Source organism: Neodiprion lecontei, chromosome 2 (assembly GCF_021901455.1).
Source record: "Neodiprion lecontei isolate iyNeoLeco1 chromosome 2, iyNeoLeco1.1, whole genome shotgun sequence".
In the NCBI taxonomy this organism is placed as follows: Eukaryota; Metazoa; Arthropoda; class Insecta; order Hymenoptera; family Diprionidae; genus Neodiprion; species Neodiprion lecontei.
The window spans coordinates 29,953,022-30,214,795 of record NC_060261.1 but is presented as its reverse complement, the minus strand read 5'-3'; the positions used below and the strand labels follow the sequence as shown (position 1 = coordinate 30,214,795).

The window sequence follows — 261,774 nt, the reverse complement described above, 5'->3', positions numbered from 1 at the left end:
TTAAGCGCCTAGCCGGCTATGTTCGAATAAACGATTTCGGGAAGTTTTCAACCGCCGACAGGTGCTTCACTCGCACGGAGGAACTCAACTGAAATCGTACTTAAACCCGAATATCCTACCATTGAATTCTATGCCAATCAATGAATCACTGGACCATGAGTCGCGACGAGGAGAGTAAATCATTCATCGCGCCTTGTTATCGTGTTATTGTTAAAATGATGATTGCGCAACTGTGATGTCGGATCTCCGTTAAATACTGTTAATCGTATTTTACAATTCTTACATATTCCAAATAATGAAATCTCTTTCAACTTCAGGACATGATAGCAACCACAAGCACAATCTTAAACCCTATCGCATCCCAAGTTCCGAAGAAACTTCATTACTTGATAAAAGAATGAAAAACTGCCGTGTCTGACGGCTGTCCGACATCCCATCAAGTCGATGCTTTGTGTTACCCTGAAATCCCTTCGGCCTGCTGTCGGTGAGATCTGAGCTGTGAAGAGCGATCGATTACGCGACAGGTCAATATCGAGTCGAAAGTTGGTGCAGGTTGAATGCAGGCAAAACCGACCCCCGGTGACTCGAACACTCTATGCCAACTGGGCACAGCGGGTATCTCTTCGGTACCAGTTGAAAGAGAGTGAGAGATAGAGAGATAGAGGGGAAATGGTGCCGATCGCTGCACTTCCCCGTTAGTTTTCTATTGTGTGCGTAAACTCGTCTATGTGGACGCGTATACCCAAACCGCGGATCGGGACAGCCGAGATCGTCGGGAAACAAAGCGATTTATTTGCCAATTAGACAATTGGCGCTACGCGGTCCCTCGGAAAGGGCATCGAACAGCGAAGGGTTGCCTAAAGTGCGGCAGCTCCTACTGCCACACGTTCGTTGCAGGCCGATGTTCGCAAGAACGCGAATTACACGATTCGCCGACGAATATTTGCCGAGTTACCGAGTAGTAGGTACGTACCACGTACCTACAACCCACCGACCCGGTGTTGACCTTTTGGTCCACGGGAGGCAGGCCGCGTGCAAATTAACGATGTTTACGCTCAACCCTTGCCCCCCCATCTCGCCCTTTTCGCCGTAACCCTTTTTACCCTCTTTCTACATCGCGGAGTATGAATATGTGCGTAAATGTACTATGTACGCGTTACGCATACACAGGCGTATCGTCGCATCAAGAGACTCTCGGTAGTCTCTCGTACGTATCAAGTAGTCGCAGTAAAATTATGTATACGGTACGTGAAACGCCGCGCGCTCACGCGCCTCTCGCATTTTAAAATATAAAATAAAGCGAGGGGAGAAATATGGATGGATGGACGGCAGAGAAAAAGGCGCCGATGAAAGTATAATATACATGCGAGTGTGCGTATGTATTATGTGTGTGTGTGTATATATATATATATATATATATATATATATATATATATATCTCTCATACTGCCGCGGTCCGATCTTATTTCGCCTGTACTAAGTAAAATTTTTGCATCTCTCATATATCGTCGTTCGCAGCGATATTATTTCATATACGGTATAGGTATATTAGACTGGTCGTTCATGAAAATGTTTAGGCTCCAAGTTGAAAAAGCTTAACTGTTAACATTGAAAAAAGAAGATCCTCAAAGTTACAATGTTGTTTTCTCACAATTAAGGGGTGCCGATAATTTATTTTGAATTTTTTATTTTTTTTCTTATAAGCTTTTATTTGTTTTCAGAGCTTCATCTTTTTGAATTTTGTAACGATCCAAAAAAAAAAAAAAATCAAACTTTAAGACAGATAAATCTGGGATTGAAAATACTTTTTTACTCACATATTTTCAATTTTTCATGATGGAATATTCAACATGGCGTTAAAAAAAATATACCCTATAAATAAGTCTATGAGAAAAAAAAAAAAAATTATAGGCGCCTCTCAATAGTGGGAAAAGAGCATCGAAACTTTGAGGATCTTTTTCTTTTTTCAAGCTTAACTCGATTTTTAACAAGATTTTTCAACTCGGAGAATAAACATTTTTTTCAACCGCCTGTCCAAGATATGTATACAAGATATGTGTAATGTGTGAATATTCTTAACGCGAGTCGTTGGACGAGGTTTCATCGATGCAAGGATCGGAAATATTGTTACAACTGCTAGGCGGAGAAATCGTAGGATGAGAATCGCGTAAATATTGACTAACCGCGTGTGTATATACTTATTAATGAGGTACCGAACGCGCAACAATTAGGGAGCAAGTACATGTATACCTACAATCATAACAGTGTATATTTTGATCGTCGAAGAGAGCATCGGCTCGGGGGGTGGATGACGAGGTGGGAAAAGGTTAGCGGGTCCGACGTGTCTGATAACCTCATCTCGCGGCGAACGCGCGATTCGATATATTTTAATCTTTATCTTACTCGTACGTCCGTGCACTTGTTACAAAGTGCAACATTGTCGCGCAAGGGTCGCGACCACCGATGATCGTAAATCAGATCTAGTCGCATATGTTGTATCCATGTTAATTGAACGCGACAACAGCGTCCAAACTCCAAACACCATATTATATACGTACACAATTTTTAACTCATTCGGTCAAATACGATAAGCAAAATTCTTTACAATATTTCGATACGTATGTTCGCATAGCAACTATGTATTGTAATATTCAGGTTGAATTATATCCATAAATAAACCGTTTTTGTTCGACCCCGTTTGAAGAAACGCATTTTTGCGCATGTGAAGCGGGCCCGAAATTGTTGCTAAATTCGCATGAAAACAGAAATTTCTTGCATCAGCTTCATACTTGCGAAAGATGAAAAAAAATCGTACGGACGACGGGCGTATAATATTATATTCGGCTTCGTATCACCCTTGATACACGTTGTACTATTTTCAATATTTTACCGCACTCCCTGCCATGCATAATGCACGAAAACAGAATCATCACGTCTATTGATACACGAGGAAAATCTTGGGAAATTAACCTGCGGTAAAAGTCATGCTGAGAATAAAGATAGCCCCGCTTTATACCTCACGATTTCAATAATATTACAATCTTTGTTTGCAGCACCGATTATACACAAGTTGACGCAGGTTTGCGGCATAATTGTGTTACGTAAATTTCCGCATCGGACGTTGATTAAAAATTAATACCGGTCAGTCTAGGGAGGCGGAGAAGGAAGGGTGGAGGACGGGACGTCGGCGTCGACCGTGACTTTTCACATGATTTTCATTATAACGTTAATATACTTGATATGTAACTGCGAAGCGTGTATGCGACGCTCGACGCTCGACACCTCGGCGCAGTTTTTGCTAACGCGGCATTTCTCGGCCGGATGTGACGTCAGTGGTTGCAACGTGCCCGTGCAAATGGCAGATGGCTGGAGATGCGACCCGACACCGACTGCCCCCGTCGTCCCTCTCCACTTATCCTCGTCTTCGTCGCTGCCCAACTTATTATATACACGTAGGCAGTTCATGTGTACCGTGATGCGTGTCGTATATGTTAATCCTACTGCGGCTATACGATATTACGTATGTATGTACGATACTTTTATACCTTGTATCCCTAGAGTCGCGAAGTGCAGCAAGCTTCAAAAGGAGAGTCCAACCGCCGAGACGAGGAATCACGTTCAGACTCTACGCACGGTTTCAAAAAGGCCAGAGGGCATCCGCAGGCCCGATAGAGACAGTAAAATGCGGTTAACGTCTTATCGGCAATTATTTACGCGATCGCAGCTGCAGTATTAACGAGTTCGAGGGTAGGTGCGTATTGCACATATGTTAGTCGTACTTGATTGCGCACCGCGAAATTCGTCCAAGTATAGTAATTGAGAAGAAATTTTCAGTAAGTTACCGAAGTAGGTGTTTCTCTTCATTGTCAACGTGGAACTAAAACACTTTGCATTAGGTATTACGATCGAAATTATTATTTACATTTTACGATTCCAAATACATCCTAGGTCAATTGATACACTCACAATCAGCTGCGAGCAGCTAAACGCGATAAAAGGATTCAGTTTTCGTTACCGGGTCACGTACCTGTCGTTACTTTTATCCTTTTATATTGCTCGTGAATTTCAAATATTCTAATACCATTAAAAACGCGGGATAGCTGTTATCGCGACCGCAGACTGAACATCCGGCTAATTGGCCGCTTCCGGAGCTGATGCGAATTTTTGCAAGATCGTATGTTTCCGACTATTAGTTTAATTTGAAAGCAAATATTTGCGAAGGGTACACAAAACCCTCCGGATTACCACTTTTTAATAAATGAAAGAGAAACTTCAATTTTTTATTCTCAGCAGAATTCTTACCAGTACACGGCTCGTGTATGTGAACATAATCCATCTTACAAAGTAATACGCAAACGGTAAAGCGTGAAAAAAACATTCCGCAATCATTTTTCTACATCGCATTAAACATAGCACGTATTATGGTGGATTTCATGGAAATCCTGTTTGAAACTTGGTTTTCTACTTGTATTCGATATCGTGTCTTCCGGTCGTCAGAAACAATGGATCCAGATATACGGCCGCTGATAAAGTACACGAGTGACAAATATGGCGGGACTTCCGTCATTGGCCGGAAACCGCAATATACCCGATATCCGGAAGAGTCCTGCAGGACTCCTCCTTTTCGGCGGCCCTTCCATTTATATATCATTTCTTCCCTTCACTTTCCGCGATATTTCAAAGCTAGAGATGATTGCGTCCTGCGTTTCGCTCGCCCCTCGCTGCGGTCACTCGACACAGATTTTTATCTGCAATAATTCTAAGCCAGAATTGTACGAAAGCTATGTAAACTCGTCTAGGACCTCATGCCGTGCAAACGCTATTTGCATAATATATCGTGCAAATTATCGTACGTCTGCATATTGTTTGTTGTGCCACGTTTCATTCGGTACACGTATGGGTAGAATTTCATAATTTTTCACCGAAGTACTCCGTTGCAGTCAGGTACTATTTTACGAACGAATCAGATCGGATCAGAAGTCAGTGTTGACGGATGGCTGGGCGCACAAATGTCCCAGGGTAAATTTGACATCCTCCTAGATTCTCGTAATCCATAAAGAAAATCCTCATAAATTTCGTCCTAAAATTTTTAACTGACAAAACGATCTTGAATCAAGTTTGTACGACATTACGTATATAATTGACATGTAAAAATACAAGTCCACCTTTTAGAGTAAGCTGTCTCTATATTTGAAATGATCTATATTCCACCAGCAATTCAGGAACCTGGTTTACCGATAGAATCTCGAGCGAAGCGTAAATCATTGACAACTCCTGAAACTTCTCCTCAAAAAACTTGTGCATATTTTTTCTCCAGAAGCTTCAATTTCTTACTAAATTTATGAGGAACTCTCTTGATCCGGCAACACGGAGTATCAGAACACAGTTGCGTAACGTATAGAAATGTGTCGAAATCTTGAGGTAAACGTATACAACTGCACACAGCGATCGAATGACATCGCAGCCATATATCCAGTGGGTATATGTATACGTATAACGAACGAGAGAGAATGAGTCCGATTTAATTGTCATTTCTGGGAAATTAATTCGCAAGTCAAATGCACGAGTTATGAAATGTCCATTGTACACAGCACGTACACACGTAAAGAGGGACGTATTCCTATAGAGTCGATCAGCGACGACGATTGTTTCAATCCCTGCGACCGCGGTGATACAGAGATCATCCGAAGCCAATATTATACCGCATATCCGCGAATCCCCTCGAGGGTGAACCGAGGGTGAAACAGCAAACAGATCAGTCTCCGTGCGCCCGTTGTCATCCGTCGTTGCCCGAGTACCCGGACTACAATCGTGAACAATTGGACGTCTGAGCAGCTGACAAATAATTCGCGGCTCATCCGCGCCCCTCTTCGCTGATTGATATATGCGACGATTTCGCGGTCTTTTTACTATACCGATGGATTCTGCAGTTTCATGCGAAGTAGGTATACTTACGTGCAGAGGAAATCGATGTGTTATATTGTATGTAATAATATTTTCTGTTTGTACGAAACAGAATAGATTTTTCTGTGGTTATTAATGGGAATCGAAAGGTCGCGCGAGAAGTTGAAAGTCGTTTGTCAATGTTTCAACTTGCGAAATCGACAACAAGGGAAAGGAATTATCGAACCAACGAACTAGATTTTGTTGGGAGTCAATTCACTTGAATCTGGTATCCGTTGTTTGTTGCAAATACGATGACTGCGATTCAACGATTTCTGTTTAGTTAGTTTGTCAAGATGATTTAGCCAAGCGAATTCCTTGATTCTACTGCAAAAGCTTCTCTTGTCGCGATCGAGCAAAGCCTTTCACGTATTTCCAAAATTTAGTCGACTAAATATCATTTTATTTGAAGTTTATGGATCGTACCTCCGAGTCCTATGTTCATTGACGGAAACGATTAGTTGCTATACAAATGTCCAAATTTCGCGTAGGTATATTAATAATACTATCAAAGTCCCTAAAATTAAGTTTCAATCGATATTATAAGTGCACCTTAATGTACGAACATGATTATTTTCATTATCGTTATTATTAATATTAATTGTCGTTATCCGAAAGACTTTGTAATTCATTCAAGAATCGTGCGGCGATGTATTAGATGTATTCGAGCGTGAAACAGGAGTCATCGAGTCATGTGACAGTCCGTTACAGGTCCACGTGTCACACACGTACGCACATCGCATCCACAGGTCCTACACAACGGCAGCTCGGCTTTATCCTGAATCTTGGATAGAATTAGGCTGGCTGGCGGCTGGCTGGTTGGTATCGATGCGGCTGGCACACGGCTCCTGGTTGCTGGCTCAGCGTTCTCGTAGTTTCCTCCGTCCTCTTTACTTCCCCAGCTCGCCCTGCGAGCCTAAAGCTGTCTGCATCGTCCACGAGGCCCGGGGAGAATTCGTCGGTACAAGTATCTACCTGGACCCCCTCATCTTACGGAGGAGAATGTGTGGGATCCTTTGTAATCGTCGACCTTGACCTACGCGGAAGTCGTTTGTAACCATAATGCAAATTGCCGTTATATCACTGAGAAAAATTTCATTTGTTTACAGTGATCAGAAAAATTCAGTAAAACAGGTATCGGTAAAGAAACTGTTTGAATATTGTTGGAATTACGAAAAACGAGGTACGCCTAACCATTTTGCGTTATCGTCGATCAAGCATTAAATTTTCGCAACAGTTACAAGAAAATATAGCAACAGTGATCGTAATGAGAAAGAATAGTAACGGACGCTAGAAAACTAATTTTCATTTTATACCTAGAACAATATTTTTCGATTGTGGTAACAAATAAAAATAGTCAAGGACCGAGCGGTAACCGAAACAAAAAATTTCTCTCAGTGTACCGCGGAATTTTCAAGTTGTGTACCCAATTCCTACAGAGAGCAGAAAATTTACTTCCCATTTGTCCGTTAATTGCGACTGACTGTTAATAAGGAATGAAATTGGGGGAGGGGGGATTGCGCGTAATTCAATAATAATAAATAATTATACGTTTCGTTCGCTTGGAATTAATATGTCGGCCGATGGGTATTGAAACAAGTATAACAACGGACGACGGGTGCACGTGGACGTGTGTAGGTGTAGTTCGTCGCGGATCGAGCAGCGTCTGCAAATTCCTTATACCTCGCCCCCCGCGCACCTTCCCCGGGCCTTTCCGAATCTACGAGACTCTCGACCTCGAGACGCGACCGACGTTGAGTCGTATCCACGTCCGGGCGGATAGACCTTAAAGCGCCCTGACATACCTTTCACGCGACTTCGTATTCAACAATTCACCGGAAGCTTGGTTAAATAAATATGGATTCGTTTGCGTAAAGGGCGCAGGTGAGATACCGCCTTCGGAATTTCAGGCGAGAACAACCGGGTATAAGGAATGTATATATTTCTGAAGGGTAGCTTGGGGGGTGTATTTCAACCCCGTACGATTTTCAAATTCTTCGTAGAGTTTCTTAGTCGTGGAAACGGGCCTCGTGACCCCATTCTTGATATGCGAAACAGAGACCAGAGTTTTTTTCAACATTTTTGGCATTTTCTTCAACTTTGCTGCCGGTGTTTTACAAATACTTGAAACAATCAATTTTGGTTACGAAAACTGGGAGAGATTTTTATGCGAACCTTAAATAATACCTGGATATTTTTATTTTTATTCTAGATTTTTAGTACTCATTTTTTTAAACTAAATATCACGTTTCGGGTGAATTTCACCACGCGTGACCGTTTCGCGATTCTACTAAGATGTGACCAATGCTAAGGTTAATTGTTATTTTCCATATATCGCGTAAAACTGCGTTTTCAATTCCTGAAATTTTATCATATTCATTCCTGTCAGATTTATAGAGTGAAATGTAATAGTTTACTCGGTACATGGGTAAAACATTGATATAAACGCAAATTTGAAAATCGGTACAAACTGTAAACCGAATTTAATTTTACATCAATTTTTATTTAAACGGAGAACTTTTTTACTTTCCCCTGAGCTGCACCGAATTAAACACATATAAAATAAAGATTGATGCCGTGTGCAGTTGTTATACCGTACGTATATATACCCGCGGCAATTTACGCGGGGTGAAAAAAAAACGTGGAATTCCGGGAAATATACTATTTAGGTATATCTATAACGTACACGTATATGTAACACACCTACGCATACGTATACGCCAAATATGTATAAGCGAGTCGCGGGACAACTTTTCATATCTAGAATTGAGATCTACACATGGTCTATATATAGTAACACCCTGGATTTATATCTTTATTTTCTCGTCGAGCCTGCTGGCGCGCGATTTCACGCGACGAACAAATTTTAAATTACCTATTCCCTCTTTCGGGGACGAAATTCACGATTTTTTACGACCCCCTCCCCGCCCTCCGTACGATCCCGTTTTCCCATGGTACCGAATTTCGCTTCATATATTCCCCGCTTCTTCGTATTGTATCCTCCATATCATGCACTGATAACGTTCAGACTTTCTTCCCGAATACGAAAGTTTCCGTCTACCTCGATTATACCCTCGTATCTTGCACCGCGTTGCTTGAGTTTAACTCCTTCGAAAGCCGTGCAGCCTTGCTGCTCAATAGAGGTCGATGACACGACGCGGCGATGGTATAATGTAAAAAGAAAATTTCCGCACAGTCGAAATTGGAGGAGAGACCTACCTTATCGTTTTCGCAGGTGCGGGTGAACCGTGTCTTAATATGTAGAGGTATATATTATGTGTACCGTAATAAGGATACGAACGTACGTCGGTTTGCACAGCTGCTTGTGCATATTTCAACAAATGATCCCGAGGCGTCGCGGGGATCAATTATTCATTACTTATAAATTATCCAAGTTTAATTTTTTCACCGATTGGTATTGCGGATAATTATCGCGCGGTGTGGCAGCCGAGTTATGAGAATTTTCGCGCCCGCTGAGCGTACAAGAATAGCGGTCTATATTCCTGTCCCCCTGTAAATTGAAATCCGTGCAGAAGAGAGCGAAGAGTAAAAAGAATAGGAAAGACAAAAGAAAAAAACAAGGAAGAGAGAGTGAGAAAAAAAAAAAAAAATAATAATAATAAAAATGCGAATCCAGGGAACGATGAGGGGGTTGGCACGGGTGAGGGGAAGGTTGAAGGGCGCGACGGGGTGAAAAATTATAATAACGACTTTAAATATTAATGCGTTTTTCACTCGCGGTCTGCACGGGCTCTCTCGAACCAATGGCGGACCAGTCGACTCTCCGCCAATCCTCGAACTCCCCGACGAAGGATTGGCCCGGGACGGCGACGCCCCCGCGCTACGTCACCGACGTCGTCGTCGTCCCTGCGCACCCCCGGATTCGGCGAGCGTCGCGGCGCCGTTCCCGCTCCCGCACACCCGCAACTGCGGCCCGTCGTACGTCCTCAGTCGGCGATAATACCGCGGGTCGCCCTGAGCTCGTGGCCGAGAAGTTCGCAGCGCCGTTCTTACCCCAGATAAGAGAACGAAGCGAGCGTCGACGATATTAAGCAGAACGCACCGACGTACGTAGTACATCGGAATTGCTAATCTGCATTCGAAGCGATTACACCGCGAAACGCGAGGCGCGAATTAAGTATATAACTATCATTATTGCGGACGATCTGCAACGCGGTGGGCTTCGGATGCTGGAGTAGCGCGAGAGCTGTATAATATTTAATAATTGAGTGTGCGGAACATCGCGCTCGGTGATTTATTGCAAATCCTCGATACGGTCGAGGCGAGGTTTTCTTTAGTGTGCCGCAGTGCTGTTGTGGATCGTATATGGGATCGTTGTGCGGGGTGCGGTGGCGTTTTTGGTTTTTTTTAAATACGGTATATGCAGAGTATATGTATACTTGTCGTTAAACCGTGTGATAAACACTGCAGTGGGAAATAATATTTTTATCGCACGTACATGTGGACACCCTTTGCACCGCTGCCGGAAGGAGTTGATCCCATTTCCTGGCCTTTCGCTAGGGCGGAATTATATCGTCGTCGCAACCCCCGCCGTCGGGGGAAAAACGGCCCCTTACACGCCGAAATACGCGACTCCTGAGGTCGCTCTTGAACAAGAACCGCGGCCTTCCGCATGCGGTCGAATCGCCAATAGCACCGCGGCGGTAACAGCGGCCGCTAATCCTGCACTGAGGTGGAGAGCCAGAGCAGGTACCTCGTTCCCAAGCCAAGGTGGAGTCCGAGGCCGACGGTGTCAAGATGGAAGCGGAGGACCACCTCGCCAGGGAATATGTCCAGGAGTTTGTTCTCGACCACTTGGACCCCGCCGACGTCAAGCGCGAGGTGAGACGCACTACGATTTTTCGCGACGATGATAAGCTACGCGTTCGCCGATTCGTGAATCCGATACGTCTGCAACCGGATTGATTTTTTTTTTAGATACACTAACATTCCTAGGGAAAATCTACGCACGAACGAAAGTTCGATCTTTTTGTATAATATCGTGGTGAAAAATAGCTAAGGGTGGAATTCTGGTTTACGAACGTGTCATTTTTTGCATAAATTTTTACCAAAAATTTTCCATCTACTTCCGATTTGTCCATGTGCACGTAAAAGAACGATTTCTCATCTGCGAGAAGAGAGGTGGTGATAAATAAATATATAGATTAATTACGTGTGAAAAAATTTCTAGTATGATTCAATTGAATGTATTTCACTCTCGATTTTATACCTTGTACCTATATTGCCAATTACAAGATTACTTGGACTATTGCACTGGAAACGTTTGAATGATCGAAAGATCGCTGCAGGAAAAATCGGAGAAATCGACAATCCTGATCCTGGCTAAATACGATTTCAGTAGAGTTTTCAAAACGATTCTTAACGTCCAAAACGAGCAGTTCAGTCGTCTTTAGTAGATTATCCGTAACCTATACTTTAATAGTTGTCCTCGACGTTATTTCCCGACTTTCATAACTAATCTAGCTGTAAAAGTCTTGCTAAAGCTGAAATTCAGTTGCGTCTTGCATCGCGATATTCTTCACGTGTTATCGTTATTCACCGCTGATTATTACAGCTGTAATAAGAAAGAATTAAAAGCCGAAAGAACGAGTGAAATTTATTCCAGATTAAATACATAATCTTCTTCTCACGCGAATACGAGCTGCAATATCGCTAACTTTATTCATAATGCCAACGCAGGCAGTGTCGTTATAACCTAAAAAAAAATTCTTCAAAAATCTCTTCAGCCTTGATCGATATTGAAGTAAACGAAACTGTGCACGTATGCAAACATCACGAATCATCGGTGTCTGATTATTACTCGTCAAAGATTCATTCGGAGGTTCTATAGTCCGGTGGCCGCCTTCTATAACTTGCGAAACGCGAATCGCGCGGATGTTGCAGGTGCGTTTGGGTTCGCCGACGGTGACGGTGAGCGGGAGCGTTCTCCAGCTCCAGGGTCAAGTGGGTCAGGGTATCGCGTTGGCCCCGCTCACCCCGCCGGCCCACGAACTAGAACAGCCCCATCCGCTCTACGGGCAGCCCCACATCCAGGTGCAGCACGGAGTCCTGGTCAAGGCGCCGCCGGGCGTCGCGCCCCAGCTGACGACGCTTTCGCACCCTGGAACGCCGCCGGACACGCCGCCGGTTTCGGCGTCGCCACCGCCGATTCACCTCCACCGCGTCGGCGATCGGGACCTCCGGGACCCGAGGGATACGCGGGACCGTTCGACCCTCGGGATCGGCCTTGGACTTCACCTCCCACAGGGTCCTGGGGGACCGCTGGGCCAGGAGGATATGCAGGTCGTAGGCGGGGGTGGAATGGGATGGCCCCCGCACTCGCTGAGACAGGAGCCCCTGGATCTGAGGCCCCACTGTCCCCAGGATCAGACCCCGGAACCTCCGCCCGAATCTTGGCCGTCGCATCACCACTTTCAGGAGCTTCAGCATATCCCGCGTCACGCAAGACATCCCGGTGAGTTTTACGAATATTGTTATAATTACCACGAGGAACTCGTTTTTGATTTTACAATAGTCGTTTCAGTATTTGTTGTTGTTTTTGTTGTTGTTGTATTGATTCTTGGCGCTATTTATACATCGTATGTTATTATTACAATATACACCGTCTTGCTGATCAAGGTGACGACGTGCTGAATTCCATCCGGATAATATTTTTGTGTATAGAATTGGCTTACGTATTTCTCGTATGTTAATGTAGTTTTCATGTTGTAAGTGTTGATTTCCTCTCTGTGTTTGCTATTTTCAGCTTGGAACATACTGGTGTTTTAGTTAACGAATCTTTGCTGTTCGTTCTATTTTTTTTTTACACCTGCATAACGCAGTCCAGTTTGTATTTTTATTTACCTGCTGCAACTGTGCATCTTTTGTACTTGGACATGATATTTCTGATAATTCTCTAGATATCAGATATTTTCATACTATTATACATACGTAACGAATATTATAAACTCTATAAACTACGATATTTTAAGAATAAAACATTTTGTGTATGAAATATTAAATATTCAATATTTTATAACCAAAGTGGAGAGCGGATTTTTCCTCTTTATTTTCCAATTGATCTTTTCATGAGTATCTTTTGATGTATGAATAGTACTATTGTACGTACAAAATCAACGTATAGACCGGTTATTTTGAATATGTACGTTAAAGTAACAACATTAGTGGTCGAAAATGTTTCAATATTTCTTATGTGACTTTGTACCTATAACGTAAGGCTTTACGAATTTTACGTAAACTTAGACTGCTTGAAAAATGCTACTTTTGTATAATTTATATGAATTCTACACTGAGAAATGACAGCTTTATCATGCTATAGAAGATTACGTTGGTTGGAAATTCTTAAATTTTCGAAAGTATAAATCACACCTTGCAAGCTACTTTACCTTAATTGAATGTCTTTATAATTGTCAATATAATATTTATCGTGCAGGAAATACAAGTTCAAATACTTTGGTAAAAGAGTACACGCACCATTCTAGAAACAGAGCAAAGCAATAACTTGTATTAAAATTGGATTAACATTCACTCGAAAGCTTACCTAGGTCGAATAATTTTTCGTCAAATAGTTGAACTATTGGTATTCCGTACGATCAACCATTGTCACCCATTGTCTAGTAATCGGTTCAAGCTGATTCATTTCGTTAAAACCTATATTATCGCCACTGTCGTTTTCTACTAATTTTCGGCAATTGCAACAAATTGCAACGTTTCTTGACGAATCGTGCACGACGTACGAAGCATAGGACAATATCAAGGACACATACGAGAGCTGTTTATAAAACGCATTATTTCACATCATCGTTGCGTGTGACGGCTGCAAGTTCTGATAATTAAGCCGCACTGTTCCGAGGCTTGCGCATACACGTATGAACCAAGAAGGCTTATTTTTTTACAGACGACGAGGAGTGTGCAGGTGGTTGTCTGGTTGCAGGCGGCTACATCACGGTCTCCGGTCACATCGAGTACTACGGTGGTGTCGGAGGCGGTGGAGGCGGTGGTCCAGGAATGGGACTCGGCGGAGGTGGCGGCGTTATGCAGGGTATGGACGACAGCATGCAGGGGATGCCGATGCAGCCCGGTCGGCCGATGAGCGTCTGCTCCGTAAGTTCCTGCGGAGGGCCGAGTCCTCACCGAGGTCCCGGAGGACTTTATTCGAACTGCGGAAGCGGGACGGCCGACGAGCTGATGAACGACGAACTTCTGATGTCCCTCTCCGTCCGGGAATTGAACAAGCGCCTCCACGGCTGCCCCAGGGAGGAGGTGAGTCAGGTCTCTTCTTGCTACACGTATTGGTGAGGCGCGGGAGCGCGCCCGAGGCGACCATCTCCCGAAAAGATCATCAACGGGATGCGAGAACGGCCATTTCTCGATACGTTCGGACCTGGTGTACACGGCGAGCGATTTTCGACAGTGTTGGTAAAAATTTAGAATTTTCGAATCCTTCGGGCTTACCGTTACGGAGAATGACACTAGGTCGAATGGTCCAATTCCCCTGTACGGTAAGTAATTTCGAAGCGTTAAAGAAGTGAGGAAGATCCGAATTATAGGCATTTCATCGCAACTTGAAACGGGCGAGTAGTCGAAGTACGTTATTTCCAGTTGCTCAAAACCCCGAATGCCGGTTGGTACAGCTAACATCTCCCAACAACGGATTCCTCTTTACAACGGACAGTCTAAACATCTCTAATATTGTTCTGAATAGCGGAGACTCCTCAATAACGGACAATATTTTTAGTCCCGAAGATGTCCGCCATTGGGAAGTTTCACCGTATCGTTCGGAATTCTGAACTCTCGGAGATTCGTCGATTCGAAATAACGTATTTCGAATACTCGTACCAACTGCGCTGCAATGCCTCCTATGTTCGGATCTATTTCGAACACTCCCGAATTCAACATCTCGGAACCGCCTGCTTACCGTTCGAGAATTCGACCATTCGAACAGACGACATTCGACTTAACGGTCAGTCCGAACTTTGAGAATTGGGAATTTCAATCCACACCCATCGAGTGACCAGGCGCGTCGTTTTGCGGTTTGATTTTTGATTACACGAGGTGCGTCGCCTCGGGCGCGCGCTTTGCTCGCCCCCAGCTCTGCAGGTCGCGAGTCGGACGATTGACTTACGTAAGGCTCCCCGGGGTTCTTGTGTCTGTGCGAAGGTGGTGCGGCTCAAGCAGAAGCGTCGGACCCTGAAGAATCGCGGTTACGCGCAGAACTGCAGGAGTAAACGACTCCAGCAGCGACACGATCTCGAGACTACCAACAGAAATCTACAGAACGAAATGCAGCGGCTTAAAATCGAATTGTCGCGCGTTCAGCAGGAACGCGACGTGTACAAACAACGGTGCGAGATACTCAGGGCCAGGCAGCACCATCATCACCATCACCACCATCAACAGCAACAGCAACAGCAGCAACAGCAACAGCAACAGCAACAGCAGCAGCAGCAGCAACCTCAACCCCCCTCACAGTCTCAACAGCAGCCACCCCCTCAGCAACCCCCCCAATCCCAACCTCAACCCCCTCCTCCTAATCAACCGACTCCAGGAGCGAGTCCCGAGGTATACCTGTGACATCGACAACGTCGCGGCGGAACCTGCTGGACTTAGAAGTCCGTACTGTCGGGGATCAAGACGCAGGTCCGTTCCGCCCTGAGACACGGTTTTTTTTTCGGTTCGATAATTAAACTTGTTACATTAGCGATCGCTTTGAATTGAAGAATGGTGTATAATGGTTCTGCGAGGCGGAGAGAGTTCCACATTCCTATATACGTATGGGATGTAGGTGATCGAGACGAGGTCGATATATACCTGCATACATGTTTGTATTATATCTATATATACACGGGCGAAGTGCAAGTGGGTGGGCGAGTGAGTGGCGGCCATTTTGCGTCACCTGCTCGTTCGCCGCCATCGCGGAAAACACCCACGCAGGTAGACGTGCATTGTAACTATTATACTGCATAGGAGAAGCGAGACGTCTGTGGAACCCTGATTTTTTCATTTCAGCATCCATCGCGGTCGGCGATTTCGAGTTCACTTTTTGTTTTCTCGATTAGTTTGGTGCAAGCCCCGTTTTGAAAGGCAATCGTCCCTGGATTTCGATGATACGAAGTTTAAGCAACCTTTTATAAGGCACATCTTGATTTCACATGAAATATCTGGTGACACGAAAACTAATGAATGATTGCAATCAACAATAATTTCATAGTTGGACCCTGCTATTTTACATATTCAGAGTCGTGCAGATGTTGTTTGAATTTCAATGCTAATTATATAAATTCGAACCAAGCATTTTGACGTCGCGTTGTGCTGAAACAACCCATGAACTTTACATGACTTCATTGTGGATATTTGTTTCAATTTAGTTTTGTACAACTGTTTCAAGATTGTTATTTTGCTTTGCAGAATATTGCCTACACTTTAAAACATAGAAGGATTTTTGACTATCCGACTGCAGATTTTTGTCGCAATTTCACTTTGATCGGTTCCATATTTGTCTCGTTTGGTGTATCATGTATATACGACGGATGCCCGTAGGTAATTGGAAATGGATGGATGGAATGTTTTAGAGGGTAGATACGGAATTTTCATCAAAATCTTTATTCTTCCTTCTAATTCAGGTTTTGAGGTATAACAGAATTGAGTTAACTATAGAAAGCTTAAGAATTTGAATGTTGGAAGTGAGAAAAATAAAAATTGAACTCAATAATGTTATACGAGTGAATGCAAAGAGTATACATGAATAAATGTTCCATCATATCTGCGTCACTTTGTGTATGGTATAACTTGTAGGTAGGTACATACATACATACGTAAGGGAGGGGTCTTCAAGAATTTTCCTTTCGAACTGTACAAATATTAAAAATTTTATTCATTATTATCATGATACATATACATGGTATATACCTATATATATATATATATGTATAATATATATATATATATATCCAAACTTATATAGGTATATCGTTACGTGTACAAAAGTTGGTCGTCCTCCAATTTCTTTTATGTATAAAAGTTTTTTCTATACGCGTATATATAAACATAATAATATACTTGGTTTGTTAGGTATAGTTTGTTAGTGAATTAGCCTGTTGGTTTTTTTAGTTTATTATATAAGTTGGTTGGTTGGTTGGTTGGTTGGTTAGTTGAATTAATTCGTTATCAATACCATGAGTTTATACCTATATAACGTATCTACGTATAGGTATATACCCGTAAGTGTTATAATATATACGTTAAAATAAAGTAAGGGTGCGACGCGTGATAGGCTGTGCGTTATTCAGAATAATCTGAATCAGATCATCTTTATAATTCCGCGATATTTCGTCGAATCAGGCTTTGACATCACGTGCTATAAAACGATGAATTTTCATCACTGATATTCGCGATAAATTCACTATGGCTTGACGAAAAGAAACATTAAACATGCAGATATACGTTGCTAGTTAATTAATTATTCGCAGGAAAATTTGCTAAAAATAACTGAAAAAAATGACACAGATATAATTAGGGCTCAAGGTTCATTGGCTGAAAAATAAGATGATCGAAAAGTGTGAATTAAATAATATTTCAATTATAATTGGTGCAAATTTTCATATTATACATACCTAATAAATTTACGAAAAATTATTATGATTGCTGCTGCAGATTGATATTGTAATAATGTATAATTCATTATTTATAGAATTTGACTCGCACAATATAGATCCGCCGAACGTGGTCTAATTTGCGTTCATTTTGCGAATTGTAATTCATATGTGTATAGGTATACACCACACGGGTAAAAGTGCAGGTCGGGTATAAATTTCCTCGTGTCTGGTTGCCTCGATTCGCTTTGAGCCGCGGACTCTGAGGTCGTATTGAATTTTCTCTAAGGTATCACTAGATTAAGGGAGGGTAGGTTAAGGGTAGGTGCGTACGAGTGATTAGGCAGCGCTGCAGGTGAGAGGGACGCGGTAGATCGAACGAGATTTGAATACCACGTTGTAGGAAACAAAATTGAAATGTCGTATAGCACAAATTTTAACTATACATAATACATATGTATAGAGGTATATATGTATATATATGTGCGCGCGCGTGTGTGTATAAGTATAAAATATTAATTGCACACACTAGAGATCAGTGGCAAGAAATCATCCACGATATATAACAGGTTGATGTAAATGATCGAGGTTATTTCTTATAATACATGTATATATGTATTTATATATACCTATACGTATATCGAATTCTCTCGTCTGTTATTTAATTTTAGATCAGAGGCTTTAATTAAATTCATATTATACCATACGATATATTTTTCATGTATATATATATATATATATATCTGCATACACATCGTACCTATACATAGGTAATAATATACATATGCATAGATCATCGATATTATGTGTTTATAATATTATAGGTATATATATATATTTTTGTTCCGATCAATCTCTGTACCTATACTATATACATATACACCTATTATATGTATACGGTTGCGACGATTATAGATATATAAAAATATATCTTTCCATGGATGTCATCTTACAGCGCACGGTTTCGTACGGTTTCCCACGGTTTTTTTTATACCTGCACACCCGACGCACATCGTCGACGTATGTAATGTCTCTCCGGTGTCGCGCACACAGACGCATAATACCACTCCACGGTTTCCTATACGGTTTCCCTCACACCGTATGTGTATGTATGCATGTACACACGTACATACCGTACACGTGAATACCAATAATATACCTATATCTCCGTTAGAGGTCCTTCTTTTCTAGTAAACTGGGTTTGATTTGTGGTTTTTCATAATTGTCCACTTCAATGTCAACATTGAAAAAACGTGCAGACTTGTATCTACGTAATGCACCTTATTACCCTAGATCTAACTAGCACGCATGAACCCTCGTACCTTGCAGGGAATGAAAAATTGTTATGCGCGTGACGCAATTATATGTATCAGTTTTTTTTTTTTCCCTCTTTTTTGTTTAATTTTTTCATCATACACATTGAAATTATCCGATGGATGAGAATGACTACTACTACTACTATTATTATTATTATTATTGTTATTATTATTATTATAACGCCGGCAGTGCAACGTGTACATAAAAATTATTATATAACTGATACACATACCTATAAAATAAACGTCGCTTGCAGCGACACTTTCGCATAATATCATAGCCTCTTTCTACATTTATTATTCGATTATAATTTCACAATTTATTATACCTATTCTACGTTTATATTATTATAGGATTTGGCATCCTATTTGTACAGTCTTCTCGTACGTGGAAAATCGGTCAACACCGTTCGCTTGCACGTTGACAACCTGGGCAGTGAACAGCTAATTTCTGACCTGACGTATAACGACAGGTATGTAAATCGACTTTTAATGAAATTTTTCGGAATAAAAGAAAATTGCCGACGATCTCAACCCACGCGCTTGTTAAGATTTGTAAAAACGATCATATATGGTGTTTTAAACGTCATGAATTCAGCTAGTACGTTATACACATAATATAAACGAGATTTACTCAATTAACACTTCCCGGGTGAGGCTGGGCGTCGAGAGGTGTCGAGATAGTGAGACGTCGACGGGACATCGCGATCCTAATGAGAGTTTAACTGACTCGTTCTCCAGGGGTGGTTCTGACGCCGACGGAGGGTTCCTCCGGCACAGCTCGTCGACGCCAGCTTGCGACAGTTTGACTGATCGCCCCCGACCTTTCGCTGCCAGTACTCGTTGCGGAGGGATGTTAGGGGAGAATTTTGGCGGGACGATCATATATCCAACAGGTATACCGGGTTGTTTACGAGGTGAGCCTCGTAGGCACCCCTAATTATAGGCAAATCAGGGTACGAGTCGATTCCGAGCGGTTACGATACTCATTTGTTCAGCACGAGGCTGAAACTCTGAGCTGCTCAGAGTCGACTTGTACCCCGATTTGCCTGTAATCAGGAGTACCCACGAGGGTGAATCGCGGAAATAACTCGGTATAATCGTCGCGCACTCGCATCCGCGGTCGTTAATTACCTTCATTATCGTCATTTTCTATTTTTATAATAATTATTTTTTCTTCTTTCTTTATAATCAACTTTTCTATGGATTTCCTCCGCTATATCGATTCGCCGCCGGCGTATAAAAGTCGGTGGGGCCGAGAGGCGAACTTGAGGACGATCGGGGCCCCGGCCCCGCTCTCTGGGTCTAGTTTCGAGGCGTGGTGAGCCGTATTGTCGAGTCACGGTGCAGCCGTGTACTATCTCTTCTCATCACCCTCGTCGAGGCCTCGAGAATCGAGCACCGTTCACCCAGTCCACTTTACGCCTACGCGCGCCACCCCATCCGGCACGAAATTGTTACCCGTTCCTTTACCGCCCCCCTGCAGTTAGGTTCGTCAGATTCGAGGATTAGACGTCATCGATGTGATTTTAATTTTATTATAGGTGTATTCGATTCAACCTTACAATCATGCGGGTTTCGTAATACACGCTCGTGATGTTGCCTTTGTGGACTATTGTAACGGATATGTTATTGTACCAACGTGAATGTAATAGTGGATTTTTAACGTCAATATTCCCGTTCACCGTGGCGGTGCCGATCCGAATATTATAATAAAACTAACAACAAGAATAATAAAAATTGAACTGGCCTTCCTGCCTGCATGACGTCATGATCGTTCTTTAATACAGTAGAATTCAAATTGTTTTTATCGCGTCACCCGACTCCTGTATTATATGATATTATAACCAGTGCAACCGCTTGATTGTAAACGAGTAGCCACATCACATACAAAATATTATACAGTCTAATTGTATACAATGTGCGTATATAATATCAGTTACCGACTACTTACACGGTATTCGTACACCTTATGTGTACAACGAACCTCCTCGCAGCAGTTCCTAACTCTGTTCACAACGCATACGGCGTATTTACAGGGCTTGCCCTATCCGTCAATGCTTTTGTTGAATTTTACAACTGTATAAATTATTCTTTCTTCGCCGATACATAGACCCAAGTTGTGCGATATTTCGCCAGTGATCTTTGAAAGGGCCGACGCGACGGTCGCCTGTCGTCAACACTTGCGCTCTGCATCCAGCCGGCTCTATCTTTACCTGTACATCTAAATCCAGGCGTAGCCGACTCGGTCGTCGGGTCGTCCGTCCGAAGGATCGATGCTCCCTAATCAGATCAGCGGTTGTTATACCCGGAACCCCGACGCGTCCTTATCAGGGTGCAGTTTCGTCGCTTCGTGGCGTAACGCACGCTCGAACTGTCACCGATCGAACACTCGTCCCTGAGCATTCGGTTTCAAGGTCATTCCGATACTGCATTCCCGTAGGTGCAATGAAGCGTAAACATTATATTTGTGTACGTACAATAACGTAATTGTATGGACCGCGCACGAGGAAACATTGATTGCACTAACTGACCGTAAAGTACATTATGTACCACACGCTTAATTATCGCGTTAAACTTAAACGGTTACGTTCGTTTATTTGTTGCCACGGAATGCGATATTGACCGCGGAACAATAATAGGATTGTATCGGCGACCGATAGTGTAACGTGCACGTGTGGTTCTTGATGTGGATGTTTAATAATCACAATTTATGATAAGGTCATGCATGTCATGCATAGATTTTCGTAACGTTAATTACAATGCATATATCATTTCTGGTGTATAATCGAAACTGCTGCAATGTAACTGTGCGGTTTTAATTATACATACAAATCATTAATATCACCTTGTTATGTACGACAATGAATAGCGAGTAGAGAAAAAAAAATCAGTTGTTATTTCACTTGAAATTTTCGGGTGTAAAGTGGAACCGTATTTTAGTTTCATCCAAAAACCGGAAGTTTCAGGTATAAACAATGTTCGAGAGTGGAAATTCCCGAATTATACGTTACGCACAGCCGTCTGTAAACAGTACATGCACGTATGTATGTATGAAATAACTTTGAAGTCACGCGATCTGCAATTGATAAACAGGCAGTCATGCAATCGCGATCTTGCCTAACGTTGACGGCGCGTAACGAACCCAGCTGACTCGGGTTTTTCATTCATTGGCATATCTCCCGAAGTTGCATTGAAGAAGTTGAGTCATTAAGACCTTGGTGTATATAATATAAAACTCTGAATAAATAAGAGGAAGCTCATCAATATTAAGTGCGGTGACCTCGAAGCATTGCATCTCTGGATGTTGAAACGAATCTTTGTTGATAATGATAAGATTCGTGATTTTGTTGCAATTGCGCGCCATGTCGGTAATAATTGTGACACGTGCAGCGACGTTCAAGTCAGGCGTAACGAAAAGATCTTTCCAGGATTCACTTCCACGACACCAATTTTTCTTCGAATATTTCGTCGAAGCTATTGGAGAATCGAATTATCGAAAAGCGAAGAGAGGGGTGAAGTTACGGGTTGACTTGACCGAGCAATCGGAGAAATGTCATTTGGTACGCAAGACGTAATGCGGCCTATGGATGAACCTGAAGCCATGGGGGGGAGGGGGGTCGGAACGAGACGAGGGGATCGAATCGATTTTCGAAAATCAGCTGATGCGGTTCTCGACTGTATACAAGTTGTCCAGTCTCTGGAGTTTTTAACCACGTTTACGTGTGTTTCACAATGCCGATCGATGCGACGTTTGGTCCATTGTTATAATTATGGATTATGCGTAACTGGCGGACGAAAATTTAACGGTGATACGTATAACGCGGCCTCTGCGTAAAATTTATAACGGATACACACATGGCTACAAATACCCCGTAAAAATTTCGTTTTTCAGACGTTTTTACGGTACGGTTATCACCAGCCAATCACTTAACTCACCGCTAGTCCTGGGTATTGTTTTACCTATACATCAACTATCCGTAAATCTGTGTAGGTTTATATATAGATAGGTATACCTATAATGTAGAGGCAGGGATATCGGCCCGTGTTCTCCTGAGACCACAACTCACATCGATCGAATATATTTGGTCGCTGACACGTACAATATAATTCTCTCGTTTAATAGCGGATCCAGTCTCGTGTAATTAAGATCTTGATTTATTAATGAAATCGAGATAATGTCTATCGAATAAATATTATTGATCCTAAGGTGAATTTTTTATTGCAAGGCTCAAAGACCGGAAACAATTATTCATATACTTGTTCATAATTTTTCGACAAAAATGACATTATATTGATGAATTTTTAATTCAGAGCTCCGACTCGTCCGACAGCAGTCTCCTTTTTTTGTCTTCCGCTTTTCCAATGTCATTTTACAGTAGAATAGAAGCAGTGAGATATCGTTGCACTGCAGGCAGTTTGAATCGAGTCAGAGTGCTTCGTACGTATAGGTGGAGTTTCAAGGGTTATATGGTTCACAGTACTGGTGCAGGTCATATAATAGAAACAGGATATCCTCCGATTCCGCGGCGTAACCTCGGCGGGGAAGAGGGTACCTTGCGGCAGAAAGGCGGAGGGGAGTTTAACGTTTTTATTTCGCCGAGTTGAGAATTCGAGGGACTCGTCAACCGCGTAATTCAATCCCTTACAGCTCCTGGATAAAGGACTCGCTCGCATACCTCCTTCTTTCGCCTCTCTATGATACCTTCGCATATACGATAACGTACGTATGATGTCGCGTCATAACGTATATCCGTAAAAAAACATATATATATTATATATATATATATATATATATATATATATACATATACATATATATATATATATATATATATATATATATATATATATATATACTATATATATATATACATGCCAAGTAATTATACCGATTGGTCCATCTCTTATGGTATACTCGGACACCGCATTCGTTCATCCCTGTCCGTTACGTGTAAGTGGTATTATACTGTAACTCTCGGCGGAATTACGCAATGAAATGTGGGTTCTTGAGCTTATGAAGCAAGTATAAGTGGCGAAAATTAATATGCTGATAAAACAATGTTTTATTGCAAAATGTGGTGTTGTTCGTTTAAAGTCTGAAACAGGACTGTTTTTACGCAGCAACCTTGTTCATTTTTAAGACAGAAGAACTCTCAAGTTTCTCTTATCTATGTCGGCAACTAGATCTTTAGAAAAATGGGGTAGAACGGGTGATTTGACTCTTTGTAACAATATGTATCCGGCCATCCGGAGCCTCCTGTTCTTCCGTACAGACTTTTATAGCGTTTCTCGACTTTATAAAGGGATAATTTTTATCCGTTTTAAGGCTCGGCGGTAGATTCGCGTCCCCCCTCTTCTCCGCCCCATCGCCGCGCCGGTCGGCAGCCACCATGCGCCCATCCTCGTCGTAAAATTAAGTCAAACAGTTCCCGAGCGTCGCGGTACTCACTCGCCTCTGCAGCATCCCGCGCGTTCACCCGGCTCGAGAACGAGATCTGGTTGAGGGTAGGGGGTGAACCATTTTATATATATCTGTATATATATATATATACACGGGACGAGATTGAGAGGGGTTGAAACTGCAGGGTGACGTTGACGACGCCTCACACTCCTCGCAGCGTTCTTGGTCACGGAAGCTGCAAGGTGGAGCCGGTACACAGATTATACCTTATACCTACGCGTCGCGCAACGCGGCGAGGATCAAGAGGCTTCGGTACGGGGGATAAATTAATTCACTTTTCTCGTCCCGCATATATACCGGAGCAGCTAAAGAGAGGGGGGTGATCGTTGGTGTAAAGCTGTACGCGCGCGAGGCATTGAACCATCGAAAATCGGTTGATCGCGAAAGACTCTCAACTGCATCGCAGCCGCAACACACACACATATATATATATAACTGACGGAGACAAATCTACTCCGAAAGAAGGGGCAACGATCCGACGATAACTGACTTTGTTAGGACCCCCGCGGAGCAGCGACGATGATCTAGTTACCCACAGACCGGGGACCGACGACGGACCCACCCGCCCCTGTGGATGACGGGACCCGATGGACGGATCAATACTCCGCGACGACGACGACGACGACAGGATTCGAGGAGGCAGACAGCGCACTGAGGTACGTATCCAGCACCTTCAATCACTCTGTGCAGTGATCCTCGTTCTTTCTCTCTTTCCCTCTCTCTCTCTCTCTGTCTCTCGAGTGATCGGAAGTAGCGGGTATATTTGCACCTCGGAGAAGCGGTCGTCGAGTCTCCTTCGGTACCCGGAATCATCCCTCGACGGGCATATTGACGAGGATGGGGTTGCGTTCCTCCGCGTCAGGGGTGAGGAGCTACCGCTGCGGCGGCGGAGAGAGGACGAGAGAATGAGGGATGAGCCGAGGTGGATGTGGATGTGGATGAGGATGAGGAGGAGGGCCGTCTCGACGCCTCGCGCGCCGCGCCGTCGCGGTCCTCTCGAAAGTCGTCCTATAACGGAGAACCCGCTAGGCGCCGCCTACCGCGATACAATACCCCGCCAGTGGACGAACGTTATTAACCCTGTATCGCGGCCCTCGATTCGCCGCGTTATGTGCCTACCTGCCGCGCGTCGTCTACCCGTCTTTAGACCCCCAACGCGCATCCGTGATCCCTCGAAAATTCTCTCTGGCTGATACAAGCGGTGATCAAGTACCCACACGCATGATATACGCGTGGCCCGCACGTTTAATCGCTAAGTCTGTACCGCACGTGTGATATTATGCGAAGGGAATTATTCTCCAGCTATTCAAAGCTCGCGCCGATTAATTGGCTCAATTTGTTGAACATCGAGGATTATTATACCGGCGTTCGACGATGTACGCTTGGACTCACAACTTTGCTTCAAAGCTCGTGTGTCTGTTCCTGGTAGCCGCGTATACTCGTTTTCGTTGATAGCAGATTCCGTGTAGTTCTGCTTCGAGACGGGCGCTATGGTAGCGCGGTTTAATGTATCGGCAATGATTTACGCCGCTACCAAGATACGATCGGTTCGACTGGACACCGGCAGGTTCACTGTACTGATCCATCGAATGTTATACCGACTATGGGTTTGTCCTGGTCATTGCATGGTCACTGCGCCGTTATTCATGCTTTCTACCCCCGATTGTACAGCCCATGCAGTCAATCCGCATACCACAATACACTTTCAGACATTATACCTGAATGGTGGGTTATGGTAATGATGAAATATAAATAATGATTGACCTCGCCGACTTTTGTTTGCTGGAATAGTAGCTGCAACGGTTTTCCGGTGTCGGTTCTGAGTTTCCTCAATGTCTTAGACTTCGGTACTGTATGATACGGCATCGTGTGTCATTATACACTCTACGAAAAAGAAGATTTTCAAACAGAGCGCATGTGTACTGAAATGCATCTCGTTACACATAGTATGTGAAAAAGTTCAACGCACGCGGAATTGTAAGTTGACCTTCTGAAAAGTTTCAATATAAATTTCGCATAGCACTGGAGATTATGTGGAAACGAAACAGCTATCCGCCTCTGCCAAATGAAGGCAACCCAAGTGATAGCTCGTACAAGGGTCCCGAAAGATGCATTGCGTGGTATGGCTATGCGAGTACGAAGAAATATATGCATCGGTGCGCATGTAGTGATAGCGGGTATCAATAATATGCGGGTCCTGGGGCGGTCATCCCCGGTCGTAATCGTCCGATCCGGACGTAGGGCGCCCCCTCGAGTGGGGGCCCTCGGCACGTTATAACCTCCGCACGTACCCACACAACGCCGTTTCCGCACATGTGTTCACCACATATACAAATATAGCGCGGTCCAGTGAAGCCTGGCACAATACGGTCCACCGTCCAGCTTCTTAGCATTTTTATGCTCGCTGCCGCTGACAGTTTATTTTATTAGGTACGGGAGTCGACGCGCGGCTATTTCCCGTACTGAACACGCGGTCATCGCGTACCGATTCCCTCCGATTCACGAATTTCGCGCTAAATTCCGGAAGACCGGCGCCTGCAGGACGGCAACGTTTCGCCTTGGATACGGTGATTAACGCCTGCAGACAGGCAACAAAATATCACAGGTCAATCGCCCCATCATTAGGGTGATTAACGCCTCCGGGCAGGCGACAAAACGGCACGAGAACGCATCTTCGCGGGTCACTCGAGGAGGGGGACGTCCACGTTCCTCCCTGCGAATCGGTCAGGTTGTCGGCTCGATTAGCATGACAACGCGGGTGGCGCAGGGCTCTGCAAACGGGCTGAAGGGCGAACGGATGGACTACGGCCCTCGGAGACGGCAGTATTTTTTATCTAGTCACGGTCAACTGGCTTACGAGCCTCCCTCCCTGCCGTCCGTTATTAGCGCAGGCCGGTATAGTCACGGCCGTGATCGGGTATCGGGAAACTGACTGCGGCGTCGCGTGTATGCGGCCACATAGACACACGCGTGCAGGCGTGTCAGCCTCGCCAGAGGAAGCGGCGACGGTGCTGCAGGGGGAGTTGACTCGATCGGGTGGTTTTATCTTTTTAGTATTATTGCGTGCTGCTGGACGCTGCGGGCTGTAGCTCGACTGCCCTGCCCCAAAGGATTTCTTCGATACTACCCCCGATTCAACCCCCTAAGCCAAAAGACTCCACGGCTCGGGTTCGGCAGGGTGGAGATCTTGGCTTCGATCGCGGTACACACGTTCGCGTGTGTGTGTACATCGGGACTTTGTTATACATGCCTCGAAAATCGGGGAAATTGGGAACAGTTTGAGAACTTGTGAGCCATCCAACTCCGGTGCAAAGGCAAAGGCAGGCATTCTTATTGAGATTAATCTGGTGTTCAGGATTTTTTAGGTATGGCATGCTATGAATGATTAAAGTCCGAATTTACGTTTCGGGTCTTCTGTTTATGATTTTCGTACAGTTGGATTTATAAGTTGAATGATGAAGCGGAGGATTGAAAAAATTGATTTATGTGTGTACCTGCATATCGGACCGTACGTAAACGTCACGCTGTGTCTACTATGCAGTCGAACTCACAGATAGTCGTCGTATGTGACGAATTTCCATGTCTCCAACAAATACAAATGCATTGATATGTACGTGTATGTATGTGATTTGAGCAGCGCACGTAGCACTTTTCCGGTTTCGACGTGGCTTCGGGACCGAGTAACCTACCTATACCGTTACCTACCTTCCTATCTATCATTTCCGGCTCACACTCATGCAGATTCGCCAAAATATTTACTTCTGGAGAATGCACACGAATACCAAATACCCACAATATACCTGCCAGTTAACTTTACTTTGCGAAAACCTCTTTCATCAGATTTTCTTAACAATGATTCAAATTCCACAAACATGTACTTAGAATCGTTCGAAATATGGAATATTGAACAAATCCGTTACGCATACTCAAGAGATGATGTATTCCACGGGTATCAATATAGGCTTCGATAATATATCGGAATGATCTGATATACCTACTCTAAGCATATATATGATACTGAAAGGGGTGCGCGTTTGTGATTTCACATCGTATAGGTACATCTATGGACTATGCGTCTTACGTATGTATATGTCGATCGCGTTCATGGCTCCTCCATAAAGATAACACGAAGCCATCAGATAAGTCTCATACGGAGAGACTAGAGGGAGTCAAAGACAAAGAGATAGAAAGAAAGAAAGCGATATACAAGATTGAATGTATAGGCATATACGAGTACATACAACCATGTATCTTCGTGTATAAGGACATTGCAGAAATAATCGATGCTCCAGTTTTGCTTTTCTTTTCTACTTTTCCAATTTTCGTTCAAATTTCGCGTTTTGACACAAAGTCCGAAAATCTCGACATTGATCTTTAATCTACGTTCCACGTGCGTGTGAAACATCTCAAGTAGACGAGACTGACTCGATGAAAAAAAAAATTAGTGACTTGGTTGAATTTTTTTTCATGTGCATGTAACGTTCGATTGAACTTGATGCTTTCATTCAACGGGATGGATTTCAGCAATTCATTATCAATGCTATGATGCAACTATCGCAAGTTATAAGTGGACTGATTGAAAGTCGGCAAAGAGAGAGTTCGTTCCCTCATCACCTACAAGTGTGTTGCAAAATATTTAAAAAATGTTTATTCGCAATAAAAGCTGGTAGTAATGTGTTAAAAGCAAAATCACGGCTCAGAGTCTTTCTCACACTCTTGAGTTACTTGAAAATATAGCCGTTCTGTGACTTATCAGTCGATACTTGCTAATAGTGTGTATACACGCAGAAGCACAAGCAAATTCCCGAAGGCAGCGCATTGCCGATGGTCTCCTGGGTTTGCCCTTAGGTTTAGACACCAAGCTGCATAGAATCTTGAAGTCGTCAACAAAACTAGCCGGGCATCACGCGAGGGTAGTTTTAAGTCAGCACCATAAGGAGGATGTCTCAACTATTTTCTGCCAATCACAGACAGTTGTGTCATACCTTTCCTGAATCTCTGCCAATGGCAGTAGTTTCATTTTTATCAACCAATAAAAAGTAATCAGTAGAGAAATGATCGTCAAGACATTTAAGAAATTCAAGAAATTTAATACAAGTTCGTCACGGCGGCAATACGTTTACAACTGCAAATCGTCAAGACGATTTATACGTAAAATATAAAAAGCTGAAAGGAACAAATTACCTCGACCAAATGTTACATACTGCGCGAGACGGCGCGTGCCACACTTACTAATTGGCGTATGAATGACCGTCGCCGGATCCACATGGACAATTTATATAATAATGCGGAGGGGTCTGTGTATTATGGTGTATATACGAAGTTGAGCGTTTACGCGATTCATAAAATAAAGTCACCCATGCAGCTTGGGCGGCCGCGTCGGAGGACCTTGTTCCGGGCAAGAAAGATGGTCCGGAGTTTTTATGGGTGTCGATGATGTTACAGATTCGGGCCGTAAAAGAAAATTTACTGTGACCCATCCTGGCTGCGTGGTGTCGCCCCCATCCTCCAAACCCTAACGCCCCTTCTCCACCCAGTCATCCACCCATCCATCCATCCATCCATCCATCCGCTTCCCTTGATCGCGCATTGCGAGGCAGCTATAAGCCACGCCAGTGTCGAGGTCTGATATCGGCGACCCTGCGTGCAGGATCGTTTCTCGGACGAATTCTGTACGAACAACGTATGATATGTGATGATACATGTATATCTAGACTTTGGAATATGTAAAACGAATGTGGAACTAAATTTTACTCTTTTATACCTACGTACGTCGAATACTCTTTTATTGGCTTAAAGCAGAGTTCAAGACTGTGCCTACACAGTGACGTTCATTGATGATTATAAGCGTTATCCTTTTCTGTTTATTTGCAGGTTTTATTTTTATTTACAATAAGCTTAGATTTTTAATTTTTTCAATTGCGCCCAAATACCGAAATCAAATTTCATCCAGTATACATTTTTTATTGCAACTTATTTAACATTTGGCTGTGTTATTGCTGGCCTCGAAATTACAGTTACAGCGTTAGAATTCCTTTTCATTTTGTGTGATATATTGTATACCTCTTGCCAATATTTTCCAGTAAGCTTAAACCTCGCGATCTGCATATTTGTGCCAGTACAAGGGAAGTGTGAAAAGCAATTACGGGGATTCAGTTGTTGAACGAGGTCAACTAGCTGCATGCAAATACACGGACGTATGTATCGCCAACCGGAGTCCAGCCGAGCTTTATTTTCCATGTAACTACGCATAGTTTACGTGTAAAGCTCGCCGGAGATCAACCGTGTCTGTCCGTTTTGCCTCCTCGTTTTTCTTTTCTAATTCTTCTCGCTTCCTCTCGGTGTCTTAGTCCCTCGGGCAAACAAGTACAGAGATGAAGCCCCACGCGCGTGAGCCTCGCGACTCCCAGAAGCCCCGGTGATGTGGTATTAGATCGCACCGATAGACATGTATATATAACCATACGTACAGACCTGACATACACAGCCTTGCGAACCGGACTGCACCGACCGTACGAGTATCGGTATTCATGTGCAAAAGTGACTGAGTAACACCTCGAAGAGTTTAGGAAAATCTCAGCAAAAAGTGTAATTTTCCATACACTATTACACATATATTATGAGCTGGTATAAGGGAAATGTATGGGAAGAGATGGTATAAAGTTTCATTATAAATGTATGAGAAAAAGGTGGAGCAAAATAAGTTGCTAAATCTGCAAGATAGAACTGCTTGACGGTAAGAAGCTAAAAAATGCGAAAGTTGTGAGAAGATTGGATTCTTCGTTTAAAATCGTGAAAACAGAGTGGAGGTCACGCTTTTCAAAAATTTAGTCGACACACCGGAGTTCGTGTCACTGTGTCGAGTACAGGGCTCGTGTCACGGAGTTGTAGAACCGGCGACGTTTAATTGGATCATACTTGACTCGAGTCTCGACAATAAGCTCTCCTCGCGCCTGCCTCCTCGATCGGGACACGCGCGAGGAGTTAGCAATCCCTGCAGCAGCTCCTGCGCCCTGGAGTGTGCGTGAAACTGCACGGCAAAGGACGGAGCGTTATGGATGGATACGGCGCGAGCGAGGGTCACGGGTCAGAAGCTCCGTCGCCTCAATAAATCGTCCCGTGCCTTATCACGAGAAAGAGAGAGAGAGAGAGAGGGAGAGGGTGAGAGGGAAAGGGGCGCGCTCGACGGAGGGTGGCTTAAAAATTGTTTAAAATAGGCAGTAAAGGGCATTTAAACGGTCCCAGGACGGCGAACGCCGAGGGGCACGTATAGAGATCTGGGCATCGGCGTCGGCGACGGGCGTACAAAGTGAATCGAATTCTCGGCGTGTGTACGGGGTAACAAGAGGTCGGGGGTGAACCCGGCGTCCCGGTAACGACGCTAATCCGGTCGTCACCCGTCAACATCGGCCGCCCGTTAGCGCGAGAATCGGTCCAGCTCAACTGTTGAATGTCACGCCACCCGCGACCCGCCGTGTTACCAGAGAGCGACACCCCCTTATTTCCACCCCCGACACCCTCCCTCCCTCCCTCCCTCCCTCAGAGAGGTGTAACCCGCGGAGTGTGCTGGTTGTAGAAACGCGATACATTCAGAGTCTGTAAGCGTCTGTACGAAGCCTGTTACGCGATCCGCAAATCCAGCTGCTGCGGGAACAAGGCTCGTTAGAACGGCACAATCGGACTGCTGTAGCTCCTTTGAATTAAAATTTAATACAATATATATATATATATATATATATATTGTATTAAATTTTAATTATATATATATGTATGTATGTATGTATGCGGTGTACCTACCTACGAGTTTGTTCCGAGGCCGGTTATCATCCGCGTGTGAGGGAGAGACTTGCAGTGTGATCTGTGAGGTTGATTTTTTATTTTACGGCGTGTGATAAGACCACACAATGCCAGCGCACCCGGGTGCAGGTTCAATAACAAGATTGGCCGCATGCAGATATATAACGGGGGGAATATCCACGCCTGCAATATCCACAAGGCATAAATGTTTTACATGCAATAAGGCGATCGGCCACCGGTGGACAGAACTGCCCGCAGGCCAGTTTTATTGCCCCACATTTATGCCGTCGGGGTGCAAGCGAGACGCCGCACGTCGTCGTCGAAATCTTTCTTCCCGATCAAAGAAAACCACCCTAAGGGGAGTGAAAAAAAAAAAAAAAAAAAAACGATCATATTAATTCCTCCACGTTCGAGCTGCACCTAATATATTAGTCTAGTATACCGATAGTAAAAATACAAGAATGATATTTCAATTTTCGCGACAATTTTATTCACTCTTATTTTCTGAGCTTTTTGCCGATTTTGTTCAACGTAAATTTCTTCAACTATTCGATCCTTTTCCCTTGCGATATAATCTATACTCTTCAAAACTATTCGTTAATCATCTACAGGTGTGTTCAGAATATAATTTTGAAGAGATAGTATCAAATAATATAACATAAAACTTCACGTATTTCCAAAGTTTAAAATCCAATAAAAAAAAAAAAAAATGAATAAATAAATAAATGAAATTGCTAACCCTGCAGTAAATACATTCTTACAGTGTTTCTGTATACGTACAATCCCCATGCCTATATTATGTACGTTATTCCTCCTACACATAGTATTTCGGACATCGGAGACGTTCGCAGGATTTATGGCGGTCAATTTATTGAATTCGGGTATATATGTATATAGCCGATGCGGAGTTGCTCCCGTAGGATTCGTGGGACGAGGCCTGTTGTCTCCTGCTAAATCTTTGACATTCTATATATTTAATATGTGTCTGCTGTCCGGAGGGGGGGTCGAGGGCCCCCCTCGTATCCTCGCGACGCGCCGCGACGCGGTCCGGCGCCTCTCGGTGTAAATCAAACCAGAGATATTAGCCGTTTTTGTTGAGCGGGCAGCCACGCCGCGGGGACCGTAATTGTTTTTACGGATTATAAATTTCAATTTTGGAACACGCCCGCGTTTCTTGCCGGATATAAACTTTTTTCCTACTTTCACCATCCCCGTCTACCCGCGAACCGTGCAGTTCGATCTTATTCTCTCTCTCTCTCTCTCTCTCTCTCTTCGGCTCCTCGGATCCGAAAAATTTATTGTACATTAATACCGCGAGAACTGATTTAGATTAGTTGATGCGAGCGATGTTATTCACGTGCGGCGTGTATCAACGCGTAACTCTGTTACATTGTACACCGGCGGATGTATCGCGTGGGCGTATAGATAACGAGCTGGGTACGAGTGTACGGTTGAGCAGAATCAGAAGCAGCCGGCTAGAGGGGGGGGGGGGGGGAACTTAAGCAGCGTGGCAACCACTTATCTCAGTTTGGCAACAAGGATGCAAGTCACCGCGTTACGGCCCTCACTACGCGATAGGAAGACGTTGACGTGAATTAATGGCAGCTTAAAGTCCTGGGTCGCCTTAAATATTAATTAAGTCGACCCCAAAATATCTTCTTAACCCGCCCTCGATTCACCCTCCCGCGAACTTCCCCGCCTTTCGACTTCCCTCCTTATATTCGATATTTCTCCCCCCACCGCAGCATCATTGCGATCCTCCGTCGAGCAATTATACAATATACTCCGATATTCGCGCCCCATCCTGCCTGGCAGTCGTATCTGTGTGCCGGTGTATTAACACTACCGCAATCTCACCCCTCGTTCTTTATCGTATCTAATTCTCAAGGTATAGCAATCGTGTGCAATTACAGCTATGCGTCTGTGCGTCTGCGCGAATGTATATTGTACGTATAGGGATTGCAGATTTTCATGTCAATTTAATCACGCGTTCCATGTTCCACGTACAATCTGTCGCAGGTTACCGTCAGCTCACAGCGTAGCTCTAATTAACAGATCAGTTTTTTTACTCCATTCATTGTAATATTGCTATGGTCATTCGACACGTGGTTGACTTGCGAGGAAAGATATGCTGGAGTATAATTGTTTTTGAGTTCTATACGGATATTTTTACCGCAAACTATATTTTATCCCTTTATAAGTATCGAAACTTTTCATTGAAAAAGATCGATTTTTCTCGTAGTTCCGACGTTTTCAAATTATATGAGATCTTTCTTTTTCTGTAGTTTCTAAATTTGTACTAAAAAATTAGGGTGTCATTATGCGCTGGCGTTTAAAATTGATGCCAGTATAAAACACTTATCAAGTCATTTTCTATACCCCAGTCATAGAGAAATTTTGATTACAGTGTGGTTTGAAAGGTTATTTTCAATTCAGTAATTAGTTGATAAAATATGAAAAATGCAATAAATATTTGTCGATGAATTCAGTCAGAGAAAAAGACCAAGTTTTTTTCTTTCTAATCTGTTTATTTATAAGAACGAATCGTTAGTCTACAAATGAATAAAAATTCGTGCGAAAAATGATGATAACAATAATAATAACAATTATCTCGCAATACTTAGTATTAATTTCATGTCTTTGTTTCTCCGAGTACCTATATATAATGTCCAGCCATGCCGCGGTACCTCCGTGTAGAACGTACATTATAATACGCGTCGTACACTACGTGTAACGTGCAAGAACCGAGATATCAAGAGTATGGAGTTACAGACGGATTCTGATGAACCGTCTGCATATTATTACACTGTTGTATAAAGTATAAGGTGCACAAGTGTAACGTATACATATACCTATAAGTATACAACACATCGGGAAGACCGGTACCCGGTAGCCGGAGGATTATCGGGTGAGGGTCGGTCTACGGTGCAGGGCAAACAGTGATCGTGGCACAGCAACGCGGCTGTGCGAATCAAGTTGCGGTCTGGGTCCCGTGTCGCGTCCCCGGGGATCGTTTCTCGAGGTTAAAAATACAGCGCGATAATGTCCGGTCGTCGAGGGCATCGGATTCCGATTCATCGCGTCTCTCCCGCGGGCTGCGGAGCGAGGGCGATGCGGGGGCTCCAGGCTGAATTGGGGATGAGGCGACCAGGGCGGGTCCGTCCGCGCCGAACGCACCGACCGACGGCATCCCCGAGGAGTAACTAACCGAATGAGAGTCGGGACGGCCGGACCGCGTTAAGGTAATGTCCCATTAGTATGTGGCCTTCGTCGCCACCCTGGACAACCCCCGTTCGCGCACCCTGCCGACGACCTGTCAATAGACGGCTTGTTACCGCGACAATGATCGGATGGATACCCCGCCAACCCTCCAGGTACACGCTCTCGCCTATCTCCAGATATACTTGTGTAGGTGTTTTTGTCCGTCGTGTGAGGTATGTATGAACCTCTCTTGCAGGACGAGGCGGGGATGAAGTATGAAACACGTTTCCAACGTCGCATGGTTGTAGGCTTGGTTTTTAGTGAAAGAAGGGTTATTATAGAAATGGATTGCGCGAGATTGTTGTTGGAAATTTACAGTTCGATATGATAACCAGTTATAGGCAATAACAATGCATGTGCGGTATAACATTTATTTCGACGAGTATTTCATTCGTTCCCTTTTCTGTACACTTTAGTGTCTGCGGGTCATTTCTTACGATTAGGATATGTCCAGCTTTGCGAGTTCATTACTGACAATGAACTCGGGTTCAAACCGATGAGTCACGAGTATCTGGGTACTCGTAAGCTGCTACTTTTTATTCAATGCAATTGAAGTTGAAGTCTAGTTCTAAACTTTAGAATTTCAAAGATTGGAATCTATAAAAATGGTCTAATGAACTGTATTTAGTTCCATAGTCTGTAGTATAAAGTAATTCGCAACGATTGCACTACTGTCACGTGATCTTGTCGTAACTGGAACATCGAACTTAAATCCTCTTCGCACGAAGTTGATACTTGCCGCAGTCAGAAGCTGTAGTCAGTTCATCACAGTTTCATCTATACTTGACCTCATGTCTCGGGAAATTCAGACTGTCACCAAGTACGCCAGCTCTAAGTGAACTCCATCGGTGAACAGAGAAAAAAAAAATCAGGAATGAATAAAGAGTTTAGTCACGCTGCAGAAAATTATCATACGATATAGAATAGAACGGGAAAAGATACGGATATTCAGTTTTCAATCCACCCTCGACATTCTACGTTTCTGTCGGGTTATATCGACTTTTCACAAACTGTTCCATATTTATACTGTACTGCGCGGTTGTACCTGCATTTGACCAAATAATAATGTATTTTCTTGTACACTTATAGATGTGGATACAAGTTTACACGTTGGTGTTTAGCGACGGGTGGAATAGCCGCGGGGCGATCGCCGAGCATCTGAGTCTTATCGTACTCGCGGGGCTATCCAGAGATCTTCAAGTGTCGGCCGGATCGTGATCAAGTGGGCCGTCATGGCGACGACAATAAAGCCGAGCCTGACGAGCGACAATACATCGAACCCAAGTGAAGTAAGTAGCGCTGCGCTTTTGTCCGAGAACGCGCTCTGAGCCACCGACACCAGTGCACGTTCGTCCGGAGAATCGTGCTCGAGGTTTAGGTACGCTGTAATACACGTATTCCTGGTTCGAGGACGATGAGGACCTGCAGGAGTGCGCACAGCTATCCATTGGCATCGAACCAGCGGGTGAAACCCTCCGAATGCAGGTTTAATCCGTTTTCATTCGTTCCGGCTGAACAATCCAGGGTCAAAATTATGAAGACGTACCGGGCTATTTCCCTGATTATAGGCAAATCGGGGTACAAATCCACTCTGAGCAACTCCGAGTTTTAGCCGCGTGCTAACAAAAGAAGAGCGGAGTTGCTCAGAGTGGACTTGTACCGTGATTTGCCTATAATTAGGGGTCCCTACGGAGCGCATCGAAGTTCATGTTCGCTGACTTCGATTACCTTGAAGATGCAACCTGTGTATAACGCTTATTATTATAAAAAAATTTCCTTTCCAGGACGAACCGTACTATGATATACATCGGTCCCCTTGTAGGTAATATACCTATAATAAGACTGAGCGACACTCTCGGCTCCTTTGCCTCTATAGTTTCCTCGACGTAAAGTAGTCCTCGTAGTCGTCCATCTCACGTACATATAGCCCCTGCAATTGGGGGAGACGGAGGTAGAGTGGTTATGAGTTAGTGGCGGATCGGTGCGGATTGACTCCCGCCGTATTAAACCCGTCCGAAACTATATAATACTACGATCCGTAAGTTTATACGGCGAAGTCTATCGCGCGTGTACGATATAACATGGTATACAGTTATACGGGCACGCGTGCAGCGAGCGAGAGTATATATAAAGTCCCCAAGCCGATCCCCGTGATCTCGATCCAGCGATTCCGCGCGGGGATTTACCACCCTCGACCTGCCTATCTCATATATTTCATAAACTGATAGATTGTTTCCGCGTTCCTCGCGTGGGCGACACTACCGCGGCACCCCGAACCGTTCGCTCACCGATATTCGATCCATTCTCAGCGTCTTCTATACCGGAGGCGCTGATCGTTAGCGGGACAATTAGGTGATGCACCTCTGGGATCCTGGGCCCCCAAAAAAATCGTGTTCCCTGAGACAAATGGCGCCAGGGATTCTGGAACCAATAACGCTTAACACGGGACGCGAGATGCCCAACGCCTGGGTTCATCGTTTGTTGATGGCCGAAGAAAAGTGCTGCAGGAACCGAGGTAGATGATGTGAACGCCGAGGAAGCGACCCGTTGCTGATTAATAACCCGAGCCTGAAAAATCACGAGGAGAATTCGGCGAGCGAGAAAATGGTGTCGGACCGAGATCTCGCCGAGATTGAATATCCCTAGAAATCAGTGGGCGATTGTCCGGGGCTACTAATCAGCCGGGCTCGTCCGCCCCCCGGTCCTCATCCTAGTCCTCGTCTTCGAGGCGGGGGCGGACAGACCGGCCGTTAGCTCGGAAGCGGCGCTAACTTGACTTCACTAACTGGCAATCAGATCGCCTCTGTTGGGACAACAAACCCCCCCCCCCCCCGCGTTTCCACCTCGTCTTCCCGACCCGCAGTGAGCTCTTTATTTATCGAAGAACTTTCTCGGGGTTAAACAGCACTAAATCCTCCCGCCCCTTTGCTACGGCGACGCTTCTCGGGAGAGGAAAAAACAGAAGCTTAATTGCCTGAAGTTTGCTCGCTCGTGCCCTATTGATTGGATAACGATGTCGTATAAATTATATCGCGCACACGATTTCAGTCCGTGTTTTACACTGCGTGTTACTTCATGGGTATAATCGGTATATGGACGGGAAATTAAATTGGAGCTATTGTACAAGTGATACTAGAAAATGATGAAACTATCTTTTGAGCCTGTTTGCCGAAATGATTTCTTGATTCCAAACGTCTGGCTTGAAATAGTTATTAATTCTGCATTCTCAAGCTTTGCTAATACACAGTAACACAAGCTTGTGAAGTATTCGCAGAACTCAGAGTTCAAAGTCATGCACAGAATCGACATAGCCGTCATTGACACGCTTCAGATTGTATTTTGGGTAAAATATCGTATTGAGCATTAGTCAGCTATCAAGCGTGATTTCACGCCCAAGAAATTACAGCCAAGAATAGTTCAGCCATGATTTTATCCTCAACAAATAACCAAGCACTGAAAATTTATCGTGTAAAATAAATTACCAAAAAAATGTAGCCACAGTCGCCTATACGCATCGGCGTATTTGAGTAATCGAGATTTCGGTCAAATCTAATCTTAGTTCAAGAAATCTTATATGAATCCGTACCACCGGTCCCGGGCAGAGTATGTTCGTTGATTCCCAGGGAAAAATTAGAGAAACTCGACACCGGGCGGGGTGATATTACTATTCCAGAAACGTTCTAGGAAGGCGCGGCGGGGGGGAAATAAGGAAAGAAGGAAAGAACGGACGGTGTATCTGTCCATCTGATCGGAAGGCGAGGGTATCGAAGATGCGAATCGTACCGAATCGTCGTCGATGTATGCCTGTGTACGTCCGTAGCGTTTTCAGTAGTAAACAGAACGGCTGGGCCGCCACTCGCCTGTTCTCCGTCTTATGTCGTCCCATTTACACCGGGCGGTCGTTTCGTCACGGACTGTTCCGTATAGCGTAACCTAAGGGTAGATGCCTGTGTGGCGGGCGGCCAGCATGCCGGACAAAGAAAGCTCGGCCCTCCTTGTCCCCAGCAGTCCGGGGGAACCCCAGGGATGAGAATGGGATTCGGAATGGGAATCGGAACGCGGGGAACGGGGACGATTCTTTACGCGTCTAATTGACCGCGGAGATAACGGGCTCCCCGCGCTCTGCAGGTATAATAATACTTCTTTCGCCTTCCGCCGCTAATGACCCCACTAATCGCCGATCGCTGCTGGTATTTCTATGTCATAGGTACGTACGTACATACATGTAGGTATGTAGAGATGAACGAATAGCTTAAATTATACTTTTCATTACCGGAATCGGTTTTTTTAGTTTCACCCATGGATTTTTAAGTAACGGATCGACACATCGCATGTACGGTGTCATTCGATAGCATAAAAATAATATATATTTTTTTCTTCGTGTGGATAAAATCGGTAAATCAGAAGTTATCGAATCAATGATAAACGGCAACCATAGATTTATTTATAGATATCCTGTAGAATATCGCATGCAGGGTCGTTACTGGATGATGAAAAAGGTTTGCGGTAGTTTGTTTCAGGGTGCAGAGACAATGGCCCTTCAGCGACTGAAGTGTGGCAGATGCGAGGATTGTGTTCCATACCGCCTGATGCATCAGAGACACACCAAAAAAGGAATATAAACGTAGGAAAAAAACGTGGACACAAAAAATAAGAGCATAACCACCCGCAGCGCGAGACCTAATCTAAACTGTCCCATAAAGTATCACCACTACAGCTTACGGGTGAGGGATATAACTGCAGCGAATCCTTACTGAATTGGAAAACTTTATAGCAGTTAGTCCAACCGGTCAATTCGAAGCGGGTAATCGGTCGAGGTTGCATCCGTCAATTACGATCGACTCCCACTTCTAGCAGGTGTATACGGTACACCTGCTTTATTATTACACGTACACACAAAACCTGGCGATGATGTCGCTGCTGTGTGATGCGGGAAGAGAGTTTCGGGAATCGGGGGGTAGCTGGGTGAAGAGTCCGATCGACGGTATACGAGTATAAGTATTCCCGAAGGCAAGGGGCAATTTGTCCCGGTCATTTGGCGAGTCCGCGGGGACTGCCCGACTGTAATCCAATCACTAGCCACACTATCCCTCCTTCTCTCTCTCTCTCTCTCGCCATCCTCTCCGCCGCTTCTTGCCCGGCGGGACGAGAGAACCAACGCGACCCTTCGTCAGTCGTCCTTGTCCTCGTCTTCGTCTTCGGACGCAACGTTCTTCAGGAGTCGGACTTCTCGCACTCAACGACCAATGCGAACCCCAATCAAGAAATCGTTCAAAGAATCTCTAGTAGATGTAGAAATTGCATAACCATGCGCAGACCACACTCACGTTTCTATTGGGTAGTTAGATAAGTAGCTAAATAGATAGATCGATCGACCAACCGATTGGGATTTTACTGACCATGAGCGAAAATTTGTTTCCAGTAAAGAATATTTTATTGGAATCCTCGTACTGTCCTGAGGTCCACACTTGCGGGGCTGTATTTTCATCAATTTTCTTTATACCCATAGGCGCCAGAAATCTGTACATGAAAAGATCATCAATTCATCAGAGACGGTCTCACGGTCAATGGACACTTTTACGGAAAAAGAATCGACTTGAATAACCATTGGTTTGGCTTACTTCATCCTCGAGGGAAGATACCGGTAACCAGAAATACATGAAGAGATCGAGTGAAGAGCGAATTTCGGAAAAAATTCTCAACCTCCTGCATCTGTTACGAAAGAAATTTGTTTCTTCGCTAACGGGTTTTAGCCACAAAATCGAAGCTATCGGTGGATAATTGAAAAACAGATATTCAAGAAATTTCTTTACTCGTCCGAATGCGGTATAATGTGATTTTGGCAGTGCTGACTTTGTAAAAGTATTCATGTTACAGGTATAGGTACGTACGTGTGTTTCTCTCGTCCGGATATATTTAAAAATTTTCCGATGGTGAAAATTGTGCCCCCAGGCAAAACGGCATACGTGATCTTTGAGCGCGTTGAGAGGGTCCATATTGGCCTAGTTGCAGTTCTCACCCTTGCTTCGTTCGCCTCGCTCCTTAAGCCTGCAGTGGCCTGGTTCCATCGTCGTTGCAGCATCCCGGAACCCAGGAATCCAGAGATCACGATCCGTCGATCGGAAAACGGTGAGTACGCTGCTGTTAATAATTACCGAGCGTAGAAATGATCGCAGTTATATCGGTTCTCGGGCGATTGTTTCGGTACGCGAGAACCGCGACACCCTACCGCGATCCATTATACACGTAACGCTGGTCTCGGGGCAATTACAAGCCTATGATTTAGGGCGCAACGCGACACGGTGCGCAGCACTGACTATATGTACGTGATATACGTATATAAGTTATACATGGGTGCAGGGGAGTTCTAGTCGTACGTATAACACTGCGTGAAGGTGGACAAGTCATGGTGCAAACCTCTTGATTTATTGCTCTGGCTACAAATTAATACAAAACCCTTATATGTAATTGTACGCGTTCTACACGATATTCCCGCGCTGTTGTTCATGGTGCACCGTGTTATTATACGCGTTTATTAAATCGGTCACGGGGATCTACTCGAATAATCGCCACCCCTGCGATGATCCATCCTTAACAAAGTCTCGAGAGCTCTCCCTTCGATTTCTATTGTTGTCGGCAATTAAGCGGCAGACTACGTGTGACAAATACAGAGCGCAGTCTTACCGTTTCTTTCCAGAGTCAAATGTTTCTTATTATGCGGTGCGGAAAGAAAAAACTCCGTTCACCCGAATAAAAATGAAACTTTAAAATCAGCGGAAAAGTTTCGGGATTCTCAATTCAGTCTCATTTCACGGTCATTCTGAAAATGTTACAAAGTGATCGAAGCTTGAAAAACAAACTTACTTATGATGTATAGGAATTATGTTTGAAGCTGAAAATCTGACGAAGATCCGTTTCCTCTAAATGTACAATACACGGTTTTGCGGGTGACTAAATAGGACGTCATGCGAGGTGCGTTCGTCTGATCCCTCGCCACCTTTACCCGGGTACAATATAGAGCGTGAACAAATACTTACTAGAGTATAATTAAAAACTGCGGGTTGCTCCTGTATCGATCGGCCCCGTCGGTGTTTGTACTTATCGGGGTTGCCCGCCACGCGAGGGCGCAAGCCGGGTTGCCTACCGATTGGCGCCTTTCAAAAAATACGCAGCTCACGGTTCGGTCCGGAGTCCGAGCGGTCAATAACTGACGACGAGGGACACCTGAAATCCTCGAATTTGTTTATGTGGATTGTGGATAGACGGAATACGTCAAGTTTCCATCTGCGGGATTATAATTCTCTATAGAGGGTGAGCGAGACGGGGGTTGGCGATCATCAAACACGGAAAACATTTGAGATATCTCTGTACAGCGGGATAGAAATTAATTTCAATTTCAAACGTTTCGGGTATAAGACGTACGTCACATGCTTCGACGATTTTGAATAGCGGCGAAGATTGACTCGAAGACGGGATACCCTCGTCCTTCTCAGCGCAACTCCGGTTCAGTTTTAACTCGGTATATTGGACAAGAAGTTGGAGGACTATACATCTATACACCCTCCAGAGCGGTGGGCCACCCCCACACATCCGAAGAATTATTCTCGAGTGTTATGCGGTATTCTTAATTGACCGAGCGTTAGCTCCGGGATTATTTTAAAACCTTTATTGTTACGTTTATGTACCTCTTAAGTTGAGCCCGAGTTAAGACCGCCGTGCCTATAAAGACCCCGCGAGCAGGGAGGGGGACGAACCGTCTCGCTATATTTACGTCTTTATCTTACATCGCCAGCGAGTTACCTGCCACCCGACGTTATAACTACATTGCAGCGTTTCGGGGAATTTTATATTATCTTCTTTGAGCCACGCCTCATCGTCATTCTCTCACTCCCTCCGACGTGCTTTACTGTACAGTGCGTATAGCTCTCCCTCTATTATACCTACCATTCGCGCAAAAGATGTTACGATCCGCGATTCTTTTACCCTCCGGGTGCTTTACGAAGCCGTTGCTTTTTACCTCGAATTCTGAAGTCATATTTTGAACTGACCTCCTCGGATGACCTTTACTATACTTACTACTTACATAACGGTTAATGCGATTGTTTTTATTAAGTCAACTGTCTATCGTTGTGTTTACAATTTGATATATTGTAACTAAACGCCTTGTGGAATTCAACTTTCATCCGAAAACCTATCCTGTCTTAGATTATTACGGGTCGGGTAGAAAAATGTGCAAAGTTTGGCTGGGAGAATGGGCTTGCGAAAGTTTTACACTTTCTTATGTACGAACTTTTTCACGCCAAGTTTTTAAAAAGACTTTTTGAATACGCTAACCGTGCGTTTTTGCTGCAATGGTATGACGGGTTTTAAAAATAAGTGAAACAATTGAAAATCGTACGACTGGTACCGGTTTTCACATAAAGAAACTGAATTCCATTGTTAAGAAAGTCTTCACGCTCAGATCGCGAGCTAATTCCGTTAATCGTGTTTCTCTCGCCCGCAGAGTTTTCTTAGCCAGCGACGGTCAAGTGATTTATCCACAGGGGTTCTCCTCCCTTCGGCAGATAGACCAGGGGAAAATCGCTAATGAATTTTTACCCGCGAGGCGACTAACTAAGACCGATATCGCGGTCGGCGGAGGGTGGGAAGAATGTAAAAGCCGTAGATGGAAAAAGTGAGAGGAGGAAAGCTCTCGATCAGCGTGCACGGAGAGCAGCTCACGTGTGCGATGGGGCTTGACTGCGTGCAGATGCGTGGAATATATGTATTCCCCGTTGAATTCAGGTGAAATTATGCGTGAAATACACCGCGAAAAATCGTTCGAATCTCCCCCTTATTTCGAAATTCGAACGAACACCTGATTTCGTATGCGCCAACCGTACCATGCCGCATCACGATATCTCCTCGTAAATTTCAACGCGCAGGGATGGGTATTCAGATAGACACTTGGCCAGCCCCGACGCCGCGTTTGATCGCCTTCGCATATAGCCTCCGATACCAGCCACGCTAACTGCCACTGACCGCTCAACGTTCGTCCAGGACGAAGAGCCACTTTACCCGTCAATCTCAATAAAACCTAGAACCGTGCCAGAAGAGTGAACCATAGACGATGCATGCAACGCTGTACACACGTACGAATTCCGCCAACTGAATTCTCAGTTCTCCTTGCAGGATTTCGACAAAGGTGAAATCATACGTTAAAACTATTATTGCCGTCATATTATTCGACGTGAAATATCACTGAGTAACTCGATATCGTCGTACAGCTGAAATGAACTTCGAAGCGTAATACTCGATTCAGTGTCCATTTTGATTTTGTGCTAGATTCGCTGATAAATATGACATAGTGCTTGAAACTTAGAAAAAAAAAAAAACAATGCGAAACTGTTCTATCGATTAGTATGCCATTATGTGAAACACGTAACAACAAAAATCAGTCAATACAAGCACGATGACCTAGCTGAGTCAACGATATGAGCTAAAAACTGCTCTTCGTAATCTTCTTCATCCCGGGCTCATAGTACCTTATACTTGTCGAATGTGTCGAAAAGGCCTCCCACGCTTATAGGGACAGGTACATGCAGTTATACGATATCTTATGTGGAAGGGTGTGTACGTGGGCGGTATTGCTACGATACCCAATCTGTGTTCCCACTGCACGTGTGTATGGGTGTCCGTTCAGCAGCGTTCCGCAGCTATCGCATTATTATAATTCGCGGTCTCGAGCGACGTGCTGTATCTGCGGTTCGGATGGCCGAGCGGCTCTCGCGGGGTCGAGATTACAAGCCCGCGAAGGTAAAGCGGGAGTAGAAAGCGCCGTTAGGTGCTTGACCAGTGTTATAGATATCATAAACAAGGACCCTCTGAGGTGACCAGGGTGCAGTCCCGCTCTCACGCCCCATGGCATCCGCTATCTGGAATCCGCACAAGTGACAACAACCCTATCCTGCCACCGAGTACCCGAGGTATATTTGCTGTTAATGAATATTCATACGGTGCTCGGCCCTCGACCGTAGCCACCGTAGAAAAGTCGACCGCTTAAAACGAGACCGACAACCGCGAACGTGCCTCCAATGTTAGCTCTTTCAACAAGACGGGGGAACGTGTCGCGGTGATCTACATTTTTTATCCAAAAATCAATCCCGTCAAATTTCGAGAAAAGTGAGTGAAATCGTGTGAAATTTACCGCCCAACACCTGCGGATGGACAACCGAAACTACACTTGAAATACGTAGCAATAAAAAGCGAAGTTGATAAAAAAAAGAGCTGACGTTGATCGGTAAGTTTCACAGAAAAACAACGCAAGTTTTACGAGCATGATTGTCGATTAACGAGTTATTCCTACTTTTCAGTGCCGTCAGAGGTCAGATAAATTTGACTTTGTATTCTATTACAATACAGCGCTACCGTGCGTTCCGAATTCGAAGTAGCGATTGTCCAAAGCTACGCTTTTTAGACCCAGTTTTGAAACGAAGTTCGGTCGTCGTTTCCTTCACGGTTTCCCAACACACACGTAGGCATGTATACCGTATTGGGCACATATACGCGGCAACGAATCGCGGATCTTGGAATCGGGGAATCGCGCGGTTCGGAGTCCGTAAATCTTACGGGGCGAGTACGTTTTCCGGGGAATACAGACGCGGGGCGAAGCGGCTCGCAGCTCCCTCCCGGCGAGTATCCGCAGCCGGAGTCCGATGTTTTGATTCTGGTTGTTATAGGGAACGCATAGATCACTTCCCCCCGAAGCTATAGACGGCAGCAGTTAGGGCGACGGCGACGGCGACGGCGACGGAGGCACCGAGGGTGACCCGGTGGACACAGACGATTTATTGGACGGTCAGATATATATGATTATTTAAATCTTCCGGCGAGGTTAGCGCCTCATCGTTCGCCGTTCGATTGCTTATACACGTAATACCATGCGGTTTTATAAGGGCTAGTCCCGGGACTCCTGAATACCGAGACTGAAATTCCGTCATTCCCTATTTCGCGAAGGAGTCGCACGATCGTAATTCGTGCCGCTGGGGCAGGGCAGGCTTTCTAGGTATGTAAATACCGAGCAGTAAGACTTAGGACTCGTAGGAATCGACTTATATAGGGACGAGTCCGAGCCGCGACACGTCCTGGGCGGGGGCTGGTTTCATCTTATACGCGATCCTTGCGCGAATCGTAACTTTGCGGGCTCTTCCTCAGGGCCGCCAGTCGGTCCCAAGCCCATCTCGTATCTGTATCGTCGGAAGGATTTGCTTCACCCTGCACCGTGAAACGAGTTCGCGAGATCAAACTGCGCCGTCTCTACGCAAGCTCATTTATTCCTTTTTACCTTCAATTTTCGAGGAAAATCACCGCCTCGTTATCACACTTGAAATTTCCATTACCTATGACCCAGGTATAATTTGACAACCCACATGCACCTCGTACGCTCAGCTGCACGGAGAGTGGAAATCCGATAGACTCGATAAGGTATTGCGCTTTACGTGCATGTGCAATAATATGGGAATGTGTCGGTGCAATGTGGGGATGTAGAATGCCCGTGAGTTCTGAGACGCGGCTAACAACTATGAAGGGAATCTTGGTTCCTCCCTTCCCGGAGCGATTCAACCTCGTCGATAAAACTCCTTTGCGTGGATTAGTTCGCTCAATCAGGAAATATACTCGGGGCCCCCATAAAATCTCTTCCGTCTCTTCTTCATCTCCTCCCGTAGTCTTTTTCTTCTTCTTCTCCTTCTTCTTCTTCTTCTTCTTCTTCTTCTACTTCGCGTTCTGCCCTGCGATCGGAGCCCCTATCCCTCTGCAAGAGTATATCTGTGCATCAGCCAGCTCGCGTACTTCCCCCATTCCCAAACCGAGGCCGGAACATGTCTCACGTCCCACTACCCTCAAACCCTCGTCTCTATCAGGGAATATCCTGCACGCGTAACTCGCTTCGTAGGTATATATGAACGTAGACGCGCTTACGGCTTATACGCGATACTATTATATAATGCGGGAGAAACGGGGAACTTTTTTTTTTCAGCAAAATTGGATGTGGGTAGCACGTATTTAGAGGGTATTAATGCATAATATACCGCGCGTCGCAAGATTTATCTTGACCCTGGAGATAACAGAAAATTATGATATATATCTATTTATGTTTGTAGAATTCGAAAGCAATTGCGATGAGAATTTCCTTGAACTTGAACTTTTCGACTACTCAATTTATGCGGTTCATGGCTCTTCCGCAGTTCTCAATCATCCGATCGGAACTCGATGTGTCAAGCTTGAAATCTGCCTATAATTATTCGCACTTCACCTGAACGGTCATACTTGTATTGTATGAAATAAGTACTTTCTTTAAAACCAACGTCAACAGTTTTGCCAGAGATTTAGATTAAGCGAAAGACGCCTCCGTCACGCAATGAACACACCGATAAAGAATAATTCCTCTCGCTACGAGGGACGCTTCTCGACACGTACAAAGAGGAGGAAATTCTCAAATAGGTTCACAGAGAGGAGTAAGAGTAGGTATATGTATCAACGCGTATAAAGAGACGCACGTGAGTCGTAGTCAATTCTCCGGCAGTTAACAAATTGTTGCAGCAGGCTGCGGGGGTTGACGGGTACCTACGGGGGTGCTTGCGGTTGGCAGGATAATACGTCGTTACCCCACCCACGCTCCGTTTGCCCCGAATCCGGCGTGCCGCACGCGTCGGGGTGGCCGACCGAGTCGTTCCGTAATTAAAATCGTCCCATCATTACAATGCCCTGTGCGGTACGGGACTCGATCGTATAAACCGGGGTTGTTCTGCACCCGGGACGAATTCACTCGAAATTTCGCGTCTCGCCTGGACGCGGAAGTGACCCTTCCCTTCCGGTCGTCGGTCATTCCGTATATGTCAACATCCTGCACAGGTGGAAAAGATAAATAATTGTGTTTTTTATTTATATATTTGAATTGTTTCTCTATCAAGTGTGTAGAAATATTGCTACGAGTTTCATCAGTTTTGTTTTAAAACACTTTGCAGTTAATAGATATTAGAATACTTGTATTCATATTAGAGAGGTTGGTGAGAATCAATACCTTTTCACTTATTTTATTTATATGAGATAGACGAAAATTAAGTATTCATCAAAATCGTCATCAATATTTGTGAACTCCGAATATTTTCCAAAAAAATACAAGAAACAGCAACAATTTATACATTCTAAACCGTATGCATAGAGCCCAAATATCGAATTTTCGGTTCAAATCACATTAAAATTGTAAAGATTATAATATAATCGTGAAGATTTCATTCCGTGATGGAACGTTTCGTCGAGAAGGTAATGATTCTATGTAATCCTACTACTACGCTTTTTCTTTCGTCACATTGTTATCGGCAAATATTAAACTTATCAAAACAGCACTGATATTGGATTTTGATAAAAACATAGTGGTATTAAATTTACCCACCTATGTAAAATTGTATATAGCGTACTAAATAACAGTCTTCGTGAAAGAATGTAAAATGATTGTGGAGTGAGATCGAAGATTTAAAAAAATCGTAGCAATCCCACGCATGAATTTGACAAAATATGACCAAGAATCAATTATGAACACATTAATTATTCCCAGTCGCGTAGCGTCGCACGTGTTTATTCGCCTGCGTGACATAGGTGGGTATATATATTACCGTACTTATAGGTGCGAAGTTTTTCTCACGGCGCGGCGTTTCGCCCGACGCCGGTCGTCGGGGTGGGTAGAGGGCGAGCCGTTGGAACCCCACAGTCGTGATTTCACGCCGTTTAAAGTACAAAGCTGAACCTTGTCCGTACGCGGGGCGCTGCGCCATATATTCCCTCTTTAACCCCGGCGCGATCCTTCACCTCTAGCCCTCGCCCTCGGCCTGCCACCCCCGGGGGTTTGAGGACCGGATCGCGAAGGTCGCCGGACGTCGAGAGGCCGACGGCTTCTGTCTAATGACGTGTGCCGGAGGACGCCGCGGCACTTTGCTGGCCTATCTTACATGCCCTCGTGGTACTCGGGCGTTATTAATGACAAACGCCTGCTGAGTCAGTGAAGAGAGCGCCTCCGCGGCATCTTGAAACTTTAATATCGCGCGAGACCCAATAACGCGAGGCACGAGGATCCCGGACGAAAACCACCAGCTTGTACGTCTGCAAAGATAGTGCGTTGTGAACCCCCAACACTGTCTGGTGGATGAGCCTCTTCTCCTCGATACGAACCTCTTTTCACGCCCGTCAATTTAATGGAAATTCTATTCGTCGTGCACGATTTGCCGGATTTTGGTAGTATGCAAAGAAACTCGCAGGCATCTATGTTTACAGGTTTTTAAACCTAACTTAAATTCAATTTCGGTGCAATCTTGGGAAAATTTATAGAATTTGCGGTGAGATTTATCGAGCGGCGGTTTTCGAGAGTTTTGGAATGAGAAAATAATTTCGGTACTACTGAAATTGTTGAAGATGTATTTATGGAGTTGTATTATTAACTTTTTTTGCAATTTAAAGTCTGTCACATTTTCTCTTAAATCGAAACTGTTGGAGCTCTCGAATTTATGCAAACTTTCCCGATAGTTCTGCATGCTGGGTAAAACTATATTCAATAGTGTAAGTTTCGAATTTTTATGATAATAATGCTCCAATATCGTCGATATAATTACGACCAGAATTGTACTAAACACGCACACAGCAGACTTGATTTTGTTTGCACGTGTGTTATTTTGATAACATTTTGAAGAAGAAGAAAACTTTTTTAAATATATCGCAGTCCCTGATAATAATTTGTCGACTGATCGAAGGCTACAATTTAACGAATGATGAAAAACGGCCGGTCGATGGAAAAATACCCCCTGTTGACAAAGTATATAGCTGTATTTAAGCTTTGCAGGAATCGTTAATCGCCGGCGAGTCAAGCGCACGCGGCGTGATTATAATCAGTGCGCGACGCAAACCGGAAGGCCGAGTGAATATTTAATAACGTGCGACACGGGGGATGGAGGCGTTGGGTGGTGCTGGTATCGCCTCAAAGGTTTACCGTGCACAGTTACCAGATCGCCGGACATTGCGATGGTCGAATTACAACGCGAGAAAACCCCGGCTCGAAGAAGCTCCGCGTGGCGACGCGTTCTCACGAAACAAGCACGGGAATTTTGTCTCTCAACCGGACTCCACGGCTACAAGTACATCGCTCAGAGTCAACGCTCCGTTTACGAGAGGTAAGGTGGGATGCGATTGGATGGCAGTACCAGCTGCTCAAGTTCTCCCTCGTCAAGTGCGCTTTTCTCCATCTCTCCGGTCCACACTGAGGGAAATTTTTAGTTCCGGTTACCGCTCAGTCCTTAACTATTTTCATTTTTCACCACAATCGAAAGATATAGTTACAGGTAGAAAATGAAAATTAGTTTTCTAGCTGTTACCGGAAAGTCTAGTATCCGTTACTATATTTTCTTGCAACTGTTACGAAAATTTAATGCTTCTGCAACAATAAATTGACGTTAAAGCTTTATTTAACTAAAAAAGTATAGTAAACCGAACAAACTGATTTTGCGTTGCAATTACCAAAAAATGATCGACGATAGTGCAAAATGGTTAGGCGTACCTCGTTTTTCGTGATTTCAACAATATCCAAACAGTTTTTTTTAACGATACCCGTTTTACTCAATTTTTCTAGTTACTATAACAAATGAAATTTTTACAGAAATTGCAAAATTTCGTATTGTTTCGTACTAAATTGTAAATGCGCATTGTTTTTTCACAAAGAATTGTTAATTTTCTTAAAAAATTGTAGCGTTTTGTAGATTTTTTACAGAAAAAATACAAAGTTTCACCCGAAATGTACAAGTTTTTTTACGAAAACGATTTGTCGTAAAAGATTGTACGAAATATCCCGATACGTAGAAAATCGTATAGAAATCATTTTTTTCGCCAGGGCTTCTAATATGGTAATTATATGTGTAATCTTGCACAGGGGGATTTGGGCCGTAGGCGTTGTCGTTTCTCTCTGCTGTGCCATTGCTCTGATGCAAATTGCATGGGAGTACAACGCGGCGCATCCAACTCTCACTGTGATCGAGTCCACTCATCACGGTATTTGGAACTACAGATTTCCCGCCGTCACCATCTGCGATCTCAACCGTGTATCGCTCCGCCGGGCTCAGGACTTGGTTAATTCTCTGCAGTAGGTTGCGTTGCGATGTATATCTCAATCGAGCGAACGATAAACTATATGTACTTATAAATACACTTTTACTTTTTATTACGGGCATTACTTCGGTATGCATAGACATAAATCAAACACCCATTAAAATGCAGTCACATTGAACTGTTGCGAGGTAAAATACTAAATAATAGAGTTGAGGGTGAAGTAAGTCGAATTAGATGCGAAACGCTTCTATTATTGATCCTTTTTAATTAAAAATGCACATTGAGCGTACGCTCACATTGTACGTTGTATAACTGATTCTTACCGTACTTTACGAGTCGTCTGAGAACTGATTTATAATTGCAATATTTTTAATTACATACTTTTATATTTGATTTATTAAATCGCAGTGGACCACGGTTGGCGAATGAATCTGAAACGGTTCTGTTAGCCGAGATGCGACTCCTGAACAAGCTTCTTGACCCAGATATTTCTAGCCAAAAAGTTTACACCAACCTGACCCGGCTACAGGAGATATTCGACGATAACGACTTGACGATTCCTGACGTCATGAAATTGGTATACAACGTTCACGTATCATATGAACAATACTTGCCGAAGGGACTCGCGATACTTTCTTGTTACTCAATGTGGTAAAAATAAAGTATGTCGACCATGCAGGTAACGAGAAACTGCTCCGAGATAACAGTGAGATGCAAATGGAAGGGAAACATCATCTCCTGTGACTCGATATTTGAGTCATCCCTGAGCCGTGATGGTATCTGCTGCAGTTTCAACTATATCGGAGTCCCAGATCGTGAAAAATCCCGGTAAGCATAATAAGATCAAAGTTAAGTACGCCCGAGGGTGATGTATACCTACCGAAAATACCCTGAGAATTATTGATATCATCGCAAAATTATCACGACCTCTTGCGCCCAGAAGCAATCAGTATTTTCAGCTTTGAATGAGAACCAAGGGTCCAACTGTGTTAGTACTAATACAGGTATAATAATATTTCCAACGAGAAACTAGTCACTAGTATTTTTGATCTAGTATATCCAACGATTCATTCTTTGGTGATTTATTGTGTGATTTCTTACATATTTTACCAAATTTACAAAATAAATCACTTGACTTGTGATTGAAACCTGAAAAAAAATTGTTAAAACTATTCGATACCGCAGGCGCATATCTAAGAGGGTGACTGCTTGTGGCTATCAGACCGGATTGACGGTGCTGTTAAACATGGCACCCTTAGATTATCACGCGGCACTTCTCGGAGGTTACGGTCTTAAGGTAAATTTACCTCCGCGTCTGTGAATATCGTGCATTCGGCTTTGTGCAACGGTGTGTAACTTACATTATATGATTGTTATTATACGCAGGTGATTCTTCACGATCCTTACGACTACCCGGACCGTAACGCTAAAAACAAACTGATCCGCATGGACAAAGAAGTGTTCCTCAGCGTTACGCCGGAAGTTACATACTCAACGGATGATGTGCGCAGTCTTCCCGTGTCGAAACGAAGTTGCATATTCTCGGACGAGGGGCAAGACCTGACAGCATTGATGGGAAATTACTCCTACAACAATTGCCTTGCCGTATGCCGTATGCAAACGATATTTGAGAAATGCGGATGCATTCCCTATTATCAGGAATACCTACGTTTTGCCTCTGTTGACCTTTCAGAAAACGGTATATGTATACGATGTTTGCATTTTTCTTACAATCATTCGTCAAGCGAATATGATTGCAATTTCTTCTCCCTATGCTTCCAAGATCCAGACACAAACACCAGCGTAAGAATCTGTAACCTTACCGACGTGAAGTGTGTCTACGATTTCCAGGGTTCGTAATCAGGATTTTTCATATCTTAAATAAAGTAACAATAAGATACGCGTGCTTTCGAGAATACTCACCGTAGGACAGTTAACACAGGACCGTATAAGCAAATACGTCGAGACAAAAGTAGAACGATAAAAAATAGACCAAATTGACTACCTACTCGCAAACATGCTTATACATTCAAATTGGTATATTCATGTTTTAACAAGGAAAAAAGAACCGGTCGGATATCAATTATTTTTATTATTCAATTACCGTACAATATTTGCCGAGTGCATTAGTCAAGAAAACAATAAATGCATCAGGGAGAAACTTGACTGACAATGAGATGTTTAAATTCACGCTGATTCTCGAGTCACTCCTGTTAATATAATCGAAGGCAATTAGGGGATTTCCTAATATCAACGTTAAAATTATCTGCATAGATTGGTACGAAACTTCATGGCCGGGGACTAAGGTAACGAACAGACACCTGCCGTCGATAGAGGTGTTGGATTACGAAAGCGGACCGTGTAAATGCATTCCCGATTGCAGCCTCTTTCGCTACCCCCTTCAAAGCTCCGCTGGAATATTGGATCGCAGCAATGCCTATCACGATCTTGAATTCTAGCGAGTATCAATTGCTATACGTTATTTTGCCATCGTTTCTTTTTTTTTTTTTTATCAAGACTCCTGACTCTACCGCTGTCTATCCACCTCGTCTAATTACTCTCTTTATCTTCGCAGTAAGGGTGTTGACGTCAAGAATCATAGCCTTTTACACGTATTCTTCAGTGACCTGGTGTCAACTCAATACCGTCGCGATGTTTATTACAACTGGCACAACCTGTTCGGTAAAAATTTTTCCTCTACCTCGAAATGATCAAGAATATCGAATCTGACGGCTTAACAAAAATTGTTTCAGCCTCGTTCGGTGGACTGCTCGGGCTCTTCGCAGGATTCAGTCTGATGTCTGCGTTTGAACTGATATATTTCTTCTCCATTCGATTGATAGCGGACTTGTGGACTGGTAACAAAAAAGGGCGGATATGATCGAAGCACGAGTCATTTATTAATCGATCTTGTTAACATTGTCATGCTTGAAATTTTTAATTGCGGGCGTTTTGTTTCTTATCGCGACTTACACTACTATTTTACGTACATTATTAATTTGAAACACATACCTGTTTCTGGTAATCGTTACTGATCGAAGTCCTCCCTGTTTCAATATTGCTTGTCTACTTGTTCTTATCATACACACGTTCCGCCGAACAAATATTAGTATTTTTCACGGTACATTCCATCACTGAGAAAACCAGTTCAATTATTGGAAGTACCTTCAGGTGTGATGAAAATCTTTTGTCGCTAATACTCTTTTTTCTCATAAAATGATCTCTCTTTCGTGAAATTGTTTACTATTACGCCGAAGAATAAACAAGACGTAGCAATTTTCCAAAACCATCATGATCTGCATGTAGGGTCGTGCAAAATTCAGATTTTTTCATCAAGTTGTTTCCGAGGTCATCACAGGAAGTTTGTAAAAAAATTGACTTATCAATTCTTTCCAATAGAAGCACATGTTAGAAAAAAATGGGACACGGCAATTTTTCGTACCCATCGTTTGGATGTGATGTCCTGTAAATTTCAGATTTTTTTCATCAAGCCGTTTATGAGATCATCATGGGAATTTGTCGAGACAGGTGAACGACCGGCAGACCAACAAATCGAGAGATCTGTTTTTCGGATACTAGAGGTCCAAAAATGTGAAGATTCATTTAAATTAGAAAAATTCATTTTTGACCGAAATCAATACTTTTCCTGTATCAATATAGTGATGTAACGTAATAAAAGTAGATCAAAATCGAATAGGGAACGTGACAAAAATATCTCGCGTGTTGAGTTTTACCATGCGGATTTATTGTTTAAAAACAGACGTTAACGATTCGTAAACATGCAAATAAATACTTAGTACGAAAACAAATGAAAACTTAATCGAATATATAAAATAACTTGAAATTCTTATTTGATCATGTCATCGTGTATAAGTATGATACACACGTTATCGCTATATCTAATTACGGACAGTTTAATTTCATCAATGCTTGAAAACGCTTGTCCTGTTTTTCAATTGCTGGGAGCTGTTGGATTATACGGGAGAATCAATTTTTTGCTGAGCGTCTGGCACATTATATTCGGTACCTGCCTGTACAAATTTTTATTAATAATACCCTCTTTTTCATCAAATCGTCTCTGCACTTCTATAGGGATTTCGCCTCCGATACATTTACCCCGCATATTTTCCAGTACGTCGCAGAGAACTTGAATGTACCAAGTGCCTACGTAAAGATACATTATGATCATTTTTGTGGAAAAAACCAGCTGTTTGAAGTATTCAGCCAGACTCACCGTCACGTGGGTGCCTGGCTGATGGTTGACCCGATATCGTTGAACATAATAGAATGAAGTCGCGATTGTTGTCAACCTCGTTTCGTGAATATGTTGGGCCATCGAGCTTGATATCTGTAAAAAGTAAAGTGTCATGCATTTATAAATTGGGGTTCAAAGAAGATCTACAAGTACTCAAAAAGTAAAATAAAGTTGTCACCTTCGATTGTTTGGCATGCCTGGATAACTAGAATTTTTGGTTTAGTTTGTAAAGCATCGATGCAAATGTGTTTTTTAATTTTTTCTATGGTACAGCTCTTACCATCAGATGCGATTATGTGTCCTGCAACAAGTGAATAATCGTAAATAAATTACCGGAGTACCCAAATATTTTTGATTTCATTTTTTAATTGCACTTTATCGGATAATCACAGAGACTTCATAAAACAAAGCTTACCAGATGTGCCATGAGACAAAATAAAGACTGCAACACAGTCATATTTTTCTTTGGCGTCACACAATTTCTCATCCAGGGTTTGGTAAATTTCGTCTCTGGACAAGTCAAGGTACACGTGTGTGTCAAATCCAAATGTATTTTTGAACACTTCTTCTATTCTGTCACAGTCCACCTGTGAGCCTTCTCTATACTCATACTTTAGAATAACGCATTCATAATTAAAATTATTTTTATCAAATTAGAAAATATATTATTAAATTCCTGGAGATAATTACTTCTATAGGACCAGTGAACTGCATTTGGTTGAAAATTATGGCCAGGCCTTTATTTATTACATATGAATTCGTCTTTAGATTTGATGAACCACGATTGATATCTAATTGATCGTGAACACATAGGTTTTTTTTCCTTTCTCCTTCATACATTTGTAATGCTAGGTAGGCACTACTACTCGACATATTCAGCAGTTTTAAGATTTCTAATATCCGTAACAATTCCCAATTATCTGTGAAAATGATAGATCAATAAATTTATCACGAAATCAATAATCTGATTGATATTCTGGTTAAATTGAAAATTTCCGGATGCACCATTCTAGTAAGTTTTTGGCCTCAAGATTTTGTGTCTAGAACGATGCTAATTCAATTTGTAATTGTTCTGATTATTGACAGCTATGGTTTATTTGCACATTGTTCTAAGAAGTCACAGCTTGTTTTCTGTACTTCAATATCAAAAATAAGCCACTAGGTACCTCCTGAAATGGTGATTAACCCCTTTTTAATCCACCATAGCAAGTGTATTTCTAGAAAATTTTCATCCATCCAAGCACTGCACCTGGGTGGATCTATTTGTTGATATATGCGCTGCTGGAGTTTGACAGCATCGTCTTTTGAAAGATTTTCAAACAAGTTATAAAAAGTTTTAGCATACTTATTAATTTTACAAGACATTCTTGTTATGTTTGCATGAAAAAAAGTTTGCGCGTCGTCAGGATTCACGCCTAACTTTAAAAGAACTTCGTTATTCTGTAGAAGGCATAACGCTTCCATGACCTTGTCGGGCCAATCCGTCACGTTGTTTTCGACCACAAACCGTGATATGCTAGGAATTCTTTCATCCACAGCATCGAGAAGGGTTTGGTAACCCGTCTGGTAGTGTTCAATCATCAAAAACACACAATGGACTTTCTCGTAAATGTCTAAATCATTATCAATCCTCTTCAACACTTGTATATTAAGCAAGTTTTTTGTTATTATTGGCAGCCTATCTTTCCGTGCAGCATCAAGCGTTGTCATCTTGAACAGGGTAGGATTCCAGAAAACTCTGATCCTTGATTAAAGTCGCAATAATTTTAGAACGGAGTTGCGATCTTAAAAAAGAAGAGAATAGAGGTAAGAAAGTCGGGCTCAAAAATTCCTATGTGCATACCTTAGACGTTTTAGATCTCATTGTCAATAGCGACTTGACATACCATGACATTCAACTGACACGGAATTCCAGGAAATTTTATCTGAAATGACTCATGTTATGTACGCTGTGGTTTATGTTTAATATGTTACGTATCCTGCCGATGACGCCTTTTTCGAATAAGAACACAATACATCCATGGAGAACCGCTGCATATGTTGGAACAGAAGAGCAGAAATCTGCTATAAATGTTGGGCAACCCTTTATTGTTATCACTTTGTCATGAATGGATTTTCGGAATCAAAACAGTAGTTAGTACTCACCGGTAGATCGTACATTATACCATCGACATATAGTATGTCGATAACATATACCACGTACGCGTTGCTAATTGACCGCCAATTGTAGCAGATCAGAAAGTATATTGTACTAATAGACATAGTTTCGCATGCACAAAAAGTGTAGTAGAGGAATGAGAGAGAGAGAGAGGTATATGTCCGTCGTAAGACGTCTCTCTTGCTCTACACCTGATTGGCCGATATGTTTCCTCTCAGCCAATCAAATGCAGAATAAGAGAAACTGAGTATCCCGGGTATATATTTCGCTCCTCATCACTTCGGCTGCAGTTTCGCGAGGGACACGGTACGGGTAGCTACTTCCAGTATTATACGCATGGAGTCTATATAAGAAGACTGAACTCTTGTGGTGAAATTTTAGTAAGCAGATTCTGTCAATTCACCTGTCTCCCTAGAATTACTCTCCACTAGTATATGATCCAAGGAGATCATTGATTGGAGACCGTTAAAGAGCAGGGTTGCCAGATAGATGGTACCGCAAGTCGTCAAAAGAGGGCGTACAAGTAGCTAAATGTAGCTAGCCTTTTACAATTTTACTATTTTATTTACGGTTTTATTGGCGAAAGATAAATTTTATTCGAGATTTACTCGGGTTGTAAATATATTGTACAGAACAAAGATCAGAACGTCTTCGTGTAATTTTGAGGGAATGTCGGTAATAACTTAAGTACATTTAATTGGCATTCGTTATCAATGCTTTGTCAACGTCTTACTTCATGGCTAATGGATTTTGGCGGGATTCGTGCCTTCTACAGTGGGATTCGGCTACAAACAACTGACGATCGGTAGCATATTTTTCTTCTTGCCTCCAATTGAACGGATGGATCTTGGCGTGTCGGTATCGTATGGTTTTTATTTCTCGTTATTGCAGTGAAAAAAATGTGAAAAGTAGCCGCGAATATTCTGTTTTACATGTGCAATTTGTCGTGGATAGGAATGCAGGCCGCAGAGGTATGAATATAGCAGTCAAGTGACACCACAAAGTTGTTTAGGCTATGAAAAATTCATCGAGTCAATTTTTATTCGTTGCGAGCTAAAGTCAGGTAACATTCGAAATTATTCACACAAGTCCCAATCCTCTCTCTGTACTCAATTTTCTAATTAAAATGTAGTCACCTTGAATCTTAGCAAGTGCAGTGCGTATTTAAGAGAAGGAGTTTTCTATATTTCCGAGGTGAAAAATTATGATGGGTTCTCCATCGGTGTTATTCTTTGCCGTGACAAGCAGTGATCATCTTTTCAGTGAACAAGTGCGGTTAAGGATCAAGCAATTTTGGTTCTACGATAGTCATCAATACTGATCATGTTGCGGATCGTTTAGTGCTAAATTTGTTCAGTGATAATTCCGAACGGAATATAAAATTTGTTGAGTGTTCTTCACAGGTATTTAAAATTTATTCATTGTTCTCCAGAGGCATATAAAATTTATTCAGTGTTCTCCAGAGGAATATAAAATTTATTCAGTGTTCTCAAGAGGAATATAAAATTTATTCAGTGTTCTCCATAGGAATATTTAATTCACGACAGAAAGGATTCACTTTACATGGTGAGGCTGGATTGATTGTCAAGATGCAGCATGAGTAAGTCACATGAATTTAAAATCAGTGATTATTTCTGACTGTCCACTATTTGAAAATGTCCAGTTATACCATGATAAAAGTATTCAAAACTTATACTTGGAATTTAGTTACTAATGGTCAAATAACTCGATCTCATTGGTCGGTGAAATCTTCCCACAGTGATATTTTTGTTTGCGATGCTGGGGGCCAATGGACACAAAATGTGTACGTTTGAATTTTCAAAGAGCACAAGCATTAAAATCCGACCGTTCTTTGAAGAATCAACTTTCCGACCCAATAACAAATGCTTTCGAAACCTTTCCGAGTCACTGTCTCGATTATATGAAGAGTCTAACCTCGAAAATTCGTATCAACTACATCGCCGCCAGAAACAGTGACAGCTGAAAACTCGGGATGGTCAGCCTGCGCGAATAGCCGCTAAAACTCGCGCGTGCGCAGTTAATTTTCAAGTTTCAAGAGATCGTCCCGGCATAGGTAACAGCAAAATGTATTTGACGAATGAAATTTTTCTATTTTCTTACAAAACCAACAAAACCCTGTTTCTATAAAAACATTTACGTGCTGTAGTTCTGTCACTGCCACGTGACCCGTTAGTTCCATTTAAGCTATTGGGGCGCTAGTGTCGATTTCGTCTGCTTCTAATCGACTCGCCGAGGATGCTAGTCAGCCATCTAGTTTAGTCTATGACCGCCCGGCTAGCGAACTTGACGGTTGACATATCGCTCTGGCTTGAACCACGTGACACTTATGCCAGCCAATCCTGGGACAAGTTTACGGTTTAAACGACGGTTTTCTAGACTTATGGTCTAATTGTAAGTCGAATTTGCTGTAATTGTTGAGCTGAAATGGGGGCACAATGATTGAAATTCACACAATCAGTGGCGCGAAGCGATATGCTAGTGTCGAATGAAGTAGAAGGAATTCATATTATTACTGATTGAAAAATAATTCACGCCTCGTCACGTGGTTTATTTGTTCATTATTATTTACAACTGCACATTTATATGTATAACTATAGGTATAATATATGTATGAATGTATATTCCTCATTATATTTACATCGTCATTTAAAGGTCATTATTATATGATTATAGATAGAAATTTTATTACCAATTACGATTATGGCGCGTTTATGAATGGTTTTAACAATAAAAGCTCGACCTATGTAAACTACCATTGATTATCACTCACTGGCACGTATAAAATATATAACTGTATATTATACGTAATCGCGATGCTTACAATGTAGTATGATATATTACCTGAAAATCTACTACGACGTATAACATTCTTTCGATAAAAAACGATCCAGTTAATAAAATTATCGAATTAACATGCGCGTGATTTATGCCCGATATTCCCGATTAATTAGTGACTTCAGTCTTGGACTATAATTCTATAAATGATTACACAGTATAACGTATTAGGGTCTTTTCAAGTAAAAATCGGAAATACTAATTTTTCCTTTTGACACGAGTACGAATAAAATTTCAAGCAAGTTATGTATTGTTAAGTCAAATCTACACTGGCTTGAAATACAATATTTTCATTCATTGCTTTCCTATTTTAATTTTCAATTAATTCCAACCGGAAGTCGATGTTTCAGATGACATACTTCTAATAATCTCGGCTTAAGCCCATGTTACGCATTAAAAGCATAATATCAGACTAAAAGGAAGAGATTTGGTGGATCACATGACGAAAAACTGATACCGATTTTTTTCATTAAAATACCCTAATTATATATATATATATATACCCTCCTATACTTATATATTACGTATAATATGGCAAAATGTAATATGTATAAATATTCTCATCGCGTGTATAGCAAGTTTGGAAGGTATATCGATAAACTCAACTATAGGTATAAAAACAGAAATTCTCTCAATCAATTCCTAAATTTGAACAAAGTTACATCTATTACATTAAAATTGTATATTTATGTACCTACGCGAACGAATGGTGTAGTATTCTGCGAAATCCGCCTATTGGCAACTTCAAATATATATATATACGATGATATCCCTGGCTGCTTTTATGGCAATTTGAGGAAAACACGTCGATAAATTACAAGTCAAAAAAAAAAAAAAAAGAAAAATTGCCAACGTACGCGTCAATATTTAGCTTCTTAATTGCATGAATATAAATGAGAGGAGACGACAAAAAAAACAAAGTCTGTAAAAGAAGACACTATCAAAAGTATGTTTTTTATAATTTGATCGTGCGATTTGACGGGGTATAATGTGAAAGTTAGTGGCAACCGCAGCTTTTAACGACCATATTTTTATACTTCTTTAGGATGACGTTGTTGTCATCCAAAAAGTAGAGTACCGATATCGCCGAAAGTTTTGTCGGCGCGCAACACGGCTTTGGAACTTTTCCCGGGGTTACCAGATGCACCAGGGTCTGCACTATTGCATGGTTGGTTGCATTCATGTGGGCGTTTAAAGGAAAGTTACATTCACCGCTGCAGTAGTAGGCATCGTAGCCATCCGGCGCAATGATCCAATCCTAGAAGAAAAGGAAAAATAGAAAATAAATAAAATATCCCACCTCCGAACGCGATTAACTATCTTATCGTCACGCAGAATAACCACTTGCTTGAGGCTGATTTCTGATTAATTACATGTTGTTTACCTGCCACTTCAGATCTCTGAAGTTCACGTAAAGCGTCTGTATCTTGCACGTTCTCGCGTTCGATTGAATCGAAGGATCTGAAATCAACAAGCACAAAATGAGAGGCGTGTTTTTTCACAAATTTCCACTTTGGATTCATTGCTTCTTTTTGATTTACCTCAAACCTTTCATACATGAAATGTAGCAGTAGAGGGTGAGCAGACTGTTTTACAATTTTCGTTGTTCGTATGGAAATTGATATTGGATAGAAATTATTTAAAACATGGTTGGTAGGTCATGATGAATCTTTAGTACCAGTGTAAGGGTTACTTCTGTAGTCAACACTCGATGTGTCGCTCTTCTTTCGCCGTCGAGCATCTCGTTTCCGTCTTACTCTCGCCTCGCGGATGCCCGAGCTTTTGAAAAACGCAACCATGAAGGGCTGCTTGTCAACATCACCCCTCGAGCCAACGATCCCAACATCCTCAGGTCTCATTTCGTGCACTAAATGAAACGGTAACAATAAGTAAATTAATTATTGCGGTGTAATCGTGCAAAGTTCAGCATTGTTTTTCCCCTTCCTGATCCGAACATTTATCCTGTTCTTCCAGGTGTAATAGAGGATTCAAAATAATGACGCACCGCGGTTGCTCGCAGCTGCGGCTAGTGTGTTTATTGGAATGGCTTAGGCGAACTACTTGTCGTGGCAGAATTTATTAATAGCCCAACCTTCATGAATATTTACTATTTATGAATCTGTACGATCAGCGCAAGCTTATCGCATGTATCTATCATGCCATTCACTTCGGAGTTATAGACAGACAGCCTGGCCACAATTTTTCAAATAACTATAATTATCACGATGTCGTACACGAACAACAAGCTAATCGGACTTCGCGCTGTACGAGTAACAATTTAGTTTCGTGCAGATTCTTGCACCCTTTGAGAATCGAGCCTTTCCATCTACGTGAAGAAATTGAATCACTACTTTGTTCAACGAATAAAATAATTCTGACCACTTTTTTTCAACCATCAATCCGAATCCCTTGAGAAAAGGTGAGAAAACAAACGTACCTACTCATGCGCAATTAGGCTGGTGATCGGCGATCGGCAAACCTGTAAGATTGATCTGAATCTTTACACGCGAGGGGAACCAGTTGTCGCAATTTGAGAAAGCTGGTAAATTGAGCAGAGAGGAATGCACGTTAGCGGTTTAACGATCGTGTGCAATGTATTAAAACGACACCTGCGACAACGATCGGTATTCCCGCAATTTAAACGAATTCCAAGCCAAAGCCATGCAAACGATGTTTCACACGTTCTCGTCGGTTTTGTTATGAAATCGCAGAACGTGGCGATTAATGTTTTTCCGCTGTCTTTTCTCCGCACGAGTATGGTCGCGGATTTAATCTAGATGTGCAGCGATGCTGCAGGATCCAGTGGTCGTTAAACGTGTGCGTGAATACAAGAGCGCATACAAGCAACAAGTTTGTCTTTGCGCCGCGCCTAGATCCAGGAGTTCGTCTCTCCGGCTCTTCGGCTCGTTCGTCCTCTCCTCTCCTCGCCGCTATCGCACAACCGGTTTACAACTTTGATCATTCAATATAAAACACAGGATCTCAGCTTTCCGCATCATGGCTATACACAGTATTATACCTACACCTTTATTAATGCACGCTTGCAGCAACAGCTACGACGGTGCAGGATGTCGCTTATGCTTGAACATTAACACTATTCGCGTCAAGATGCGCATGATTCCATTCGTCTCTATCTATGTTTCAAACCACGCGGCTTTAACTATTCGCAATGAAGTAAAAACCGAATCGTAGACCGATCATTACTCATTGGATGGAAATTGTTCTCTTTTTTAAAACTTCTTAATCGAATATTACGTACAATTTTTACCATCAAATTCTTGACAACTGGACTATGCACTGGATCATATCGATTTGTAAAGGCAAAAAAACGTATCCAAAAACGATGCAAATATTGTGGGATTTTTTATTTTTGACCATTGTCTCCACGTAATTTCGTATGCATAAAAGCTACGCTGAAAAAACAAATTGAAAGACAAAACTGCGTTACGCGCAGAAGCTTTCGAGAGAATTTCGAGGTGGGTGCGAAGTGCAGTCGTTGTAAACTTATATTTGCCCGGCAGCTGGGAGGTGTGATCGGTTTTATATTTAGACATATCGATAGCAAGAATTTAAAGCCAATCGCCGTTGGCCATAATAATTCGACCGGCGTTACGTATACGTTAATATATCCAATGGGCTTATTACATGCCTCTGCATAATGATATACGACGCTCACGAATGGCGGTAAAAGACCGGGCCGGACTTCCATTGATCTCTTATTTAATACACGTATTTTTACTCACCGGATCGATCGGCTGGATGTACAGACAGGTACAGCCCTCGATTCGCCTCAGGATCGTTAACCCAGTGCTGGAGAGGCTCGCTAACGTTTAGAGTCAACCAGCCTTCACGACCGGTTGATGTATTCATCGCATCTACGTACTGCAATTCCCGTTCCCTGCAGCGTGCAAACCATCGATACGTGAAAAAAAGATGCGGTAAACACGCTTATGATAAACGTTTACTTTTCAAGAACAGTTTTTGGATTTTGTAACAAGAAAAAAACATGTCGGTCTCTTCTCGTTTTACCCTTGAATTAATCCGAACAAATAAAAGGTAGAAGGAAAAAAAGGTGGAATCAGGAAACCCGTAGTAAATTAGGAGAGAGTCAGAACTTTGTAATATCTGAAAATTAGAGATATTTTTTCAATACTTTGAAATTTTGTGAAATTTTATTTGTCCCAGATCGTCAGCAAGAAAATAAATAAATTTTTACCCGCCGAAAATATCGTAGCTGCCGTAGTTTTTGAAAATTAACTTGTTTTTACGTGTCAAGTGTTTGGATATTGAAACCGAGGATACGTAGGCTGCACGTTTCAATTGAGCCCTAGCGTCTCTAAAATACAGAGTGGCTGGTTCATCTCCTCGCGAGTAATTTGCCTCAATTACGGAATAGCGTTTCCTGTGTCTACCCGTAACTTACTGACCACCGTAGCTTTTCACCGAACACGATACAAGTGATAATACAAAGTAGACAACAAGAGACGGTCATCCGCTCGAAAAGTCGTGTTGAATCGTCCAGCTGTTTAAGTGAATAATTTCGTTATACTGGAATTAGCAAATGAATCGTGAAATATTGGAACCATCCAGACAAATTGCAGTGATTTCGAAACGACAATGAAATCCTGCAGGTAGACGAAGGCTCAAGGTATACCGAAGCGACTGTTGATGCCCGGTGTTTTCGGGCCCAAAAATCTTCTGTTTTAAACCTCGGGTCCCCCTAATTAGGGTCAGAATGACGTGGCTTGGAGAAACGGTACGAATTCCACATTGCAAGGCCACACAGGTATAGGATAACAATGCGCGGGATCGGGAATACTTATCGTTAGCGCACAAATTACACTGGTACAATGTATGTCTAATGATAAAAATTTCTGCACTTTACCCGTCTTCGGTGCGCAGCACTCTGTACGCCGTCACAACGTAGGAACCTTGTTTTTTTTTATTTTTCAAATCCGGACTCTGGTAGAGCCTCAATTCAGCGCCTATTATGGATTCTCCCGGCGGTACTTCCGACACGTCGAACCACAGCCTCTTTCCACGCTCGTGACGAACCCCGGCCACGTGGTGATCTGCAAAATCGTTATTTATACAGGCGGTGTCGGATAATTGACGAGAAATTTTTACCTTTCAACGAACAAAACGCAGCTCGTCGTTCATCGGTTGCTTAATTTTCTCTTCATTTGCTCAAGCGGCACTGGGTATAATAAGTCAAAATACACTGATCGGTTCTCTTTGTGAAAAGAGCATAACTGCCACAAAATGTGCGAGATTGAAGTTAGTAATGTTGATAAAATCATCCATTATTACGAAAAATTTTGGGATTATCTGAAATTTAGTAAACCGCGTACTTCGTAAAGCAAAATGCGCTTAAATTTCGAAAGCTCGGTTACTCTAAAATGATTCCTTAGCTGCATAGTGGTAATTTTTTTTTTTTTTTTAATCAATTTTTTGTTACGTTAATGTTACCAACTTCAATCTCGTGACAAATCACCGTTTTACAATTTCATGAGATTTCGAGTTTGTAAAATATGAGTACGTTTCACTTTATCGCGATTCACTCGTATATCTCAACGGATCCTCAAGTTGCCAAAGGATAATTTCTGTTAGACTAAAAATTTGTCAATTGTAAAAATCGTTCGTTAATTTAAGTGAGAAACACACTTCTATAACATTGTTATCTTCTGAAAATTTTCTCAATTCTTTCTTGTTTCTCTTCCATTTTTCCAATCCTACAACGGACAATATTTCCGTAGGGTATTAAAAATGTTTTTATAAAAGCTGCATCTCCGACTGTGAGATGTTCATCTATCCACACGCTTATACCCGATTAACCCATAGAGATGGACTTACAGCCGATGGGATAGCGATGCAGGAGCGTTACTATCAAGCACCGTACCCACATAATACACACATCTACCAATTTCGTGCAGCGTATAACGCGAGGATTGTTTTAAGATGCTCCGGCAGCATTTTCCCGTTAATCTTGGTAGCCTGTTTCTCTTCTTTTTTTCTCTCCTTTTCCTCTCTCCGTTCGTCTTTCTCACAAGACAAGATGAGTCAATATAATCTAAATTCTAAGTAGGACAGCGGGAGGGACCGCAGGGGACCGAGGGCCGTACAGGGCCCAGGTAAGAAACCTCCCTCGAGGCCCCATCGACCCTCACCCTCCTCGGAATTGTTCGATGCCGCATGTTAAAAACAAGCGTTTCAACTCCCCCGTCTTTGCCGTCATTTACAAAATATTCGGACCACCCGGCCGGGACGACTCGATTACTGAAAGTTATATCGCTGCTCATTGTCTCAGAAATCTATTATTAGTAGGAGGCACGAGAGCGGTGAAAAAACAAGAGGAGTTACAAAAAGTAAGAAACGATGCGTAATAAACTGTCCGATATATTTACAAGCTACGATCAACTCGACGTCAGACTTCCAGTTCATGTTGCATAATTCATTGGGAAATTATTGTCAATGCATCGAGTATAGGTATAAGGCACAAGATTGCATGGTGATTATTTTTCAGGACCTACTTTCGAGGCACCTACGGTGTTAGATGAAATACTATTATTATTCCGCTGCTGCTGATAGTGGTCAGAATTCCCTTCCGGCGTTATTCTACGCTCAGGTATAACAAATTGTAACAAACACGTGAATACGTCGAATTAAACCGTTTCTAAGATTGCTGTTATACCAAACGTGAGAAATACTTTTGACTCGTCACTATTTTATCGTTTGAAAATTTTCATGCCTAGCTCATGATAGGGAACGTGACTACGTGCAGTGTGCGTGTAAAGTATAATGGTGAAAAATATCCTGTTAATCTATATTAAATGAACTATATATTTCTATAACATTTTACTTTCTGTCTTCATTGATTTCTGGAAGATATCGAATTTCTCAATGCGTACAAATCATAGGGCAGAAATTTTGCAAACAAGATTCAAAAGCTTTTTACTGATTTCGAGGAGAAACGATGTTTCAGCGCATCACGCGGAATGTCAATTATAAATTCTTACTCGGTGACGCGAAAAGAGACAGAAAGAGAGAGAGAGAGAGAGACAGATAGGAATGTGAAGACGGAGAGAAAAAAAAATTGACAAACATGGCCATCACGCGCTGACATTTTTTAAACGTAGGTACTGGACGACGATCTTTCCCATCATTCTCGTCTCGCCAGATTATCATAAATTGGTGAATACTTCTTTTCGCATGGAATGAAGTTTACAGAAAAATCTGAACATTAAGTAGAAATCTGTTTATTAAATATTGCCGAGAGTCGAACAAGGCAGCCGGAGAGTTTGGTGTTAAAAATATGCAAATTCGTATTTCTCGCTAACGAAATGTCACAGGAGTGTTATGTATGATGTACGTCCATGATTGCGTATTTATCAGGGCCGTGAGCATCTGCATGATTTAAATACACTTACTCGACGTGTACGGCGTAACCTAATGAACACGTCAAATTAACGGGGCTGTCGAACAATTTCGAAACGAAGAAACGCTACTTTTTATGTCTACAATATTGTTAAACTATCTCAAAAATCCCATAGGAACAAACTAGTTAGTTTAATGTTGTTATATTCGAATTTGGTCAATCATGTATTCAAGTTCAACGATGTTTCGACTGACAGGAAATTAATGTAACTTAGACCGTGTTCAAATCACTCAATGACCAGACCCATCATCATGTGCAATCTGCGTTGTAACGATTCTGAAGTAACGCAACTTTCTTCTATATATAATAATTTTCCCAGTTTTTGTTTTTCTCGCGTTGATTTTCGATTGTTGAAACATCCCCTAATATACGTAAAACACTTTCAGTATTCCGATTTTAATATCGGGTGCAATTGACTGACTAATCAAATCGACAAATCGTTGAAACTGATTGTAGGAAAACACAGAAACGCGGCGGGAAATACAAGTAATTTTGAATTTAAAATTAAACAAGGGCTTTGACGCGAATTGATTGACAAAAAAAAAAAAAAAATTTCCTTCCTGCCAAATTTTGCCGCTGTTCCTGTTTTTTTTTTTTTTTTCTTATACTCACTGTGCGCAGCAAAGCTCATTATAACATCGCTCTGGTCAATTGCTCTGAGGTCTTGTCCGCTGAGATCAAAGTGCCCGCGGTCTCCTTCGGGTTTTACGGTAGACGACAAGTCCTGATCCTCCCCCTCGCCGAGGGTGTTCCTGTATATGTCGAGGAGAAACTTGGGCGCCGATCGTTTCACCTGTGGCGGATGTCCACCGAGTCCTCTGGGCCGATCGGGTAGCCCCAAGAGGTTCAATATCTCGTGTTCAACTTCCTGTCTTTCGCGCTGCGTAACTACCCGATGTATAACCGTCTGGTCGAGACCATTGTCGACGTAAAGTCCGCTCAGACGTCCCTCCGAGTCGCCGATTTCGGTGAAGAACAACAACAACAACGACGAGTACAACGCGACGATTGACAATTTACCAAAACGGAGCATCTTCGATCTCGTATGAAGAAACAAGGTCGACTCCCTCGGCAGAGTTGCGCCCTGCGCCGGAATTTGAATTTCTCCCGCCAATTGTCACACCGCTAATCAGTATTATCACTCGATATTTTTCTCTCTCTTCTCTTATGCACTGCGGGAAACGTGCCGTTGATGTTTATGTTTATCTTTATCCGGTCCGTTTTACTGTCGTTTTATCCCCGTTGATTCGCTTTGTTTCTCAATGATTTTTCGCCTTTCGCTTTTATCGAACTTGTTATACTATAAACAATTTTTCCAACTCTCACTTGCACGTATTTATTTACTTAATTTCACGCGTCTCTTTTTCCCGTACAGAGCGAAAGCAGTGGTGCAGCGTTTCCTCGTTCGTTCGTTCACCATTTAATTCCTCGTGATCACTCCGCAGGCAATGCTAGTGCCAGTCTGCTTGTCTGGCCCGATCGCCAACCTGCCTCTCCGTATAACTTCTCGCAAGGCCTCAGGCTCAGGGACGGAATAAGAGGAGGGGTTCCCCCTACGCCTAATGCTCAATGGCGTTGCAGCTACCCTGGAACCCGACTTCGGTCTCAAGCGAACGAAAATGAATCACAGAAACTGACGAAAAAGACAAAAGACGTGTTGAATTTTTCAAATATTGAACGTGTTTGTCATTCGTTGACATTCGCAATCAGGTCGGTTTTTATAGGACCATTTTTCTTCAGTATCCGACGCTGGAAGACCAAGATTTAACTAATTTTTGACACCCGAGGTGCTTGCACGTTGATCATGTCCTTTCAAATCACGCCAAATTATGCTTCTGGAAGCTTTCTGATTTTTCCTGAACGCAGATTCCGGTTCGCTCAGAGTTAATTATTACGCGTGTATATTCAAATATCATATTCTCCGAAATGTAGAATACTAATCAAATTTGATTATAGCTGAAACACGCGCGCTTCTGAAACACCATTTTTATGTCTTGACGCTACATTTTGGACATCGGTGTTTTTCCTCTCCTTTTTTTTAGCATAGTTCAGACCTGCTTCCTAATCTACTTTTACACCGCTCATCTTAAAGTTCAAATTTTCGTACGCTTATATTTCCGCATAAATTTGAACGGTTTCTATCTGGGTTTCTGTTTACTGTTTCATTATGAATAACGTTTAGCGCAAATCAGAGCAATTAGAGCTAAAAAGAGAGCTTTAAGATTATTTTGAACATGTTTCTGGTTGCATATTTACGCGTGTTTTGTTGTTGATGTTGTTGTTGTTGTTGTTATTGGTGTAGGACCGTTTCTCGAAGAGCAGGACGGAGAGCGAAAGATAGAGAGAGTAATGTTTGGGTGAAAGTATTTATTGCGGTACGGGATATGCCGGGGTTCGATCAAAAATTCAAGACATCGTGCAGAATGGCACAAAAACGGCGGTTATAATTGAAGCCATCAAATGGCACTGATCAGTTATAAAGCTGACAACTTCTTCGAATTCCATCTCGTAACTTGTTTATACCAGAAGTACAGTAGCGTATGCCGTAATAGCGGAAATGTAGTGAAATATAATATTCTTTTCATGAAGAACGCATACAAATGCAATTTTTCAAATATTTGATGCTGAATTGGGACAATATATAGATAATTGATGTTTATTCAGTCTCTTATGAATCATCGTGTAAAAATTGATATGTATTTTTTACCAGAACGGTAGATCTAAAGAAGGCTGCTACCACCGATCGTTGAATGAAGAACATTTTTACTGACGGGGACAACTAATTAGACTGATGTAGCCAAAGTGTGTGTATGTGAAAAAAGCGGACTCGATAAAATACATAAGTAACGTTTCATTATTAATTATGAAATGATTTATTGAGTCATCATTTAAATCGTTGGAAAACTTGCTATGGGGTCTAAAACCGTGATTGCTTTGGATTACTGAACCGTTCTAATGATCGCCGGAAGCGGCAAATTGAATGTAAATCGCGAAAATATTGATTTGAACGATATTACGAGAAACGCGGGCTGTACTAGCTGTCGTCGGTGTTCAAACACCGTGATAACATTGTAAAAAACAATAATTGTACGGCCCTGTCGAGTCGACACCGACGTGGATGCTAGGTAATACGGGATGAGAAGATTCTCCTGCCGAAGAGGAGGCTCGCGGAGGAGAGAGAGAAAGAGCGAGAGGAGAGGGGCAGGAGGATGAGAACGGAGAAAAGAGAGGCGCGGAGAGGCAGGTAGGGAGGCACGAGGTAAAGCAGGGAGCACCGTCTGTTCACGTGTAAGAAATAACTAATAAGATAAACAAGTATGTACGTATATACATACGTACCTACGCACTTATACACGTAAGTATGCACGAGAGCTGGAGAAAAGCCCGCGGGCAAATTCCCGACTACGAGTATTACATACGTATGGAATTCCATGTCGCGTATATGCATGCGTGTATTCGGCATATTTGAACGAACGTTTCGTACATATGCGAGAAATCGACGTAACTGCTCTGCAAGGTGCTGCACGTTCGCCTTGCCTTGGGGTGATCGTTATTAAATCTTGATTAACGATACTCGGAGTCACCGATTTTCCTCAGCGGCAGCGCGCCTGCTTGCGCGCAAAAACGGTGCCGCAAAGTCTGCGCCAACCAACAATTCCCAACTCGCATGTCTCTTGTAATAAATTTCTCGCTCTTCGAACGGCCGCACCAGACTGCTTGCCTCTGCCGCAGCCCGACAACGGCGACGATGCACGTATAGTACGTACGTACACGTAACACCATACCAATGGTCATAACTCGGACCGGTTATACTTGACCCATGCGTTTGCTGGACCAACTCCTACCGAAATCAAGTCTTGACTCTCGTTCACGGCGATCTAGGCCCTCCTTTACCGCATTCTTATCTCCGTGATTAATATTGGTTTTCTTATTGTAGCTGATGGGAAGCAAAGAATTCTTGTCCCATACCTCTTACTCGTATGTCTTCGTTGTCTTCCATTAGAGATATCCTATCATCGTTCGAACAAATTCCAGGAAATATAACATTCGGCGTAGATAAAAATCAGTGAAACATTTCAACATTTTCCATAATTTCCGCGCTTTTCTTTTATTCATCTAGTTACATTGCATAAACTTCTTTACATACTATAAAAGAAAATGGTAAATAAATGGGCTGGTCACAATGCCAGATGACAAAAATTTCGGAATAGTTTCACAAAAAATCCAAGATATTTTTTTACTAAAAACAAGAAGAAACTTAAATTATTCGATTAGAACACTGTTTATCGTTTTCACTTTTTGTAAGTAGAAAATGTGTTTGGGTCAAGAAATATTTTCATACAAACACAACTTGGTTTACCTATATGTATAGTTTAATGAAAATAGTTTTTTTTTGCAATCGCAAACATTGTACAAGTTATACAATGAATCAACTTTAACACACTCCAGCTTCTTAATTTATAGTTGGAGAAGAACAAAGAATATGGCGATAGTTAACGAAAGTTTATACCACTTACGCTAGTTTTATTCAAAATGAAATTGATTCGAATTATCGGATTGTAATTTGTCAAGTGCATATGATAACTGTAGTCTAGTTTGTTTATTACACAATACGAGATTGTCATCAATTCAAATTCTTCAGCTAGACACAACGTTCATTTCACATACTTTTCCATAAACTTTCGATGGAATTCACTTCTTAACGAGTCATTTATGAACACATCCCGCTTTTTCTCAGGTTCTGAGCGTGCACAATTCTTGAAAACCACATCATCGTCCCACCTCCTTCTCACTTTCATGTCTGTACGGCCAGGCTGAGCTGAATAATTGAGAAGTGGGTTACCGGAAAGGATGTTTTCCATGCGTATCCGCTCCTCCTCTTGTCTCTTTTCTATTTCCTGGTAAAAAAAAAAATGACAATTTATAAATCAACAAATCAGTGATCGCAGGGAGAGAGAATTTATCTCTATCCAGGTGCGTTACTTTTTTGGCTTGATCGGCGGCACGTTCTTTCTTTATGCGCTGAAGTTCAGCAAGTAATGCGACTGTGTCATCCTCATCGCTGTCAGAATCGGAATCGTCTTCGTCCAATGGATCGTCGGCATCCAAACTAGCTGCTGGTACTTGATCGATTTTCTGTCTTTTTGCTGCGACAGCTGAACCATCACGATTTGCAGGTTCAATCATGCGACGGTTCGACGCCTTCTCTTTTTCCCGCTCACGTTCATCCAACTCTTTGCGGAAATCACGGCTTCTCAACTCATCTGTTGTTCCCTGTCCGTACTCTCTGGGAAGACAATTTTTAGGTTATGTGAACTTTCTGGTTATGACGCGATATATTGAAAAAGCACACGAGGACAGAGATAAGACACGCGAAAATGGTATCTCTGCACTTGTACTGTTACCTGTATTTCAATTTCGTGTGAGACGGCAGATCTCTGCTCGAGTATTGTTTAGAAATTGCGCTCAAATCCTTCTCTCCGCGTCCCTGACCTCCGCGCGCTGGCTCGAACGTCGGCCTCGCAGCTGTAGTCATTTTGAAACCAGAGTATAACGAGCCTGCGAATCCCTCGGGACGATGATAAAAACTACCTTAAAACACTACTCAGATTCTAGTTTACACTTGGCTATTTTTTCGCATACGCTATTGACGTATGTACTTGCTGTGACGGGAGCAGTAAATTTTGGTTTGGATTTTGTGCCATGAACTATGGAAAACGACTAATGTAACACAGAGGCGGCAGTCAACAACCACCGTCTCCGCTACCTGCACTCGTGTGAAGTTGGCGCTGGTCAATTTGTCAGATATTACCATGGAGCATATACTACTGGAGATAGCTTCGCGTGTACAGAAAGTGTGGCGAAGGAGTGAGATAGAGCAGTTATGCCGTGTACAGCCTGTCTCTCTCGCTCTGCAACCTGGTAGGCCGATACGTGTCCTCTTGACCGAAATTCGAATTTTAAATTTATTTCTAGGTGACTGGTTGGACGGATCCCGAAAAATTTTTTATATCCGAACTCAGTAAATGGCGCATGTTCAGAAAATATGAACATTTATTTTGAGTCACGGACGCAAAATCGCTTGCTTTTATAAAAATTTCGTCCTCGCTATCGGACAGTTCGTCGTATTTCCTTCAGAAATCATGCAAAAAATTTCTCAGAACATCACGGGGCTGGATTTTGGAGGGGGGTGGCCACCTTATCGTGGTCACCGAAAATACTTAGTAGTAGTCTTTTTCTTACTCCCTTTACAGTAAGTTTAATTGTGAATTTATCATACCTATGTTGACCGTGTCTTCAACTACTTGGTTTTACAAGTATCTCTGGTGTGTATGTGCATGTATATACGCAAACATATCTATAAGATATGTGATCAATGAACCAATGAATCGATAAAGAATATATCCCATGGTGAAATCATTGATAATGCATTTATTTAATTTTTATCGATAGACGGAAAAGGAAAGTGTTTTTGTTCATCCGGTGGACACAGATCGTATCTCGATTGTTTCTTCGTAAAATAAATGAATAAACAATCTTGTTCAGTAACGTTCACTGACAACTTACAGTGGTAACGTTCCGATACACGGATATACACCTCACCTATGCATTCACACGTTTATCTCGTCCGTACGGGAATGTGAATATAAACCATATGACACCGTTGTGACTGCTTGTAAACAAATGTCGTGACAAGGCAAGCAAAGGTGAAAAAATCAAACAATTTGGATGTCACGTATCAAGTTGAGCGTACGCTATTGGCTAAAAGTTCTCGATTCAAACATTAAAATCCCGTGCCCGTTCAACACGAAACCGCAGCCAGTTGAGTACGAGTGATCAAGAGAAGCGGTGTTGGGTGTACTACGTGCCTTATAACTGTGATTTTAGGTGATTTCTAAGTGTTATAACTTTACCGGACTGTGGCTCGAATTACCCGGAACAATAGAGATGTCTAAACATGACAAAAACAACTTTACTCCCAATGTGATCTACGATGAAAATATGTACGGGAAGGAGCTACATAAAGGGTCGTTTCTTTGGGAAGGTGAGTCTCGATGAATATTAATCAACGTTTCTCTCTGCTCTCATATCTCTTGCATCCTTTGCAAGACGAAAAATAATTTAATCATCGATCGCCGACTTCGAAGGCGAAGTAAAAAATGGGTAGATCCTAAAGCCATTTTAAGTTATTGGGGATCAGTGGATTGAAGACGAATTGATCAACCCAGGTTTCGAACAACCACTCTTGGCTGTTATTTGACATAATATTGACAGAAATTCTCATTAATTCTTTCGAACATTATTGCGGGATAACCGATTTATCGTCATTTTTTTTCTAAACTGATCATTCTTTCGTATTACACGTCAATCTCAATCTTGTGTTCATGCTTTCTTTATTCCATACAGCTAATTACACTATGTTTTGTACGTACCGTCAATAGTCCTGATTCGGCGTTCAGCAATGTCAAATTTTCGAACGCAGTTGAGAGGTCATATATCACCATAAAGTTTGTTGTTGATTTTCTGATGTGCCCAGAATATGCGCTCTAAGAAATTGATGTTATTGCCGGCGGATTAAGCCCCGCAAAAGGTGACTTATCATACAGCTCTCAGTCCAGCGCCGCGCTTTTACACGGATGTGTGTGCGTGTGTGTGTGTGTGTGTGTGTGAAGACGGCATTCACATAAATTTTGTTTTTTTTTCGGAAAATCAAAAAATGTGGTATCTATAATAAACTTGAGAATGGTTCTCTTTGCGCATGTGTCATGGCTTCGCTGTCACGAGCGTAACAGAAATTGGTGTGAAAATGAAAATGCTAAATGTTTGTATACGCGTAATTATTTTTTTTTCGATTTTGAAACAAATCAAGTCTTCAAATGTTAAGACTCATTTCGATGAACCAATATTGCGACAAATATTCTTCTACTAATCTAATATTACCGAAAAATATTACTCGCTAATAAAATAACGGCCTTATAGGGGGGATAAACAGGGTAGAAATGCATTTTACGAATATCTGAGTGATATTTTATGGATAACTAGGTACGTATACGAAAATGCATGTATTACCTAATATTTCACAAAAATATTAGATTTTTCGTTTAAATAACTAATTAATTGAGTAAAATAAAACATTGCTTGTAATATACTGCTTTATAAAAACGAGCCTTCTGAAATTGATTTTATAAAATCGTTGTTCAATTTACATCACTTTGAAAAACTTTCACGAAATCAATAAGAACCTTGAATATTCGAAATTTGTTACCGGATTACGGAATTGCAATAATTTTTACTGTAAATTAGCGATGCTTAGTAATCTCACAAAGGCTAATTAAACAGTATCAAAGATTGAGGCGCACTCGAGGCGAGTTAGTACACAACGCATGTAATTAAACCGTGGTTTTCAGGAAAAACAAGCATCGGAGAAACTTTGGATCTTGATGTCCAGCGGTATCAGAATTCAAAATTCCCGTGTATGCACGGTTATTTTTTTCAAAACTCCCGTATAGTATAATGATTTCTACGGCGTTAGTGTGTTATGATGATATGATCAACATTCGACGGTGTGTAGAACTGATGAATCCAGGTAGAGTCAAAAATATAGAAAAATCAGAAAATAAAATATTCACAATATCGAATTTTTCAAATACGCGAAAATGTATTTCATAGAATTTCAAAATGTAGGAAGCCGAAGTACAGAAAAGTCAAAACGAAAAGTAAAGTATAGAAAATCAGAATACAGAACCATCAGAATACGGATGTATTCTTATTCGTTGTGATAACTTTACAGTACAGCTCTCTATACTCTAACCTTCCTACATTTTGACTTTGCTTTGTGTCAACTTTCTATGTATTTTGAAAATTCTAAAACTGCAGTGATATTCCGAAGAAATATTCATTTTTAACACTTCGTTTTTCACCGAGTGAATATGGAAACGGCAATTTCATTGCGAATTTCCGGCTGCTTTGGGAAATTCTCGTATTTTCAAGAGCCCTTCAAAATTCTCGTATAATTCCCGGTTTGCCAGGAATTTCAGGCTGCCGTATACTCTGATTTTGTGCGGCACTCCAAATTACATAACTTCAGAAATTCTGGCGAAATCTGGACATTCCTAACAAGTTGACATCTGGAGCATTGAATGTATAACATACGCTCTTCTTCTGGAAATACCACCTTTCGAAACATCAAGCCTCAGGGAAACATATGCCAGGATAAAGCAAGCGCAATACTGAACTGGAGCTTTTATGAGCAAAATTGTACAGAATGTGCTATGATAATAATATGAAACACATCCTTGACGGCTTGGCTTGCAAAATTTTGATGTTTGTGTCGTAACATGCCAACATGTTTTAAAGGCTTCCCACTAAACGGCTCGGTGTTAACAAACTGATCAAAGATGCATTCTTCACATTTGGTTTGAAAAATTTATTTTCCGAGGTTAAAATCTATAAGTTAGAAGTATAAACGACTGTTTCGTATAGAGTTGATCAATTTCTTAAGTATGATTGATACCGTGCAATTCAAGTGTGCAAATATCCGTGTATAATATTAATATACAATGTGTTTGTGTTCATTAATCAATGCTTTTATTGCGGTCTCCCGTTATTAAACACACATTGTAGATTAATGTGTACGATACTAGATGTGTTCTTTTTTTTCCAATACCTTAGATGAGATGACAAATCCAGATGCACAACCGTTAGTTTGGATCAGTAAATGGGTGGACTACTGATGAAGGAGTTGGTATGATGTACACCTACAGAATATAGCTAATGATGGTTGCGAATCATAAGAAATATTCTGTCGTCGTAAATCATACCAAATGTCAGTCAAGAAGGTGAAGCTGTTGAACTATTTCCAACGATACCTGAATGAACAGCAAATGAAAGCTGGCGGATCGGTGGCTGTTAAGTAAAGCGATCGCGTATAGTCAACGAATATCCACCTATATGTTGCCTTTTTCTTTCCTGTAGGATGGCTTAAAGAGGACTTTACGATACGCAGGTAACTGGACGTTGTCTTTAAATTATGAGGTATTAGATGCGCGTTTTTTATATTTACATAGAACAATTTTAAAGCTCACAAGACAATTAAATCATACATATTAATTTGTAGTTAATGATGAACGGAACAATATTATGTCTTGTCTAAATATAAAATTCATTACCTTTTCATACTTCATTACAACATAAAGCTGTTATAACTTTAAACATATAAAATATACATCACTTTTTAATAATTCAATCTGTAAGCCATATCAATAATTAAAACTTATTATTAACATGAAGGTGAAGGAAGACAGGCGAGGACAGGCAGGAAAAGCAATACAAGCGGGGAGGTATACTTGTATACGGCTAGGATTTCATGGGCAGCAAAAAGCATCAGCAGCAGCAGGAATTCATTGAAAATTTTGATGCTTGAAGTTCATTTATCCAAAGAGCAGAGCGACAAACGCAAGATATTTAATTAATGAGCAGCGCTGCTGTTGCGTCAAATCATTAGACAGATGTTACTAAGATCTAGTAAGTTACTAGACTGCTTTAAGCCTTCCGTGTGTCCCCCGCCAAGTCACCGATTAGAGTGAGAGATCGGTCTCCTGCTGTTCCCTTTTCTTTCTAATCAGGGCTTCAGTTCGGTGCACGGACCGCGCAACATATCTCTTATATAAGTCTATGGTTTATTGAAGCCAAAGCATAAGACCACATAAGAACGACATGGCTCCCGTTGACAGTTCCCCGGCTAGTAACATGGCTGGTTTTGAGTTAATATGTTCATTGAAATCGAACGATTTAATACCCGTGCATAAATATAAATCGTCAAACACTGGACTCACCATTGTTATAGCGGAGGTGGACGGCCCCGTCGTCAACGGATACTTTTGTCTCGGTAAATACGCGTCATCAAACAACCTAACCCTACTTATGTTCAGCCATTATGGCCATCATTTGCTCCTCCGTTCGCCAATCAACGTTGGTGGACATAACAATTAATTAACCGAGCTGTGGGCCAGAATTAAAAATGCACGGAATGTACGGTTTGGTCGAAAATTTGTTGAATCAAAAACATGATAGAACAAACTTCCAAAAAGTCTAACTGAAGCTTATTAACATGTATTCAACTGTAAAAGTCCCTCTGATAGTGAAAGTACTGTTAAAGTATTAAATTTGAACCGTGAAAGACCTGATCACGCACATCAAGGGAATCACTTTATTTTACTCTTCTTTTATTGAAAAATTCGTATAGTTTTATGATTCTTAAAAAAAGAAAATAGCCTAACTTATTTACCAATAAATCTGATGATAATAGTTTGAGACTGATATTATTACAAGTTAGAGATAATGAACTATTGATTTGGCATGAGAATACATTATTGTCATCCAAATTTTACTTGAACTATTTCTGAGGAATTCATTCGTAAATGAAATGAGTTATTCTTCATTGGAATCCGACAAATAAGACGAATTATTTTCGCAAAGCTATTTTTCAATTTAATTTCTCCAATGTTAATAATGGTGATTATAACGTGTTCTCAGTTGACATTCTGTATTTTAAAGCCTTTTCTAATATCACAGGACCTTTTCTCTGATAAGCTTCAGTTACACCTTTCAAACATTTATTTTCTCAAATTTTTGTTCAAATACTTGTTTTACCCACCTATACGTCTCATATACCTCAAACATTGCGTCACATCCCTGAAAAGATAACACGATCATCTGCTTCAATTTATTCAGAATCCATGTTCTATCAACTTGCACTACCCTTTTTTGCAGCCACTGAGGCCTACGACGATGACGGTCTCCCTCACACCTTGGAGCACCTGATTTTTTTAGGGAGTGAAAAATATCCTTACAAAGGTGTTCTAGACTTGTTAGCTAACAGATGTTTAGCATCAGGTACAAACGCATGGACGGATACTGACCATACTTGTTACACCATGACGACAGCTGGGAGCGAAGGATTTCTCTCACTGATGCCCATATTTCTTGAGCACATTCTGTATCCGACATTAACGGTAAAACTTAACAGTAGTTTCAATCAGCATCACAAATATCACAACATATACTAACATTAAGTAAGCTATCCTACAATCGTGTGCAGAGTATTGGTTTCATTCTTATTGAATGCAACAATATTCCACCATATTCATATTCCGTATCGTTGAATTTCATACCAAAGCGTACAGGGAACCTAAAAATTTATAGTATTAATTGTATTGAGTGAATTCAACCTTGGCGTCATAATCAGTTTGATCTCAAGAATAACTCAGCGATATATAGTAGTCTACTGATAGAGTTTGATGGAAACTCGAGAGTTCCAATCATATGCTCTATTAATTAATATAATGACGTCCAAAATTTTTGTCATAAATCATCATCAGGATTCTGGATTTATAACTGAAGTTCATCATGTAACTGGAGAAGGGGAAGACGCGGGTGTAGTCTATTGCGAAATGCAGGGAGGAGAAAATAGTGGAGAATCTTTGGTCCACAATGCTTTAACAAGAGCTATCTACCCGGGACGTTGTGGATATAAATCAGAAACTGGAGGTATTCAGTTATGCACTTGAAATCATCTGAAACTAGATTTAGAATTTATTCCAGATGCTTGCTTGTTGCTAACACAAAACGTTTTCTTCACTAATTATGATCAATTTAACCAGGTATGATGAAAAACTTGCGAGAAAGTACAAACAATGATAAAGTAAGAAAGTATCATAAGGAGTTTTACAGGCCGGAAAATTTGACCGTTATTATAACTGGGCAAGTGAAACATGCCGACGTTTTTAAAGCTGTGCAACCACTTGAACAAAAGATAATATCAAAGGTGACTGGATTCTCTTTAATATCTAAGCATGAAACAGAAATTGATACCTAACCTTATCATTTAAGTCAAATGGAAAGTTGACAATTGACTTCTACATAAATTCAGACTGTACATATATGTGGTTATATCGCTTCTCTTTGATAATTTAGGGAGACAGAGGGCCATATGTAAGGCCTTGGCAAAGCCCAGTCCCGCCCTTAACAGAGAGTATTGATTTGGATATACATTATCCTTGCGACGACGAGGATAACGGACTGATAAACATAGGTTGGCGTGGTCCGTCAGCAGTTACAGAACTGTACCAATTAACAGGGTGTTCGATACTGCTTAAATATTTGACAGACAACTCAGTCAGTCCTTTACAGCGAGAGTTTGTTGAAATAAATGATCCTTATGCGAGTAAAGTCGCATATTCTCTTGCCGAAAATTCAGAAGCCATGTTGTACTTGATATTTGAAAATGTACCAAAGGCGAAGATACCGTTGGTAAAGGATCACCTAGTTAAAACGCTGAAAGATATAGCCGATGGAGAAAATGGTATTGATATGAAAAGATTGAACACAGTCATTCAAAGACACATATTAGAAACTTTGAGTAACTTGGAAAACAGTCCACATGATTCGGTAGCATTCATGGTAATTGGCGATATTCTTTACGGCCAGACTAAAGAAGATGTGAGTAAAATAATTTAATATTTTCATAATCAGTTGCCACTGCTGAGAAGATATTTTTTTATATGATACTTATGTTTTAAACACACTAGCTGGACCACAGATTAAACCAAGTAGAGGATTTGAAGAAGCTTGGTAAGGAACCAGCTTCATATTGGCATAATATTTTAAAGAAATACTTTATCGATGGACCTATGGTAGTTGTGAGAGGATTTCCTAGCCAGGAGAGGCAACGGGAGATAGGTAAAAGCGAACGGCAAAGAGTAGAGAAGCAAGTAGAAGCACTGGGAGCAGAGGGTCTTAAGAAAAAAGCACAAGAACTACAGGAAGCAATGATTTTGAATGAGGTTTGAGAATCTGTGAACAGATTTTTGGCTATCATAAGTACTCCCAATGCATTTTCTGGTTTTAATCTGGTCATTGAAAATTGTTTATTTTACTATCATAGAGACCAATTCCTGATGAGATGTTAACATGTGTCCCAATACCCAGCACAGATTCTATAAACTTTCACCATATTAAGAGTTTCACATCGGATATAGCTGAGCAGCATCCCAAATTGAATTTGAACAATTTGCCATTGTTCACGTATTTAGATCATGTCAATACAAACTTTGTCTATGTAAGTAAACGTTGATATAGAAGCCTTTTTCTGAACACGTCCACATTAGCCATGTAGGATGTAATAAATAATTCACTTTGTTCGCTCAAGATGTCCGTTATTATGGACTCAGCTGGTATACCACAGGAGTTGAGGCCCTATCTTCCGCTTCTTCTCGAAGCAATATTGGAAAGCCCTGTCAAAAGAGGTGACACGTTGATACCGTATGAACAAGTTGTTGCCGAACTTGAAGCGGACACTGTAGCAACTAGCATTGGAATAGGATTCGATGGAACATCTAGGTTTTCATGCGGAGCTTACAGTCACAGTGTGAACTTCATGTTACAAGTATGAGATTCGTGTTGTCAAAATTCGGAATAATGATAACGGGATATTAGTTATAGAAATAGATTCATTGTTGTTTGGTATTTATGTAATCTAGCTTGAGCCGACTAAATATGAGAAAGGAATACAGTGGATCAGGGAACTTCTTTACGAGACTGAACTCACTCCTGAGAGACTGAGAATCATTGCTGCTAAAATAGTCAACGAAGTTGCTCAGGTTAAAAGAAAGGGAAATAAAGTCGTGGGTGATCTTATGAAAGGTCTTATATACAGTAAGGGTAAGTAGATGGGTGTTTCAACTTCCTTACAGTGACTACTATCAATAGTATCAAGAAGTTATTCGTTTACTAACGAAATAAATGAATTAATTGTCGTAATGGTTGGACCTGAAATATAATAAAAGATTATGATTATGTCTTTAGATGCATATAATTTATAAAATTTTATTTTATTACAGACAGCAATCACTTTTCATCTAGCATGTTGCGGCAGCATAAATTTTTGACTGAAATAATTGAACGTTTGAACAATAGTGCGACCCAAGATGAAGTATTGAAAGAGATTGAATCTGTTAGGAAAATGTTAACAACGTCTGAGAACATGGTCTTTCATATGGCGGTAAATGTTGATAAGTTGGCTGGTCAAATTTCCAACGTTTACCAACCTTGGGAAGTACTATTACCTCAAGGAAACAACCCTAACAAATCGAAGTGAGTAAAGTACAACAGAACCTCGATTATCCGGACTTTGTTTACCGATCAACGGATTATGTTATCCAAATTAAAGTTTAATATTTTGGAATGAATAAATAGTAAACACGCTGTTAGAAGAAAAGATATCAGAGAAGGTCTATTCACAGTCTTGCGTTAAAATTAATGATATATAACTTGACTTCACACATAAAGGCAGTTAAAATGAAACATATCGTCTCTTAAAGTAACATATCATGTGTGTTAAAAAAACATAAAAATATGTGCATTATGTTATTAATATTTTTTATCATGCAGGACCGTTTTATCTACCATTACTGTTTCATTATCCATATTAGCCAATGCGAATTAGGCCCAGTCTCAATTGATTCAAATAATCAAGGTTCTATTGTATGAATTTATCAGACTTCCCAGCGTAAAAACTTGAGCAATCAACGTTTAGATTGTTTTCCGGTATGGTAAACTCCATCTTTTTTTAAAAATGTTTTACAGATTACATGTTACACAGGATTGGGCGCTGATGATTCCGCCAGCTGATGAACCAGCTAACAGCTGTGTTACAGGTCTCGGGTGTATTGAGTCCGCATTTTTCTGTCAATGTAGTCCTTGTATAAAAGATTTCCTCAGTCCTGATTTAGTGCCGTTACTTGTATTTCTACAATATCTAACACAACTCGAGGTAATAAGTTCAGCAGACTTAAAACTGGCTTATATTTTACAAAGAATGTACAGCCTTATGGAGAACGGGGGATATTTTGATATGAAAAGATAAAAACTTGTTCGATTTAATTTATATGAACAGGGTCCAATGTGGAGACAGATCAGAGGTCAGGGCTTATCTTACGGATACAGTGTTCTCCCTCACCTAAATGAGGGCTTTTTGTACTTGACGTTTTACAGAGCAACGAACATCCTGGCTGCTTACAAGGAGGCTAAAACCATAATGGTAAAAAACTTCTGAATATGCATAAATGTACATCTGCTGGGCGCAATTTTTACTTCATTTTATATTTTTGAATCAGGAAAGTCATTTCGAGGGTGGGAAATGGGAACAGGCTCTGTTCGAATCAGCTAAGTCCTCTTTGATATTCGAAGTAATTGAGAGACATAAAAGTGTCGGTGATGTGGTAGCTCAGTCACTTTTTTCTTACCTAAAAAATGTTCCTCACGACTATGACAGACGCATGGTTCAACACATATCGGCAGTAACTATTGAGGATATAAATCGTGTCGGACCTAAATATGTAAAACAATTATTCGACCCCAAGGAATGCAAAACAACTATAGTTTGTCATCCCTCAAAGGCGACCGAAGTCGCTGAGGGTTTTGGAGAGTGAGTAGAACCGTAATATATGCGCACAAAATGAAATTGATTTTTTATCATATCTTCTGTATATGTTTCGTTTCAGGCTAGGCCATAATTTGAAAGTATACAATTCGTTGGAAGAAAGTTATCTAAATGTTTGGTAAATCGTTAATCATGTTTAAAAATGTATTATCGTTCCGCTTTGCGATGGCAACTAAAAGGATGAGTGACTGAAAAAAGAAGAGTTTTAATATACATTGCTACTATTAAAAAGGAAGCATACCGTCGTTGCAAAAAAAAAATTTACAAAATAACTACACTGTACGCGTTGATGATTGACTATGGACATTTGCTTTGATGTAATATTTTTTATATTCACTAAACTTTCTATTCATTGTTTTACTTTTCTTTTCATTTATCGTATTTATGCATTATTATTATTATTATTATTACTGGGAAATTGAAGATTGAAAAAAGAAAAAATAATCTATAAAAATGATCGCACTGCATTTTAAACTATTACATTACGACAGATAACAATAATGTATGAATATTGTGTCCTTAAATGAATTGCTCTTTACACATTTGCATTAATTATGTGACTCGGCTATCTTTTAATCTGTGTACACGTGCATAAATGTTAAATATATTTAAATATTAAGTATAAAGTTCAATAATAAATCAATTGGCACACCATTTTCGGGTTACTTTCAAGCAAAGAAACGGAAAACCTAATGATCGTCACAAAAAATTTCGCCAGTTTTTCTATGGAATATGATTCGACGAGATTACGAATGGAAAAAAAGTATTTAAACCAGTATTTTCACGTTATCTTGTCAGCAATCTCTTCTGGATTACGAATACCGGATATACTAGTCGAATGTAAGTGCCTAACCTCGCAACACAGCTTCGTAGTCATAAACATACTACGAAGCTAGACGCAGAAATATTTCATAGATAGTGAAATGGCAACTAACGAACAGCGTCTCGAATTCGAATTCATGGAGAAGAAATCAAATCTGATGAGCATGGTACGTCAAATAAGCCTCAACTCCTTTTTTAATATGACACAATGTTACAGATATTTTCCAAGCTATTGAAAAGCTATAAATGTATCGACGGATACTTTATCATCGGAATTTTGCAGACACATTAAGACTGAGAAATAAAAAAAAAGAAAAAAACAACGTCAAAATTTGGATTAGTCTAATAATTACAGACTAATTGCTGATACCGTTCCATTTTAAAGAAGTTTAGTCGTCAATTGAATGAGCAGCAAATGATATACCAAATATACGATAAGCAATTATAATCAATTCTTTTATTTGATTCGCAGGCATACGAATTGTCGGTAATTGGAAACACCCAGGTTTTAGTTTTTGTGCATCACGATGGGGGGAAGTCGGCTTGTTTTTGCACGATAGATTTCCAACCTGTTGTTACCAGTGACTCTGGAAAGCAATTAATTCAATCATGCCTCGATAATAACAAATTTACGTTATTGGAAAATGAGGGCTATACGGTTGTAAATAATATTTCAAACGGAACTAACTCGTCGTAAGTTTTCGATTCGATCGTCGGCTCAATACTGCATAATGTAACAATGTTCATTAACCCTTTTCACTTTTGGTGACGGTTACGCACATTACAAAATTCTGAGTTAAAATTAACCGTCAATTGCAATAACGATAAGACTTAATTGAGATATCTAATGTAAAGGTATTGAATTTATAATACACGTGGATTTCAATCCAAAACTAAAAGTGAAAGGCATCGTAAAGAATATGTTAATGCCGTGATATTTATAGTCATTATATGGATATATTACATACAGGATATCTCAGGGCTATTATTCTTCGCAAAAATTTGCGACCGATACGTTTTTTACTTTTGATAGGGAATGTGTCGTTTGCGAATTATAGCCGTTTGAAATACAGCCGCTGATGGCTCGCAAACGACAAATGTCCAATGACAAATAACAAACGTGCAAATTTTCACGAGGAATATATTATAGTGGCCTATGGAGGTGTAGATCTGAGTCACCCTATATTGTAGCGACTTATTTTCCCGATTTGATCATTACATCGAAATTGTTATAGAACACCAAATAGAGAAGAAGCTAATCCAGAATTTACGGAAAGGAAATCCCAATTACTGAGCGAGGTACGGAAAAAATTTCTGCAAAATTCTTGTCTCACTTACTCGGGAAAAGCGTAATAATAGCTAATGATAGAAGTTTGAAGATTATAAAATTATTTATTCATTTAAACGGCCAATTACGCATTCCTATATTTATTCCTATTCCTTGTAAATTCGCAGGATACGACAAATAATATAAAACAACCTTTTTTATGGTAAATATGAATTGTAGGTTGAGGAGGTATCGGCTATCTGTAACACGCATGGTTTGGCACTCATAATGAATTACGATACCGGAGAATTGACGAGTTTTTTTACCAAAAGTTTTGAACCCGTAGTCGCAAGTGAAGCTGGAAAAAAATTACTCAAACTGTGTATAAAGGAAAAGAATTAGGAGTCAACGTGATTCGAAAAAAAAAATTTCAAGAAAAAGAAGAAGACCGTCAAACAGACGAGATTTGTGAAAAGTATATTAAAAAAATAATATATCATGTTTGGAGATTATTTCTAAGCACGTCTTGACGTCCTATACATGTATACGCGCAAAAATATATAATTACGAGATGCGCGATACATTTGATTAAGTGAAGACTGTAAATTAGAATATTCGAAAATACGATGTAAACTGAAACGTGAAAGGTTCCCGACCGAAGCTTCGCGATGTATAATTTCGTATACTATTTATCCACAGTGTACAATACCGTCTAATAAATCGAGCTGAATAAGTATACGTGTATAAAAAAGAAAACAAAAGATGAAAAAAAATACATATATCCGGTTCCTGAAAAGTTTTACATTTGTCAAAAATCTGTCATAAGCTTGGTTTCGTTAACCGCGACTGCTGCAGAGGTTGCAATTTTTTCGGCATAAATCCCCAATTAATCAAATTTCCATGCATACGCCGTCACATTGAACACTATATCATCTGAATATCCGCGGACTTCATTATCAAGAACAAATATCACAAGTAAACAAATAAATAAGAAACCTCGCAAAAATCATCGGCACATGGCGACGCAGCACTGCGCAGCGATGCAATCGTACAATTCGGAGCTGATGAAATGTTCGTTAATTTTGATTATCGTACGTAGTTTGGAAGAAAAGAAACACGTTAAATCCACGCAATAAAAATCACTTCTAAATTACTCGAAGGTGTGGAGGAATTGAAGGTGACTCGGAACAATATTCAATCACAAATCGAGGCTGAAGAAGAGGAAAAAAATAATCTGCAAAAGGAAGTTGAGAGAATGACCTATCGCATAGGACAGCTGAACGAGAGTTTGACAAAAAAGGCTGCCGCGAGGACTGACTACGATAGAACAATTCAGGAAACCGAATCTGCGTATACCAAGGTGCGAATTGCACAAATTTTACATTACTATAAGTGAGCTTTGTAACTCGGAAAGGGTACAACGAACGAATATTTTCGAGTTTTCATTTCCTCCATCGTTGCCCATCCATCTGTCAGCCAGGCCGATACAATCGCGTGTAGTTATAATCCTTGCGTCTACGTTTTCTTCGGGGCTAGGACGAGTTTTACTTCCTGCGAGATGAAAGTTTGAGTCTCAAAACCTGTTTGATGTAGAAGGCTCACCTTGTATTGTAAGTAGGTGAGTATGTGCTGCGGTAATTAATGCTGCAAGTTGTCGTTCTCTCAAATTGGTAAAACAACGCATTTTTACGGAGAGTACCTTGGCGCTCTATGCCTTCCCTACATAGAAATTTTTTCCTCGTTGAAACGACCTGTCGAAAGAATTTATTTTCGACGGCAATTCATTAATCGTATATTTTCACACGTCGTTAGTGTATAAATTAATTCATTTCTTTTTTCTAACAAACGTTCTCTAAGTAAATAGAAATTTCGAAAAGTTGTGAAACTTCAACAATTGCAATCCGAAGCCTTCGGATCTTGAAGCGATTTCGTACCTATCATACAACAGTTTACATATTTCACTTGATCTTTCGTCCTGGAAAAAAAATGATTCGATACATTCTGTATACATATCGTTACAAAAAAAAATAAAACATTATTTTTTTTGGATAAACTTCTGAGCGTAGTCTCAGAAATTTAATTAGGTCCAGTGTATAATTTTTCCGAAAGTGAACGATCGCACTGCATAGTAAAGTATTGAATTTCATTATAAACTGTATTCCAGATTTTAGAGAGCTCTCAGCTTCTGTTGAACATGGTCAAGAGAGAAGCCACTTGCCTTGATCAAACGCTCCACGCAGTTCAGGAAAGAGCGGGCTCATAGAGAATGTATACCGTTATAACACAAAGGAATAATCACGAGCTTAAATAAAACGGCGAAGATTTCGAGAGATTGAAAAACATGATAAAAGTGAGACATCGATCATCGTATGTTATTCGCGTGTAACGAATGTGCTGCAGAATTGTTAAGTGACGTAAAAAAAAACATGCAACTCACGTTTTACAAAAATTACATACATCACGTGAATCAAAACAAGATGCAAAACAAGCGTAAAATATGAACGATCCTGCGAAAAATATTAACACGAGTAGACGAAAGGAGAAAATAAAATAGAAAATTGTTTACGTCTGTGGAAATAATGCGAGTGATAAATATTTTATCAAAACAAAAGTGAAATCTGTATGATGTACACACGAAAGTTATGACTAATCTATTTGCGCGTCGTACATACTTGCTTATACTTTTTCTGAGATCGTGATTTTGTCTCGGTTCGTTCGTCGCTCTGTCTCCATATTCAGCGTGCAGCCTACTTATTGCAGACGGCAATACAGTTATAGCCAGGCGTGAGATAATCGTACGAGCACAAAGGTTTGAGGAGGTCTTAAATTAGGTGTGCAGATGCGACGAAGCATCGATCTGCTAAGCCGGCGACATTAATAATTCCCGAAATTTGTCCCTAGATGACTAAACAACTCGTTGATTAATTATACAACGGATTATCCACGAAAAATTGAAATATTCTATCCGGTATCTGCATTCGTATACGTCTTCACCTGTTCGCAGTGATATCTACTACATCATGCATAGATGCAGTGTTAATTGAAGTTACGACAGTCGGATGGTGTACGTGAATAAATTGCGCTTGCTGCGTGAAAAAAACAAGCGGTATAATAAACGAGCAGACGTTAATTATCACACTTATTTAAAAAAAACCGAGTCCAACTCCGCACTTTGTACTCGCTTAGTCAAGACGCTAAATTCGGTTGAGGATTAATCTTAAGGATTGATTACGAGGGTCTTGTAAGGTAATTGCAGGTGCGATAGTTTGAACGAACGTTGGAGTTTTTAATTTTCAATTTTAATTTTTTATCCACACAACTCGGACCATAATTTCTCAACATTTCGGAACAATCGTAAAACAAGGATCAACGCCTTCTTTCCACAAATAGTACTATAGCAGTGTGGTGTATTTATATAGAAACGTTATTTTTATAAATGAAAATGACGGAACGATACATTGCTTCATTTATTACTCATACACATGCGGATGAGGAAATAAGTGTGACTGTATAAATTAATTGCGTACAATTTGCAGAATGACCGTGAACCGAAGATACATATATATATACATAAATTATTTTTTGTACGTGAGTGTCTAACTCGACACGTGAGAAGCGTTACTGTTGTAATTATTTATATCTGTAGACGTCGTAAAACTAATAAGCGTGAAAAGCGTCGAAATAGTCACGGGATTACCGCAAGTAGATAAAAATTCTGTCTATGATAGTTTGTTGGTACGGTGATGAGGAATTGCACAGTGTTGGAGAACCACAGAGAATCAGTCTTTACTCTTGGGTCATTCAACTGTCGCAGGTGTAATCATGAATGTCCTCGATATTCATCGTGCAAAGCCGCTACACTCACCTGCGTCTTGTTCTAGTTCTGCACTTTGAAAGCTTGAACATCGCCTGCAGCCGTGCAGCGTACTTCTGTTACACCTTGTCAGTTGAATCTCGAGCAACGCTGACAAAATAAAATTTGCTGACAAATTTTACGTCGAAATTATAAGATTCGACGTGATAATGAGAAACTTGGCCGAAACAAATTCGGTCCACTTTCTACAACCTTTATTTTATTTTTGCCTCTCTCCGCCTGTCAATCGCTGCTTTTAAGTAGAACGGAAGATGAATGAATACGAAGGGCAACGGGATTTTATTGTAACACGCCCTTTTTACTTTCGCCCAATTTTCATTTCGTTTTTCTTTTTCTTATTTCATTTGGGTCATGTAAAACAGTCTCCAACGCGCGCTATATACCTGTAATATACAAAGTGCATTCCTAACGACTGCATGGCCCGTCGTCTTCTAAAATTTAATGCGTATGCGGTCGTTAGGAATTCACTCTGTACACATCATGTGGTTGAAAAAACTTGTTTGAAAGTACTTATCGCAAACTATAGCGTACCTGCGACTCAATATACATCGTATAATTTAGAATTTTTTAATCGCCGTATAATATCGTAAACAAATTTTTTATACCGTTTAATACAGCAAGATCTTGTCATGCTGGGATTTCCTGTTCTCAGTTCAAGCTCATCGAATGTCCGTATAATAAATACTGCTATGTATAAAACGACTGGCACGGTTCAATAAATTATCATACTTTTCACGCAACGTTTTCATTCCGAAAAATTTCAAGTCATTGTGTTAATAAATGATTATACAAATCGGTTCGAGATCAATACAATCTTAAATTATGTAACTAAACCGTAATGCTGTATCATCGGCATTCGTGTGTTTCACGTATACGTTTAATGTTATTAAACGTAAATTACGTAGAAAATTTTTTATATCCTTGCGTTAATTGCTCTTGGGGGTTTCACGGAGTTCAACGTATGACTTTCAGGATTTTTTTTCTCCGATCCAAGACTTCCGTTCGTCGTATTAAAATTAATTGTTTATACGGTCTGTAAAGCTAATCGTAAGCCGCGAACTCGCCAATCGAAAACTGCTGATGCAATTCCCGCTCAATTGATTCGTGTGTAAATCATTTATTCTTCTCTATCGTTTTAAAATATGCCTTGGAAAAATTATCTTCTAATACCGATGAATACCCGGTTCACTCGCCGCAAGCCTGCAGAGCTACCTTTCACATCTTGTAACACATTCTTTGCGTACAATTAAGACGAGGGGATAGACCGTTAATGTTATTACCGTACTGACTACCAAGGCGCTTGCTTGTTTTCCAATTTTTTTTTTTTTCTCTTCTTTATCTTCTACTTTTACCATTCTTTCATTTTTCTCTCATACTTATCGGTCAGTGGGTCGCGTGAATTGTTAATGCACCGCCTATATACATACTCACTGCAATATGTGATCAGTAATGAACGGTATTATAGCGTGTTTCATATATTGCATGCGCGCATTTGTCACAGACTTATAGCGGAAAGGTTGACCTGGCTAAATAGAAACGGTCAGAAATTCGGTACAGACGCATGAGACGAAAATTAAATTCACATCACAAGAAAGTACGAAAGAAAAGGAACGAACGTATAACTTGAAAATTTACGAACACTCGATTCTTTCTCTATGTACAACACGTACGTCAAGATGTAAAATATGCAACGACTGAATTCGTTATATTTTGAGGAAAAATATGTTTAAAAGCAATGAAAACTGCTGCGGGGAATTTATTACATGGACATACGTGCCTGCAGGTGCATTTTGAATACGGCATGACTGCATCAGATTGCAGCTGCTGCGGTTGTAGATATTTTCTTTCGGTGATTAAGCAACCAATTAAATCGTGACAATGGGGGTACGTGCCTGGCGTACGTGTGAATTTCACATATACATACGTATATCCTTGGTCCATTTTTAAGGCAACCTTAATCCCACGTATGGTCTGGCAAAGTCGCGTTATAACAGCTTATTTGTACAGGTATGCGAACACGCAATTGACGGACTTGAAGACGTAGCTGCCATGCAGGGTACAACCGAAGAGGAGAATTATCCATTGCTATCCCACTTTTAAGGAGATTCAAAATTACCACAACACGATTATCATTCTACCGACGGTTTCCGAAATTGCACAACCGCCATGCCTCCGTAAATAAACGTAATGACGACGAACAATGAAGAGAGGAAAGCGATGCTAATAACTAAATCTAATGCGGTTAATCTGCGGTAAGCGTGTAACAAGCTGAAAGACTCGATTTGAATGGTAAAGTGGATCGGGTTTCTTTTGCAACTACGTGCGCGTTAAAGGAAGAACTTCTGCACGCTGGTAACAGCTTGTATTATGTAATAATCGTCAATATTGTTCGCTGCTCAATTATTTGCACTATTTTGTTATAAAACGGTGAAAATCTTATCGCATTATAGGAACAAATTTTTTACACATACTCATTGCACGTTATCTATCGCGTATCCTTTCCCTTTCGCATAACAGTGTTTATAATGAATCAGAAGAAAAGTAGCCCACTTTTTCATCGATATTTGTTAGCGATCACGGTCGACCGTTTCGGTCTACTTAAGATCACTGTTTAGATCAATGTGCGTTGATTTCTTGCAATTTACAGTTACATACTTGGCAATTGTGATGAATAATTTTGTAAATAATCGTACGGGATAATTTGATCATACGTAGAAAAGTAAATGCTGCTGAATTAACTGCAGAAAAACAGGATTGGGATACAGTAATATGACGCAAAACTTATTCGGAGAATAAAAAAGCGAGTTCCATGCTCTGTAGATTTCCTTCGTTGTAAACGGATCGGGAATACCGTGTGGTTTGTTCGAAACGCAAATAAAAACTTTCGTATTTTTGTGTTCCTGGATTTGCAGCCAAAAAAAAAAGAACGATGTACGTGCACGGAAAACAATTTCGCACAGGTATGCAAACTGGCGAATAAATATTCAAATCGCCATTTTTAAGGTCACGTATAACGATATCGTAATCAAGTTTGAGGAAAAGTAAAATGTTCTCTCAGGTTGATCTTCATTGACGGTAGTTTCAATATTTTTAAACCTGAATAATATCTTAATCATTCAAGATATCTATAATGAATAAATATCATCAGCTCTGTCATTTATCGGAAGACCCGTTAAAAGCATTAATTAAATTCTTTATTCCCATCTGAATTTTACAACGTTTCAGTAGCGTTCACTGCAAGCCTTTGCCTTCGTTACTGGCTTCGTGACCATGCATTTATTTACAACGTTTATAAAGGTGAATATCATTACTGGGATTCGCCATTATAAAATCTGGTTGAATCTACTCATATTTATACCCACGCGGAGGTTCATAATGAATGTTAGTTCGTTAGTGATCAGGTATATTAATAAATCGTACATATTTAATTATGTATGTGAATAGGATGTAAGTTACGTATAGTTTATATAAGTACAAAAAAGAAAATCCGTAAGAACATACAAGTTTAAACTATTTTTGTCCGCGTATTTTGTTTTAGATTATTTATACATATGTATAGTAGTCGCAGAGAATGACTAGTCATTCGCACACAAGGTGATGCGAACGAATCGTTTTTATAGGCGAGGATTAGGCGACAAAATAAAAAATTTTACAAAAACGTTTCGATAATCAATACTAGAGAGGAAGGAAGGGAGAAACAGAGAGAGAGAGAGAGAGAGAGAGAGAGAGATAGGAAAGAAAATAATTATTATAATTATGATGATGATGATGATTCTTGCGTGCATGAAGGAGAGAATTTTATAATCATATACAATTTGACAACTCGTCGTTAGGTTGGGAAAATCGTTATAGTTTCTAATCTTTTACAATAAATCGTACGCGTATATTATCTCAAAGATACACGCTGTTCGCAGTATACGACAGAATTTTTTTTTTTTTTCACTCTTTTTACAAGTCTTCTTGTTTGCATATAATGGCATTTCGATTTGAATTTCCAGTAAGAGAATGTAGTAAAACAGGTGATAATGAGACACCTATATTGCGAATTAATTATACGACGCTTGCAGATCGGTATATTCAAAGAACGTCGTGCGAAGAAATTCGCACACAAGTATAATTATATCGTGCACGCAATGCCGGCGGATAAACCGGCAATTATGTTTTTCACCCGTCTACGAATAATGAGCATTTAGGTTTATACGTACATAAGTATATCCTTTTTATAATATATGCATAGATACTTCGCTGGGCGCGTTAACTAGGCGACAGTGACGTTCGGCATCGCTGATGACTTTTATCGTGACATTAAAACATGGCTCTACGGATTGCGAAAGGAAAAAACTATATAAACGCTCTCAACGTGTCAAGGCAGACCTAATGCTAAATACCAAGTTATACACGTACTTCCACTCAGTCTTCTTCTTCTCTCTCCCTCTCTCCCTCTCTCCGATTAATGATTTTCGAAATATTTCGAATACGAGTTAAACGAAAATTTGTCACAACTCGTTTTCAGCAATGCGATGCTGGTCAATCCAAGACGTTAAATTATTGCCCACCTAACAATGAGGGGAAAGAGTAAAGAATATATTTCATCCATGACAAGATCTAATTTCATTGACGATTTTTGTAGTAACTTTAAAAATACTAAGCAGCTAAAATTAGATATTCAAATGATAGCTGCTGATATTACAACGCTCCATCGAAAATGCGCCGTGATTTTATTACCCACAGTCGAAACTAATATCGCGGCAGGGTCTGGCTGATATTATACCGGATGTATTTGCAAGCCCTCGATTAATTTATATTAAAATGCTGCAGCTGCACTGTGTTCAAACGCAATGGCCACTCACACGGATTCAAATTTAATCTGGAAAATATGTATATATAATAAGGAAAAATGAATGAGTTAAGGTATTGAAACGAAGTCTATATTTTTTGTAAAAACATCCGCTGACGTGACGTTAAAGATACAGTTACGAAATCAGATTAAATTTAATTTCAGATCGACTCATTTTTTATTACCATATAATACTCGGCTTCCTTGAAACCAAATTTTTGTTCATTTTGCACATCAAGTTTTTCGCCAAAATATATCTGTCCTCGTTAAGTTATCCTTACGTGATTGTTAGGAAATTAAATAAAAGTAAATAATTACAGCTATTAAAAACCAGCGTTTTGTGTGTAATTACATACGTTCTAACGACCACGAGTATAAGGATTTAGTGCAGATTGTACAACCAGGATATACTCAGCTATGTAATTCAATAACTTACAAAAAAAAAAAATCATTTAAAAAAATTGTATTCGCGGTAAAGGTTGTCTAACATTAGATTTCAGGTAGTTAAATTTGACTAATGACTTATACCTGAAAGGCAAAATTGTCGGAGCTGTGTCGGCAGGCATACGAATTTATATACGTTGAATAAAATATCGGATTTATTATAGATACATTCACGGCGCCGGATTACGCGTGTAATGTAATCATAACATAACAGATGAGCTTATTTTTATCGGTATCGCACCAACGATACTATTTTTTAAAACCGATATACAATCGTAATGTAATGCTTTGTAATTTGGGAATCCATCATCAAGATGTCATGCAGTAATACCTTTGCCAAGGGTAATGAATCAACGGAATGTGAAAATATTCATGCACACGGATTCGCTTTCTTAGACACATTAAACTGAGCAGATCTATTGACTTACCTACTTACGAAACAGTATTTTTTTGTTTCCAAGGGTAAATCGAAATGAAATATAAGTGATATTGCCGCAGTGTGTGTGCGATGTTGTGATAAATCTTAACATATCGTTCTGTGTATTTGAACATCAATACACAAGTTCAAAGTTGATGACAAGATTTAAATAATAATCAACGAATTCATTTTCTGCATAATCACGATGTAACTTATAATTGCGGGTTAACTCTGCACCGAAATAACATTTTTTTCAACCGTTCAAAAAACTTCATGTTTGGTTAACCGCATGTCTTATTCATTTTATATAATTACCAATTTGTTTGAGTCGTGTATTCAGTGATTTCCCTTTTACAGAAGGCAAAGGTCAACTGTGCAATCAACTTAAAGTAGATACAAAATATCTAAATTGGTTAACCTTCCAGCTAACTTCTTTTCGGTCCGAAACAAAATGCGAGTCCAATTATATACGAATTACGTGACAATGAGTGGCGATGCAGCAGACGTGGGAAAACCGGATGCATTGTTACATGATTCGTATAGAATTGAAGTCGCATTTTGTTTCGGACCGAAAACAAGTTACGGAATTTATGCATTTTTCCAGGATGCTCATTTTTCAACTATTTTTTTTCAAGGTGCTACTCGAAAAATTTGTGAAAAATTTTGTGGAAAAAAAAAATTACCTTAAAACCTGGAGGAGGTAGGAAAATATTTAGAGGTCGTAACCAATTATTGAAATAGTTTTCATCTATTTTTATGTGTACGGACTCATTATATATATTAGTTTATGTTTTTCTTACCGTAGTCCAATTAATCATTATTCATAAAAATCAGTAGTGAAAACGAAATAGAGACATTAAGGTAATGCGATACTCCTCTTTCGGATAAATGACGAGAAGAGCCAACTACGGAATTGTTAGACTCATTTTGCCGTTGATTGCTGAATTATTAATCCGACCACGGTACGAAAAAAAATAATACATGTACAAGTCCGTAAGGTATAAACATAAAAACTGATAAATAATATTTCAACACTCGGTAGCGACGTATAAATATTTTCCTGCCTTCTCCAGGTTTGACGGCAATTTTCTTCCACTATTTATCACAAATTTTTCGAGCAGCACCTTAAAAAGAAAAAGTTCAAAAATCAGCCAACCCAATGTACATACATCAATTGTATGCTGTCCATATTTAATTATTCACCTTCTAACGCTTGAAATTACGTATTATCCAAGTTATACCGCAGCCTGCACGATTGTCGTTAACAGCTTGATCGTTGCGTGCATGGAAGCAGGACATGCGTGATCTTAGGGTCAAATAAAAGACCTTGTTACGTGTCATATATGTCTACGTAATTTCTGGTAAAGAAGCTCGGCGGCACATGAGAGGCAGCGAGTAGGTGAGCATTGCTCGCAGAAATGGGCTCCAGATGTGGTTACAAGGTATGGATTGGGAGGGAGGTTTCGTTAAAGTCTTGCCTCGCCGATTCTGAGGTACATGGATGGAATCAGTTCTGTATAGTCCGTACCGAGAACTTGTACGAGCAAGAGGCTGCGGCAGCAACAACATCGCCATACCCTTCTAGTTTGAAAGTTTTTTATCGTTGAGGATGACTAGCGTGAAAATGTGAAACGATGTGATTGATTCAGATGTGCGAATAACTATTCTATCATTTTTAACGAATTTTTTGTTAATTGTCGATGGTTTATTTTGATGGTAAATTTATTTTTTCCCCTCGATATATTTATAGCTTGTAAATCAAGTATATTATTATATACGTTAGGTCAATTTTGATTCCTCAAGCATAATCAAATTACTTGTCTCTACTTATAGTAGGAAGCGATTGATTGTACTTCAGTTTTCAAAATGCTGCGATCTATAGACTCTCGGGAAATTTAAATCTAACCTCTTCCCAGTTTAAATTATTCCCTGCTTTCCATGCTCTCGGTTATTATACGTACATGCGTATGTTGTATATGAGGTGTATTCTTTTTACTTTACGATCACTGATCAAACTGACCACGGTCGAATAGTTCGAGTTTTTGAAACGCATGTACATGCTGTTAGAAAAAGTAGCTAGTGATCATAATCTTTACTTTTATCAGCAATCGCGAAACTTAAGAAATATTTCCCCTTTCAATAAGAAAATGAAAGTCTGCGGGCGATGAGCGGTATTATTATTATTATAAATCGTTTTGGTCGTGTCAAAAGACGTGATTTAACATCAGTTATAAAATGTGATCGGTCAAGTTGAATTTTCATTCTTTCGTTTACTTGCATTCCAGCCATCTCGCATATCGGTTCTCTTGCAATCAAAGTGGATGGGGAATAGTGAATGTCATTCAAATTCAGTCACTGCCAATCAGAGTTGTAACTTATACTCCTTGAGGAATAAAATGAAAGTTGCTGTAATAAGTATATAGCAATAACTTTGCAAAATCAGTGGTGAATTAATGCACGTATATGCAAATGTATACGCAGTGAGTTGAATTATATTTAAAACCTGTTTCATCGTAAACCATAAATCAGCACAACAGCATGTCGGATTCAATTTCGAAAAGTCCACCAACACACGGCACGATGAACGGTACCGCACCGGCAATTATTCCAAATTTGGTTCCAAACAAGGATAAGGTGAGTGCAAAAAAGACCACGTCTCTTTAAGACTATGCTCGAACGATTGATCCTTTTCAATATAATTCTTCGGTTATTGGAAGCTTCGATTTTCAAATATCCCTGTCTCTTCTACTTCTTCTTCTTTAAGCGCTCAACTTTTTTCTCTGACCGTCTTCGAGTTTATTCGTACATCAATGACGTAACGTGAGTTTTTGAATTCGCGAAATTAGCGCGTCGGGAAGAAGTGAATTCCAATGAACCAGATTTGAAAATAAATAACTAACTGTGCGCTCTTGAATAAAATATATTCTCCGGAAGTTTGACGGGGAAATTTCACTTCTTCTTTTTATACAACTTTCGATTTTCACGCGAACGCGTTCTGTTCTAATAATTCACACCGACGCTACGAGCCCGCCGGAAAAAGTTTCGATTTTATCCTAGAGAGAGCAGCACACGCGGAGTTATTGATCGAAAACATTTGAGCAGCCGGTTTTCCAGTCTTGCAAATCGCGTGGTTGATGACAATAGCGATGCGCTGCATTTCCGTATTTACAAACACACTGGCCTTGATACCTAAACTTGAGCGTTAATCGAGAGTCGCGTGGTTTTCATCCGCTTGTCGGAAATTCGGATCTGACAGAACTGACAATGAGAAAGCGATCGAGCGAGAAAGCCGAGAGGTAAAAAGTTGAAAAATAGTAACAATCACGAGGCCTGTAATATCTAGAGATACGTCTATTTTTATATCGCCTCTAAATTAGCCGCGTTAGTTCACGCAACGATCATTGGCAAAATCTGAAAGTGACTCCGTGGAGATTGGACATTTAATTATTATAACAAGACCCAACCGTGTTGCTAAAACGAAACTTCCTCAAACTATGCGTTGGTCGTCCGATTTACCGTTTTTTTAACGCACGTCGCCCACGGTTTTTTTTCAACAAGGTAAGTCGTAGCAATTATTTTACAAAAACTTACCTCTGCTGTGTACGTAGAAGAATGATGACTACAGATAGCTTTCCAAATTTCTCAAACGATCAAACGCTCGCAAATTTTGATATTTTTTAATAAGCTGAGCTCATAGAAAGTTGTATACACTTATATTTATATCATTGCCAATTATTTTAACTTTCAAATACACTAATCTGAAATTTCTCGATCCGTTATTTATATTCTGACATCGAAAACTGACTGCGAAAGTCTCTAAAATTGTTTTTCAATCTTGTTTATGATTTAAAACGGTGTGTCACACGGCTACGGCTAACTAGCTATTATTGAATATACTTGTTTGCAATTTACGTTATTACACCTTCAAATTTACGACGCAAAGAGTTTACCAACAATAAAGTTTTCGGCACATCAGTTTATTTCCCATTCCAAGAATAAAACTTACGATGATAATTTAAGACATTATATTATGTAGTTAATTGAATTGTTGGGCGTGTGATCGGTGATAAAAATTTTGTGAAATAATGTACCTACATGTGGTTTTAAGTTGTGAACGCGATTAATAACAAATATTATTTATTACATTACATATTAGTAATGATTATTGTACGTGTCTATGTATAACACGAGAGATGGGCTATGAAATCTAAAAACCCGATTGATGTATCCCGCGCATTTCTCTACAAATGAACAGGTATATGTATACGTATGCGAATTACAAGTAATAACTGCAATTAAATATATGAATAGATTAAATTTTCGCAAGAGTTTTTTTCTACTTTATTTTGTTAATAAAAACAATTTCAAGTGCTGAAATGGTTCCGAATAATTTGAAAAATTTTTCAAAAATTCGACGTGACATAATATGAAAGTATTTCAGCGACCATCCATAGTAAAATGACTACCGCTTCTAATTTTTTAAACGTGTTTTTTTTCTGATAAAGCTCGAAAACAGTAAGAAGAAAAAATTAGCCCGCTCAGGCTCTAAGTTTAAAAATTTTGATATCCGTCACGCAATTTTTCAGATTTTTAAATTGTGCCGATCGGTAAAATTCTTTTAAAAGGTTTTAGAAAATTCAAATCGAATCAAAGAAGTCTTAAAAAAAAAACCTAGTTCCTCTCAAAGTGAGAACAATCATATAAAAAATCGCGAACCCAATCCGAGAAGTCAAAGGTCAGATCCAGGTCGAAAAGGTATGGACTGCCATATATATATGTATATATACAGCTGGTTACAATTGCACAAGTAGCAACGCGATGTAACCGAATATCATCTAGGAAGATGATTAAAAGCGTTAAATAAGAATAACGCGGCGAGAGGGAATTAATGAGTAGTTAAAAAGGAAAAGAAAATTGATGCACAAGACTCGTTGCTAGCCTGAGTTGCGGGAACGTGCAGGTTCCAATTTACACATTCGCATATTTGTGGAAACTTTTATTTCCAAAAAAGTAGGAGCATCAAAATCGTTGAGCATAAAGTACACCGAATTGTCTGACACGGCAATGACGCGGCGGTTTCAAATTTCTCCAGCAGAATTAACCCATTTTCAAGGCGTCACTCTCTTCCTCGTATAGTGAGCAGTCGGTGCTCTCAGCTGTCTTTAGTAATACACCCATTAAACTCGTCAAAATTCGACAAATCTAATGGTTTTGCGGTTTTAAACAATCACTAAATTAAAACTCATATCTCGTACCTATAACATGTTATGTCATTCGTCGAGGTTGATGGTTTTTCCAAAACGCTTACGAATACCTTTTGTAATTGTTACACCACACATGGGAATTCTGTCTAATCATTAAAATGATTAGATTGTCGTCACGCATCAATAATTTCCAATAGCTCATCTCGTGCTTTATTTAAAATGCCCCGATTTCTCATTCTTTTTACTACAGTTTGCAACATATGTAATATCATATTATATACACGCATCGCTGTGGGAGAAGAAACCGCGAAAGTTTTGTACGTCAAATCTGAATAGCGGAACGGTACACATTGTGTAGGTACGTAAACGTGGAGTACAGATAAGGATACTTGATTTACCTGTGTTATTTTTGTTATGATTCTTTCACCTACTTTTCACGCTTTCCACGTCTGAATATGCACGGTGCTGTATTAACTATGCAAGTATATGTAGGAACGTATCGCATCATACGCATGAAACTGCACAACATGATAGATAGCAGGCGGCGACGTGAAAGCACGCTTTTCTTACCACGCGGTTTTTTTTCTTTATTATTATTATTATTATTTTTATTTTTATGCCACACATCGTTCAGAATCGGAATGAATATTCACAGTATACAAGGCTTCAGGCTAATTCATAATTTTGTGACTGGAATAGCGAATGTGAACTGATTAAATATATACAAAAGTTTAACGGATAATTTGAGTATACTATACTGATGAAAATTGGGCGTATAACGGAGATTAAAAAAAAGTGAGATTCTGTTTAAGGCATTGCTGTTGCTCTGGCTTATCTAATTCGTGATTTTTTTTGTGTCTATGGGTAGCTGATATTACAGCCTCCCGCTGATATCCAACTTCCTCGAATATTCTTACGATGCGTTGTTCACATTTTTGGCGCCTGCTGTGAGTTTGATGATAATTGGTATCATTAACATTATGATTACTTAATGATTTAAAACTTTTGCTAACTTCTTAGTTTTTGCCTGCAAACCCGCTTAATTACCGGAGACAAATTTACGTGCATCTGTCGTATCGGTGCTCAAATATTCAAGTCTAGATATGTAACAGATATAAATTTACGTTCGACGAATTCTTGAGCTCGAATCGTTGCGCCAGACTCAACCTTTTTAAATTCCTAAGTGACATTCTTAGAGATTTATTGAACTGCAAGTAAAATCCCATTGTTTCAAATCGTCTCGTGATTATATCCATGTACGCATTGCAAAAATTAATGTATTACTGTTAGTCGGTGTAAGCACAGATTGTTTCTTTTTTTTTTGTTTTCCTCTGCTATCAAATTAGGTCAATCAACAGAAGTTCACGATATATCCGCATTGACTCGTTTGTTCTTCGTCGTATTTTTCAGGCCGCTTTTTTTACGAGGATTCCCGTTTTCTGTTTATCCGACGAGTTTTCATACTCATCGACAAAAAATAAATGCACATCGAGATTGATTTATGGCCAGATCTAAATCCGGCAATGAGTCAAAGCTCCATATTAGCCTTAATTGCGTGTTCCAATTTATCGTAACAAATGACGATTAATATGAAATTTTATTACCTATTTTGACGTATAATTACCGGAGTCAAACTTGTGGAATCAAAAACGAATACTAAAGCATTGAAAGCCGCGGAATACCTCATTCATGAGCCAAAGTAAAATTATACCAGCTGAATAACAAGATATTGAGAAGCGATGATACGATGCGATAAGGTATATCTCTATTCATATCATTCCGATTTGACTCACATATTTGTGGCAGCTTCGTTTTAAGTTCAAAGACGTAAGCAGTCGCATGTTCGTAAGAAAAAACGAAAGGGAAAAAAATTACAGATCATGCTTTTCGTTATCGTTGATAACTGACGTGACTCCTAAATGAAAACAAGTTAAGCCCAATAAATAAAAAAAGATATAAAATAACACGTATACAGGTTCAACATCCTCTTGTGACAGTTATTGATATGCTCAGCGATTAATCAAATGAGTTGCTCACTCAATGGAAAGTATGAAAAACAAGTAAATTTTCCTTCCGGCATCCAATAATTAACAACCATTAGAATGTCGCCTCTTTCGTACGATCGATCAAGATTTGAAAAAAGCTGTTTGCCCTGTCGGTAAAATGGCAAAAGAAGCAACTATTCACAGATTCTAATCGATATATAGCAAGAGTCATTGTATTTTAATTGTCGCGTCGTAAAAGGAAATTCTTAAGCTTAATCGGAAAAGCTGCATTCTTTATTCAATGTAGCCTCGCTTTCAGGGAACGTCGAACCTCCTTCATTGTCCTATTCACTAGGTACTTATTTGATATAATAAATGAAAGGTAAATTAATATTTTTACCTGAAATTGAAAAATATTTTCAATGAAACCATAAGTTATGAAAAGGATTTCCGCTATTAAGACAACACGCTGAAATTTCCGAAATTTCTTTTTCAAATGCACCGTTCTAAAAATCTACAAAAAAATTGATTAATCGAGTAATTTTTACCAATTCAGTCAAGTCGTGTTCGATTATTTTATTGAACTCGATTAATCGATTCATTGATTATTTTTAGCTTACGATTAGCGGCCATCGTTATTTACAGATAATACCTAGAATTGCACTAGCTAAAGACTTTTTCGGTTCAACCATACACAGGCTCTGACAATAGCCGAACGTTTCACTCGGTCGGTAAAGCCTGACTACACACGCCCTCCAATCCCGTTTCCAGTCTTCCAGTCTCGTCTCTGATCTACAAGAAATCAGTGATTCTAGTCGGTCAGATTTCCTAACCGACGCGACGTCGTCGGGACGGGAAAAGTATGAGCACGGACGAGCGTAGAAATGAGTGAAAAAAACAAAGGAAAAACGAAATAAAAACACACAGCGGGTAAAGAAGGCACCGAAGTTACAGAGATTTTCGACATGTGCGCAGGACGTGGAACGCGGCGAGATCGAGGATCCGTCGGGACGGGGAGCCGAGGCCAACGAAGGTGGCGGGATAATCCCCCCTCCAGGGGCGCCCGACTCACGTGTCCGCGAGTTGGGGGGCCGACGGAGCCCAGTTGTGCGTCTGCTGGGTCGCCTGGCGCTAGCCACGATGATAGCAGCGATCCTGATCATGCTCTCGGCAGCGGTATGGATGTTCATGGGGCCGATGTTCCTGCTTCAGCTCTTCCTCGTCGCCGTTGTCGCCTACTTCGCGTCCGGAGGAAGGCTCAGGTGGTTCTACGTCGCCGTAAGAACACTGCCGAGGGATATCACGTGAGTTGTTGTTGTTGTTCTTATTTTTCGTCACTAGAAGTAATTCGTTGTTGTTGGTGCCAGGTATATCTGGTCACTGACTCAAGGAGGCGTTTTCGGTCTCTGTAAGATTTAGAAAATTATATTGTTCACTTAACGCCACTGTTTGTTAACCTTCGTTTCGCAATCATTAGCGGCGGTCGCTTACTCCGGATCAAAAACACGCTAGACTGCTTTCTCTCTCTTTCTCTCTCTTTCTCGAGAGAGGGAGAGAGTTAAATTGTAACGGTTCGGATGCGTTAACTCTTGGTTGGTAAAACAATCATTCTTACGTGCTGTGGTGATCGGTACAACGGAAGCAAGCGTCATGTAAACTAACTCGTTATCTTTCTATATATTCGTTCCTTAGACATACTTCCTATTGTCAGATGCTTCATAGCGGTAGTTTCTTCCGACGACATAAGAACACTGTCTGCCGGTATGCGGGTTAAGGAAACTGCGCGTCCCTTGCACGCAAAGAGGGCAGTAAATAAAGATGAATCGATGTCGGGATCTTCTTGGATTCAATATTATGCTCCAGATTTTTTTACTCGATATATTTTTGCAGAATTATAGAAGGTGACGATCGTCTGACCAAAGTAACGATCGGTCGCCTAATGCAATAACGAAAATTCATAGACATTTGTAACGCAGATCACGCTGATCTGAGCTGTAATAAGTGCCGATAAATATTTAATGAATGCGTACCTCGGGCCCTTTGACCTCGTGACACGACCCTGAACATCCGGTGTATGATATACAGGGCGGGAGATTTCAATCGTCGATTCATTTTGGCCGCGTGAAAGAGTGAGAAAAAGCTTGAAATGGATGTGAGAGAATATTACCAATCTTCCAATTCACCGTTATGTTGATTACTTTTATTTACTATGGTTATGTGTAAGATCGGCGTGCAGTGGTCCGAAAGGTCGAGCTTAAACAGGTGGGACCAGGCTGTTGCTGTACGTGTGCACTGTCCTAGAATTGAGAGAAATCGCTTTCGAGTATCACTAAGAGAAATTCCACTTCGTTGTTTATTTTTCGGTTCTTCTTATTTGTTTGTTTGTCGTAGCGGTGACATTTGCGTTAACGCTATTGCCTTCCTTTCAACGTTTCGTGTTTTTCTTGACTTTTTTAGTACAATCTGATACGTTGTTTTGAAATAATCTTTAAACATATTGCCAATCTTTACATGGTGGATGCTTCAAATTGCGAATACCAAATTGTTAAAGAAAAACTTGAAAATACGCAAATTAATCTAGCAAGTTATACCGGTTTTAACATGATTACAAAAGGCCATGCGGCCATGCAAGGAAATCGCGGTTAGCTTGCGCCATAAAACGAGCCTCGAAATGATACAACGGTTGAAACGAGCGAAGACGGATAGCGTAATAATATAAATATCCGTATGATGACATCCCTTTGCGCTTTTCTATTCATTTTTTTTCCACAAGGCTGAAGTTTGTCACGTTATTGTAATGATGCATCTTTAGAAAAACTCGTTATTTTGCATCTAGACGACTTTCGGAAATTCGAGAAACCGTTGATAACCCGTGAACAGACTCAGATCTTGTCAATTCAACTTCTTCAGTTATTCTAAAGGTACAAAATAGTAATTTTTTTTTTCAACATTTCGATGCGGTTACATTAATATCTTCAGGCTCGTCTTTTTTCGTTATGCTCTTGGAATATAAGTATATATGTATATATATATTACAAAGAGATATACCGTGATGTTTTTTTTGAGTTTCACAGCTGGATTTAGTGAAATTGTACATCATGACGAGTAACTGTAACACAGCTGCGTTAATTGTCCACACTGTAAAATCGTTTTACGCTTTTGAACGAGGGAAAGGTTTATCAAATCAGGCGCCAGTTTTTGTAACTTTCGTTATCTGCCAATAATGCGTGTTATGATCATCGTTTCTACTATTATTTACTACACAATATGTAGATCCCTGTTGCGTAATTACAACCGCACGGGGTTCACTCGCAATCCTTTTTAATTGGGTGCATAATGTTCGAGTGTAAAGCTTCTTATAACTTGTTTCAAAGACTACCTTAGAATATCAACAAGCCGAGATTATATTATTATCTTGTTTGAAACATGGATAGGAGAGATTGCCGATGCGTGTCGATTTGATCTGTATAACGGCATCAAAACGCGTTTCTTGATATGGTACATTTATACCGTGTTTAACTAGGCTGCAATACATACGTATACGTGTAAAATTTGTTTGTATTGCATGTAACGTGAGTAGCATATTTTATGACCGGCAAGTTACCGGTCAAACGTGTAACGAGCACGGATTATTATATTACTATAGGTGTGTGTAATTATTAGACCGCTCATGCGAGAATTAATTACGGTTAATGACTATTCAGATTTGATGTAAAGTATTCCACGATTGTTATGGAAAATATCGGTGGCAAGAATGAATCATGGTTCGGACTTTACGAAACTCATTTTAACCAGGAAACCCATTTGATTTTTGAAAATCACTTTTCGTGGAATACGATTAGAAAATACGGCTGTATTGGAGCTTCTTTTCCGTTTGCAATTGAATTCAGATTAAGGATGAACTTGGAACTCTTATGCTTACGACAACTTGCGAACGATACGGTTGCTGAATAACGCTCATTTGCATTAATTTCTATGTAAGTGTTTTTCAGAAAATAAGTTTAATCTTCGTCATTGCCTTATCTTATTAGTAGTCTTATTATCATACACGTGTCTTTTGTTATATTTTCTACAGGATATTCTTAACGCTTGCGTAATTTGTAACTTATTCAAACGGCCAGTTTTCATCTGATCATTAAATCAAACAGGAAGTGTTACATTGAGGAAAAATTGTTTTTCGTTTTTCTTTTGCCCTCTTATTATTACAACACTTTTTTACCCACATGCGAACAACCAAGCGATGTTGAAAAGTTTTGTTCCGCGGTTTAACAATGCAGCGTCGGTTAACGCGTGACCTCAGTTATCACCTTGAATTTTTAACGGCTTGATTTTGTATCCGATGATGACTCGGCACGGTTCAGCTGTATACCTGCATATGTAATATATTACATGTATAGCACTACAATGATCAAAGCACCGAATAATTAACGTCAACAACCTGAAGTCGTGTCAATCCATGTAAAGTACTTGATGCGAAGTTATCGCATGTGAGTTCGATTTTCGTTTTAAAATGTAAAGCTATTAATGCTGGTTTTTTAAATATCATACGCAAAAAAGTAGGATTCCGACGACTTTTTTTTTTTATCGCAACGAGTAAATACACTTATAGATACCTCATAAAAAAGAACACACAACGTATTTAAAATTCTTCTCTCGCTAAGAGAATGCTAGATTTTTGCATACCTTGGCCACTTCTGTACACGGCAATTTAGGATGAAACTTTATTCAATATATGTATTCCTGCATGTAATGAATTTTCATAGTTAATTATTTCATTTGAAATTGATTTAAAATACAAAAAGTTGATCCTATTTCTGTAATTTTTTGATTGAACAGGGCAGTTTTGAGATACATAACTTTACTGTGGTCAATCCGATCACACGAGAAGAAGAATCGATGCGTCGCAGATATCTTCGCGCAATACGTGACGAAACATCCGAACAAAACTTGCTTCATTTACGAAGATCAAGAATGGACCTTCCAGCAGGTATATTATTTGCGCTTCATCGCCTTTAGTGTATAAAAATGTAAAGATTATAACGAGAACAGAGATTCTTACATTTCTTCTCTGTAAATTGCCGAGTTACCGCTAATACGCATTTGCCATTATTTGCAGATTGAGGATTTTAGTAATAAAGTAGCGACGGTGTTCAAGACGCATGGATATCACAAAGGAGACGCCGTTGCTCTGTTTTTGGAAAATCGGCCGGAGTTCGTTGGAATTTGGCTAGGGTTGAGCAAACTCGGTGTTATAGTACCGTTGATAAATACTAATCTCCGAAAAGCATCGCTTCTCCACAGCATCAACGTTGCCAATTGCCAAGCGATAATATACGGCGCTGATTTAGGCGACGGTAAGTTGCTTTGACTTTTGTAATTATAGACCGAGAGAAATGGAGGAGAATAACATGAAAAATGATTACTCATTCCTCCGTACTTTATGATGTATATGCGAAATTAAATTATGGTTTTTCTCCCTCCAGCCGTTAAAGATATATCTTCGTCTATAAACGCGAAGACAGCATTATACAGATTTTCGGAAACGACAAATTCACCTTCTAATGGACTGAAGGAAAAAGATCTCACCGCTATTCTCGTTGATGCCCCAACCACACCGCCTGTAATCAAAGACAAGGGCGGATACAGTGATAAACTCCTTTATATTTACACTAGCGGTACAACCGGCCTGCCAAAAGCTGCCGTGATCACAAACTCCAGGTGAGATGAGCAATTTCCTCTCTTTTTTTTTCACTATATTCCTGACGTGGGAGTAAAAAAATTCGTTACAATTGAACATTGTATTCATTATATACAATACAATTACACTGAATAATTGAGTAATAAGGAAAATTGACAAAAAAAATTTATAAAGATTTGAAACTGTAATTTCCGTTCTTAATTCAACAATAACGGCCAAATGTTCGAAAAGCGTATTCGTCAAACAATTATATTCACAAATTAGGAACTTTAATTAATGTAAATGCATTTATATTTTTCAACGCCACATCGCGATCTGGTCAATTCTTCTTAAAAACTTTTTCTCTCTTTTTTATATTCGTTCATTCGTTTATTCGTTCATTCATTCATTTATTCATTTGACCAGTTTTACGTAATTGAATTTACAGCGGTTACATACGTTGTATTTTATGCATGACTTCCGAAGTGATGAAAAGTATATTTAATTAATTACACGTATCATCTCGTCAAACGAAGTTTCAAAGTCGTCATGTACACTGTATATATAATAATGCTCTTTGCGGGACATAAACTATTCGATGTTTTTTTTTCTTCTTTTCAATAACAGTTTAAATGCCATAAATTTATCGAAAAATTATTTTTTATTATTTCTCAGCATTATGTTACATGCGTATAGCTTATCTCACTATTTTCGTCAAATCGCGTCTAATCACAACCGGATATTCGACTCAGGTTGGCGCAGTAAAAGCGGTAACAAATTTTACGAAAAATTAAAAATCAAATCATGGATTATGTAAAATATCTATGTGTTAAGTACTTTGTACTTTGGCTTGAAATTTAAACCATTGCCTTTATCATTGAAGAACATGACATTTTTACATCATTTGATGAAAAGAATTTTGCAAAGGACCCTGCAGAATCCTTATGATAATTGGCTCTTGATCGAATTGCCTGAAATTTTAGTACTAGGTAGTATATACCCTCTCGATCAAAATTTTTCCACGGGCACAAGTCCCAAAGATCAGTAGTTTCCAAAATACAGGCCTTGAGAAGGGGGGCACGCAGATTTTTTGCTATCTTTGAATTACACGATTGTGACGAGTTACAAAGCTTCAAGGGGACTTGAAATGAAACAAATCACTCAAAAAACCGCACGGTCGATTCTCAAACATAGGCAGAAAGCTGCGTTTGATTTCATCCATGAACTCGTTGGTATACTATAAGGAAGTGCAACGTCAGATTTCGCTTGAACGAGACCTTCCGATTCATGCAGCAATCGACTTGTCTTGTTTTTCACGCGCATGCGGAGTCTCTGCGAATTGGCTGTGCAGTTTTTGAGTGATATATTTCATTTCAAGTCCCCTTGAAGCTTTGTAATTCATCAAACTCGCGTAATCCAGAGATACTAAAAAATCTGCGCTCCCCCCTTCCGAAGCTTGTATCTTGGAAACCACTGATGTTTGACACTTGTGCCCGTGAGAACTTTTGATTGGGAGGGTATGTACTACAACATATGAAAGTTTCAGCCAATTCGACCGAGAGTCAATTCCCATAAGGGTTCTGCGGAGTCCTTTATTTGGTTACCAGAAGAATCGTCGCAAGTGTTGTAATAATAAAATGACGTTGCCGGAAAAGAGACAAGCGTGAAATTTTCTCTCGCCAATTATCTTAACGATTTTCTGGTTACAGGTACTTATTCATCGCTAGCGGTATCCACTATGTCGCAGGTTTTCGAAACAGTGATAGATTTTACACTCCACTACCATTGTACCACACGGCTGGCGGTATCATGTCGATAGGTCAAGCTTTACTACACGGTTCAACGGTTGTGATTAGGAAAAAGTTTTCGGCCAGCTCGTATTTTACCGATTGTGCTAAATACCAGTGTACTGTAAGTTGAAAAACAAGTTGTGTATTATATATTCTTATATTTGTTCCAACATGTTTTATTTTTATTCTCTTTGTGGTTATCGTTATTATTACTACTATCATATTATTTTCGAGATATCACAGGTCGTTAAATTTTCCCTACGTTAATCACATTCGTCCTTGTACCATATTCTATTTACTAAATGTCTGGTTCTACCTCTTGCCATAATTACACAGAAAGAAATTTGTATTACATTGTTTGAAATTGAAAACTTTTAAATGGCTTGATTCTTCCTGCAAATCTCACAGCTTTCAAATTATTAGGATACCGAATCCAACTACCTTTGTTATAACACGTTTGCATGTAATTCTACCTATATTGCAGTGAACGAAAACAGGTTGAAACACCCATCATTTATCATATTGAAAATACTTTTAAAATATCGATCCTTCTGCAAAACAAATTCTTCGTCATGCGACGTAATTTACGATTGGTGCTACTACTGAACTCGTTTTAGCTGGCGGTGATGTAATATTTATAAATTTTTCTCATTTCAGATAGCTCAATATATTGGGGAAATGTGTCGCTATGTACTGGCAGTACCGCCAAAACCAGAAGACAAGCAACACAATGTTCGAATGATTTTTGGTAATGGGCTGAGGCCGCAAATTTGGAGTGATTTCGTTAATCGTTTCAAAATAGCAAAAGTTGCCGAATTTTACGGAGCTACCGAAGGAAATGCTAACATTGGTAGGCAAATTGTCGTACAAGAAATTTAATGCAATAGAGCGAACATAAGCATAATTATTTACTTTCCACAGTAAACATCGACAACACCGTTGGAGCTATCGGTTTCGTCTCAAGAATCATTCCAGCAGTGTATCCGATTTCTATAATTAAGGTAGATGCAAATGGAGAGCCAATCAGAAATTCTAAGGGACTTTGTATGACCTGCGAGCCAAGTAATTACGTTTCTTCAATCGTATATAATAATAATTCTTGATTCTAAAATTGTGTACATTGAAAGCTGAAAAAATTTGTTGCTAATTAGCAAAAACTACTCTAACTTGTCAAGTTCGTTTTCAGATGAACCTGGCGTTTTCATCGGTAAAATCATGCCGAATAATCCAACAAGAGCATTCCTGGGTTACGTTGACTCTAAGGCATCCAAAAGCAAAATCGTTCATGATGTCTTCGCCAAGGGTGATTCTGCCTTTATTTCTGGTGAGCAAAGCAAACACTAACCTGTAACGATTATCAAATGTCTCATGAGTGAATATTAAACAAGAAAAGTACTAAATTTTCAGAATATTCGATAACTGAAATAAAAACATCATTCCCATACGATATTTACAAATTAAGATATTCAAATTTTTTTAATTCAGTTGAACCACTTTTCGATCTATAACATGTCAAAAGAACAAAACAAAAGCAAAAAAACTAATGTATATAATTTAGGTTTAGAGCATTTCTTGATAACGAGCCCAAAACTATGTGTGAAATGCAGCATTAATTTCATATTATAGGTGACATCTTGGTAGCCGATGAGTTGGGATACCTGTTCTTTAAAGATCGCACCGGTGATACATACAGATGGAAAGGTGAAAATGTATCGACATCAGAAGTCGAGGCGATTGTCAGCAACCTTGCTAATTACAAGGATTGCGTCGTTTACGGTGTTGAGGTGATAAAGAGCATTAATTCATAGTTTAAAAGTAAAAATTTAAAGCAAGAATTCCAAACCGATTCATAGCCCTAATTTGAAGTCATATCTCCAAGATAGTTGAGAAGAACCCACGAAATTATCAAAGGATACTAATAGATACGATAACTAATGATTCAATATTTCTATAGATTCAAGGAGCTGAAGGAAGGGCTGGAATGGCAGCTATTTACGACCCAGATGACACACTAAACCTAGAGCAGCTAGTGTTGGGGATGAAAGAGCAACTGCCAACATATGCTAGACCTCAATTCATCAGAGCTTTGAGAAAGATTGATATGACTGGTAAGTTTTCATCACAGATATTGTAGGTAAAATTTTTAAGAAATCGAATACCAGACAAAGCGAAATAAAAGTACACTGTCTATTGGGCCTGGAAATTCTGAAAGACTGAAATCGGCCTGAAGTCCTTCAACGGCTACCAGAGCCGGGAAATAATCTATGTTTTGGAATATGAAATTTAATACGAAACTGCACTCCCTTATTTTCGCTCCACTTCTTTCTTAGGTACATTCAAAATAAAGAAGAAAGATCTGCAGAACGAAGGTTACGATCCAACTAAGATTCAGGACAAATTATATTACTTGGATCCAAAGTCTGGCTACAACGTTTTAACACCTGAAGCGTTTGAACAGATACAACAAGGCAAGATTCGTTTGTAAATAGAAAAACGTTGGCATAAATCAACTGTCTAGGAGCAGTAAGAATGCTATTTTATTTGAACCGCGTGAGAAGCCGACGTGCAATATAAACACGGGTAAAAATAAAAAAACAACTTTCAAGTACCCTAACTAAAATATGAGAAGAATGTGTTGTAAAAGATGAAAGGGAAAAAAGTGATAATGATTTGAAGCCTCGGTGATCTGATTTAAGGCAGTCGACAATTTTTTTTTTCACTGCCGGAAGTGTAGCATAATACCTATACGGATTTGTCACATGTGTTTAAACGCGCATAATTTTTTCCTCATATTTATTTATTTTTTATCCCCATGTGTGTTGATTTTACCTACATACCTGATTCATTTTTTTCAATTGGATAAAGCTATGATAATAATATAGCCTGATTGAATAAATAATTAAATGTAATAATTGATTAACTAAAACGGTGAAATACTCTATACGGCGGTAAACGTCAGGGTTGTGATTTGTAACCGGTTATTTTTTTACGGATATTACATGTAACGCACAATGAAGAATTCCGAATTGCATTGTTGTTGACATATGAATGATTGAGGTAACTCAAAACGCAATGTATTGCTACGACTGACTTGAACGGTGTCAATGTAAATGAAAGATTGATGAAAAAAAAATATATACATATAAGGAAAAAAATGACAACATTCAATCTTAATAAAGTGAAATTGTATAGATTTACCGAATATAAAAGTATCGATGCAACATCTACAGAATTCTTGTATTACTTGTTAATACGGCTCTGGATGACCCGGCTGCATCGATTTAGAACTTAACTATACGCTCGCGCTTCAATCATACAATAACAAATTTCGTGTACACGAGGTTTGTAAAGACGGAAACTCGACCTTACAAATAGATCGTGTGTACCATGCTCTGAAGTCATAATCTGTATAGAGATGAATTTTGGTTTATATTATAATTCTATAGCCCGAGATATAACGCAACTCTAGCTTACGACTAAAGAATAAAGGAGACATCACCGTTATCATCCCAACCATTTCATGAGGTGTATGTTTTTATAATATTGCCACTAAAATTTAGCAAAGATTGTTACTTGTTATTTTTTTAGAATAAAAAAATGTTCATTATTTTCTAAATCGGGAGTACCTCACTCAACATCATTAACAATTCCTGGACTCATAATTTTCTAACATTATATATCACAAAGAAAAAAAAATGTCCGAAACAAAGAGATGATTCAAATTTCCCGGTAAGTTGAAAATCCGCACGTTGATTTCACTGCTACCAACGTTTCTGACGTGACTCCTAAATTCTGCCCCTCAGCATGGTTAATTTTTTTTATGGGAAATTCCCACGACTCTTAAATCGAGACACTGAAAGAAAGGGGAAAAAAACGAGCAGTCTCATACTACGAAAGGCGAGCAGTTGCCATCGCTTTCAATCGGCTTGAGATCGCGAATTGTGAAAACTGTTCGAAAATTTGAATCGCTAGTCGCGTCCGTTGAGAGAACGGAATGTGATTGAATGTTGCAGTTGAGACAAAGGCAAGCGAGCCGGGCAAGCAGCGGTACGCTTCCGGAATTTCTTTCTGCAGCTGGTTCGTTCCGGTTCGTTCATCACTGCCTGTGGCAGCTCGCTAATTTATATCGACCGTGTTTGTATCGTACTTCACCCGAAAACGGACCCACGTGTTACCTTCAAAATACAGTAACGCAGTCGCATGATATCACACATGTAACGCACGCGGAACGTAAAGCAGTTTACTAGCGCGGCAAATTAAATGTAGATAGAGCCAAATAAATCCGGTAGAACGTACCGAGTTCATGAATCACAGTATAGCCGCGTATCACGGCATTTCCTTAAAAAAAAAAATGACGAGCATAGATACAAACAAATTGTGACAGTAACAGCTGAGCAGTGAGTGAATACGAGATATTCACACCCGACACTTTTACCGCATAACGCGGAAATACCCATATTTTGTCAGCTATTCTACATGCGTACATGTAGAAAACTCTGATTCTCGACACTGTGCGCACCAAACTCGAAACTCGCATTGTCGGTCGGTTTTGTTATCGGCGCGTTCAAATGCTGTGATTTCAATAAAAACAACGGATATATTGTGTGGACAGAAGACTATCGCATAAACCGTAGGTTTGTATAAGATAAATTTATTACTCATTTTATTTATTTTTAATCATTAGACCCATTAGACCCATTAGACCCATTTTTCCTTTAACCGCACAGGGTTGTGCGTAATCATGTGTGCATGGCTTTCGTATTTCTAAGGTGATTGTTTTAACATTTTACCGTTTCACGTGTGCGACTGTCGTAGCTTATGCGACTTTGTTAATGGAAGTCAACTTTAATACGATACGCACGTGTTTCCAGCCGAATGATGATTCAATCATAACACAGCATTCTCGTTTCTTTCCTCGAAACATTTATAATATTCTTATTAAGATCACCATCTTTCAACGTATACTCAAACAAACAATAATTATTCTACAGAATACATTATTAACCCTGGGTTTTATTGTTGTAACTATTGCGCGATGCGTGTGTCCGTCTGTTACGTGCTTTTGTTGTTCCAATTGGCACAGATTGCACCGAGCTTATTTTATTTCATTTTATTTTTTTATGTTCCTTCAGTGGACAACATGATAAAACAGTACAGTAATTTCATAATAATTGCAAAACAAATCGATCGAAAAATTTAAATCAATTCCCAGGAAATACTTACATCAATTATACGTTTTACGGGGTTTTAACCAGTTTATGGAAAAATATATTGATTTTAAGCGAGTATATGATATACTGTTACATATATCATGCGTCATACTCATTGTTGAACATTGTCACGATATAGTCGGGAGAATCAACAATTCAATTGTTAATCAACAAGCAACAACATACTGACAATCAGTGAGCGGTGCAAAGTGCCTGCGAACGATGTATTTATGTATACAATTGTAGATAAATAAGAAGATATATGTATAGTTTGGACGCGTACGTTAAATCGTCATCTGAACAAAGTTCGAATTTACGCATGCGATACGTGTGCTTCATTTTTCAGTGGACTGAAAAAAGTTTGATGTATAACAGAAAGAAAAAAAAGTTGATGTTTATTGCCCTTGAGATATCCTTTTGTTTGTACGGTACACGGAAACTTGCGCAAATTTTTACCCGAATGAAAAGAAATGATACTTTTTCATGCGGATTTCGCAATAATTGAGATCGAATAATTCATTATTCGATGTATTATTGTTTCAATAGATGATATTTCACGGGGTGAAGAAGCGTCGACGTTTCAGTTTTCACAATTATTAACTATACTTGTATGCATCTATTATTATTGTGCAATTTCATTATTTTTTTGCACATATATGCTTAAATGCCACGTACGATAATAATCTTATTGTTTACGTTTGAATTTTTTTAATACGCCTGCTCTTAATTATCTCGCAATCATCGATGAACCGCTATAGTCGAATCTTATTCGCATCGGTTCCAGATCAAACAAATCAGAAACAACGCATATTTATTCACGAGTTAGCCAGTGGTCCCGAAAATTCATTATTCTGGGGAACGGTTAATTTCTGTCATCTATCTTTATACGTGTTCCAAAATCATCACGAACTGGTTCGACATTATAGGCACTCTGACCGTTGAAAAACGTGTGTTGATACGTAAAATGTATGGCAGTATAATTCGTATTACAGTATAATGAGATTTTGTCAACGCCAAAGGTCAATGCTCTACGATAGCCCTTACATTGGTATATAAATCGAGGGATAACCAATGGCACATAATAAAAAGTGGGAAACTCGAAGTAAACAGAATGATATGCTAAAACATGTTACAATTTTCTCTCAGGTTCTGGTTTATCCAGATAATTCAATGAGGCTGAAGTCAGTAACGTTAACGTGGCGAAACATCAGGGAAAAATTATTATTGCGCAATTTTAGAACGACGTTTGTAAGCAGTTAGCTTTTAAAAATAAAAATATCTCGCGATTATCACGGTTTACTAAATTTCAAATATCCCTAAAAGCCCGAAGTAATGATTTTTCCTAAACCGGCATTGTTACAGCAACGCAACGTGACCAACTTCATCCTCACACGTATTTGTAGCTCAGAACTATTTCTTCATGACTCGTCGTTTTTCATTTCGTACGATCGTCTCGGGGGTGAAAATAGGCGTTCCTTACACGTAACGTATGTACACACGAATCCAATATACGTGTGATATCGGAATCGATGTGTTACGACGGGAAGGGATGATAAGGAACAGAAAGATTGTCGTGGTGGTCGTTCGGTCGGTCGGCTAGTTGTGTCAGAGTCAGAGAAATTTCCATATTACTTACAGTAATTGTGCGACGCTCGAACAGCTCGAGTCGTTCAATGATATCTATCACCAACAGTTAAATTTTTGTTCATCTATTTTGCTTCATGCATGCATCGAAAGTGATAAGTTAGAAATAGCAATCAACTAGTGATACGGTTTTCCACGTTTCTCCAGGTTAGATTTTCTTATTTATTCTTATTGCTATTATAACGTAGGTGTTAAACTAATTGCATCTCCCTATATTTCAGTTTTTTTTTTTCTTGAATTTTTACGTCCTAGAAATCGAAACTCTATTACTTATAAATAATATACTAATAATAAGTAAATTATACGCTCATTTCTAACACAGGGAATGAATATCATAGATCATATAGCAAAAAAGAAATATCCAACTTCACCTTCCGATTGTGAGAAACGTTTATGCTTGGAAAGCAAATAAGATTTAGTATTCGTAATGATTTGATTCTTTTCACGTGAGATTGTTTTGCACCGCGATGCAATATGCTAATAGATTCAGTACAATGTGTTATATTGACCAATTTATATCTTGATTTATACATGGCACTATAATTTTTCGATTGCTGCAGTAATGTAAGTATACGTAGGAGTGTAACTAAACATAATCAGGTCTGAATATCGGTTCGAAAGTTAAATACGGAGAATTTTTGTCCCCGCGAAATCGGTACCTCTTATACGCACCTTCAGCTACGTAAGATAAAATTGAAACGTTATAAACGCTCGAAAAAATTCCGATATTTCCTCCATCTTCGTAGAGGAGCAACACAAGGAATTAAAAAAATGATGTAAATATCTGTAATAATAATGAAGGCTAAGGCGCGTGTCATGTGACGAGAATGCAATTTCCATAAAGGGAATCGTCGACTTTTCGAATTGCCTATCCGTTGTAATTATCGTTTAATCGAAGATTCAATTTCTCAGATAAAATCAATCAGCCGCGCAGTGTACTAAGAAAAGTTGAGACTTTCTAAAATTCCCTTAACAAATATTGTAAAAACGATTTGTCAATTATTTTACATCATACAGTAAAACGTACATTATTGCAATCCCTTCAGTAGCAAAGTCTGTAATCCTTATCTAAAGCGACGAGTCAATTCCGCAGATCCCGACAATTGAAATCCGCCTCGAAATGGTCAAACGAAAACCGATCGGTACTCGAATTGCCCGACCTAATTATAACTACAACAGCCGTAAAGATGCAACGATCTTATTAAAAAAAAACGAGCGATAAAACGTGCAGAAACAACACCGTAAATATTAACTTAGCCTTGCGTTTTTCACACATTGCGTGCATAAAATTAAACTCAACCCTCGCATCGTGTTCGGGTATGAAATAGAGAGACACGTTTCATATATATCCGACACGCCGTTGTGTGTTCGTAAGGTAAAAGGAAAGCAAGCGTGTTGGTGCGACGATGTGCGGTAGTTGGTTTTTGGCGCGTGCGCGAATCGTTACGAATTACGCACCCTTGTCGGCAGGTCCGTCGTCATCCCCGTTCTTTCGGCGCAACTCTACGTCCACCTGGCAACCCCCGTTTTCTGTTGCTCGGTAGTGCAGGGTAGCCGTGCCGGGCCTCCGAAGCGAAGCGATGGACGTCAGATTCGTGGTTTTGGTCCTGGCGCTGGTTGGCCTGATGGCTGCGGGTGTTGGAACTCGGATCCAGGGTGCCGCTGCTCGGATCGCCCAGATAGCCTTCGCCGTTGCTCTTTTGCCCCTCGTTTATCGGTACCACAGGAGGATTTATGTTATCGTCAAGACGCTGCCTCGGGACGTCAAGTGAGTATGCCCAGGAAGTTATATTTTATCTCGTAAAACCGCGTGTCATCGTCCGGAAACCAATATGACCCGCTGCACGGATTTTCTTTCATTTCTTTTTTTTTTTTTTTTTATTTTTATTTTTTATTCTTATCCATTATTGTATGTTGTTTTTCGCAAAATATTATGTTCCACGCGTCGTCGCAGAGCGTACACAGCTGAAACTAGCAGCCAGAATTAACAGCCGAACGTTCCAACGAGGTAGCGAAGTCCCAATATCAAAAGTTTGTGAAATACCTCGAACCCCCGATACTTTTATAGAATTACGACGATAAGATTGAACTGCATTTTTCTATTTCCAAAAAGGTTAAACACGTTTGCCTGCCAACTCCGGCTGCTAGTTTCAGCTTCATGCAGGTCATAGAAATCTTTTTTCGTCACCTCGTCGAGTTTGTGTATATTTTTTACTATGTTGAAGTTAGCAACGTTATCGTAACGAAACTATGGGGAAAAAATCACTATATTCTTAAATCTTAAAGGCAATGAGAGTATCGCTAACGATTTGATAGATAGCAGTATTCAAAATCTTAAGGAAAGATTAGAATACCGAAATTCTCCACTCAAGTTAACGATTCGTGTTCGTTTTTTCTTATCATTGTAGAAATAAATTTCGAGGAAAAGATTCTATTTTCCTTGTGGAAAACCTGACGGAAGGTCTTTGAAAACTTTCAACCTTCACTTTAACGGTCACACTGGAGAGCAACTAGTTTTCATCACGAATATTTTCCATCTTTTATTTTTCGTTAACGGTCATTTGAAAAGATCGTTGGCGTAACTAGGACTTTACTTGGGGGAGGGGGGAGCTGACCTCCATCCTTCGCTTCGCTTCACGCAAATATGCCATGTGCCTGAATTTTACGATGCATGAAACAAAAGTACATGCATATTATATTATATATGTTGAGAGAAAAAATCACCAGACTTTGGAAAAATATTTTTATTTTTTCTTCAAAGAACAAAAAAAAAAAAGTATGTATTGGGACAAGTAATTTTTCATTAAATAACCAAGCATGATTACAGAAATTCTAATTTTCGGTCTTTTTTCCAAAAACATTTAACATATCATGGGCTGTAATTTCTTTTTTAAAGACAGAAAAGTAGGTATCTAAAACGATTTAATTTAAAAAAAAAATAATATTGTTCTATAATCATACGAATTTTGCGATCCATATCTACATGCATGAATATATGTACATATAATGTACCACTTCGTATATATGTAGATGTATACGTAAGAGAAGTTATAGAAGTGCAGCATTTTCTATGTCCTATGATTATATAATGACCAGGGTGTACTGTATACACCATATACATTACGTATCCACTATTATACATACATACGTATTACGTATATTACAGTCCTCCACTGTTCTCATATATGTAGAATCGCTGATTATACATATACATGAAGGAAAGTATGAAAAGACGATATAATTCATAATTACGTGTTCTTCGATGTACGGTGGAAATTTGTGTCTCCGTATATTTTTTGCATTCCCGCACATACGAGCAGTATAGGTATAGGTATCACATTTCGTTAACCCCTTGTCGCAATTTTGTCAGTACAATTTTTAGAATTAGCCATGAAATTTAAAAAACTTCCAGCGTGTTTTCAACAGACTTTGTACTCGAAAGTTTTGCATGAAAAAATACTATGCTAATCTAATTTCACGCTTGCATATTGCCCGATGTGAAAATCATTGGAGGAACGTATTACAGTAAAGAGTTTTGAAAAATTGTCTCGAATATCAAAAAATTTTATACGCGCCTATACGAATTGTACAATTATTTATTAATTTTTCATGAAAGTGTCACTTACCTGTATGTATAAGACAGCGGCTCTTGGCTTTCGGTAATTAAATATGTACAGCTTTCGATCCGCGTGATAGGGTATACTTATAGCTCGACATGCGTAAGACGGGAGAAAGGTCAGAGTTACGAGATATGGGTATGTGTAGAGCATTGTACAGTGCTTGTTCGTTGCGGACGACCCCCAAGTTTCAACTCTGATAAGGGTCCGACCAAAAGCCAGGAACATTAAACTTTCCATGAACCACAGCCTCGGAAAAATCTTCACTTTTCTCTGTATTTTTAACATTTCCTTTTTCACAATCATTAAACAAACGTTGAATTTCGTTCCATTAATATTTCTCGTACCGTTAGTATCATATAAATATCGCACGAGACGGTGTATATAACGTGAATGATGAGACTAAGATAAAAAGCAAAAAATGCATGTCGTGTAATTATACATAATAATTCAATTGATTATCAAAGTTGAATTCAGACGCCGTGTAATTGCGGCGATAATAAGCAAATTTACTGTATCATTCCTTGTAACAGTATAAATGATTATATCGAAATACAAGAACGGTATAATAATTAGAGAGAATGTTTATTGATCATCTGTATAGTTGCTATAATTTTGGAGAAATTATTCTTATTATAATTTTCTCACACGTATAAGTTATATAAGACAGGTAATGATTGAGGAAATTGAATCGGAGTGGCGGTGGGGGGCATAAAATTTAATGAACCGATACGATCTCGTTTTCAACGATGGATGAGAGTTAATGGATAATTAATTAATTTTGTAGGCGATTTTGTCGTTTTAGAATAAAAAAATTTATGGGTATTCGGACAGTTTTTGTTGACTCCGAAGCGATGAGGTGTGTAATGCATTATTGATAAACCGTACGACCGATGCAGCTGACCTGGTTTCGTTTATTTAATACCGCGTCTCGTTTTCGATCCTTACGGATCGTAAGTAAAATCGAATACTTCTGGGGTGAAACTTGTAGTGAAATTATAATGAGAGCTGAAAAAATTAGTAGACTGAAGGAATATAATAAAAATAAAAATTATCGAATAACGCAGCACTAATCGTGTATAACAAATTTTATATCATAAACATGTATATTACATATATATAGCCGAGTTTTGCATATTACAGCTGATTTATTTATCGCTTCTCCTCGATCGTGAGAAAAGTTAGCACCGACGTAACGTTTCCGCGTTCAAAGAGTTCAAACTGCACAAATTGACTATATTTACGAATGCGCACTTTGCATTTATCGTAATAATAATGTTGGTCATTGGTAAAAGTTATAATGACGACAGTAGTTGTGCTGTACCAGACAAAAAAGAACTTCATCCATAATGAAGAAATCAGCATTTTTACATCGCTTGAAATTTTATATGTAAACTTTTATCATGACTGCAGAGAGAAAATAATTCTGTTGTTTCTTTCGTTCTTCCATATCGGGAGACTTACGATTAGTAAAGTGTCGTGCTAATCGAATTATTACGTTGCATATCGCTTTTTGTTAACTTTCTACACGTTATTTTTACACCAAGCGTATCACATTGACTTGGGGATTATAACCGAGAAATATTGTTCTAATCATAGTTTGATGGAGGGCGTCATGATGCAAAATAAAAATCGTTTCAAATTTTGTAAACTTTATTCTTTTTTGTGAAAGATGAAAAATGTGACATTGATTACTAAATTATACAGCATGAAATCTCAGAGCCATATCCTTAATCGAGGAACATGTGAAGATTCAAATTATTAATAGGACACCAAAATCTCAGGCACATTTGAAAGAGACGTTTTACATCCGGCTACGATTAGAGTGTAAGGAATATTTTTATCATGTTATTCCATAAAGAGAGATACAGAAGAAGGAGAAAAAACTTCGAATACACAATGGAATTCATAATTAGCACCGTTTAACTGAACGATCGTACTCTGTTTTTAATTTCATCTCGTAAAGGTCAAAATAAATAACGGATAATGCCTGGCGTTATCAATGCCGCTAAAAACTGTCTGAGGGTAACGGTCATGTCTGATTTACTCTTTCATCCAACTCGTATTGTATTGAATAAATGCGACCCAACAATCGGAAAAGAATAGAAACGGAACGATTAGCAGAATTACGAATTCCATTTCTTTAAGTTTCCGAATTAAGCATGAGTTATTCCAATGAGACACTGTTCGTTTTAATCTGTTTATTCGTTTATATTCGATTTTATCTGTTCTTTCCTATCCCGTCATATTCGCAACAAGGCCACCTCTAATAGCTTGTTCGTTTCAATTATTTATTTAGAATAAGGGATGGCAATTATCAATCCGATTCAATTCTATCTATCCGAATTAATTCTTTTCATAGAATACGAAACATCCGTTTGGATAAAGAAATCGGAATAGATCGTATTGAAATTCTCAATCCATTTCTATTCTTTTCCGATTGTTGGGGACTTTATTATCGCACTTATAGATCGCTAGTATTGTTTTTATAAACAACGCAGAGTCTGCGTTTACTGGTAATTGTACGTAATTACGACATTCGCTTATCACTAATTTACTACGTACTTTGCAACCTACACTAATTATTTATACTTGCGCAAGTATGAGGAATAGATAAGCCAAAAGCTTCCTTATTACACGTATGCACTGTTCATTCAATACTCAACGGCAATCTACCCGCGTTTCTTACCTTATCTCCTGCGTGTTTTTCCGTTACATTATATGCTGAAACCGCACGTCAAGACCATTAATAGTAACTGCAACAGTTCATTCGATATTCATAGATCAACCTTATGACAATGGTTTTTACTCAAAGACAGATGCTCGGCTCGCACATAATATTCGGCTCATCTATTTTTCCCGGGGATTCGATTCTACCGCGCTATATCGAGAAACAATTTATGTGTCCTCTGGATCTTGAACTATTATAACAATATCTGTATATACTATGCGTTCAACATCTAAGCGACTCTTTTTGCTGATCAATAGTCAAATAAGTACTTTCTGAATGGTAGGGTAAGCTCACCCGAATGATCCATTCGCATTGACAACGCATTATATATTAACCAAGTGATTATCGCTTATTTTTTAATTTATCTTTGCAGGTTTTTATACCGATACATCAACGCTGATATTGAGACAAAGGGTTTCGTACGTAACAACACAACGGTGATAAAAATCTTCACAGAACGTGCTCGAATTTACCCCAATAAACCATGCTTCATTTTCGAGGGTCGGATCTGGACAAACCTGGATGTAAGTGATTTATTTGTCAGTTTCAATGCAGAATGTATGACTTTTTATTATAAATAATAAATTACAAACTAATTTTCAATCGGTCACCCAGTTTTTCAACAGAAACAAGAAGATCCCTGATTTCACATAGCTGATTTGTTGTTTCACAGATAGAGAAACTTAGCAACCAAGTAGCCTCTGTCTTCCAGAAGGCTGGATACGTCAAAGGAGACGCGGTTGCATTGCTGATGCACAACAGGCCCGAATATATTGCGATATGGCTGGGACTAGGAAAGTTAGGGGTGGTAACAGCTCTGATCAACACCAATTTGCGTATGCAGCCTCTTGTGCATTGTTTACTTGCAGCAAAAGTGAAGGCAATTATTTATACACAAGAATTGGGTACAGGTACGTCGATTAAATATAATTGTTGTGGTTGAAGATTGTTGCTTTGTACTGATACGATTTTTGGATGAGTGCGCAAGTGATTTTCACTACTGTAATCTATTTATTTACAGCAATAAATGAGATCACAGATACTATACAAGGAATCGACAGATACGAGTGGGGTAGCCCTTTGGGAGAGGAATTAGACGATGCTAAAAACGTTGATCAGCTTCTCACTGAAGCTAGTACTGCGCCTCCAGTAGTTGACCATATTCCAGGTTACAGGGATAATTTACTCTATATCTACACAAGCGGCACGACTGGACTACCCAAAGCTGCTCTGATGCCACATTCGAGGTACAATTCTTTTTATTTTCCAGTTATAGGTTTTCAAATTTTGTCTAATTTTATGTTAACAATTATTTTCACCCCTCCTGAGGACTCTCTTGTAAGAACTATTACGTCGGTTGACATATTTTCCCAGTGGAAATAGAAGAATTGCAGTTTTTGAAGAATTTCAGACAAGCTTCATTAATAGATATGTACTTTATATCCCTGAAACGTGAAAAGCAGTGTTGCTTATTTTTTATTCCAAAAATGAGAACTGAGTCGTGCCTGCCTCAAGTCTAGGATTTCAAATAAGAGCGAGAAGCAATTAAATCACCAATTTCCATCCTCCTGTATTGATTATAATTCTATTCTTGTACTGTACATACATGTACCTGTCTGCAAGTAACGATGTTTCACCATCTATGTCCCTCTTAGTTGGTTGTTGCGGGATATGTGGGTTCAACGAATTATTAATGAGTATTGAGTGACAAAATGTAGGTCGTAGTCTAGTGTAGTAAGAAATATAGTGGATATGGTAGCAAGTTATATCTACAAATGTAATAATTCATAACGGGAAAGTTTACACCAGCTATTAGTGCGTTAGATCCTAATCAATTATGGTATATTACAAAGGAACAACGGCGCAAGTGCGTATGAATATCGGATTATATTCTACGAATAAATAAAATTCCAATTTTTCACTCAAGAACCACACGTTACATATCACTACAAACATCATACTATTTGTCTACTACATTATATTATATACCTAATCTTGTCAGAGAGACCCTACAACTTTACCAGAATGAGATTAGTCGAACAATGACGCTGTATTTTACTGCTTTAAAGCAAAGGGGTCGTAAATCCCCTCCTGAAATGTGTCAGTCTCTGTATATTAACGCTAAAAATGAGGCGAATATTTTTTGATTAATGCAGTATAAAAATAAATTGCTTTGTTTAATTGTCATACTAAAATTTTTTTTCATCTAATTGACGAAAAGTACATTCAATACCTGATATTATTTCCAACGTTCCAACCACACTGATTCGTCCTTTTTAGGTATCTGCTCATCACTATGGCCACTTATCATATGCTGGGTCTTCGAGCAAACAGTGATATTATGTACAATCCACTTCCGCTCTATCATACAGCTGGAGGTCTAGTTGGTACTGGTTGCGCTCTAGTGAAAGGAATCCCAAGCGTTTTGAGAACAAAATTCTCCGTGTCTGCCTACTGGACGGATTGCATAAAACACAATTGTACTGTAAGTTGGATAATGATTTTGTCAAGTAGAGATTAAAGACGTATGGAGTTACATACAAAATTCTTCTAACTCTCAACGAGCTCCTTAATTTAACCGAAATTGATTCATGTTTATTTGCTTTCAGCTTGCCCAATATATTGGCGAAATGTGCCGGTATTTATTATCGGCACCACCTCGACCTGAAGATTCTGCCCACTCGGTTAGATTGATGGTTGGCAATGGTATGAGACCTCAGCTTTGGCAAGAGTTTGTTAATCGCTTTAAGATCGAACAGATAACAGAAGTTTATGGGTCTAGTGAAGGAAATGCCAACATTGGTAACTATCGTTAATTTTTAACTAATATTTTCCTAAGTTCGAAATGTAAGATTTAATTCTTTTACTCCTGTTGTTTATAGTGAACGTTGATAATCAAGTTGGAGCTGTCGGTTTCATTCCATCGATAATACCAAAGTCTTTGCATCCAGTAGCTCTCATACGGGTTACTCCAGACACTTGCGAGCCCATCAGAGGACCAGACGGATTTTGTATAAGGGCAAAGACAAGTATGGCGATGAATTCTCCTATGTTATGCGTCATAACAGAATTAGCATATTGTTTGATAATTCAAAATGTCTTTTTTAATATCACTGTTACAGACGAGCCTGGAATGTTTATAGGACTAATAAAGCAGGGAAATGCTTCAAGAGAATTCAATGGATACTTGGACAAAGAAGCATCAAGGAGTAAAACAATACAAAACGTGTTTAGCAAAGGCGACAAAGCATTCTTATCTGGTGAGTTGAACATTGCCATAAATTCTTCACCACAGAAAATTCGGTTCCTCGATTGAGGAAAAATATGAGTGTCATCCACTTCTTCTCCAGGTGATATATTGGTCCAGGACGAATATGGATATTTTTACTTCAAGGACAGAACTGGCGACACTTACAGATGGAAAGGGGAAAATGTAGCGACTGCAGAAGTCGAAGGTGTCGTAAGCAACGTAGCTGGTCACAGAGACGCCACTGTCTATGGAGTACAGGTACGTGAAGATTCAAAAGTCGGGGAAAAATCAACGGGAACAGCCACTGAATTAGTCTATGCATATGTTTTATTTATAGGTACCTGGAATGGAGGGAAAGGCAGGAATGGCAGCTATAGTCGATCCCGATAGTCTGCTCGACTTTAAAGCGTTAGCTGAGGGCCTTGACAAAGCTCTTCCCTCTTATGCCAGGCCGATTTTCCTGCGCATTGTAAAAGAACTCGAAATGACGGGTACATTTAAATTGAAAAAAATAAATCTACAAAAGGAGGGATTTGATCCTAACAAAATTCAGGATAAAGTATACTTTAGGTCGGGTAATAAGGAATACGTACAAGTTACACCGGAGTTGTACGAAGAAATTATTTCTGGGACAGCAAAATTGTAAGGTGCGTAGTACACCAGGTCGCATATTTGCCCCTGTACAAAATAAGTAAAAAAAATTAACATCAAAATTTACTTGGCAAAGAATCTACCAAATCAGAAATCTTACAATCGAACAAAGGTAGAAGGGCAGTGAAATACAAGGAATAAATTAGTCCAAATATTCACTCAATGATACAAACATCGTAAAACGTTATGTGAAATCGAATACATTAACCCTTTGCGGTCACACTTATTTTTCATCCCATGAGAAATAAGTGGTTGCCGGGGATGAAATCGTGCTAGTGTAACCACTCAAGGTTAATTTCTACTAACATTTTCATTGAGTATTAAAACCAAAATATAAATGAATGGAAGATTAAAAAAAAGGGTCATAAAAAATGATTTTTTTTAAATAACATTCCAATAACGATGGACTAAGAAATGTAAATTGAAAGTGAAAACGTTAGGAGAATATTATAATTCATGAGCAAATGTAAGGACAAATGATTGGGTTACAAAAATTTTGGCTCATCAAACTACTTTAGATATGAGCAATAGTATATGTAAATTAAGAACATTTTTAAAGTAGGTCTCATTCAGCTCAAACTGCACCCACCATCAGATTTCCTACTGAATTTAAAACCTATTACGTTGTTAATTGAAAGGTAGACGCTGGTGGAAGAGGTGAAACGACGATGTTAAGAAAGATGGTGTAATTATTTGGAGGTACCAAGAAATACCTCTAATTGAATAATTTAACTTGAATTTGTGTTACTAGTTAATTAATATAATATACGACCGTTGTTTCCTGGTTATTTGTAGTCAATTATACTTATTTGAGTGGCAGGTATCAATTTCTTCAAAGTATATCCGCTCCCTTGGATAATAAACGTAATATGATACATAATTCTAGTGCATGGTACAGGAATAATAGATACAATACCTGCATTCATTGCCTGCTGAGTATGAAGAAAGGAAACAATAAACCGATTCTGCAGATAAGGATCCCAATTCTTTTGGGAGTGTTCTTGGTATGTATGTATAAAATGCTAGTTTTTGATGCCATAACAATTTTTTACGATGCCATAACAAGCACTACAATATTCAAGTATACATGTATCATTGCATACCTATGTAGTATGTACATTATATATATGTATAATACGATTAAAATGTAGTGCTATTACTTGGATTGGGATTTTTGAAAAATTATTCGACCATTCTTAGTGTATTTGGAAATGAATTTCATACAAAATCGATTATTGATACTGTAGTACAACGGTGGGGACAATTTTTCTCAACATGCAGCGAACTAAAATGCAGATTTATTTGTTTGGACTAAATATACTTATTTTGAAAAGTGTTTGTAAGAAACTGTTATTTTAAACATGTTGTACTTATCTTCGTTTCATTGCTATTGACCAATGTAAATGTTAATGTAGTGATTTTGAGTTTTTAAAATATTCAATCGAGCAGTTAAATTAGTGGCAATTTTTATACAACTCTTGATATTAAAGATGAAAAATATTCAAAATGATAATCAGGTATGTGTAACGCATGTAGCTAGAAAATTGGGGAAACGTTTAAATTAATTTATCATGTGTTTGATCACATTATAAACATGGCTCAAAATCTTTCATCTTTGTTAAAAATAATTAATGCTATATTATAAATAACTGCACCACCAACTATGAAGTTACTGTAGATTTGAATTAACTGGGTAAAGAATAATAATAATAATTAGACTGATAAACTCTACACATCATTTCTTTCTGTTTTGAAATGTTTATAACTGATGGTTGCGGTAAGAAGGAATAGTTGTATATGTATATTTTAATTGAAGTGCATTTCGAACTGGACACTGTGGAAAGTTGAACATATAGTAATAATAATGATGATGATGATAATAATAATATTAATAACAACAATAATAATAACATAGTTCAAACGTACGATTTTTATTGTTTGCGCATTTTTAATAATCTGTATATTGCTCGGGGGTCACAATTATTATCATTCTCGTTACATTTTATAAGGTACAATAATGACAATTTGACAGTCTAGCATTTCTGCAGGATATCTGTTCATTGTTATTGGCATATTGAAGAATTATACGCGTAAATTAAAATCGTATACACATATAGGCATTTAATAATTTACAATTTTTTTCTATCATAAATCTTTAACTGTGGTAACATCACATGCTACACGCACGATTGAATATCACATTACATATTAAATAAACTACAAAATATAAACAGTGTAATGTGCCTTTTTCGCGATTATCTAAACTTAGTTGAAAACTGATAGTGGGATTCAATCAATTATTATGTGTATCTTATAATTTGTAAGTAGATAAAGAAAAGAGGGCGATAAAGATTTCTAAATTAACCGTATACCTAATTCCTCACCACACTGTACGCAAGGTAATTTGATCGAGAGTCAATGTTATGAATGAAGTATGTATCCGTAGTTTTGTTGGATGTAAATAAATAGAGCTGAAACACTAACTATTCGTATACAATATACACGTATAATTACTTATAATACTTGGTTATTTTCCACGACCAGATTTTTTTGATTCATTATGCCTAATACTATGATTGATTATTTTTAATATAATATCTTTACACACTTTTGAAACACTACCTTCAATTTTTTTTCTGTACAAAATTATTGAATGCAAGTTGCGCACTACGTGAGGTAACGTCAAGTACGGTAGATCGAATAATTGTCTTTTTTTTTAATATAAACTAAAGAACTGATTGTTTGCACAATCAAAACGAGAAAAATCGTAGTCCCAAGTTCTTATTATGTAATGCATACCAATTGTTATTCTAATTAATTAATAATACTCTTTTGACTCATTACGGTAGATCTGTATAAAAACGGGTTTTATTGTACATAAAATGAAATACAGCAAGGAATATGTTTTCATCGCAAATGTGTTGATAACAGTGGCTGCAACACAAATGGAGTGTCAAGACGCGTAGGAGTCAATGGCAAATAAAGATATGAATAATAAACTCTAGTATGGTATGGAATGTATTATTCTATCAACGATAATTCATTCATACTTCACATCGTAACTGGAAAAAGTTTTCTTGAACTAGCTAGGCACTGTCATAATCGCAAAAGTTATGAAAAGTTAGGCACGATCAGCGCACCTGCTCACTAATAATATATCAAATAATTGAAATGTTTCACATTAAGTGTTGAATGAAGTGATTGAAATTCATCATTGTGAACTTTAAACCAATTCATACTCAGCATATTAATGTCAATTATTTAATTTATAATTTACAAGCGTATTAAGTACCTAAATTCAAAACGTGAAGTCCCAAACACGCCTTCGTGAACTACAAAGATACAATTTAGAACAATATAATCCTTCGATTATAATTCGTTGTTTGAAATCCATGTTTTTCTACTTAAGCCTTTTGTTAATTTTCTGAGTGAATATTGTTGTCAAACAATATAATATCAGAATGAATGCAGTTACAAAATGTAATGATATTCTTCTTTGAAGATTCTAGGTATCCACAATGACATTCACTATTTAAACAGTGCTTGAAGTTAAAAATTTTCCCTCAGTTCATCAACCATCTAGAAACCCTCAATTATTTAAAATTAACACAGGGTTGTGTGCCTCTTATAGTTTGACTGTGTTAAGGTGTGAGTGGCGATGGATGACAGGTCTTCATTTTGAATTGATTATACTAAAGAATTCTAACAAACTGATGTAATATGTAAGTAAAAATTCTCTACAATCACACATTTGCTAAAAATATTCCGGATTGAGATGTATAATACCGTCTTGACTAAGCTAGTGAAGGTAATTCTGTCCCATCGACATCTTGAGTTTCCTTTATTTTTAACGCAGCACCCCTTTATGTACCGTGAATCATTTTTAATTTGAATATATATAGAGCATTAGTGTCAGTGATTTGTTCAAGATAATATAATACCTATAATCATGCTGCATTGAGGTAAATTCTCGTTGACACTCTTTTTCTCAATTTATAAAACTAGTTACAATACATCGTAATTAAATGCATTTAAAGATAAATTACCCCTCCCTTTGTGTAATTTTATTACCATCAGTGTTGTTATTTCATGTTTTATATCGAGATCTGAGTAAATGTCACCGGGGTCTCATAATATTGTAGATTTTCAAGGATTTCTTGTATCGCTGTAGACGACATGAATAATTATAGATTTTCAACTATTCAGTCCAACTATCAACTTGGTGGTATCGCTTTTGCTGTTTGGCCGATCCCTAAGTTTGGACGATTTCCAAACCACGACATTTTCCATTCCAAAGTTTCCTGTAGCAGTTTTTCTTCCTCTGGAGAAAAATGGAGTAGAGTCGCAACTGCTCTTGTCAAGTGCAAAGCCTAAGGTAAATAAATAAATATTCAAATGTATTTCATCAGATCAAACTTAGTAAATCGACTTTCGTTCATTTACACATCTCGTTTTGAGACTCCAACAAGTCTTGCTATGTACCTCGTATTCCCGGCTTGTTAGGAACTTTATCAAAACGTGCTTCAGGTATTTGAAGTTCACATCTTCTTCCCTTGAAGTATCTTGACGTGGTGTAACAGTTTTCGTAGAACTTGGATTTATCACTGCAGTTGCTGTTGCTGTAGGTTCTGCGTCGCTATCCAATGAAGAAGACGGAATTCTCAACTCCCGCTGAAGAGTTTTTTTCATATCTGCCAGTCGCTGTTGTAGAACTTTGATTGTCTGTAAGGTGAACTCAATTAGTCATTATATTAGTTGAATTATACTTATATTTACCTTCGATTTTTCACTGAGCTGATCTTCTAAGTCAAGTATACTATTCTTCAACATTTTTTCGTTACTCTCAGCCAATTCTCTACTGTGTTCCATTGTCTCCAGTTCTTCGAGCCTCAGTCTAGTCTCAGCGAGTTGCGTCTGGCATTTCTCGAATTCAGTGTTAGTTGTCTTTATTGTTTTTTCCAAGGTGTTAACACGACTTTGTAACTCATTGTTCTCAGTTTCTTGCTGTCTACATTCTTGCCTAACCATTTCAACATCTTGCGATACTTGTGCGTTCCTTAGTAAAGCTACATCCTTTTCTTCTCGTTCTTTTTCAAGAGTTATTCGTATCTTCGCTGTAGTAGTTCTTTCAGTTTCTAACGTTTCCCTCAACCGTGCTACTTCCAGATGTAGCGAAGCATTGCTTGTCTTTTCTCCATCCAATGATAACTTCAGTTGTGCTAGTTCCGTTGTTGCAAGAGAGTGCTTTGATGTTACTTCTTGCAAATCTTTTTTGAGTTGCTTGATTTCCTTCGAAGATGATTCCTAAAATTTTTCAAATATTCGATATCATTCTCAAAGACCTGTCATTCAAAAGCAATTAATAATATTTTGTTCCTTTTGTAAGCAATAAGGCATCAGTATTAAAGCATAAAGAAATAAATCTTTCACAAAGAAGTTGTGAGGACATAATCAATTAAAAATTTGTAAACATTCATATCCCAATTTACTAATTCCAATAACACTTAATAGTGAAATATAAATAAAAAATAGAAATAGGCCTGTAAAAATTTTAATAAATAACTGCGTGCAGAAAAAATGGATCACATAATTGAATAATTGGAAAATTAATTCAAAAGCTGTTTTCCACCACACATTTTTATGTATATATGTGGCACAGAAATTATACATACATATATATTATTACTTGTGAATTACTATGGGTTAGTGGTATTTACAGCTAAATGGAGGTGTAACAGTCTATTGACCATTACTTCTGAGAAAAATGTGTCTGTATGTGTGCAAAAATAAAAAAAAAAATCCACGGGAAAACAGAGAAGTTGCCATAATGGAAGGAAAATTGGAATTCGGGGTTGTATAAAATCGAAAATAATAACGAGGGAAGTTGAATTTTTTTTTTCATAGTAGTTTTATTCCATAAATAAAGGTGTACATAATATTTCTTTCACACACAAAACGTAGTGTATAAGTCGCGTAATATAGGGTACAGGTGTATGTTTAATGTATGTATGTAAACAATACCAGATAGCTAAGATAAAATATATTTTGCTCCCACTGTTAATTGTCATGCAGCGAGAAAAATCTTCCCAAGTAACAATTACTTGAGTAATTAAACTATTGCAACGAAATTATAGATATAAATTGTCATGCATGCATGCTGGTAAAACTAGAGAAAAAAAATGAGATAATATTGAGAAACAGTTGTCAAAAATAATAATAAGACCTAAAGCTCGCGAGCGATTTACGATTATAAATGGTGCAAAAGCGATAAGCATATTTTTAACTAGAACATGCAAATAGTAGTAAAAAGTGCCCAAATACTTATTTAAATCTCTTAGCTGCCTTTGAAATAATTTTTCTAGTTTCGATATTGATTACTTGTAAATCAGAGGGAGAAAATATTCTAGGATATTAATTTGCAAATCTAACATTTTCCATTGTCAGTAAAAATCACAATTTCAAATACTAAAATAAATGCAAGAATATTGGTGGTAAAGACCAGACTCAATGTTTTTGGTACAGCTAATTCTCTCGAACAATTGTTCCTAACACGTATGGAAATAATATTCTTATAGAAATTGTTTAGTTTATTTCTGAAAGGGGAGAATATTTTTCCAATTATCTACTGTGCTCGACTCTCGTGCATCATCACTGCGTATTGTGAAAACTCACAATCTGAAGCTTAAACTCTTCAACCTCGTCATCGACATTGGCCCGAAGCTCTTTAAGTTCCGTGGCCATTTCATCGATGTCTTCGGCCATTCGCAGAAGTTTTGCATCTTTAGTTTGCATCACAACTTTGTTTACCTCTATTTCAGCTTCGAGCTGTTTCACTTTTTGATGAAGTTCTTCTTTCTCCTGTTCGACTCTCCTTCTTTCCAAACCTTCCTCACCAGCTTGTCTACTCAGTCTTCCGACCTGAGTTTCAAGACTTGAAATTTTTCCTGACCAGCTTGTTTTAATATCTGACAAATGGAGATGAGCTTCTTCAAGTTTTCTTTCAAGCAAAGTTCGTTCTCTCATCAAATCCGCTACTCGTTCATCTATAGTTTGATCATTTGTTTCCAAAGAAACTCTTTGCTCAAGTACAAAAACTTTGTCTTTCAGATGACGTACTACTTCTTCAGTTTGTGCCAGCTGACTTGACAGTTGAGCTCTCTCACGCTGTGTTGAATGTCTCAGTGTTTCCATTTCGTCCTGAAATTAATGTTACATTTATTAGAAGGTAGGAAAGTCTATACATTTATGATAATTTCACGTATTTTTCGTATCAAGGTACTTTAAGACACAGTTGTGTTTGTAGTAAAAAAAATATCCTTTTTCAACATGAATATTTATACTAAAAAACCCAAGTTCAGTGTAAAATCATACCCAGTATTTGTCAATTCTTTCTTGCTTACGATATTTCGGTTGTGACGAAAGAGCGAAAAACTAGTAGTGACAATATACTAAGAAGATCTTTCGGTTAGTACCCAGTTAATCTATATCACAACTTCAATATTATTAATGACCATAAATCCATAACCAATAGCAGGAAGATATAAAGAAGAAAGATTAATAAAACAGTTGAAGAATATAAGCTAAGCTGTAAGACGTACCTCTAGCAGCGACGGTAGCAGCAGGGATTAGCAGGTATACTGCATAATCTGTTCTCCATTGTGGTAGTGATTAAAGTTTGAATTCCTTGTTTTTTTTTTTTAACTCTATTTATTTTTAATACATTTTTACTCGAATAAATTTTTTATTCTTTCATTGGTAGAGTAATAAAAGACTTCACAGTTCACAATCAGGAGAAGATAGAATTACCACTGATCAATGTGTAGATAATAAGTTTTTAAAGAATTTTAGGAAAACATAATAGTTTCAAAATAATGTGTAAAACCAGTTGCATATACATACTTATGTATCTACACACATAAGTAAATATTTTTCAAACGGATGCAAACAAAGAAGAATATTATGACCGTAGGAGCGAAGCAAAACTTTTTTTTAACTTTGTATAAAATAAATGTATGTACCTAATCGTAAACAGCCCAGGCTTGAAACACTGGAAATTAACGGAACTAATTTAGCAGCAATAAAGATCCCATTTCTCGACAATCACACCGAGTATAAATAGGGCATGAACATAAATTTAACAAATGAATGAAAAACTAAAGATAAAAAATAGATTTAAATAAAGGGGAGAACAATAAAATGCAAAAATTATCACAAAACAAAAAGCAAAATCATTACAGTATAGAAGAATGCCTATGAACTGGCTGACTAAAAATTATAACTATTACTATCGATAGTAATAATGTGGAAAATTCCAGCTATTTGAGGAATCAGGTTTTAATAATTGAGGTTTAAGGTGCGAAAGAACTGTAAAACATACATATTTGTCGGATTATTATTATTTAAAACCTTGCGACTCGTTGTGCTGTTAAAATATATATCAAGACCGCAAGCACAAGATGGTAAGATTTTTACCTGATAAAATATTCAACAGTGTAAATCAGAGAACAATTAGCATTGTGAATCGTCTGTGATATGTGTTAGACGATAATCTCCTTCTGTCGCAAGACATTAGGCAACACTTGTTAAATCGAATTGGCATACGGATATTAAAATTAGGTTCTTACAACTTATTCAGCTGTACAAAAGACACAGAATTTACACTGTTAATAAGACCCTGATAATTCTTTTCGAGTCATAGTAACATCGTGAACAATATCAATTTAGTGTAGTCAACTTTAATTACATTCGTTCCATCGATATTTCACATCATCGTGTTTACACGCTTTGAAAAGTTTGAAAAAGAAGTAGTTCAACATTTCTTTGTACTCACCTGTACGTTATTCAACTCGTCTTCGTAACGCCTGAGCCTCGATACCTCAGTTTTGAGACTCTCTACCTCAGCGGTTGCATGCTTCAGATGATGCACTTTTTCGTCTACCTCCTGCTCTTTAGCCAGTAGCTGTTAATCAGATGAATATGTTTTTGAGATAATTCTTTGATACTCCGAACACAGTTCCATTTAACACGATAATTAATATAAACTTACAAGATGTTTGATCTTTGCCATTTCTTGTGTTTGAAAACCTTCCAACTGTTCAGCATCTTCTTGAAAGCTGTACAGTTTTTTTTTGTACTCTGCCAAAGAAAATTACACAAGAAATTATAACTGAGCAAAATGTGAATTTTGATTACAATTCAAATTGCATATCGCATTTTTTAGAAAAAATTTCTTCTAGCACTGATATTACATCTGATTTTTTCGAAGTACTATTTGTTAGTCAATATTTCTGTACAGTGAGAATGAGAGTACTAAAAATTGACAAATTAATATATGACAAACACAAGAAAACATAATTTTTTTGCTATCAATCATTGCATGCCGGTTGCATTTGTACAGAACTATGTAATGGATTGTTCAGATTATCTCATATAAATATCAAAGTGACATTTTTCAACATATGTAACATCTTTCTCCACATACCTTCAGCATTTTTCAAAGCAAGTTCAGTCACTCGTCTGGCATCCTCGGCTTTTCTTCTTTCATCCTCAAGCTTTAATTTCTCCTTCTCCTGTTTATCCAATAATTTTTTCCACTCCTTCTCTCTCTCCTGCAGCCTGACTTTCCATTCTTCGTCTTTCTTTTCCAACTTTTTTACAAGCTCGCTTTCTCTCCTCGCCAGTCTTTTCCTCCACTCATCTTCTCTGCTCTCAATTCTTTTTATATCCTTAGATGATAATTGCATTCCATCACTTAGTTTATATTCAAAACTATTCTCTCTTTTCAGCTGTATCGGTGGCGTCGGCGAAACTGTATTCTCTTCTCTCGAACCATCCAGTGATACCATAGAGCCACTAATACTGCTCGTTGAACCGGTCTGCAAGAAATAATCAGACAGAGGGTAAGAAAGATATAAAATTACAAAATTACAAAATTAGTTGGCAACGTCATCATATGAGCAAAAAAATGTTATAAATTCACTTGTTTTCTAAAATCTGATTTGGTTTTCTTTGAGATAATAAGGTGAGAGTACGATTGCGAAACATTTACCTGAGACGTGTGCCGTGTGCCAACGTTACGAACGTTTCCAGCTTTTCTGACAACCGTGGAAACGTCGCTGCCAGTTTCCTCGCGTATTTTGTTTTTCAAGCTCACAAACATCTTCACAAACTATATTTTCTTTGATTTTCCGGATATTGCTAAGAGGGTGGTATCAAAGTTGAAGTCTACGATATATCGTAGTTTTATACAAGCTGGTTGTCAACGTCACGTCACCTGCCTGCCGGCATCTACTGATAACGAATGATAACTACCTACTATTATTATTTCTGTTTTTTATTGTAGCTGCGATTTAATCATTTCTTCTATTAAGTTCCAATTACTTCCAGCTGATAAAAATCCATTACACATATCAATTTAGAATAAAAATGTAGTCTTTGATTTTTATATTATTACTAACACTGTTGCCGAGCGACGTTTAGTGAAAATATTTTGCATGACGGAGACCACTGTACGATTTCTACCACATTAAAAAAAAGCAAATAGTAAGAAAGAAAACAATACTTCCACAATTGCAACCCGCGACATATCTCTGGTCATAATTATTCACCGACGACACCGCTGTGATGACGTAATTCACAAAGCGCTTATAATCGAGTGAACCACTTCGGTGAAATTTTCTTCATGCAATAGCGGGACTTTTGAAATTTTAGGTTCGAGCGACTACACCATGTTCATGTTGCAAAAAAAGTTAGTTACGTAAAGGATAATTAACCCACAAATTATTAAATACATGCATTTGAATGCCAAGAGGTTTGACAGGCTAAAAATAACGAGCCCGAGGAAAATTTTAATAGCAACTTCGACTGACTCCTGCATGTTGGTAACCGTGAATTTTGTCGCCATTATTAAAATGCCCTACAGAGAGAACCAATAGAAATCGCGATGCGAGCGACCTCATGTTTGCATTCCGAACCACGTATCTTTCAAATGTTTCGGTAGAATTTTCGGTTAGACGAGTGCATTGTGAGTGGGTTGTAAGGGCGTGTGAATTCTGTCAAGTTTTTATCGGTGTTTTGAATGGAATAGTAATGCCGTAAGGAGTGACGTACCTTCTCAAACATGATTCGTACATCTCCAGACGATACAGAGGCATCGATCAACTATTTTGAGACGTAAGTTTTACACCCTTTATTCTACGCTACTTGTGTGTATATTTACGTAGTCGAGCACGGGTGTACGAAGCGTCAGTCAATGCTTGGCCGACCGGTTCGTTCGTCAGTAGACTGCAATGTTCGTTTACTTGCAGCCGGCAGCTTAGCTATTTTTAACTCACCCCGTTCGTTACTTGTAAATAAAGACAGGATTCTTTTGATAAGTAACCAAAAGTCAGATCGAAACTGGTAAACCACAGCATTTTGACACAGTCTTTGTTCTAATGTTAAGCGTGTGTAATACACCGGAAAACTTGTAATAAATTATCATTATTGCTGTGGGATAAAAATACACTATCGGTTGTATGCGACGAGTCAATTAATTCCGGATCTGCCGATGCACTTAGGCTGAAGTGAAATATGACGCAGCCAATAATTGTATTATTTCGGGGTAAGGTTTTTGTTTCGTGCCACAAGTTCAGCGCCTGATTTACGCAGTCCCGTGCTACACGTGTAGTGCGAATTGCAACTCTCGTAGGCGCTGTATGCTGTATTTTTCCCTATTTACAATATATCAACAGTCTATGATGGTATTATTAAAGAGGGACGATAGAATTGTTTCAAAAATATAGGAAGACCGATTCTAACTAAGCAGTCATTCTTTTTCACCAAATTCTCTTTTTTCGAAAACTCTCTACATCCTGTATGCAAGCTCGGAAAGGTTTCGATTTTGTCGCCCCAGATTTTCGTACTTCACAACTCTTTGTACGATCAAGTGGATATACGAAACTCCTTTCACAATTTTTTCTTAAGTATAGGGGTGCGTGCTGTGTAACGGAAGTATATGCCATGGTTTGGTATAAAATTTCATACTCATGAATGAAAAATTATCGGTGGATAAAACGAGCCACCCTCATCGTCTGTTATTCGACAACTTTCGTATGATTTGTACCTTATCTTTCTATATGTATACAAAAAGTGAGAAGAAACGATACACGTAACATGTAGAAATTTTCATATTTGTCGTCCAAATTACCGACATATCATGTATATAACTTACATTTGTTTTTAACAAATATACGGTAGAACGTTACCCGGTTCTACGCAGTTCGGATAATCCACGCTTTACTGTATTCAAATTTTATTGCAATGGTACGGAGGTCAATTTCTTCTTGATTTTACCTGTCCGAGGATTTGCATGCAAATCTACCCCCACCACTGAGGGGGAATCACGACCTCGTTTCCCGGTTCACAAATTTATGCCTGCAGGTATGAAAATTTACTACGTACAGGTATAATAGATCACCATTAATCTGGCAACACCGCGTGTTATACCGAATACGGCATTTATATCTACTCTGGAAACAATTGTCAGGGTAATAAATTTGCCGAGCGATACCATGGAAACCAAAGAACTCTAAAAATAGTGAGTAACGTGCAAAGCCGAGAAATTCCTGAACTTCAACAGAATGAAAGGAGAGAAATTAAAAGTGGAACCCAAACTGGCATCGCAATATGATGAAGTTCGCAACGAAAATGACAAAAATAATCAAGCATCACTCCTTCTTTTTTCTCTCATAACTGTGTAATTATAAATTAAAATACAGTTTCAACAATTCGACGTTACACTATTTCAGCTCAGTACATATCATCATTATTTAATTATATCATTCAGGTGTCGTTCAGAGAGTGCCGTTAAAATCAGGCAACTGCAGCCATAATCGACACGAGTTGAGAGGAGAAAAACGTGGGCGCAACGTTTCCTATAAAGATAAACATATGCAACGCACGTGTTGGTTTCTAGCCTTTATTCTAACGCCTTGCAGCCAATACGTGTGTGCGAGTGTGTCTATACGCACGCTTGCACGACAATCGGGACAGGAAGTGTTTCGTGGCCCTTAAGGGGAAACATGGGTTTTAAAGGGCAAAAAAAGCCATATTTTCTCTAGTTTATTTTTTTAATATACTAAATAATTTTATTCGAATTTGAAGCATGTAAAGAAACAACATTTGAATAATATTTTAAAGAATTTTCTTGCCAAGATTTTGCAATTTCGGCCGTTAAGAACTGGTTTTTGGAAAAACAAGTATACTCGTGGTGGCAGGAATAACTCATGATAGCTTTAGCTGAAATAAAAAAACGATTTATATTCTCTCAGTAGGTGAGTATAGCTAGTGATTGAATAAAGGATTTTTTTTTAAATTGAATATCGAATTTTTGGCAGAGATATATGCAAAACAGCACAACTTTCGGTAAAATCTAGACCACGTATTGCCCTGTAAAATAAATTGTGACCAAAGAAAAAAAATTTCTTACATATACATGTATGCACGATGCACATACATACGAGCAATCCATTTTGGACCATGCAGAATTGCGTTTGTAACGGTAAAAATGCGGCACGATTTGATTTTTGAGACTTTCGTTTCCGCCGATTCAAAAACCGCAGATATCTTGTCTGTTTGCTAAAACAATTTTTACATTTCAACATTGTACAATTGTACAGTATGAAGATGTCGATTTCCAAGCTCGAGTTCAGCCGCTGTAGCAGCGCGCATCCTCTTTAAACCGCTGCAGCTCAACACTCGCATAATATAATCAGAGCACAAAGGTCACCGCGTCTTAATCGATGCCTCCCTAACTGCGGGCCTCAATATATGTACGATAACAGCGACGTTAAAAGTCATGTGCTCAAAACAGCCTGTCATTTTCCACACCACGAGAATCCATTCCCCTCAAAAGCGTAGCATCTTTTAAATCATTCTACGGTAACCAAATCCACCTTTTGTACACAGGTATACAAGGACCCAACTGATCTGTTACCAGATCAAACTTGAAAAATGAATAAAAAAAAAACGTCTCGAAAGTTTTTTCAAAACGTTTTATATCAGCTCTATCGATCCGCGGAAATAAAACGCAAAATGCCGAAATGGCATGGAAATTTGTTAGTAAAACAGATTGAAGACAACTCCTGGTAGCGGTACGAGTTAGAGTTTATCCCTCATTACGTAGTTTACTCATCTTCTATGTGTAGAGTATTTTGTTTCTCGCTTTTGCACAGAGATAAACAACTAGTGTGATCAGCGGAGGATATCGACGTCTAAGCGTGTTTTTTTTTTTTTTCTTCTTTATTCCTAATCGTCATTTCTTCTCCGACTGCAGAAAACACGCGTAGTGTTCTCCGTTTCAACCAGATTTAACCATGCCGATTGCCGGGGGCGCGTCGACACGGCGCATTCTGACCAATGCGGAGCGTCAGCTCATCGTTCTCGTCAGTCTCGTCAGTTCTCGTCAGTTCTCGTCGAGACGGTAAGCGGTGAGGATGTAGTTCTGTCGGTGCTTGGTTAGTTACACACACGCGTCGATTTCGTATCGGAATATACCCTGTTCGTTGTAGTAATAAATAAAACAGAAAAAAGTACGATAATTTCAATGGAAATGAACGAGCAACGACGTCAAACGATTAGCGTTTGAGGAACGATCGGTGCGGAATATTATTTCCGGTAAAAACTCTGTGCGTTCGCTGTTTCGTCCGGCCCTTAAAGTGTTGTGGTTGGTTTTTAACTACAGGATAAATAATCGCAGACAAAATGGGATATATTGGACCGTTTGTGGCTAATAAGAGATTCATATTCCTCAAGACTGTGATTAGAAAGAATAAATTGCTTCTACAACGTCAATGACAAAGTCGTGACATATCTGCCCGCTACTTTCTGCTTGTTGAAGTTTTTTATCTTAAGAAAAATAGACTCATCGTGTGTTTTACGCAACGTGCATGCCTGCACGTTAGTTCGTTTGTTAACCATATTTTGTGATAATCCTGACAAGGATAATATCCGCCTTCGTAAACGTCTATATACTTTGTCTGACAAACAAAATTGGACAGACGTCAATCTGACCCCCGGACAATTGTTTGAATATAACTTAAGCTTCGACCTCTGTTCCGTAATTTTATAAAATATCCATTAGTGCGTACAACAAGCTTTAAACTTTCTTAACACGGAATTTAACTGATAAATTGATTTTAACACCGGCAAGTGATCTTAACAATTGCATTGATTGGTCGTGAACTGAATTGAACTATATGAACATTTTTTCCTCGGTTCTCAATCTGTACTAATAATATTAACCGAAAGTGGTTGGATGATTAAAGTTGGATATAAATGCGTAATACTTAATCGTGACAAAACAGGTTTTGAAACAAAAAACAAAAAATAGAACCTTAATATCCTTTTATAAGTAAAGTAATATTTTAATACATTGTTATCATCCGAGTTGTTTGAAGCGTATGTATAATAAAATACAGTATAAATAATAAAGTCTGATACTTAGTGCCAAAGACTGCAGTGAAGCCAAAAAATATACACTATAATATTATGTAACCAAACAACGTATGTGTATATATATACGTATATATATATTTCTTGTTATTAATGATAATTGACTATTGATACGAGGAGATACTTGGAACAGTATTAAAGACAAAACTATATACTCATCCACGCGTGATCGGGGAACAACGAAACAAACTCACACTGTGAAAAAAATACAAACATATATACATAGTTTTGTTTCTTTTTTTTTTTTATTTATTTTTTTGAATTTCAAACTGCTACGCGCTTTAACCAAAGAAGGAAGATGTCGTTTCTCAATGGATACTCAACGTACAATTCCCAGTCGCAGAGTGCTACCTCTCCACCGAGAACCAGTATCTGGGGTAGTTCTCACAGCCCATTTCGAAGGTAAGATAACGCTGTTGATAAAGGAAATCATTTGGGGTATCATCATTCGGCCAATTTTATCACGGGTTTCGCTTCGGTACTACAGCGACGAAGAAACGTTTCAATCTTTGACGCGAATTTTTTTTTACTTACAACTTCAAATGATCTTCGTTACTTCGTATGACTATTGAAATATGAACGTAACAAAAAAAAAAATAAAAGTTGGAAATTATCAAATTCCGACTACGGATTCGCGATCAGCGAGCCCAAAAACCCACGAGTAACGAAATCGAGGCGAAAATATTGAGTGGAAAAATGTATGACCGAAAGGGGATATCGTGTGGATTTTCTCCAATTTCGACATTCATCTCCTGATCGAATCATCTCCGTCACATCGTGATCCGATGATACCCTATGACGATATAAACAAAGCGGAGTTATACTCATCCACCCTTGAATATGTGCGCGAACATGTGACACGAACGTGTGACCGTAAAAGTTGCGCAGAGTGAGAAGAGAAGCAGAAGGTAATTGTTTATAACAGGCATTTAACGCAGTTAACAGCTGGTTAATTAATGCTGAGCCTCCTACGCCTGTAATTTACTGTTACAACTGCGACGTATTCCTTCTGCACAGTCCGCGTTCTCTATGTCGGAATCTGCTTTATGCATACGTGATGTAAAACGTCGCAGCGATGTCAGGGACCGATGAAAATTGGACAGCCCCGGTCGAAAATAACCGTAGCTACGCATTTTTATCCGCTAAAAATCCCGTCTGCGTACAAATTGGAATGTTTTAACCCTCCTTATATCCCAAATCAAAAAAACATAACACATCTCTTGTCTGACGGAATTACGCTTTGGATTCTATCTGGCTTTTAAGGAAGAACCGTTGAATTTTTGTCGGTAATCTGGCACGTTGATTAGCTCGTTGTCAAACCGCCTGGCGAGGTGTGGTGTTGTTTCATCGTTAAAAGTGAATCATGATGCATAAGTATTCCCTGAAGTTTCTTCCGCACGTGTACACAGGAACGCCTTATCTAAACTGACAAACGTTTACCTTGTTGGAATTTTACTGATTTACGACGGTCATCGTCGTCGTCTGTTCCCCTTAATTATACATTAATAGGTAATCACGTATTATTTTCTACATCCTGTATTCGAAGGCGCGTGCAGGACATTGACGAAAATGTTGTTGTTGTTGTTGTTGTGTGGCGTTTTCTATTCACCGAATTTTCACCCAATTCTATTGTATACTTAGGTAGGAGTTGGAAATCCTTATTCGATCAACGTGTCGACGCATTTCTGACACCCTGTGTCTAGCTTCAATGCACTTACTCACCGTGATGATTCAGAACCCGAAACTCAATCTTTTACCCCACTGCAATGACAGTCGATTATTGCAAAGAACGTGACGGCGAGACACGCGAAATTGTTTATCGGAAGTGAATTTTAGTAACTCGTAAGCTTGAAATATTTTTGGCAGGATTTTCGATACTTGGAACTTGTCGGGTTCTCACGTCCCTCTTCATTAACGTTTTACGATATAATTGCTTGCTCGATGAACGCATTTTCAAACGAAACACACGTATTTCGTCACGTCTTTTTACATGTACTCGATATCACAAAGAATCCTTCGTCGTATGAAAAGAGAAACAAATCTCTCGATGCGATACTGTTGCTCATCAGCATATTATTGAAATTATTTCACGGCAAAATTTCCCACAGTTTGCTTCTACATTACAGAGGCAATACTTTCCCGATGAATCGAATAGGCTTACAATTGAAATCAGACCGACGAATTAACTACACGATGATAAATTGGTGTTACGACAAGGAATAGAATTGTTTCGTTGAAAAATAAATTTCTCATCCATCTCTTCTTTTTAAATCATTTCCACGTAGCTCTTGTCACTTGCTCGTAATCGGTGAATCAAGATAAGTTCCGGGGCATGGAACTCGGGATAAAATATTCGAAAAGATCAGATATCGTGTAGCGAAATTCGTTTCTTCGTTTATCACACGTATTCAATACATATACCTGTAATACTACAGCGCGACGGTGACGTAAGATAACGTGACGTCATTGACGTACGCGCAGAAAGAGGCTCGGAGCAAAAACAGAGCAGAGTAAAGCAGAGCAGAGCAGAGCAGAGTAGAGTAGAGACCCAGATCAATACTTGCCAAGGAGAGTTGATGCGGGGAGGAGGGAGCGATGGACCAATTTCTCCCAGCTGCTCTGCTCCGACATTTCACACGTCTTTGTTTTTTTTTTTTCTAACTCTGCTGATTATTTTGTGAAACCAATTGAATTTTCGCTTCTTTTTTTTTTATTTTTTGTTACGTTTCTTTGTATTCGCATGCGCGATGAGGTTAGATTTAAACGTTTCTCGGTTGATCCCTCAACGTCATATGCCTGTCTTATCGATTCTAATTACATAAGTTCATCGCAGTATCGTTTGACGACAGTTCGCGAGATAAATTATCGGATCGTTAAAAAATCGCCAATTGTGATGCGAGAGATCGCGTTACACGCTGTATCAAGCTTGGTTAGTGACGGAACAAGGCTAAACATTTTTTTTTCGGGGGTAACCGAAACACAAATACGTCTTTTCATCATTACACTGGCGTCGATTACTCGGAATTAAGACGCATCGCAACTCAGCTCAATATTTACACAATGATACGTTACACGTCTCTGGAGGTTTCGCCGAAAATCAATGCCCGATTTTTTGTTTTGATCTCAGCGATACGCGATTCTTGTTATATACGTTTTATACTCATTGTTAGTATAAGTAACCGTCAATATTCGACTCACGCTTATTTTAATAAGCTTGGATGTTACTGGATGGTGATTTTGGGTGGGTCGCATATATCGGGAGTGAAGAGCACGAGGGTTCTGAACATTGTATATATATATATATAAGTGGTTAAAATCAATGTTCGAATGTCGAACTAAGACTAAGCAAAAAGATCGGATGCGAGGGATGTGCGAACATCGTCGACTTTTACTCTTTCGCTTACAATTAGTATATGATAAGTAGTGAATTGAGTTGTCGATTTTAAAATTGTTCCGGACCATGAATGAACATGGATTAACTCGAATTACTCGTTAGGCGTGATGAGAGATATCGCCAGATTATTTTTTCAATAAATTTTCGGTGTTTTACGTTTCGGTAATTTGAGATTTCAACACTTGCCACTATAGCTGCGAAATATATTTTGCAATTTCAATACTTCATTTTTACGACCTCTTTGAACACCCGATTATTATGTGTGATCACGGATCTCCGGTATTTTTCCATTTTAAGAGATTCAATCACCGACGAAGGACATCATTAGCATGATACGTATGTGATGTACGGCGATCCGGAAATTCAGAGGCAGGATTTAACGAGCACAAAGAGCAAACTATGCGTTTTGATATAAACGATCATTGCTGGTTGCTGGCTTGCATCAACGGTCGGTCCTTTATATTCGTTGAAACTTGGCTGGGATCCGACGTTGGGACAAGATTCATCAGAAGCCAAGAAACGCTCTCTCTTGCATATCTCTTCCTGGTTAGACTGCAGTTTGTTTCTCCGTAGTCAGAGACAATTATCGTTCGTGAATCTTTCAGCTGAACAATAAGGAAAATGCTAGTATAGCGTCAACTCGTCGAACGCTTCCTGGTTAATCGTTGGTCTCTATGTTCAATTTGTCGTCCAGGGTTGTGTATTTTCATCGTTGAGAAAAAGGAAATTTACATGAAATACTTTTATCGCCCAATCGGGATGCTAAAAGCTTGGTTGAAAATTAACGAGGATGTAGAAGTTCGTAAAATAGTTCGATATTCCGTAATTTTACGATCCTTTGACATTCTATCAACCATAATAAAGCAAAATAGATTAATATTTTGCAAACTTGAACCATTCGGAGCCAACGTAAAGTTTTAAAGTAGTTTCTTTTTTTGTTTACAACGTTTCGTTAACATAAACTTTGGTGACTAAAACCTCACAATTACAATTTCCTCTGTTAATCGATGCAAATTACGTCTAAATATTTTCCGAATGGTAAGTTTGTTGGTTACTTTCGTATACATAACAATCTTGAATTAATCATAAATTCCCTATAAAAAATCGAAACGTTTATTGAAATCATTGAATATTTTTTTCATCTATCTAGAGCATAAAATTACAATCTGCATAACTGAAACCGTACAATTTTGCCGTGATAATTTTTCAAAGTTATAACTCGTTACGTTGACAAACCTCGAGTGAAGTAACGAACCCTTAAACGTGTCCGAAGATCGAAACAACATCGTCGATTCGTATTTATTGTTTCGTATGATGTTTGTAATAATCGTTGTTCACAATTTTTGTATTTACTCAATTTTTCAAAAGCACGTTTGTCAGGCGGACGTTTTACTATACGAAGGTTCCTCGTCTGTTGGTGTCTGTTTCTATTTTCGGTTTCCGAGCGTCGCGGCGCCCCCGTGTGTCTTTTAGTATCTCGTCGCTGCCGATGCTCACCTAAATAGAACCGGAGGAAGTTTCTCAGAACTCTCGATTGGGAAGGGATTAAAACGAAGTGAGAGTTTTCCCTGCACTCCGCCACGTCCATGCCCTATAATTAATTATCTTTGCTTCACCGCGAAAATTTCCACACCCTTCCTCTTGCCCATTTTTTACGTACATCTATTTTGACTTATGCCGATAGCTCGATCATTTCTATGGTTCCTATGTTTACTCGCGCTGACTTACGATCAGGCATCGTCGTCATCGTCATCCGCACGTTGACATAACGGGGGGTCAAACTTTTTCTGCCCATCTTATTTCCATTCGTTTATTTACAAAGATCGTACGGTCGTACTGCTGCTGTTTTCACTGGTACAATAAATAATTAAAACAACCGTTATTGTTAGACGACCGAGTGTTGGAATTACGTCAGCTGGGTCTCAGTGTTTACAAATTTCGAATTAAGCACCGAAAACACACGGCTACGACTCAACAAGTCATTTATACAGCTTCCACGAATAGATTTTGCAATAAAATTTTCAACCACACAACAATTCGAGATATAGAAATACAGAGAGAAAAATTTTTCCTCCATCTTCTCTACGCGCAGCTGCTGTTAGAAGTTTGAGAAACAGAGTTGATCCCGTTCCCGATGTTGCGAAACGCGATTAGTAGTTTATTAAAAGGAAAAAATAAATACAAAAAAAAATTCCCCTATATCATTTGGGTTTTCTCGTTTTCATGTAAAGAAAAATTAATCACTTCCTCTTGTTTCACAATATCTTGCTCGTGTAGTAAACTCCACTATATAATTATACCTATGTATACGTATAACCGTAGGTTTACGTTTCTGGCAGGTTTCCAATTTTTTAACGCGTCAAAATTAACCTGGCCAATCGCCAGGGCAGTAGTACACCTATAGGGAATAGGTATACAGTCGTATACTTTGTTTTCGTAAAATCGAAAATGAAAGCGGGCGATAAAAGGGCCCTCTGTATGCGCAAATTGCGCTGCGTATAATATTAATACGTGTAGGAAACGAACGAGCTCGAATGCGTTCAACGATTTTTTTTATTTCCCATCTCTTTCCCTTCACCTTCAAAGCTATCACGTGTCGCCGATGCGTCTAGCGCGGCATCTGCATAGCTGCATCTGTATCAGCTTGAGAAGCGAGCTTTCCACCGCTATCGTAACGAAATTATTTCAAGCTTGAAACGGCGGGATATTTTCAGTTTTAATCGTCACAGTCTGCAGTTGAGGGTAAAACCGGCGTTGATTTAACCTCGTTTTTAGCCAATTATTCCGCTTGTATAATCTAACGAGATTCCATCTTCGTTTATCGCTTTTCTTTTTCTTCTTTCTTTTTGCATCGCTTCGGATATGTATATACACGTATATAATATGTATATGTGTTTCAGAAAAGGGTGCGATTGTTTATTAGTTCGAAATCTGTTGATGAAAAATCTCCTCTGATTCTACCTGGCGTTAATAAATCTCATCCATTTGTTTACGCGTTTATAATACCGCCTATGTCGAGAGGGTCCAGCCAACCAGTCACGCAGTTGGCTTTTCTCGAGCTTGCGCGATGCTTTTTGGCACGGAGAGAGGCTGCACGGTTATATCTGTCTTACTTCAGGTATAATTTCACACGAAAAAACTGTGCCTCTGGCCCTTTTTTACACGAAGGAAAGAATCTCCCGTTTTTCAAAATACGTATTCAAAATGCAGTAGGTGAAGAAAATTTTTACAATCTAAATGAAAGAGGAGGCCTTCCGTTTGACCCGTGATTAATTTCACAGTAATGATGATGACATCTGGTTAATGCTTTGAGTTACACGTTATTGTGCTGTGTCAATTTTTTTTTAACAAGTTAGTAGTCTATAGTTTTCTTGGGATCGCTGATTACGAATCTGAAATCAGATTTCAAAAATTGAATATGCCGGACAAAAATTTGAAACTTGATCGAATCTGGTACAAAAAACTCTATGCAGGGGTTTGCGGATTCGCTTATTGAATTCGCTACACTGAATTTTCAAAATCTGATTTCAGAATCGTAATCAGCGACCCAGAAAAATAATAATTTGTGTAAAACATACATACATATGTGTAGAGGGGTAACTTTCGCGGAAATGTATTATTCCTTCAATTTTCACGATTTTTTTCAATCAATTTCTTTCCAGCAACAATAACTCACATTATATCGCAATAATTACTCTCGAGTATTGAAAAGCTATTATATACTACTAAGCTATTAGTGTACTGTCAGAAATAGCATGAAACCGCAAAGAATTATGTTTTCAAAGTTCTCAGAAAATACAAAAAATGGATATAAAATAGGTGGTAAGGATACTTACCGCTATGACTCAAAGGGTTAGTAACTTTTACGGTGAAATTGCTCCTAGTGCTAGACTTGATCGATCACACAGATCATTCCAAGCCTCGACTTCCCAGCCTGCAGTTCTGGCTATTGCTGGCTGTTACACCGACTTCCTTCCTTACAGGAGGGTGTTTGTTGTTGGCTATCGTGTTTGATAAATGACCACGATATCGTCGGCCATCAACGGGCTATTCCGCCTCCTTTTATACGTCCGTATCTGCTCTCTGACACGAATGAGTATCCTCGTATTATACACATGACACGCGATTATGCTCCTCCGGCAATCTCTCGTCGTTTCTCCCTATCGTGTGTATTCGTGTAGGTTTGGATGGGTATTTTTGTTTTTCGTGCGCGTTGAGCACCGTGTGAAAAAGTCGTAGAAAAGGGTTTCCTTTCCAACGGTATGATCAAAGCGTTTCCGCATTTCTTCAGTCTTGTTTTCCATCGAAAGCGCATTAGAGCCAAATTTACGACACTCGATTAATTCCTTCCTTCCTCACGTACCAGCCTTAACTTTCAGTTTATTCCATACCGTCTTCGCTCTCTTAGCAATTTTCCTACCGTTGCAACGATTGAAACTCGAAGATTGAACGGTAATCTAATTGTAAATGATTTTTCAATTGTTATATCTTTATATGTAAAACCGATTTCTTTCCTAGTTCCAAATATAATGTGTCGTTGATTTTGTGCTGATTGTGAATCCGCTGTAAATCAGTTACGAACTATGCAAAACAATGTTTTTGTTTTTTTTTTGTTGATATTCTCCTATAAGAAAATTCCTTTTCCCCTAATTGTAAGCACAGTTCCAATTATCAGATCCAATTTTCGTTCAAACTGAGTTTGAACTGTGTACAGAAACGCAGCGATAGGTGTTCGTACCTGAAATTGAAGGCAGGATCGAAAATTTGCGTGACTGTAATTTATTTGTATTATTGTATTTGAAATTTTGAAGGTAACATTTAGCTGCGATTCTCATTTCATCTACATGTGCTGTGCAAGGTACTGCACTACAGTCCACGGTGCACGCTTACGAAAATAACTTTTCGGACGTTTTTCTGGCCAGAAACTATTTTCAGGAGATACGCTTCCTGTGGCGGGTACCCTCAAAGGGTCGGCCCTTCTTTCTTTCTGTGCAGGGATTTTGTTTTGTCGCGTTTTCCTCGATTGTTTGGACTTTTCCACGAATTTGAGATGGAAGCAAGAAAAAGATATCTTTCTTTTTCGCGTCAAAAATGGTTTAATCTTGATATTACCTTGGATTTCTTACCGTTACATCCTTAAAAATTGTATACAAATTCAAGTTGCACTATTTCCATTAATATTTTTTTACAACGATACGATATGAAAAATTACGATACCATTGTACACTTGTAACGCAGTTGATTAAATTGGTTGTGTCTTTTTTTTTTTGTTCCAGCACGAATTTGACCCTTCAGGATATCACGATAGATCACACGCTTCCTTGTATAAATGGTAAGTTATTATTTTAACCCGCGCCCAAGACGCGTTGATACTTGTATTGAATCCACACTTTTTCTATGTGTGTTTGATGATTTCCGTGTAAAGTACCGATAAACTCCGCATACGGTTGAACGATGATGCAAGGTCGGGCGACATTATTGATACATAAATAAGTTATTTTCGCTCTCTCTCTCCCTCTCTCTCTCTCTCTCTCTCTCTCTCTCTCTCTCTCTCTCTCTCTCTCTCTCTCTCTCTCTCTCTCTCTCTCTCTCTCTCTCTCTCTCTCTCTCTCTCTCTTCCTCTTTTTTTCGACGTAACGTCGCTCATCTAGATCATTTATCGACTTACACGACCTCGCCGCGTAATTGAAGTCTGATGGAGACAATGAAACAACCATCCGCACCCTTATTGCTTCGTATATTCAATATAATTGGCTCGTTATTGACTATACGAACGGATCTCAGGGTGATATGTGATCCTCGATTTTATATACGCGTATACATGCAGCGCGATGCAATGTGTATGGTAATTTATTCTTGACCCGATAAAATTGCAAGTCACCGGAGGACGAATGAACCCCAAGCAATTCCAACGTATGTCGCGGGAATATTGAAAGGAAATATTCGTGTCCGGTGTAAAACCTTTATTACTTTTCACCTTCTTCTTTCGTTTATTGACTCATTCCTTATCCACAGAAATGTAGTCCACCCTTTAAATACAACTTGAATGAAACATCGACTACTCCATAAACTACGTACATTATACGTAACTCACCTACTCCATTGATGAGATGGCAAAAATTGTTTCGGATTTAAAACCGAGTTCACAGTTGCATCCACCTATGTGACTAACGAGTAACAACCTTATCTCACGCATGTCTGTGATCCCGTGCTTCACCTCTGCCCCTCTCTCTCTCTCTCTCTGTCTCTCTCTCTCTGTAACATCTCGTTCTAAATATACTGTAGAACCCATACATAGCTGTAGTATAACTACCAGTGAGACTTATACCGGTAAATGTTTGTTTTAACGCATCTAGACCATGCGAGATGGTGCAGGCGTAGAAGGATTTATGTCAGGATTTACGTTGGATGGTATAGTACGCACGGTTGTAGTATAACACCGCAGACAGTGAACTTCCGAGAAACACCCCATACTTTGCTAGTAGAATTTTTTCTTTTTTTTTTTTTTACATTCATTTACTTCTTTTATGGCTGAGAGATTTTTTCCCGTAACAGCATGTGCGAAATCGTGATTTATAACACCCTAGTGCAAAGTCAGATTACGAAGGAATCTTTTTCTTTACTCTTTATAATCGAGTAATGTCATTTCGTTAATCAAGATGTATGTGAAGCTTTTTTTTTTTTTTTTAAGGAAGCGGGAATGTGTATTTTCTTATCGGTTGCCTCGAACTTTCAGAAATACGCAATTGTCCTCTTAAGATTGTTCCCGTAGAAAATTCGAACTCGCGTGGTGTTTCACCAATCTCCGCTGGTACAGACGCTAGTGTGTTGTTTTACCTGTTGCATGTACATTACGGTGTTTCAGAAAATAATAATTTAGGATCTTCCACCGTGGCATTCCCTAAAACGTTTGATTAGGTCTGAAGAAGGATTCTGTTAAAAGATGAACGTTCTACGTTAGTGCAAGATATTTTTTTGAATTTATAAAGAAATACGTTGCAGCACTTCAATTATTATTTTTTTTTTCACGATCCATGACACAATAATATATCAAACATAATCTTATTCTCCTTAATTAAAAGTTCATATTAAATTATAACTATTTTATGAGATTGAATTAATGAAGAAAAACTCGTCGTCGGATACAATTGTCAAAACAGCAACCCGAGACTTAATATATCAAGTGTATTTCTTATTTGCGATTATAAATTGATACTATGATTGATGTAAGCAATGAAATAAAAAATTTGTCCACGATACTTGATAAATTTTAAAAAAAAATGTCAAATAGTGGAAAATCAACCGAACGCGATCTTCCACAAAGTTTAAAACGCTCATCTTTTAATTTGTAAATTCCTAATTATTTTTTTCTGAAACACCATGATGCACTAACGTGTTGAAGCAATTATGCGCGTGTGTGCAACTGCACGTATACTGCAGGGATATAGTTGCAGTCTATTGGCTCGCAGAGAGCTGAGTATTATTTATAGATGACACATTTAAGCGGTGGCGAAGGAGACTCGTCTCTTCGGTATACCTACTAGGTGTACCCTCTTCGTTTTTTTTTTTTTTTTTTTTTTGTTTTTTGTTTTACCGCATCTATGTACGTACCATGTGCCGTCGTGGCAGACTGTCTTCGTCTCGGTTATATATCTATGTATGCTTATGTCTTATCTCTGTACCTTCTCTGCAGACTCGCGACACTCTGCCACGCCATTCGCCCTAGTCTCATGCACCTTAGCGACAGTATTATATTGCTAGGCTTCAAAATTAGCCTGTGGCTAATTGCTTTCGGGAAATCTCTAGCCTCACCTCTTGGGAGAATTTGAATACATATCACCTTCGTCACTACTCTGCTTTACGGTTTACTAGATCATCGTTCGCTGTTTCGGCGCAGCGTGACTTGGTTTGGTTCGATAAGGAAAGGAAAGGATGATAATATTGTACAAGGAAAGCGAGTGAGTCCTGAACGAATGGATATACGGTGATTGGAGACTAATTAATCAGGGGAAAATCATGGTCAAACGGTTCTTATTTTCCTTCGAAATAAAGAAACATTAACAAACACGTGTTATTGGAAAGTAAAAAAATTTTACTACCGGCATCGTCGACATCTACTAAGCGTGGTGGCGAGACGTTGGGGCTATTTTATAAATAGAAAAATATCTTGGACACAGAGACGAGGTTTTGGCTTTTGGGTTTTGGCAGTTATACCAGTTGCCACCAACCGTCGTATGGCTCCTCTACTAACACGAGGAGCGAGATATACTATCGCTTTTCTCAACGACGCTGAGAGTAGGTCTATATTCGTACCACCCTGCTGCTGCTGTTGCTGTTGCTGTTGTGTCGTACCTTATAACCAGGGACAACTGATGGCCAGACCGCCAACTCGAGTTTTGCAGAGCCGTCGTAGGGCCTTTAAATTATAACGCATCTTTCGTACCTTTTTCACTTTTGCATCCGGTGAATGGAAACTGCGATACGTACATGCTGGAGAGTCGTCTCGTGTAAAGTTATAAAACTTGGTTTGATCTTATTTCCAAATTTTTCAGTGGCTCATTATACGTGAGGACGTATTTTCGCGCGAGCTCATTTCTTCGATATTTGTAACCAGTATATCGGAACCAGCCACCATCTGGTGACAACGGAAAGTTTTACTATCTCTGGCGAGTCGTATTTCATCTTAAGAGTAGTTTTGTAGCCTGTTTTTTTCTGTACCATTCATGAAAACCGCAACCCTTGCAACTTGTGCAAAGTCTAGATCATCCTTTGATTTATTGAGAATTTTGCAAGTCTTGCGAAGTGAAAACTCTGTCATTCAGCATCTTGCAAAATAATGTCAATACTGAATACGTTTAAAAAAAAAAAAATGATAAACAATTTTGTCCATCATTCAATTTAGATTCATGTTGTATTATGTCCGCAACGTGACATCTTATTACTACAATATACCGTTTCTCAATGCACATACATGACATGACAATCTGCTCACGTGTAGTTTTGAACATGTATGCGTAGCGAATAGTCAGACGAAGTTTCATACCTATACATCACGGGTAACTCTGCATGCAATAGCAATATTTTGCAACTCTAATTCGATCACAGCCAGAGATAGCGGCTGTTCACAGTTGCTTGCCTGAACTCAAGTGTCTAAGATCTGTTTAAGTGGAGTATAAAAACAAAAATGATATAATGTTAGACGAATTTTTTGAAACCGTTGCTTCTTTTTCCTCCTTTCTTCTCCTCTTTCATTCCATCGCTCCCAGTTCGTTCTCGCTTGTAAAAAATGTTCGATTGATTCGTGATATAATGCGGTATGGGATGTGCTAAATCGAGGATCGACCAACTAGGCATTACCGATAAGCCGATCCGAGTTGAAATAATGTTTGGTAATGTGGAGTAATGTGTTGCTGTAATAATGTATTTAAAATTTGGAATTTCTTCTCGCCCAGACTTCGGTCATAATCGCGATGATCAAGATCTCTTTTATAGCTCTTCTCTCCGCGTGATCGTATATCTTGCCCAGTTATTCTTCAGCCGATTGTTGGTTAAGTGGTAAATTAATGTATAAAGAAGTAGAGAAGCTACGGTTATTTGAATTTAAATTGATGTGGGCGCAATTTAAAAATCTCTCCAAATTTGTCGTTCATTGTGATAACCAACCTTCGTTTACAATCTAGCAAATTGCACTGTCCGCCTACAGGGATATTTCTTTTTCTCTTTCTTTAATCCCGTCTTGCGCTCATTGTCTCAACGATATTTATATATGACAATAAAATATCTGACTTGCGCTACAAGAATTTTTGGGTACCGGCTAAATTGTGGGTTTACCTATTACCTAAATTACTGAAGAACGACCGTGAAACTTTTCAAAACGTATCCTACGCAGCAGTGGAAAGTTGAAATAGAATCAAACAGAGAAAATTGTTTAAAATTATCATAATGCGCAGAAAACTTTTGGGCCTTTGCCAAAATTGTAAAATGTCACTCGTAATTATCCGAGGTTTTCTTTTTTCTTCTTCATTATTTACTCGTGTATTCTTTCACTTAACGCTGATCACTTCAGTCTGGACGTTCAATTTATTTTCGATCCTTTTAATTGTTATTCGCAGTAGAAACGGCATTAATTGTCACAATCATGATATTCATTCACGACCGATATTTATAGAATAACCTGCAGACAAAAATAATAATAACAATAGTTGATCAATTTCTTTGATGACAATAGAATAATGATGAGTTGCCAAGAGGGACGGTTTCTTTTGATTTATTTCCGCGCATGTAACATAAACAAATGGGTAATAAATATTGTTAAGGAAATAGGGTGAGTTAAACAAGGAGGCTTTGAGATTTCGAAAAGCCATTACATAAATCGTGTCATTTTACATAGGGGGATATGAAATTATGCAACTAAAGATTAAAACGAAACGTAGGGGGGATTCGGTAAAAATTTTTATCATCGCGGTCAAAAATTTATTCACAGACACTGCATGTATTTAACAAATCTCATAACTTGACGATAATAATTAACGCAAATAATTCACCACCTCAAAGCTTTGACGAATCAGAATGGAAATAAAATTATGATAAAAGTGGTAATGAAAATGTGATCAAGGAAAGTACCGGTGTACAGATAATGATATTGTGAAGAGATAGGGCTAAGCTTTCTCTCTACATTTTTTATAATCTCTCTTTTTCTTCCAATCGTTCGGAAACTCAGCCAAAAAGCATTCTCGCGGGTTATTATCGCGTCAGAGGACATGACTCAGAAATTTCGAAAATGGTCTAAAAGGCTATTCACTCTATTCAACAACCAAAACTGACAAAGCAACATGCATAGTAAGATAAAGGCATACCACGTACTGCCTCCACTGCCTAAATTTATTACGGAAGGATTTGACATCTTCAATTTTAATCTTGCAGGCACACATGGAAGGTCTCCAGGTAAGGCAGCGACCACAGGGCCTGGACTCGGCGCAATCAGAGGCGTACCGGGCACCGTCCAAGGGACCGGAGGCAGAACAATGAAGGAATACGAGGATCAGCTTGGCATGCTGAAGAAGGAGAACTTCAACCTTAAGCTGCGGATATATTTTCTTGAGGAAAGGATGGGCATCACATCTGCGGATGAAGATGCGATCAAAAAAAATATCGAACTTAAGGTGAGGCGATCCTTTGTTTAAGACTGTTTCTGTATTCCTCTTTGCCACGATTATTGATAATTTCAACTTTGTTGTACATATCTCTTACTGTTTCAACATGTGGCTAATGACATTGTTTTTAGGTCGAGGTCGAGTCACTGAGAAAAGAACTGATTGAGAAGCAGGATCTTCTCAGCCAGGCAGCCAAGGCTTTTGAACTTATCGAAAAACAGAAAGAAACGTCATCGCGTAACCAGACTCAGTATCAACGGTCGCTTGATTTAGAAAGGGAGAGAATTGCCGAACTTGAAAAAGGTTGGGATAAATAAATATCATTTGTCCGATTATCCCTTAAACAAAGTACCAGAGAAAACTACTTACGTAAATCGGGACTTTTGATTGGTCAGAATTTGTCGTCCTGGACAGTGAGACTGATGGATAATATTTTTCGTACAGAACTAAGTTAATAGGCTGCAATTTTTCTAATAAATAAAAATATTTATTTGCACCATCGTCGTTATAAATATCGTTTTTTTTTTTTTACCCGTTTTACAGAACTTGAAGAGTACAAAGAAAAACTTGCCGATACCTCAGCATACTATAAAGAAGAATATGGCATCACGCCAGAAGAATCGATAGAGAATAAAGAAAAATTACACCAGATGGAAGAGCTTGTCGTGGCCTTGGAAGTGGAGGTAAAAACTAGTAATATACTCAATATCGTTAGACTTTTATTAGTTTTTTTGCAGTTAGTGGAAAAATATTGTGATTTTGGAATGTGAGACATGCTTAATACCTTTATCATCGTTACCATAATTTCTCAACTGACACACAATGGGTATTCACAATTTATTTTATATTGGCTTTTAGTTGCTGACATATATATTTCCTTTTTTTTTTATCTGAATTGCTCATTTCCTTCACGCTGCCGGAAGCAAGTTGCCTTTATCAGATCTGTCACTGTTCAGTCAGTTAGTTTCTTATTATTCCAGCCGGGCGACGTGAGAGCTGTACTGGCGATGGTGGAGTGAATATTTGTTGAGACTTTAATCTTTAATTTTGGTATAGTACTATTTTCCAACTTCCTACTAGCGGCGTAAAATTCAGTTGAGAAATTTACACAATAGTTTTGATTATAAACAAGAGAATACTAGAGGGCGTACTCTAATGAACCAATTCTTGCAGCAGACAAATATTCTACTGTTTATTCAGGTTTGGCCCTTTAGATTTGTGCTCGTGTAAATAGACAGTTCTCTGTAGCCGGAATGTTTACAAAAGATAGCAGAACAGAGGTCAAAGGTGATTAGTAGTGGGGCTCCTTCCCTTACTGGTGAAGTTCTAACTGACACGCATTGTGTCAGTACAAATATGGAGTCTTGAAAGAAACATTACCTCATGTGCTTAAATAAACTTGTCTACATATTTATGTTTACTTGTAAATAGTAAAATATTTGTAATATCAGTAATGAAAATATCCAGTGAAATTAGGTGAAGATGTGATTGATATAAAAGCTGAAAATACTTAATTAATAATTAAGCATTTTAATATCCCACTCCAAACAATCAACGTCACCAGTCATTTCAATTGAAATAACTATAACTTGTTCTTTAATTTTCAAAAGGTGAAGCAAATAACTAGTAGCCTTGAAGAAGAACGTAATTGGGGTTTGGAATTGGAGAGTGAGAGAGATCAGTTGAAGGAGCGTCTTGAAGCTGAGGTTCAACTTAGGGAAGGTTCTATCGAACAGAGAAATCAGGAGATCGATCAACTGAGGGAAAGAGTCAAACAGTTGGAAGAGCAGATATTTAAGTGGGAAAGCCTGTCACAGCAACAGAAGAGTGAGTTGTTAGAAAAGGACAGAATCATTAAAGAAAAAAGTCTCCAGCTTGAGGAAAGACTTCGTTCGTGTGATGAGCTGACCAATGACTGCGAGAAGAGAAAGAAACAAGTTGATTCGTTGAGGGCTTCAGTCAAGACGAGAGACGATGCTCTGATAGAACTTACAAACAAGCACAAATCTCTTTTGTCGCAGGTGTGTTATCAGCTTTAAGGAATACTGGTTATCCAGATATCTAAGTCAACCATATTTTCATTGTTTTTTCAGTTTGAATGCAATTCCACAAAACTTAAAACTTGTTCGCCGCCAAGGAGCCCGACGACACCAAACTCTGTTGATGATTTTCATCTGCAAACGACGATGGGCCAAAGATTGAGCTGCGTACGGAGTCTAGATAAGAAAAACACTTCTGTCGACTGGGAGCCAAACAAAGAAAAGTCTTCGAGGCACAGTTCACAGGTATAGAAAACAGCTCTGCTGTCATAAACGATTCATCTAAATTTAATGCTGGAGATTTTGCATCAACATGTGAGTACAATTTTCTACTTTTGGTGTTATTGAGTTATTTAATTTCTCAGGATTTGGAGGAACGTGATAGTGAGATGAAGCGACACCAAGAAGCCAACAAGCAGTTAACTTTGAAGCTTTGTAATACTCAGAAGACTGTTGAGGCTGCTGATCAAAAATACAAGAAGCTAACTATGGATCACGAAAAGGCACTTAAAACGATTCAAGGTTTTTTCGAAAGGCAACAGCAATTGGAGGACAAATTAGTGAAAAAAGATCGCAAACTTATGGAATTAGAAGTTGAACTGAGCAGACTGAGGAGTCAGGATTGCACAAAGTCTAATCGCAGAGTCCCATCAGCTAGACGTGATCTAACCAGTGAGATGTCTGACGACCCGGAACGGGACCCATGCAATCAGGTCTTTATGAAATCCTTTTATTATACTCTAGTCCAATATGTCTAGATTCGCGAGAGTAGGTTATCTTGTTTATTTTGATACATTTTTTCATTCATCAAGGATTGGATCAATCAATTGTGACTTATTGGTAGATTATGCCGTTTCGTCATTAATATCTTGACTTTTTCAATACTTCAAGTCTCGTATAATGTAGATATTGCGTGATGCACATACTTTATACAGAAAGATGATTTGTTAAAAAATGTTTTTCTAATTTATTAGCTGGTATATTTCGTCTTTTTTTTTTCTATTTCTTTCAGAAACACTGATTTCATTTCATCTCTTCTTCTTCACCGCTATCTTCTACCTCTTCCACCACTGCAAATATTTGCATGCTCTGCGCTTTTCTACTTTTGTGCTTCTTGCTGTTTACTTTTTTTTTTATGTCTATGATTCTAAGAAATCAGTTGTACAGCTATACACATAACTTGAAAGAGCGTATTGATGAAGGATTTATGTTCCTCAAACAAAGTGTTCAACCCCTCAATTTTATTACAGTTTTGTTTCTTCCCAGTATATGTATGCTGTTGAAAGTGAGACTCTGTGCCATTATGTAGATTCTTATAGCACAGTGGAAGTGAAAGCAACTGACATAAGCTGTAGGCTTGCCATTCATTGAATAACTTTGAAAACTGATACTATTTAATATTGTCTATAAAAATTTTATGACAAACATTTAATAAAAAGGTGCTTTCATTACATTCTTAGGCAGTGATGTTTATCACATTCTAGGCAATAGAATTTGGAACAATAGAATATTTTCATAAAGTATTTTTAGACAGTTTTTTGACGATATATTCAATGGGAATAGTGACGTTAGAAGTGGACTGAAGAGGGCAATGCTGTAGTTTTGTAAATGACATGGACAAGCATTGCGTTATTGTATTGCGTAGGGATCACTGAACTCTGAAATGACATCAAATGTTCTTTCTGAATAACAGTTTCATTTCTACCTGATTTTTGGCCTTGGAAACAATTTTCTTCCAGATTTTTGCAACAAAATGTTACATCTAGTGGCAGCACTTTTTAAATTGCACATAATGCCTTTTTGTCATCGGTATCGCCATCTCGAGATCGAAATAATACTACTGCTATTACAGCAACAATTTGCACTCATATTCCTCATTCAAATATCATAATTTTACTCTGACCTGATTTGCGTATGAGAAGTAACATTTCAAAGATCTTGAGCTTATAATCTTTTCAAGGATTAGACAAGTTTGGTAATGAGGTTCCGCTCAATCTCTCTTGTGAAAAAATTTGCTTGAGACAGATTAGTGTTAAATTAAAAATATGCCTTGCGAAAATATTTGCCCACTTGAGAAATATTGTCAGCACTATATGTCCTATTGCAGGAACGTGGCTCAATATTTATCTTTTAGCAGGCTACATGCAAATTGTTACTGAAAACTCTAATGAGGAGTAATTAATCTTTGAAAACTAATTATACTTTCTAAATAAAATTTATCGATCATAAAAATGAATACTAAATCAAAATGGGTAAAAAATCAATAAATATTTTATCAACTGTACAGTAGAATCTGCTGATGTACACTTTCTTTAAGGGGAGCTGTGTAATTGATAGTTGAATTGTATGAAGAATTAACGTTAGACTTTCCTCCATAGGGTAAAGTGCACTCTGCCTCGTTGCTGCGCAGTTTTGTCTACGGTATGAGTACAATAAAAACCCCGTGATGATCTAAATCATTTAGTTGTGATACAAATTTTATTAACGTGTTGATATAAATTGATAAAAATTGACTCATGCTTGGAATAAATTTTATTGTGTATATAGGTAATTTATTTCAATTAAAGTCAATTTAAATAAATTACATGTGTGTTGATTTTTTTTTTTTTGTTTTACCAAATATTACAACATCGTTTATGAATCGTAAGCAGAATTTGTTTTTTTTTCTCTCTTGTCGCGTTAATTTATTTCTATTGATTTCGAGTCTGCATCTATGGTGTTTAAGTGTGTGTCTTTCTTTTCCTCTAATGATGTTTACTCAAAAATAATAAGTTTGGCGCAAAGCTATCAAATATCACCTTATATATTTTACTTTATTCGGATCAGATAGTGACACATTTTGATGAAGTCGCTAAATACTATTTTTAGATATTTTATTATAGCTTGCGAGATAAATTCCAGGATAATCTTCAACTGAATTATATCTAAATTGCAATTATTCTTTGTTTGCATCTGAGAAATATGCAAACTTAGCTGATATTACGTTAACTTAACAGAAGTTCGACTCTTGGAATCCGGAGATAGTTACAGCAAAGCTTAAAGAAGAGACGCCTTTTGTCTAATTATAGAATCCAACTGCTCATTCCCTGCAGTCCATGCCGCTGGCTTTTAAAGATCACTCTAGTCAGCCAGCAGCAGGCTACTCCTAGGTTTATACTCGTCCTATAAGAAAATCTCAGTGGCAGTTTCTCAACTAGAATGTACAAGTTTCAAATAATCACTGTTACAAAATTGTACAAATCTTGACAAGTTATTTCTACGTATTTTCTGCGAGAAAATGCGTACCGAAGTAAATGAGAGAAAAAACAACTTGTAATAATGTATAACTTCTATATCAATTACCAATATTTATAATTATGGTGATTTCTTCACAAGTGCTACAATTCATTACTTTTTCGATTCCATATTTTAAACTTTGTATGTATTCCTCGATATACTAATATATACAAAGTTGTATTTGTATTTAATCTTTTGATTCGACCCAATAAGCAATAATGTTTTCCTGTTTGTGTGCCTCGGTCAGAATGGAGGTAGGTAATCAGCACCAAAAATTGCAGCATGTATAAAGCGATGCGATGATATTTACTTTCTGCCAAATTTCTGTCTATTAGGTTTTACGGAAATTTTGTTCTTGCTTTTTTGTCACCTGCAACAGCCTCTAACCCTGATCTTGATTGGTGGACATCTAAAATACTCTTATTCACTATATCCAACGTCCAGTCTATTTGTGTTCAAAATTGAATTTTTATTCCAAATTACTAAAGCAGACTTACATCAAAGTTTATTTATTCTCGCACGCTAACATGGAAATAGGACTATCACAACACAGCATAACTCGAGAGAATGAAAACTCACACGAAGGAGGGTAGCAAATCTTATTAAGTCAAATCTGATTTTGAAATACAAAAATCTTTCAGGAACCAGTTATTGTCACGCTTGTACCACCGAGACGTTGGCCAAAGAAAACTAAAAACTAGACTTGTTGACACACGAATAAATTCTTTAATTAGCCTTAGACCATTGCGCAGTATTCAAATCGTGCATGTTCTATTGTAATACATTTCTAGTATTGTAAATTGAATTTTCTGAATAAAGTTCGAATTATTTACATCTTATGAGAAATTACTTCCGAGTTTCATTTGATCAGGGAAAATACGTTTTTTCTTTTTTCTGTATTACAGCAACGCTTTGAGGAAATGGAGAGCAAGATTAACGACCTGAGAGTACAAATCGATACTATTAAGGCTGAGAAGAGTAAACTGGAAATGCAAATTCAAGCTGAATCCCAGGTAAATAGCAATACCAACAAATACAGAATTTATCATAGAGTAAAGCAGATTTATGGTCGTTTTTTTTCCACGTTAAGATAGGATAATTTTAAGTTTGAAATTGTGTAAGTAATGTTTGAAATAGAAGTTTTTTCACTTTATAGGAAGTACAAGAACAACTGAAAGATCGAGAACAGAAAATAGTGTCTTTAGAATCTGAGAAAAACACAATACGCGTTGAGTTAACAGAGAAAGTTGTCGAACTGGATAAATTAAAGGAAGCCTATAATCAGGCAAGTCTTAAAATCGAAGAAAGCTGCCGAACAAACGAGTTAGGCGACGAGTATAGTCTGCGAGAAGAGCTGCTGTTGAAAAATGCATTGATTGAGGAGAAGGATAAAAAAATTGAACAATTGAGCAAAGAGTTACAAATTCGAACGCAGAATCTACAAAAACTTGTCAACACAGAATTATGGAGCAAGAATAAAGAGATTGCCAAATTACATAATCACATGACTGCAACCCATAGTCATGAAAGGAGCAGAAACAGGTCTGAATCAGCCTTGGATAATTCTGGATTGCAAGTAACAACTTTGATCAAAGAACTGTCAGACCTTGGTATACAAGTCAAAATTGTAAATGACGCTGTACAATTGAATTACGTCAATGGAAATGAGTCAATAGACTTAAAAGTGACAAAAAATTACTTAGAAACCCTTTTAGAACAACGAAACGAGTTGGAAAAGGAAATAGATTACCTCAAATGGTTGAAGCTTATTACTAAACCTGATATAACTAATGAAATTGAAAGCTCTGGGTCAGAAACCGAGAGAGCTCGAAAGTATTGTGAATTATTGCGAACGCATCTCAAGGAGTTGGTCAGATTTATGAACGAAATGTTGAGAAAAGCTAATCATTCGGAAATAATTAGTATGGAACATAAAAAAATAGTGCTGGACGTATTTTTGGATTCTAAAATTTTACCCGATGATTTTATACACTCTTTTGAAGAAATACCCGGTGGTGATGCAGTTGGAGATCACTCTTCTCGACGTCATTTTGCCGAAGAACATTTAGTTGATAGTGTTGGGAAGAAGAGTAACACCGAAAATTTACTGGGAGTGCGAAAGAATCAAAATTCGATTCACTCAGATTCAGAGGCATTTTCAGAGCCAGACAGAACAGTTTCGCTCGCTAGAATCGGACTACAAGAGCTGAATCATAAAACTAGCAACAAACATAGATTCTCTAAGTATACAAAGACGTTTAGTGACTCTGAGGACTCTATGGATTATGTTCCTTACCATAAGACTTACCAGAGCGACTTGAATGACACAGATGAGACAAGTAATATACAGGAGCTAAAAGAAACCAACAATCAGCTATACTCGGAACTGAATGCTCTCAGGAATGAGCTTGCAAGGAAAACTTTATTCGATGATGTGAGTTCTGTTGAAGTGTAAACAAAATTAAGACTTCCAGACTATTGCAAGTTTCGTAACTCTGACTCTGATTCCCATTTTGACCCAGTTTTTTTTCAGGCCTTTTCAACTTCTCTATTTTCAATTTGATTGCTCAATAAATTCATCTATATTTATCTCTACTTCCTGTAGATTAAGCACAGGGATGTTTTTCCCAATATATTTGAGGGAATATTAGGCGTTTTTGATAATTTACTTATAGAATTTGGCCATCCCTTGATTTTCGACATAATTTTCCTAACCAATAAAATAATATATTCCTTGTTTTTCAACAGAGATTCGACGAAAAATTGGCACCTTTAATCGCAAAGCTGGAACATTCACAGAGATTTTGTGAAAAATTGCAGGCGTCGCTAGAAAAAAGAATGAATGAATGCTACACACTGAAAAAAGAAAGCAAACACAACAGCATACGAAAAGCACAGTTGGAGAAAAAGATATCGGAGGTTGAAGATATGGCTATTGAATTAACTAAACAAAAGGCGGATCTTTTACATTCTAAAGAAAGCGCTGAGAGACAAACCTGTGAAATGCTAACAGCGCTCAATAGAGAAAATGACACGGTAATAATTAAATATTATAAATAATGACTATTACCACTTAGTTGAGACAGTTCATTAATATAAGGTTTATTTTATCCTGAATATTTTTAATTGAACAGCTGCGAACAAAGATTAAAAAAATGGAAGATGAAATGGAGGTAACTAAAACGAATTTGGCAACAATAACGAAAGAAATCGATCAATTGACACTTTCTCACTCCCAAGTTCTTGTTGAAAATACAAAACTGATCAATGAAAAGCTGAGGCTGGAACAAGATGCGCGAAAAAACGACAGTCGATATGATATTGCACTACGGTCTCTGCACGAGAAATATACCAAAGAGGTATGTACACAAAAAATTTACTCTACGGTTTTTAAATATTTTAGTATGACAAACGTTATTGTTTCCAAAAATTTTAGATAGCAGACCTGAATCAAGTCAACGATTCGCAGCGATCACGTATGCAGGAATTGGAAATGGTAAACAAAGAGTTACGAAGACATGTCGTAACTTGCGAGGCCAGTGATTCCGCGCCAAGTTCGAGTGGTATTTCATCCATTCCAACTGACACAACGATTAAACAAAGTTGTGACGATATAATCCAAGAATATCATTCCTACAACGTAAGTTTACATGTATTAATTAGATTAACCTCTCGTTTATTCAGTCATATTCCACGTTTGTAAAATTAATTCCTCTTTTTTTTGTATCAGGGCTCTCAGTATTGGTTGCCAATAAATTATCCGAATCTTACGGGTCGTAGTAAGTCTAGCTGTTCGCCTGACTTAGGAATCGAGAGCGATGCGGCACTAACGACTACAACACGACCTTTGAAAGATACTTTGAAAATAACCGAATCTATGACAAATCTTCTCAGCGAGGATGAGAATTGTAATACAAGCCGAGAACTCAGAGATTTAGACAGTGAAAGCCCGCTGCCTACAGAAGGTAGTCTAATTGTATTATTTGTTAAAGTTCACAGATACATATGAGTTGATTCAATTTTTATCTCGCTTACATAATTATTACAATTCTTCATATAAATATGTAATTTAACTCTTTGACTACATGTGTGGATATAATATTTCATTACTGAAGTATGCCGCGGATTCATGTGTTAGACAGGTTAATAGATTTACATTTTTTATTGCATTGTTTAATTATTTTAATTTTAATTTTATAGGTGGGCATACATATAGTAGTATGTATTCTGAACAGTTAAGTTCAACGTTATGCTTTTGGCACTGATTATAACATATTTTATCCCTCCCAATTAATTGTGAATTACGTACACAATTCTTTTAACGTGAAACGTGCAATCAGAAACGTTAACGTTCATAGGTATCATTTTACACAAAATATTTCCTTGTTGATTGATCATCAGTGAAGAGGAGAGTAATAGACCTGTGGACCACCGATTCTGCTGAAACTTCTATGGATGTCGCAAAATATAGAGCTTTTAATGTGTAGTTGTATCCATTGGGTCTTCCTTCGTTTAGTTTGAATCAGATTGTACGAAAATCGGCAGTTCATACTTTGCTACGGCTCTGAATTCATAGTATATACATTTACACTTGTAAATCTATGAGAACCTGTTGACGAAACTTCAAGCAAGGACAATGGAAATTAATATATTGGGCAAAAATACACAACAGGATTTCTTTGTAAGGGCATTCCACTCATTAAACGGCTACTATAATGAATTTGAATTGGAGCGAAGAACGACCAAATGGATTAAGCTACACATAAGAAGCGCTATATTTTGGAACAAAGAAATACCTCTGGAAGTTCCAGTGAAATCCATGTTCCGGAGGTCTTATACCCTCCTTTCAAGTATACCCACACGTAATTTTTATTATTTATGTATTTATTATCGCCACTGGTCAACCATTACATACCTAATATTATAAAGCTTGCATCAATCATATATATTTTTCCATTACTAAGCATTCTGAAATCTCACTTGCAGTTGTGCATATAAAATTGCTTTATATGTATATAATATGCATGATAACTAATTAAAGATCACAAAACATTTGTTAAATTTAGGAAAATCTCTTTGTAATAAGAACTAGTTCTCTGTATGTGGCTAGGTCAGAGAGCATTATTTTTTGCTTTTATGTCAACTAGGCTGCTTTCTTCTTTTCTCTTTTTCTTTTACTTCTTTACCACACGGTTATGATTTTCCTGAAACTCAAGTATGTTACAGAGATTTTTTTGTCAATCTACGTGATTGGGGAACCAATGCATCAGTTTTGATCCAAGCAAACTTATCTCGAGAATGGTTCATCTGACAACAAATATGCATATCAATGGTACTGTGGTGGTTTTCTACGATTCTCAAATCAACAATTTTTACTCTCAGAAAGGAGTTTTAAAGCAATTTCATGAAACGTACAATGTAAAACTGCTTTGTATATCTCATACAGTTCAGTGAATTCAACAATAGTCGTCGAGCTTTACAAGGCACTTACATTTTTCGATGACCAGGCAAGAAAGTAGCCGGGTTGACTTACAAAGCTTTATTTATTGATAAAAGTACTGAGAATTTGAATGAATACGGAAATGCCTATTTAAATCGGTACTAACACTTTAAGTTAATACTTATTTATCTGAAATTGAAGTAGCCTGGTGATACTTGTATTTACAAAAATGAAAAAAGAAAACATTCCACAGTGATACTGTCTATAGCTTAGCCAGCCAAATATGAAGTAACCCATTAATGTTGAAAATATACGGATAGAATTGAGAATGAAACAAAATGAATGAACATTGTATTAATGCGCAGGTCTGAACGAAATGGAAGTGTTGAAGCAGGAAAACGAGGCACTGAAGCGACGACTGATGAAAACTAGAAGAGCTTTGGAAGATACATTTCAGCATCTTTCTGCATCGAATAAAAATAAAAAAAATGTTGAAAAGGCTATAACTAAGCAGCTCATGATAACAAAAACAATATTAAAAAAAACTAGGACTTACGAAGAGTCGTTTGAAAATTGAAAATTGAAAGTTGAATATCAAGTAATGAAAAATCTAACGAAGCGTGATGTTACTCGTATATTGTTGTTTGTTTGTTACTATACATACGTTGCATTGTTGCCTGCTAGAGCATGCAATGATCTCTTTTTTTTTTCATGTCTAAACTGAAGCGACTGAGATGAATGATGATTATTACTACGTATTGTATTGTATGTAATGAAACATATTTTCTTATCGTGCCACTATTAGGCAATGTTTTTCCTTTTCTTTTTTGTAAAGAAGACATTTTTCTTCAATATATGTATGTGATGTGCGGTGTATGCATTGAGATTTGTAAATAGGTATTTTTTTCTAATTAGTTAAATTAGTAAGGATTCATAATAAAAGATTTTGAAAACATTGCGTGATTGCTTATAACTGCATCTCGGAGTTAAAAAATGTGAATAAATATATAACTGTATATATTACTACATCTATACATCTCATTATAGCATCTGTAAATAGCCCATGTAATAAAATATCTGACATTTGCATTTTATAATATATTTCTCCTATTATACTGCTTCATTTTGAAATATAAAATCAATTCTATAAGTATCAAGTACGATGAAGGAACGAATTCGGTGTTGGAGCTCAAGAACTATCCGGAATATACCATCAAACTGTTTGTATTGAAATTCGATGAACAGCTAGGATTAAAATGAATGAAAATTTACTATGTTGGAAAATTAAACGGATTAAGAAGACTCGAAATCTCAGACAATAGAATCATCTAACTGACGCAGAACGGCAGCGTTATTAGCTGACCCGTTGACCGAAGAATATATCTTCAGTCTGAAATGTAAAAACTGAAATAATTATATATCATATCATACATCATACATCATACATCACACATAGTATTAAAGGTCGAAACCAAAGTTTGGATGTTGAATTGTTCTGACGTTCAGAAAGTGACGTCACCCAAAATATTTTTTCCCCTAACGGCACCAATCTAAAATCAGCTAGCCGAATTCCTCAGTCTGGAAACAACCGCGCAGTAGAGCGGACGTATGAAAATGGCGCTCCGGAAATTTCCAGTACCGGGTTCTCTACTTCATGGATCCTGCGCTCCGAGTCCGCTTCCTGGGGCAACTCGAGTTCCAGAACAAGAGCTCCGTAGTTTCTACGCTCTAGGTCCGCTATCTGGTGAAACTCGACTTCAGGAACAAGCGCCCCGTAGTTTATGCGCTCAAGGTCCGCTACCTGGTGAAGCTCAACTTCAGGAACAAGCGCTCCGTAATTTCTGCGCTCCAGGTCCGCTACCTGATAAAGCTCGACATCCAGGACAAGCGCTCCGTAGTTTCTGCGCTCAAGGTCCGCTACCTGGTGAAACTTAGCTTCCAGGAAAAGCGCTCCAGGCTCGCTACCTGGTGAAACTCGACTTCAGGGACAAGCGCTCCGAAGTTTCTGCGTTCAAGGTCCGCTACGTAGTGAAACTTAACTTCCAGGACAAGCGCTCCGTGGTTCCTACGCTCCAGTTCCGCTACCTGGAGAAACGCCACTTGAGGGACGAGCGCTCCTACCTCCTACCACCTTCAAACACCTCCTACCATCTCCGTCCACCTCCTACCACCTCCAAACATCCCTTAACATCTTCTACCAGCTCCTACCACGCCCTTTCTTGTACTGCCCAAATGTGAGTTGAAATACACTCGGAATTTCAAAAACTTCGTTAGTTATTTCCCATTCGAAAAATATAGCCGACAACCAAAAAAAAAAAAAACATATGTGTACTGTTCCCGATTTTTCATGTTGCAGCATTTAAAGAACCTGGTTTCCACTTTGAACCGACATGAAAGATATTTTTTCGCCATTATCTAATTTTGGTATTGAAGTTTTTTCCGTGTTACTTGAATATTTAGCTATACATATTATTATTCATTGCTTTCAGTTTTATATATAATCAACTATATTCATGTGAACCAATAACAAAAAGCTAAGTTACTATTCGTGCACGGTGAGTATAACATTTTTATAATATTTAATGGGGATTGTAATTATATTTTATCTGAAATTTTTCAAACTTGTCATGTTTACAATAAATTATTTCAATTCATTTTTCGCGCACGCCCAAATTCAGCAGCTATCAATGCGCTAATATTATTGCTATAATATTTTACAATTTTCGGATAATCTTCTTGGTCAAATCTGTCAATAAAAAAATGACATTACTCCTCACATAATATTTTTGATGTGTTCTAATACTTGAATTATTTATTAGTATTCGAGGTATGACCCGAGGTGGTCAGCAGTGGTAGTTGGAGGTGGTCGGAGGTGGTTGTGGGTGATCGAGGTGAACGACGAGGAGGACGAGAACTTCTGCACTGTGAGTATGAAATTTTTAAAATAGTTAATGGAGTAGCAGTAGGAGTGAAGGTAGGAATGGGAGTAGGAATAGGATCTCGAGTAGGATCAGAAGTGGAAGTAGGATCAGTAGTAGGAGTAGGATCAGGAGTAGCAGTAGGAGTAAAATCGGCCGTAGGATCAGGTGTAGAAGTGGTAGAATCAGGAGTAAAATCAGGAGTACACGTAGAAGTAGGATCAGGCGTGGAAGTAAGAGTAGAAGTTGGAGTAGGATAAGAAGCAGAATCAATACCCTACCCTACCCTACGCCTTTGTATTTTTGGCGAAAATTTTCGCGATTTTGAAATGTGCTGGAATCGATTCTTCCAGGCACTATTCCGACGTAATTTTGCGAGAGAAACCGTTTGGGCGCAGTCCCAATACGCTGCGATCAACGCATCACAAGTTACGGCCAAAAAACGAAAACCTGAATTTTCGACATTTTTCTGCAGGTGCTTTTTCCTTCGTAATTTCTCTCCTGTTGATCCCACGCTCTTTTCGCTGCGTTTTCTGAGTTCCTTGGGGTCCAATTGGTTGGGTAAGAGTCAAACGAATCAATTCTGAGACGAAAAATTTTTTGGTAAAAAAAAAAAGGAAGGTTAACCCCTTTGCATTTTTGGCGAAAATTTTCGCGATTTTGAAAAGTGCTGGAATTAATTAATTGTGGCACTATTCCGACGTAATTTTGCGAGCGAAAACGATTGGGCGCAGTCCCAATACGCTGCGATCAACGCATCTTAAGTTACAGCCAAAAAACAAAACCTGTGTTTTCGACATTTTTCGGCAGGTACATTTTCTTGTATAATAAAATTGATCATATTATTGATTAATTAATTATTTATATTAATCCTTGAACAATGTTTTTGATGTGTTCTTATACTAAAAATATTCATTACTATTCAAGGTATAACCCGAGGTAGTTCGCGGTGGTTGCGGGTGATCGAGGTGGGCGAGGAGGAGGACGAGGATGACGACGACTTGTACACTGTGAGTATAACATTTTTATTATATTCATTAGAGTAGGAGTAGGATCAGGAGTAGGAGTAGTGGGAGTTGAAGTAGAAGTGGTAGAAGTCGGAGTAGGAATAGGAGTAGTCGTAGTAGTAGGAGTTGGAGTAGAGTAGGAGTAGAAGTAGATGTATGCGGGGAGGGGCGGGTAGGGGATATTATCATATCAGGTTATCAGTAATAAGCAATTGCGGGTAAAATATTAGCTTACTTTTGTAAGTATTTATGAATATAGCCTCTACGAATATTCATTGTTGGTATGTAAGGTCTGGCAACGTACCTACTTTCTGTAAGAGATGTTGAAGATTTTCAACACAATTATGTTTCAGTTCTGTGCCCCACCTAGTGATCCACTAGTACATATCCTCCGACGTGACATCGCTCCGCTACGTACGAAGAAGAAAAGATTTATTAGGATGCAAATTGCTCCTCTCTTCTTGCCATTGTGCTTTCAGCCATTGTTGTGCTGTGTGTTTAAAATTTAGGACAGTATATAATATAGAATAACAGGTACAGCTACGAATACAGCACTACAATAAATCTTATAGAAATGAGCTTTCATTGAGATTTCTCTGTATTTAAAACTCGACGCGAGAAGGCAAAAATCAATGTAATGCCATCTGTAAGGTAATTGGACTCGTATTTGCACTACGAGAACTCGTTGGGCATTTTGCGGTGAAATTTGAAAAATTGTTGTACAAGAAATTAAATAACTATAAAAATGGATAAAAAATATTATCTCTAATAGTGAATGTAGCTAATACAGCTTTAACCGTATATTGATTATGTTGATGATCTATTGTGACAAGATCGGAATTAGATAAGCTCTCTAAATACTCTTTTCTAGTCTATTAATTTATATCATGTATATGTAAATGTATATTTCTTCAGTTTGTACAATCACTGCACTAGGATTACCCTTGCCATGTTTTATGGTGCGCTTGTGTAATTTGTATATTATTAACCTTACGTTTTACTCCATTTGCGACAAGTTGTGAGTGTTTATAATTTCTTGGCAATTATTTATGTACATGTATGTGTATATATGTATACGTATACTTATGCATGTGTATATAAATATATACACATATTTAAAACTAGACTTTTACAATAAACACAGAGGTCTTAGTATATTCACATACGGATTTCTGTGTATAGGTATACTTGAACTAAAATTTCCTTATCTCTAATACGGAGTTCTTCGTAATTCGCATTTGTTCTTGTAACCCAATGTCCTACATACAATGGCAAAAATCGAGATCCAACTTAACTGAGTCTCAAAGCCCAGTTGACATAAAAGCAGCTATTTGATAGAAATTATAGTTTGTAGTTTACACAGCCCATTGCATGATATTTCATTATAAATACATATGTTTCAATGTATTTAGGAATAATTTATCAAATGTACAGAAGTCATGTGCAAATAATAAATGAATTCGACCGCAGTTTGATGTATTCATTGGAGCTTTAACAATAAATTTAAGCTTTGTTACTTCTTTTATTTTATTATGGATAATCAAAAACATTTCCGACTATTCGTGCTGTGGAAGCATGGGGATTAAACCAAATGTAGCAAAAGATTAGAAACAGTGTATGTAGAGTACGGGTATTTTTCTAATAATGCAAACACGTGCCGCTAGCTTAGTTTTGACATATCTAGAATACCACGCCTTGCGAATTAGCTTTCCAGACAGAGATGAATGATGAATTTTAAGGACTGCATTATCGTTGTTGAATACTCTATGCTTCATGGGAAAAGAAAATCTGTAACGATAAAATTGATGCACCGGATCGTCGTCGACTTTAACTTTTGAAATGTCCTACCATTTCCGAACACCTCCAACCATCCTATCTACCTATATTACTAGATTAGCTATGATATGATAAGAGAAGTATTTTTCATTTCGAAATGGGATTTTATTCGACGCGCGCTCGATGTATTCCATAACATTAGTATTCATAATTATTCCAACAACTTTTCATTTGCTCTCTCGATCTTGAATTTTCATAGGCATAGAATCGAAACGCTGTTTTAGCTGGTCGCAAGTGAAGCATCTGCGTTGGGTGGAGGAGCAGAATTGTTTTTCGAAAAGTATTCGGATGGAAAAAAATTCAGAGTAACTGTAATACATCACGGATGCGCTAATTTTGAACGAGATGAAATGGATGCTTCGTATATGAGACAGTATTTAACGCTGCGTAGTGGTTTAAAGACCTAGAAAGGTGATAGGGAGAGAAAGAACGACGCTTCTTAACACTTCGAGTGTATTTTAACGCACATTTGAAAGATACGAGCGAAATTTTTCATCATCCAACTGTCGCAGAACGGCAGCGTTATTAGCAGACCCGTTCACTGAAGAATATATCTGCAGTCAACGGCTGACCATCGAAGGGACTGGTCGCTTGAGTCTGGAATCGGCAGGAGAGATAAAGTGTGTATTTCTTGCATGAAACGTGAAAACTAAAATCATTATACATCATATCATATCATCATACATCATACATCATACATCATACATCGTACATCGTACATCATACATCATACATCATCATACGTAGTATTACAGTTCGAAACCAAAGTTTGAATTTTCGGATGTTCGGAAAGTGACGTCACCAATCTAAAATCGGCTAGCCGAGTTCCTCAGTCGGGTAACAACCGCGCAGTAGAGCGGACGGATGAGAGTCGCGCTCCGCAAATTTCGAGTACCGGGTTCTCAACCTCCCGGATCCCGCGCTTCGGGTCCGCTACGCGGTGAAGCTCGACTTCCAGGATAAGCGCTCCGTGGTTCCTGGTTCATGTTTACAATAAATTATTTCAATTCGTTTTTCGCGCAAGCCGAAATTCAGTAGCTGTCAGTCCGCTGATAAAATTTCTCGACTTCCAGGATAAGCGCTCCGTGGTTCCTGGTTCATGTTTACAATAAATTATTTCAATTCGTTTTTCGCGCAAGCCGAAATTCAGTAGCTGTCAGTCCGCTAATGAAATTTCTCGACTTCCAGGATAAGCGCTCCGTGGTTCCTGGTTCATGTTTACAATAAATTATTTCAATTCGTTTTTCGCGCAAGCCGAAATTCAGTAACTGTCAGTCCGCTAATAAAATTTCTCGACTTCCAGGATAAGCGCTCCGTGGTTCCTGGTTCATGTTTACAATAAATTATTTCAATTCGTTTTTCGCGCAAGCCGAAATTCAGTAGCTGTCAGTCCGCTAATGAAATTTCTCGACTTCCAGGATAAGCGCTCCGTGGTTCCTGGTTCATGTTTACAATAAATTATTTCAATTCGTTTTTCGCGCAAGCCGAAATTCAGTAACTGTCAGTCCGCTAATAAAATTTCTCGACTTCCAGGATAAGCGCTCCGTGGTTCCTGGTTCATGTTTACAATAAATTATTTCAATTCGTTTTTCGCGCAAGCCGAAATTCAGTAGCTGTCAGTCCGCTAATGAAATTTCTCGACTTCCAGGATAAGCGCTCCGTGGTTCCTGGTTCATGTTTACAATAAATTATTTCAATTCGTTTTTCGCGCAAGCCGAAATTCAGTAACTGTCAGTCCGCTAATAAAATTTCTCGACTTCCAGGGTAAGCGCTCCGTGGTTCCTGGTTCATGTTTACAATAAATTATTTCAATTCGTTTTTCGCGCAAGCCGAAATTGAGTAGCTGTCAGTCCGCTAATAGAATTTCTCGACTTCCAGGATAAGCGCTCCGTGGTTCCTGGTTCATGTTTACAATAAATTATTTCAATTCGTTTTTCGCGCAAGCCGAAATTCAGTAACTGTCAGTCCGCTAATGAAATTTCTCGACTTCCAGGATAAGCGCTCCGTGGTTCCTGGTTCATGTTTACAATAAATTATTTCAATTCGTTTTTCGCGCAAGCCGAAATTCAGTAGCTGTCAGTCCGCTAATAGAATTTCTCGACTTCCAGGATAAGCGCTCCGTGGTTCCTGGTTCATGTTTACAATAAATTATTTCAATTCGTTTTTCGCGCAAGCCGAAATTCAGTAGCTGTCAGTCCGCTGATAAAATTTCTCGACTTCCAGGATAAGCGCTCCGTGGTTCCTGGTTCATGTTTACAATAAATTATTTCAATTCGTTTTTCGCGCAAGCCGAAATTCAGTAACTGTCAGTCTGCTAATAAAATTTCTCGACTTCCAGGATAAGCGCTCCGTGGTTCCTGGTTCATGTTTACAATAAATTATTTCAATTCGTTTTTCGCGCAAGCCGAAATTCAGTAACTGTCAGTCCGCTAATAAAATTTCTCGACTTCCAGGATAAGCGCTCCGTGGTTCCTGGTTCATGTTTACAATAAATTATTTCAATTCGTTTTTCGCGCAAGCCGAAATTCAGTAGCTGTCAGTACGCTAATAAAATTTCTACAACTTTATAATTTTCTCATAATATTTTTGGTAGAATATGTCGATAAAAAAATTATATTAAACCTCACACATTATTTTTGATTTGTTCTCATGCTGAAAATATTTATTAGTATTCGAGGTATAACTCGAGGTGGTTGGCGGTGGTTGCGGGTAATCTCGGTGATTCAGGAGGAGGAGGACGAGGATTTGTGCTGGGTGAGTAAAACACTTTTATAACATTTGATGGCAATTGTAATTATATTTCATCTGAAATATTACAAACTTGTCGCGTTTACAATAAATTATTTCAATTCATCTTTCGTGCAAGCACATATTCAGTAGCTATGAATAATCTTGTACAATTTATTATATTATTAATTAATTAATTAGTATTCTTATAATATTTAATGGCAATTGTAATTATATTTCATCTGAAATATTACAAACTTGTCACGTTTACAATAAATTATTTCAATTCATTTTTCGTGCAAGCACATATTCAGTAGCTATGAATAATCTTGTACAATTTATTATATTATTAATTAATTAATTAGTATTCTTATAATATTTAATGGCAATCGTAATTATATTTCATCTGAAATATTACAAACTTGTCACGTTTACAATAAATTATTTCAATTCATTTTTCGTGCAAGCACATATTCAGTAGCTATGAATGATCTTGTACAATTCATTATATTATTAATCAATTGATTAATTACATTAATCCTTACACAATACTTTTGATGTGTTCCTATACTAAAAATATTCATTACTATTCCAGGTATTACCCGAGGTGGTCGGAGGTGGACGAGGAGGAGGACGAGCTGGACGAGGAGGAGGACCAGGTGGACGAGGAGGAGGACGAGGTGGCCGAGGAGGAGGCGGGGTGGGTCGTGGGAGAGGACCTCTCCTCTCCTCAGAGGAGAGGAGGGGGAGGGGCGGTGAAGGGGGAGAGGTGGGCGGGGAGGGGGTAGGGACGGGAAGGGAAGGGAAGGGAAGGGAAGGGAAGGGAAGGGGCGGGGATGGGAGGGGTGGGGAGGGTGGCAGGGAGGGGCCGGGAGGGGGAGGGAGGGAGGGAGGGAGGGCGGGCGGGCGGGAGGGAGGGAGGGAGGGAGGGAGGGAGGGAGGGAGGGAGGGAGGGAGGGCGGGAGGGCGGGAGGGCGGGAGGGCGGGAGAGTGGCGGACGGATGTCGATGCGAGCCCGTTAGAGTTAATAGTGCAGTACACCCCCCCCTCCCCGCGCCGTCCCTCCCTCCCTCCCGCCCGCCCTCCCTCCCTCCCTCCCTCCCTCCCGCCCTCCCTCCCTCCCTCCCTCCCTCCCTCCCCCTCCCGGCCCCTCCCTGCCACCCTCCCCACCCCTCCCATCCCCGCCCCTTCCCTTCCCTTCCCTTCCCTTCCCGTCCCTACCCCCTCCCCGCCCACCTCTCCCCCTTCACCGCCCCTCCCCCTCCTCTCCTCTGAGGAGAGGAGAGGTCCTCTCCCACGACCCACCCCGCCTCCTCCTCGGCCACCTCGTCCTCCTCCTCGTCCACCTGGTCCTCCTCCTCGTCCAGCTCGTCCTCCTCCTCGTCCACCTCCGACCACCTCGGGTAATACCTGGAATAGTAATGAATATTTTTAGTATAGGAACACATCAAAAGTATTGTGTAAGGATTAATGTAATTAATCAATTGATTAATAATATAATGAATTGTACAAGATCATTCATAGCTACTGAATATGTGCTTGCACGAAAAATGAATTGAAATAATTTATTGTAAACGTGACAAGTTTGTAATATTTCAGATGAAATATAATTACAATTGCCATTAAATATTATAAGAATACTAATTAATTAATTAATAATATAATAAATTGTACAAGATTATTCATAGCTACTGAATATGTGCTTGCACGAAAGATGAATTGAAATAATTTATTGTAAACGCGACAAGTTTGTAATATTTCAGATGAAATATAATTACAATTGCCATCAAATGTTATAAAAGTGTTTTACTCACCTAGCACAAATCCTCGTCCTCCTCCTCCTGAATCACCGAGATTACCCGCAACCACGGCCAACCACCTCGAGTTATACCTCGAATACTAATAAATATTTTCAGCATGAGAACAAATCAAAAATAATGTGTGAGGTTTAATATAATTTTTTTATCGACATATTCTACCAAAAAGATTATGAGAAAATTATAAAGTTATAGAAATTTTATTAGCGTACTGACAGCTACTGAATTTCGGCTTGCGCGAAAAACGAATTGAAATAATTTATTGTAAACATGAACCAGGAACCACGGAGCGCTTATCCTGGAAGTCGAGAAATTTCATTAGCGGACTGACAGTTACTGAATTTCGGCTTGCGCGAAAAACGAATTGAAATAATTTATTGTAAACATGAACCAGGAACCACGGAGCGCTTATCCTGGAAGTCGAGAAATTTAATTAGCGGACTGACAGTTACTGAATTTCGGCTTGCGCGAAAAACGAATTGAAATAATTTATTGTAAACATGAACCAGGAACCACGGAGCGCTTATCCTGGAAGTCGAGAAATTTCATTAGCGGACTGACAGTTACTGAATTTCGGCTTGCGCGAAAAACGAATTGAAATAATTTATTGTAAACATGAACCAGGAACCACGGAGCGCTTATCCTGGAAGTCGAGAAATTTAATTAGCGGACTGACAGTTACTGAATTTCGGCTTGCGCGAAAAACGAATTGAAATAATTTATTGTAAACATGAACCAGGAACCACGGAGCGCTTATCCTGGAAGTCGAGAAATTTTATCAGCGGACTGACAGCTACTGAATTTCGGCTTGCGCGAAAAACGAATTGAAATAATTTATTGTAAACATGAACCAGGAACCACGGAGCGCTTATCCTGGAAGTCGAGAAATTTTATCAGCGGACTGACAGTTACTGAATTTCGGCTTGCGCGAAAAACGAATTGAAATAATTTATTGTAAACATGAACCAGGAACCACGGAGCGCTTATCCTGGAAGTCGAGAAATTTTATCAGCGGACTGACAGCTACTGAATTTCGGCTTGCGCGAAAAACGAATTGAAATAATTTATTGTAAACATGAACCAGGAACCACGGAGCGCTTATCCTGGAAGTCGAGAAATTTTATCAGCGGACTGACAGCTACTGAATTTCGGCTTGCGCGAAAAACGAATTGAAATAATTTATTGTAAACATGAACCAGGAACCACGGAGCGCTTATCCTGGAAGTCGAGAAATTTTATCAGCGGACTGACAGCTACTGAATTTCGGCTTGCGCGAAAAACGAATTGAAATAATTTATTGCAAACATGAACCAGGAACCACGGAGCGCTTATCCTGGAAGTCGAGAAATTTTATCAGCGGACTGACAGCTACTGAATTTCGGCTTGCGCGAAAAACGAATTGAAATAATTTATTGTAAACATGAACCAGGAACCACGGAGCGCTTATCCTGGAAGTCGAGAAATTTTATCAGCGGACTGACAGCTACTGAATTTCGGCTTGCGCGAAAAACGAATTGAAATAATTTATTGTAAACATGAACCAGGAACCACGGAGCGCTTATCCTGGAAGTCGAGCTTCACCGCGTAGCGGACCCGAAGCGCGGGATCCGGGAGGTTGAGAACCCGGTACTCGAAATACGTAGCGGCCCGAAGCGCGGGATCCGTGAGGTTGAGAACCCGGTACTCGAAATTTGCGGAGCGCGACTCTCATCCGTCCGCTCTACTGCGCGGTTGTTACCCGACTGAGGAACTCGGCTAGCCGATTTTAGATTGGTGACGTCACTTTCCGAACATCCGAAAATTCAAACTTTGGTTTCGAACTGTAATACTACGTATGATGATGTATGATGTATGATGTATGATGTATGATGTTATGATATGATGTATAATGATTTTAGTCTTCACGTTTCATACAAGAAATACACACTCTATCTCTCCGGCCGATTCCAGACTCAAGCGACCAGTCCCTTCGATGGTCAGCCGTTGACTGCAGATATATTCTTCAGTGAACGGGTCTGCTAATAACGCTGCCGTTCTGCGACAGTTGGATGATGAAAAATTTCGCTCGTATCTTTCAAATGTGCGTTAAAATACACTCGAAGTGTTAAGAAGCGTCGTTCTTTCTCTCCCTATCACCTTTCTAGGTCTTTAAACCACTACGCAGCGTTAAATACTGTCTCATATACGAAGCATCCATTTCATCTCGTTCAAAATTAGCGCATCCGTGATGTATTACAGTTACTCTGAATTTTTTTCCATCCGAATACTTTTCGAAAAACAATTCTGCTCCTCCACCCAACGCAGATGCTTCACTTGCGACCAGCTAAAACAGCGTTTCGATTCTATGCCTATGAAAATTCAAGATCGAGAGAGCAAATGAAAAGTTGTTGGAATAATTATGAATACTAATGTTATGGAATACATCGAGCGCGCGTCGAATAAAATCCCATTTCGAAATGAAAAATACTTCTCTTATCATATCATAGCTAATCTAGTAATATAGGTAGATAGGATGGTTGGAGGTGTTCGGAAATGGTAGGACATTTCAAAAGTTAAAGTCGACGACGATCCGGTGCATCAATTTTATCGTTACAGATTTTCTTTTCCCATGAAGCATAGAGTATTCAACAACGATAATGCAGTCCTTAAAATTCATCATTCATCTCTGTCTGGAAAGCTAATTCGCAAGGTGTGGTATTCTAGATATGTCAAAACTAAGCTAGCGGCACGTGTTTGCATTATTAGTAAAATACCCGTACTCTACATACACTGTTTCTAATCTTTTGCTACATTTGGTTTAATCCCCATGCTTCCACAGCACGAATAGTCGGAAATGTTTTTGATTATCCATAATAAAATAAAAGAAGTAACAAAGCTTAAATTTATTGTTAAAGCTCCAATGAATACATCAAACTGCGGTCGAATTCATTTATTATTTGCACATGACTTCTGTACATTTGATAAATTATTCCTAAATACATTGAAACATATGTATTTATAATGAAATATCATGCAATGGGCTGTGTAAACTACAAACTATAATTTCTATCAAATAGCTGCTTTTATGTCAACTGGGCTTTGAGACTCAGTTAAGTTGGATCTCGATTTTTGCCATTGTATGTAGGACATTGGGTTACAAGAACAAATGCGAATTACGAAGAACTCCGTATTAGAGATAAGGAAATTTTAGTTCAAGTATACCTATACACAGAAATCCGTATGTGAATATACTAAGACCTCTGTGTTTATTGTAAAAGTCTAGTTTTAAATATGTGTATATATTTATATACACATGCATAAGTATACGTATACATATATACACATACATGTACATAAATAATTGCCAAGAAATTATAAACACTCACAACTTGTCGCAAATGGAGTAAAACGTAAGGTTAATAATATACAAATTACACAAGCGCACCATAAAACATGGCAAGGGTAATCCTAGTGCAGTGATTGTACAAACTGAAGAAATATACATTTACATATACATGATATAAATTAATAGACTAGAAAAGAGTATTTAGAGAGCTTATCTAATTCCGATCTTGTCACAATAGATCATTAACATAATCAATATACGGTTAAAGCTGTATTAGCTACATTCACTATTAGAGATAATATTTTTTATCCATTTTTATAGTTATTTAATTTCTTGTACAACAATTTTTCAAACTTCACCGCAAAATGCCCAACGAGTTCTCGTAGTGCAAATACGAGTCCAATTACCTTACAGATGGCATTACATTGATTTTTGCCTTCTCGCGTCGAGTTATAAATACAGAGAAATCTCAATGAAAGCTCATTTCTATAAGATTTATTGTAGTGCTGTATTCGTAGCTGTACCTGTTATTCTATATTATATACTGTCCTAAATTTTAAACACACAGCACAACAATGGCTGAAAGCACAATGGCAAGAAGAGAGGAGCAATTTGCATCCTAATAAATCTTTTCTTCTTCGTACGTAGCGGAGCGATGTCACGTCGGAGGATATGTACTAGTGGATCACTAGGTGGGGCACAGAACTGAAACATAATTGTGTTGAAAATCTTCAACATCTCTTACAGAAAGTAGGTACGTTGCCAGACCTTATATACCAACAATGAATAATCGTAGAGGCTATATTCATAAATACTTACAAAAGTAAGCTAATATTTTACCCGCAATTGCTTATTACTGATAACTTGATATGATAATATCCCCTCCCCGCCCCTCCCCGCATACATCTACTTCTACTCCTACTCTACTCCAACTCCTACTCCTACTTCTACTCCTGATTCTACTCCTACTCCTACTCCGGATCCTACTCTTACTTCTACTCCTGATTCTACTCTAACTCCTGATTCCACTCCTAGTCCTGATCCTACTCTTACTCCTGATCCTACTCCTACCCCTGATTCTACTCCTGCTCCTCATCCCATTGCCACTTCTACTCTTGCTTCCACTCCTGATCCTACTCCTACTCCTGATTCCACTTCTACTCCTGATCTTACTCCTACTCCTGATGCTACTCCTATTCCTACTTCTACTCCTACTCCTACTCCATTAAATATTATAAAAATGTTATACTTACAGCGCACAAGTTGTCGTCCTCCTTGTCGTCCACCTGGATCACCCGCAACCATCTCCGACCACCTCCAATGACCACTGCTGACCCCCTCGGGTCATACCTCGAATACTAATAAATATTTCAAGTATTAGAACTCATCAAAAATATTGTGCAATGACTAATATGATTTTTTCATTGTCACATTTTACCAAGAAGTTTATGAGAAAATTATAAGAAATTATTGAAATTTTATTACCGCATTGATAGCTACTGAATTTGGGTTTGCGCGAAAAATGAATTGAAATAATTCATTGTAAACGTGACAAGTTTGAAAAATTGTAGAAAAAATGTAATATCAATTGTCATTAAATATTATAAAAATGTTATACTTACTGTGCACGAATCCTCGTCCTCCTCCTCCTAGTCCTCCTCCTTGTCCACCTCATTCACCCGCAACCACTCCTAACCACCTCCAACCACGACCAACCACCTCCAACGACCACCGGTAATCGCCTCGAATTCTAATAAATATTTTTAGTATCAGAACACATCAAAAATAATGTGTAAGGATTGATATAGTTTTTTTTATTGACAGCTTTGAACAAGAACATTATGAGAAAATTATGAAAATTGTAGAAATTTGATTAGCGCATTGATAGCTACTGAATTTGGGCTTGCGCTAAAACTGAATTGAAATAATTCATTGTAAACATGACAAGTTTTCATAAATATTAGATCAAATATAATTACAATTGCCAACAAATATTTTATGACAATAAATTTCGTCAATAAATACCACAGAACAATCATCCAAGTGCTAACAGATTTGAAACAAGACACACAGCAATTTTAGCTCTAATTGAACGACGATTTTGTCATGTATTCCTATTTATACTATGCCAACTACACACCAACTGCAATTTCTTGATCCTGGTCGTTCGGTTTTTTTTCCGATTCAAAATGTTATCTGAAGCATGCATATTGGTTTGATTGTACAAAACATAACGTTTTCAATAATCAAACTTGTAAACTTGAGAATTAGTCCGGAAGGTCAACATTCATCACGTCAAGGACCTGGACAGCCAGAACTACGGAGCACTCGTCCTGCAAGTCGAGTTCCACCAGGAAGCGGACCTCAGTGCAGGAACCACGTAGCGCTTGTCCTGGAAGTCGCGTTTCATCAGGTAGCGGACCAGCAGCGTAAAAACTACGGAGCGCTTGTCCTGTAAGTCTAGTTTCAACAGGTAGTGGACTTGGAGCGCAGGGTCCAGGAAGTAGAGAACGCGGTACTCGAAATCCGCGGAGCGCGATTCTGATACGTCCGCTCTACTGCGCGGTTGTTTCCAGACTAAGGAATTTGGCTAGTTGATTTTAGATCGATGACGTCAAGAGAAAAAAAATTTTTGATGACGTCACTTCCTGAACATCCGAACATCCGAACATCGAAACTTTGGTTTCGAACTCTAATACTGTGTATGATAATACTATGTATGATGTATGATGTACGATGATGTGATATGATGTATAATGATTTTAGTTCTTACATGTCAGATGTAAGCAGCAAATACGCACTTTATCTTTCCTGCCGATTCCAGACTCACGCAGCTAGGCACTTCGATGGTCAGCCGTTGAATGAAGATATATCCTTCAGTCAACGTGTCAGCTAATAATGCTGCCGTTTTGCGACAGTTGGATGATAAAAAGTTTTGCCTGCACCTTTCAAATGCGTGTTAAAATACACTCAAAGTTTCAAGGAGCTTCGTTCCATCTCTCCCTATTAAGAAAAAATAAAAATCCCCGACAATTACCTTTTCAGGTCTTCAAATTAGGACACTGCGTTAAATACGGTCTCATATACGGAGCATCTATTTCATCTCGACCAAAATTAGCGCATCCGCGATGTATTACAGTTACTCTAAATTTTTTCCCATACGAGCACTTTTCGAAACCAATTCTGCTTCTCTACCCAACGTCGATACTTCACTTGCGACTAGCTAAAACAGCGTTTCGATTCTATGCCTACGAAAATTCAAGATCGAGAGAGCAAATGAAAAGTTGTTGGAACAATTATGAATATTAATGTTATGGAATACATCGAGCGCGTGTCGAATAGAATCCCATTTCGAAATGTATAATTCTTCTTATTTCATATTATAGCCGATTATCGTAGAAAATCTCATTTGTCTCCTGGAAAATCATGATATTTACAGTATGCATCACGTATTAATCGTAAATGGATCATATACATATATTCATACCGTACATGGAACGCTTATACATATATACTTTTTGGTCTCTGCATCATTATTACATCTGATCTATTATTACCTATGATCTATGTATACATTTTTTTCTCGGGTACCTACAATTCAATTAAATCACTGTTCATCTACGAATTTTGGAAGAATTTTATTCTCACTATTAATTTTTTGTATCGCCGACAAGTCGGTAAGTACACACAGGCTAAGTACTGGCTTGGGCTTACCATTGCAAAGACTGAGTTACTCGGAAGGTGAATGCAGCCAGCATCATGTCGAAATCGGTAACTCTGATGTTCTGCAACAAGCTCGCAACTTTACCGTAGGAACATCTGAGGAGGCGCAAGCGCACGACGGTTTTCGGTTGTCGTACCAAAAACCCATAAGGGCAACTGTCTTTATATTCTTCAGTCAACGACCTAATCCACTACGGTGTGGGTGTATACTATATAATACACATTACTCGAAAAGGTACCTTGGGTATTGGACTCGTAGTGATTTATATTTATGATTCGACTGCAAATAAAGAAATGGCAAGGGATAGGGAAATTCCCCAAGCCGGTATACAATGGACACAGCGGTCAAGGGGACGACTACCTTACGCTCCCCAACGCACCGCTGTCTTAATGCCTCTGTGACCATTGGAGTTCTATGAATTTCAAATTATCCCAAACTATAAAGAAATGCAAGTGAACATCGAATTTCTGATGTTTCTAGATGGTAATACCCCCATAAGCCTATGATTTTCATGAGCGATATTACTTAATCGCCGACGCTTGTCTCTACCCAAAGGTCAAACCGTGACCGCGACCGCTAGAGGCCGCTACCATACACCGCATAAGCTATTCTTTGTCAATACCACGCTAATTCGCAACAATTCATTCGTGCTCAAGCGTTTGATAATAAAAGATAGTAATCATGTATTCCGAGACTGCGCAGCGGCGTGAGGCGTGTCGAACAAACGGCAGCGATCACATGGTTCCACTGGAAATTGCCACGTCCGTTTATCAAAAATATATTCATATTTCATTAGAAGATTGACGTGAACTGATAGGCGCGAGTCTGATGACTAGCCATCAGTTTGTCGATGATCCTCTGAGCGCGTTCATAACAGCTATTCGCTGCTATTGTTTTACTGGCAGGTGTTGATTTTACATTCGGCAGAAGTTGACAACAACTGCCAATGTGCGCCCTTACTGATCAAAATGTACGGTAGTTTAAGAATCAAATATTCTTGTACACCGTTACTTATACCTACTATCTACAGTTATGTTTACCCAAGGTTTATGATCTTACCCTCACCGCGTCACCGTCGGCTTAAGTATTCACGGAACAATAGAGTTCTAGATAATTACTTAACGGGATACTGCTTCGAAAAATAAAGTCTTTAGATCAATGTTATCAGTTCAAGCAGTATCAACTCCAACTTCAAATTTATACTTTTCTTGACACAGTGCTTCTCTGTTTGACATAATTACCAAATTGCGAGAATACGATAATCATCAAGATTTCATTACCAATCAAGTATCAGAGACTAATGGTATTGGAATAATGCATTAATTAAATTAGAATATTGCAATTAGAACACCTTTCATATTGTCATATAATGGCTTAGAAGCAATACATGTATACATTTATAATTTAGTGCACTAAGATTCTGTTTTAGATTCAATTTGAAGATGACTTATTGAAAAGAAATCATGAATATACACCTTATGTTATACATTATTCACGGAACTGTAATAAAAGATATTGTAACTACATGGTAATTGTTACACAAACAGTCTGATAGTGTTTTATAATCTATCATTATACATGTATATCAAGATATTGCATTGTTGTCATTACATAGTAGAGGTTGATCCAAATTTTACAGAATTCTACAAAATGCATGGTATAACACGAATTGTTATATTTTGCACACTGACTACTGTACTGCCCGTCATGTTACTGGTAATTCCGTTGTATCTGCGTCACAGCTTATATGCCAGCGTTGTGTACACAGTAGCAGAGTCCGATGTAATCGAAATTGAAGATGGAATTTCCACAATATTTTGCTCTGTAAGATGATGAAGAAGAATTGTTTCAGACAGTGAATATGTCATTTTATGAAATTGGAATAAATAGAAAATAAGACAAATATAGTTTTTTTTAATGCAAACAGTATATTTTAATTACTCAGAGTTATTTTTTCACTTACAGGAGCACACTTTGACGATGAACACACCTTTTCATGCATTCCAAGTACCTGAGCGACCAGAGGTAACATCGTACCGAAAGCATTTGAGACTTAAAAAGAGCATGACATTGCCTGATGACACCTTGGAGTATTGGGGCTTCTATCTTCTCAAAGGAGCAACCGTAGTTCTATCTGTTTGTTCCAGGTACTATGAAAAAAAAAAACAAAAAAACTATCAACTTATATGATCACTTAATGTACATGCAATTAATAGTTTCGACATCATGAGAGCTTCCAGTTTTAATTTGTACCTAATTCTATCGTTTTCAGATTCCCAGGTGGATCTATACTTGTTGTCAAAGGAGAAAGAAGTCTGCGAACTTGTGGTGTGATGGAACACGCTGATCAAAAAGTTTTGAATGAAGAAAATTACTTAATCATGTCGAAACAAGTTCACGTTACGGTTGAATCAAATACTCAAAAAATGAGTAGGCAATCATCAATGAAGAATAAGAAACCTAATCAAACTGTATCAATACCTCATTCCAACAGTCTACTTGATTCAAAGAATGAAAATCAGTCAACATTTCGTGGAAAAACCAATATGGGCAAAAGTAATGATCATGACCAAATGAATCCAACGAATCATCCAATTCGCAATAGTGTCTCCAGCTTAAACTTATCTCAAATTTCAAACAATACAGATCTTCAAATAGCATTGTTACAAAAGGCAGCTATTAGTCATATACAAAAACATTCTACCGTTCGTGAAAGTACAACCCAAAAGGGTATCGATAAGCTTAGGCACATGAGAAAAAAAATGAATTATATCAACAGCAAGTGGGATAGCAAGAATGAAACTAAAATTTCAACTTCTGATGGTCAAAAAAGAAAAGAAAATGAATTACATCCAGTAGATATTGATCGCAAGAGTGTAGAGAAACGTGACACCCATTCCCTTAATAAAGAATTGTTCTCAGAACGTGAAGAACGTATACGCAAGCTGGAAACTGAGTTAAACTCTTATTCGCAAGGTATAAATATTGAGGATGATGGAATGGACATTGAAAACAATAATCATCATGTAAATAAAAGACAGCCAAAGGCCATCGAGCCTTCGGTATTACTAGATAGAGGAGTAGAACATGGTGGTAATGCTTTCAATTTTACGAGTACAGGCGAAGATTCATCCATTTCAAGTTTTGAAAATGATTTGCTAACGTGCTACAATGGACAAATATTGCTTACTCAGGAATTTGATCCCTCTGAATTATGTACGAACATCAGTTTCTTAGTGAACAGCAAACGGATCCATACTCAACACAATGTTGTAGAAAGTGGCTACTACTACTACATATTCTACAGTGACAATGATTATGTTTCGAACGATATGCATGCCATTTTTGATATATACAAGCCAACTTATCAATTCGAAAATGTCACTGAGTCATGTATTAACCAAACCGAATGTTCATTTAGCATTGAATTGCTTTCTGGAGATCGTGTTATTGTAGAAATACCAACTAGGAATGGAATCGATCGCGAAGACAACAACATGACGCTGCTCACTTCAACTTGTTACCCCAGAGTGGGCATGTATACCGTGTTTCCAATTGCTGTTCTACTGTTAATACTGGGGTGCGCTTTTCTATGAAACTGTATTCAAATCTTCTTTAAGGAGCTCAATACTTATGTTGATACAACAATTGACTAATTGTTATTTTCTCGTGCCACGAGCATGTGAAAAATTTTTAAATCAATATTTTCTATGCAGTCTAAGGATAAAATATCTAGGAACAACATCTTTTCCTGAATTCAGCAATTTTCGTAAACATATTCGTATGTTGGTATTTATTTTTTGAAGTTGTAACTTTGCAGAGTCACTCTGTATTTTGATAGATTCACCAAAACTATTTTAATACAACGAATTTGATACATTGTTTCCATCACAAAGGTATGCAGTGATCAAAAAATGAGAACGAGAATTTATTAATTCTGAAACGATTGAAATCCAACAATATGTGTGTGGCAGGTTGTGATAAAAGCCGTGAGCAAAGACGATGTTATGTTTATAAATATTTCTGTCACTATTAAGCTATGTATACACTTGTCGAATAAAGATAATTATTTTACACACAGTCTCAAATCTATTGAAAATTTTCAGTCACACATTATCCATTAATTGTAAACTGCAAGATAAAAAGTCATTTGAATTCAAGTATACTATTCGACAAGAATCGGTATCATTAAATTCAGATTTGTTGAGTTGGAACAGGGCAGCGATGGTTAAAAATATGTTTCTTCACATGTTATACCCACAATAAAAACAAAATTGAATCTGTTGCCAAAGGCTTCTATGCCTAGCTTGTACCTCTTGAACGTAATCGATCGTTCCAGTTCTGTGACAAATAAATAAATATATAGTAGAACATTTTGGCCTCAATATTTACATCGTGAAATATCGTGTGATAATTAATTCATATGCTAGCTAAAAACCGAAAAGTGAAACAAACATCTTTTAAAAGTGTACGAGTGATGTGTCTGTTGGTTTTGTGAAACGTTTAAGCATATTATTTATAAAGTGAAACAAATTATTATTCCGCATGTACGCATATATAACCATGACATCACGTAGGAAAGTTTACTGTGATATAACAACGAATGAATAACGCATAAAATGAAAATTTCTTTATCAAATTTAAAACCAACAGTTTCCGTCGAGTGAAATTGGTGGTGAGAAATTTTGAGTCTAGCGCTATTCGGTATCGTTCGTCCTCTCCCGCGCAAGGAGACCTGGGTAATGACGTATTTCCTTTTATGCGCAGAAACATTAAAGTATTATAAAAATAATCTAAAATAATAATACTCGGTATAACATATACTGAATATTTTTCAAAAATTAATCAATAAACAAATTTATTGAACCTCTAAACGGTACCACGAACGATTTTAAAGAAATTTATTAAACACAACATTGACTAGCTACAGTATCAGTACCGTTAGTTGGCGGACGGCGTGCGTGAGTAGGAAATTCCCTGTGACGCATTAAGCCTTCGTCCTTTCCGTCGCGCTACTGTGAGTGGAACATGTCGTATACGTCCGAAAGAAGGTAAGTTAAAGTTTTCAAACCGTTTCAACCCCCTGAAATCAGCACCGAATCGATTAGCAATACGAAGCTAACGGGAGTGGATAAATATCTGGTTAAAATTAACACGATTCTAACCGTATTGTGCTCGATATTGTATTTTTGCAAAATGAAACTGGTGGCGGCGGCGATGATGATGCACGAGCGCAGGCCGCCTGACAACATGGCGTGCGATCAAGCTTTGGCATATTCGGATAATTTCGCTCATTAATGCTGCATTCTATTTCGACTATTTTCACAAAATATTATTTTCGTTCGCACCTTCAAATATCAAATCATTATAGTCGATCCACCGTGCTTCGAGTCACAACGATATCCCCGTTGTTAATTTCGACAATTGTCTTACTCACGTGTCAATCGTATTTTTCCCTGCCACTTCTTTTCGCATTTATTAACAAAAGACGGTTAGCCACGCTATTGCAGTTTACCTTTTAATTTATTCTTCTATTCGTATCTTGTCACTAAATCGCGTCTTAGTTGCACGACTTTTCCAATATCTTTCGAATACCTGCCGTTTTTCATCTGGCATACCTATGGATGAGTTTTCATTATCTGGGGTTCATGATTCATTTGACCTTAGGTAGCAGTTGTCTGCTAGACGTGACTAATTCTTTCTTTATGCACCATTGCTAAAGAGGAAAAATTATTTTATAGAAACGAGGATCAATGGTCGGGCGACTCTAAAAATGGTCCGAGCGAAAGCGAGCAGCCCGCCTATGATGGCCCTCCGGGAATGGATCCCGATGGCATTATTGAGTCAAACTGGGAAGTCGTAAGTTTATCAGTATTTGATTTATCTTGGAAAACTTTGTTAACAAGTTATTATTTTCATGAGCCTGTCATTTGACTATTATTTGGACAACTCAACAGGTTGTTGATAACTTTGATGACATGAATTTAAAAGAAGAGTTATTGCGCGGAATATATGCTTATGGATTCGAAAAACCATCCGCTATCCAACAGCGTGCTATCCTTCCTTGTGTTAAAGGTCATGATGTTATTGCCCAAGCCCAGTCTGGTAAGAACGAAAATTGCTTATCTGTCGAAGCAGGCGTTGGATTAATAAGTCACTGTTAAACTTGAGCATAGATAATCAAGGTCCAATCAATCAAAAATTTCAGAGCTCATTCTTTTGCAATTTTACTAACTCATTGTACCGAATTTATTCTCATTCCAAAAGCCATTGATAGTTGTACGAAATGAGTATATTCTTGCTAATTCAACATGGTTGTACAGTTAATTATGATGTCATGTCTGTGCATACAGATCAATTAGCCAAGTTGATAGAAACATGATCACTCGTTCATCTCTGACCTCTCGTATATCCTTTTGATTCATGATTGTTACTTTTTCATATCTTTTTACCAAGCAGTTGAATTTGGCCTTGCGATTTAAAAAATTGTGAATGTTGATAAACAAGATGAACATATTAATTACATCATATCTCATTTCACAGGAACTGGGAAAACGGCAACCTTTTCTATATCTATTTTACAGCAAATAGATACCAGTATTCGCGAATGCCAAGCTTTGATTTTGGCACCAACTCGAGAGCTTGCTCAACAGGTATGTAGATTTGGGAGGGTTTGTGGCCATATTCAACGTGTCGAATCTAATTACTCTATTTCATCATTGACATTTCATCATCTTTCGTTACAGATTCAGAAGGTAGTTATTGCCCTGGGCGATTTTATGCAAGCGCAATGCCATGCCTGTATTGGAGGAACGAATGTACGTGATGATATGCGTAAATTGGAGCAGGGCATTCACGTTGTTGTTGGCACTCCAGGTCGCGTCTACGACATGATCAGTCGACATTCATTGCGCGCAAACAGCATTAAGTTGTTCGTATTGGATGAAGCCGACGAGATGCTTTCCCGTGGGTTTAAAGATCAAATTCACGATGTATTCAAGCTACTCCCTACCGAAGTTCAGGTACATATTGAAAATATTTTGCTCCTTAGAAAATATCAAAGCTGTCCATAATAATCCACTCTTATTTCATTGAGTAAATATGAATAATATGTTATGCTTATCATTTCAAGTATTTTAGGATTTCTTTGATTTATATTTTCTTAGCCATTATTTCTGACAAAATTAAACGCTATCAAATCTGAAGCTGCAAACCTGTTTACACACGGATATCATGAACACAAAATGAATTCGTCATTTTTACTTATCATTCCAGGTGATACTGCTTTCGGCAACAATGCCTGCGGATGTGCTTGATGTGTCAAAGTGTTTCATGAGAAACCCAATTCGTATATTGGTGAAAAAGGAAGAATTAACACTGGAGGGTATTAAACAATTCTTCATTTATGTAGAGCGTGAAGATTGGAAATTGGAAACACTCTGCGATTTGTACGATACGTTAAGTATTACACAGGCCGTTATTTTCTGCAACACGCGGCGCAAGGTAGACTGGCTTACAGACAATATGCATCACCGTGATTTCACGGTATCTGCCATGCATGGCGATATGGAACAGAAAGAGCGTGACGTCATCATGAGACAATTCCGTACTGGATCTTCCAGAGTTCTCATTACCACTGATTTGCTAGCTCGTGGTATTGACGTCCAGCAAGTTTCCCTTGTCATTAACTACGATCTACCTTCCAACAGAGAAAACTATATTCACAGGTAATTTTGAATTCAAACATCAGTGTAAGACTTACAACCCCATATGAACTGTAACTTGATGTGCATAATTTGTTTAGTGATCAATCATATTGTTACTTGTTTCACGCATTTACAGAGTCTAAATAACTTCAAATATTTTATATACAAATAATTTTTCAGAAAAATCGGAATCCTCGAAGACTTATGTTTTACATTGAATATATTGATTCCAGAGTTTGAATATACACTAGAAAATTATTGTGGTGGTTTGAGTGTAATTGAGAATTTTAGCCAAATGCTGTCATAAGCATCAGTCACTAACAAAGTGACCGTTCAGTGTAACAACCAAAAGTTTCCTGTGTCATCTACTGCAATTGAAATAATTTTCTTTTCTCATAGAATTGGACGCGGTGGACGATTTGGCCGTAAGGGAGTAGCTATAAACTTTGTCACAGAGGATGACAAGCGTACTCTAAAGGATATCGAGCAATTCTATAACACCCATATCGACGAGATGCCAATGAACGTTGCAGATTTGATCTAAAAAGAACAAAATCCGACTAATTATTGGCTATAATCAATAATAATTCATTATAATACAAATAAAAAGTGGCAAAATAAGAGCTCTCAACCTTGATCTCTCTGATGGTGTGAGTATTCAGAAGCGAGTGCTTGTCTACCTGTTCATTACGGGATTTCGAGCGACTTTACATATACATAATATTGATATTTATACATTGTACGGTTTGCCGGCATTGAAAAAATAATCAATTGCAAGTAATAATAATAATAATATTGATTTAAAAAAAGAAAGAAAGAAAGTGAATTAAAAGGAGAAGAGGGATTCTGTACGCGCGCGCGCATCCGACATCCCGGCATCTCGCGATTTTTACTTTAGGGTCTGAGATAAAGTCCAATAAATAATATTCAACGTTTGTTATCTGTAATAATTGTAGAATCGTTCTTCTATATCTAGAATAGCTCTGCCAATAACTTGTGTTCTTTAACCTATTATTGGTGAGTGAATAATAATATATAAAATAATTGTTGTTTGATTTTTTTTTTCTTTTGTTTTTATTTTCTCTTACATTCTGATTCTATTATATGCGTTAAAAAAAAAAAAAAAAAAGAAACTTTCAACCTGCGCGCGTGATCTGCTTAACAGTGAATTGTTCTTCACTTAATTTTTATCATTGTTATAAATTTATTTCGAATAGTATCGTGAAAGGTTACCTAATTCTACACTTGTAAACTTTAAGGATATTGAATATTAGGTGTTCACAGTAATCGCTAAATTAATCGTTCTCGCAGTTATCAACGCTGAAGTAAAATTTTAGAGCATTCAATTTTACATAGGCCAAAAATATTTTGTTCGCTATTGTCGTTGGTCCTGCTCTTGTCACAAAGTGTTTTCACTGTATTTGTTGGAGTGAGATATTTGACGAAATGTTCCCTACCTCCGAAAACCGATTTTTTTCCAATGCTACCCCCATAAATCGATTCCTTCTAATTTTTCCGCTCTTCGTCTCTTCTGTCAAGCGATTCACTCGCTGCAATTGGGACGGCAGTTTATATTACTGTAAAATGATATCTTCCTATCACTACGTCATTTCAATGAACCTGCTACCGCGACTCCGACTTGTTTGTCTGGGCAGAGGTTTAGTTGGGTATTGGAAAGGCTATTTTAATCACAAACGCTGCAGAAGGAGAACTTTTTTTTTGAGAATGCTTAGAATCGTATATGAATTTTTTGTATAATTCTATCTATATTAGCAATACGATATTTCAAATAAAGTACAATAAATACTTTAATCTGAATCTTTATTACGTTTACGGCAATTTTCTCATTTCTTATTTTATGTCGTGGCTGTTCCAATAATACCATGATGAAACCCTGAATGGACAAACTGAAACTGCTGGGAATTTTTATTATATTACTCTACGATTTGTTACATATTACTATAAAACGCAAGAAGAAAACAAATTTCACAAATATTATTAACTGTATTTCCAGGCGGTTTTGGACAGTCCACCAGCGGAGAGATATTTTTGGAAATAAAGACCAAATTTCCAAATCAATATACTATTTATATTAAACTTTATTGTATTTGATACCTCCTAAACTTCCGCCCTCCATACAGATATCACACACTAATTTCTGTACATTTCAAATGAACTTATATCGCGTCATTTTATTTTTCTATTATCAATTATGTTATATACAGTTTCTCTTATATTTGTACAAATTTAATTTTTTGTTCTTTGCTTGGTTAGATCAAGTTTTACCTTATCTCCTGACAATGTGTAAAAAAATTCTGCAGATCGTAATTATTTTATATTTTGTCAATAAAGTTTTGTGCATATTCCTACATACTATATTCAATTCATTTTTCCTTTTTTCATTCTTGCGTAATATTTCTTTCATAGTATTTTCCTTTAGGAAAAAAGATTTAGAAATAAGTAAAACTGGCAGTCATTTCGATCTGATGTAAGCTACAGACTGCCTAAAACCGCCAACACTTGTTTGTCAATTTGCAGGTCGCGTTCTACTATATTGTACTAAATTAGTGAATCATGTTGTTACAGTCAAGTTCAGAAATCATTTGCTTACTATCTGCAGGTTCGTCCAAGATGAATTGTTTCATTAATTTATCAGGAGATAGATTGCAAAACACACGGAGTAAAACTAGCATGCGTAACTTCTGATTTTTGTTTGAATCATATGGGTTGTAATTGAATGGAATTTAAATAAAATCGATACCGAATTCTAAAAGGTGTACAAATTGAATTCTATCAATTGGAGGATTGAATTCAACTGCGACTACACTCGGCGATCTTTCACGGGACCATCGGTCATGGTGATGATCTAAGCGTAAGTTACGGATAGTAAAAAAACTCAATTGACTGATCGGGGTCGTTCTATTTTTGGAAATTTTCTAAAATGATCGACCATCGTTGAAGAGAGCGACGTGTCCGACGGATCAGTTAGTCTACAGGAGCGCTCGGTTTTTAAAGAATGGTACGTACAAATAACTTCCCTTCTGAGAAAGTCGATTTCATACGGCTATTCCGTAACATAAACGAGGCTTAACGAAACTGATGCGCCACCTGGCGTGTAGACGCGACGTGTCATGCCTGGAGGGAAGTAAGTCCGCGCAAAAAATCTAGTCCCCGGTATCGAACGTTAGGATATGAAAACCGTCCTTACAGGTGTGAATTGGTCACGAAGAGAAGCGATTTTTATACATCGATACGATAATCCAACCCCCGTGTCAGCAAATCCCGAATTGTACGGGCAAAAATCGAGGGTGAAACGAGCCGGCGGCATTGTGCTGCGGCCGCGTATGAATACAGATGTAAAAAGTACGCCGTTGGGGGACAAGGGCGTGAACGTGCGTGTGTGCGCGCATCCGAGTAAAGTGTGAGTCAGAAAGCCGCGTATCGCGACAAAGCTAGGGGAGGCCGTAGTCCGACTGCAAGGTCTGTACCGCACCAGCCAACGACAGAGTAGTCGAAGTTGAGTTTGAGTCAGTGACGGGTTGTGTCTCTCTAGTGACGTAGCGAATAGTTTTCTTTCCCCCCGTTGTGTTCAAAAATGAGCTGGCAGGATTACGTTGACAAGCAATTGCTCGCTTCGAGATGTGTTACGAAAGCAGCTATAGCTGGACACGATGGAAATCTATGGGCGAAATCGGAAGGTTTTGAAGTGAGTACAAAATTAATCCATCACATCGTTACCGCTCGTTGTCTCTCTCTCGCTCTCTCTCGTTTTTTTTTCTCTTTTCTATCTCCCTCTTTCCTTCTCTTTCTCTCCACAACCGCTGCATGATCATAGCCTGCGTGCGTGTACACGACTTTTTACTATACTCTAATAACACACGCTAATATTTACTGCCGCCGCTGGTACATCTGCGTCTTATATCCTTTGGGGTTAGTCCGTACAACAGAACTAAAATGATCAGGAATAAAAAATCCCGTTCCTTCTCGACGTTTCCAATTGATTTTCATTCAATCCCATCCCGGCTATCCCGAAGGCAGACAGTTTTATTCAAATTATTCCTACATTCTTGATGAAGTAGTCACAATCGATCCGTCGCGCCTTTAACCGTGTGCGAAAGAGAAATGAAACGATCCACGATTTACTGAGGTATTTTCAAGTTATCCTCGATACATCGGAACAAAGGGTGTGGACTCGGTTCTACCAATTTATATTTTCGTTAGTAACGATGTTGCCTGAGGTTACGATTTCGCCAGATAGTTATCCGTGCCTATCCTCTACATCTCAGTTTCCTAATCGACCGTTAACCGAACGCTTTTAAGTGAAAGCCCAAGTCGTGTTCCTCGGCCGAATCGTCCTCAGAGTCAGCCGACTGCTGCTGCACTTTCCCGTAACCGAATGTCAAAATGGCGACCGCCGGCTACGTGGGATTTGTGCACGGGCGAAAGCGCGAATTATCGTTTATACCTAAAGCCGTTTCAGCAATCGATCGACGTTAATTATCATTCCATTTTTTCGTTTCATTTTCAAACGTTATTAATCAACAGGAATATTTATTCATTAAAAACTTCCCAATTTCTGGTAATCCATACCTGGTGTACGTGTTCTGTAACGCATAGTTCTTTGTATACCAGCAAATTCCTTAGATCGATCGTTCTTCGATTCACTACTGTTATAATTACTTCCAAACATGTTAAATAATCAAATCACCGTGGTAAAGCGAGTGCCTGTGCACGGCACGTGGATTATTTTCCACCACGATGATGCTGCATGGCCATGTGAATAGCATACGTGATCGAGAAGACAAGATTCGAAATAAACGTTAGGTTGGTATTTTTCTCTCTTTTTATTCCACGTTTTATTTCAACGAAAAAACCTGCCACCCTTGCGGCAGCCAAAGTCATTCCCTTTCATGTCTTTTTACCTTTTGTTTCTCTTTCTTTTTCAAATATGCATCCACCCAGGTCGCAGGATAACGTCGACTCCCGATTTCCCGCATGGCGACAGTCGGGGGGCGCCTTGAGCACCGGCCGGCCGGTTGGCTCGACGGCACTGTAGTCGGTTGGCTAGGCTCCCGGAGCTAGTGAGCGGGATGCCAGACAAGAGATTAGGGCGACTGACTGTGTGATTCATACAACACGGTCACGACTGCACACCACTCGTCGCTCGGGTGACTCATTTTCCAGGCAGCTTACCCAGTTACCCCGGTCCTCGTATTATCACTTTCCAAGTATTTTCCGTATCGCGAAGACTTTACTCGAAATCAAAATTGTATGTTACTGGAATATTCCCCTTTTGAGTTACAGACACTCAATTTATTATCCAACCTTGAACGTGTAGTTCGGGAAAAATTATGTGGAAAATGGGCGCATCGGTTTCCAAGCCATTAAAGCAACAAACATTTCGTGTAGACACTCGTAATTTTTTTAACTACCGGCATTCTAGATCTGCCGGTGACCGTTACGATCAACAAGTAGGAAATTATCATTATTCTCTGCAGTGAAACAATTTTTCTTATCGATCATTTATCACTCTTGCGCGGTATACGTACCTATATGTATGTATATATTACCGACTGTACAGGTGCAATCTCAGACTGCGCGAACAATGAGATCGTTTGACTAACTGTCCTTGAACCGTATATCAGAAAACGAACTATTGTACAAAGCTGAGACTGGGATAAATTTAAAACTAAGGCGATTACGTGTACAGGTATGTCACATTTTGGTGTCATGCGCAAAAAGTAAGAAATAATATTAAAAAAATTGAACAGCATGCGCATAATTATAATTATTTTATATGTGAGGTATATTAACGTACTTGCTTTTGTCTTTGCCAAATTACATGGAGAGGACAAAAAGCTATCAATGTTGAAAAATCGCGGAAGGATAGGGACCTGGGCGGTTTTCCTCTTTCAGCGAATAGTAACAACATTGAGGAATTAAGATTACATACTTTCGCCGTATCTGTTTGATGATAAGAGAAAATAATTTAGCGCACACTTTTTTATCTGCGAAATCCGCGTCCATTAAACTGAGTATGTGTTTGTTCGATACGTTCTGCGAGGCACGTTCATGATTATTTCTACATAATTGTCTGTTAATCAGATGATTGAAAAGATTGCATTATATTTTTGAAGTTCTTTTACTACTCCATCCGCATTGAACGCGAATGCTTCTATAAAACCGATGGTAATCTTTGCAATGTATGTATCCTGCATGCATTAATTGAAGTGGTTTCCATGAGTTGTACGAAATAGGATAAAAAGATGGAACCGAATCCAATCGGCATCGTAAACGCGAAAGAAAAAACTCAGCGACTAACATCATATTGAAGATAAGAGTATAAGCGGTGGATGAGAGGATAAGGAACGTATGACGTACGTATGAAGGCGTAGAAATCGCCGAGGCTGAGTGACGAACGATACATCCTAACAGTCATTGCATATTTTGGTATATAATGCGCGTGTGACGCTACGCGCCTAACGACTCTGACAGTGAGATCACTTGGAAAAATGTGTACAAATTAGCTGTTCAGGTATGCCTTTTGGGTATTCGTGACTGACGTCACCTTATACCTACTAACGAGAAAGTAACAACGGTTCTTTGAAAGTGATAAATTATTCACCCGCGCGCGCCCCACACCGTGATGTTATACATGACGGAAAGTAAGTTGCGAGATTCCTGATGTCAGGTGGAAAAAAAAAACGACAAATCAAAAATATGAATCGAAAGAGACAATTGGTATGAAATTCTTTTTTCTTATCCCTTTTTTTGTTTCAAACACCTATTCGCTCACGTATTTTAATTCGTATGTTAATTAATCCACATTCCCTTTGTAATGTTTTTCTATTTACGGGACGAGGAAATTTTTTTTTTCGCGCAAGTTGCGGATTAAGAAGAGACTGTATCTAAAATTAGTACCATATGTAAAAATCTTACAGTTGATAAAAGTGAAGGAACTTAACTTTGTTGCAAATAGAGGGGTACCTGCGATCATTTCCGCTGGGACTGAATTTTGTTGCCTGGTGATGGCATTGATGAACCACTCGCCTGATAAATTGACAAAGACGAAAATTACGTTAAATCGGGCCTGTTATTCAAAAATTACAAATTAAAATTGACCTCTGTGATATTCGGTTCGCTGCTTCTCGCGATTCGAAGTTAGATTCGGGTGTGGGGAGTGGGGTGAAAAATACTCTGTATGCTTATTAGAAGGTGGGATGACCTATACCTAACTGTAACAGCTGATGAGCGTTCCGAGCTGACATTAATAAGCCGTATTCATATATACACGTGGAATAGGTTGTATCGCGCACCGTTGACAGATGTTACCGCACCATTATAATTCTGGCCAGATTTTTCATGGCAATCGAGAATGAAAACAAAACGCACGGTTCCCTCCTCGTATCAGTTCGAAACAGCTCTTCCTCTTCCTCTTCCTCTGAGTAATCGATTAATGCCGGCCTGTCTACCGTCTTCCAGTCAAGGCCAGCGGCTTACAGGGTCGAAATACACGCTGATAGTATAACAAGCGTAAATTATTACGTATAGGTATAGATGCTGCTCGGACGGCGGTCGGTTGTGGACTGATTTGTCAGACTGCTTTGACTAGATTACGATAGTTGGTGGTTCCGTTTGGCTCGTTGCATTATGTGCGCATACGCACATACCTATAACGTACGAAAAAATATTGCAGATTTATCGGCCGACAAGTTGCCAGCACCGTTATAACCAAGTCCAAACAAATATTGAACCACGCGATAATCGCTTTGATCATATGCCATTTTTCAATCTTTAGTTTGTAATTATTGTACTTAAATTGTATCAATGATGTCGTTCACTTTTGGTGAATTTGGGCGCAATTGTAGATTGTTTACAATTTTCCGGTGATAAAAAGTACGAGGTCAGAAATTCTAAATTCATTATCAGTAAAAGGATGAAATATTATTTTCGTATGCGCGCGGTAGTCTGCATTCAATTCGAATGGTCGCGCTATTTTTGCGTATGTGATTCTTACATCCGGAGTCGTGATTTTACTCAATAGCCTTTGATGTCTTCCGAATTCAAATTACAAGCATACTAATATGCAGTTGCAGCACAGAAATAACGAGTTAGGTATAAAATTAGGCAAATATAATTCTTGCAAAATTGTTACGTGTATCGAAGTTCATTTCTCAGCACGGTGGTTGTGTTCTGACTTATTGGACATATAGAGTCTTCGACTAACGGAATAATTCGTAGTTGCGAAAATGTTAATTAATCAGTTGATTGGCTTTTTTCATTGGCATCGCAGTTATAATATCATGTAAATAATAATAATAATTATTATTATCATCATCATCATCATCGTCGTCGAGATATTTCCCTCATTTACTGGAGAGTATTTTTATAATACGGTTATTCCATCGACTCTCAAATAACGAATCTATTGTTTATATAGACTAAAGTATACGCGCTGTCTGATGAGATTGCTGTGATTAATTATAATCGATGGATTCCGCATTTATTTGTAATTTAAAGAATTGGTTGTAAATTCTTAAAATAGTCTGATCGGACAAACGAATAATTGTTATGAATAATGAAATTAAATGTGTATAAATTTCTTGTGTTCCAGGTGAGTAAAGACGAGCTGCTCAGGCTGGTTCAGGGCTTTGACAAACAAGACATTTTGACGTCATCGGGTGTTACCTTGGCGGGCAACAGATATATCTACTTGTCCGGTACGGACCGGGTGATCAGGGCGAAATTGAACAAGGTCGGTGTCCACTGCATGAAGACGACGCAGGCGGTTGTAGTTTCGCTATATGAAGATCCAATCCAGCCGCAACAAGCTGCCTCAGTCGTCGAGAAACTTGGCGACTACCTTGTGTCCTGTGGCTATTAGGTTCGTTGCTCTAATTAACATTTTTTTCGACGAGTGATTTTTGACAGTTATCGAAATCGAACGGAAGAAATGGCAAACATTTTTCATCAAAGTAATTAATAAACTACAGTAGTCGATGACTCAAGTTATGAAGTATATTATAAACTCACAGTCGGGGCGTAAAGCATTCGAAAATTTGATTTGTAACTTTAACCGAATTTTCCTTTTTGTACAGATGTGAAAATCGATTATTTCTGTCCACCGGAATATTTTCATCACATCGATTTAATACGTGCGGTTTCTATGTTAACTGAAAAATGAAAAGCAACATTTAAAATTAAATATTCAAGCGCCCTGTGAGGGTTGCTTGAATTTGTCTGTAACGTCCCTCACATGAAATAGATGTCTTTATAACACTTTGGTCGGTTATTAAATTCCAGAAACCGGAACCTGACGACTGGCGTCAGCTGTTCGCTCTATACGGATCTAGTTCTGCAATTTCTGTCAAATCAGCAGTGACGCGAGACACTTTAGATTTACGCGATGCACTTTATACTTAATGCAATAACGAAAAGAAATATAAATTGTGTTAGATTTTAGTTCTAACAGTTATAAATTAAAAGAACGCACACAGCAATGATACAAATCAATTTCTTAAACTTACTCATAGTCGTCGGATAAACTCGCTAAATAAATTCACGCAATGCATAATTTCGTTCTTCAGTTTTATACGTATGTTGCATTGTAAGATATTACAAGGAAAAAAAAAAAGAAAGAAAAAAACACCGATGAAACGTATGAGAAAATTTGTTGTATGTGTCTTTTTTTTTTTGGTTTTATGTTTCAGTAACCTCTGGGACCCCAACAAAATATCTAATATTAATAATAATGATACGGTCGATTATTTTAATGACAGTGAATGAGATGCGCCAAAAGCCGTATGGTCCGCCACGAGACTGCTGCCCAGTCTGCCTCTTGATGTGACGAACAAACAGCGAGAAAAACAGCGCGTGAAAGGGGGAAAAAAAAAAATCTAAGAAGAAGAAAAAGAAGAAAAATGAGTAGGAAAAAAGATGCTGCATTACGAACTGATAGCCAAAATAATAATATTAATATTAATAATAATAATAATAATGATGATGATGGAAAAAAAGTTTTTAATAAATAAATGATAAAAAAAAAAATATGTAGAATAAAAGAAAATGCATCGCGAGTAATTTGCGTTAGCGAGTAATTACATTTTGGAGAAATATTGACGTACGCAAGCACACACGTGTCCGCGTCTGCTGCGGTATTCGGTGATTACTGTAGAAAACGTTAAGAGAAGAAGAGTCGAAGTCCCGAAATGGAAAGAGTAAAGAAAAAATGAAATGAATATGAATATCGTGTTAAGCTTGCCCTTGTTTGTATACTCCACACACCGACACATCCGGATCAAATGTCAAGCAGCAAAAGTTTATACATACCTATATAACAACACACGTATAAATGAATAAATAAATAAATGTATACTGAAACAGAAGAAGTAACAAGAACAGAAATCAATTTACCATCACTGCAATAATATTGCGACAGAATATGATGAGACACACACGACTGATTAACCGTAACCCCTTTCCCCATCCGGCCTCTTCGTATTATACACGTATAAGGTGGCAAATAATAATATCCACAGGTTTATAAACGAAACTCGTAACCTTACACGTGTAAGCGGCGCTTGTTTGTTGCTTTTCATTATATATATATATATATACGCGTACGAATGAAGTTTAAATGCACAACGCAGAGACGAGAGAAAAGTTCTGCAATACAAATCTCCATTGCCGAGAGACATGTGCGCACTTACGTAAAATCCACACTCCGAATTTCATTCGTCTACTCCATCATTAAATAAAGTAACTAACAATCGCATACAGCTAAATCATCAATTTTACACCGCCTGTATTTTGTGCGTACGGCGCTTTTTTGCTAACCACATACACACACCTTAATTATAAACCTAATAATAACAATAATGATAAGTTAATGATGATAATAATAACAGTAATAACGACGATATTGAATAATGGTAATAATAATAATAATAATAATAATGTATTGCAGTCAGTCCGATAGAGTAGAGGATACGGAAAGAGAGAAAGAGAGAGCGAATGTAAAGTGAATCGGGCGACTCGGTTAAAGGTACGTCGAATCCTGAATCCGTTTCCGCCGTTTCATCACCAATATCATCTGTTCCTCTCCTTCGATGGTTTAATCATATTTGTTTATTTATTTTTTTTTTTTTTTGGGGTAAACGCTTTCGGATGCTTCAAAGTGATTATTACTATCATTATTATTATTATTATTATTAATAATAATTTTGATTTTATTACTACTATTATGATCGATATTTTATAATTATTCCATTATTATCATTATTAAGAAGGTTACAGATATGCTTGTGCTGCGATGGTTCTTTTAATATATACAATAGAATGAATTTCACCAAGAGCGTTATCGCGGCGCGGTAAGAGAGGATGTTGCGCAACGGGGATAAGCTTTGCGTGTGATTGTGGTTATTTTTGTTATTTATAACTTTTAATTTTAATTTTTAATCTTTAACTTTCAACTTTTCTTTAAATGTTCAATTTTATATAGATGAAAGAAAAGTAGAAGGAAAGAAATGAACAAAACTGACAATATGAGGCAGAAATTTACAAAGGAAACTGTTAATTATCAAACGAAAGAAAAGTGTCAAAGAGCTGCGCGCTATCCGATCGTGTCACGTGTGCGTATGTATGTGCATCTAGAGCGTCTTGTGTGGTCTTAAGAAAGGGTGGCGCGAAACAAGATAGACTGCGGAGATATTTTAAAATCTGCGCCGAGCGTGTAATAAAACAATGCTTATACGTATCCACGCTTTGATGTAGGGTTGCGAATGAAAAGCGATCGGACATAAGAGAAATTACGTCTTCGGAGTAAAGGGTAAGGGCAGGGAAGGCGAGGGAGCTTATTTTTAAGCTTGTTCGGAAAATCAATAAGTATATTATTATTCTCAAATGCTGAAATGAAAATAAGTTCACACGTATAACTTTTTTCACCCTAACCCTTGCAGCTTCGCTAAACCTCTCTTCACGCCTGCAATGCTTTGTTCTTTCTCTTCTCCTTTCTTCTTTTCTTCCTTTATTTCGTTCTTTCTTTCCCTCGAGCTGAACACGTAGTAGGGGGTTTTGGTATGTTATATACATATATTGTAATAATAATAATAACAATAATAATAATTGATTATAAATATACGAATCATTATGTATGTATAACAATGCCTCACTGCACTCTGTTTGTTTGATACGGTAAGCAAGAGGAGCAGCAGTACATTAGCGGTGAGAAAAATGAAAAGTGAAAAAAAAAAAGGAATAACATCAAAGCAGCAGCAGCAGCAGCAGCAGCAGTAGCACCTCAACTATTATGTAACGATTTTTATTGATAATTGCTAATTAATGATAAATAAAAATAATTAATGATTGATGATTGATAATACAAGGATTAATGAATGGAGAATAAAATTCAAGTAATTGTATAACTCTCGTTGTCAGGCAACCATTATTTGTCCCTTCGGATGCGCAATCTGTGTCTTGAACTTGAAACGTGGATATTAGATATATTAGCTTTGTAAAACGTATAATTCCTTTTAAGCGTAGTGTTATTTCTTTTTTTTTCTTCTTTTTCTTTCTATTTCCTCGATTTGCATACATCAAAATTAAGAATGTGTTAAGAATAATAATAATAATAATAATAATAACAATAAATTTGTATAAAGTGGTGTACGTGCGTGTGTTCATCATTCGATTCAATCCCCAGTTTCTTTTACTTTTTATCCTTGGGTAGAATAACAAAAGACTGAGATTGAAGGAGCAAGTCAGCGAAAATTCCGATTGCAAACTAGAACTCGGGGAAATTAGAGCGATTTTGGTTTCAATTTGTGGCGAATGTTTGCATAAAGAGTTATATTTGATTTTCAGTCATGGCCATTTTGGCAATCATGAACAATATTGTTTCTTATGTTACTTGTTCCGTTAGACAAAATCATTTGCACAGTCCCTGAAATGTTGGAAGTACGAAGCTAAATTTTGACTCGCTTTATTTTTTCGCAACCTGGACTAATGCTTCCGACGAATATCGTTGAAAGTATTCTGCTAATCAGACAAACACTGTGCGAAAACGTTTTTAATTTTCATATGTCAAGTAGAACTATGATGAAAAAGTTTTCATTTCACCGTGAGATGTATAATTGGTTCTCCATAATGGGGAAACGACTTGCTCCTATAGAACACAATCGACCTACGATAATACAACTCGAAGGTAAGTATCTGTAGTTTATCGTGAATTATTATTTGTCAAAACTACGAAAATATTGGTGAATATTTATTTTAATATGGCAAAAAAAATTGATCGGTCAGCGAATATCATCGACGGTTTGATGCTGTACGGATTTAATGTACATACGTACCTCATTTCACGATCGGCACACTGAGATCATTGACCGATTTTAGAACGGGTAAACCGGTTATATACTAAGCATACGCATAGGCATACGTACGTATGTGTAGATACTTATATAGGTTTTGTCTCGTCATATCGACTTCAATCGAGCTTGGCGCAGCCTTCTTTCAGACCAATCCGTGAAATTTAATATCGCAACGTTTACGGAACGATATAAAAGAACTGTTTTTTTAGATTTCCTAAAATTTATTCCAATTCATCGATCACGAGAAATTCATGGTGGTTACAGAGAAATCAACGAATACAACAATTTCTGATAAAACTACCTAATCGTCGTAAGATTCAGAAATGAGAATATGAGTTTCACTTCGATTGTAAGGCTCTCGTAACTTTTCACGAAAGAGAATTCTCGTGCAATGAACGGGGGACTGATTTTCACAGAGAGTTAGTTGCACATGCACCGATTATTCTCAAAATGACACGATGTTTGACAAAATTTTCAAACTTTACAGATAACCAAGAATTTCACATCCGACAGAGTATAATTCGAAACAAGTCTCTCGATCTCGTTGATTGGTAAAAATAACAAGAAAAGAAATAAGGATCAAATCAAACACGAATAATTTTCATTCAAAAATCCGAAAAAATATTTATCAATAATTCAAGGAATTTTGATGTGTCGTGCGAGTATCTGTAAACATACAACGAATTAATTCCTTCATAGATTATTGATTTATTTATTTTATTTTTGTTTCATTCTTATAAAATATCTATGCAGCATTTTAACGGCTCTACTACGGTAGGTATACAAAATTGCATAATGTGCGTATGTATTTTTTTAAATGTCTTTTCTTTGTTAATAAAGTAGTATAATGAATCTATATATCGTCTGATTGTGTGTCTGCAGTGAATTATTATAATAATACGTATTTATGCACGTGTGTTATTACATAACTACCTAGATTTTGATGATAGAAAGTGTTATTATTTTAGTGTTAATACTTTGTCCCTAAACACCAAATATACATGCAAAAGTCTAGGTCCTACTTTTATAACAATTGATTGAGTTAACGATAATTATCAGTTATTAATATTAATATTATTATTATCATTATCGTTATAATTATTATCTTGACTATTACCTCATGGGAACTTAAAAATTGCAATCTACAAACTCGTTCGTCTTCTGTCCCGTACCTATAAAGTTACTTACGCCCAACGTATAATACTATACAACATTACATAATTATCAATGTTACTGTTATCATAATATTAGACAATAATTATACACATATATTTCTTCTTTTTTTTTTTTTTCACCTCCGATTCACAAACTCACTTGGGCAGTAGTAAAAACGGTGCTAAACATATTGATATACACGTGATGTAGTATGGCATATGAATTGTTTTTAGTTGTTCACTTCTCCCTTATATTTTTAAACTAGATCATTCGTTTTTTTTTCAAATTAATCTCTTTATCCGTTGGATAATTTATTTTTAAATTCGAAGAAACGCAGCTATGCGCCCAAATTCACGAAACGCCGCAGCATAATGATATAACCCGATTAAAGTGGGCTTGTTGCAATTGTTAGATAAACGTCAATTAAAACTCGTAGGTTCCATATGAAGTTGACACTGCCCGATAATTTGACAGTTTTTGTAATATCTAATGATATTAATAATAATAATAATAGTGACAATATCATAAAGGTATATCAATGGATTTTGTACTAAATTTTTCGCGTAAAATCAATTAAATCCACGAAAAAGTCATTTGGAATTGTTCATTTTTTTCAATCTTAGCATGTTTTATTCAAATTTTTTTTATCTTATGTCAAATGGTGCCGAGAACTAAATTCGAAACTTCGCAGTTCAATGGATAATTGACCATATATTCGTAAAAGACACGTTTTCTAACTAAAAATATAATATATGCATATAAATGGGAAAAAAACAGGTTACGTCGCGGTTTCAATATTGCTTCTGCCTGGTACGTATATTATTGTTATTATTAGTATCATTATTATTAGCATTATCATTATTATTGTCGATATCGTGGTAGTCGTTACTATTCTTTGTAAGCGAATGAACAGCCTTGCAATAATTTTCGCTACAACGTCACACATCAGTTTGCTGCATGTTAAACAAGCTTATAAAAAGTGCAGGTAAAGGATAATTACTGTAAAACAATATTACAAGAATTTTATACGCCTGGCTGTTGCTTTACTACATCTCGTATGATTCAATTCTTACGTTTTGTTACACTAAAGTTTGAAACTATTCGATGGTTGTTCGTTCGCGAGTTTGTGCACACGGTTTAATTTTTATTCTTTACGTCGTGCAAAGTAATTTTGTTTCTCTTCGAATTGTAAACAATGATTATACAAACTATTTTCGCATAATATTAAATATACATTAGAGTGGTTATCGCGTGGTTTGTAAATGCCGATGATAAAGTTTAGCTACATGTGTGAAAAAAATTATTCGAATAACTTCGAAAATAAATTGTATGCATTCTATATTACAACCATAAATACCTAGGATCTATAATAATTAAGATTTGTTATGCAAGTATATCGTGTCAAGAATCATTGTGAATGGTTTTCTTTCGTTTTTCCCCCCTCTCATCTAATGTTTTTTTCTTTATTTATTTATTTTTTTCATTTGATCTACAACCTGAGGCTGAAACGGTGTTTAGTATCTAGGAAGAATTATAGATGATGTCTATAGGTTATTCTAATGTATGATACGTGGATTAAATATATAGTATTTATTTATAAGGCATGTAGTGAAGGTGAATTTGAATTGGCTACTATTTGAGGTATTCTATATACTATAACACGACGATTGTGATTTTTTAAATAGGTAACAAGAATGAGCTCAATAAAATTTCTCTCTCTTTTGTTATCGTGTCGCCTGAAATCGGAGCAGCGTTTTTCAATGACAATTTTCCCCCCTGAAAATAAACAAGTCGTTTTTCAAGTTGTTGCTATTATTTTCTCTCTTCGCGTTTCGGCAGCCTTCAGCATGTGTGTAATATTAAACTTTGCTTCTTGTTTTGTTTCTTTGGATTTCATTTGGAAATTTGAATAGATGACAAAACTTCGCGAAAAATTCTATACTGTAATTCAATCTTAATAGAATACACGCAGCATATAAGTATACAATTCTTAAATGAAAATCTTTCGGCGTATTATGCAATTCACGTTGTACCTATTTGCATTTATATACTCGACTGAAGTTTACTCTAAAACTGATGTATCGATCTAGTACATCGTCAAAGTTGTAAGAGCTACTCCTCCAGTTTCCGGATAATTATCTCATTGTTGACAAAAAATAGTAAACTCGAAAAACTATTCAATCGTAATGCCCATTGGATAAATTCAACTGAACTTGGATTTAAAAAAGAACTTAATAAAGCATAACAGTAATTATAACGATTGGAATTAATTTAATGAAGTAAGAGTTGGCTAGCAACAACAATAGTGAAAAATGAACAAAAATAATAATATAATACTAATAGAATAAGTGTCAATAATTCATAAAAATAACTTTGGTATTTAGCTATTTACCTTGAATGTATAATGTTTAATTTCGAGACAGTATATTCGCAATTAGTGGAAGTAACGAATGTTACGAAAGTAAGCGTTGTGTTAATGAAAGTACGTGGCGCAGTACAAATTAAAATTTGAAAGCTGTTTTCAAGTTGACTACACAGTGAGTAGATTATGAGTTTGCAAAGTGCGCGGTAATTTATGAAAAAATTAAAAAAAAAAAAATACAAATGTAACAACACATTTATTCTCATGCGCGCGTAAAATATAAAATTGATCATTTGGAATTTTCGAAAATAGGTGGGTATATTTCACGTATTTCAATTGTTCGAAGTTCGTAATAACGTAATATGAATTGTAATATACGAAGTCTAATCTTCATCACGGTTGTTTTACTGCATTCGACCAATTAAAACGAAAATAATATAATATTACTGCGCGAAAGTTATGTATTGATGAGGATGCATGAAGAAAATTGAAGAGAAAGAAAAAAAAAAAAAACCAAAATTGAGAAATCGGGTCAAGGAATTATATACACAGACATAAATTACCATAAACGGGACGACGGAATGTTCAGATGATAATAATAGATAAATGTATTACAGTAAAAGTGTATGTATAATGTAACATACACACGTAATTCGCGGATAACATTTTGCAATGAGCGCGGTATAAATAACTAGACAAAATCGTAACTTACCTCCTATATACATACATATAATGCGTGGATGTGAAATTTTTCCGAATTATACATATCACGTGTTACATGTGACCGGTAATTTAATTTCATTTGAAATGTCTGATATACTTAAATGGTGCGACGAGAAATGATCCGGTAAAACAAATTCTATACTTGAATAAAAAAAAAAAAAAAAGAAGATTCGAATTATCCGTTGTACACACGGCAAAAACAGAAAAAATGACACCAACTGGTTTCGTATAATTCTGAAGCACTCCGCAGCGTACATGCATTATACGTACACATATAATATGCACACATGTCTTATACGTATATATCGATTATCGATTAGTATTTGGTATTTAATATTTAATATTCAATGGTTTTTAGTATTCAAATTTGTATGTGTAATATGTATATATGTATGGTATGTAAATAAATATACCTACGATTTAGATTTCAGCGCGCGTGCTAAAAAGATATCAAGGTGATTGGTGCCAGCGTCACACCACCACCTCTATTCGTTCCTTCAGCAGTGCAGAGCCTATGTCAATGATTTAATGCAACATGATATACATCTCCTTAATACGCTTATACGAGCAATTTCACGAGCGTATGTATAATAGATAATCGATTAATTCAGCAATTAATTCATTAAATCTATATTAAGTATGTCGTTATGTAACGTTGTAACTTTAAATCTCGCACGTCATTGTATCGGTATATTTCATTGCGTTATACTGAATATTGTATTATAATTTATTATATAATGTACCATATTGTTCATTAGTAATATTACAACATGTCAATGATTCTATCAACTTATATATCATAATAATATCAATATAGATATATATTATCGTTAATAACGCTCTCTTCATTCGTCCATATTCGTGTATATATATTAAATATTTCACGTATTCTACGTATAATATATATATACATGTATGTATGTATATATGTATATATATATATATATACACATATATATATACATTCACATATTATACGCGTCTATATCTCCGTTAAACATATCCTATACAAATATATATATAATACACCGCAAGTATATATTCACTTGTACGAGTTATTAATTACAAAGAAAGAGAAAAAAAATACGAAAATGAATAGAAATATCTTAGAAGAAATTTGGATTAGATTCTTTGCGAAAATTTCACCGCAACTCAGAGTGATTCAGAATCATTTTACATCAACTTTTTACTAGGTTCACGTAGACGGTGAGTGTTGAGGAAAAAAGGTATTACACAACGGAAAACATTAAGTTGAAATTTGTATTAATACTTTTTTCCATCACACCGTATAATTTTTAGATCAATCGTTTGCTTTATTTTATTACAGTTTGAAAAAAAAAAAAAGATAGAAACGAGAATTCATTTATTCGTCAAAATCGGTCGATAAATTACCTGATCCAACTTTTTTTCTTCTCTAGCATGGTAACGATCTTTAATACGTGCGACATTTTTGTAGAAATTGTCGCAATCTTGTTAAATCTTTCGGTTTGTATACACGAAAAAGAAGGGGAGAAAAAACTGCAGTACATCGTGATTTAATATACAACATTATAACGCACTCGCGACATTTTATGCAAATGTGATATTAAATTCAATTTGCGTCAGTATAATTATGTAAGAAGGTGATTACTAACTTTGCAGTTTAGAACACTTTCAATTTTTTCTATTTCATCACATTACCATAGATACAATATATAATTCGGTATAGCGTTAATACTCACGTAAATGAAAACAAAATGTCATCCCAAAAGACAAAAATCTTTCCTTCACCCCCCCCCCCCCCCCCCCCCCCCCCCCGAATAACATAGCTCGGCATAAAAACCTTTGGCAATTCTAACTTTTCCTTTCATATTCTTCAAGCTTCGAATGATAAGATAGATTTCAAAGTTTTAACAATCATTAAATCTTTCAAATCCTTAATAATATCCAGCAGTAGGATTATTACGTAAAATAGAAGTCAAGCGGATAAACAAACGACGAAAATATCTAAACAGTGTTGTATAATATAAAAAATCGTATCGATTCGTAAGATATTTGACGTTTGTTCGTGGTATAAAAAGGTATAAAAAAAACTCCCGTTCACTTGCACCGTTCGTCGTTTAGGGCACAACAAGAATACAATACGATATTTGTAAATTTCGCATATTTTGAGCCGATCTAATGATAAGTACAGATGGATCGATGGCGAGATAATAGAAGAGAAACGAAACTCAACATTTGTATCCACCGTATCTTGAAGAAGGTCCGATGTATAGACACCTTGCAAGTCACGTCAGTTTAAGATCGATCGAGTGCCTCCCTCATTTGTCCGATAATGCGATATAGGTGCTTACAAGAAACTTCCTACGAGGAACGAAGGAGCTAGGAAATTTGAAAAGGCTGAAAGACGATTGCCAAAGTATATTATACGTAAAGTCGAGGAACCGGCTTACATTCGCAGACGCGATAAAAACCTAAATAAAACCTTTCTCCACAATCGCGTTCTTCGCGGGGACAAAAACAGGTACATTACTTTCGCGTTAGAAAAAGCACGATAAATTATTCCTATTACCACCAAGGCGCTCTTCTCTCTGACAAGAATTTAAAAATAAGAAGAAATAAAACAAACAACAATAGCCCTTACCAATACCGCGTGACGGTATAAATTGTTGTTGAAATTTTGACGAAAGGGTGACATTTCGCTAAACTTGTGTTTCTGCGACGAGAAGGGACACAATTTCAACAACAACAACAATAATAATCATGATTATAATAATAACAACAACGGTAATTATGACAATATGAAATACCGTGGAATTATCGTGGGAAATAACGTAATTCTGTACAGCGCGGGAAATTGGGCAACGTTTTTCATTCGAATCTTCTCGCCGCAATTCTCCTCTATGCCAGAGAGAAATTCTTTCCCCTTTACTGTACGATACAACAGCACGGATTCGAGAGAGTAGTTGCGGTATTGGCGACGTGTCCACTGCCGCGATGGTGATGATGAAGATTATTATTGGTTTGACGGCTCGTCAACCGGCCGCACCTGGGCTATTGGTTTTCAAGAGAATAATGCCTCGAACGTTTCCAGAAGCTTTTGAAAAAGCCTTTCTTTTTCGGCGCGTCGCTACTTTCGCCCCCTGGAACAAAGAAAGGGAAGAAAAAAAAGATGATAACAATCACACGCTTCAGGTTATAACGAGGACAATTGTCGTCGACGAGGATCGATCGCCAGACGTAAGGATTCGAAACTTTGAAACACTCAAGTGCGGTAATCTATCAGAATTATTCCAACTAACGAGAAGAGCAGATAAAAAAAAAAAAAAAAATGAAACTTGTTTCGTTTCGTTGACAATAATCATTTATTTCCGACAATCGTTATTTAACTGTAAATATTAATACTCACAATCGGTGTCCGTCAAATTCGGAGATGATTAATTTTTCTCGTCAGTTCTCTGCGAGATTAAGTCTTTCTAATGGGATATTTAAACTACAATCGAATCTGTGTATTTTTCGTATTTTTCGTTATTACCGGTATGAGAAACTGGACTAGAAATTTTTCTGATTAAATGTGAAAAATTCTCCGACAGGAGTTTGTTCAAAATTGCAGCATCAGAGAATGAAAGCTCCGTGTAACGAAATTGCAGGGTGTGTGTGTTCGTGTGTGTGTGTCTATAGCCATCAAGTTCCTCCCTTCCGGTTTCGCGACACCTAAACGTACAGGCATAAGTACGTTTGTGTGCAAATTTACCTGCCAGTGTGTAAGTATCGGATCAATACGCCTATAGGTTGTAGTCTCTGGTGTGTATATAGGTGGCCGCACGGTATATACGTATACCTATAGTGAGTGGGTAGGCAGTCTGAGCAGCCCTTGCGTCAAATTATCTCGTTTAAAAAAAAAGAAAGAAAGAAAGAAATAAAGAAAGAAAGAGGTAGCGCAACTAAAGCGGGGTCCACTTCTCCCTTGAATGCATCTTTCCCCGACTCGAATATTTAAGCTTATTTCACTTCCTCGTTATACTTTTTTACAGCCGTTCTTTACGTTCCTACGTTAATGAGGTACGATGATATTTTCACCAAGGCAGCGACCATTCAACGTCTCCGTGTGTTCGAAAATCGCGTTGCAGAGAGACTTGCATTTTTTTTCTTTCTTGCCAGAGAGGCAAGGTACTTTACGCCAGTACATTCTTGTGATAAAGTAATTTTCTAATCTACTACGATTTCGGACTTTCGTCTTACGTGAAAAAAGCTGCGCGTGTATTGTTACGCTAATCGAGAATTGGCGTAGCGATAATTTCTACGCACAAGTATATAAACGGTTATAATCTACACCATGACCGCAGGAAAATATCATGTCTTATCGTGTAAGGGAAACCACCGGTTTCCTTGAATGTGGTAAAAAAAAATACTTTCCCTTCATCCTTGCAGCTCTCACATAATTGCAAAGAACCGTATCCTGGTTTTTAAAACCACCTATTGAGAAACGGCAAACAGTCCAGCCGCAGGAAGAAGTTTCCACCGGATATGAGTGGTCAGTTAGAAAAAAAAAAAAAAAAAAAAATTGCCTTCCCGACGGTTTTGTTACTATTAAATGCAATAATCTGAAATTTTTCGTTTCAAATTGAATTTATATTGAAAATGTGTTTTATTCTTTTTTGTAACTTTTTCGTAACAGTAGGCGTAATATAAAAAATCAAACGAAAATCGTCGAATAGTCTAAACTTTAAAAGTCCGCAATTTTTACCATTAACATTATAGAGATACCGATTCTTTGACTATAACGAGTAAATTAGGGTAACCATTACGATTACATCACATCACGCTATTGTGCAGTCATATTTTTCTTTGTTACATTGAAACGCGAGGTGCTTGATACATGGAATTGATACCGATAAAACGATATCAGAGCGGCTGCCATAATCATTGAATTTACGTCACGGCGATACATTCGCGTGGGGGGGGGGGATGGTGATAAAAAAGTGAATAATACGGCACCAATAACACGTTATTCACCGCTGTACATGTGTAATACTCACTGTTACGTCATTAGAGCACAATTCGTATCATTTGTCTTAATTGGAGTATGTATTATAAAATAAAGAAACGCCGAATTCTTTAAATCTATCCTTTACATAACTAGAACATTAATGATTTGGTTTGCTGTCACGTAAGAAAACGTATTTTCTCTCTATTATTTTTCTTCTCTTTTAGTCAAACTGTTGCGTTTTCACAAATACTTGAACTTTCGTTGAGACTGATTTATATGTACATTTTTAAATTCCATCGAATAAAACATGAATAAAAATAACGAATGGTTAGAGCACTGTTATTTTCAATTAGACTTTCAATGGGCATAAGTGAGAAAATTTAGCATAGCAGCACCTCGAATAAACATGTACCGGTATAAATAAGTGAAAAAAAAAAACATTCATCTATGAAAAAAAAAAATTTTCATCATTTTTCAATTTCGAAAGTATAATACCAAAAATTGGCCAACTTATGATAGTAGACGCGAGGTGCGAGCGCGTAAAGCTTGAAGGAACACGTTGGCGTTCCTAGTAAGAGGTCCGTTACAGAAATAACTATGTAATATTAATAGTTTAGGAATTTGAGGAGGCAACTCTGTGCAGCCGGCTTCTTACCGAGAGAGAACGACGGCGGCGTCGCGTCGCGTCGCAACATTCGAGAGAAGTCAGAGACGACCCCGAGGGGAGGATTTCAAAGATATTTTCAAACGCACCAATGCCTCGTCGTCCTCGCCTTAGATGTAAATCTAATCTCTCTAACACTTACCGAGAATATGCCATCGGATTAAGAAGAAACAACGTTTCTTTTCTTTTCTTTCCTTTTTTTTTCTATCTTTTTTTTTTTTTGTTTTTACAAGCACCCTCGTACATCCGTACGAGAAATTATATAGTACCTACGTGCATACGAACAATGCAGGAGTAGTATATGTCGGAAGACGAAGAAGTACGATCGATATGAATTAATCGATGCGATATGTCTACGGAGCGAGATTTGAGTGAATGAAAATTGATTACACGCGAAAGAGAGAACCGTGAAATTATGTAGTGCCGACTAACGCCGAGAAAGATGCGTAGGCATTTAACGATCTTCCAAACGGATATAGAACGCCCCGCAAACATCGGAGAGGTTTTTAACATACTAATTTTAACTCACGCATTTTTAATCCACGAATGACGTAACGACGTTCTTTCGAATTTTCAATTCAAAACTAAATCACGTATTCGTAACGTCAATAATGAAACAATTATTTCGCACGATTAATGAGGATCGTTAGGAAGAAAATTAATCGTGTAGCACGAGAATGACACGATTTTGGTTCTTTTGTCTTCTTCAAACAACGCATACGCCATACGACTATGTCATTGACTCTTAGATCTCTGAGTGCAGGGTGTTGAGAATGTGAAAACTTTACCAAATTTCCACATCTCCCAAACATAAATAGATATATATATATATATACATATATACATATAATATATTAGGTTGATTCTCGTTCTCTCTCTGGGGTGCACTGGACTAAAAATACTAATATTATCACAGGAAATTCTCAAGGCACCGCACAGTCACCTTTATACAAACACGCACACGCGCACATATGCATATATATAGTGTTACGAAGTAGCGATAATAATTTCCGACGCAGTGCATAAATTCATAATGGTTTTTTTCCGTCCTGCAGTAACCGGGCGTGTCTTATCAAATGAATCCATATTAAACTTAAACTTACCAGGATAATGTCCCGACGGTGAGATATCCTTGGCTACCTTGTTGTCCTTGCTGTTACCTCCTGTAACATCGAAGAGAAAGAAACGTCGTGTTGTTCTGTAATACTTGTTACTTTTTTCAATTTTTTTTTTCTTCCTTCCATTCAAAGAAAACTATATAAACTTTTCTTTTGTTACGTGATAGAATGTTAGCTTATGGTTATTAGAGATAGTTGAAATCGAGCAATGCAATTTTATTATTAGACAGTATGCGAAGGAGAGAAGAACCTTGACTGAAAGAAGCGATAAGAACAAGAGAGAGAAAAAAAGAATAATATGAAAATCACTGCATTAGATGGTAATTCTGCCGCACTCTCGATAACGTTATACATATATCTACGAACTGTATACCTATATATAAACGAATGAGTAAATAATAATAAGGAGAGAATAAAATGAAATAAAAACAGACGGATAAGAAGGAGTAAAAAGATTAGACTCGGGGTCCGGCGATAAGGATCAGCTTTTCGCCCGATTAAGGTATGTATATGAATTATATCTAATCGTCGGTTAATCGTTACTCTTCGTTATCTTCACATACAGACGTTCCGGTTTTCAAAGATTACATTTTTACGCCCGAACGTTTATCGAGTCCAAGTATTGAACTTTGGCGAAACTCTACGGCGATCTGACTCAACAATCGGGGCAATTCATATTTTGTCGCTGTTTGTTGTTTTCCGGAACGGTTCTGCGTTAATTTTTTCAACCGCGTATAGTCGTATGTACACAAAGTTACGTATGTACAAAACGTGCAACAAAACACTGGCTTGTTTTTATCATATCAGAGAGCTGCCTCAGCTAAAGCGTCTCGCGGAAGCTGGCAGCGCGTCCCCCCGACTCTGATAGCAACACCAAAGTGTAATTATTTATGAACATGTGTACGCATGACGTATGAGTGCGACGCGCGTATGACATACATGTATAACCTCAACTGATAACGGTAAGAAAGAAAACATGTAAAAATGCGTCTAAACGAGAACACGCAACAGACGATCAGGCGTCACCGCGTTACCGATTACTGTATTGAAGCGTGTGTGTATATATATATATATATGATGTATATTATAAATGTGTACACACAGGCATGTACACATTGTGCATATTGATTTGAGGCGACGAAATTTCATTTCAATTGCAGCTTTATATACGTAGACGAAATCTAAATCAAGTATTTAAACGAGAAAAAGATAAGGATGTTCGTCATATTTATACCCGAGTCGATATTTTTGGATGTCCAATTTTAGAATGTTACGGATCTGGTATGTCGGAGAATTTTTTGAAAATGAGATGCTGATACTTGATTCATTTATTTATTTTTATTTTCTTTTTTTCTTTTTTTTTTGTCGTTCGCCAACTTGGCAAGCGATACTGCTGTTTAATAGGACAATGATTGGACGTAGTTTAATTCGTGTAATCTTAATTAACCGTATTATAGTTGACCAATTTGTCGCCGCTATTCGTTCTTCGCTTTTAACTTTGTTTTTTGTTTTTTTTTTGTCTTATTTCTTTCTCCGCAGATGTAACCATTTACATTTTTTTTTACCCGCCAGTAAACGAATTATTTTCCAATATACGTAAGAGCCTGACGATTTTCAGCTAGTACGAAATTATAACAAGTCCTTTTTCATCTCTTTCCGCATCTTAATTATCGTGTTATAGCTTTGAAAAATGAATCACAGCAGTTTTGAATACGCTAAGTTATCGTTATTTCCGCTCTATCGCGGGACGATGCATCAACTGAGAATAATATATGTACTAGAAACTTAGCATCCGGTGTATTCGGGGAAGTACACTTGTATAACGAAATTACAACAACAACACGACCAGTAATTGTATACGGAATGATAAGAAAAGTAGATAATTGATAAAATGTCGTTATCCAAACGTTAAAACATCAATAGAAGCAGACGATATTACACAGTCATGCGATTAACGATGACAGTTTTTCAAACATTATTTTTAATATATCGTAAGAAAAAAATTATCTGCTAATTTTCTGAATTTTTTCACAATCTCATCTTGTTTGTATACCTTGGCTTATTGTTAGGTCATCGCCCGGCAGTTTGCAGTCAGTCGTTCGATTAAATGCTAATAAGCACCTTTCGATCTCACACGCTAAAACGTTGACCGTCAATTGTAAAGCCATTAATTTTCCATCGATATTACATGTATTTTCCCCGACGTGATATCGAATCGACGAAAAGTGCAATGCAGGGAACATTTGATTGATTGATGATCGGTAAAAAGGGAGAGAATTTGGCAAATTCGAAAGAAATTCCATAAGTATGAAATAACGAAGAGAAAATGCATTCCGGATCGGTTCTTTCTTTCGGCGTTAAACGGTTCGTTGAAATAATTTTTCAACCTTACGATTAACTTGTGTTCAATAATATATTCGGAGATTCATAATTCTTGATGTTTAACTAGCACGAATCATAGACTGCAACAGGTATAGAGATATACACATACAACCGGGGTACATATATACAGGTATATACGTATATCGTACACGAATGATGGAATCGTTTCAGTTACAAATACCGGTCTACCCGATTACCTACATAACGTTTTATGGAAGTATACCGAGTAACATTCATCCGCCATAAGTATGACTATGTGTGTTCACAGTCCGTTGATCGTTGAAGAAAAAACTAAAGTCTTGATCGGTAAAACTTTTGATTCGAATATCGGATTTTGGAATTGAATGTAGAGAGCTGCTTTTACGAGTCAAGGTAAAAAAGTATTTCAATTCGTTCGTGCTGTAATTTAAATTGTATTTCAAGAATACAGAAGCATATTTTAGAAAGTAAAAAATCAATCAAAAAGTAAACCTAATATATAATCGTTGTAAAATTCGATCTAGTTTATCGCTTACTGCAGATAATTACGGATAAAAGGTACGTTATATAGAAATGGAAAAACTGCGTTTTTCCTGCCTGATTTCAACGGTTAAGAAATCGAATTATTTGAATTTGAGCGTGATGGGGAAATTGAAAAAAAATTTCACACCCATTGCACAACTGCGGTAACGAAATTCGCCTAATTTGGAAGGAAATGATTGACCGAATGACTGAATCATTGTCAGTTTAAAACGGAAAGCCCCGCAGCTATATTCGAATGTCTCTAACTTGCATACCTATTTATGTGTACATACGCATACATATACATATATACCTGTGTGCATAGCTGCGGATATCGCGAAACCGAACCATTTCTGTCAAGTCATTAGTATAGATGTGGAAAGAGATTGTTTTAGGCCAAGGACTCTACTATAGCCGAGAATACAACACGGTAGTAAACTCTTCGCGTTACTACAATATTTCTATGACCGGTTTTTCTTTTTTCGAATTTCCAAGTGGGCAGAAATTACAATTATATCACAGTTAATACAAAAAAGGGGTATATAAATCGATGTTTGTCGTGAATCGAGAAACTATACGCGGCTCTGCCACAAAGCAGACTCTGCCGAATTATATATGTATACGTATACGTATAATACAAATATTTTTAGATTACGGTAGAAACACGGGATTTCGAAGTCGTACCATTACGTTATACTCTCGACCTCACCTCTATTCATAGATTCGACAACGAAGCTGCCCCGAAACTTCTTCCGGAGGAACTTTATTCAAATCCCTGGAGCCGTGTAAAAACGAATTTCTACATCTTGCTGCACGCTTCGTTCATCCGTTGTGTATAATAAAAACACTAACAATAATACAAGTATTTAAATGATCATGCAGCGATTTGGGAAGTTAACGATTTAATCGACCGACGACATGCACGAATTTCCAACTTCCTGCGATACTTTCACCATTAATCGTATAGTATTATGAATAAATATGAGATAAAAAAAAAAAAAAAAAAGAACACTATTTTCGATTCAACACGGTGAATTTTCTACAGACATCCTTACGGATCGTTGGAGAAATAAAAATACCTATGTTTTATTTACGTCGAGGGTTCGGCGAAACCTTAACGCCACCCAAGGGCTGCTGGGGCTCCTGTTGCCCTCGACGCAAATCAATAAGATTTAACCCGGCAGCTCAACCACCAGAGGGTGTGGTTCGCCCTTAGAATAAGGGTGCCATCAAAAAGTAGGGAAATATTGAAATTCTCACTGCTCGAAATCGTTATAGCGTATCGCAGACGTACATGTATACGTTCGATGGGTTATGCCGAAGGAAAGAAACGTGAAATCATGATTTTATCTTCCACTTAATTACCCCGTGTCAAATTATTTTCGATAAAATTCAAGTATAGAAGAATTTTGTCCCGTGTCGAAAATTATATATTTCTCTTTTTGTCTTCCTCGATTTAACTTTGATACGAGATTGCGTGCAGTTGAAAAGAAAGATTTAAAAATGCTTCACTTATAGAAAGTGTGCTCGGAGCAAAACTCGACCTCCTTAAAACGTAGCGAAGAATTTTGTCGAAAGAATTGACCGAATTTGATTCATTCAGCTGAGTGAAATAGGAACGGCGGCAGGTGATGTGTGATAATGTGTATTTATGTACGTGTTCAAAGTGGAACAGTAAGTATCAGCGTCACTGGTTCACGGTTCGAAAGAAGGACAAGGTCGGTGAACACGTTATGCTTATAAGTATGTGTTATGTGCCAAAGTAAGCAGATCCTTTGAAGCCATGATAAATTGATCGATTTCAAGATAGAGAGTTAGAGGAATTAAAAATCTCCAAGAGTGTGCACGGCGCGCGGATTCAACGCAACTCGAAAACCCGTAATTACCATTATAATGTCGCTGATACACGAACATGTGCGTTTAACAAAAATCCGCCCATTTTGGTAGATTTTAATCGAGCGAAGACACGCAAATTTCTCATGTGAAAGTATCAGTAGTAAATGGTTTTCTCAGATTTTTACTTTTCACTAACTCTTCGTCACAACTGCACTGAGAAAAATTTCATTTGCTATAGTAACTAGAAAAATTCTAGAATTACGAAAAACGAGGTACGCCTAACCATTTTGCGCTATCGTTGATCCTTATTCGGTAATTGCAACGCAAAATCCGTTTTTGTGGCTTACTCTACTTTTTTAGTTAAATAAGGCTCTAACGTCAATTTATTATTGCAAAAGCATAAAATTTTCGCAACGGTTGCAAGAAAATATAGCAACAGCGATCGTAATGAGAAAGAATAGTAACGGATACTAGACTTTCCGGTAACAGCTACGAAACTAATTTTCATTTTGTACCTAGAACAATATTTTTCAATTGTGGTAAGAAATAAAAATAGTCAAGGACTGAGCGGTAACCGGAACTAAAAATTTCTGTCAGTGTACCGTCCGTACATATTTGAATGTTTTTCAATTTTCCAAGTCATCGCCGCAGGTCGGAAACGCCCCCTTGCTTCATACACTATATATCGTTCAAAACTCTAATCGCTGTCCGTAGAATAACGGAAACTCGTTAAAAAAAAAATACGGTAAGAGATAAGTTGTCAGATAATCGTCAGTGTTTAACAGCTAACTGATTAAACGTTAGTCACGAGTCGAATCATTTCGAAACATTATTGTTTGTTCTCGACGATTCCTGGACATGGTTTCGGGACGCTAATGAATTCTACAAAAATCCTTATCTCTATTACACAGAGTTGTCCAAACTGTGAATAAATCTGTACGATTTCAGGAAGTTTCGTTCTCGTCATTTACTCCGAAGATTCCGGTGTTTCACAAAATAATAATTTTCCATCAGAAGCCGCACATGGTTCAGGACCGATAGTACATTCCCATTTACGCGTGATAATTTAACGTCGTCTGATCGGTCCAGACTGCGTATAACTGTAAACTTACAGACGTAAGTACGAGAGTGTGAGAATCGCGGAGACGTAAACTGGTGGTAAACGACGATTGCATCTCCTGGCCGTGTACAACACGTATACGAGGTTCTTATAACCGGCGGGCACTGGTCAGCCTTATCGAGGAGTGAACGGCTGCGGCACATATATCGCGTCATATGTAAACGTTCACCTCTCGCCGCCGACAAGAACAAACTATTTGCAATTGATGTTATTCGCATCGAGACGAGGAGGTTAACGTTATACGTATGATAAACACGTGCATCATGCGTCTGCAGGCACGCGTTATACGCTCGAACAAAGTGCAAAACGATTTGTAAAAATCATTTCAATCATTTCCCACGCCCTTATGTAAATTTCAATTTCATTGAAATTAATTCTCCGTCAGATGTACGTATACCCCCGTTGACACTGACGCGAGATTTGATTTTTGTCTCGTGCACACTGTTGAAAAAAGATTCTTATGATTGGTGAAAAAGTGTACAATTCTTCGATTACCCTCGTCGAGGTGAAAAAATTTCATATCGAACAAAGCCTTCGAAGGAAATTTTCCATGTTGAAAAAAAACATCGATGCATTAAAGCGTTCGGCAATACGTAAAAATCAAAGTGTCGCGTTAGTTAATTGATGATTTCGATTTCGTGAAAAATGTCATATCATTTTCACGATAAAGACAAAATTGTTGATAATCTTCAAACCAGCTTGTAGCTCAGTATTTGTAAAAGCCTTCGTATTCCGGACTCTGTATGACACGTACTTTCTACATTCACGTGCCATATTAAATCGGTTTTCGGTAGGGTACAAAGTGCGCAGTAGCAGGACAGATACTTGAAAAGAACGATATCCAGGCTTATCCTTGCCTCTCTCCAAGAAACCTCCGGTATATAACGTACATTTCGCTTGGAAAATCCCTGCGTATCCGTAGACATCTGAGCACCGAGTATTCGTCGAGAGTTGGAATCCTCGAGAAAGATTGTGAGTTTGAAATCGAGTCTCCGAATGAACGCGCAAAAGCGAGAATCGGTCAGCACAGACGGCACGGACAGCCTTGTCGCCTGCATTTCGTCGTTTTAACGTCTGCTGCATGTAAGCGTCGTACGGCGCGAACAAGGAGACATATTAATGCATGCAGGAAACGTCCGCGTGTGTCGATTGCGGGTAAAACGCGTGGACGCATGCGTGTGCGTGTATGTACGTACAACGCGAGTTCCGAGAATCGATATCACGTACAACGCGGGAGAACCTAGCCCGTGACGTTGGAGACGCCGCGCCGGAGGCGTCGCGACGCCCGGAGCATCGTGAACTACGCCAAGCCGTCACCTGTTGTCGTAAAACGGATGTCCGAAGGGCAAAAAGACATGGACGAATACATGTAGATGATAAATGAATAAATGCGTTAGGGAAGGGAAGAATATCGAATATTAATTGGGACGTTAACGCTCCGAAGTTCGTTATAATGTCGTCTTTAATCGGCGCTAATAGTTGACCGAGAATGGTTTTCAGAGAAAATGAAAATGACTGTTGATAGGGAAATGACATGGTATATAGAATAAGCTTTATAGAGAGCCCGAATCTCTTGTTTGTGTTTTCCACACAAAGAAAATAACAATATAGATATATCATATATCTATTATATTTAATGATATATTTGATTTGTCTGCAAACTGATTACAGTCAAGTTACAAGTACGTTAAACGTATATAATGCATAACGTTAATGCTTCTAACAATACTCAAGTAACAAAAATGATTGAAATTTGGAGAAATCAATGACGTGCCTTACGAAAATAAAAAATAAAAGATATCGTTTCAGATCAGTTAATCCATTGTCCGGAGGTGTTGATCGATTGCCGCGAATTAAAAAGAAATAAATGAACAAATCGAAGATTAGAGAAAGAAAGAGAAAAAAAAGAAAAACTAAAATTATGATGTGTCCGTAGGTGACCGCAAGATGGCAAGTTTCGAGAGCGAGTATTAGATATCGTTCTGACATTCTATAAATAAAACGTTGATAAGACAAGCGCATTGTGTGGTTGAAAAATATTGTTCGTACGAACAATTATGTATATAATAAGACAATACGATACGATACATAGTGCAGCGGCGAACGGTATAAATCTACATATCGATAGTACAAAAGAGACACAGAGAATCCTCCGTCTATTCTTCGCGACGTAAATTTTATTGCTACTAATCCGTAGGGACTCGTCTTTCGGCGATTTTTGTACACGAACAAAAATACCCCTTACGTTACACGTTACACATTTGTATACGATTCGTTAGGTTTGTCGATCAAACGAGCCAAGAATCTAACGAATTCAAAAAATCTTCAAATCAAAATGGAAGCAGAAAAACCCACAATATACATTTCTATAAATTATTGTCAAACTTTACTTTTTTTTTCTCGTGATTATACACGTAGCCACAGTTATATTGGGGGAAAAAATAACGGAAATAACAAATCAAATACAAAGATAAAAAAGCACGATGCGTATTGCTTCGAACTAGGTTCAAAAACCTTGATTTGCACATGAGTACATACGACATAGGTATATTCATACACACAATCTAACGTAAGATGTTGTCAATATTTCTAAAGTCGTTTCAAAACACAGGTTCGTGTGTTGTTTTTTCTGCTTTTTCTTTTTTTGTGCTTCTACTTCGTAGCTTTTTTTTCCATCCGACGACCAACAAATATACCGGTATTTCAACTTGAGTGCCGCTATTCGCCGAAGTCGTCGTCAAGTCGGTACTTGCGCAAAGTATAATACGCATACACACGGGGAGTGAGTACCTTGGCATGCAAGAGTAACGGAGGTACCATTAAAATACAATATACCATACCAATACCAATTCTCGTCGACGAGAAAAGGACAGTTATTTACACAGCGTATGGCTTGTGTTCAATGGATACCTCAGGAACCATAAAACCGTTGTAGATACTTTTAAACGTACAACGATAAAAAACATTCCCAACATTTTTCTACCGCGGCAGGCTCTCGTCAGGATGTGTTAACTTCCACCCGTTCCACGGGACCACGCGTTTTTCTTTCCCTTTCTGTTTTTTATCCGTTTTTATTTATTTATTTTTTTTTACTTCTCTACGACGACGCGTCAAGTACTTATTTTTCTCGTCTACTCTCTCGTGTTTTCTTCCTTTTCGTTTGCTTCGAGATAAAATTAATTCCATCGTACGGCGAGAGACCCTCGGCAGCAGCATACTGCGAAAGAGTCCTTGTCCGCTGTCGCTGTTTCAAGGTCGCTCACGGTCAGCGGAGGTTAGTTCAACAAACGATCGTCCAGATGTCGCCACCCGACGGTGGTGATAATTTCACACTGACGTCACGATAACTGCATACAAGTTAGACATTCCTAGTATAGGAATTATGCGTCATGCGGGGGATTAGATGACAAAAGTCGAAGCGACGTGTTAAGCGTTGCAAAGGGTGATAACCTAAATCTAATTAGCAACGATTAATGAGTAGTGAAAAAGGTAAGAAGGACGTGTGGGTAGATCGTTGAAATACCGACTGAAAACTTGTGGCCCAGAGTAGTTTCAGGTAGATTCGTAGTACGGTGATAAGTCAGATCATTGAGTTCATTCTACGAGCTACTGTCGATAAAAAAGATTGTTACATCATTCTTGTAGACATCTATTGTTGATAATTGAAAAGAAAAAAACACATGCGGCAAGTAAGGAATTATTATCGTCATTACTTCATAAGATTTAAATATAATTCGAAAGGCCTTCTTCCGCTGTGAATCTCTTTTCAAGAAAAATAACCATCAAGTTATTAATCTTCACTCACTTTTACCAAAAATTTTACTTTTAGCATGCAAAGTCCCGAGACCGAGCGAAATTTCCTTTCATTGTAAATACAGAAAGAAAAAGGAGGGGAAACTTACTGAATAATCAGAGGTCATGATAGCTAGAAAACTTAGTAGAGGTGAAACTGTCAGAAATTTTATAGGATAGAAAGTTGCAAAAAATAATGTAGAAATGCTGTAGCGTCGTAAGTAGTCCCGAACTTATAATCGGTGTAATAAAGCTTCATGCAGTAAATTTGTGAGTAACTGGTCCGATTACTGATGCAGAACCTTGGTTCAAATTGAAAGTGAGAAGAGGCCTGTCATAGATGTTGTTAGCTCATTATCATGGGAGGCGAAAGTTCTTATTTGTTTACTGATAGTTAAATGAGTGAAGAATTAGTACAGTTATGTATACTATGCATATGCCTACATATCCGTATACGTAAAGTAAGATTATGCCACGAAAGGTCACATAGGAGATAGCGAGATAGACTTATTTGTTTTTACTCATTGTCAAGAATTTACATTACGATTTGAAAATGGTCGGAAAGAGAAAAAAAAGCACACGCGCATACACGCAAAGAAACAATTTATAGTTGGAATCGATATGTGACGGCTGGAATTTCGTCAGGGTCAATTTATTTCGCGGAATTGAATGTTCATATGGAAAATATGAAGTAAAGAGGAAAGCGCTGATTGAAAAAATCTTAATGTTTCGAGATATTACAGAATTACTTTTGTTTCGTAAGTAAGAATCCCATACGAAATACCCAATGATTACCTATTAAAAAAGAAGTGTTGGTAAGTTTTTTTCTTCATACTCGTATCTCTTCGAGAGCTTGTGAATGTTATACAATTTCCAAATGAATTCAGGTCCCGAACTGACTCTGGTGTCGTAAGAAATGATTGTATGACATTCAAGTATCTCGCTTACGGTTCAGTATTGCGAAATATCGATTAGCGGAAAACTGATACATTTCACCCTGTACGAATTTCCTCAACGTCGTGATATAAGAATTGAACGAACGAATAAACGAACGAACGAACGAGACACTCAATAATAGCGTAGATGTGTAAATAATTTCTTCGCTTTTCCTGTGTTGGGAAAGAGTTCAAAAATTTATTCTAACCCATATATTGAGAAAAAGTTTCTGATTTTCTTTGTGCAGTTCGTTTTCTTTTTCATTTTTTGCTTCTTTTTTCTTCTTGTGACGGAAAATGGATACGCTGATTCAGACTGAGAATTTACAATAGTTTAGGAATAACTATAGTCTTAAAATTCGTCGGAATACAGTGGTATTTGAATAAAATATTAAATCAAGGAGGAAGCCTTGATAAATCCAGAAAAATACTAGAAATCTCTGAGGATTGGTAGTAAAATCCTCGAAAATTGAAGTTTCAATATCAATACTTGTAAGATTCTGAAGAATTTAATCAACCGTCGACGCGATTCGTAGATCAAAAAAGATCAGACGCAATTCTGTAAACTTGAATAAAGTTTCATGTAAATTAAGGGAATTCGAAGTTAAACAAATCCTGTGATTTTATTGAAACAGGAAAAGGTTCACGAACTCACGGTGAGTTTTTTTCAACGAAAACATATCAGCGGTATTGAATTTTTGAAATGCTCACCGACGAGAAGTTGAAAATTTCAGAAACTGTGGTTCAATGTGGCGGGTGTAAAATGATCGCCATGTAAAAGCATAGCTCTCCGATGTTTGAACAATTTCCGGATAAAGCGATACAAGCGAGAACAAGTCGTAACGTCTAAAATAATATTGAGTATCAGATAGTAGACACGAGTCGCGAAGTTCAAATATTACTTTATACTCTTCGACTCCCGTTGAATATTTGCAACGTATACAAGTATAAAAAGAAATCGATATGATGTTCGTAAATCTTCTTTGTTTCTTTCCGTATAACTTTGAAGAGCGCACAAATATCGGCGCTTACCTTTCTTGATGAGCAAGCTAGTGACCCTCCGTAAAGCTTCGCGGGTGCTGGAGGCAGAGCTGTGCTTACTTTGGCCGAAGTATTTATTTGGCGTAATGTTCGTCGGCAGAGTAAGAGGCTTCCTCTGCTGTTCTCCACCACCCGGCAAACGAGCGTCGTAGAGGTTGTTCAGCCTTTCGAGATGCTCGATGGACGCGGGTCGCGGCTGATTTCCCTTCCTCGTAGGATACCAGCCTCTGTTCGGTCCTCCGGCCAGTCTCAGCAGCTCCGTACCGATTATGGCCTGTTCGAGGCCAACGTTGTTTCTCCTGTACCTTAGAATCGAATTCCCCAATGAAATTTAGCTCACCTCTGCGTCGTAAATATAGTCAAAATCTTCGAATTTTTCCGCATCTCACCCAGTAGTCGCGGTCGTTGGGGCGTACCATCCGGGCTGACGACGCGTTTGTTGCCCAGGGTTTCCGGCGTGCTGCGGAGTCCGAGGAATGTCGCTGCCTCTGGCGAAAACCGGAGTTTCCGGGAGGGAGCACGACGTCTGCATACCGGAAACCGTCGTTCCGGCACTCGGGGAAGGACAAGACGGTTCCGCGGACGGTGAATGCCACTTTGCAAAGGGTCTCCGCCTCGACGGACCCGGCAAATCGGTGGGCAGAGTTCTCCGCTCCACAGGAACCTTCGTAAAGAAAGAAAGAAAAGGACGGAAATTAGTGGAGAAAATATCGAGCAAGTCATCTTTCGTATCTTCGTTGCGCTTATTTTCTTCCATTCGCAAGATAAATTCGATCGAACCGGCAAGAAAGAATAAGTCTCAATCATTCTAAATTCGTCCCCGATTCTAATACTATTTTTCACGGTAGTTAATACTGATTTACTTAAATTACTCACACCAGTATAATCTCGGTAATGACGTCGACGAGATAATTATTAAGTTAGAATAGTGAAAACAGACTTGAAGATTCTTATTCGATGAGTACAACAATTACTCCAAAATTTCGAATTTTCCAACAAATCTCAACGAATAAATTTTTGAATGATGGTAATAATGATAATATAGTCACGAGATCAGTTCGAAGGTAAAAAAGTAGAGAAATCCACAAGTTATCTTTTGGACGGAGAAAAAGGTGTACTCGATTCGAGTCGATTTTCCAAGTGAAATAACTCGGTGGAAATGCACAGCGGTGCGGCTTCAACTATCGACAAACTCTGGCTAGAGGTTCTGAGCCACGAAGCCGGTTTAATGTAAGCCCTGCAGTATAGTGGCTGATACAACCTCTTTCTGTAAATCTGCGACAGTTTAAACTATCGGTTTTTAACACGAGATTTTCCTCTCTTCGGTTTATTTATTCGTCCGCATCATTTCGCATAATGTACAGTATATTTGTATATCTTTATTCACGTGCCTACATTACTCGCTATTCGCGGCAAGGCAATCCCCACCTTTACGTTGCCATTAAAATTAGAAAAATAGAGCCATACTTCACGCGGATAAGCCAGGAAAATCCTCCACAGATGACAGTATTACAGCTATACATGCCCGGGCGTATCATTGCTCTTCCTCTTTATACGCGGGGTGCAGAAATGGATTTCTACCGTATACACTGCACGTTGCGCGTATGGTCAATGGGCTATTCAATGTGTGTAATACGTATATGTATATATTACGTATATATACGTATATCAGTTTCATTTTGGCAAAGTTTTCCCCAGCTCGGACGGCTTTCCGTTTCTGCGTACAAGTATGGCTGTGCGTATAGATCGTTCGCTCGCTCGGTTGGTTTAACATCAAGTTAGTACGAATTTGGTACGGGAAAAGCTTCGCCGCGCCTTGACGTAAGCGTAACTTCCATTATTGGATTAAAAATGTTAACCGAGCTCTTTGCAATATCCGATATTGCGAATGAAATAGGTGCAGCACTACCATCGCCGTCGGTAGTCGGTACGTGCATCAATATCGATTATGTATGGTTATAATGGATGGTGATGTATTATTTGCACGAGTGCGTGAGTGTGTGTGGAGGTGCAGAGGTCGAGTATAGTCAACCTATTTTTTACATCGTTTTTCAATATTCTTTCCATTTCAATTGAACTACCATGTGCAGAGCTTTTATCCTTTTTTTTTCCCTCCCGTTTCCTCGATGCTTCACGTTTCACTGAAATCAACAGATGTTATTTCTGTGCGTATGATATCTCTCTTTGAGAAAGAGATACAGTATACGAATTCTATATGTTGAAACGCGCTCTTACGCGTGAATTTGTTTTCTTTTTCTTTTTTGCACACTCGTAAATTATCATATGAAATGGCTTAATCGGGCGGTAAATCGTAAAAGACCAACAAAATTCTCACGGAGGTTTTATTCTTACTTGAAAAATTTTCAGAAGTAGGAAAAATCCGCATTTCCATAGCAAGGTAACGTATAATAAGTACGCCAAATTTTGAAATCGATTTAACTCCAACCAAGAGAACATTTTTCTGTTTCCTTTTTCTCAAATGTTTTCCGTGTGTAATGAACGATACAATATTAGACTTCTACATGTAGCTAATAATTGTATTTTCAACAACTCATATGTCAAAACTGAGTCAATATTACTTTCACATCTTCTAACTAATCTGCAACGCGATATCGAAATATAAATTTATACCTTTATACCCTTGAATAAACTACAAGGTAAATATCGCAAGTCAAATATCACTGGCAACTTTTCCAGACATCGAAAGAGAAAATGTAACTCCGTTTCCCGTTACATAAGTTTTTTCTAAGGTAAACGTTTTGGGCGCTCATAAAAGTGAAAAATATAATATTGAACGGGTAAAAAGAAATGAAAAAGAAAGAAACAATGTGCGCCGAAATAAAAAAAACTTATTGTAGAGCTGTTAAACTTTTCAATATAACCAATCACTCGATTTGGTATTCGTCGCAGTATGGATAATCAATGAACAACCTATAGAACGATTTTATTCTTTGTTCCAATTTGCTCTCCCGAAATCTCCTACGTTTCATTTCATTGGATATATTAGTTATAATAATAATAATAACAACAATAATAATTTACTACAAATGAAACGAGCCATTTTAACGAACTTACGAAAGCTTTTATACCTTTCAATACATACTATACAAAAGGGTAGACAAGGATAAAAGTTTAGCAAAAAGGTAAAGTGGAATAGGTATAATGAGAATTGTATAATAAAAGTTTATCTTTGTTAATTTGATTCGAAGGTACGTACGAGTACGACGATCTCTTTACGTACATACCTATATGTGTACAGAGAGAGAGAGAGAGATATTCAATCTATTTAATTTTCTTTCGGCGCAATCTATATCTACTTATATATCTCACCCGTACACGTATAAAATCCGCTCAAGTTTACCCCCACGATAAACGATATGAATTTGATAGATTACTCAATAATTCCATCAATCTATAAAACAAACTTCAAGAGATATTTAATCGAGTTTCCCAAATCTCGGGATTAAACTTGTACCTCGAGTTCCTGAACAGTTTCAACATTATACCCCCAAGAAGTCGGGGTTTTTTTCTTTTTTTATTCTTTTCATTGGAAAATTTTTATTCGACGAATCAATAAAATGCTTCAATATAAGCGTAAAAACTCTGAAGATTACTCTCGGAGATATTTATACTGCACTTTTATATCTCTTTATACGCGAAAAATGAAGACAACAGACGCGTCAAAACAGCAGCAGCAGCAGCAGCAGCAGCAACGACGACGACGCGATGGTGAAACATGGATAAGTATTACATGCGTGTAGAGGGTGTATCGTAGAGGTACGATGCTAATTCATAATTTAGAAGATAGGGTGGCGTGTAGACGCAGGGCAATGTTTTATTTATCATTACAGCCAAGCACACTCGTATCCCCCGCCCCCCTGTTTTTATCCCTCCCGAGACAATCAAGCACGCGAGCCTTCGATGCGATTTCATGTTACACGATAATGTTCGTGAATGCATTTCCCTACCGGCTAACTTGTTTTCGGGGTCCCGAACAATCAAAATGCGAGTTAAATTCTATACGAATTGTGTGACGATGCATCCTACTCTCTCACGTCAGATGCATAGCCGGTCATTGTCACATAACTCGTATAGAATCGAACTCGCGTTTTGTTTCGTACCTAAAACAAGTTAGTCCGAAGGGGAGTGCATTAGTGAACAATACCGTACATAAATAGGTATATAAATCCGATCTAATACGACACGGGAATTTCCTAACGTCTTTCCAGGACATTTGTAGTTTATTTTTATTCTGATTTTTTCTTCACGTTAGAAAAATGAGAATGATAAGAAAAAGAAAAAGAAAATTAGATTTCCGAATGGGTCGATATATGCGACATCTTTTAGATGTGTTTTATTCAGTTGCGGACGTTTCCCTTGAGCCAGCACATACATACATATATCTCTCTTCCCCTTTCTTTTTCCCAGTGTCCTACTTTGAACGTCCCTTTTCCTTCCGACTTCTGATTTAGACTCCTGCACCGAATCTCTTTTTTTGTATTCTTCTCTTTTTTTTTTATTCCCTTTCCCATGTATACACGTATATTCTCGGGCGTGTAAAAGTGGATCGGGGAATTGGAGAGACGGCCGTTTTGTTGCTGTATCTAGATGGCAGATACCAAGAGAAGGATCCTTCGTCGTATATACGGTACGGGAAGACTATACCCGCCGTCACACATCCAAGGGGGACGAAAAATAAATTGCCGAGGAATGATTTCTGCCTTGGTATCTACACATACACACGTACGTACGTAGGTATGTACACAACTGTGCGTACACATAAATTTATTTATTTTTCAAAACAAATCTCACTCGGCGTCGTCTTTAATTCTCGGTATTTTTGTTCTCTGTCCATTCCCGTACAACGTACGATAAATCGGAATTTCAATTTCATCATAAATAACTATGACGGTATAATAAATTTTACGAAAATTTGCGACATCTGTCACGTTTATTAGATTCAATATTACCCACGCTGAAGAATATGATTGTTATCACAAAAAATTAATAATTTTGATAGATTTGGTGAAGAAAATCAATCGGTGTATAAATTTTCGAAAAACTATGTCGGATTCGGTATTCGGTTTATAACTTCGATCTCCCGCGAACTTCCAGACCTTGTATAATCGATCCGCGTGAATTTTTCACGACCGTAATAATCGCCGCGTTGAAATCGTGACTCACCTCTCTCCTCGATCCGCTACCGGCGGCAGTGCGTCTTCCTCTGGAGAATCCGGCGTCCATTGACCTGGTATTAAGGGACGAGACGTGGCCATCCTTAGCATCGATTGCGGCGCGATGAGGAGGAACTCTGGGTCGATAGTCGACCGTTTTGGTACCGTGGCTCTTGGCCTTGTTGATGTTGTTGTTGCTGCTGTTGCTGCTGCTACCGTTTCCGAGAGTTTTGCTGGACTTGGTTGTCACCGAGACGCCGACACCGACACCCACGTCGGAGCTCTCCTCGTCGGCTTCCTCGACCGGAGACGGAGGAAGCGGCGGAAATTCGAGAACTTCGACGCTGACCTGCGTGTCGAGGAAGAATTGATATGCAACATACGGGCGAGGAGGACGAAGGTTTAGGTGCTTCGAGGGTGAAAACATAATAATAATAAATATAAGTAACGAGTTGTAATAAAATCTTACCTGAAATTCAGGATTCTTGGAATCCTCGAGTATGGCGTCTATCACGTTCTCGATTTGTTTCTGATCGTTACCATTCTGCCTGATCCGTCTTCCGGCACTGTAAACATCGCTGCCATTTGTTTTTCGACGATCGAACTCCGCAGCTTCCGACGAGCTAGTCTTCGACGTCTCGGAATCGGAACTATTCTGTTTCCTCGGTCTATTATCGAAGGGATTGTCGATGACTTTCTTATCATCGTTACTGCTCTCGTAGCTGTTACGCTTCGAATTAGATTTAGTGTCTGAAGAAGCGGCGGCGTTTCTTCGCCTCTTTTCATACGACTCGCTGTTCCTAACATTTTCAATTTCCTTTATAGCATCGCTAACTTTTTCCAACTGTCTTCTATTCTCGTTCAGCGCCTTCTTCACTATCTGATCCTCAATAAGTAGATTCACCGGTATTTTCGCGTCCATACTTTTCGACATCGATATCGCGGATGCCGGACCGTTGCACCGTTGATCTGTTTCCAACGCGTCCAGGGTAACCAGAACGGGTCTGATTTCACCACCGAAATTACCGACGCCCAATGATTTCTTCTTAATCTCCGATTTATCCTTGTCCGATACATCGGACGACGTCTCCTCCTCCTCTACGGTCATTTCCAATTGTGCCCGACTTCCCGACTCGTTATTTATCACCGGCAATGAGACGACCCTAACTAATTCCGGGGGTAACGGCGGTGTGAAATCCGGCGGCGGTTCGTCCAGTCCTTCCAGTCTTCCTTCTATGAATAATGAAACAACAATGAACGTTAATAAAAAGGAGAAAAAGGGGCAAACAATGATCACGATGATAAAAATGCTCGGTAAGTACCCTTAAGGAGACTCTTGATGTTGTCGAAGGTACTGGAGTATCTTTTTGCGTCAGGAAGCCGAGCCTCCTCGCAGTTATCAAATGACAGACTCTTCGTTTTTGTCGGTGTTTTGGGCAAGAGTTTTCGTTCCTTTTTACGACCTCGTCTAATAACGTAAGTACCATTTTTGGTAAGATCCTGCGGGCGTATTTGATCGAGATCGTTTGTCGAAGAGTCGGAATACGGTGATACCAAATCATCCTCAGTCGCTGACAGCGGTGGGTCAGGCCAGTCGTCAAAATCACGCATTTTAGAAGCGGATCCGACGCCTGAAGCAAAGAAACTTCCGGTAAAGAACAAAGAACAAATAGCTGAGAAAAACACCAACGTTAACAAACAAAAAATACACTTAATGCATATCAAGGAGCGCGAGGGCATAGAGTTTATCATAAATAAACATTTATGCGCAAAGTTTTCATACAACAATAACATTTTCGCTGGAAATTTTTTAAAACGTACAATCAAAATTGGCAAATACGTGTTAAAAATCGAATATTGCAAGTAATGAAACATAATATGTACCAAATTACAGAATAAGATCAATTCCATTTGCAAATCTAAATGGTAGGTTGTTTCCCTTTGCCGTGAGGAGTGCGATAAAATGAGCGATAAAATTCAACGTCAACAGAGGCAATAAATAAGAGAGGACATCGTCGGGAAGTATGTAGTAATAAATAAATAAATAAATTGAAGGTAACCATTTGACGAATGAAAGTGTGTAGAATCACGGTTTTACGTACTGGAGACGTCGCTGCTTTTTCTTCGTCTTCTACCAACGACCTTAGTGCTCCCCGGAGCGTAAAGAGGATCATCTTCGAGTGAGACCTCCCACGCGATGGAGTGTCTCTTACCGATCGGAGGTGGCGGTGGTAAAAGTTCCTCGAGCGAATCGTCGGAGAAATGTTCCTCCTCTGACTGAGTTCTAAAGTCGGTAGAATTCCTTGTCGAGAAGTCAGAGTTCCTTGTTGAGAACATGTCCGAGTATCTCTCCTGATCCGAGCATCGGTCCGATGTCCGTCCCGAGAACCTCTCGTCGCCGGCCGATTCGGCCCTTGGCAGGGAGAATGAGAAGTCCAAATTCCTAATGGAAAACGGATCCGACGTAGGTACGGACGCGTGATCGTTCGAACTTACGCTGGCAACGGCTATAGAGAAGTCGGAGTGAAACCGTTCGTTGGACGTCGAATTGGCGCGTGAAAAATCTGAGGAATCACAATTCGCCCTGACCGAGAACCTCTCTACGCTTACGGAGCTTGATCTGGGTATCGAGGATCTCTCGGACTCCGAGTTCCTCGAAAATCTTCCCTCGCTCGAGTCCGAGTTGTTCCTGCGTCTCGCCTCGCTTTCCGATCTGTTCCGGTTCATCAGAAGTCTGTCCTCGACGCTGCTGGATTTCACTATCTCGTTTTGTCGTTGTTTCCGCAACATCGACGCCCGGTCCTTGTCCTGACTACCGTGGTGGATGTTGTGCCGATTGTTCGTCAGCTGCTGGTTCAGAACCTCCTCCGACGATCGACGCCTCACTTCCCGGTGCTTTTCTATCGCCCCGGGATTCGTCCGCGGTGGTATCCAGTTGAAGGACACTTTTCCGTCGTACGGAAGACTGGCGAATTTACTCGGCGGACTCGGCGGTTCCGCAAGACGAAACGGCTCCGCGATACCGTTTTCCCATCCGTATGGCCGCTGGTGACGAGTCTTTGGCTGAAAATATATCAAAATTCAAATACCGAGTGAAATTTCATTCTGAAATGATCCTTTCGCAAGGACGTACAACGAGGAAAACGTTGGAACTGCAGAAAAAGTTGCGGTAAAGTGATGTGAAAGAAAACTGGTACTGGGACCGGTACGTGGTATAAGGATAAACCAAGTCAAAATTTGACATTAAATTTTCGTCAAATTCGACATTTCCAAATAATCAAACTTGCACCTAAACACTCTAAACCGCAATCACATGGCTAACGAGAATATTCAAATTTCAAACTAATGGTAGCCGGTTCGTATTCTCGAAGAGCGAGTAACTAAAAGGAATTAAGATCTCAAGCTCCAGGTATTTGTTCAATGGATGTGATGATCACTGTTATTATTCACTCCAACGACAAGAGAGAGACAGAGAGAGAGAGAGAGAGGGAGAGATCAAAATGCTCGGCAAATGTTTGAACGATTCAAGATGTGATTTCTGCAGTGGAGATACGGCTTCAGGATTTGAAGGTACGAATTTGGCGAGGGCGTGATGATGATGACGATGATAGTCCTGCGGATTGAAGAGATTGTTTTAGGAGAGATTTGCATGCGTTTACTACGTACCAGAGTAGTTTGCGTCGTAGCAACGTGTCCGTGCCGTTTGTGATCTTCCATGGCAGCCATCCATTGTTGTCTTCCGTTCTTCCGGGAAGACGACTGCGAGTTCCTCTTTGCCGAGTTACTCGGTGAAACCCTGGGGGCATGGAAATACCGCGCGCGGCATGAAAATCTAGCTAGGTATGCGACAAAAAAAAAAATTTAAGAAAGGAAAAGGGGCCGGGGAAGAAAAATCCTTTGAAATGTGTAAAGCGACATCCGCGACACACCCGAGTCTAGGAAGAAATAAAAAATAAACTCTTTTGACGTGACGCGTCGTACTTCGTTAAAATAATGACAAGTAGATAGTTATGTACAGGCAAGAAGAAGAAAAACAATATATTCATTGATTATTATTGAGATTAATAATACAAATAGTTTCTTTTTAAATTTTCAGGAAAGATTATTCAAGTGAATAAACGTTACATGCCTACCCGCTTCCAAATATAGAATTTCGTTCGAGCGAAAAACTTATCAGAAGGATATAAGAGAGCAAAGTTTTCGGTCGCTATAAATACACGATGAGAAATATAATCGAAGTAGAAATTATCGGGATATCAAAGTTTCGTCGGATGAACATCCCCTTCACGCGTCAAAATTTTTTGCAGAGTCGATACGACGCTGACGTTCAAGTTTTCTGGTACATAAGAAATCGATGAGCTTTGGATTAATAATTGATGGATTACGGCATCACGGTATCTCCACTATACGCGGTGGTTTTGTATATGAATAATCCAACATCCTCGAAACTCGAGTAACCGCAGACGCACGCTTTTCCCGGCAGAGAGACAATCAATACCCTGAAACTTATACAGAAGCAGAATATGTATCGCAAAATTTCATGCGGCAAGGAATAATTTGTTCCGATTCAACACCGCGAAGTGGTAGAAAAAAGTTACCCAGACTCGTTCTATCGGTGTTATAATATCGCAAGCGAGTAACTAGCATCGAATATTATTTACAAGTCACGATTCTGTGATCTGACAATGAAAGAGCATTCGACAAAAGCACGATTTCGTCTCTGCCAAATTTACACCGTTCGCATGTAAATCTCGTGTAAAAAGAAAAGTGCTCCCGGCAGCGTCTCTTTTGCGTAATTGAAATAAGGAAATAACGAAAGGGGACACTTCCGACGGACTTGACTCTCGGCGTTTAAAGTGGAAAGAGGATCGAGCAGCAGAATTTGAACTTACATCGGAAGTAGAGTCGATATGAGACGTTCAGCTTCCTCCGGTGGTGGAGGAAATTCGGAAACGAACGATTCCCCGTTGTCCTGTGGTTCAGGGCAGTCCGGAACCGGACGCAGTGCTACAAGTGCCATTTTCGCCTTTCGTCCATTCATACTCATGTACCCGTCGTCCTCGGACTGATGCCCTGTTTCCATAGGTATACAATCCGGTTACAATTAATATATAGGTTAACTAGAGAAATTTCTCTAATAACACATTATTATTACTATTATTATTATTATATATAATCGCATTGCGTTTAACGTGCTGTTGGAGATAATTCTTTACGGAGTCGTGATTACAAGCAAGCAATTATAAAGCATACGTAGGTATATGTTTTACACACTAATTTGCAAGCCCGAGGAAAGACAATTTTTTTTACTTTTTTTTTTTTTTTTTTTTGTTCTAGAAGAGCTCGAAACAGTTTTTTCTTTGCAATATCGACTGAATGTTGACGACTTTTCTTTTCTTTCCAATTTATCTCATCGTCAGTGAAAATGAAAACTTCCAAGAAGATCTTGACAAACAAACCGTGAGGAAAAAAAAAATTCATTTTAGACTAAATGAAATTATACGTCAAGATCTATTATAAACCAGGCAAACATACCATTGAAATGATTTTGCACAACAATTTGAAATTTGTTTTCAACAATAATGGTGTAGCAACAAAACGTTAGAAGTGAGTTCTTTTCCTGAAATATCACATTGTTCACATCGCGTTTAGAGAAAAGAAGAATGTGGTAGATTTGGAATACAAGACTGTCAAGGGTAAGGCAAGAATTTTTCATTTTCCGATAGCTTCTGATCTTAGAGCAGTAAAATCTTTATCATGTACCGGATCTACGGTTGTTATCGTTGTAATTATTATAAATCGTTCACCTCGATGTGTCGTATTGACATTAATAAATACAACGATATGACAGATCCTTCTCAATTCTCTCTCGTATTTGTAAAGTCTTAGTGGAATAAATAAATTATTTACGATCAAACTTTACACGTATAATATGAAAAGTATTCGTTCCAGGTTAATCGCAGAGAGAGAAAGACAGGGAGGGAGAAAAAGACAGACAGTGAAATAAAGCCAAAGTACTACTTGAGAATATGCATAAAAATTTCTCCATCATTCGTTGCGAGTTGTTGCGTTATTTTCAACACCCTTCGAATATTCATGGTATCGCACGTTTTCCAATGTACACCCTTCTACGTGAATAATTTCATATCAAAAAGTATGAAGTACCGATTCAAGATTCGACACATACAAGCTGACCTTGTTCGCGCGAATGTGGAATGGTAAAAGAAAGGTAAAAAACTAGAGAGAAAAAAAAAAAATGTTGAAGTAATTAAAATCAGGCGGAAAAAGATATTACGAATGAGGCTGGAGTTACTAACATTCACGTAACGATACGTCAGGTTAAAAAAAAACAAAAATTTATTGGGTAATTTTAGGATGACTCTCAAGGAGTTGGCGTTTCCGAATCAGTGTATAACATATTTTGTTTACAATGATTGGCTAAATTTTGGAAAATCACAAAGGTGGAAATAAGCGATTTTTTCAAAACATGCATCGTTACGGTAACGTTACTAACTTCATCCTCATTATTATGAAATACTAAGTTAAATTTTACAACAAATGTTAAAATGTCGAACCTAGAGATGGGCTTTCGTCGTCTGGTGTGAGGCCGATACTCGGTTCTGTGCTGCTTCCACAATTTCCTCCACCGCTCCCGGCGCCTCCGTCGCCCTCGGCCTCGTTCTCGTCGTACTCTGAGAGTACCTTGTCCAGCAGTTCAATCGACCGTTGAACATCGTCACCTCTGGAACAAACGCATTGTTCAATTCTATAGAGATTGCGGTACGATACTCCTCGTCCGAAACCGGCACGTCGTGAATAAAAGACACTCCCGCCTTCTCCAAAAATGCATCGAGCGCAGCAAACGTAACGAAAAAAAAAAGAAAAGAAGAAGAAGGAACGAAAACAATAAAATGAACCGAAGGAGAATCTAATCGGGGAAAAAAGGAACAAGCCAAATATAGCAAAAAAGTGAATCATGGGTCGAAAGCTCGCATATCGTAAAAGGGAATCAATCCGTAGAAGGTTCATTTTTATTTCCGTATTCTCTAGTCCCGATGCTTCACAGGATCAAAGGAAGTAGCATGGACATTAAATCGAGCGTGCATGGAAACCAATCGCGACTACTTTCTTTTATACCTTACAGGTAACGTCTTCTCACAGACACGCTTGTATATAAATACAGCTACGTTGTATATACATATGTGCATAGCTACGTTGATATACACATATCGTATACCTTGTGCCAAAGCCGAGACGTGTATTTGAACATCACGTAGAAAATCAATCCTGTAACCTATCAAATATCAATACGACCCTATACTCAATTCGAAGATCAATAGTTCGGTATTGGTTTTTTCCTACTGCCGCTGCAGATTCAATTTCTTCCGGATTATAACCGAAATATCAGATTACAAACAGATGGTGGGAATCCGGGTATAACCTACCTATGATATATACCCGGCAGCAGGTAAGGGATAATGAATATGATACGATTTTGGTGATCAAATTATCAGCGAAAATCAATTTGGTACCGGACGAGATAATACAATTTTTACCAATTTCTAAATTCTTATAATCATAACGAGGATTAAGTACATTCCTTTTTCAACAAAAAATACCATTTTTTCAATTCATCCTTTAATAATAATAACAATAATTTCACAGGGTAGATTGAAATGCCCGGGAATGAGACTGAATTCGGTAGAGACATTTCAAAGCCGTAAATATTTCATAATTTGATAAAAATCGTCGCCAGCCTAACTAACAATACACTGAGAAAAATTTCATTTGTTATAGTAACTAGAAAAATTCGGTAAGACAGGTATCGTTAAAAAAACTGTTTGAATATTGTTGGAATTAGGAAAAACGAGGTACGCCTAACCATTTTGCGCTATCGTCGATCCTTTTTTGGTAATTGCAAAGCAAAATCAATTTCTTCGGTTTACTCTACTTTTTTAGTTAAACAAGGCTTTAAGGTGAATTTATTCTTGCACAAGCATTAAATTTTCGCAACAGACACAAGAAAATATAGCAACAGCGATCGTAACGAGAAAGAATAGCAAGGGATACTGGACTTTCCGGTAACAGTTAGAAAACTAATCTTCATTTTCTGCCTAGAACAATATTTTTCGATTGTGGTAAAAATTGAAAATAGTCAAGGACTAAGCGGTAACCGGAACTAAAAATTTCTCTCAGTGTAAGACGGGGTCGCTCGAAACTTTACAATGAGCAAAAAGCAACAAATTAGAAACGGTGCTGACCACGTTTAATATCTTCGTGACCGTGAAGTCTTGTATAATTTCTGTATTATACCAAGCGCGTTTTGATATTATCGTTACTATACTTACAATACACAGCTAGGTCAATATCAACGACAAATTCAACATCGCTTATTTTCATTTGTTTATTTTATTTATCAACCTTGGTAGAATCTGGGTTAGTCCGCGGTGCTTGCCTAGCGTTAAGAAAACGTCACGTTACGCGACGAAAACTCTGCGAGGTGGAGAATTTTCAGCTTCCATCATCGGTGCGGTAAGACAACTGGAAAGGAAACTTGCTCACCCATTTTCAAACACGCTTATAACGCATACTTACGCGATCCTCCTTTAAACAGGTATCGATAATCGAATCGCTATCGACAATATTTCCCCAACGTGATCTCGATTTTCGCACAAGTAGGCTACACGGGATGCAGACCCGGGATTATCGCCTCATGCGTGTATTCCTCGTGACAATCTACGACTGGAACGTTTTAACAGGTTGAAGTTGGTAACGTTATCGTAACGAAATTTTGGGAAAAAAAATAACTATTTTCTTAATTTTACAACGATTGTAAAGGAACTAAAATTTCGAAATACGAGTGTGGTTTGGTTTATTACGATTTACCAAATTTCCGACAATTCCAAAATCACGAAACAACGATTTTTCCTCATCATGAATCGTTACGGTAATATTTCTAACCTCAATATGATAACGTTTTTATTTATCACTTTCCTCGCTCTGTTCTAAGCCAACAGCTGCTTAACGTATTGGCCAATTTCAAACGTCTATAATTCGCAAACGACAAATTTTTAATGAGAAATAAAAAAACTTTCCAGTTGCAGATATCGCGATAAATACCCTACCCTTGGGTAGCCTATGGAGTGACCCCACGTATAATTACAAATTCCGATACTTAGGATTGTTTATAAAATCACGAGAGGATCGAATTAAAGGTCGGTAAATGAGCGAATGAACGACGCTTTATAACGAGTTACAGTTACGAGAGGAACCCGTATTCGGTTTGCTTGATGGCCTGCCAGTCGGCATAGCGTGTTTTAGTCACGAGAGAATAAAATGAAGACGAAGAAAGAGTAAAAAAATAAAATAAAAAATATAAAGAAGAAGAAAACTCTGCTGCATGCCTCGAGGGTAATGATTAGCTCGCATCAAACTTCTTTTCTTCGTCTCGTCAGGTATAACTCGTCGGGTAAACGGCAGCGCAATAAGTACATACATACATGCATATATATATATATATATGTACACACACACACACACACACACACACACACACACAAAAACTGTTCCCATAATAGTCTCGGCTCTCATCGCCGGGATGAAAAGCTGCATCTTTTTGACCGAGGAAATCGACTAATCAACTGATAAGCTGATCTCTATTCCCGGGATTATATTTAGGTACCTACGTTATATGTACATAAGTATACAATATACATACATATAAATATATTCCTAACCATTTGCATTCTACGAATGAAACGTGCAAACGTCGGAATAATTTCCTTTCCAAATGGAATTGAGTCGCTGATTGGTAAGATTGCGTGGACGTGTGTATGTCAGACTGTTTTAAATTAATTTTCAATTAGTATCAATTAGGTAGTTGAATTAACAGAATATGTTTCGTGACTTTTGCACACGATTTAAATTTACTTAAAATTACTTGCCTTCTCATCTTCTCATCTCTATAATATTACGAATATTTCCGTACAAATGATATCAAAATTTCACCGCGTAAATTGGAAGAAAAAACGAGAGAGAGAGAGAGAGAGAGAGAGAGAGAGAGAGGGAGGGAGGGAGGGAGGGAGGGAGGGAGGGAGGGAGGGAGGGAGGGAGGGAGGGAGGGAGGGAGGGAGGGAGGGAGGGAGAGATTAGATTAGATTAGATTTATTTTGATTTTATGCCGTGGCCCGTAGGAGCCAATGGGCAAGTTGAACAGAGACAGAGAAAATAGAATATAAAATAAAATATAAAATAAAATAAAATAAAATAGAATATCTTAATAGTATAAACATAAACAGGAAGAGTAACAGCAAACTTATAATACTAAATAGATGTAATACTATACAGTTATAAATAGGAAAAGAAAATAGAGAAGTACATTTCTGAGAATTATTAGGGGTAATGTAACAAAATAACAAAATAACACTTACAATTGCGATAATGAGGTAGGGAATAGACTTAACCTAAAAGGGGGTGAACGAAAACTAAGTAATCAAAGCCTCGGCGACGGTGCTAGGTTGACGGCTGCTAACTCCAATGCGAAAAGCCGATCGAAGAGTTTAGCCTTGAAGACCGCCAGAGAGGAGGATTGCCGGAGTGATAGAGGTAGGGTCGGGATATTAAAGAAACTGCAGTCGAGAGTGGCATCAGGAATAGAAGAGGTGGAGCCGCAATCCAGTCCAACGAGGGTAGATTCAGATGGCTTCGACATTAGTCAAGTACGATGCGAGAGTAGTTGAAGATCGGCCTCAGATTTTATCAGGATGTGATCAGAGGACGCATCCCGCTTGACGTATACTAATCCATTTCGGGTCCAGATGAAGCGATAGCCTCTCTCCTTGGCATAGGCTCTCACCTTTCCTAGAAATTTGGAAAGAGTAGGGGGCAGATGCTCGTTGATGAAAATAGGAGTCCGAGGCTGATCGTGCGGCAAGCCAAGCTGATTTGCATAAATGGGGCCTTTAGCTCTTTTGGCGGCAAGTAGGCGATTCCGACATTGGACGGATCTCAGTTTGCATAGAATCAATCGAGGCTTGTTGGAATCCAATGTGCTTTTGATGCGCCCAATCTCCAGAACATCGATAGGCGGCACGTCAACAGAGAGTTGGGTTGTAAGGGCGCCAAATGTAGCCAAGAGATCCTCGCCTTCTAGCTCGGGAACTGCAGAGATAATTAAGTCGCTGTTTAAAGAGTTTCGCTCCAGAGACGCCAGCCTGTCCGTCAGATTTGTGTTGCACAATTTTAACTCGGTATTTGATGTCACAAGACGGGTGATCTCAGCCGCCTGTGATTTACTGGTATCCTCGAGGTTGTCGATACGAGTACTGAGAAGTGCATTTTTGTTGGTGAGATCCTCTACTTTTGCCGTGAGGCTGCTGAACATCTCCGTTGTGGATATTGAGAGCTGATCAAACTTGGATGTCAACGATTCTAATTTAGCTGGCAGCAAGGTCAGACCATCGATTTTAGCCAAGAGCTCTGCGGACTCTCGAGCACGGGAGTGCGAATTTTCCTCTAAACCTTTCACTTTAGTAGAAAGTTCACCAACCTTATCAGGCAAGGTTACCAATTTGTCAAGTTTTGCATTAATAGCTAACGAATGCTTCGAAGAGGCTTCAATAGCTGCAAGGAGCGTTTCGAGCGAAGGCGAACCTGTGGGAGGAACTAGAAGCGATGCAGGTGTGCCAACCTCAGGCAGAGGAGTAACAGTTCCAGCGGTATCGACGGAGAAGGGAGCAGCCGGTGTTGAGTATGTGGCAGCAGCTTGGGCCGTGCAAAACTTGCATCTTGCAGCCGGTCTACCATTGGCCTTTGTAACTTTCGTCGCTTGGGCGCAACTGGGATGGAAATAACCAAGGCATTTGTAGCAACAGATAGGTGATTTGACATCCTTTTTGCATCCTTTGCATAATCTTGTTGCTGCCTGTGCAGAAGTCTCGGTATTGTCGTCGGACATGATAAGGCTGATGTGTATAGAGTGGAGAGAGTCAGGCGGATTTACACGTGACGACGTGAGGAACGGGTTAGAAAGAAAGTAAACAAATACGCTATGGCGATAATAGAGTGTGTTAATCCTCAGAGATCAAAGATCACAATAGCACAGACACAACCACGCACTGACACACTACGTTTGCACATGTACACCAGCTAGAATTTGAAAATTGTAAAAGTCGGCAATAAATGCAATGTATGCACACTAGAACTGGACACTGACAGTATTGAAGGGAACGGAGGCGATTTCACTACAACTTGTCCATAGGTGAATAATTGAAAATTTGATTTAAAGGTGACAGAGAGAGTTTGACTCAGGAGGCGAAATTTACGTGACAGTTGACGTTGACAGTTCCCAGAGAGAGGGAGAGAGAGAGAGAGAGAGAGAGAGAGAGAGAGAGAGAGAGAGAGAGAGAGAGAGAGAGAGAGAGAGAGAGAGAGAGAGAGAGAGAGAGAGAGAGAGAGAGAGAGAGAGAGAGAGAGAGAGAGAGAGAGAGAGAGAGAGAGAGAGAGAGAGAGAGAGAGAGCAAGTAAATTTAAATCATTCAGCGCAGAAATGAAAATGTAAGAAAAAATCTGGAATGTATCGACAAACAAACACTGCTTTTTTTATTCTCCTTTTTCTTTCAAACATTAAATTTCGCACTGGCAACTTTAAAAAATAAGTCGGTATTCCGTAATGAGAAAAAATAAAAAATAAAAAAATAAACAATCTCCGACTCCCATTATTATATCCTAATTACAGATCCTTGCGTAGGAAGCACTTGAGAAATAACTGTTACATCATACAAGTACAAGACAATAATATTCTTCCGGTGAGATTCAGTCACTGTTACACAGTTATGTCCGACGTACGCATACACGGTGTGTTGCAATAATTTCGCTGAATCGAGGCGCGTCTATACATGCTTATATATATATATATTATATATATATATATATATTTTTTTTTTCTCGGGTTAATTTTAGATTCAATATAAAATCGGATACCTATAGAATACGCTCGGAGGCACAGCGTTCACTATCTTCTTCGTGCATGTATGACGTGGGATAGGTGAATATATATTATACATATATGCATACGGGCATGCTGGAATTAGATTTTAGCGGAGCTTTTACCGGGTCAGTTCAATTCATCAAATATCGGACGTATCCATCCCTCTATCCCAGTTCATCGGAGTTTCGCACGAATTGGGTCGTCGCCACTTCTGTTACCACCTCGAAACTATATATGCCGGAAATTGAGTTATAGTATATCGATCCTGATCAACGCCGAATACGTGTACAGGTATACACTGTTAGAAATATTTGACTAAAAAAAATGTTTCAGTAGATCGATTTTATATTTGTGGTATTTTTTTTCTTTTTTTTTTTTTTTTACACTTCTGTCAGTGAGTACGACGCAAATTTTTTCATTTTTAACAAACAACATGTCATATCAATATTTAATTTCTAGTATTTACTTAATAATATATGTAAAAAATTTTAAAAACGCTTCAAACGGAAAAATTTTAGCGTACTTGCCGGGGAACTTCGACCGGTTAATTATTTATAAATACTGAGATTGATTTTGAAGAGGACAATTTTTTTCTGGACCAGGCCCACGATGGCCGAATTTTCTTTCTATTCTTTTTCAGTACTTGTAATTTTTTTCATCGACTAAAAAATTGTTTAAACGGTCTGAAAATTTCCCAAAAGTTCTCGAAACTTTTATTTTTCACTTGGAACATTTCTAGACCGGTTTCATAATGAAGTTGATAAATAAAAAACAAGTTGAATGTACCAAAAACATAAACGAAACTCGCTCCACAATTGCAGAACGCGTATATACATAAAATGTATATGTACATCGTTTGCATATATATATATATATATAGGTAACGCATACCGTATGCTTTTAATGACATGCGCCGTTCGCAAGGCAACCGATTCAACTGTGCATACACATGTATAACGCGTTTTCGGAAAGCTAATCGTGTAAATATAAACCGTTGACTCATTCTACGTTTTTTTCTCCCCCCCCCCCCTTCCTATTTTTCTTCTTCGATTTTTTTTTCTTTCTTTTAAAGACACAGGCCGCATTAGCGCAGATATAAATATAGGGTATGACGCAATGAGCACGAATCTATGATGTGAGTAGTTTTTTGGTACCGTTGATAGTGCAATCGCACGATCGCGTCGCGGAAAAATACTACCCGAGTAAGTACAAGAGACCTTAGTTACGTGGTAAAAGAAGATAGAAAAAAAAAAAGTTTCTCTAATATCTTTCGCTGATCGCTCTCTCGTGTCTCCGAATGATCAACATCTCAAAATAATATACCTTTTTCTTTTCTTCGACGATAGCAACGATACGTTGCAACGGCACGAATTTCCGCACTGCGAGCCAACGATACCTGGTTATAATTACTCGCGTATCGTAAATTATAGGAAATAAAAATAAATTGCGGTATCTCTTTCTGTAAAAAAAAAAAAGTAAAATAAAAACAAAAAAAAAGATTCTCAGTCACGATCAACGTTTCACGCTTACAGTTTTCAAATTCGTAAAGCTTGAAATCTCGAATCTGGTATTGGAAGCAACGGTTGCTGGTTTGCATGCAGTTGTTCCGCTGAAAATTCGTGTGAAATTTCACGTCTCCGCGGGCGCACTTGAATCTCGAGTGTCAGACGTAAGGTAAATTTGGGTGAGTACCCAGCCGGTCGTACCTATATGGTTCACAGAGGCTAATTGGACAAGGACAAATTGGCACGTTGTTTATACCGATGTGGAGAGATGGCCTTAATTTCACACCCCTGTTCCGGGGGGGCGGGTTTGAAGTTCCGAATTTGAAAAGTTCCGAAAGGGAATAGCCCCGAATTATTTGATGACGAAACTTGAAGTAAAGATATCAAACGTTGAAGAAACGACAATGTTTCGAATGGTCGGAAAAACCGACGGTTCAAAGATGATTCATCAAAGTTTGATTTCTTTATTTTAACTTTCGGTAGCAAAAAATTCGGAATTTCGTGCTCTCCCAACTTTTCACATTTGTAATTTCAACCCCGCCTCCTGCTCTGCCGGGTTAACTCGATTCAAACGATAAAAGTGACGCGAGTATTACAAGGTATTGCAAATATATAGGAGGTGCGATAGCATGTGACAATAGTGACAACAATAACAATAACAATAGAACTACACATACATTCATACGACGCCTCTCGCGCATACAGTTTGTTTAAAGATGAGCGAGAAGAGAAAAAAAAATTTTTCACAACGACGAAAGAGAGAGTTTCCGCGATATTTAATCCGCGTTTTTGTAAATATATTTTGATAAATTACCCAGCGACTTTACTTTACGCGTACGACTAACGTGGGACAAAAGTTGTATGGAAACTCGGTGTGCAGGTTCCGTTTCTTTATACTCTGCAGCAGCTTTCTTCACGCTGCCGTCCGTGATGCGGAAGAAGAAGGTCGCCACTGTGCATGGTAGGGTATGTAGTGGTATACAGGTATGTATAAGAAGCAGCTCGGCGGCTTGGAAGCCTGCAACAATTTTCTTCTACTTCTTCTTCTTCTTCTTCTTCTTCTTCGAGAGTTTTCCCGCGAAGATATTTTGGCAGAAAAAAAGGGGGGGGGGGGAGGGACGGTGATTTATCATAAAATAAACTTTTCCCACGCCGCCTCTGCATCGGGTCGGGGTAAGAAATCAGAAAAACCGAAAATCAGAATGGCCAGAATTCCGAATTTAATAAACTCGAATAACAAATATGAGGGAACAGATACTGTCAGACATTTCAAGTCCCGGATTGCGCCCAATAAAAAGCTGCAGTTTAACTAAAATGTATTTAGCAGAGGGTTCTATTATCCGAACCCACTTACTTCAGAAAACGTTGATCCAAGAATTCAGAGATGCGGAATTTAATAACGTACAGAGTCAATATTCTAGAGAATGAATTTTTAGAATGTTTCATATTCTCAAATGTCCAAATATTATAAAAATAAAAGTTAGAGCTTGATCGTGCTTGAAACGGCGGAAAACAGATATCCAGAATGTAGAAGGGTCATTATTCAGAATCGTACAATTTGGAAAGATCGGTATTCCGAAAGTAACCGTATTGATGGCTTAACACCAGAATTTCACATTCCGAGTCTATCCAACTAATCTATTTTGACTTGTAAAATGTTTTACATAGAGAATCAAACAAATTTTGCAATATTGTTGTCTCATTAAATACCGCATCTCCGTAACGAGATCATCGTCGAAAAAATTACACGGACGAAAAAAAGAAACCAAAAAAAAAAAATATATATTTCAATTAAATTTCGTGAATTAACGGAGACAACTCGACTCTGTTCTCTGTACTTCAAGTTCAAATTTTCCTCGATTACGATTAATCGATGCTCATGTACATTGTGCATGTATAACAATGTGATTAAGATCGTCGTTAAGATTGAAATTATCTCATAGGTACAGAGTACGTGTCTCTAATTATATCCCGCCTCTCGACGCCAATAGCCAAGTAACGTACGAATGTCTGTGTCGTTATAATCAACGACTCGCGTATCTTGTACGCCGCAGACGCTAGGCTCGGATGCCTTTTACACGGGACAAGATAATAGAGTGTCTCAATTCACGGTTCCTACGGAAACAATACGAAGAAAGGATAGCGATAAGTCGAGTACGTTATACCTGCCGCACAATAGCCGTTACAACAAGGATCATTATTCGTAGTGCGGATACGGGGAGAGAATGAAAGAAAATGAAAGGAAAAGTAAGGCGAGATTGAAAAGATATTTTGCACCTTCTCACCCTGGTACAAATTCGTTCGAAAGCGTGAAAGAAATCGAGAAATATCATCGACGATCGAAAGAGACACCTTGATTCTTCTACGCCGAGAGAACGTTTGTGCGAATAAAGAGTGCGACGAAAATGTAAAGATGTATCAAAGTTTGAAACTAAGGAAAACTAGATAAAAGTCATAATTGTTCGTACAGTTTTATCCAAGTTTGATATTGCCACGTTAGAATTTATCAAAACGATACGCAAAAAATTAGTACAGTGAATATGCGATACCATGATTCTTCGTTTGGTAAATTGATCGTAGAAAAAAAAAAAAAAAATGATATTCTCCTTAATAAACTTGAGAAAATATTATTATTTCAACAACGAGCACGGTGCATAATCGAAAAATTGACACGGTGCAACATCAACCGTTAGAGAAACTAGAAATTGACGACTGCGTAAGTCTCGGGTTCTTCGTACTCGCGGATTCTCTTCGAGTAAAATAATGCAGGGAAATTCTTGAAAAAAAAATGCAATTAAAAATATTTTCAACGTCAGTCACAACATATTAAACTTCGATGCATTTCTACCGTTTATTCCGTTGTCGGTATACCCAATTCCATTCCTGCACTATCGTCGATGCGATAAATAATCGAGACGTCTCCTCTCTCCGTGCGCGATTGCATCGATATTTCTTCGTTACTCCCCCGTCGAATGGCTAACTTACGTGAGGAATATTAGTCTCTGTCCGTCCGAATCTCACCCCGGGATCTTAGTTTGCTGCTTGCAGTTTGGCCGGCGCTTTTGGCAGGCCGTGCGGGAACTCGGGACGGCGGTATGCTTGTCGGTGCAATTTCGCAAGGTGGATGGATAGGGAACCCTTATCATCAGCGGCATTGTTTACCCACTCATTGAGACGCGCTAGCTGGCAATGCCGTTTTGTAATCAGATCATACACCATCGGTGAAACGAAGAGACGAGAAGGGAAGGTTTCGTTCGTTCGCCAATTCTAGTTCGAAGCTAGTTAGCAGAGCTGCTGCCTCCCAAGCCTTGCTTCCGCATTTCGTCATTGTGCGTTTGACTAGCGCATTGCCTTTGCAGAGTGTCCTCCAATGTTTGTTCACTCTTTGGAACATGACGCGAGCTTTTCTCCTCTCCTCTCTCCTCGTCGCGCCACCGATCCATCCTGGTTGAATGAAAATTGGTTTAACGAAGCTCCGGGAAGATAATTACCCATCCACACATCTCGATTCGTTAGAAATTCATTCGCGCAGTCCCAACTTTCTATTTCCGTAACGTTGTATGAGGTGGAAAATTTATCTGTACACTTCGCATCTTGTCGAGGGTGTTCAAAGCTTTGTTATAAAACACTGCGCGATGCCAGACTAATGAAAATGATCATTTTTCTTCGACATAATATATATAATATATATATATATATATATAGATACGTATTCTTCCCACCCCGATTTGGGTGTAAGTTTAACGAATCATCTTATATATCGTAGCCCATCGCCCCTCTTAACTCGGTGAAGAATTTATGTATAAAGATCGTGAAAAGATCAAGACAAGAAGATTGCGTAACGTTGCCAACTTTTCGCCTTACGCATCCTGAAAGATAAAAGAGCAGGGGGGAGGCTTTATTAACGCTCTCCGATTTTCAGCGTTGCGAATTCATCTCCGCCCTCGACGCTCGAACCAGTTATTCGGTAAATCATTTCAGAGCAGACAAATGTAAATAAACGCAAATAAGATACGGATAAATAAATTGACGAATACAGACAAACGAGAGAGTAAAGTTTCCTTCTTTTCACATTAGGCGCGTCACACCCAAACTCGTTGCACATTGTATACGTATATATATATATATATATATATATATATATATATACATATTATACATAGATATTGTATTTACAGTCGATATTCCGTTTAAAACAAGAATTCTTTCAAAGTTAAACGTTGCAAGAAAAAGAATAAGTTCGAGAGATATTTACGAGGCATTTCAATTTTTTTTTTTTTTTTTACAAACTTTTCCAATATTTTTATACTGCCAGTATGAATTCTTGGCATCGGTATCTTTTGTCCTCCGAATCGGAAGTATGTATAATTTTTACAGGCGCTATAAAACGAGGAGAATTTTTACATTTCTTGCGATCGTATCTAATAAAAATTAAACATCTGAAATAGAATCTTACCAGGTATAATATATACATATATAATTATGTTTAATTATATATATAACAAAGATCCATATTTAGATCCGGTTAAACGCCAAGTTTTCAACAAGTTTGATAAAAGAAAAAATCCTTTTGAATAGTCGATAAATTCGGGAACGTTGTTATATAGCAAAAGAACGAGTGGCGTGGAACCCTTCATTTTCCCCAATAAGAAAAATGGTATTCCTCTCGACCCTGAGTCAACTTACGATGCTGCAACTCTTTTCGAGCAGATAGTGGAAATTCATTTTCTTTCTTACTTTTGCAGATGCGTCAAAACAATCAAACAATTTCCCACCGAACAGAGAGAATAGAATGAAGCAGCGTGGGTAAGAAAAGGGAAGAAAACAAAAATAAACCGTGAAGGAAAGAAAGACAGGCGGAATGATTTGGTCCAGAGCCAAGCCAATTTCATTTTTGAAATAGATAAGAAATATTTACAACAAGTATATATATATAGCGACGTATATACATATATATATATACATGAGTGCCGGGAACGAAGAAGCGGAGGGTAGGTAAAGAGAGAAAGAGAGAGAGAGAGAGAGAGAGAGAGAGTGAAAAGAGGGACAAGAATAATAGGAGGGCGACGAGGGAGACAAACAGTATGAACAATTCCAGGAGGAATCTTCGAACTAAAAGTTTACCGAGGCCTCTCCCTTTCTTTCCATCTCACTCGTTTTCGGGGCTATTTGCAAGTCATAGTTTTGAAACTTGTACCACGGTCATAAAAGCTGAGGGTAAATTTTATTAATTAAATATGATACCTACACCAGGGCAAAAACTCCTCTCCCTTATCTATCTATCTATCTCTCTCTCTCTCTCTCTCTCTCTCTCTCTCTCTCACTCCCCTTATATTATACTATACATCAGACGCACCCGTATATAATATCCACGGTGGGTATTATTATACGCGAAAAGTTATTAAGAAAGTTTTCGTCCCCCCTCCCCCCTAAGTTCATTCGTTGGCGATACGCGATTATAAAAACAGAACGTTCGAATCCGACCCTCGAGCTGCACGCTCATCTCTCCCATACTCGTCGAGGCGAATTCTTCGATGCTGAGAATAATTCGTCCGAAAGATAATAATAAAATTTCACCGCCTCCACCCCGTTCGGTTGCAAGAAAGAAAAAAAAAATAAATAAAAAACTCTTTTACCACGCCCCATCTTATTCTTCTTCACACAAGATTATCAAATTGAGCAGGGGAAAAAAAAAAAACAAAAAATTCCATTTCTTTCTACTATAACCGCGACTTTTTCTCGTATTGTTTAATCATCACGATTACAAGGGTGTTAAATTCCGTCGTCGTTCATTACCGTCAATCCGATTATCTTACAAATCAATCCCTTGCTGGTAAAGTAACAAGAACAAAAAAAAAAAAAAAAACAAAGACACACGAAGATTATTCAAATACATACGCGAAAAGAAAGTAAGCAATTTGTTAACACACTTTCATATTACAACGCTTCTTTAATATCATAATGCATATTACGAGCAAACGAAGATGACACTTGAATTACCGGAGGATTTAGGAAAGCCGAGTTTATTTATCGAGGGTTGCACGCAGCAGGGAAAGCAAGAGAGCCGAGAAATGACGAAGCTGGGATTTCGATTGCTTCTTTTCATAGCTTATACAAATCTGATCTCCCATTCCTACCTCTATATTCCTATTCAGTTTTCACGAGTTTACAGATAATCCGCGGGTGAAGAAAAAAAAAAAAAAAAAAAGAAAAAAGTTTATCGCGGGCCAAAGGATATATTTCATATAAATACCGTATACCTACGCGCGTGTGTGTGTGTGTGTGTGTGTAGGTATACAGCTTTATATACACGTGTCATTACGTATTAGAGCGTTGAAGAGCAGCCGAAGGTTTTCAATGTAAATTCCTCCTCTCATCTCGCGCGCTTCGCTATCTCTTCAGGCTTTTGGTTCGTTAACTACGAACCATACGGGCTCGTTTGTATAAAGGTGAAATTTGTAACAAACACCCCTTCATTATAGTATCTATACCTATAACACATAACGTTGTGTGTATCTTTGATACTTTGATTCGCAGTGCCAAAATTCTACAAACGTATACGTTTGTAGAGATGAATCTTTAATTTTTTTTTTTTGGCGATCGTAAATTATTCGTTTCGTTCCGTAACTGTAAAGTAACAAATTATTGAACACAATTTTTTTTTATCGTGTCGCACGATATTGATTTTTCGTTTATACATCCGATTAAATAAACGTTCGGTTATACATTTACACGAAAAAAATGAGAAAACAATCCCTCTTGGAAGAAGCTTAAATGTTTTATTTTTACAAGTTACGTTACGTCGAGCGATCAAACAATATGAAAATTGGTCACGTGTTCGATTACATCGTGCAACGCAGGTATAACCGCATTTTAAATCCACATTCTTTCGACGATACTAACAATTATAATAGAATCATAGCGTGGGAGCAGAGTTTCGTAAAATGGGGCAAAAACTGAGAAGTAAATCGAATCAAGAAACGACTAAAGCGAAGTGGCAGCCGTGAAGCGGAGTAAAAAGTTTCATCGAAAGGTAAAACGTTGCGAGGTCCTTTTCCTCGATGGATAAAGGTCGACCAACCGAGCTTCAGTCTCATCCCAGTTCGTTCGGCTCGATTCTAAGATGACGGTTGTTCAATCTTATAAGCCGAGTAATGGATTTTCTCTGCTAATACCGGTATCAACGTAAATTAATATTAAAATGACTATACCGTCATTGCCTTGATTGTAATCACGGTAATTATTATGCTTGACAATTACTCGGTGTGTAGTTAATTGAAGAAAGAATTAATAAACATCTGAATACGAAATTAAAACAAGGCGTAGTACAGAGATTGTAAAAAGCGTTTCGAAAAGATCGCTGGGGAATTTGGTATTAACAATATTCGCAGCGATAGATTAACGTGAATCAGAAACGAGAAAAATTTCTGAATTCCGGTACTGCTGGTTTGCAGGCTGTGAGGAGCTCGTTAAACGATATAAATTTTTTATTTTTTTTTCTACCAAAATACCGTTAATGATTCAGATTGCTGTGCCGCGCTTAGCTCCAACCGTACATACATGAATTTAAGCATATTCAAAACCGCGTTGAAAAAAATAATCATCACCGGTTTTCAAATCACCGCTAAAGCCGAAGTGAAGCTGACGGGAGGAAAAAAAGACGAAGAAAAAAAAAAAACTCTTTCGTATATTCGGATTTTAATTGGCATCTGTACGTGCTTATCTACGAGGTTGTTACCCGAGACTGCAATCGAGTAACGGAGAGAGAATGAAAAAAAAAAAAAACATAGTTTGCGATTTGCGATATGCTGCGGCAATCACATCTTATGTGATTTCACCGATATCGTCAATCTAAAGACGAATAATAAAAATCTCAAGTCTTCTTTGTAAATGTGTATTTACCTATTTATACATACGTTGAAACTTGTCTGTACATATGCAGGATTTAAGAAAAATTTATATATTTCGATAAAAGTGTGAAGAAAAATCGAGTGCGCTTTCCAAGTATAACACGCATCAACCGTCAGCATCGAAATACGGAATAATAGTGAAAGACAGGTGAAAAGAGTAAGTGAAAGGGGGATGGAAAGGCTGAAGGGTATAAGATTTTCTCAAGTCGTTGCTGGGACGGTGGAGTTATACGCAATGTGTGTTGTGTGAAAGAATTCGCGATAACTCTAGAAGAGCTTTTCGACCTATAAGAGTGTAAAAGTGCAAAAGCAAAGTCGAACGAACCAACCAGGGTAGGTGGAAGAGAGGCGATAACAAAGTGAAAAAGACGAGACGTGATCGTTACTTCGACTATAAATTTCGACAATGTTTAAAAAAAAAAAAACCAGTTCCAAAGTACGGCCATCGATTTTTACGCAACGCAATTCCTGTATTTTTTTTTTCTTTTCCAAGTATACGCGTAGCGACAAAATCCTCCCAAGAAAAACAAAAAAAAAAAAAAATTAATCACCCGACAAAGTTCAGTCAGAGTTCGGTGAACACAAGCATCCGGGAAACCGTGTCAGGGTCGTTCGGATCCTGTGTCCAGGGTTTTCGATCGCGCCCAACGGCGGTTGCGTGGTTATTAAGGTACGTGCGGTGAAGGACGCAAAGCTGCAAGGACCATGTGGAGGATGGCAGGCAGGCGGCAAGGAAGGGAGGAAGGAAGGAAGGAAGGAAGGAAGGAAGGAAGGAAGGAAGGACGGGATGAAACCAGGAACTGGGTCACGCTCAGCCAAATTCAAATTCATTGCAGTCGGGACCGCTGCTTGTCACGCCGCGACATCCATGAGAGGAGAGGAGAGGAGAGGAGAGGAGAGGAGAGGAGAGGAGAGGAGGGCGCAGTTTAGGTTGGCGTGAAAGTGCACCATACCGAATTACGCGCGGAAACCAATTAACACTCGGCACAGTCGGCTATTTTAGATCCGTGTGTTGAAATACTGGGACAGAAAATGTGCACGGTGTGACATCCGATGCATCCTACACCTGCTTCACGGTGTGCCAGAACAGGAGGGTGACTTTCGGGGTTTCCGATGGAAAACTTTTTCAAGGGTTCCGTTCCTGCCTTTGTCCGACATGAGACCGAGTCTGTTGTTCTTTTTCCTTCTGTCGTTCAAGGAGAGAAAAAGCGAAAGAAAGCGAGAGAGAGAGAGAAAGAATTTTCAACTTACACAGCAAATTCGAGCCGCTCTTCAGGCGCACATCGAGTTTCAACTTTTAAGGTCACGCTTGGTCTGCAACCCGATGCTTGAACGCACTCAAACCGAGTGTATCAACTGGACCGTACTAGTTGAAAAAAAAAAAACGAGTCCGTTTTCTTTCACTATCGCAACGTCGAACGATTAATTTTCTTTTTTCACTCTCGACAACTAGGTCAATGGTTTTGACTATGTTATGGTTTTAGACTAGTGTCCCCCCGTACTCTCTAATTGGTAGATTTGATACTCCGTGTTCATAGTACAAGACCGAAGAAGAAACTATATCTACCTACACGTATACTTCGGTCAAAGTTTTTGATCTCTCTTCTGAAGAAAAAAAAAAAAAAAAAAAACAACTTTGTATTACATTATTGTTATTATTATTATTATTATTATTATTATTATTTCGACGTCGAAACTTTTGCCTCGTATAATCCGAACGGCGTCTGATTCGCCCTCTAACCGACATAGTTAACATTCCTACGCACACACACCCTCGATGCTTCCTTCCTTCGTAAAAAGGGGGGGGAAACTAACTTCTCAAACTAAAAACACTTCCGCAATTCTAGGGTCAATCCTCATTTTTATTTTCTTTTTTCTTTTTTTTGCTTCCTTTTCCTACTCGGATAGATTAGATATATATATACATGCTCTCTATGATAAGACGCGCGCTGATCGTGAGCCACAATTTGAAAAGAAGTTAACGATTGAAAATTATTCGTCGTGATCGGTCAGTTTCTCATACGTGATATTTTGATTCGACAGACTCGTTCTGAACCACAATTTATTTTCATACGACGCGCGATGGAAAATATTCGTTCAATTTTCCATCCAAACATATTATCTCGATCCGTCAATCGCTAGTTTACATTCATAAATAAAGGTACTTCTTTAATAATCATTGGACAACAGTTAGAAATCGGTTACTTTTTTTTTTTTTTTAAACAAACAGCAATTTGCGATTGAAACTCGTTATCCATCAAACCATTATTTCTCTACAACCGTTGACTTCTGTAAACCTAAAAATAAAAACAATAACATTTTATAGAGCAGATAAAATACATTTTCGGCAAACAATTTACCCGTCTGACTATACGGTATGTATTTTGTAACATAGGATATGAAAATGTCCTGTTAGTTGCCAGCGCCGAAATCCCCTTTCGGACAATTTATCGTGTGGCCTAAATTCGCCCGCGGCACGATCGAGCGACAAGTTTACAAATTGATTTTCGTTAAAAAGAAGCATAACAACAAGCATCTAGGCGTATATACGTTACAGACTATACACAGTAACACTGATTCCGCATGAAAGTAAAGTACATTAGGGCCGCAAAACTGGGCTAGGTTCCCATCTGCACGAGGCGTGTCAAGCTGACTAGCTATTACCGACTACGTCTGCGGTTTTATACAAACTTCTATGTATATATATGTATATATGTACATATATATATATACACATGTTTATATACCTCTATATATTGGTATGTTCGAAGTTAAGATCGTCAGCGTGGAAAAAAGTCATCTTTTGCATCGCAAAAAAAAAAAAAAAAAAAATATTCAATATTTATTGTTAATTGGAAACTTCTCGTCGAATGACCAAATAATTATTGCTGGTAATTGCTGGAAAAAGAAAAAGAAAACAAACCTCGTACTATAAAATTTAGGTTCACCGTTGCAATTTAGTTCTGCGTAATTAATATGCGTAAGAAAAAATACCATTGCAATTGCGATCGACAACAACTCTAAATGAGAATATATTTAAAAGCGATATTTCGAAAATTAATTAGGCAGGAGTGCGCACGGTATAGCAGAAAAAGAATAATAAAGGGGGAAGAAAAACGAAAAACCAAAACGGTCAAGAGGTGCTTTTCATTACACGTTTTTTGTTCCAACAAAAATTTCATTCCTCCAGATTTCGTTCCTCGTACATGAATACATATATATGTATATATGTATATACACACGAACGTTTATACATGTTCCATACACGATGAAATGGTATGAATTTTCGTGTATAAAAAGGCTTTAAGGAAGGCGCGTCATTCATAGTCGAGGGTCGGCGATGGCAAAAAAAAAGGAGAGAAGGTATATAAATATGTATACCTACGTGTACCTAAATATATATACATATATACATAAAGGGTTACGCGAAGCATTTCCCAGCTGTTTTTAGGTTTACACATAACACCCGTATACCGGTATAACATAAACACGTTATTACAGGGTTTACAAATTGCGGCGAGGCAGAGAATCGCCCCAATGAATTTAAATAGTCATCGTTGCGGGTGGGCGATTCCGATTTCCTAATTTTCCTTCCTCCTCAAGCACAAGCAAGAGGAAAAGAAGCAGCAGCGGCTGATTATGAGCTGAGTAATGGGCTCGCGGCGGTCCAGATGCGATGTTTACTAAATAAACTCGGGGTTCGCAAATCAGCTGCTACCGTTAACCCTTTGAGTCATAGCGGTAATTATTCTTACCACCTATTTTATATCAATTTTTCGTATACTTGGAGAACTTTGAAAATATATTTCTTTGCGGTCTTGCGCTAGTACCGATAGTATACTAATTCTTAGAGCTTTTCAATACTCGAGAGTAATTATTGCGATATAATGTGAGTTATTGTTGTTGCAAACAAACTGATTGACGAATATCGTGAAAATTGAAGGGATGATTCATTTCCGAGAAATTTACCCCTCTACGCGTATGCATTTTTTGCATAAATTATAAGTTTTCTGGGTGGCTGATTACGAGTCTAAAAGTGGAATTAAAAAATTCAAGTTGGCGGATCAAACACGATCGACGAAAATTTCAAATTCGATCGAATCCGAAGAACGAACTCTGTCCACTGGTTTTTGGGGACGCTGATTCCGAATCTGAAATCAGATTTTGATAATCCAGTACGAAGAATTCAATCATCAACCCCGCAAACATCTGCATAGAATTTTTTGACCGGATT

The 261,774-nt window shown here is 38.6% G+C and overlaps 16 protein-coding genes and 2 long non-coding RNA genes across 61 annotated transcripts in view; 11 read left to right on the top strand and 7 right to left on the bottom strand.

Moving 5' to 3' along the window:
* Positions 1-9,889: 9,889 nt before the first annotated feature.
* LOC107222246 (transcription factor MafA) lies at positions 9,890-16,878 on the top strand. 5 transcript variants are annotated; one of them, XM_046733089.1, is made up of 4 exons: positions 9,890-10,785; positions 11,848-12,418; positions 13,898-14,235; positions 15,124-16,878. In XM_046733089.1, the coding sequence occupies exons 1-4, from the start codon at positions 10,702-10,704 to the stop codon at positions 15,535-15,537; spliced, it is 1,407 nt and encodes a 468-aa protein (XP_046589045.1). In that variant the 5' UTR covers positions 9,890-10,701; the 3' UTR covers positions 15,538-16,878. The 5 variants fall into 5 exon arrangements, with proteins under 5 accessions (XP_046589045.1, XP_046589042.1, XP_046589043.1 ...); XM_046733086.1 differs by having other exon boundaries at positions 13,862-14,235; XM_046733087.1 differs by having other exon boundaries at positions 11,839-12,418.
* Positions 16,879-41,296: 24,418 nt separating this feature from the next.
* LOC107222375 (sodium channel protein Nach-like) lies at positions 41,297-55,574 on the top strand. 2 transcript variants are annotated; one of them, XM_046733082.1, is made up of 11 exons: positions 41,297-41,522; positions 50,263-50,590; positions 51,343-51,552; positions 51,927-52,095; positions 52,198-52,346; positions 52,704-52,815; positions 52,905-53,217; positions 53,302-53,370; positions 53,793-53,976; positions 54,094-54,200; positions 54,272-55,574. In XM_046733082.1, the coding sequence occupies exons 1-11, from the start codon at positions 41,324-41,326 to the stop codon at positions 54,397-54,399; spliced, it is 1,968 nt and encodes a 655-aa protein (XP_046589038.1). In that variant the 5' UTR covers positions 41,297-41,323; the 3' UTR covers positions 54,400-55,574. The 2 variants fall into 2 exon arrangements, with proteins under 2 accessions (XP_046589038.1, XP_046589039.1); XM_046733083.1 differs by lacking the exon at positions 41,297-41,522 and adding an exon at positions 44,910-45,672 and having other exon boundaries at positions 50,255-50,590.
* On the bottom strand, positions 55,242-58,037 carry LOC107222385 (caspase-8). Of its 5 annotated transcripts, XM_046733091.1 has the most exons (9): positions 57,919-58,029; positions 57,660-57,837; positions 56,940-57,557; positions 56,464-56,693; positions 56,189-56,384; positions 56,054-56,074; positions 55,952-55,978; positions 55,753-55,866; positions 55,242-55,682 (listed from the first exon to the last, which is right to left on the bottom strand). In XM_046733091.1, exons 3-9 carry the CDS (start codon positions 57,481-57,483, stop codon positions 55,471-55,473), a joined length of 1,344 nt encoding a protein of 447 aa, XP_046589047.1. In that variant the 5' UTR covers positions 57,484-57,557; positions 57,660-57,837; positions 57,919-58,029; the 3' UTR covers positions 55,242-55,470. The 5 variants fall into 5 exon arrangements, with proteins under 5 accessions (XP_046589047.1, XP_015517221.1, XP_046589046.1 ...); XM_015661735.2 differs by having other exon boundaries at positions 55,952-56,074; positions 57,660-57,804; positions 57,919-58,037; XM_046733090.1 differs by having other exon boundaries at positions 55,952-56,074; positions 56,940-57,517; positions 57,617-57,837; positions 57,919-58,028.
* Positions 58,038-60,468: 2,431 nt separating this feature from the next.
* Positions 60,469-69,806, bottom strand: LOC107222382 (protein 60A). The gene is made up of 6 exons (XM_015661731.2): positions 68,835-69,806; positions 65,673-65,859; positions 64,531-64,685; positions 62,466-62,654; positions 62,172-62,248; positions 60,469-62,045 (listed from the first exon to the last, which is right to left on the bottom strand). The coding sequence occupies exons 1-6, from the start codon at positions 69,253-69,255 to the stop codon at positions 61,785-61,787; spliced, it is 1,290 nt and encodes a 429-aa protein (XP_015517217.1). The 5' UTR covers positions 69,256-69,806; the 3' UTR covers positions 60,469-61,784.
* A 3,001-nt stretch (positions 69,807-72,807) lies between these two features.
* Positions 72,808-73,981, bottom strand: LOC107222376 (protein CWC15 homolog). Its single transcript, XM_015661718.2, has 3 exons — positions 73,628-73,981; positions 73,206-73,509; positions 72,808-73,120 (listed from the first exon to the last, which is right to left on the bottom strand). Exons 1-3 carry the CDS (start codon positions 73,756-73,758, stop codon positions 72,878-72,880), a joined length of 678 nt encoding a protein of 225 aa, XP_015517204.1. The 5' UTR covers positions 73,759-73,981; the 3' UTR covers positions 72,808-72,877.
* A 4,734-nt stretch (positions 73,982-78,715) lies between these two features.
* On the top strand, positions 78,716-85,083 carry LOC107222381 (uncharacterized protein C05D11.1). Of its 3 annotated transcripts, none has more exons than XM_046733080.1 (14): positions 78,716-78,746; positions 79,995-80,236; positions 80,603-80,771; positions 80,885-81,048; positions 81,198-81,722; positions 81,812-82,066; positions 82,168-82,341; positions 82,432-82,668; positions 82,763-82,943; positions 83,123-83,375; positions 83,868-84,054; positions 84,178-84,321; positions 84,398-84,708; positions 84,785-85,083. In XM_046733080.1, exons 1-14 carry the CDS (start codon positions 78,731-78,733, stop codon positions 84,843-84,845), a joined length of 2,919 nt encoding a protein of 972 aa, XP_046589036.1. In that variant the 5' UTR covers positions 78,716-78,730; the 3' UTR covers positions 84,846-85,083. The 3 variants fall into 3 exon arrangements, with proteins under 3 accessions (XP_046589036.1, XP_015517216.2, XP_046589037.1); XM_015661730.2 differs by lacking the exon at positions 78,716-78,746 and adding an exon at positions 78,890-79,110; XM_046733081.1 differs by lacking the exon at positions 78,716-78,746 and adding an exon at positions 79,235-79,253.
* A 150-nt stretch (positions 85,084-85,233) lies between these two features.
* On the top strand, positions 85,234-87,611 carry LOC107222374. The gene is made up of 4 exons (XM_015661716.2): positions 85,234-85,712; positions 86,018-86,238; positions 86,781-86,844; positions 87,053-87,611. Exons 1-4 carry the CDS (start codon positions 85,647-85,649, stop codon positions 87,212-87,214), a joined length of 513 nt encoding a protein of 170 aa, XP_015517202.2. The 5' UTR covers positions 85,234-85,646; the 3' UTR covers positions 87,215-87,611.
* A 16-nt stretch (positions 87,612-87,627) lies between these two features.
* LOC107222373 (Sjoegren syndrome nuclear autoantigen 1 homolog) lies at positions 87,628-89,155 on the top strand. Its single transcript, XM_015661715.2, has 3 exons — positions 87,628-87,883; positions 87,973-88,172; positions 88,977-89,155. The coding sequence occupies exons 1-3, from the start codon at positions 87,829-87,831 to the stop codon at positions 89,073-89,075; spliced, it is 354 nt and encodes a 117-aa protein (XP_015517201.1). The 5' UTR covers positions 87,628-87,828; the 3' UTR covers positions 89,076-89,155.
* Positions 89,156-97,893: 8,738 nt separating this feature from the next.
* On the top strand, positions 97,894-114,657 carry LOC107222378 (long-chain fatty acid transport protein 4). Of its 3 annotated transcripts, XR_006902920.1 has the most exons (14): positions 97,894-98,101; positions 98,671-99,019; positions 104,550-104,878; positions 108,411-108,561; positions 108,691-108,928; positions 109,058-109,292; positions 110,961-111,162; positions 111,699-111,891; positions 111,963-112,103; positions 112,228-112,365; positions 112,668-112,825; positions 112,996-113,149; positions 113,372-113,642; positions 113,673-114,657. XR_006902920.1 is itself a non-coding variant. In XM_015661720.2 (13 exons), exons 2-13 carry the CDS (start codon positions 98,924-98,926, stop codon positions 113,524-113,526), a joined length of 2,190 nt encoding a protein of 729 aa, XP_015517206.2. In that variant the 5' UTR covers positions 97,894-98,101; positions 98,671-98,923; the 3' UTR covers positions 113,527-114,657. The 3 variants fall into 3 exon arrangements, 2 of the variants coding, with proteins under 2 accessions (XP_015517206.2, XP_046587919.1); XM_015661720.2 differs by having other exon boundaries at positions 113,372-114,657; XM_046731963.1 differs by lacking the exons at positions 97,894-98,101; positions 98,671-99,019 and adding an exon at positions 99,928-99,943 and having other exon boundaries at positions 113,372-114,657.
* On the bottom strand, positions 111,801-116,613 carry LOC124293040. The gene is made up of 2 exons (XR_006902921.1): positions 115,903-116,613; positions 111,801-112,386 (listed from the first exon to the last, which is right to left on the bottom strand). It is a non-coding gene; the product is annotated as an uncharacterized LOC124293040 (long non-coding RNA).
* Positions 115,539-130,627, top strand: LOC107222379 (long-chain fatty acid transport protein 1). Of its 5 annotated transcripts, none has more exons than XM_015661723.2 (11): positions 115,539-115,675; positions 119,366-119,663; positions 124,617-124,767; positions 124,917-125,154; positions 125,265-125,490; positions 126,524-126,728; positions 126,853-127,045; positions 127,126-127,272; positions 127,366-127,503; positions 127,594-127,751; positions 127,831-130,627. In XM_015661723.2, the coding sequence occupies exons 2-11, from the start codon at positions 119,476-119,478 to the stop codon at positions 128,137-128,139; spliced, it is 1,953 nt and encodes a 650-aa protein (XP_015517209.1). In that variant the 5' UTR covers positions 115,539-115,675; positions 119,366-119,475; the 3' UTR covers positions 128,140-130,627. The 5 variants fall into 5 exon arrangements, with proteins under 5 accessions (XP_015517209.1, XP_046587921.1, XP_015517207.1 ...); XM_046731965.1 differs by lacking the exon at positions 115,539-115,675 and adding an exon at positions 117,875-118,042 and having other exon boundaries at positions 119,440-119,663; XM_015661721.2 differs by lacking the exon at positions 115,539-115,675 and adding an exon at positions 117,875-118,042.
* On the bottom strand, positions 130,405-138,764 carry LOC107222377 (golgin subfamily A member 1). The gene is made up of 8 exons (XM_015661719.2): positions 138,193-138,764; positions 137,626-138,019; positions 137,191-137,279; positions 136,975-137,103; positions 134,817-135,341; positions 132,921-133,448; positions 132,627-132,866; positions 130,405-132,514 (listed from the first exon to the last, which is right to left on the bottom strand). Exons 1-8 carry the CDS (start codon positions 138,301-138,303, stop codon positions 132,359-132,361), a joined length of 2,172 nt encoding a protein of 723 aa, XP_015517205.1. The 5' UTR covers positions 138,304-138,764; the 3' UTR covers positions 130,405-132,358.
* A 376-nt stretch (positions 138,765-139,140) lies between these two features.
* Positions 139,141-170,032, top strand: LOC107222380 (centrosomin). Of its 11 annotated transcripts, XR_006902918.1 has the most exons (17): positions 142,587-144,038; positions 152,307-152,362; positions 157,954-158,192; positions 158,315-158,486; positions 158,727-158,866; positions 159,794-160,204; positions 160,277-160,468; positions 160,588-160,935; positions 164,404-164,511; positions 164,655-165,932; positions 166,247-166,534; positions 166,633-166,857; positions 166,935-167,138; positions 167,229-167,463; positions 167,699-167,716; positions 168,725-168,830; positions 169,304-169,418. XR_006902918.1 is itself a non-coding variant. In XM_015661727.2 (16 exons), the coding sequence occupies exons 1-16, from the start codon at positions 139,264-139,266 to the stop codon at positions 169,513-169,515; spliced, it is 4,179 nt and encodes a 1,392-aa protein (XP_015517213.2). In that variant the 5' UTR covers positions 139,141-139,263; the 3' UTR covers positions 169,516-170,032. The 11 variants fall into 11 exon arrangements, 9 of the variants coding, with proteins under 9 accessions (XP_015517213.2, XP_015517211.2, XP_046587915.1 ...); XM_015661727.2 differs by lacking the exons at positions 142,587-144,038; positions 168,725-168,830 and adding an exon at positions 139,141-139,316 and having other exon boundaries at positions 169,304-170,032; XR_006902919.1 differs by lacking the exon at positions 167,699-167,716.
* Positions 170,033-183,263: 13,231 nt separating this feature from the next.
* LOC124292708 lies at positions 183,264-185,740 on the bottom strand. Of its 2 annotated transcripts, none has more exons than XR_006902604.1 (4): positions 184,709-185,740; positions 184,191-184,318; positions 183,822-183,926; positions 183,264-183,273 (listed from the first exon to the last, which is right to left on the bottom strand). It is a non-coding gene; the product is annotated as an uncharacterized LOC124292708 (long non-coding RNA). The 2 variants fall into 2 exon arrangements; XR_006902605.1 differs by having other exon boundaries at positions 185,370-185,740.
* A 1,320-nt stretch (positions 185,741-187,060) lies between these two features.
* Positions 187,061-190,380, top strand: LOC107217700. Of its 4 annotated transcripts, XM_046730860.1 has the most exons (4): positions 187,061-187,262; positions 188,145-188,147; positions 188,258-188,439; positions 188,565-190,380. In XM_046730860.1, the coding sequence occupies exons 1-4, from the start codon at positions 187,239-187,241 to the stop codon at positions 189,886-189,888; spliced, it is 1,533 nt and encodes a 510-aa protein (XP_046586816.1). In that variant the 5' UTR covers positions 187,061-187,238; the 3' UTR covers positions 189,889-190,380. The 4 variants fall into 4 exon arrangements, with proteins under 4 accessions (XP_046586816.1, XP_046586817.1, XP_046586818.1 ...); XM_046730861.1 differs by lacking the exon at positions 188,145-188,147; XM_046730862.1 differs by lacking the exon at positions 188,145-188,147 and having other exon boundaries at positions 187,061-187,595.
* LOC107217733 overlaps positions 188,311-261,774 on the bottom strand; it is a 183,510-nt gene continuing 110,046 nt past the window's right edge. For 3 of the 10 annotated variants that reach the window (XM_046730851.1, XM_015655392.2, XM_015655377.2), the window contains 11 exons: positions 241,713-241,879; positions 240,030-240,210; positions 238,804-238,933; positions 237,240-238,200; positions 236,460-236,768; positions 235,607-236,370; positions 235,148-235,486; positions 230,353-230,627; positions 229,955-230,268; positions 218,342-218,401; positions 208,184-214,727 (listed from right to left, as the gene is read on the bottom strand). In XM_046730851.1, coding sequence (XP_046586807.1) covers positions 214,639-214,727; positions 218,342-218,401; positions 229,955-230,268; positions 230,353-230,627; positions 235,148-235,486; positions 235,607-236,370; positions 236,460-236,768; positions 237,240-238,200; positions 238,804-238,933; positions 240,030-240,210; positions 241,713-241,879 — 3,589 coding nt within the window. In that variant the 3' untranslated portion in view covers positions 208,184-214,638. Of the gene's footprint in view, positions 188,443-208,183; positions 214,728-218,341; positions 218,402-225,927; positions 227,543-229,954; positions 230,269-230,352; positions 230,628-235,147; positions 235,487-235,606; positions 236,371-236,459; positions 236,769-237,239; positions 238,201-238,803; positions 238,934-240,029; positions 240,211-241,712; positions 241,880-261,774 lie in introns of those variants that run through there. The other 7 variants (XM_046730853.1, XM_046730855.1, XM_015655384.2 and 4 more) reach the window with 7 other exon arrangements.
* LOC107217753 (eukaryotic initiation factor 4A-I) lies at positions 191,214-196,077 on the top strand. 2 transcript variants are annotated; one of them, XR_006902741.1, is made up of 8 exons: positions 191,214-191,343; positions 192,034-192,151; positions 192,250-192,397; positions 192,836-192,945; positions 193,039-193,314; positions 193,568-194,019; positions 194,398-194,648; positions 196,013-196,077. XR_006902741.1 is itself a non-coding variant. In XM_015655402.2 (7 exons), exons 1-7 carry the CDS (start codon positions 191,321-191,323, stop codon positions 194,540-194,542), a joined length of 1,272 nt encoding a protein of 423 aa, XP_015510888.1. In that variant the 5' UTR covers positions 191,214-191,320; the 3' UTR covers positions 194,543-196,077. The 2 variants fall into 2 exon arrangements, 1 of the variants encoding a protein (XP_015510888.1); XM_015655402.2 differs by having other exon boundaries at positions 194,398-196,077.
* LOC107217787 (profilin) lies at positions 197,411-206,292 on the top strand. Of its 3 annotated transcripts, none has more exons than XM_015655460.2 (3): positions 197,411-197,704; positions 202,613-202,882; positions 203,778-206,292. In XM_015655460.2, the coding sequence occupies exons 1-2, from the start codon at positions 197,594-197,596 to the stop codon at positions 202,880-202,882; spliced, it is 381 nt and encodes a 126-aa protein (XP_015510946.1). In that variant the 5' UTR covers positions 197,411-197,593; the 3' UTR covers positions 203,778-206,292. The 3 variants fall into 3 exon arrangements, with proteins under 3 accessions (XP_015510946.1, XP_015510954.1, XP_015510938.1); XM_015655468.2 differs by having other exon boundaries at positions 203,302-203,807; XM_015655452.2 differs by having other exon boundaries at positions 197,412-197,704; positions 203,709-206,292.

Excerpts from the sequence above, each read along its gene's own strand:
- LOC107222246 (XM_046733084.1), top strand. The coding sequence starts at position 10,702 with ATGGAAGCGGAGGACCACCTCGCCAGGGAATATGTCCAGGAGTTTGTT. Across the intron at positions 10,786-11,838 it reads CCGCCGACGTCAAGCGCGAG|ATGTTGCAGGTGCGTTTGGG; the intron begins GTGAGACGCACT and ends CGAATCGCGCGG. Across the intron at positions 12,419-13,861 it reads GCGTCACGCAAGACATCCCG|ACGACGAGGAGTGTGCAGGT; the intron begins GTGAGTTTTACG and ends ATTTTTTTACAG.
- LOC107222375 (XM_046733082.1), top strand. The coding sequence starts at position 41,324 with ATGGTGAAAATTGTGCCCCCAGGCAAAACGGCATACGTGATCTTTGAG. Across the intron at positions 50,591-51,342 it reads CAACGCTCCGTTTACGAGAG|GGGGATTTGGGCCGTAGGCG; the intron begins GTAAGGTGGGAT and ends AATCTTGCACAG. Across the intron at positions 51,553-51,926 it reads GACTTGGTTAATTCTCTGCA|TGGACCACGGTTGGCGAATG; the intron begins GTAGGTTGCGTT and ends ATTAAATCGCAG.
- LOC107222385 (XM_015661735.2), bottom strand. The coding sequence starts at position 57,483 with ATGACAACGCTTGATGCTGCACGGAAAGATAGGCTGCCAATAATAACA. Across the intron at positions 56,385-56,463 it reads AGTTCACTGGTCCTATAGAA|TATGAGTATAGAGAAGGCTC; the intron begins GTAATTATCTCC and ends GTTATTCTAAAG. Across the intron at positions 55,867-55,951 it reads GGCATGCCAAACAATCGAAG|ATATCAAGCTCGATGGCCCA; the intron begins GTGACAACTTTA and ends TACTTTTTACAG.
- LOC107222382 (XM_015661731.2), bottom strand. The coding sequence starts at position 69,255 with ATGCTCCGTTTTGGTAAATTGTCAATCGTCGCGTTGTACTCGTCGTTG. Across the intron at positions 64,686-65,672 it reads GTGCTGCGCACCGAAGACGG|GGAACGGGAATTGCAGTACG; the intron begins GTAAAGTGCAGA and ends TGCACGCTGCAG. Across the intron at positions 62,249-62,465 it reads CAGAAGTAACCCTTACACTG|ATCCTTCGATTCAATCGAAC; the intron begins GTACTAAAGATT and ends TGTTGATTTCAG.
- LOC107222376 (XM_015661718.2), bottom strand. The coding sequence starts at position 73,758 with ATGACTACAGCTGCGAGGCCGACGTTCGAGCCAGCGCGCGGAGGTCAG. Across the intron at positions 73,510-73,627 it reads CACACGAAATTGAAATACAG|AGAGTACGGACAGGGAACAA; the intron begins GTAACAGTACAA and ends TTGTCTTCCCAG. Across the intron at positions 73,121-73,205 it reads CCGCCGATCAAGCCAAAAAA|GAAATAGAAAAGAGACAAGA; the intron begins GTAACGCACCTG and ends TTTTTTTACCAG.
- LOC107222381 (XM_015661730.2), top strand. The coding sequence starts at position 78,939 with ATGGCTCCCGTTGACAGTTCCCCGGCTAGTAACATGGCTGGTTTTGAG. Across the intron at positions 79,111-79,994 it reads CAACGGATACTTTTGTCTCG|CCACTGAGGCCTACGACGAT; the intron begins GTAAATACGCGT and ends CCTTTTTTGCAG. Across the intron at positions 81,723-81,811 it reads ACGGCCAGACTAAAGAAGAT|CTGGACCACAGATTAAACCA; the intron begins GTGAGTAAAATA and ends TAAACACACTAG.
- LOC107222374 (XM_015661716.2), top strand. The coding sequence starts at position 85,647 with ATGGCAACTAACGAACAGCGTCTCGAATTCGAATTCATGGAGAAGAAA. Across the intron at positions 85,713-86,017 it reads AATCAAATCTGATGAGCATG|GCATACGAATTGTCGGTAAT; the intron begins GTACGTCAAATA and ends TTTGATTCGCAG. Across the intron at positions 86,239-86,780 it reads TCAAACGGAACTAACTCGTC|AACACCAAATAGAGAAGAAG; the intron begins GTAAGTTTTCGA and ends AAATTGTTATAG.
- LOC107222373 (XM_015661715.2), top strand. The coding sequence starts at position 87,829 with ATGGCGACGCAGCACTGCGCAGCGATGCAATCGTACAATTCGGAGCTG. Across the intron at positions 87,884-87,972 it reads CAATTCGGAGCTGATGAAAT|GTGTGGAGGAATTGAAGGTG; the intron begins GTTCGTTAATTT and ends AATTACTCGAAG. Across the intron at positions 88,173-88,976 it reads CCGAATCTGCGTATACCAAG|ATTTTAGAGAGCTCTCAGCT; the intron begins GTGCGAATTGCA and ends ACTGTATTCCAG.
- LOC107222378 (XM_015661720.2), top strand. The coding sequence starts at position 98,924 with ATGTCGGATTCAATTTCGAAAAGTCCACCAACACACGGCACGATGAAC. Across the intron at positions 99,020-104,549 it reads TGGTTCCAAACAAGGATAAG|GACGTGGAACGCGGCGAGAT; the intron begins GTGAGTGCAAAA and ends ACATGTGCGCAG. Across the intron at positions 111,163-111,698 it reads GTGCTAAATACCAGTGTACT|ATAGCTCAATATATTGGGGA; the intron begins GTAAGTTGAAAA and ends TTCTCATTTCAG.
- LOC107222379 (XM_015661723.2), top strand. The coding sequence starts at position 119,476 with ATGGACGTCAGATTCGTGGTTTTGGTCCTGGCGCTGGTTGGCCTGATG. Across the intron at positions 127,273-127,365 it reads TTGTATAAGGGCAAAGACAA|ACGAGCCTGGAATGTTTATA; the intron begins GTATGGCGATGA and ends TCACTGTTACAG. Across the intron at positions 127,504-127,593 it reads CGACAAAGCATTCTTATCTG|GTGATATATTGGTCCAGGAC; the intron begins GTGAGTTGAACA and ends CTTCTTCTCCAG.
- LOC107222377 (XM_015661719.2), bottom strand. The coding sequence starts at position 138,303 with ATGTTTGTGAGCTTGAAAAACAAAATACGCGAGGAAACTGGCAGCGAC. Across the intron at positions 138,020-138,192 it reads GCACACGGCACACGTCTCAG|ACCGGTTCAACGAGCAGTAT; the intron begins GTAAATGTTTCG and ends TATTTCTTGCAG. Across the intron at positions 133,449-134,816 it reads AAGAGTTTAAGCTTCAGATT|GAATCATCTTCGAAGGAAAT; the intron begins GTGAGTTTTCAC and ends GAAAAATTTTAG.
- LOC107222380 (XM_015661725.2), top strand. The coding sequence starts at position 143,935 with ATGTCGTTTCTCAATGGATACTCAACGTACAATTCCCAGTCGCAGAGT. Across the intron at positions 160,205-160,276 it reads ACAAATCTCTTTTGTCGCAG|TTTGAATGCAATTCCACAAA; the intron begins GTGTGTTATCAG and ends TTGTTTTTTCAG. Across the intron at positions 164,512-164,654 it reads AAATTCAAGCTGAATCCCAG|GAAGTACAAGAACAACTGAA; the intron begins GTAAATAGCAAT and ends TTCACTTTATAG.
- LOC107217700 (XM_046730858.1), top strand. The coding sequence starts at position 187,871 with ATGTATATCAAGATATTGCATTGTTGTCATTACATAGTAGAGGTTGAT. Across the intron at positions 188,117-188,257 it reads TTTCCACAATATTTTGCTCT|GAGCACACTTTGACGATGAA; the intron begins GTAAGATGATGA and ends TTTCACTTACAG. Across the intron at positions 188,440-188,564 it reads GTTCTATCTGTTTGTTCCAG|ATTCCCAGGTGGATCTATAC; the intron begins GTACTATGAAAA and ends TATCGTTTTCAG.
- LOC107217753 (XM_015655402.2), top strand. The coding sequence starts at position 191,321 with ATGTCGTATACGTCCGAAAGAAG. Across the intron at positions 191,344-192,033 it reads TCGTATACGTCCGAAAGAAG|AAACGAGGATCAATGGTCGG; the intron begins GTAAGTTAAAGT and ends ATTATTTTATAG. Across the intron at positions 192,398-192,835 it reads TATTGCCCAAGCCCAGTCTG|GAACTGGGAAAACGGCAACC; the intron begins GTAAGAACGAAA and ends CTCATTTCACAG.
- LOC107217787 (XM_015655460.2), top strand. The coding sequence starts at position 197,594 with ATGAGCTGGCAGGATTACGTTGACAAGCAATTGCTCGCTTCGAGATGT. Across the intron at positions 197,705-202,612 it reads CGAAATCGGAAGGTTTTGAA|GTGAGTAAAGACGAGCTGCT; the intron begins GTGAGTACAAAA and ends CTTGTGTTCCAG.